This window comes from Centroberyx affinis, unplaced genomic scaffold, assembly GCF_046629955.1.
Source record: "Centroberyx affinis isolate AG114_WGS23_722 - 3 ecotype Tasmania unplaced genomic scaffold, CSIRO-AGI_Caff_v1 ptg001072l_1, whole genome shotgun sequence".
NCBI classification, from domain to species: domain Eukaryota; kingdom Metazoa; phylum Chordata; class Actinopteri; order Beryciformes; family Berycidae; genus Centroberyx; species Centroberyx affinis.
This window is the reverse complement of record NW_027279620.1, coordinates 105,320-355,370: the sequence shown is the minus strand read 5'-3', so window position 1 is coordinate 355,370 and position 250,051 is coordinate 105,320. Positions and strand designations below refer to the sequence as shown.

The window sequence follows — 250,051 nt, the reverse complement described above, 5'->3', positions numbered from 1 at the left end:
GATCAGATCAATGCACAAAAAAAAATATTTCAGGATTTGTAGTTGCATTTGTTATTAACTAGTGCAGTGCCCGTTCAAAATAAACGTAGGCTATCAGTTCCTTGCTTTGAGCCCCGCTGCTGCACAGAGTGCTGTTCGCTTGTTTATTCAAAGTTTATTAATATAGAACGTGTCGCGTGTCCAATCCGACTCTGCACGTCCTTGGGTTCCCAGCAATACACCCGACAAGTGTGAAGTAGATCGGAGGAACGGTTCTCTAGATATGCAAAGAACACACATACAGACAGAAATTCCTTGCTTTATAGTATAATAATTCAGTGATATCAAGTGTCTGGACCTCTCAGACGGTGCAAGGTTTCTTGTCCTTCAGTGCAATAACTGCTTCCAAGTCCCTTGGATCAATCTTGAGAACACATGGCAGAGCCACTGTTGCCAAGTTGGTGACTGTCGTTGGATTTAGCGACAAGGCCCCCATGAAAACTTAATTTCTCAAAAGTGACTAGTGACAAAGTCTGCCACTTTTTTGGACCATGGGGAGCAATGTTAATGTGTTGAATCCCAAAGCTTTTGGCAACAAATTGGTACGGCTGTTTCCAAAGCACATAAATTTACACTTCTTGCTTTTCTAATCCAAAGAGGTCTGATGATCACAATGCTTCCCATACACAACATAGTGCCTCCCATTGCTAAAAGTAGGGGGCTGTAGCAAATATATTATGTGCATTTTTTGAATTTGCGGTGAAATATTCACAACAGTGAGTGAGTGAAATCTGTTGCTTTTGGATAACATATCAATTAAGATCCTCTCAAGTACAACATCAGTAAGCCATTCTCAAGTCAATCTTAAAGAGATTTAGAGGTGATATGTTAGTATTGGCTAATTTCCTTTTTTAGCACTAGCATAATATCTGACTTGTCTAATAAATGTCGCAAGCACAATTCCTGAAGTGGTTTGAAAATTTTGATTCTGTGGAGAGATGAAACTTGAGCAGATATATTGTTGAAAAGTTTCCGAGAGCATTTCCTTTTTTCTTGTCTTCGGAACATGCGAACATCTCAAGCGGATGTGCATGTGCTCTCCCCAGGCTTTAAACTACTGGGACAGTAGTTGACAACAGTCCACACTTGATGAAGTCATAACATATTAACAAAAACCCGTGACAGTCATATAATTGGATTGTAAACTGAAATGACCATGGCCACAATACACTGATGTAGGTTGGGGCTTGCTTGTAGGCTGGGCAGTACATAGTCATGCATGCTCATACGGACCACCAAGCTGCCTCATCAACAAAAAACAGACATAGCTGGGAGAGCAAAAAGGTCTATTCACTTTAAATTCAACTAATTGGAAATGTAAATCGATATTTCAGTTTATAATATTTGCTAGTGATAGAGCACCAATTCTCAATAAATTGTTATGCCAACTTTGTCAACCCCACTGTGTAGACTTTTATGTTTTTGGGCAGTAAATCACTCCAATCAAGGAGGCCATGGAATAGCAAATTCCTTGCATTCTGCGATTACTTGTCAGACTTGTTTGCTGTCAACAGCAAATACAGGGTATTGCAGCAGTGAAATGATGTGATCCTTTTGAGCCTTTGAATGTCCAAGCATAAGCACTTATTAAACATTTCAATCATGTTCCTTGTAAAGTCTCCTTGGGATGACATTAATAAGCAGTCAGCAGCTTGGAGATTTTGACCCTCACGATTGAAATAATGGCTGAGTCCCTCACTGTATGTAGCTGTGAAAAGGCAGAGAGATGCTAGAGAATACGTGCAGGATGAAAGAAACCAGCATGCAGTTTTCCTTCCCATTTCATACAAAAGCATTCATTTGAATCAGGCAATTTGAATATTAATTAATTGTATGTATTTTAACATACTTGTTCATTTTCAATTGTAAAGGGAGTTGGTGAAAGGAGAAGCAGGAAAAATGCTGAGCATTGAGCCCTTAGTTAGACAGCTACACTGCATTAACACATAGAGCCACAATTAAATATCTCTATGCCTGCTTCAGGAGTCTACTTTGTAGATTTTACATGTAGGTTGTCAAACTGATGTAGAAAATAACTGCATAATTTTAAGCAGACATATCACCACTAAAAAAACGTATGACTATCATTATAACACTGTTTTTAAATTAGGTATAGGCATCATGGAATGGAAACACTGGCAGTCAGAGCAGTCAAAAAGCAGTCAAAGCGGCCAAAACCACAGGTGAATTTTGAAGCCAATAAAGAAGTGGCGACAGGCGGCGATTCCTCTAACATCCGCTAGGGGCCAGCTCCAAAATGACTCCAAACCCGGCCCAACTCCATGCAAAACAGGTCATTGACAGGTCGTCTGTCGCTGATTATGGACCAATAACTCAATACGTCCATCTTTTTTTACAGTCATTCACAGTCAACCATGACACCTGGCCAGAAACCATAGAGCTGCTGATGGACCATAGGACTGAGGAGACTGAGTTCCAGTTGAACCAGACTGTACTGGAAAAGTAGTATCCATTAATAATCAAGCAACACAGAGAAAAATGGGATGTTCGAGCTGCAATATAAGACCAGGGTCTTTGGGAAATAGTCGTACTGAATGAGCTCTATTGCTCAGACTTAACGCTACAATACACACCAGCAGGACACCAGTAGGATTGAGACGAATGTCAATGTCACAGCTCTTGGACTTTTCCTGTAGGATCACAGAATGGTGAGTAGATATTGAGCTCCATTCCATGTTTTTGATAAAAGGTGCTCTAAGATACTTCAAAGTATAATCTGAGTTGATTAACAATTTTGTGAATACGTATGCAATGTTTTGTGACAGTTTTCTTTTTATAAAGGTTTACTGACTTTATTAATGATCAGGAGCTAGCTAAAACTTTAGCTCTAGCTGTAGAAGATGTGGAAAGCTCACTAGCTAACAAAGAGAAAAAATGTCTTGAGGCATTTTTAGCAGCTGCAGAAATGTGGACTTTTGTTTTGATTTGGGGCTGCAGCTGAATATACTTGTGCCAACTGTGGAGGAATATTTGGGACAAAATGAATGAAATGAACAGATAAATAAATAAAAAATAAAAAAGTTAAATGTTATAAAAAATATATTGTTTAATACAGTAAATAATTCAACATAAATACACATTGTTTCAGTGTCACAATATGTGATGTGTGCAATAAAATAAATGTATCTGTAAACTGCATCCATCAAAGCTAATGGACAGGTTCTAACTGGTTCTAACTTTTAATTGGTGGTTGAACTTGAATCGATTGAGTTATGCCTACTTCAATATGGCAGCACCCGGCAACCTATTTGAAATTTTGCATTTTATAGTGCGATATGTTGGCATGAGCAATGGAAGAAATTGAAGCAACTGATCATTTTTCTGCAATATCAGACCTTATAACTAGTCCTGAAACTAATGTGTGCCAGGGCTAGATTCAATTGAGACATAATGATATAAACCAATATCCACACATGAGGACCAGCTGTGTTGCTGTTTTCACCTCTTTTCTAAAGCTTGTTGTCAAATTCCGCTCCAAAACTAAGCTCCTCCCGGGCCATTCAGTAGCGTATCATTTAAAAAAAAAAAGTTTGGCTCTTCCTCGCTGTTTAAACGCGGTGCTCACCCCCTCCCATTCCTAAAAGGTTTCTCATAATGGCGGAATACATGAAGCGAGCGAGTAAACTTGCTACCTACCTCTTCACTTGTCATTGTGGAACATGTAACTTTAAGTAGGAGAAAGGCCTGGCAAAGAGAGACACTTCTCCGTAAATACGTTTAGCTATGCACGGTGCTTTGCAATGTTTGTCCTTGTTAGGCCTCTGTAGTGCAGTGGCTGTGCTGTGTGTTATTTACAAATGTGTTGCAGTTTGTGACACCCTCTAGTGGTCAGAAAATTTCGCTTATTGCAGCTTTAAAGCAAGTTCAAGACTTCTCCAAAGCAAAGAGGGAGTGGTAGCGGCCCTCAGAAACAGTCCAGAAATGTCCAGTATAGCCTATCACCGTTTGTCGCTTCCCAAAACAACTCGGGTAACTTTTGAAAATCACCACTTTAAAGTTCGCTGTTCCTCTACAGCATGTGCGTTTATTCTTTCCATTGCCACATGGCAGTCTAGTGCAAAACATTGAATTGGTTGAGACTGCAGCCACTGAAAGCGTTTCTGTGAAATGTAATAAATTATTCAGCCGTCTGATTTTGATGAAGTTGACAGATATATTTATTTCATTGTACATGCCACATCTTGTAACATTAAAATACATTAATGCATAAGTAATTCAGATCTAATTACTTGCATATATATTTTATTTTTTATCTGATGATGCATTTATTTATTTATGCTGACATTTCACTAATTAATGTATTTACTTATGGTGACATTTCATTAATTAATGTAGTTACTTATGGTGACATTCCACTAGTTATTTATCAATTTTTTGTTTTTGTTTATTTGTTTGTTGTAGTCAAAAACTCCACTCCATTTTCCATTGCCAGGTGCAATACAGTGTTATGACCCAGGGTGCACTAAATGAATGATGCTCTCAGCAGCCACAGCGAGTTAGCCATGTGCAGATTTTATTCCCAGTTGCAGTGATAATCCAGTAATTTCGTGTATTTTGTGACATTTTAAACTCCACATTTAGTAATGAGATCTGTACAGGCTTTGGTTCTGTTGGTGTCTTGGTTGTTTGTAACGTTAATTCCTTTCACAGCTCAGTTTCCATTTACCTAACACGTACCATTTACAGTCCAGTTTAGGCTTTCTTTTGTAAATGTAAATGCTTTATTAAGTCCCTTTGGGGAACATGTACAGCACAAAAGAAAATAACCAATTAAAAGGGATTTGATAATAACACTGCAATGCCTCCTTTTACAGTGCGATTTACTTTCTGAGTTTTTTTGTCCCTTTTCAGAAAATACATGGTTGGACTTAATTGAAATGAAAAGAAAATAACCAGTTGTAAAGGATATGTTAAGAACCTGGTTATTCCATAGAAACAAACAATGCTTTCTTTTACAGTCCAGTTTCATAGTTTCTGAGAAAAGATTTTTCTTAGTAATACATTGATGCGCATGTTCAGCAGAGATGAATCTCTTGCCTGTAAACCAGCCCTGTAAGAAGGTACCCAATATTTAAGAAAACGTACCATGAAACTTGTGCAAGCTCCCACATCCTACTTAAAAACAATTTCATAGTTTCTATGGTAAGTGTAATAAAACCTTCCCAAGCAGTTAGAGCCATGATCAATTACTATGTAATAAAAGCTAATTTATAGGCATTGACTATATTTTATTGATAGGTAGCAGAGAAGTACTTTTTATTTTTTAAGAAAGTGTATATTAATTCCCTGGGTTTTATACTTTCCCACCCTAAACCTGTGACAGATACAATGTTGTTACTTGAACTGAAGAGTAATACCAGAGCTGATTTTAAGTAATTCAGCTGTGATTTCTAAAAATGTACCTACTTAGTTACAGCTGTAATTACATGGTAATCGACTACTCTTACTGTGTATTTACCTGGTAAATACCTAGTACTTAAGGTGACTGTAAAAGGTTAACAATACATTTTGCTGTTATGGGAAAAAAGTGCTGCCAAGGCAAATATTTTCCGCATTTATTCTCTGATATTAAAGCAGAAATTCCCTCCTTATCCTCTGGAGCGTACAGGAGAGCGCTGCCTGTCAAAGTATAGTACAGTAAAGAATAACCGCTGAGGAGCACAGAGAGTTTACCACTCACTCATGCATTCTGTGATTAACTGCCACTGGACTGTGAAACCTTGGAGGGCCCTAAGAAGCAGACCGACTTCAGAGTGACTTTGTTGAAAAGACCCAATCTGTGTATGCAGGGAACTCTCCCTAATCTGAGTAGGGTATCAAGTCCAAAAGGAAGGAAAGCCCTGTAGAAGCTCACGTCAGCAGGAACCAAGAGATGCAAATGCAAGTACCAACTTCTTTTCAATGTTACTAAATTCACCTTACAGCACCCACAGCACCCACAAGCCCATTTCCGTTCAGCGGATGTGGCACTGACGGTGTCTTGGGCCAAAAGGTTATTTTTTGTGTTTCCCTCCACTTTGTCACACCGAAACCAACATTATGCAACAGTAACATTTATATTTATGTGACACCTAGAGAGCAATGTTGATGTCCTGAAATATTAATTGCGAGAATATTTTGTGCTCAGCATTTAGTTTAGAGATGCACAAAAAAATAATGCAATCACTTGCTTCATTGCTTAGATGGGATGTTTGTGAGCAGATGTGGGAGCCAAATTATTTATGTTCACTAACTCATCTTGTGAATACTGGGCTTCAAATATTCAAATAAGGCAAAATGACTCACCACTGAGACCATCGTAACTTTTTGGTGTGATGAGAGGCAAACTTCAAGGCAGTCCACATTATGTTGTATTTCCACTGTTTCTGTTCGGGTTAGGGTAGTAAGGTATATACAGGTAAACATCATTGAAGTTACTAGTCACTACTCAAATGTATACATGCATGCTTTTCCTTTTCCTTACAGTCAAAAAGTGTCATATACCCAAACAGTGGTGGCAAGTAAGCTGTTTAAAATTTAAGAGAATAGACAACTAGACTGCATTATTTGAGATATACTGTAAAGCTAGGCTTATGATTGTCTAAATAATTGAAGCATACTTAAGCACACAGGACAAACTCCACATTACAGACGCTAGATAGCCAGGCAGTTAACTAAGCCTATGAGCAAATAAGCAGACAAAAGTGATATTAACAAAGCATACAGCTAATGTAGTATCACATAAGCCTGCATAATAATCTTATTAAATGGATTGGCACATCACTCACTGTGTTGCAAACACCCAGCGGACTCACGATCTTGCAAATTACCCTCGGTCCAGACTCCATTCTGAGTTTTTTATACATATTTCAAGTATGTAGTTTCCTCCCTTACAATAAAAACATATCAGTAAACACCTATTCTGTCTCCTACATTATGGGATAATGTTAACACATACTGTATATTAGCATAGTTAGTTCAAGGCTGTTGGTCTATTTTCTATTACTCATGGACTATTACATTATTGGAATAGAGATCACATATAGGCCAACATGGCATTGAACTGGTGAGGACATGAGACAGATCTGCTGTTTGTGTCAATCCTGGATGATGCATTGTTGAACCTTTTTTAGACACTTATTAGTCACTTTTTATTATTACAGACTTCTACACAGACTACTGGGCAAGAACTAGCTATATGTTCCAGATTGCTTTCCGGGCAAAAAGTAAAAAGTAATCTCAGAGGCCCGAAATGAATTGCTTGACCCAAACCAAAAATAAGCCGCTGCGATGAACACTTATGATGAACAATTATGAAACCTCAATGCAAAAACTCCTTTTTGTGTTTGGTAATGTTCATGTGGGACTCGGGGTAATGAGGTTCAGCCCAGAAATGTAATGCAGCATCTCTGTCAGTGTATAGGCCAGACTGGAATATGGTAATATTATTTTTAAAATAAATGCGGTTGCAGTTTTAGTTGTGAATCAAATGATCTCTGTGGAATTAATGACTGTAAAGTTTTTGTTCTCTTTCTGACCCATCCCTTTTTTCCTTTTCTCTTTGCCCTCCTTAGCACACAATATACTATTGTTCAGCCTAAACCAGTCTTGTCTCTATATGTGTGTTTCATGTATGTGAGCAGATATTCTCTGTATCTATAAACATCTTGTTTTCTCTGCAATGTTAAGTGCCATGAATGCACATGACATTAATTCAAAAATGAGATATCAACCATTAAAAAAAACCCACTCCGGCCTTAAAGTTAAGCACACTTATTAAAGTTATGATTCAATTTAAGAACTTAGCTGAAATTCATCAATCAATATTTCAAAATCACAGATGTGTCTATCTGCAAAAACATAACTATTTTTCAGTTTTTTCCAAACTGGATATGCAGCGGTTTGGAATGAGTTCATATGGATGTTGAACCTGACTCCACACCAAAAGGACAATTTAAACTTGACTAATTAGAGGATGTAATTTCCCTCTCACTTTTTATGTGTCTATTGCCTTACTGCCAGCGTGCTCCACTGAGTGCTATGGGAACACTAGACATTCATTTCTGACAAACTCTCAGAGATCTAATGGACAAAATACATGGGGAATTGGCAGAATGTGCAATCTACCGCAACAACATCAGTTTGGCAAAATTAAATCGAATGATATTTGGCATTCACAAATTCAGGCACAGCGATACATAACACCCTCTGTCATTGGTCATAAATATAACATGATGAACAATATGTAAAAGGGTGTCTCCGTTTGTATTAGTTTGCAGAATGAAGTGCCTCCATTGAAACATGATATTGAATATCAAATCCTTGCTCCATTGCAAAAAGTCCTCCCATGTGTTTTGGTAAGTAGGTAAATCTATGGAGGCCGGGAGCAGATGGTTTATAGCTAAACAAAAATGTCACAGCATGAATATACAACCATTTTATTGGAGCTGCTGAAATGATATCAGGGGAGGAGGACAGGAAAGCTGCATTGTTCACTTGGGCCAGAGGAGCAGAAGTCCAGAGAGCCAGTTTTTCATCCTGTCTCATGGCACTGTGCACCAGCAGGGTCATAATAGCTCGGCTTAATGAGGGCTATGATATACCTCCACCAGTTTATTGGCAGGACTTGGATTCTTTCCCTGTGTAGAAAACCATTATTCACTATAAAAGAAGCCCCGGCTCTAAACATAAGCCAAAATGCACTGCGTCTGTGAGGGGAGGAAGGAATATGACCACCTATGTGAAAATAGAAACAGGAATTCAATTTACTCTGCCCTCCTTATGTACTGCATAATGAAAAAAGGAGTGCATGTGCTGTAAGAGGGCAAAAAAATAGAAATGCTGAATGGTGCAAAATAGTATCACTTTGGAAGTCATATGCTGTATTTTATTTATTTATTTATTTTTACATTCAGTATAGTTTATTTTTCCACATAAAATTATAAAACTATTCTATTCTATTAAGAAGAAAAACATATAGTTTGTGCAGGTGAGATTTTAAAAAATAGCTCTTAAAAATATGTTACGTTAAATTAACACACTTAATAAATAGAGAATACAGACACAAAATAGTATCACTTTGGAAGTCATATTTTAGTATTGTTTTTTTATTCATTTATTTGTTTTTACAGTCAGTATAGTTTATGTTTCCATATAAGATTATAAAACTATTCTATTCTATTAAGAAGAAGAAAAAAGTATAGTTTGTGCAGGTGAGATATAAAATAAAATTGCTTATAAAGCATGCCACTTTAAAATAACCCTAACCCTAAACCCAAACCTAAACTAAACCTAACCCTAAACCTAACCCTAGACCTAACTCTAATAAATCAAGAATACAGACACAAATCAAGACCAGATGATGATGACAGATATAGATGGCGTAATAGATTATTATGATCACCCAGATTGGCTGCATTTAGCCAGGAATCATTCTCTTTCCTGCTGATTGAAGGTTTCCTCGCTCCTGTATGTTTAGCCCTGGGTTGCACGTGCCGCCTCGGTTCTTGCTGAGTTGTCTTTAGCCCCTGGTGGGCGTTCTCTTGTGTGCCATTGTGGTCTGTGTTTGATTTTGCTGCACGTGGCGAGACATTTCATCTCCTCATCTTGCCTGGAGTTCGGGGCCAAGACAGACTCTGCAAACACGCTCTAATCCACCACTGTTTACACAATAGAGTCCACAGCTTCCTGATCCCTGAAATATCCCTTTTTAACAACATTTGAATATGAGTTTTCTTCTGAGAGCGGCCCAGGCCTGTCAGGGAAGACATGCCCATTGAAATCCACCTTATGTTTTTTGGAGCGTATGAGGTTGCAGGAGGAAACAACTCGTACAGAAACAACTAGTACAGGAATTCAATTTAATGTGGGAGTTAAACCCATAATCCTGCCACTGTTAGCGCTGTGCCATAACCACTGAGATACTGTACAGATGCTCCATAACAGTGCCATTAGCACATGTGGACTCAAAGATGAACTTTTAATAGATTTCAAACATCAGCATGAAAATCAAAGAGAGATAATCAAATAATTAGATGCCCAAACATAGTCCTAATCACATTAGGTTATGATCTAATCAGCACATCTGTTTTATATTTCATTTTCCACCAATCCAATGGGTGTTTGTCTTTTTGAAGAATCTCACTGACTATTTGCTGAACCTCAGATCCGGAGACCACCTGTGGACTTTGGATTTAGCCCCAAGTCCAAAAATGTCATAGATCCCTCACACATCCCTCATAAACTGTCTGGCCCTCCAAGGCTGACAACTTTGCAACTTCTTTTACATTCATTTAGTTTTATTCAGCTTCTACTATACAGGGGGCGTTCTCATTTCTTCCTGTTCCAGACAGCAACTTGAGATTCATTTGTTGCCTCTTCCTTGTTATATTGCCGTTCTGCCTTGAAAGATCTTATGCTAGATTAGACCATTGACAGTGTTAAATTACAGGCCTAAAAAAGGGGTGAACACAATTTTGAACAAAAAAAATGGATTTCACCAATACCATACTTGAGACTGTTCTGAAACTGTGGTTATTACCATAGTTGCACTGTGGTTTTAGGAGGCTAGAGGAATCCCATAGATCAACTGATATTCTAATAACGAATGATTACTATGTTGCCCTTCATATATGGGATTTTTATTGTATGTGTTGTATTCAGGTTTCACCAGGAACAGCATTGGGTTCAACCAAATCAATTCTGACTGGTGCAGAGGAATAAACACAGAAATATGTGTTGAGTTATCAGTGACCCATGCATTTTTTCCCAAAGTGCTGTTTTCACAAAATAACATGTTAACATTGACTTTGGCCATTAGATTGTACATCATAATGCCATCCTAAAAATCTAACAAACATGCAAATGGCAAACTGGACCCTCTCACATCAGCGGGGTTCATGCCCTCCTTGGCTACAGCTGTCAACAGAAGCCATGGGGAGTCTGTAAGCCTCAGAATGAATGGGAAAAAAATACAGGAAACAACTTAGTAACAATGCATTACAGCCTAATAAAGCATTTTGTGGTCAGGAGTAAAGTATACATGTAACACTGTTGTTAGCTCCCATTTATACATCCCGGTGCCAGAGGCATTGGGTTGTATAAATTATAATTAGAAAGTAAAAGTGGTGAGCTACCATACACTCCAGCAATTCCCTTTAATTTGGTCAGAATGTAGTTGGAAGTAATAGGGAATTTATTAAATTGATCTATTTTGCATCAAAGGCATAATTGCTGAAATAATAAAACTTTGATCAAGCAGCAAAATGTAAAAGGTTTGAACTGGACTTCTGTCCTGTAAAGTTAGTCAAAAGCTACGAACACGATTCTGTCTGAAAGTCTTTGAAATGTATCTTCACATTTACTGTATGTGTGCATGTTTATTTTGCTATGAACATTAAATTCTCCTGCTTTTGATAACTGTTAAAAGGGATTAGGTTGTGGCTTATCTGCATGAAATCGGAAAATAAAATCAGATCTATTTCCCAGTGTTTGATGTTACCACTGTGCATAATTTCAGTATCCTGAGTTACCATGCATCCTTTATTGGCAGCTTGTGTCATTCTGTCTGAGAAGCATCAGCACGCTGCTAAGGCTTTGGCTGGGGAGAGATTTCAAATGCATCTAATAAATACACTAAAAATAGATCTCTCTTTATAGGTTCTTTGTCAGCAAAACAATATCTTATAGAACTTGTATGTGAAGGGCCAACTGTTATGCGAAGAAGTGGTTTGAACCCAGTGGTTGTCAGTGGTTTAGTGGTCCAACACAGAATAATTCAACACTGGTTCAACATGGTGTTTGCTGGGATTCAGGACTAGGGATAATGGACTCCTGCTGTGGTCCTCCACTGGCTCTCTGATAATTCTTAAATCCACAAATCAAACTAAGCTACATGGCATGATGATGAAGTTTTAACCCAATTTAAACTTACACTGCTGAGTTGGATGGTTTCATATATGACAGTCATTCTGTGTAGCACCAAATGTGGCTTCCCTAAGAATTAAGATACTCTGTAGGTTTAAGCCAAGTTGCAATTCCACAGTAGCAATACCTGCCTCATTTACTGATGTTTTCATTAGTCTTTGTGGTTTTATAATTGTGTCTAGCATTGCATCCTGGAGGATAGAGAATTGTTTGTGATGTTACAGGAGGTCCACAGAGTGCAGAGAGTATTCCCATTCATTGCAAATGAAGGTTGCCTTCCATTGCATTTCTTTTTAGAGGTGAAAATCCTTATATAATAAAGCACCACATTAGCATACAAAAAAGAGGTCATGGCAGACTAGTATGCATGAGCGATATCAAAACCTATTAAAGAAAAACAGAAAATATTATCTCCACAGAAAGTAGCCCCCTTATAGCAGAATTTCACCACCACCAGATTATATGCATACTGACATGAGCATGTTAGACTCGTTTCACTCCTCAAAGTAAATCTATAGAGGGAGCAAGTTGAAAAATGTCAGCATTCACAGTGCATTCCTAGTTCTGACTCCTAACCATTTAATGCTGGTGACCACAGAGTTTCCAGTATAGAGGTGTTGACAGAATGGTCTTTGGAGGAGCAAGGTCCATAATGGCAATACTCACAGGGGACAGTTTGTAACTTCGGTCAAATTGTTGCAGAGACCTGATGCACCTCTCTTCACCCCTGTAACTTACATCTGCGTCACTGCACAAGCCACAAGATCAGGTATTAGTAACACTGCTTGATGACATTTTGACAAAATGCGAGAGCAGGTGAGAGAGCAACAGAGCCATAACATCCATGCAGAGGAGATTGTTGTCATGGTAGTTTTTGTCAGCAGAAGAAAGGCCAGTGTCTGTGTTCTCTGTGTTGACACAGGCTGCTGATTGCGGCAGTTTCGCTCTGACTGCAGATGCCAAAATGCATTGAGGAATAATCTCCAGGGTGAGCTCATATCCTTCTAATAGATATGTCAGCATAGCACAGACAGGACAGGTGGTAGACAGGGATGCAAACTGTTTCACTGGATGGCGGCCACTCAACTTACATGCAAGCTGTTGCATGCTGACAGTGAATAACTGCTCCATACACAAAACCATTATTGTAGCGTACAGCAGCACTCCAGGAGGAATTTTTGTGGTTGGCGATAAGGAGTTTTTCATTTTTCTTTTTGTTACATCTTTTTTTTTCTTTGCTTATTCTTTTCCTATGTTCATTTCATTTGCTTTCAAATGAAAAACCACACTTCTACTGATGAAATTTTGGGCCATACATAGCTCCCTTTGGTAAGTGAATTACTAACCATAAAGACAAATGGCCAGCCGTGGCAGCAGATGCTCGGCTGAGGAATGGCATAGTTTTATTGGATGTTTATTGGAACAAGAGAAAGAGAGAGAGAGATTGAACGGCTAGAGCAGTTTAGAGTAATTCAGCCTAAGACTGCTCTTTAATCTTCATTTCAAGGCAATTCACCAACTGGTGGTGATCAATAGCTGATTTCCCCCCACAATGGCTTCATACCAAAGCATTGTTTGAGACTGACACATCATACAGTCATCAGTGGGGGAAATCTATTGATCCTCAGGCAGTACTTAATAAATTGGATTTAATGCTGTTTAGACAAACAACTGATAGCCTGGAAAGAGGATGCCATGACAATCAAGCTCAGAGGTAGAAAAATATGGTTAAGAGAATAGATGGATTCAAGGAATGTGAACTGAACGCTCACATTCACAGTATGTTGTCATTATTTTGGTGCAGTAATGCCTTCAAGAGCTGTGAACTACATCTTTGCAATATTGCTTTCATTCTTTATTCATACAGACTCTAAAGTAAGGAGAAAATTCAGAAACAAAATTGTTAGGGCAAATGGTGGATAATTAGAAATTAAATACATACAGAAATGCTTTAATCCACTTCTATTTCAGTATGCGCAATGGTAAAGCCTTGTATTGTTTTTTCCAGTCCAAACATTAGAAGCGGGAACAGTGACAAATTAAAGCACCGAGGTTATTTCATGAGACAGATGAGGGAGGAAGTTAATTCCACACCAGAGTGTGTCAGTTCATGAAAAAAATATCATCCACTTTACTGAAGTAATAACCTGTATCTGAATCAACTTGAACAAAGCAGCCCCTCGCATTTATAGATTTCAGCGTTTGCATTACTCCTCTGCTGTGATGGGATGGATGGTGTTGGACATGCATATTAGTTGCACAAATGAAATCCAGCTCATCTCTGCTCCATGGACAAAACAGAGCAGATCAACTCTCAGAAACCATTCAAATTGAACAATGACGAAAAGGGCTGTGTAAGTAAATTGATCTCTGAATACTGTTGACTTTCTGACATTGGACCATGACCAAACAGAGTCCAGCAGACCGACGGGCTGCTTTGCCTAAAGATGTTTGACAAGTTACGGATGCAGTACTGCAGGCTCACTCAGCACACACACAGTCACTTAAATAAATGAACAAATTCAGCCACATTTGGTGAACAAGCAAAAACAAGTACAGATTCTGTACAGCCCCATGGGACATTTGTGGTTTTGCAAGCTACATCTAGTTAGCTAAAACAATTTAAAAACATTAAAATTGTAAATATCACCCATAATTCATGTCATGGGTAATGGGTGATGATGTGGAATTGGCTGTCAATTGGAATGAAAATGGCCATTTGCTACATAAGATATGTATTTCCAATAGTATGCAGTACATCCACAGAAAAGGAGATTTTTCCTCAGATGTTGACATGAGTAGTCAAAGACAGATAGAGAGAAGAGGATTATGGGTATGAGTTGTTTGAAAATCTGCAGCTAAGGGGCTGCTAATGATTGTAATTACCTTTTGTTGAGCAGATACTGCTCAATAAACAAGCACGATTTGTAGAAAATGATTTTCTCAAGTGTTGTAAACAGTGTTGAATTTCAACAGTGGACAGGTACAAAGTGAAGTGTCTGACAGCCAGCTGACGGATGTGAGTTTGCCTCTTAATAGCCCTGGAGCTGTGATGACAGCGCTGTGGGACAAAAAAAAAGAAACATTTTGCTCTTTACGTTTCTTCATATTTGCCAATATGTTTCATCAGGGACCCTAAACTCTCATCCAGTTGACAGACATCTTGGTAGCAGTACAAGGTTGTGTGAGATTTTGGGATTACTCCAAACCTCAGTTCAACATCAGAATACTGATTCCTCTTGACATGGATGCTGTAAGTTGAGGTAACATGAGATTCATCATCAAAATAGAAAAGGAGGCCAGACATGATGTATATATTGTATGTCATTGCAGATTTTGTGTGATTATTATGATTATAATGAACTATAAGTTACAGAAATGCAGTTTCATTATTGAGTAACTAAGTAATTGAACACATTACTTACATAGAAAAAAGGCTATTACTATTACAATTAGGTTTCGATTAATGCAGGTACTCTCAGAATCATATTTCCAGCAGATTTTTATATAAACACATTTGTCACTCAAACATGGACAAATTACATACAGTATTAGGGGTCAATCAATGAGTTTGTTTGAATTATTAATTATTGAATCAAAAAGCATTTTGATCACACCTTTTCAGATGTAAAATGGGTTTCCTGTAGAGTTGAATGAGCCTGAGTTCATGGTGTACAGTTACAGTTTCAAAGCTGAGTTGATAACAAACTTAAATTCTATCACGCTAAACCTCATGCTTGTGGGAATGAACACATTATTTTGAGTGATTTCAGGGTTCAAGAGGAAAACATTTTAGCCAAAATGTGTTATCTATTTTGAATGAAAATCAACTCCCACTCTGAGCACACTGGGGAAGATGGTGATACAGCAGGTTGAAGAACTGAGCCAATAGGTTTCTATGCTGATTCTTGATCCAATAGAGGCATCATGCCGCTAAATGCAAAATACCTTGAACAATTTAAGAGACGGTGACTTTAAGCAACTTTTGGAACTAACTTTGTGTTACTTTTTGGAAATAAAATGTATCCAGCACCGACCATTCCCCTCTTTTTAGGCAACACATTATATCACATTGTTATATTTATTGTGAGTCACCACACAAATTGCTATTCAAAGACTTTTCCAGACTTGGCAATAAACCTCATTTCCACACGGGTTGCTTTCACTTGCGTCATTCAGCAACTGAATCAAACCAAATGCTTCTCGATGAAGGATACAAAATGGCTGCCGCACAATGGCAGGGTTGGTGGTGGTGGAGTGGGGGCGTCAATTGTAAACGAAGCCTAGTTGATGAATGAGAGAAGGCCTGATTTTACATTTCAACAAAGCCGTTTTTCACACTGTATCTACCCTGTGCATACACTGCCTCAAATTGTCTGGTGCGGGTGTTTCTTCTCTGACACCTCAAGCATGATGGAGAGACCAGAACCTTCATGCAGTGATCCAAATGCTCGGAGGCTGCTCATTAATATAGATGGGGTTTTTATAGGAATGGCTGTTGGGCTAAATTATTCAGAGGGTTCAGAGAGACATATGGGCCGGCCCCTTCGGTAGCACAGCTAACTGAACACGTAAATACCTACTGTGGGGCAGCTGGAGCACACGAATGAGCCGGGAATCTGCTGTATGTGGAGAGCGATGGCATGCAGTCTTGACAGTCCTAAATCATGAACTGTAACAGCATCACCTAGGTAGCAGCATGCATACACACACACACACACACACACGCACACACACACACACACAAACACAAACACTAGGGTAGCCAAATGTGTAATTTGACAATGCAGACAACATGTGTGTGGAAATGTATGTCTGCATATGCGTGTACATATGTATTGTTCCCATATGAGTCTCAATGCATAGTGGCTAGTCAAAGCTAATATATTGTTCTAGTCTGTGTGTGTGATCCAGTTGCAAGATGATGTGCAAGGCAGCGGGGCAGGACAGGAAGCAGCAGAAAGACAGCACAAACAGCTGTGAAGATTGGCTAAAAATAGCAACTGAATTTTACCAAATTCCTGACTGGGCATGTACATCTGAGTGACCTCTCCCTAGACAACAGACTACTACAAATCTACAAAGGGAAACTCCACAGTGTGGTTAAAAACTGGGTTTCTGATCATCTTTGCTTACTCACAACCACACACACACACACACACACACACACAGAGACTCACACACATATACATGCACCGACACGTACACACAGGAGATGAATGAGGGGTCTCTTCCTGTTTCAGCTCCATTAAGTCATCCTGTCAGCGTTGGCACACTCTCATTATTGTGCAAGGAGTGATTGTAATGTATACATTATTCTGTCCCTTGTCCTGTAACGTGAAGTTATATACTGTACCAGCATGTGATTTCTGTCAGAGTAAGTGTACCATTTATAAATAATTATGAATGACAACAGCTATTCAACATTAACCACAGTATGGTATTGCTTCTGATATCGCCAGTGCCAAAAGCAATCCCTGTACAGTAAATATTTCAAAACTCTGTTTAACAGTTATTGTTAAAATCACTGTTGTCTGACAGCAATGTTCAATGGTGGAGGTTTTTGTTGCAATTGCTCAGCCATAATTATGTCAAGAACTTGTGTATAGAACATTTTGATTCTATCCATACAATACTTTACTTTAAAATGACAGATTCCTTTGTTATCGCCTCAGAACGATTCCATTATTAATGCTTGCCTCTGCTTTTATAAAGAGGGAACCAAGAGCCTTGCTGATGGAATATCCATCTTTCCTGTATAAGGTTCTATTATGCTGCCTTGTAGTTTGTTAAGTTTATTTGAGGTCCAGAAAAAGGCTGCTATTATCCATAATGAATTTCTGCCTGGGTGATTTAAATTGCTTGTAGTGGAGATGTGCCCATTTGAATTTAATTATCAGATTCCGGTATAGTGGAATTTTTCCATCTGATTGGTTGATGGAGCGTGTCCATAAACTCCTCCACATGTTGGGAATAATCATGACAGAGTAAAAGTTGTTATACACATATAATGCATGCTGAAATACTGCATGTCATCTGAAGATGCACAAGCCCTTTAAACATTTATAAAGAAGCACACTCATGCTCTTGTTCAAACAAATTGAACAAGCACTTCTTCCTTGAAGGGGTGAGGGGGCATTTGGGACACACATAAACTGTTAATGGTTTTCATTCAGAATTAACTGCTTGAGTAGCCCGCTTTTTACTTATTATTATCTGGCTGTTATTTGTTTGTGTTTCCCTCTGTTGTTGCTATTGTACAACGAACATAACTCTCACTGTAGCCTTGACTCTCCATTTTGAAGTTAGATTCCCGTCTGTGCTGACACTGAGGTGAACATGCTGCACCTGTGCTGGGCTACTGATTTGATATGAGTCTACAGTAATAAGATTATGTAAAACTCCCCTTTGTTTCTTCTTTAATTATCCAGTGAATCTTTGGTTAGTGAGCTTGTAATTGTAGGGAATATAACACTGCCATGTAGCTGATATCTCAGACACCACTGGTCTGATTCTGGCCAAAATTTGAAGGATTTTGGCACTGTGTTCTGGCATTTAAAAAAATGCACTAATTGGCCTGTGCGCTATAATTAAAGGTACAAAGTACAAATTCTGAAAAGGCTGTAAATTCTACATCACTGGTCTGATTTTGATGAAACCTGGAAGGATGACACGTCTTGTGGGAAGTTTCTATGTTTCACTCACTGCATGTGTGAGATGTGCTGTATCAGCGGCACAGACACCATCTCACCACTGCAATGGGTAACGTAAATATTTCATATTTCCTTTAGAGTGACACATTCACTCAACACCTGTGTTGATCCTCTGTTGACGCTCTAACCAAGTTTGGAATAGCACAGCACTTTTAGTGCATGTTGGTTCTGGGTTGAAAACTTTTAAAACGGTTTGCTTCTAGTTTATTTCTGCCTTCGGGGATGATTGGATTGATTCCATGCCAGGAAATGTGCCACATACCAACAGTGAACCACCAGAATCCTTCACTGCGGTGGCACTGTGGTGGAGTTTTTACTGTATGCTCTACAGTCAATGTAGTCAGCCTCAGACTTTTGAAATTTTGTTGTGCTTTCTTTCAATGCATCACTACTTTCTCATCAGCAGCTTGTAATTCTGACCAGAAAAAAAAGACGTGGTCAAGACAGCAAACCGTTGGTTGAGAGGAAACTACTGTAAGATTATTTCATAATGGTTACTACATTTTTTGGGAGTAGTAAGGGAGGAGGTTCATACAAAATTCCTCCTACAGCCTTGCAGTAATGGGCCACAAAACAGCCTATAGGGTGTCATTATGATTTATTGTGTTACCCAGAAGTTTTTTCCGCTTCCAGTCTTTTCTGCTTTATTTCTGCCTTCTGTAAGAAGTTTGTAAATGGGTTACAGTAGACCATATACAATGCGATAGTGGTATTTCAGAATGATTTAATCAATAGCTTAGATTAGAAAAAAATCGAAACATACTGTATCTGAAAATGTTGCATATTGTATAAAGAGAGAACATGGATATATTACTTTTACACTACAAAATGCATATTTTATTCATGTCATGAGCGGATGCCATGCGTGTGTGTGCTCTCGGCCTTTCTACATAGCAAAGAGGAAGTTCAAACAGTTAAGGCCTATGGTAGTTTCATTCCCTCTATCATTAGAGCCTTGCTCGCCTCCGAGCTCCATCACTCACATTAAACCCCTCTCTGCTGTCAGCGTTAGTTGCTGTATGACAGAAGCCACATCAGTCACACAGAGGGAGACACACGTGCGCAGAAGGATTAAATGAACATTGCACACAGCTGTAGGGACAGCCGAAGAGTGTTTGACCACATTGGTTCAGCACTCTGTCCCTTATGATGCACTGCAATCCAGCAGGAGTAAATTCAGTGTAAACTTGACACAACCCCACTGTTTGTCTGGATATAGCCTCTTCCACCACACTCTGAGAGAAACAAACACCTCAACCATGTTTAGTGCTTTTCTCCTGGCAACACATTCAAAAATCCCCTCTCACTGGTTTGTGCCACAGAGTGGAAATATTAAAGTGATATTTCACCTGAAGAAAACCTTTTTTATTTTCAGCACGTATTCCCCAAATGAGCTCATGAATACTATTTATTAATTTGCAAAATGGGAAAGCAGACATGGTAATATTACAGTTAACAATGAAACATTCAAAAGATGTGAAGGTGTTCTCATGGTAATTTGTAGGAAATGATATGGAGAGCAATGTATTCTGGACTAATAAGCCATGTATGAAAGACTGAACAGGAAAATCTCATTCAGAACCTCATACCTTACTGTATAAGTGTCTTGGAAGGTGGTTGGCTGGGTTGGTCAGGGGTTAGAGACAATCCTACAGTGACTATCAATGAATCTTAACCACAGGGTGATACTGTGGAAACACCAAAGGCATTTATGTCAGGGGTATTTCATATTAGCACCCAAATGTGCAGCATCTAACCATTATCTAAATCTTTTCCCTAACTTGTAGCAAACTTTTTTCTTGCCTAACCCAAAGTCAGTAGTTTTTGTTGTGTTACTGTACAACAGCCTCACGAAGATAGAAAAATAATATTTAAAGACTGAAACACCTTATAGCCAGATAGGCATTCTATGTGACTGCCACTTCAGTTTAAGTGTAATTCAGTTTTTTTTTTACTCTGTTACTCTACACAATCAACAAGACTTTATTTCTATAAAGCAGTATGTCACCAGACATCAGGCCTCTGTTTCATCAACAACCAAGAGTTTTCTCACTTCCTGAGTGCCAGACAGGTCAGAGAGAGAGAGTGAAGACACATTACTCAACAGGCTATGAGAGGTAAATATCTATTAGTAGATAGCTCATACTATCACCACTCTAACAACTTAAGGCAGAGTACATTTTCTTAAAAGAAACATACCGGTGTTTTTGCATGTTTTCACATATACTTTACATTACTACCGACCATTTTCCAAAGCATACCATACTTTTTTAGATGTTTGAATGTGTCTGTTGTGTTTACCTCACAGGCAGACATTTGTTTCCATTCATTTCATTACGGTACAAAAATCAACTTGCAGAGATAAACTTGCTTGAGATAGGTAATCCATCACAGTGAACATCCTGCCCGGGTTTGTTTTAGTCAACGTTACTAACATTGTTGTGCGGTAATTTAGCAGAATGCCTGCATTGATTTGAAAAGTCTGCACATCTTCTGTGTGCGTTCACATGCTGGTTTACTCCAGGGAAGCTCTGACATCCGGGAATTCAAAGTCAGCTGCCAAACAGCGTTGCATTCATGTGCCATTTGGTCAGAAAATCAAAGTCAGAAGACAAACAATAAGCAAACATGGGCATCCTGAAGAGGATGATGTGGATTTGGTTCTTCTTGCTTCAAAAAACTTTGGCTAACTATGGCTAACATGAATGCATCATTCCTCTCTGTCAAACTTGGAAATGCTTTCCATGCAGAGACACCCACACAGCAGAATGTACTGTATATCTCCGCCAGAAAATAGTCCCTGAAGAAAAGATTGTTTTACAAACTAAATTCATACATCCATGACTTATAAACCCAGGGCACGAATGTTAGCCGGAGGAGCAGAGAATTTTAAGCTACAGGTTTATCACCTGAATGTTTGAATTTTAAAAAATAGGGAAATCGCAAAATGATTCAGAAATCTTAAAAAGTGTAACATGCTTTGGAAAACGGTCTGTATTAATGTAAAGTGTGTGTGCAGAGTAGTAAATGGGCGAAAACATGCAAACAAACTGGTATGGTCCTTTAACAATGTAGTGATTGTAGTACATTTGTTTGTACAAGGAAGCTTTGTAGCCATTAGATTTAATTTTGGGTTCACTGTGTGTAAAGAATGCTTGCTTAAATGCCAGAGTAAGATTGCTAATTTTACATGATATACCTGCCTGGCTGTAGTGGGAACCAATATTATTACTGTGTAATTTACATCTAAATTAAAGTAAGCTGTGCTAAATACAACAGTGTATTCTAATTTTCTATTGATTTTCTATGATTTACTAGTCTACAATATGAGCAGGCTGTAACAAATTTAAAATCACAAGGCTCACAAGGCACATTATTTAAGTCATTTTTTGAACTATTATTAAAAACTGTTAGCATTGCAGTTTACAACTTGAATCTTGGTAATATTCCAATATGACGTTAATGACTATTCTTAATATTTGTCAAGGGATATACCTCCAAAGCTGTTTTTACAGCTTGTGCTCAGTGAGGTTGTGGGAATCCAGAGACACAAACTGACTGTAAATGAAGGACCACCATGCTTACCGTAATGTGTGGGTTTTCTCATTAATCCTGTTGACAAATTAGCTGTGGTGATGCACTCTGTTGCAGAGGAAAAAAAGAAAGAAAAACAATACAAGGCTTTTTTCTGTTACAAGACGTAACAACAATGATCCTCAGTGTGGGAGACTCAATTTACTATGAAAACTCAAAAATGCTTTTCAGAGGAACGAGAAGCAATACAGCAAAAGCAGCAGGGAGGGGAAGGGTTTTATATAGAACTTGAAAAATGTACAGTACCTCTTTGGAGAGTGTCCTAGATATCAGAGAGAGATACAGAGACTACACAATTTACAGTAAGTAATGCCACTGTTTTCCTAATTGCACAGGGCATGTGGTTGTTAATTTCTTTTAGCATTTTATTTTCAGTGATAGAGACAAACCACACGGACGTCACAAGGCTAAGGTTACTGCCTGATCATTGATCACCTGGCCGGCTGGTCATTTAAACCCTGCAATAAATCCACCAGAGAGAGAGAGGGTTTCACTAGCTCTACTTTTCATTTGGAGTATCTCATAATTCTGTCAGATTTTATAGATGGAATGATATCTCCTCAATTTGTGCAAGGCTTATAGGTGTAGTTTAGCCGACCGTATTGATCCACCTTAACAGAGGTTAAGGTTCTGTCTCCCCTCATTACTGGTGAAACACATGCTACACATATTGTCACTGTACGCTATGATATTTGACTTGTGTTCATGTTTCATTACAGCTACCGGACAGTTGTCAAAATAATAACACAGGTGCATGCTGTTCAACAAGAAGTCAAGGCCCAACTGCGGCCTTGAGATCTTCCCAATATTGCTTTTCAATTTTGTAGCTCTGGCAGATGGGGAGATCCATTCGTCTTTTCAGCCCCCAGACATCATCTCCTCTGGCGAATCGCATGACTTTTATGATTCAACAGTGAAAATGATGAGATGGAATATCCAGATCCTTTCCTGTGATGTAAAAGTACAAGTCTTAGCCCCAGGCCGCCCCTATGTGAAACGTTGTGCGTGATCTGAATGTGGCATTCCAATCTTTCTAAATCATGTTGATAGATGAAATCTTTCCCACCACCAAGGACTTTATCTCTAGATGGGCTCACATAGCATAAGCTGAATTTTGCCTTTCCATAAAAGCCATGACGACGACAACAAGGACAAGGAGTACTTTTATAACACTTCAAGTAATCCATGCTGTATTGAAAAAAAAAAAAAGTTTTATGTGTTTCTTAACTTCCTGCCATCTCGAGGTATAAATATTGGTTGAATTTGTGCTTTTTTTTTTAAATCCCTCTTGCTCTCTCTCTCTCCATTTCCACAAAAGCTTGCATTTATCTTTTCAGTTTCTATAGCACTCATGCGTGGATGGCTTGTACAAAATGCCTTTCCCAGGGCCAAGATCATCATCTGCGCCTTGCATCTGCATGACATCTACACCCTATAACCTTATATGCCTTTTGCTTGGCCTTGAACATGCAGTAATAATAATTAGGGGTAAAAGTATCTGCAGCTCAGAAACCGTAAGTCCTACAGCAACCATATTTGGCAGATGGGCTCCTACAGCGCACCGCTACTCAGGCAATGCAGCCCATGCACATTGGCCAAATGGTGGCGCTATAACAAGCAACTTTACGTTTTGGCCAATAACTTCTGAACCGTGTGTCGTAGACTGAAAATTCTTGTGTTCCTAGATTCTTTGGAATGTGCCGAGTCCAACCCATATATCACTTTCAATGTCCACTATATAACATTGTCCGCCATTTTGAATTATTTAAGAAACACTTTTTTCGCAACTCCTCCTAGGCCATTCATCCAATTCACATGAAACTTGGTGTGGAGAATCTTGGGACCGTCCTCTTTCAAAGTTGCATAAAGGTTATTGAAAGGTCAAATGGTTTGGCTTTTATCGACCAAAAAACTTTTAAGGAAACACGCCATAACACTAAATTGCCCATAACTCATTAACCATTCATCTAATTAAGCCAAAATTGGAAAAACATGTTGAGAAGTGTTGTGTGAACACACCCCCAAAAGCATTTGGAGTTCCATCACTAGTGGGCACTATAAATGCAAAAGGTTTATATCTCGTAATCGGCTACATGGATTCGTACAAAATTCGGTTCGCACGATCTAGGGCCATGACTCAGTCGATGCACAAAATTTGGTAATGATTGATTAAAGTGGGTGAGGCTTATTACAACAAATCTAAATTTCTAGACATTTCACATTCCAAAATTCAAAAAATCTAAATAAATCACCTGTACGTCCTACAGAGCTGAAATTTTCAGCACATCCACTGAATTATGACAAAAGTTTGCCTCACTGCAACCTATGGTCAATTCAGAAGTCCGTCACTCTATATTTTTCAAAATATGCAAAATCAATTAACATCTATATCTCCACAAGTCTTCATTCATATGCTACCAAAGTTGACACAGACAGTCTCTAGATGGTAGATATCAAGTGTGTCACATGGTGTTCAGATTGGTCAAACTGTGAGTCCGCAGTGATATTCAATATCTTACTGTAATTAGTGCTGTATGCACATCATTTTCTATTTCGCCGAATGTTTGATCAAACTTCACCAAAATATTTGACAATACACCCGAAACCAACAGAACCCGAAACCAGAGATGTGTGATTTTTTTCAGAATTTTATCACTAACATTTTGACTGTTGACACGTGATGTCATTGCCTCAACTTGTGAGAAGGTGCATGGAAACCATGTCTCCCCAGTGGCGCTACAAAGGTCCAGGGTTCAAATCCCCCGGTGGCCAAGTCCTGCTTGCCAACAATGTAGCAATGCATTCATGTGGTATGTTTGCAAGTGCTTATTGAGGATATATTAAGTCAATGTTTGTGCAGCAAAAACCTAGACCTAGAAACACCAAAAATTGGCAGGTGGGTTGCAAATTCCACCCACTACTCAGTTTTCCCCACTGTGGCACATAGCAAAGTGGAAGTTGTCAGAGTGGTAAAGCTCAGGTCTTTGGACCACAAGGTTGTGAGTTCAAGGCCCTGGTAAATTGTGACCATTTTGAAGTTTCATGAAAAGTAAATCACAGAGTGTAGAAAACTCAAAGCAGGTGTTTGACATCATCTGTCAATGGCAAAATACCTGATTGGCATCACTGACTGGGGTGTGGCCAGACCTTTCAACCCATAGAGAGCAGTGCTGCAGCGGCTTTCTGGCCCATGTGATTTAGTATTGTTTTATTCGATAATGGAGAGTACTACAATGTTTTATAAAGTTAGCGCTGTCAATCATAGGCTGCAGTATCACAATACTTCTCCCTTTAGTTATTTTCTCCTCAGTAACCCTGTAACAGTGGTTTAGGTCAGTAGGTAAGGTGTCTGCCTCTTGTGTGGAAAGTGGGTTCAAATCAGGCTTGTCCTTTCTGAAGTCATTAGTTGTCAAGAACAAGCGGTATGTGTTCTAATAGAAAGTCTGGGCATTGTGAATAACTTCAACAATATGGTTGCAATGAAATGATGAACTTGACAGAAGTCACGGGCCAACACAAAAGCCTGTGTTAGACTGCATGTTTGATCTTCACAACATGTCAGTTTTTGTGTGTCTTTCTACCTTCTGTAATGTTTTGTCTATCTGTCTGTCTTATCAAATTGTGCTTGGACCCCTCAATCGCTGCTTGCAGCTATATTTACTGATGATTATTACTGTGTAGTATGAAAAAGCTCTTCTTTGTTACTTTTCAAGGTGAAATACATGTTTTTTGCGACTGAATAATAAAAGCGTGATGAAGCGTAATCCGCAATAAGAGGCAGCAACACTTTATTAGCAAAACAGTCTTTTATTAGAAATATCTTGTATAAAAATGAACATGCTCTACACATTTTTATGTTTTCTATAGATAATTCATAAATATCCAGGCACTGTAATTCTCTTTTTTATCTTTCTTTTTTTAAAATAAGTCAGTACATAAAGCAGACATGATCAATCCATTTTAATAACGTACATTAACTTGCCATTTAATTTCGGTCAGCACTTACATACTCTTATTTTGCAACACAGACAAAGTGTTGGGAAAAATAAAAGGGGAGTTGTGGCAACAAAAAAAAATAGCAGTTAAATCATCATATTCACAAGCACAAACAATCCCACAAAATACTTTATCAAATGATGAGAAAAACAACATTTGCGGCAACACCTTGGACTTTTGTTGAAGCTGAGAGTCATTAAGTAAACCAAAAGGTTAGTCAATTATTTATAATCCTCCTCTGCAGTAGTTTTCCTTCTGGACATTACATCTGTCTCTCAGATTCTTCACATGACTTGTTATGAGTCTTTGACATGCAACATACAGATTTTTGCATTGCTGAGGATAACAAAGATGATTTATGACACAAATCTTGGAGTTACTGTTTTTGACAATTACTTTAGAGACCGGAGACAGAAATGGACTTTACGTACCTTCTTAGAAATTGTACAATGAGTCCTTCCTTCCTTGTGCTTGAACAGAATACTTCTTAAAGCTTGTGTAGATGCAAAGCACACGACACAATGAGGATGAAAGGAGTAGGATCATGTAGTGTAACAGGCACAGAATGAAGGCACTGGCCCTTATTTATCAAGCAGACAACCCAATCTGATCTTACAATTAAAGGGTGCCAATATTATTGTAAAAATCAATTATACTGCATGTATAAATGTAAAGCTTATTTGCATTGAGATCAACCTCACTTAGAGGCTTATAGGGTATATATATTCACTTCGACAGGTTGTGATTCTCTTCATGTTGGTAGAAATTCACAATAACAAAATAAGCCTAGGCTATATGTACTAGTTTCACACATTAAGTATGTAAATTCAAACTTTGACATTGTCATTATAGAATCACCAAGTGTTACAAATAAGAGAATAAAGAAATTTTGTGTGATAAGAGGCTGATATGTTTTATTCCTTAAAAAAACAATCATTTCATTAAACTCATTCTGAGTTTATTGAAGTATATTTCTTGTTGCACTGCTATAAAAAATTAGATGTAGCTCTCAAATATTAGGCAGTGTATCTCAAGTATGCAAATAAGTCTGTACGATTAAATTTATTTGTTTCATTATGTGTATTGTATTGGAGGGAATGCCAAATGTGAGTGTGCCATTATGGTCTCAAAATTACACCTTTACTGTTGGAGTTTGAGCTTATAATGGTCAGTATGGAAACTTAAGTTTGTTTCAATCATCAGAATGCTTGAATCTGCAGTGGCTTCAACAAGCGCATGATAAATGAGGGCCAATAAATCCAGGATGTCTAAAGTATGCATGGTCAAGTCTCCAAGTCCTGGCTGACATTTACTGTTTAATTGTGCAGTGGGGTGCATGAGATCAAGGTATTCCACGGCGGTCTAATGGTTTAACTTTGGATCCTTTAGTGTTTCAGATTACTCTTTAGTCAGCAGAGGGTAACCCAGTGGGTAATGGTCCAAAATGACATCTCCACTGTGAATGACAACCATGACAAATGTTGCATTCCATAGACGTTGACAACACAGCACAGTACACGTGATGCTCCCACAAGCATGCTCTGGGACTGTACACTAGGTTCGCTGAGATGATGTCATATGGCATCATCATCATCATGATTATGAAACATTAATAAGGAACTGGGATGACCCGCTGCTTTATTTGAGGTGTCTCAGATATGGTTAGTCCATTTAGCAATACTGAACGTAGTAAGGCATGTACAGTTTTGAAAGTACTGCAGCTTTCAACTCCGGTAGTACTAGTAACCAAAAATAATGACCAGTAGTTTTATGCTGTTTTGAGTTGTTGACTGCATTTGACTGGAGCAAGAACAGAACACTTTTTTTCCACATGTTGAAATGAGACAAATGATTCAGCCTCAGAGAGGACTGAAAACGTGTGCTATACACTTCAGAAGGAAAACATACTGTAGGCTCTAGGTGCTTTACTCAGCCTGCATCTGGAAATGTGGCTGCTCAACACCTCACGTCATGTCACAGAAAGGGTGGGAAGAGGAAAATTAGCTATCCAATCTTCCTGTCACCTCCCACCTCCCTCCTGCAATCCAGTAATTTCGTTTGGCTTTCAAGCCTTTACCTGATCCCCTAGAAAAATATGACATCCTTTCTATGTATGGAGCGACAATTCCCATCTTTCCACCCCAGTCCCCTCTGCTGCTGCAGCTTGGATGTCCTCCAGTATCCCCAGTATCAGGTGCTCACTCCACAGGCAGGCCCTTGCTCAGCTTCCACGGTTCGTCTCTGTCTTAGATGGCATGGTTACTGTAGCTTATGTATGTCTGCTTGGAGGCCAACACTATAGAGGTATAGGACAAGGAAAGGGATAAAAATACAGTGGGTGAGATTCAAGAAGGTTTAAATTAATCACCTTTCAGAGCCGATATTTGAGTCCAGATAGATGGGACAGGTTCTATTTATGCATGACTTTATCAAACTTGCAGGTGGAACCAACCATAATAGCAGGGTAATTTATATGAATAGTAAGCAGTTAGTAACGTTTGTGATTGTTTTATTATTTTTATAAAGTATTACAGGAATGACATCGCCTCCGTTGTATTTCCAAATGAATATCATATCCAAATTTAAATGTCAGTTGCAAAATTGAAGAGAGAAGAATTTAGATTGTGCTGCATAATGAACTATTATAGTGCTGTAAAACAGAAACAGAGAAAAGAGATTACACAAAACTGCATATCATCAAAACAAGTTTTGATCTTGATGGCTGCATTTTATTCCTCGATTGTTACATGGGGTGCAGTGCACAAATGGATTTCTATCAACACTATAAAAGCGATACATATGAGGATTTGCAAAATTGAGTTTATTGCCAAAACAGTGATGCAGTTGCAGTCAGCATCATGAGCAATATCAATGTGGGTTCCTGCAATTACAGTACCAGAGTCAGGACAAACTCTGTCCTAATGTTTCCCTCACAGCTGATTGCATCATTAAATGCACAGTATAGGGCCACCAAGCAGATCATACTAGTGGTAGAGAATGCACTAGTAATCATTCAACTGCAAGTCTTTTACCACATGCAAATACCCTGAATCTCTGTGTGCACCAAGCAAAGCATGCAGCAGTCAGTGTGCTACAACATTTTTAACTGTAATCACCCTTTTAGAAGATAGAAAACGCTATTAAGACAAAATGTGATCCATCTTAGCGCCATAAGTGTTGTCATCAATGTTTGATAATGCTCCTTATTATTCTTTAACATGCCTGTCAGAATTTCATGTTAGGAATTTTATATCAGCTGTGAACAAAACACATAAGGCAGATGGCCTGAGGGCAGAACAGAGCTGGGAGTGACCATAACAATAAGTCCAACCTTTCACTGCTTGTCAAACTCGCACTACTTGTGAGAAGGCTGTGTGTGTGTGCAGTCATGCTTGTGTGCACACATATGTCTGTGGGTGTGTGTATGTGTGTGTGTGGGTGGGTGTGTGAATGTGTACGTGTGTATCATTTTTAAATAAAATTGTCCTCAGCTTGCATGCTTGGTGGTGGTAATCACACTACCAATCTGCCAATCTGCCCACAGCAGCCTTGGCTGATTGAGAAAGTCAGAGGGGATGAATCCAATCAGAAGACAGCTGAAAGCCAGAGTGGGGGCAAAAGTGCTGTAGAGGAGAGCTGTGTAATGGTAAACGTGTGTTTCTGTATTTTTGTCAGTGCCAGGTTGGGTATGTGAATGGGGGCGGTATTCTCGCCATTTCATCCAAAGCATCTCTTCCTAGAGCAGCATTGATAAATGAACCTTATTTGAATATTTATGTGCTGCGAGGCCAAGATAAAGAATAGATGGTCCAGAAAGAATTGGAGCTGGCAGACCCATCTGTCTTTTCCTGTTCACTCTTATTGTTGTTGTGTGTCCCATTACCACAAATTCCTTCTTTTGTCAACAGGGAAACAAATTACAGGGGACACACGGCTATCACTTGTCTCCTGCACTCAGGCAGAGTGGTGTCATCTCCCCGCATTAACAGGCTTTACCATGCTGATTGGCCATTTACAGCACCACGCAGCAATATTGTCTATCCAAGTTAATGTCTGTTGGTCAAGGGTGCATTTGTGAGGGTGTGATTGTTGTCTTCTATTATTCAGGGTGCTGTATTCTAGCCAGAGGCAGCAAGGATGCTCTGTGCATAGTACAGGCAGGCATAGGATTCCAAGTGAACATTAAACAGAAATTAACAAGAGAAACGTGGTCAAACATAATAAAAGGGCAAGCTCATAATCTACTAGGTTACCTGAGTGTCTAAAGTCCCTCACAAGGCTCCCCTCCCTCAACACAGTCTGACACACAAGCACAAAGAGCAGTTGTTAGTTGCACAGTTCAAACCAGAGGGGTCAGAATCAAGGTTCAATACGCATAAATTGGCTCTAATAGGATGTGATAACCTTCTCCATTCCCTGTGGTGGAGATACGCTTGTACATGCAAGCGTGGGCGCAGGCTGTCTTGGCCCTAACGCTCATCATTCTATACTGTTCAACTCGTCAAAGTATAAAATCAGAACTTTCAGTAATCAGAGCATGTGGTACTGCTTGATTGGATTTAAGCCTGCCCCCACACCAAACTGCCTACTCATACACTTTACCATGGTGATTGAAATATCCTCTTTTCCAACACTATACTACCCGTCTCCCTCTTCCCTTTCAAAATCAGTAAAATGTGGGCTCGTCACACCTCCTGATTCACAAATCCAGTGAAGCTGGAGTTAGTGAGGATGGAACTATGTTTTGTTCCTTGCGTTGAAAATATTACATACTGTATATCCTGGTGTAACAAATTTTGTCCCTGCATTTATCAAACATGTATTATTATTTATCTTTCCTGCATACTGTGTAGTACCTGCATGTGTTGGGTGAACAAGAGTGTTAATCAATGTGTGAAACATACAAAAAATAATTGAAATAAACAATGTAATTGGGTCTTGCTTGATCTATGAAGAGTAATGTACTCTAGCTGTGTAAGGTAGGCCATCATTGGAATTTAGCAGTAGTTTGGCCTGCTGTTGATCAATGAAATCCTCGGAGGCTGGGAAATTAATAACCCCAACTCTATGGTAGCTGATTTGAAGCCTCTCCTATCGATCCATCCTAATTATTCGTACGGTCTGTTTGTCCTGCCTGCAATGACTCATGTTCAAGAACAAGCCATAGCATAACACCACTTCAGCTGGCACTAAAAGCTTACTCCAATCTCCTGAACGCTCACATAACACTTGCTAATTTCCCAAACTGGTGAAGTGTAAAATAACGCTGGCATCAATTATGTTTACCTAACAGGAATTCATCATTTTCACGTAGACACATGTATTCTATAACTTCAGTAATTTCACACCGAAACAGCTCATTGCATTAACATAAAAGCAACTCATGGTGGACGTCCACTGGAACATATTCCCTTCTTTTTACTGTCTCTCTGTGCTCTTATACTGCTACCAAAAGGAGTCTTGATACCAACCTTGTGTTTCGAGACTTTCACACAGTTCAGACTTGGCCTCTCCGTTGGGCCTCAGGCCGCCTTTGGGGTTGAACTTGTTGGACATGGTGGCTGCGGTGACCACTGCCTTCAGGCTACGTTTGCGCTTGGGTACGTTCTGCTCCGGATGGAAGAGAACCACGTAGACCTTGGGCATGTAGAGCATTCCCAGAGAGACAGACGCACTAAGGCTTACAGAGATGGTCAGGGTTGTGGTCTGGATATACATCTGTATTATGGAAGAGAAAAAACAAAGAAAGAATTGTTAGGCTTCCAGTTTTAGAATCTCAGGTTAAAAAGATAGGCAAACAAAATACACACAACACTGATTTACCGAAGTTAAGTGTTTAGCCCATGGAGGAAAATCAAAATCATATTACTCTCAGAGCCAATTATCTTATGAAGCAAAATAAAAAAAAAATGGTTTCTGGGAGACTTGGTAATTAACTGTGAAATTCCTTTGATATGCTAAGACTTTCAAAGTCTTGCATATGGGACTGTTAAACTCACTGCATTCCAGTTATATTATGTGGATAGTATAGAAGATGATTTTTGTGTAAATTACAACTTTTTATGTAGAGGAACTAATCAACTTTGTGCAGCACACAATATCACATCATAAGACATGGCACCATCCATGTCAACATTCATATTCTATTACTTCCATGCTCTCGGTTCATCACTCCTAAGCTCTGCTTGTGGTTTTATTGGTGTGTTTGTGTGTTTATGACATATAACTAATAGGAGCACCCTCCTGATGGGTGTCTATGTACAGATGTCTCAGCCCTGAGGTTTTACGCTGCAGCATGCGGATTGTATGCTCTCTGAAGCCAATGACAGCTGTGACTCACAGCTGTGTAGCAGCTATATAGCTACAGGCAACAAATAGAGCAGGAAGGAACATCCTAGAGCATATTAAAAGTGCCTGCAAGTGATTTTTCATGTTTCATGATAATCACTCCAGAGCTCATACACAGTCCATCTTTGATTTGTTGATATACTGAATGCACTGAGTCAGCGTTGTGAGAGTAGTGAAGGGGCTATAAAAAATAAAACAGGAAGATCATATTTGATATTGTCTCATGAATATGAAACACTTTACATTTAAATTGAAGGAGCATAAACAAAACAAAGAAAGAAAATATGGTTTATGTGATCCCATCATCCTAAAATTCTCATTCTGTAAACAATCCTAATCACACTCCATCAAGTTAATGACACTTAACTACACTGAATTTGAAGATTTGTTTAGCATTTAACCGAGTGATCCTACTGCAACACGTTATAGTCCTCCAGAGTGAACAACATGTGAATTGAAAACAAGAAAAAAGAACAGTCGACTTTCCCTTTTGGATTAGAATCGCTGAGCTCCTCTAAAGTTGATGAACACAAGGCGAAGAGTGTAAATTGGAAACACAGCTGGCAGCCATCTCTCAAACAGATTTGCCTGAGGTTTAGAGTGACATTACATTTGCAGACATCACAAATGACTGAGTTGTGTGGCATGGGAATAGGCCACAGGGCCCTAAACCACAAGCATGTCAACACTTATAAATGATGTGTTTCTCATCTTAGGGTTATGACATATGTTGTTTGTATGTGTGCTTGCACAACATTAATCTTCTCATTTCAAGATGCCGACAGACTTTTACAAATTTTCGCAGTACCATCACCATATTGGCTGTAGGTGCACAGAAGAATGTCAGTGATTACTTTCATTCAGTATTGTTCCCAAGAAGATAAGAGGTGTGATTCTTCAAACTGGGTCATACCAATATATGATTTTTAGCAAGGCATTCATGAAGCATCAGTCCATCTAGCCATTCGTGTGTCTTTGCCCACAGACTAAAGATGGGAAACTCCTTTGTAGGACATTCAATTTACTGTAGGTTCTAGCAGGAAAGCAAGAATGTACAAAAAGAAATATCATGACCTGTCATACAGTGACTATGATATATGTTGATGTAATAAGAAACTATAAAGCAGAATGGTACAAATGAAGCCCCTAAAGCCATGTCAGTTGAGAAAAAAAGGATGTCTGTGCAAAATGAGAGTGATAGGGCATTGTATTCCATCACTGCAAGCAGCACACAAGCATTCCTTGGTGATGGAGGGGGAGTGTTGTAATCTCCTGAGAAGATTACACATGGCCTGGGGTGAGTTCGGAACAATATTGCTACCCCTCTGGAGTACAGAGTGGAGTCACTCTGTGAGAGGAGCCAAGACCTTTGTCCACTTCCATCGGCCCTGGTGACATAAATTTTCCCTGACACACCAATATGATTGCCAATCTGCTTCATCGGCACAGCAGGACAACAGGACTGGGGACAGAAACCTCAGCAGGCGGAACCATTCTGAAGTTTCTTTGAAGCAGGAATACTCCTTTTTGTCATTTAGGTGTCAAATCCTTTGTCCAGCCAGCTGCCACAGCTGTCCCTGCCTATACGCAAAGCAGGCGCTGTGCGTCTGGGCTCAACTCCGCACCAACTCAATGGGACCACCGACTCCATCTTTCTTCCTCATCTGAAATGTTTTGGCTTAGAGTTGTCAGAATGTAGACAAAATTAAATTTAATTATGTGCAAAGTTTTTCAAAGGCTACTGTGATTCTGTACTGCTCTGCAACACCATTAAGTCTCATTTGGTTTGGTTCCAGAGTTACATACAGTTTTTGGTGGGGAATGTGTAACTATTTCGCTGAAGTAGCACAACAAACTTGAGAGCCAGTTAACTGTAGGCCAAAAAATGCCTTGCTTTCAATTATAAACTGGTTACTAAATAACAACTACTGCAATTAAATACACATGTTTTATGCAAGGATGGTCTCATTCATAAGAAAAGATTCATATTTGATAATGTTTATATGATAATATTACATGAATAACAATAGACAGGGTAAAATCCATTTAAGAAAATATAAGTAGCCTATCCGAAAAATGGAATATAGAACTAATTCAGGGCCTTATTTAACAGGCCTAAAGTTATCACATTACTATTAACCCCAACTGGCCATTTCTTGTTTATATCCTTTGTGATGCTAAAATAATGTGATGTTGTGCTGTTACAGGGTGAAATAAAGATTTACCCAGATGAAAAGATGGGGTACTGAATGGAACATACAACTTTTATTTTACAATCAGGTCCAAGTTCCATTTTATGGTGTAAATTAATATGACCTACATCCTCCTGATAACAAGATGACAAGACTTCGAAGTGTTAATTGGATTGGATTAAAACATTGTTGGCTTGAGTATCATTTCCCCTCTCAGTTGGTCCACCTGCTCTTCAGTGGCAGAGATGCAATAACGCTGTGCAAGTCTGAGTTAGATGGCAAAAATAGAAAAGTAAAAAGGGAAAGGAGTAAAATGTTTGCATGCTACAGTATACTGTGGTAACCTGTTTAAAGTCACAGTGAAACCGCATTTTAAGAGCATCTTGCTTCCTTAATGTGATGTATTTCCTGTTGAAACGGGGCGGGACATAATGCAGTGAGGTATCAATCAAATGTGTAAACCAATGGGATATCAGTTAGGGAGAAAAACTATTTTATTTGATGGGAGGGGCAGAGAGGTGGGATTGTTTAAAAATCTGTGATGGTTTTATTGGTTGGAATTTCCATGTACGCCATGAAGTAATCAGATTTCCAGGAAGTAAAAGTAATGAGATTTTGATATAAAAATACAATAAAATAAATATTTTTTTGGGGGCATACATTGTCAAATAGATGTATGATGTGATAGTTAGAATGAGCTGAAAAGGCGAAAAAGTAATTTTTCATTTCAGTGTGACTTTAATATTGGAGTACGCCAGGCATCTTGGCCAGGTTTGTCAGAATCAGAGTGCGTGCTTCATCTGGTTATTATTATGATGTTTACATGCATCAGCCAGTTCCAGGTTGCTTGAGTAACTGGTTTAAGAACTGAATTTTCTGAGCATGCAAGCGTAGCATACTGATACATACTGAACCTTTCTACCACAGTAAACAATAATCAGCCTGGACAACTGGTGTTCAGGGAAACAGATACAAGTCCATGTTATTGTGTTTTAATGTTACATTATTGCTACATCGTAAAATGGTCCTATGATTAGTGAGTTAATAGAACAGGTTGACAAACTAACTCAGCATTAATTATGTAGGGGGGCAGGAATCTAGCTTCAGGAAAAAAAAGGTGGGACAGCCCTGCTGCCTGCTGATACTTGGGATTTAACCAAATCTATAAAAACACAATATTTGGCAATGAAGAGCTGATGGAGTTCAAACAAATATGGATTCTATCCCAAGCAAAATCCAAATTTCTACTTTTGTTTTTTGTGTTTTGTTTTGAACAAACAAATTATGAATAATTTGGGGTTATTGTTTTGTTTGTTTTACAGTAATTCAATAGATTGAACATGGCAGACGTAGAACAAAGAAAACTTAAGACATGACTCAAGGTGCAGTGTTTCTCTCTTCCAATTCCCTCTTCCTGATCTCCCTGACTAATTTCTCTTCCTGCGCAACTTGGCTGGCTGACACCAACAGCAAGAAAAAGGCAGACAACTCAGAGTTTTGCCAGACAATTTCCCCACCAACATAGTAATGTGGGTTATATTTCTCAAAAGATCTTAATGGGCTGCCATAATGAAATTACAGATTTGAAGGATGGACTTGCAATGCTTGCCCTCCTCTTTTTCACTGGAAAGTCAAGTGCAAACACAGAGAGGATTTGAGGAGGCCATGCAGCGATGCAAGCACACTTAGCAGATATAGTGAAGTGTCTTGAGCAGCTAGAAATCTATCTTAATATTACTAATTTACTAGAACTACATTTTTGAACTGGTAATAGAATAATTACAGTAGCTCAGAAACTACAGTATACAAATTCAGTGAAGCTTGATGTGTTTGGAAAGCACTGACTGTATTTTCCCTGCACAATGCATCTAGAGCCCTAAAGCCCTCTTGCATGAATAGTGGACTGCATAGTCAGTGGTCTTATGGGAGGCTACTTATTAACCAAGCAAACTGTAACACTAAAAAAGATTTGAGCCATAAAAGACAATAGGCCTGTAGCTTATACCTACTGTCATAACAAAAAGTTAGGCTCACTATAGGCCTAAATGCTATACAAAAATTTGAACTTATACATTTTTTTTATACATTTTATGCCAATGCATTTGAGATAAATAAACACAACACCTCTATTTTAGCAAGTTCTACAACAGATCATTGCCATGTCTGGTTTCCAAATGCATATACACATTTTTAATTGGATTGATACAGATCTGGATGGCCCCATGTTACATTATACTTGACACGTACATTGTATTTTGACCGATGATCTCCAGCAACTACTCTCTAATAAAAAGAAATTCAAACTCAAACTATAAATGAATTTGTTTCCTGGCTCACACAGTTTGTTAAAATTTGTTCAACAGGATGATTTACATATCATCAATATTTTCCTACAACATTCCTACGACATTCCTGTAAGGGTTATTGCAGTCGATGGGTTTACAGTGAGCTTTGCAACAGGGAAATGCAGCCAGTTGCCACTGAGGTAAACAAGGAGCTTTTCAGTGCATGAAAAGGGTCCTTCCCCCTGCAGCCTCCATCCAAGCCACCAAGTACTGTAAGATCTGGTGATCTGCATCCTCCTTCCTTTGATGATGAAATCCTGCCTCTGAATTATTGCACATGCTACTATATATGCTAGCACAGATAACAACATGTAAATATGAACACATTAATAGGATTATCCTCATCTAAGACTGCATGTTCCTGCATCCACATATATTTTTAATTCCAGCTGTCCCTATGCATATCATTTGATGTACTTACTAACATCAAAGGGTTGGAGTCATGACTGTATTTTTGATCATGCTTTATAATTTGCTTGGTTTTGTAAAAAAAAAATAATAATATGTGGAAAAAAGCTCAAGATTATCATCATAATATATTGTTGTTCTGACTGGTGGGGAACCAGCATGAGCTGCTTTTGAAGTAAAGCTGCTTTAATAGGCATTTAGGCTTTTGCTTCTACATACCATACACACTTCTCCACCACATCGCCTTTCAACACTTCCTTTTTGTTGCTGGCAATATAAAGGCTCCTACTAAGGTTGTTATTGTGCACCTCCCTAGCATTCCCGGTCCCATAGTGCTGCTTCCATGGCAATCATGACTTCTACACGGCATCTGCCTTTATCACAGCTCATTCATGCTGCATCTTTTGCCCTTACACAAGCCTGATGCCCAAACAAAAAGCTTTGGAAAACATACTTTACGAACTAGATGTCATTTTCCCCCGTAACAAAATAATGCATTTCCAGTTAGCCGCCAGACAAAGTACCTGTAAGGGTAATATGAATTCTTTAAGTCGCTGAGATGCACATTTTTGATTTAGAATGAACATCAGTGTTGAGCACCCCCAACATTACATGAGCACTTGTAAGAGGTAATCTGTGATTCAATTCCAACTGATAAGAAACATCAAAAGCCACAGTAATTTTCACTGGCTTATGCTACTTCACAAGCAAGTATTATCTATTTTTATGTACATGAATGTGCAGTGATTGACTACTTGGTATTCCCACTCAGTGAAGCTGAATCAAACACACTGAGAAACACAATTAAAGAAAACACATCCAAGCAAACTTGAGGTGAAATGAATTATCCTCACAAGTCAGCTCTAAAAGCCTTGTAATCCCCACAGTAGAGCACAAAGCCCGTCATCTTGTGATGAATAGTGGCAGCATCCACAAATACAAGAGGCTGATGCTATACAACAAGCACAGTTTGAGTGGCCATTTTCTTCACAATGAACAGCACACAAAATATACAGTACCTCCAGTTGGAAAACTGACAGCCAATTATTTGTGTGCAGAAGTGAATTTAATTGACTCACTGTCATTGTGCACTTGCTATATACAATTCTTAGCGAGTGAATTGGCATCTGTGCACAGACCTCAAAACAAGGGAGCCTGGGTAATAATGACAAAAGCTTTCTTGGTCATTTTTTTTTACTTGCGCTGCATTTAAAATGGAACATTTACCTTTTCTGCTGACTGCGAGGTCCCAAAGAAGATAGGGATGAAGGCAAGCCATACGATGCAGGTGGTGTACATGGTGAAGCCGATGGGCTTGGCCTCGTTGAATGTCTCTGGCACCCCTCTGGTCTTGATGGCGTACACTGTGCAGGTGACCATGAGCAACATGCTATACCCCAGCAGGCAGATTAGGGACAGGTCTGATATATCACATTTCAGAACACCGCGGGCCATTACAGGATTGGCTGTACGCTGGTCCTCATAGTCGATGATGGCTTGGGATGGATCCACACCAAACCAGATGCACACCCCAAGTAGCTGCACTGATATCAGGCTGAACGTGATGACTAACTGGGAGGCGGGGGAGATGAACCGAGGGGCGCTGACCGACATCTTACCCTGCTCAAAGATTCGGTAGATCCGATTGGTCTTGGTAAGCAGCGCCGCATAGCTGATGCTCATACCCAGGCCCAGGAAAATCCTCCGCAGAGAGCATATGCCTACGTCAGGAGTGGAGATCATGAGGAATGTTGTGGCATAGCACAGAAAGATACCCGTCAGCAGCACGTAGCTGAGCTCTCGACCTGATGCCTTAACGATGGGCGTGTCATTGTAGCGTATGAAGGTGATCACCACAAACAGAGTCGCCATGATGCCCAGGACTGCGATGAGGACGGGGATGACCGCCCAGGGGGAGCTCCACTCCAGCTTGACAATGGGGATGGGAACGCAGCCAGTGTGGTTCTCATTAGGCCTCAAATCAAAGCGGCACATCTTGCAGGTATAAGTGTCTGCCTGATACTGGTAACCATCACAATTCTCGCAGTGCCAACAGCATGGAATTCCCTTCACCGTCTTCTTGCGCTGCCCGGCACGGCAGGGCTGGCTGCAGATAGAAGACGGGACTTCTCGCGTCGCACCGGGCCACTGCATCTCATTGGTCTGGAAATGTATTAGAAAGGAGAGGAATATGGAGAAATAGTCAGTTTATTCAGCCTCATAATACTAATGCTGCATTACTCATATCCGTCTTTCCCTTCCACCAAACTCACACATTTACTTACTTCAATAAAAACGTCAGTGAAACCCAGACAAGTTAAATAAGTACTGCATGGTCTCCCAATATTATTACATTTGGATAAGCTCATAATGAGAATTAAAGAGGTTTATGCTAACTCTAAGTCAATATATGTATAAAGCAAAAACATTAACATTACAATATGTGGCTACATATTGTTAGTTACATAGAAAACAATGCACTGCATTATGCACAATTCAATTAACTCATGGTAAATTCGTATTAAATACACAGAAGTACAAGGATAGAAGGATGAAAAAAACAGTAAATATTCACCACTTGACAAGACCATAGTCTTTTTTGATCAAGAAATCACTGGGTAAAAACTAGTCTTAGAGCATGGAATTATAACTCATCAGGAAGCTACATTGGTGTTTAATTAGATACTTACAAGGCATGTTCCACTAAATTGAGGAATGATATTAAATATGGTTGTGTGGTACTGTAATTCTAACACAGTGTAATGTAATACCATATGTCTGTGCTGTCGCACTGACATTATTTTATTACCATGCGGTTCGCTTAAGAGGCCTTATTAACTGCAATAGTGTAAGATAGGGTGGATCCAATCATTCAAATAAACATCTGGATGGTTTGGCTGATTATTTTAGTCTCCAGAAAATTACATCTCCATATGGCATCCATTCTTGCTTTTCCTTAGGGGTCTCTGTCCGGGGAAGCTGTTGGTAAGTGGATCTGCAGCGGTAACTCACAGCAGGACCTTGATGTCTACAATAATCTAATACCTTACCTATATGCTTCAACAAGAAGAACTGCTGGGGCCTCACGTATAAATGATGCATAAGCACAAAAAGGATGCATAAACATCCTTCCACCCAAGTTTGGCATTTGTATAAAGCAAATCTGATCTGCACCTTCTCTACACCATGTATATGCATATGTCGAAGGGGAAATGGGTGTATGGTGTGGAGGTGCTGAATGTCAAAATTAGGCTAATGCAAAAAGATGCTCTTGTCTTTTCACTCCATTATAGACCTGCTCATTAGCATAATTTAAAGTGGAAATATTGTGGAAATACACACCATGGGTTGACCTAGATCGCTTTTTAGCCTCTATGTTTATAAATTCTAAACTCAACCAGGAAGAGGATGATTTATTATATCCCTTGACTGTTGCCCTATAAAACCTGACAGTCACCTAAGCTACATGCATATAAGATAATTTCTGATAACAGTAAGAGTTACAAGAAGGTACTGCACCATAATGAGTTAAGCCCTAATATGCGTGGCAATATTGAAATTGCTGTAATTTTCGTGTGTTATGCTCACAGTTACAGACGTGCAGTGGCTGCTTTGGCACCGCTGGAGACAATAAAAGACTTAAATGAGAAAGTGTATTTCGAGGTCATGATGATTTTCTTGCCCTTGGTGGTGATGTGTGCACTTTATTATGGTTGCCGTCACTTCAATTTTTACGAATTTTCTTTTATGCCTAATGCTAATGAAATGGGAAAAAATAATATGTTTTACTGGACTCATGTCTGTCATCGTTCACAGTTGGTGAAGCCACAGTTGTTTAGGTTTATTGCCATGTGCTTTTTTTATTTTCTTGTCAAGACTGAATGATTTGAATGAGTAATTCAAAGCTTAACAGCCAAACATGAGGTGTCTCAACAACACCTCAACTGACGAAGTTGACGTGGATATCGAGCTTGATAACAAAAATCCATCTATCACTCATTTTTTCATAAAACGCAACAATATTACAGACATATTTGTATTATAATTGAAGATATTCATACGTCTAAGTGGAGGTGGTCTGTCCAGTGGCCGATGATCTTGTATTCCGTGGTGTTATTTGTCATCTGGTACTGGTAGATTTCATAGCGACCGGGGGCGTCTCCATTCACGTTGAAGATTACTGGAGTGCCAGCAATTCCTGAGGAGGAAAAGGAATCCGTTTTTTGTTAGAATCATAGAGACGCTGATATTGCAGAAACTCAAACTCCTTTACAGATTTCACTGTTTTGAAGTACAGAATTCAACTTAATGCTGACTTCCAGTGTTGGACATTACAAACTCAAGCCTTTGTTGTCATAATGCTCTGAAATTAAATGAGGCTGCAAAGGGACTTCACGCCAATAATGTTATACTGTTAATGATGGGAGCAAAATGGATGCTGACAGCCATGTTGTCCTGGTCCTTTGAGGAGGGCCAGGGCTGCTGTCTGTTCATGTTCCCATATCATTTCACACTCCTTCATTCTGCCTATTGCCCCATCGCTTGTTATCCTCAAGGTCCCCTCTCCGAGTGCTAACGAATGACAGCACTGATTCTGATTACCACTTTGAGGTCTCTCTCATCCCTCTGCTTCATGTGTCTGCCTGTTCCGAAGCGAGCCTGCAACCCCCTCTCCAACTTCACAACTTATTATAAAATTGGGGTGTGAGGGAATGAGGATTCGCAGATTTAGTGGTGAGAGCCCACAACAGAGCTCACCAGCATCTCTGAGGAAAGGAGCATTAATAGCATCCGCATCTCTCTTTATGTATTTGCCCCCACGCCATTCTCTTTCTCTCTTCCACAGCACAGGCTTTCCCTCAATATTCAACATTTCCGTATATGTAAAATGTTGAAATATGTCGAAATGGTGGGCAAAAACGTATTTAGTAAATAAACCATGGACACAATACCGTAAGTTCTAATAGTTGGATGCACTGCACAATATATTCTACAGATATTTTAGAATGGATTGGGGAATATGGTAAAGGTGACAGTAGTGATAGCACCCAGGAAGATTTTCCAGAGACAAGAATACATTTTTCTGGTTCAAAACAGATAAAGAATATACAAATTCCCCAGACTTGACAGCTTGATGGCATCACAAATCTGAGTCTCAGCTCTCATGTTCGTGGCTTTGGGAGAGAGTCGTTGATGTTCACAAGTATTGATTCGACTTTCTTATATGCCATAGGAATACAAGGAATTATTTAACTGAGTGTTTTTCCCTTTGATAGGTCACATCATCGATTGCGGATTGTTGTTGAATCCTGTAAGTCAGAGAAGTTTGCAGTATAGACTTCTTTTCTCTCCTCTGCAAATGTGTGTGTGTGTGTGTGTGCATCAGGGGTCTCACCAACTCCCATGGGTTTTAATTGCATTATCAGTATCATGTTGCATTATCTACAGGGCATGTCTAAGACAACAACGGTCTGTCATGCGCATTAATGAAGATTTTCTTGCATGCTTCAGCAAGGGAGAGAACCAAGCAGGATGTATTTTTCCATTAATTTGAATGGCTTGACCGATTATTGGTAAACAGAATACATTAATATATATTATGCAATGAATATTTCACCTTTCAACTTCACCATTTTAAAAATTCACATATGTTATTCATGTGCCCCAGTACAGTCAGTCAATGTCAGTGAACATGCACCACTCTTTCCTAAAGTTAGAAACTGGAGAACTAAGCCTTGACTTTGTGATTGTCACTGGGATGTCAAATCTCCACTGCTCCATAGACAATGAATGGGGTGCTGACTTTGTGAAGCCATAACGTTTTTGTGTGAGTTCTTGCACCCAAGTGAGGTTTAAATTCTGGGTCATATCTGTTAGCAATGCTCGAATATGAACTTAATTTTGGTATGACAACTCAAATTAGCATCTTAAGGCTCCACAAAGTCAGAGCCCCATTCATTGTCAATGGGGCCCCTGATTTTACATCCCAGTGACATCATAAACTCAAGGGTTTTCTCTCTGATTTCCAGCTTTATGAAAGAGTGGTGTTCACAAGTTAACAAATGTTGACTGAACTGTCCTAGGGCACACAAAAAAAAATTGGTGGCATTCCCCTTTAAATAGTAAAAAGACATTGCTATTTTCATGCATAGCAGCTAATATTAACTAACATAGCTTGTTTAATAACTGGGTCTTCATTTTAGTCCTAGATTTTTTAGGAAATGCTACTCAAAAAAAGATAAACCCATCAGCTGCAGCTCGACTGAACTACATTAAATGGAGGTGGAAGAGGAAATGTGCGGAAGAAGTGTTTACACAGTGTATTGATAGTAATTACCCTACTTTCTTAATACATTATTAATAGGCAATTTTAAGTCAGGCAGAAAATGAGCATGTCGACATGGTTCAGATTTACTTGAGTCTTGTTTTTCCAAACCTGCTGATACTATTCTCAATTTTAAGATGGGTTGTTTTGTTGAAGGTATAATGCTGGCAGCCTCTTCAGTGATTTTCTCATCATTATTCAAACAACTTAGTCATTCTCAGGATCTCATAGTTGGTACTGTAACGGTTTGAAAAATAATGACCCTCCACTCCCACCTACGCCATTATTCAAAGCAATGGGAAATCTGATATGTTTAGAAATGTTTAATCAAAAATCATCAAAACACATTGCTTTTCTGCTGTTGTTTTGTAGGACTTGAGAGGCTGAAGGTGGCTCCAGTACACTGTAGCTTTGATGAAGGCGCATTTGTTACAAACCTAACAATAAAACAGCAAAAATACAATTGCCACCATTCCCTCATAAATGCCAAACAGAAACTTTGAAATACTAAGATTCAGCTGTCAGAGACTGTAATTTATGGCTACTCTAAATGGAGGCCGAGCCTTGCATGGTTATTAGTCATCCAATTGAGCAGAGTTAAGGGCCAGTGCTGGGGTTGATTATCTTTTCAGCTTCCACTCTTCTTTTTGTGACAATGACCTCAGAAATAGTTTCGTGTTTCCAGCTTATCCTCCTCTCTCCGTTTGCTGTGCTGCTTAATTTCCCTAGTTTCTCGGTCAGGAGACAGGCATTTGGAGTATATACTTCTCAACACTGTAATTTAAGATCCTTTTAAAGGCAGTTACAACAGTTAACCATCTTTACGTCGTGGTCTGAGGGAAATACTTCATTCTGATATGCAGCAAAGTGCCCATTATTTTTTGTACAACCACACATCTACAGCAAAATCTTTAAAGCAATTTTCCACTTAGTGTTAACATGGTGGTTATTTGGCACTTGACCGCCATGAAAACCATTATATAAACTTTGCCTGTTGATATTATAAACTACTCACCAAGATCGAGGACGAGTTTGTAGCGTTGGGATTTTTACTTCCCATTCATTTGAATGAGGCCAAGAAAATAGCCTGAAAACTGACATTTAGCACGTTTGTGAACAGATTCAACAACAGATCCTGCTTTTAAGACAACAAAGCAGTCTTGGGTCTGTCGTCATTTTGCATTTCTATTCTTGCTTTAAACTAATTTAAATTAGTATTTAAAAATAAAAGTAGATCCAGTCTCCCAAACAGGAACTGTCTCTCCTAAATGGTATCCCTCCGCTATGTTCTCTTCTATTAATAAAAATGCTATTCGACAAAACTATGTTCTAAAACACTGGACAATTGAAAGTCACAGCAGCAGGATCTGTTGTTGAATCTGTTCACGAACTTTAAGAAATGTAAGTTTTCAGGCTATTTTCGTGGCCTCATTCAAATGAATGGGAAGTAAAAATCCAAACGCTACAAACTCGTCCAGCTGCATCGGATCTTGGTGATTAGTTTATATTCTGGTTTTCATGGCGGTAAAGTGCCAAATAACCCCCATGTTAAAACTAATTGTAATATTGCTTTAACACTGTCCTAAATTACAGTTGGCAAAGACTGGGCATTTCACATCAGTGCTATATGATGTTTGAATGAGTGGGTCGTCAAGTTACATTCAAAATGGCTAAATCAGTAATCAAACCTCATGAAAACAGGCAGTCTTGAAAAACATTGTTGAGTCCTGATATTGCATGGTCACCAGCCAACCTTTAACCACAACCCTTTGACACTTTGAAATGTTCACACCACTTCACAATCTGGTTTATATAAGGTCCCTGTGTGACTCAATGTCCTTTCAAAAAAGAAATGAAATAGCATAGAGTGTCACTGAGTACATGCTATTCATGAATATAGCCAGGGACATTATCCTTATAGGGATTACAGTGTAAATGCCATGTATCAGACAGTATCACCTTCATCAACAATATTTGTAGAGGCCAGGTTTCTTCTTTCCTTTAGTCAGCACGGGTGTCTATAGACAATTCCCAGAATACTGCGGGATCATGTGGACACTTCCCGTCGTTTTCCTTAAAACCTTTTAAATTCTCCATTCCACTGTGCTGAAAGACTCTTAAAAGCAATGTATTCCGGTAATGTGTTGTAGCATTGATTTTCTAGCCATTCTAGTTGTAACCCCAATGGCTTCAGTGCTGAGAAGGCTTCCAGTAACATAACTCCATGAATCAAATAATGCAGAAAGTACTCAAGTTTTAATTTCTATAACAAGCAGCCCCATTCAGTTTAAGGCTTCGCTCCAGCGCTATAGGAGAATTGATCTATCTTGTGAAACTTTAACCGAATACGACTTCAGGATACACCTCCAAACAGGGTTTTTTTTTTTCTCAGGAGGAGATTTTACACAAATGAGGAGTGACCTGATTACATAGTAATAAGCACACTCAGGAACAGGTAAACAATGTTTTGACTTTGAAGTTGGGGGCTACAGTAATACATTGCTGAGTGCTGCACCGTCTCCTTTCCATCTCCATTAGCGAAATAAAGATACATCGCTTCTCAAAAATCATCTATGCTCATGTTTACTTTAAAACAGTTCCTCTTATATGAATCCATAACCTAAAAGATCTCTGATGAAGTTAATTCAATCTCATCTCCTGTATTTTGCATGTCTGTCAGGTACTTGCCATTCGGTGACTGCCCCACTCGCAGAGATTCCGCTCTGTAATTGTCATCCAAATAAATGTATCCATTACTGTATAATTACCCGTGAGGGTGGAGCAGTGTTGTGACTATGTCAATATGCTCTTGTTGCATTCTGCTTGATTGCATGAACGCTCTGTCATCCTGACCCTCTACTGTTCTGATGTATAATTAGTTCAAGTTATTATAACCACTAGCGCTGACCTCCGTTAGACCCCGTTCTGCAGAGAGAAGGGTTACATCTTTATGTATTTACATGCACATTAATATTCTGAACATGGCCCTCATCCCAGCGATGGTAAACTCTGCAAATGCTGTTTACATGACCTGCTTATATGTCCCTATATGTATCTTTTTTTATGTAGGCCTATAATGTTTCATTTTCAGAGCTTGTGCAACTTGCTTAGTGCTGCTATATGTTCTTTGCATCTTGCATATTTTCAGACCATAAATGAAAACATAACTTTTCAGATTCTAAGCGCTGTGTATCTAAATATTTCATTATGTTTATCCCCCTCATCACTGTACTTACCATGATTGTTGTTCTGATTTTCAACAATAATTATCAATGATCAACAGCAGGAGACAAAACATTGTCAAAGGCTAAAAAAAACCAAATAGTGAACTAACAAAGCCAAGCCTGTGCACATTGCACAAGAAGGTGTATGAATCTGTGTTCTACATTATATCACCATACTCTAGGTATATTAAGCGGGATATTAATTTCAGAATATGGGATCATTAAGGATGTAGGAAAATGAATATAGCATTTGGCCATAATAGGCATTTAATGAATACAGATGCAGAAATGTGTTGCGAATAGTGTTAAAGGTGAAAGGTGTACGTTTTGTGTTTGCATGTAGTGTTTGTGGTTAGCTAAGAGCTAATATACTGTTTGCATGTTGCATTCTGCAACATGCACAACACACTCCTTCACAATCATTCAGCTATGGCTCAGTGGAGTGCATATATTTTTGTTACATTTACATTTTAGGTGTTTAGCTGATGCTCTTGATGAGACCAACTTACACCGAGTGCAGCAGTAGAATCAGCTTCATAGATCACCAACATTGCAAGCAAATGCAAGGGTCGGAGCCTCTGTTCACTTGTACGCAAGCACTGTATTCACCTCATACCCAGCTCTGTCTCTTTTGCATATAACCGCCAGCGATGCATGTCAACACTATAACATTATGTTGAGGTTTATGACAACCACTGTTTGCCACTGGAAACAAAGAGTGCTGGTGGTGACTATCTCTTGATGCTGACTGGTAACTCTCTTCCTCTTCTCATGTCATTTCTTTAAAATTTCACGGCAGTAGTCAGTCTACTTCAAGCAGGAGCTCTCTTGCGTGGGCAATTCACTGCTGACAAGATAAGGCGGGAAACACGCGTCTCACAAAGCATGGCTCCTGCGCATCATCAGCTGTGATAAAAACACACTGTTCCTGCTGCTGATTGTCAGCCCTCCTACGGATCTCGGTCCCTCCTGCTCGCTGTGAGTAATTTACATTCAGTAGGCTAATAATTGGAAGCTATTCTCACAAAGCCTATGTGTGAGCATGTTGTGTGAACACAAAAATAGGACATGCAAGTTGCATCACAGTATACCCAACTCCCCAGACACCACTTCACCAATGCCCCATGATACAGTAACCCAAAAACTGAGTACAATTTCTTAGCTTTTGTACAAATAAACTTGTTTCTTATGATACCTTAGAATTTCAATATGCTTATACTTTAATTCTTAATAGTGCAATGCAGCTAATGGAAACCCATGGTCCCCATTCAAATGTAAATGTCCCTTGTGTAAACAAGTTTTTTGCTTTCATGTGCTCTTTTGTAATTTATATTTATTTTATTTTGTATTCAGATAGGTCTATTGGTGGAAAAAGCGTTGGTTTCCTGAATTAAAATTTATTTTGGAACTACAGTAATTACCTTTGTTAGCTTGTTTCAATTGATAATGATTTTCAAATGGTCTTCAAAGCAATTAAGAGATTAAACAACAAAGTTAATTAGTGACAGTTTGTACTGCATGTACATGTGCATGACCTTTTTGTCCCTGGTGGCAAATGAATTAAGAATACACACCTGTGAAGTTGACATTGCGGATGTACTTGAGCAGCAGTGTCCCATTAATGGTATCCATCTTGGAGCAGAGGCCGACTTTGCCAGGACAGAGGTCTTTATGCATGTTGTGTAGGGCATGAGCCATGGCATAGACTGCATCAATCACAAACTGGACCTTCCCCTCCTGTTCGTAGGACGAGTCTTTCCCAATCCGCTCATGGTCTAAAAGAAAACACAAAGTATTACTATTCATAACATGAAATTATGCCCCACTGAAGATTGAACTGATACATTTATATGGATAGTGGGAGAAATATCATGGCCATTTTGGATTTAAAATGTATAAGTTCCCAGGCAGAGTTGTACTGAGTCTTGTAGTTTCTGCAATTGTGAAGACTGAAAATAAAGACCAGCGTATTCTATCTGAATGACAAAATACTCAGAGCACAAAAGCTGGACTTGCACAACAATCAATCAAAAATGCAAGGGCCAAACAATGATTGCAAGAAGTGTAAAATCAAGCAAATGATAGCTTTTCAAGAGCCCTGATTACTCAATTGCCTATCCATCTTTTTCCACCATATTTCATTTATTTAGAGATTGGCATACATGTTAACTGCTAATTATATGCCATTTATTCTAGACATCAATCAAAGTATCTGCTTTCACAGAATCCAAAATGGACTTGTATGCAGCCTTTCTCATTATGGTCTGTGTATCACTGATTAGGAATTAGAGCCACTCAAGATTATTCAACAAGGCTCTTTTGGTAATCACACTTCCCAGTCTTTGCCTTTGTCACTGCGCAAACAACCTTGGCAACACCGTTTGCCACTGTGCAAAGATTTCACAGAATCCATACGGTTTAAACTTTTAAACTGAACAAAGGCTCATCAAAGCAAAGACCAACTCAAAATTGGATTACTTTGGGAACATTCTTGCACCACCTTCAGGTCTTGTTTATGTGCTCTCTTACTGTTTATCCCCACAAAGCCACGTGCCACCTCAGATCCATTAATCAAGAGCAGAGAGTGTGATTGAGTGGTGGAGGAGGAGTGGAAGACACAGCGAGACAGGCCTAATCATTCTCCAGTATTAATGTAATTAGTTATGACAGGTGTATATTAATCATAGCTGGGGTTGTTCTAATGCTTTGAAAATGTTTTAATCGCCAAGCAACGTTTCAATTAACATCCTAATCCTTTTATTAGCCAATGCCCCGCCAGATAGCCCGACCAGGAAGAGTGACAGCGGGATACTGTTATAGCCTTTAACCAACCGAACAGCAACAACTGACAGGGGTGAAATTATGTGCACTGCAAGATCGGTGTGTGTCCCCACAAACACTTTAACGACTCTGAAGTTCCAACCTATAAAGGGAATTTGAATAGAAATATACACAGATTACAGCCACTTTACTGTATGAATTATGAATGCTTTTAATATCTGCTCTGTCAACTTTGTGCTTGTATGCTAATTGTGTGTCGTTAACACTTAATAGAATAACTCAAATAATATAAACACAAGTTCCTACCTGTTCATAATTGCGTGCCTCAACTAATGGCAGAAAGGGATGACAATTACCTCTTGCTTACTTTAGTAAATAAAGCTATCTGTATTTCCAAGACCTCCAGAAACACCCAGATTAAACTGAGATTGTTTTCTTTTTTATTTTAGTCATTCCATTACTTGATTCTTATAAAGGTCAAAATAACAAACTAGTGAGAGAATCAGTAAGACACCAAGAGGACAAACACTCACAGACAGGGAAGGAGAACTATCTGACACTTCATTCTATTACTAATCTTAGCATCGGTGGAGCGGCGGTGAGAAAGGCTGGGTAAACATGCCCACTGCACATGTGCACTGCTCTCAAGATCGTGGATTTACACACCACTTATACACTGCCATCAGTCTCTTTCTAATTCCTTGTACATTTTCATCATTCTCAACAAGTGCAGGAGGCAGCAGCCCATTCCCTCTTGCAAAGGTACTCCGACTTTTACAATCTAAAATACACTCACCGAGCACTTTATTAGGAACACCTGTACACCTGCTTATTTATGAAATTATCCAATCAGCCAATCATGTGGCAGCAGTGCAATGCATAAGATCATGCAGATACAGGTCAGCAGCTTCAGTTAATGTTCACATCAAGCATCAGAATGGGGAAAAAATTTGATCTCAGTGACTTTGACCGTGGCATGGCTGTTGGTGCCAGACGGGCTGCTTTGAGTATTTCTGAAACTGCTGATCTCCTGGGATTTTCACGCACAACAGTCTCTAGAGTTTACGGAGTTTACGACGGAAACACCTTGTTGATGAGAGTGGTCAGAGGAGCTGACAGAAAGGCTTCAGTAACTCAGATAACCTCTCTTTACAACTGTGGTGAGCAGAAAAGCATCTCAGAATGCACAACACATCGATCCTTGAGGCAGATGTCTCTTTGGTAGCCGGTTGACATTGAGCTGAAAGCTGATACCTACCCAGTATTAGTATGGTGTTCCTAATAAAATGCTCAGTGAGTGTACGTTATCTGCAGTATTAGCATGCTGAATGTGACATAGAGGTCTTACGACTGAGATAGTCAAATTTAAAATGATTTATTGTAATTGTATTGAAGTTGCCACTGCGGACCTTTTAACAACAGTTGCTGAAGTTTACTTAACGTTGCACACTCACACAACAAAATCAGCAAGTGACTTCAAGAGTGTTGCAAAAAGAGAGTTCTCTGAGGAAATAGGATATAGTTTGTATGCAGAGACAGGGAAGACAGCTGATCTTTGAAGTTACAGATAGCATTTGACGCTTTTTCATCCTGTGTGACAGTTTCTTAAGAGCTTATTAAAGTCAGACCAACAACGCTGACATGCTGTTACAGTAGTTCATATGCTTCAACTCAGTGGAAGGATATTGCCGGGCTGCTTGCTTGTGTTTCGAAGCTTGATGCTTGTGTTAGAATCATTTAATTGCTATGTACATTGAGCGATTTCCCGGTTTTGCCAGCTCTGCTCAATTCTGTCTGAGAGCAAGTATCATGTTTAAATGGAGCGCACAGAGTACTTTATGTATTGCATTCATCTGTGCCATCACAGAAAGAGATGAAGGAATAATGTTATCCATCATCAAATAGGTCATGTCAATAACACATAATGTGGAAAAGTGGGGAAAAGTGGCCATAATCAATTTGGCATGCTAATGGGTGTGCTCTAGTGAAAATTGGCCCCATTGTGCGTTTGCAGTTTCCTAATTACTGAAGGCTTTTTATTATTGCTCTGACATTTCATAATAATAATACATAAATATATAATATAAATGGACTGTTTACTGTCATCAAGGGAACAATATCCGAACAATATGCCTCTTTGCTTTCAATTAACATTAACCTCCATGTTACTCAACAAAGCCTTTTTTTTGTTCATTCATAATTCTATGGTGCTCCTGATCTAAACAAGACAAGGATGAATGTATAGTCTAAGTCATGGAAAGATGAGAAAAAAAAAGTAATACAATAAAAAAAAGCATGAAGAAATAGATAAAGTAGGAACTTGTTTGGTTTGCAAGCCTTGTAAGGTGTCTATTGCAGCCATTTCTTATCTAAATGGAGACACTTCATGTTAACAAATGCTGATTCTACACAGATGAATAGTTTTTGTTTGTCTTGCTGCCATTATCTATATCCTGCATCACTATTTGCCTGCTTAGAGAAGGCAATTTAACATCCCTGACAAGGCTCTGAATGTTTAAGGAGCTTGAATATTGCCAGTTATTGTTCTGCAGATGTGCACTACGGGCAAAGTAAAGCAGGGATGGGCAGTCTGTCTCTTTTCTGTGGCTGTTACAGCCTCTCTATTTCTCTCTCTCTCTCTATTTCTCTCTCACACTCTCCCCCCCACACACACACATACAAACATTTTGCCTATTGCCTGCTATAAACCATTCTCTAAATACCATTCTTCTAAATCTTTAAGATACTTTTGATAGGTGTATGTCTGATTTGTGTGCAACATCTGAGTAAGATTATTTGAAACAATTTTGATCTCCCAACCTCCCTGGATTAATACATTTTTAATAACACACCTTCTTTGATGTATAATTTTGGTGGATATCATCCTCCTACTGAGTTTGAAGACATGCCACAACACATTCAAGTTTAGACAGATATGCTTAAACAATCTATTCTCAAACTGGGCTGAATTTCATTGGCTGATAAATGGAGAAAAGGACAGCGACTGGGTGTTGAGATGTGCTGCCAGGAAGGTTAGAGGGAGCCTGAAGTGGAAAAACAAGCAAGGCTGCAAATGAAGAAGAAACCTTGCTCTCTATTTATCAGTGGTTTAGGGGTTTCATCAAGGCAAACCTTGGGACTTTGAAAGAACACCATGATCCAGGAGACACCAGGTCAGAATGTATGCTCCAGCTCACATTATTCTTTTGAATGGAGAGAAATTGCTTCTTTTTTTGTCGCTCTTTCACTCTGAGTTAGAAGGTTACAAAAAGTTCATTTTATTATGTGCGCACACTGTGCTTTATGTCTTTTTTCTGATCTTGAAAAATTAGGGGTATCGAGCATTAGAGTGGAAACGGACTGAATCCGGTCATTTCTTTAGGTAGGGCATAGATCTGATTGGCATCAATAGGTCATACGATGAGCTGCACACTTGTTTAGTATAAGCTATTTTTCTAATAAGATTCTGCAAATAACTAACAAATAGGCAGACAATATAGATTCTATCAACTTCTTTTTTTTGTGCTATTTCTTATTCCAGGGAGGAGACGGAGGTCATCATCAGCCATTTTGCCCCGAGCGATTATCTTGTTACAGAGCTGACCACCTGACAAATTCTGTCAATGTGTGTTGTTCCGTCAGCTGTTTAGCGAGCCTTGAGAGTCACAGACTGTATGAATGTGCCAAGATAAAGTTGCCTGTAGTTGAGTTGCCAAAAGCTAATAGGATTTTAGGAGCCATTTCACAGACGCAAAACTTAATAGTGTCTAATGTGAAATCACTTTGCTCTTCCTATGGCTTAAAGCTTTGTGTCTGTGTAAAAGTGTACTGTGAAATCTGTACCTATCCACTGTATGTGACATCCAATGTAATTGATTATTTTATATATTTTATTTTGCGGTTTAACAATAGACATACAGACGTGCAAGAAAAGAAAAAAGACATGACGGTACAAGAAAAAAGAAAATAAAAAATAATAAGAAAAGGGTGTAACATGGGCTGACAAATCAAATTATGGATTATAAATAGGCATTTACAATTTGCAGATAAATAAAAAAACAATCTACGCACTGACATACTGGTATGTGTATATACAAAAATCGTGACCTTGGTATTATAAGGTTCTATCTGACCTTTTTGTCAAACTGAGTTAGTTGCATGAACCTATTCTATGAGTGCCTGTTGACATATGTGTGGTGTTATTTTTTGAAAATAATGAGTTTTGAGTCTGTAATTTCTAAAACAACATGACCCATCTCCATTTAACTTAATGGATGCTGAAAACTTTGAAGCTCAATATCTCAGAACTATCCTGATGGCAGATAGAACCTTATAATTCTAAGCGCACGAAATGTCATTGTGCCTTTCATGTCTTGTGCCCAAATATATCTAACGTGGTCAAGTACAATATAAAACACTATAATCTTATACAACATAAAATGTAATGCCCCACCACATACCGAAATGCCATCTGACATATTTATAATAGTCTCAAAGAGAAACAATCAAATAGATGTCATGTATTTGGTAGAGTTGTACTATATCACAGTGTAGTAAATAATAATAAAGATAATATATGGCCTAACTATCCCAAGAGGGTAGTCAAATATTTTCCAAGTGATCTAGAAATGGTCCCCAGATCTCGGAGAATCTTTTTTCTGTGTTAGGTTTTCTGTCACATATTTTTTCCATATTGATAATTGAAATTATTTCATGCAGCCATTTTTGGAAACAGGGTGAAGAAGAAGATTTCCATTATAGTAAAATCAGTTTTTTGGCTACCACCATTCCCAGCATCAATGCTTTTTACTCATTCTTGGAGAAGGTCAAGATGGAATCCGAGCAGCCAAATATAACCAAGTCTTAGTCTGGCTGGATGACCTTTTTATAAACTTTGGAAAAAAAATCAAATATCTTCAACCAAAAACCATGCAGCACAGGACTAGACCAGAAAAGATGTGAAAGGGTTCCCTTTTCTAAATTACATTGATCACAGAGGGGAGACCTAGAAGGATCAAATCTGTGTAGACTTTGGAATAGTGGAGTGCATCACCTTGAATTGGATGAGCCTATATTTAGCATTGATAGAGCAACAGTGGATAAGAATGTAATTGATTATTGATTCAAGAAAACTTTATTGTCCATTAGTGCAGGGAATAATGGAAATTTGTCTTTCGCTGGTGCATAGCTCACTGTCAATACGGTAGCCTACATATAAGAACATAAGTGCACATAAAAAGACAACACAGTACATGTAGTAAAATCTCATGCAGTTAAAAAGTTGACCAGTGGCAGTTAAAAATTGAATACTAAATATAAAGTGCTGTATGCAAGATATAAAGTGCTGTATGCTAGTTCAGCTCACTAAGTCCGTAGGTTCCATCTTAGATGCTGTTGAGCTGCACAATGGCATTATATTCATGTATATCAAGTAAATTATTCCATGTGGAGCCTGCCTACCTAACGTATAGTGCAGTGATTCCCAAAGTGTGAGCCGCGGCCCCCTGGTGGGCCGTGAAGCTACTGCAGGTGGGCCGCGAGAGGTCATTTACAATAAATAAATAAAAAGTTTTTAATTTTCAATTTTGTAATTAAGTTTGAAATTACCATAAAATATTTATGATTAAATATTTGCATTAAAAAAGTAATCAGAACGAATAAAACAAAGCCGTGGGATTTAAATTACGTGTTATTCTTCATTTATATGACCTATTTTTGATCCAGCCGGAACATATCTTATATCTCGTCATTGGCGGGGAATTGTAATTGAGGGAATACTTCATCATTGGCAGGGGAAGAGTAAAAATGGAGTGGTGGCTATCAGGTTGCAAAAGGAAAGCATTTAATGGAGAATCAACCTCCACAAGCGAATCACTGGAAGATCAAAATGAATCTGTGAAAACAAAAAGGAGGACTCGTAGAAAGTACTCAAGTGAGTACCTATCGCTGGGAATGTTACACGGCAATGAGCCCAGCTGTGATGGATTGTAATAGCTGCATCAGAGATTCTATTTTCTGTCTGTTTTTTCTTCATGTTGATATTGGGTTGGATATTGTGAAATTGTATGTATAAGCGTTTCATTATCCAGTGTCAAACAGCCAGGATACAGGCTTAACAATTCACTATTTGCACTTAATTTCTTACATTTGTTGCTTTACAAATTGTTACGTGTATGTGGATGGATTATTAATTTGCACTGCATTGCCATATGCCCACGTTCACATGTTCTGTTTATGAAATAAAAAATATATAGGGAAATACTTCATCTTAGTCTCGTGTGTTGATCAGAGTTGTGATTAAAGGGTTGGGTGGGCCGCGGAAGATTTTCAGATTTAAAATTGGGCCGCGGCATTCTTAAGTTTGGGAATGGCTGATATACTGTAAAGAGCTTGTTACATTTCAAGTCAAATTCTTCATACATGTTATGCACTTTATGAATAAGGGTGATTCTGATTCATTGCTAAGGCATAAAACCAATGGTATGCAGCATTTTACTGTGTTGTTTCTATAATGGCAATTTGTTAATTACCAAGTGATTTGGATTGTTTCATTTCTCTGTCAAAACTCTCTTTGTATCCTGTTGTTCCCTTTTGTTGTGCTATATTATTATTATTTTTTATCTCAATGGACTGAAATAATGCAGTTGGCAAACTGAAATTAGAATTAAATTAGAGTATAATACTGACTGTCAACCTCAAGTTTGGGGCAAAATGTGGATACTGTGTGCCTTATTAGGCAAGCAAGTTGAAATAATGTACTGTGTGGCCATGGTAATGGGTTTGACACACTTTAGATGACAACCATACAGGTCACTCCCATCTTCTATTCTAATTAAGAAGATTGGGCATCATCCTTGAGACAAAAATAGACTGCAGTGCTTGTCATCATTGCTTGCAAAGACATGGCCCGGTCAGAATAGTGAACCCATTGTTGCAAGAAAACAGCTGCAAGCTACGGATAGCAAATGTGTTTTTCTGCTTTAACTGTCTTTTAACAAGAATTGATTACAGGAAATGTCTACGAATAAGAAATTAAGGATAACAAATTACTTTTAAATGGAAAATCTCCTCTGGAGTTGCCCTATACTAATACACAGTGCAATTATTCTAAACCACTGCAGCTCAGAAAGTGCAGAAAACAAGGCTCTTTGTTGTCATCCTGACATGAACCATGACATTTGAATTGCATTTCAAGAGAATTAAAGATGTGTCAAACATTGCTCAGTCGCATGTGGTGGCCTTGAATGATTTCAGTGAGCAATGGACTTCACACAATCAAGCAGGCATGCAGGCCCTCCGATCTCTCTCCTGCTAGCCTTGATGACTCATGCCCACAGGGACGTAAAGCAGCAGAGTGACTCAAGCCTGCGCGCCTGACTCCACACCCAGACTGAACCTCACCTTGTGCTGAAATAACGTCAGCAGCACGCATTGCACCTGCAGAGGCTGTCTTAATTACAGGAAATACTGCATGAAATGGCTGGACTGCTGAGACTCACCTGGTAGAATGCAATATTTTTAGAAGCTAGCTGTCTCTACTGAAATTGTAATGATGCTCAATGCAATGTTTTTGGTTTTAGTTTTAGGTGGAAAATTTAATATGACGGATGAAAAGCTCTGAATAATGTCCCCAGAAACTAGGAATTGTGCCTTTATGCAACAGTATACTCGACAGTTCAGATTTGGAGACCACAGTTTGATGTCTATTCACCCCGAAGTAATTAAACATCATTGATGTTTCAGCCTTGCTCATTACTAGCCATGCAGCTATAATAGGAAGGAAAATCGCATGCCATGGTATTGTGCAAAGTCTTTCTATTATTGCCAATTTGTCTTCCATTTTCACAAGTTTGGGTTTATATCAGCCTGTTCATTCTGCTCTGCAAACCAAGATCATGTTTTATGGTTCAGTTCACTGGTAGTGTGAGATAGCGTGATGTACAGTGAACGGTCAGAGAAGATCAGATAGCAAACTTGAGTATTACGGTGTTGAATGCTGGACTGCAAAGATTTCAAATTTAAACTAACAAGAAGGTAAACTTCTTCTTGAATTTCTTATAAAACTATATGAATCTACCATGCCCAATTAGTACCTATGACCTGGAGTTGCTGTTCATTCTGCTCTGGAAACCAAGATGCTATTTTTAAGGTTTAGTTAATTGGTAGCATGAGATAACATGATGTACAATCAATGGTCTGAAAAGATCAGAGGGCAAACTGGTCGAACACTTTTAGAAGACAGACAGACAGACAGCAAAGATTTCAAATTATATTAATGTTTCAGTACCTGTAACCTAATTCATATGCTGGGAAGTTTTAACATTTTCTCATTCATTAACCTTTTGAAAGAACCATGAACAGCATTATACTGTATATTGCAATATTTACCATTTGCCCAATTAGAGAAATACACTTGACTTGAGTTAGATGTGGTAGTAGTGTAGGCAAAGTAATTGCACATAATTTTCCAAATCAGCTTTAATAGTCAAAGAGTAGTTTCCTCTAATCTACTTTAATGGCTTAAGTCCGGCTAGTAGTCCCTTATTCAAATGGTGCTCCTAGTAGGTATTTATTTCAATATCCATATGGGGAATTAAAGTAGTCAGCAGCTTATGACCTGTTTGCAGTACTATTGATTGTGCTTTGCTGCCAGCTGGGAATATCCACATACAGCAGGGGAATGACCTGTGGGCTGGAGGTGACAATGTAAATCTGCAGGAACAAAGCAAACCTTGCCCCCGGGTCACCAGATACAAGCACATTTGGACAGAGAGCAGCAATAGGACCTGAATTATACATCTGCACTCAAAGTTGTTTACCCTGCACTCAAAGGCGTATACACTGTAATGTCTGGGTGCTGACAGATGATCTGGATTGACTGAGTTACAACCCTGTTGTTATGGTACAGAAGCCCGTTACCAGTGGTTTGTATTATTACAAATTAGTAGCCTTTATGTCTCACAAATGGAATAAGATCATGGCAATATAATCATGTTTAAAAACACCAGTTTCCTGTACCTGGTGGCTGGGTGGGGAAATCTTCCAGATTTCTTAAGAGCGGAATTTACTCTTTCCTGCTCTCTGAGCATATAACGGTTCAAACAAACAAAAAATGCCATCTGACATGCTATAGGAAGGCTACTAGAACCAGCTAACACACTCTTCCAGTGCTTGTTTTTGCAGAAATGCAATGTAAACTGACATTATATAATATACACAATGTACTGTATATTATATATATTATATAATGTATATTATACTGACCGTATATATATTATACTGACCGATGACCAACTGACAAAGCCAAAAAAGGTGGGGACATAGAGAGTCAATGATTACAAGAACAATGGGGCTAGTGATAGTGATAGCAAAGAGCTTTGAGTAGAATGACTGTAACTCTTCCCCGTAAAAATTTACAGTGCCCCCGGGGCTACTCAAAGAGAGAAAAGGGGCAGCAGCAATTTAGCTGAAGACCAGCCACCATGACAACTGATAAAACATATATACACAGAAAGCATTTAAGATCACATAAAACTGGAAGTATAGCTTGTTGGAGGCATCTCTCTCTTTTGCCAAGGGACACCACATTGTTAAGAGCACTGACAATTAAGTCAATGCTTAATTGGTTAGCTTTGCGTGTTCATCTGTTGTACTTATTTACTGTGTCTCCTTGGTCCTTGGTGACATTTGAAGCTATGCTGGCCTATTATATTCCATAATATAATATATTTTCAGTATATACAGTATATTTTCCATAAATATGAATATAAAAATTATATTCTATCATATTCAATATTTAGCTGACTGAGCAACACTAAACAGATTACAAAGATATTCTATCTTTCCATGTGCTTTCCTTTAATGAAAATTAATGACCATCTATTTCAATTGTAAATCATGTATCAAACTAGAAATAACCGCCTCGCGGTTGTATGCCTCCACCAATAAACTTTGTTTTATCATTGCAAAGACAGTCTTTATTTATTGAACATATATAATTAATGTGATTATTAGGTCAACTTAAAGGATTTTGGTGTCTGCAAAAGTAAGTGACACCACCGTTTTTGTAGAATGACCCAAGATCGTTTTCTCAGCTACAGTGGTAAGCAAAACATTATGATGTCACAGTGAAGTTGACCTTTGAACTTTTGGATATAAAATGTCATCACTTCATCATTTTATCCTATTAGACATTTGTGTGAAATTTTGTCATAATTAGTGTATAAGTTCTTGAGTTATGGCCAAAAATGTCTTTTGTGAGGTCACAGTGACCTTGACCTTTGACCACCAAATTCTAATCAGTTCATCCTTGAGTCCAAGTGGACATTTGTGCCAGATGTAATGAAATTCCCTCCAGGCATTCCTGAGATATCGCGTTCATGAGAATGGGACGGATGTGAGGTCACAGTGACCTTGACCTTTGACCACCAAAATCTAATCAGTTCATCCTTGAGTCCAAGTGGAGGTTTCTGCCAAATTTGAAGAAATTCCCTCAAGGCGTTCCTGAGATATCGCGTTCACGAGAATGGGACAGACAGACGTACGGACGGACAACACGAAAACATAATGCCTCCGGCCACGGCTGTCGCCAGCATGGAGGCATAAAAAACAACCTGCATATGGATGTGTGGTAATTTTGATAGTGTGCTACAGCATGCATTGGAAGTATATATAGAAGCTATAGAAGTCTATAGAGCTACAAGCTGTTCAGCACAGCAAGCTGATATCAAATGTATCAAATTGATGTCAGCAGATCTGTACTGACACCTAACTATGAAACAAAGAATAAAGGCAAACTAATACATTGACATCTGATATACAGTAGCTATTCCTTGTGCTATTAAAGCCCCTAAGTGTAGAATGTTTATCTAATATATTATTTCTCAATTTAATTTTGATAGCATAGTATAATGGCTGTAGAAAAATGAGATCATCGCTGTGAAAATTGGTTTATTCTGTTTTGCTCTCTATGTGTTTATTCTTGTCCCAGGGTACGATTTCCCACAAAATGTGCAGGATTGACTTACGGCACAAAGGAGGAGCCTCAACCAAAACAAGAAGAGGACTACTGTACTTGTTTGTAGCCGAAACAAATACCCAGACAAGCACAGCTACTGTCCAGTCCTGCAGCATCAACTGTTGCTGTAATTCACGTTACTACAGTCCTGGAAGAATCAGCATAACCAGGGGGTCAAGATAAGTTATTGTCAAGAAGAACAGATCCACTCTACTATATTGCTATGCTCAGGTAGGTCAGCTGTATTCAGTTGCCTGTCTGATGAAATGTTTTGTTTGCATTGGACAAATAAATTCCACACCTGTTACATAAAACTGCTTTGCTAGCTCAATATAGTTGTAAGTAAAATATTTTCTGGCAATAGATAATTTTTTGTCAAGCACAGATTAGCTGCTGTAGTTCCAAACACATACAAACGGGAATCACTCAGTATTAGATGAGAGAGTGCCATTTCCTTAGCATTGGGCAAATGTAATAAAAATAATAAGGTTACGCAAAACTGCTTTGCTAGATCAGGGGAAGGGGGCGAGAGGGGGGTGGTCTTTGTGACAGTAATGTAAACCACTACCATCAAGGGATTCAAGGGGTCGCCAAAGTCATCAAGTTTAAACTAGGGTGCTTTCCTCCGCAGAAACCTGGTTGTAAATCTGCAGTTTGGGGGCTGGGGGGTTGTGGGTGTGTCAGTGGGGTTTATCATTTGGTTACGTCCCATCACAGATGATTTGAGGAATCAGGACCACCGCTTAACAGCAAATTCTGGCTTCTGGCTAAGCTATTTCATCTTGCTTATGAGGATATTGAGGAGAATTCAGCACCATTCATGTGCGGCACCTACTCTCGAAATCTCTAAAAGGTTGAGATTGAAGATTGCCTTTCAAAGGAGGCTGCCTGTTCATCTCCCTCCAGAGAACAATGGGTCACTTATGAATCCTACTAAGTCATTCGGGTCAGTCATCATTACCAGCTCTCTCAAATTGGATGAGAACATTTCCTGTTTAATTAAAAAGGTGAGAGAAAGTGATTCTGACCCAAAGTTTGTAGATCTCTGTGTTACATCCAATATAAACTATGAGTCAGCATCACTTCCATAGAGTTTACAACATCAACATCTAAAATAATACATCCATCCATTATAAAAACTCACCATTATCATTGCATGTTAGTAGGCTATGAAACTAAATTATCACTCTTATTTTCAAAACAAATGTTGAATGAATCTAAATGATTGCAGGAGGTCAACCCAACTATTGCTAAAGCCAAAGCATTAGTGTTTCCAATGGTATCTGGTGCAAAGTGATACATCAAACCACCTTGATGCACCTGTTCTAAACTTTGTTTAATTTTGGCGACACTGCAGAAGACTTTTTGTCTGCAAGTGATTATTAGGAGTAGGACAACACCATGTCTTTATTTTGACTACATGCACCTGTATAATAAATAGGCCTGTTTGTGTGTGGTTGTTTATTCCTGGTTCCGCTGTTAGTTTCTGGAGAGTGCAATCAAAAGAGCTTGCAGGTCTTTCTTGTGTACAATAGCTTCGGTAACCCTTAATTTTACAGGTCCCTAACAACGTATGAACTATTTCTAAGTAGACGTTAACAAAAAAAACTATTACACAGTAACATGGCTAATAATTATACAACAACATATTTGCGTTCATATATAATTACATGGTACCGGACCTGTAAAGTAAAGTCTTTTTTCTACAATTCAGATGTTGCAAAAATGTTTTTTAAGTTATTATATACGGTGCAAAGAAAACTGGCTTATTCACCCCCCTTTGCCCTTTCCTCTTGTGCTTCGATGTCTCTTGTGCATGTCACATACTGTATTGCTCAATGAATTAACCATTTAAATGATAATGTGCCTGGCATATAAAGACATACTGCCCACTCCATACATGCTAGATGTGTATTTGGTTTTAAATTTAAAATACCTGAGTAAAACCTGAGTTAAACAGTTAAGAATAGTCAACAGTGATTTACATCCTTAAATAGATTTTTTCCATAAGGCACATAGTCTTTATGCCACTTAAATAGAATCTATGATGTAATGTTTTACTGCTCCATATATCTCACATGTAATGCCCCATAGAAGCATCAAATGAGCACTGATAACATGTGATGTAAACGGGTAGAGCCATTAGTTTTTGTTTTTGCACATGCCAGGATCATGTTTACAGATATATTTTGTACTGCTGTACATTAAGATATCAATTTCACATCTGTCATCTCGTTTCCTGTTGTCAAGTGAAATTTGAGCTTTACTTTCAGCTTATCTTCTAAGTATACAACACATGTGGTCCTGGCCTGTTCTCAGCCACCTTTGATCTTGTAAAATGAAAAGAACCCACCATTTCAGAATGATGAATAACAGGTCTCCTTTAAAAGAAAAAGACCACACACACACACACACACACACACACACACAAATTAAATGAGGTTTATATGTTCCACAATTCAATGACACAGGCGAAAAGTGACACTCTATTGTTATTATGATTTTTAAGGTGCTGTGTAGGCGATAGCTCATTCCAGACCCTTAAAATCCCAAGACCCGCTTCTCCCTCCTCCCTTGGAGAGATGCAGCTGTAGGTTGGGAGAGAGCGTGTGTGTTGATTATGTATGGCATGGGGGGTGTGAACGAGGTGTTTTGCAAATGAGTATTCTGACAAGCGAATGATGATAAAATAAAGAACAATTTTGAGACCAAGGGTGGCTAGTTCAGGCACTGACCCAAAGGTTTTAAAGGTGTACCTAGACAGCCTGAAGTAGATTTGCATTAATTCCAAATTCTGTCCATTAATTTGCTTTACCCACTTATTGCTCCACAGGGTCACAGGGGGCTGGAGACTATCCCAGCATTCATTAGGTGGAAGGCAGGGAAACACCCTGGACAGGTTGCCAGTCTGTCACAGTGCTAACACAGATAGATAGACAATCACTCACACTCACATTCACACCTATGTGCAATTTAGAGTCTCCAATCCACTGGACTTGTATGTCTTTGGACAGTGGAAGGAAACCCAGAACATGCAAACTGCACACAGAAAGAGCTGGGGATCAAACGCAGGTCCTTCTTGCTGTAAGGTGACAATATATTCTGTTTATATAAGTATATTCTTGATGAACTGTGTTTATTTTATTGTACATCTACAGGTGTGTACATAAAGGTACTTATTTACTTCAAAACCTGAAACCATGGCAACTGGATTGAAGGGTATGTGAGACTGGGGTTAAATCCTGCTCACACCAGTGGTTCAACTATAAGTAATGTTAGGTAATGTTAGCAGTCAGCTACTTTATGTTGTTAATATTGTATTTATCACCATTCCAAGTAGGTCTAATTGTGAAGGTTGCAGCTGATAATTAGCTTTAACTGGTTAAAGTTGCTTACTGTTGACTACCAAAATAATTTGAGTAAGGAAACTTAAAAATACTTAAGAGTGTTGCCCACTGGCAGTATTGAGCATAATTTCCATACCTTCCAGGAGAAAACCTTACTGACATTGTTGAGAGTTTGAGCCTTTTCTCAGAGAACAGTCTTAGGACAAATTAGGAAAAATTCTGGATATCCAAGTTCTCGATTCAACAAATCGTGACCCTTGTCCTTCTAAAGGTCTGCCTGCCCCGACAAGGGGCACAATCACATAAAACACAACTTGCTCTTTACGACAACCTGGGCTGTAGCTAGCTGGCATAATAATGATGAGACATCTGCTTTGAGGGTCGCATCTTAGATTTGCTGTGCCCCTGAACACTGAACACCTAACCTTCCTGAAGGAAATGTATTATGTGCTGTTTGTCTGTACGGTGCTGTTTCGTTTTATCACAAAAACATTCTGTGAATTCCAAATGAGTCACTTTTGATGAAATGTTTTATATTTTTGAAGCCTCAGTACAGTGCTCTTTCAAAAGAGTAAAAAGATTGATCACTTACTTGAGTGATGTTGTAATATCCACTTTGTCATTGAGCATTAAGTACTAATCTGCAACATTTTCATACAAATAAATGCTACTCTCTGTCACTGATTGATACCATACAATAGTGATTCAATCTAGCGAGTTCATGCAAGTTTTTACATGTGCTGTTCTAAACACCTCTGCATGGGTAACTCTTTCCCGGGAAAAAATCCTTTGCTGTGCAGGAAGTGATGCGTTTTATGTTCCTGCAAGCAACAACAGTGGTTTGTTTGGAATAAACAGAAGACGGATGGTGAGCCACCATGATTGAACACACAGAGAAATGACAACAGAGCGGTGTCAACAGAGGATCAAACTTCATCAACTGAAAAATCTAAGGACAAAGACAGATATCGCTCAGAGGAAGGTAAACATGCTATAAAGGAGAGTGGTCGTCTCTGAGCCGAGACTAGAGTGAGCGTCGGCTTTGCCTTTCTAAGAAAATCTCTCCAAGATGAGAAGCGACTGAGGAGCGGTGAAGATGTGGCTCTTTTTCTTTTAGACTGGTAGGTTTCGCTATCATTTAATAGCCGTAGTCTACACTGAGTGTCTTTATTACTGAGCCAGTGTGCCGACACTGATTGCAAATCACCAAAGCAGTGACCACTTATCACCAAAGGTGTCGCCAAAATCAAGAAAAATAAGAATGTTAAGGATTATCACTTTAAGATCTAATGTATCTACAGACTTAAATCAGCAAGCAGTATGTCTAGACTACTCTGAATGCAGCGTGTTACTGCACAGAGAAATGAGAGACAGGCCTGGAGTGCCTACTGATTTTAATGACCTGAAAGCTTGTTTCTAATGGGCTGATTGGATTTACTATTGATTATGTTTTCAGCATATGTGATGGCACAGTTTTGTGATTGCTATTGTAGCACATTGCAAATGGAACTTGCCAACACAGAGTAATGGGGACATTTATTTCTCTACAATGAAATTGCAGATTCCCACCCACTTATCTATACCCATTACATTTAGTCTAAATTCAAGTGGGTGTTTGTTATTCGCCTGACTACAAATAAATCTACATGCATTCCAAGTACACATACACATATAATGTATTCACAGCATACCCAGTCAATATACTTGCATATTGATTGAGTGCTTTCTCTGTTATTAAGTGTGCACTCACTTGTGCATTTTTTGATGCCGGACCCTTTCTTCAGAGCGTGCCGACTGAGCTTGCACTGGAAGTTATTCTCCCAGAACTCTGCAAACCAGATATTCCTTCTGTTGTTCTCCAGGGTTCGGCTGATGAAATATCGATCAAAACCTGAAAGAAATCAGTGACAGGTACTGTTGGACTTTAACCTCCCAAATGACCTCCCACAAAGAAGTACATTGGATTTTGATGTCCTTAATTATTCTATTGTTTTAAATGCTTCCACATTGCATTGATCAAAGCATTCTGCCATTTTTAGTGGTTTCTATTGGATGCGTTAGTGAAAACATGAATTTGTATCGGCATTTTTGCTTCGCTATTTTTCACCCTTTACTGTACAACATACTGTATAAAAGATCCATGGAAATGAAATGGGATGGGGGGAATACATTTTCCTTTATTTTTTGTTCTATAAAGATGTTCTTCATAATCAAAGCATTACTGTAACAAAATCAGGACCCAAGCCCTTTTTACATTTCAATAGGCCCACTGTATCAACTTATGCTGTAGTCTATGACAGTATGTTAACTTCTGTCACCCATAGGCAACTCTATCATTTATTTCGACAGAACTCACACCAACACTTTACCAACAACCTTAAATATTGGTAGCAATGGCATATACAACTACAACATAAAGACAACACAATAACGCACATTTAGGTGTGAAAAACATACTAATGACCTATCATCATGCCTGTATACTGAAAAAAAACCAAAAAAACATTTTATTATAATCAGTATTATAGTCGAAAATTAAATAATACTGATGGCATAATCATCAGTGGTAGACAATGTAGCGTTCTTTTGAGCAGTTTAGCAAGCTGTGAGCAGGGAAAAGGGGAGAGCAGGAGAAACTAAGGTGTTTCAAGGAAAGTACACCTTAAGCATTCCCATGCAACAAGTCATCAAAACTTTAGGAATAAGAAGGGAAGCCTGAAGGGAGGAGGCAGACACCAAGCAGTAAAAGAGGGAAAGTAGCAAGATTTGACTTAATCCTAAAACCATAAACAACATTTTATGCATGAACATAAGGCATAGGTGTTTAGTGAAGTATGTTCAAAAATTGGTCATTTGGTCAGAAAGTAAGCATGATAAGAATACCTCGTATGGACTGTCGTTTGGGCAGGATGGTGACAGCACCCTCTGCCATTTCCTCCTGGTTCAGTATGGGGGAGATTTTGGAGCCCCAGCTGTCTGAGCCCACCCAGATGAAATGGCCTGTCTGGTTAGCTTTCTTCGCTGCTTGAAGGAGCCGCCTATGGGACAGGAAAGGAAAACGTTGTATAATTGGATTATATAATGTTGTGCTGTCAAATGCAGTCATTTATTTTCTGATATATTTCATACATACACTGCCAGTTTGGACACAGCACATTTTTCGGTAATGCTTTATTTTACAGCCCGCTAATTACGGTGTAACTAGTTTGTAATTACGGGGTACTAATAAAATAGCAATGCTGTAGTTACAGGGTAACAAAACAAGAAGTCCAGGAATTAAGGGGTAACAAATCTGTAATTATGAGAGATTTATAAGGTAGTTATGGTGTAACTGTTTTCATAATTACTGCATGCTTAAAAAATAATTACAGGGTGCAATAACGTAATCAGGGGGGACTAAACGAATGTTATTTGTGCTTGTTCCCTGTAGTCCCTAGTTACCATAATAATAATAATTGTATGTGTTTTTGTTTTGTTTTTTTTGTTTTTTTTAATTAAAAACAAAATGGACTCTCAGTGAAAAAACTGCTACATTTAGAATAAAATTGATTATATTATTAGTAAATGTTAATGGCCAACATACATTTACTAATTCCATTACACTTTCACTGCTTTAGACTACAGGTTACCCATAACTGCAGGAATAAAGGTGTGTTTTGAAGAAATGTGCAAAGACATTATAACAGTAGTGTGCAAATAAATGTATTCAAATAAAATGATTCAGTCATTCAATTGTGTAAAGTGGATAGGAAGATGACAGGCAGTTCAGAAGTGGACTGTTAGTGGACTGTTAGTGCTTAAAGGTTCAAACACTGGAAAAAGGCCATTGTAGTGCTACCCATGTTTCTATTAACTACATGGGTTGATGCACAGGTTGTTCTGGAAAAAGATAATTTACACCCGAAAATCTGAATTGAAGATTAAAAACTTTTCTTTTTATTTTCCTAAAGTATCCCCTCAGATATGATAGTAGGTAGTACTAATAGGTAATAGTAATATATAGTAGTAATAGTAGTAGGTAGTAGTAAAAGATTGAGAGAGTGAGCTAACTGGCTTAAAACAGTGGAAGTGCAATAGGAATTAGCAATTAAACAGATGTTTTCCACATAAAAAATATGGTATCTTACAAATTCCAAATATTCAGTTATGTGTTTTTTAATCATGTGTAGTTTATAAACCATGCACGAAGTCATCAAAGTTTACTGGTGTCTGAGCTTCATCTGATGAATCATAATGCAGCTGGACAGAATGCAGCAGAGTTCAGAGAGTTTAGACTGTCAGTGTCATAAAGGAGCGATTGACTTGAACACAAACACAGACTCACAGTTTAATCTCTGATCGGTGTTCACCTGCACATTGAGAAAGAAAACTCACGTTGCATTCATTTGGAGAAACATCAACAATATCTACCTTTTAGGAAGGAAAAACATGGAGTGTGATTTCCATCTTTGTAAGCCACATTATAATTTTATTATTTAACAGGAAAAAATTCGTACAGAGGATTTTGCTGAACAGACAAATGAGAAACAGACAGTCAGGACAGACTAGTTGTTTGTGTTCCTTCCTTAATTTGATTTACATTGTAAATTCAGTTAAATTTGTTGTTGAAACAAAACTATGATGAAGCTCCGATGAACTATGTTGACCTTGAATGAAGCTACATCAGGTGGTCTTATGGTTTTTTGATTAAGATGTTGCATTTCTTTCAGCATCCATGCAAATGGTCGCTCAATTCAATGCCCTTAATTACGTTTGCCATGAAAACATCAACTGCATGTCTGTGAAAGTCCTGAATAAGGAGCATTATCTGTATGCTGAAGCCTCTAGTTTCTCTGGAGTTCCTGCTGAGCTCGACTGTGATCTTTCACCTCAGTCTGCTGTTTGTCTTGGCTCCAAACCTGCTTGTGGATTTGACAGCCTCAATATATGGGAACCAATAGCCAGTGCAGCTTCATCAGCATGCAAACTTCTCTTGGATATAGACAAAGGAGACCTTCCTCCCACAGAGAAAGAGTCTCCGCTCATGACCGAAGACACAGCGTTAGGTAAGGCTGGAGCATCCATCCACCCAGCCCACCTTGAGGCTCAATCCAAACTGCTCCGCCTTGTTGAAGCTCCAATGACTGATGACTTCAAAATCATTGAGAGGTTGAGGCTGCTTCAGCACTCCCCCAATGGTTTTGACGATGACAACCACATGGAGGCAGTTGGAAAGAGATACCTCTATGCTCCCCCAGGTGACACATCTGGATTTGTGGCTGACTGCTTTCCACCCTGTGGATCTTCTCTGGGCTGCCTGGATGAGTGGGAGCCATGAGTGGTCAAATCCCACTTTGACTTGAAGGAGAAGGAGGGATTTGGTGATGAGCTCCTTTATGCTTCATCACATCTCTCTAGATTTGTAGTTGACTGCTCCCCACAGCATGGGCCGTCTCTGGACCATCTTTACAAATGGGAACCTGTTGTCAGCAGCACTGATTCACACCTGATGCAGTTCCTCTCTGTCCTCCTGGAGGATGAGAAACTTGTTGAAAAGCACATCTTTGCTTCCTCATCAGCAAGTTCTACATTTTGCCTGCGCTGCACACCATGCCCCTACTCAAGATCATCTTGATGAATGGAAGCCAATCGTCAAAGCTGATTCTAAACTGATGCTGTTCCTCCAGGACTTGGAGAAGGAGGAAGAACAATGTCCTTTTATTATCAAGAGGGAAACGGTAAACTCTTGTGCACAGACTGAGGCCGCTGCTGAAAGCTCTGTCACCGTCCTGCATCAACCTGAATGCTGTGAGGGAACAAAAGTCACTGTCCTCTCTGCTGGACCTGACAATATCTCCACCTCAGAGGTGGTTCTCCCCATCTCTCTTGCTGAAAACACCCTGATTCACCTGCTTAAGGAAGGATCCTCAGAGGAACCTCAGAGTTCCAGTGCCAAAGACAGCCTGTCGGCAAAACCAAAGAAGAAGAAGTGTGGCTTCTTTTCTTGGTTATCCCGCATATTCAGGGGGAAGAAAAAGAAATCTGCTGACAACATGGCTACAACAGCAGAGACGCCAGTCCAACAGACCTGCCAAACAGAAGGACATGAGCCAAAGCCCTGCTTGAACACCCTCTCACCTGCAGTCCACTTCTGAACTGCCTGTCATCTTCCTATCCACTTTACACAATTGAATGACTGAATCATTTTATTTGAATACATTTATTTGCACACTACTGTTATGTCTTTGCGCATTTCTTCAAAACACACCTTTATTCCTGCAGTTATGGGTAATCTGTAGTCTAAAGCAGTGAAAGTGTAATGGATTTAGTAAATATATGTTGGCCATTTTCTATACCTCTGTTACTAACAATATAATCAATATTTATTCTTAATGTAGCAGTTTTTTCACTGAGAGTCCATTTTGTTTTTAATATACCACTTGTTTTCTGTAAAAACAAAACAAAACAAACAAAAACACATAAAATTATTATTATTATGGTAACTAGGGACTACAGGGAACAAGCACCGATAACATTTGTTTTGTCCCCCCTAATTAGGTAATTGTATCCTGTAATTATTTTTTACATTTTTGCATTTTTTAATTATTTGTTACACCACAACTACCTTATAGATCTCTCATAATTACAAAATTGGTACTCCTTAATTCCTGGACTTCTTCTGCTGTTGTTACCCTGTAACTACAGCATTGTTACTTTATTAGTACCCCATAATTACAAACTAGTTACACCATAATTAGCGGGCTATGAAATAAAGCGTTACCCATTTTTCTTTATGTTTACCATTTTCCACATTTGAGAATAATAGTAAAGACATCAAACTATGAAATAACAGAAATGGAATTATGCAGGGACCAAACAAAGTGTTAAATCGATACATAGGCATCAACTTCACTATATATATTTGTCTAAAAAAAACATTTTCAAGCATTATAAGCCTTTAGATCAAAATGGCTTTAAGATAATGAAAAACAAAGTACAGTCAATCAGGCCTGTCCAAACGTTTGACTGGTAGAGTATCACCTATGAAAAGGAGGTGTTTATTTAGACACACTGTAAAGAGGCAGGACTGCTGCAGTAGAGGTGATTTCATGACTGCGATATGCAATTCTGAGCCTGGGCAAAGCTCTGCAAAGGATTTCCAGTAGAGTCAAAAGTCTACCACGGACAGTGTATCCATTCTCGGTGCAGTAGAGTTCACCCTGGCTGTAGCAGAACAGCACCCTTGCCACATTTGTCCAGGCTTGCCAGCTAATGGAACTAATTTGGAGTAACAGAGAAGGGAGCCATAAAAACTGCCAGCAAGTCCTGCTGTTCATGTAGCCGCTGCACGTTAGAGCGAGCAAGCTGGAACACACCAACGTGAAATTGAAACAGCTCCTGGCATGTGAAGCAATTCAAACTCTCATGCTGCCCTGAACATGCCAGAGCAAAAAAAAAAAGCACCACAGTGTATTGTAGCTAACAGAAGCTTCCTGTGTGGCAGAATAGTCAGATAGCACATGCTGTCTTCACTTCTCAAATAAGATCAAGTTTTTTAATTACATAAAGGAGGACAGTATAACCTTCTAAAATAATTATTACACCATAAAAGTTTTTTGTAAAATGGTGAGTGGGTGAGCAGTGAGTCATGCAACTGACTCGATGTCACTTTGCTAAGTCTATGTTCTCAAGGATTTATGTTCGATTAATAATGACCTTTCCCCAAGCCTGGACTAACCAAAATTTGGTGAAATGAGCACAATGTCTTAAAATGCAAATACGTGCTCTGTGGATGAAAAATGAGAGACTTACGTTCTCCCACTACGAAAAGATTATGTGAGGGAGACACAACTAGAAGAGTGGTGGCTGTGATGGATGGGCAGATACATTTGCCATCAACTCTGGTAACCTCAGTTCAATTCCCAACTCATGCCAAGATCAAGTTCAACTCTGAGTAAAAATGTAATTTTTGGCAAAAACATTTCTTACTTAACCATGCACAGAACCTTATTCTTAACCAAAGTTTTAGCTGATTAACTTATATTTTATGAGATTGTGAGACTGTGTTGAACTTGTTTCCCCATGGAGAAAATACTACACAGCATCCCCCTCGCAGAAATACCTGCTCAGGTGCGTCCCTTTCCACACTGATAAATACTCGGCTAAACTATGAGAGGCTAATCCAAACAAAATTGAAGTGACTCCTGCATCTCAAACATTATTCCCCTCATTCTTTATAAGCCCAAGGCAAGGCAGGGCATTTGTTTTATTGGTTAGGTATCATATTATAGGGCTCCATGAAAACAGCTCAGGTCTCTTATAGTTTCTGTGCAGACAATTTTGGGTTCCTATTAAGCTGCTGCCAACTCACATTGACTGGGTTCAAGGATAGAGCAGGCATGCAGAGCTGAAATCCCCCTGGCTTTCTGTAATTACTATATATCCAGACTATTACCCGTTATCAGGACTGGATTAAGTCAATGAGCACTGGGACTTCTGCTCTGGTCATCATCAAGAGACCGCCCCAAATCATTGCCCATTTCCTGTCGGAATACATTGGCCTACTAACTGGTTGCTGGGAAACCATCCCTTCGTTATAAACCCAATGCAGTGCTGTATGTGGTGATTCAGCATACAACTAAGTCATTTATTCTTAAAATGTTATTTGGCAAACAATCAGTCCAATAGTACATAGAGAGTGAATTGAAATTGGCACATTTATGGGTTTAATTGCTTTGTTCATTTGTTCGGCACAAAATAATTTGTTTATAAATTATATATTGTATCATAGCTGATAAGAGACGGTAAAAAGGGTAAAAAGCTATGATACAATATATAATTTATAAACAAATTATTTTATATTACACAAACTAATGATAAAATAACATAAATTATAGCATTACTAATAATTTGTAAACATTATTAATGATCATTTCATTGTTTGTTAACAGTAAAATAACTATTAACTAAAGTTTAATTAACTATCAATTTACCATTTATTAATGATGGTTATTATAAAGTGTTACCTACATTTTTTAACAGTACAGACTAACAGTACAGACTTGCAGTAACTTTGTGGAGTACAAAAGCTCAACGAGGGTTTGGGGAGAAATCAAACCCAGCCACAAGGAAACAGCAGCATCACAATTCACCAGTTTCCCACAGACACTTTTTACACCGGGATCAGATTGTATTTGGATAGAGTAAAAATGCATAAAGGTTTAAGGGTGTAAATGCACCCCTGACTCATTGAAGATCTGACCACTCAGCCGACCTCTGGAGTTGGTCAGAGGCACATTTGGCAGCGTTACCCACAAAGTGTAAGTGCAATTGCATCTCCAATCTACATACAACTACAATCACGGCAGTAAATGGATCCAACAAGGGAGCACATGCAAAGCAAACAGGTGCCATACAGTTCTGACTGACAGAGTGACTTAAAGCTAACTACAAGTATTGAAAATAGTAATGTATCAAAATGTAGAGTAAGGAACCTCATGGATGGGGAAGAAGAGAGACTAGATGGATGCTGTCAACTTGGTCTGACAAAACTAATAATAGCAGGACAACAGTTGCATAAGACCGCCTTCACGTCAGCTATTGCCTATGATATGCCTCTAACAACTTCTTCCTCTGTAATGAGGCGTGAGAGAATGTGCATATAGAGCACCAACACAAATTCCTGATTCCTTGCCATCTTTAAAGGATATAAATATTAAGACGTGGGTGGCACACTGCATTTTGAAAGGGGGAAAAAAGCAATCGATGATTTCAATGTGGACATAGGAGATGCATTTTAATGCCAGGTGCAAAGGCGGCCTCAGTTAAAGATACTGCAATGCTAAGAAGTATGAATCACTGTATGTTGAAAGATTCTGCAACCTCTAGCTTTACCCAAATTCCCACATATGACTGTCTTTCTATTTAAAAACAGAAAAGTGACAGCTATTAAAAATTAGAAAGCAAATAAATATCAAATGTTGTTTTAGTTAGGTAACAGTAACATTCCACTGCACTCACCTGATGTCATCCTCGTTGGCAAAGATGATGACCACTCGGGCATTAGGGTTCTCACTCAGTCTGCGAATGATCTTGTCAAACTCTCCGGTCCTTGGTTCACGTGGTATTTTCACCGACTGTGAAATGCACAGACCTCCTGCATGGAAGACAAAAGAGGGGTGTTTCAAAATTAAACACAGACCTAGGAAATTACTGCCTTGTCTTCTGAAAAAACCTTTGACCTCATTACCACTGACTACAGCTAAAGATGCTTAGACTGAGATTTTGACTTGAAGTGGCAAACTCAAGTGCAAATTAATTACTGCAATTTCAGGAACGTCTTGTGTGTGCTCTAGGTCATGCAGGGCCGAGTCGGGAACATTTTTGCCTTTTTCTTTAAACCCACACAAATCCTATTCAATCTTCTGGACTTTTTTATGATGGATGCAAGATTAAATGTGTGCAGGTACAATATTTCACAGCATGAGGGATGCAAGGTATTAAAAAAAAAAATCTTTTCCTAGACCACAAGGGGCAACTTTCAGACATGGAGACCCATCAATTCAGTTTATGGCCCTGCCAATGAGAGTGAGGGAATTCGGTGGCATTTGGGAGTACATCTATTTTGTAATTGAAAATTGGTTCCGTTTGTGCAGAGTCTCTTGTTTTTCTCATTACACATATAGTTTAATTTTGTTCAACCTACAAAGTTTAATAAGCTTTAAATGGTACTGTGTTTGTGATTCTGGCTCTTGTTTACAAAGACAGAAATATAATTGAAAGAGAAACAGAATAGAATGTGAAATGTATTATTCAATTTCCAATTTAATCAATCAGTGACATGCTACTTAACCCTATTGTCCAATGAAATTGATTCATTCAGTTCTTATCTTGTTTGTTAGGCACCAGCAAACATAATACCCAATTCCCCCCAGATGGGTAAAAACCTCTCCTCTCCCACTAAGAGATGCTCTGCTATTGAGCAGCAAGTCTACAAGCAGCAGGGAACGGCCACTGGTTACCAACAAGCCAAGGCTTTCTAATTCCCAATGCAACATTTCAGGACTGTTTTGTCGCCCTGCCAAAATGCAACAGAGTGTATGTGCATGCTAATGAATTCCCCTTTCGTGACCCAGAACAAAGCCAGCCCAATGAGCAATCAATGCAGGAATAATACCCTCTAGTTCAGTGCATGGCAGCCAGACTCACACCATAAAACAAAGCCTGGCCCCGGCTCAGATACTAATAGGTTGGTGAAACTGGAAATATGAGTAAAGAACAGGGGATGCCATTAAAGGAACAATGATGCTGGGCTGCTTTGCTCATGGGTGCAAAAAGTCACTTCCGGTTAAGTCGCTCAGGGGCGTCCTGCACTGTCTCGCTAATTTTGGTGTACTCTGTGGTGCAATTTAATGATGTTTTCTTTTGCTTCGAATCTGCGATTTCGCTATTCCACCGGGGCTGTTTTCCAGATAAGCCGCGTGTGGGTTTCCCTTGGTCATGCATGTCACAGCTAGGACACGACAGTTCTGGCTTTTACGTTCACTTGGCTGGTTAATGGATTAGAGGTTTCTTCATTGGAGGAATAGACTTGTTCCTTTGTGTGTACTGGGCCATGTCTGTTCTTGGGGGATGTTTCCCTCTGCACTCAGGCAAGACTCTTCTCTCAGCACAGCTACATCATTCTCCTAATTCTTTTTTTCCCCTTATAAAACCTCACTTTAATCTCACACTTAACATAGATTTGAACATTCGAGAGCTTGGAATCTTGATGCGATAAATTACAAGGTGTTTTATAATTGTATTAACTAATCATGTTTCTGTAAATTTCTACAATCTAGGATCTCCTGATTGTTTAGGCTTTGACTAAACTGAGGCAGAAGCAAGTTGATCCATCTACCTCTCTATATCATTATACTTACACTACCAAGCCAGGCACATGGGAAATATGGGAACGTAGCAGCAGCTCCCTCTTCTCAGAGACTCTATCAATCATTACATTCTATGTCCTTGCCTCACTGGTGCTCCAGTCCCCCGTTCCCCCAACATATGCTATGTGGAAGCTGGGCACTCATCCCTTCCTTTTCTTCTCTTCTCACATCACTGGCAGGAAGTAGCATTGCTCTACCTCTGGAGAGAATGGCAGGAGGACCCAGAGATGAGACGCCGGCCTGTGGGAGTTGAGACCTGCTGAACAGGGCCCTCCACTGGGCCACAGTCGCAACTCTGTTAGTTGTAGGGTAGACATGCCAATTTATTTTATTGCCAACACCATCCATCCATCCATCCATCCGTAAGTATAGGATGGTTAAAGAGACGGTCCCTTGACTTGACGACCTGAATTCAAGCCCCGTGTCAGGGAGCAGCCACTAAAGTGTTCTTGAGCAAGCCAGCTCAAGGCGCACTGATCTGTAGCTAATCCTACATGTTTTCCCTACAGGGATCAATAAAATATCACATCATTATTACCCTTACACACACAAACATACGTGCAAACACACAAACATACAGTGCATAATATTTTTTTCCCTTCATAGTCTGGAAAGGTTTGCATGCAGAAATGGCTTCCATTCAACCATGCCAACCAATCCAAAATGACATTTTCACACAACCTCAAGTGGCTTTTAATTGGTCTAACTTCTCACTCATTATGTATTTAAGATTCATTTTAACAAATTAAATGAGTCACTTTACAGGATTCAGGTTTTCAATAAAATGCACTGCTAGATTGCGGAAGAAAACTCTCCCTCCTCTTCTCATCAGATCTCTCACAGACTGAACCAGACCACCAGTTCCCACTCAATGTCATCTTGTAAACGTAGAGAGAAAGAATATAAAGCAATTAATACAAAGCAATTAATAACAAATGTCTCGCAGCCCTGGGATAAACAACAACAAAAAAACCCCACTTAGCTACTCCATTGTTTGTGTCTCCAGAGAAATGCAAAATCATCTGTTGATTAATTATACAGTTATACATCAAAATTACCTGATGATGATGTCGACAGATTAAAGAACCAGTGGCTTGTGTAAAACCAAATTGAACGGAATGGATTCTGTTTTGGTCTAGGAAAGTGTGAAATCAAATCAAGAAACTAAAATTAAACTTCAAGATCTAATATTTTGAACACTTTCCTGAAGACCATACCGCCAACTACTGACCTGAAGGACACAACTAAACTATACAGTTTGACAAATTAAAATGTCCTTTATACCACAGCCACTGCTGAAAACTTTGTATGGAGTGTATTCCTCTCCATACACTTACCCCTGCACCACTCCTAACATCAGAGCCTCGTGTAAAAACCAGCTCTAAAAATATCCGTCGCCGAGGAGACTGCAAGCCTCCTCTCTCATGTCTTCAATTGTCAGCCCTGCTCCCTGCTCTCCTAATAGCTCTGAACACTAACATTCATTCTCATTTGACACTCATGGGAGAGACAATGCTGCCATAAACATTAAATATGCCCAGGCACTGTCGCTGATTGCAGCACAGCTTTTGAGCTCAGTGAACACTTGTGAGGAAGCACACAAATACACTTAGGTGGGTGGTGTGGTGAGGGTACGGGTATATAAATAGCATATTTATTGGGATGGCCTCAGTGGAAATTTCCGAAACATGCAGGTCTAATTTGCAGCTCAGCAACATTAATAGTGACAAAAATACAGAGGACTAAAACCTTGTGCCAGCCTATTTTGTTACAACTATACTAATGGCCAATAATATTCCATTGCTACAGGCTATGTCAAATTATCATAGACAAATACTAACAGTGAACACGACTCCCCAAAAATCACTTTCTTTAACACCGGATCAAAACATGACCTCACTGGCTTGGTACCTCAGTTGCATGTTAGCAAATGATTTGTTGGGTTACAAGCATAATCAAGGAATAATTAGAAAGTCTGTTTGATCTGTACAGAGCTCACACAGCTCTGCTTTGAACAGCAGTGTTGTTCCATCAATCTATCGATGTGGTCAAATATACCGTCTGGCTGCTGACCAAGAGCCTAATGTACAGAATTGCAGCATGTCAATGGATGCCACCAGTGGTGTGATCACACTGGTTCACATTACACAAAGGGAAATGCTGTCAAATTAGATCAAATGAAAAAATATTGGGGAAAAATAAATATTACCCAAGGTGATGGATATCTCTAGATGGAGAGATAAATTATACCTAAACTGATTTATTTAGCTGTATTCTATCTGGTTTACTTAACTGTATCCCAAATGATTTTGTGTAATTCAATTGATTAGAATCAGGGAAATCACAAGCAGAAAGGGTAAAACCACCACCACCCCCACCAACAAGTTACAGCCTAGATGAATCACACAAAATGTACTGTGTTTTAAAGTTAGTACACTACCATTGCTTAAAGATTGTACATGTGTGTATGTCTGTATGTGTCTGTGTGTGTATATCCCTTACAGAAAAAACACATGAATTTCCCATGTGATAACATGTTGCCACATGTGTACATATCACATGTAATCGTGTTATCACGTGATAACATGTGGAGCACATGTTTAATTCTTGACCAGCATGTTCCCAAGCCACACATTTCCCATGTGCAAAGCATGTGTGTTCCACATATTGCCCATGTGATGCCCATGTGTGTTATTACATGGAGACGTTCACATGGGATTTTTCCACATGTGAAATTCATATGGTTTCTGTAAGCGTACTGTTTTAAAGTTAGTACACTAACGTTGTTTAAAGATTGTTGTGTGTGTGTGTGTGTGTGTGTGTGTGAGAGTGTGTGTATGTTTTTTTTTTACATAAAGTTTACAATTCAGAGTGAAATGCTGGAAAAATAAGGGACAGGGATGATAAGGGAGACTGTCCCTCATTTGAAGGCCAAGGTTACGTCCCTGTTTGAGCAACCATCCACCCTGCTAAAGTGTCCTTGAGCAAGACACTGAATCCCTACCAGCCCCCGGGCGCTGTTCTGCTGCCGCTGTCCTCTGACCCCCCTGTGTGGAGGAGGGGAGGAGGGGTGGGGCAGAAAAAAATGAATTTCTCCTCCAGGGATCAATTCCAGTGTAATATCCCATTATAATTATTATGGACTGCTGAGCCGCCAAGATGTCCCCAAACTACCAAATTTCATCAATTTTTGGCTTAGTTGAAATTAAAGACAGAAACTGACCCTCTCCCAGTATCATGGGAAAACAACACCAACAAACAGCATGTCGTATGAAAGAATTGCCAAGAACTGAGATTTGGTATTAGAGATCGTTTTTTAATTTGAACCACATGGATGGCTCAGCTATTGAATGGCCAGAAGATGAATGACCCCAATTTCACCTAACTATCATTGCAATTTGTCTTTATTATGCCAAGTATCTGTGTCATTTTTCAAATCTATGACCCTGATCTATCTCATTTGATCAAGGAAGACTACCGAGAGGAACTCCTGCATGTGTGTGTGTGCGCAGTGTATCGTCAGTTCAAACACATGAGCGTGTCTGCATGCATTTAATGCAGACTGTGGACTGCCTGGGACTAGACACTCGCTCAGTTCACTACAGGCTAATATCAGAGACCAGCTTTGGGCTGGATGATGTCTGAGCCCTGGGTTCACCACTGTGTACCAATGGGGACCACTGTTCAGCCTCATTTGTCATGAGGCTGAACAGTTGTTTTATGTGAGTCTGGTACTCAGGGTCTCCTGTCAGTTATCACTCAGCAGCACACAAACAGCTATGCTCTCTATCCTGCTTTGCTCTGTAAATAATATCTGTGCTGCAGAATATATTAGAGATATATATCAAACAGGTGTTAACATATGCTTCAGACTTATTACTGAGAAAGAAAATTATAGAGGCAATGTTTATTCAAGGTATGAAACATTTACAGTATACACACATTGAATACCTAATGCTTAAGTGACAAAATCAAGCAAGGTTTACCAATTTATCAGATTACAATCCCTAGTTTTAGAATCATGACTGCCTTATTAGTTGTCACATTAAAAAGCACTTAATTATTGAAACAACGCCATAGCATTTCATTGTGTACATTCATGTTATTTCCAAAGGTTTTAGAAAGAAAGCATTGCAGTTTATTATGCCTATGTGGTTTACCAGTCTGCTGGATAACCATACAGTTCCTCTGCAACCTGACTTTGCCGTGTTGTTGAAGAATGGGATGCTGCTGACCATTTGAGTATCAAAGGAGCACAAGATGAAACAAAATGATGGGAAGCAATTTTGGAGCTTGCCTGCAGTCTTTCATGATGGCTTTCAAATGTTCTCATGTGGAGATGCTCTGATGTTTGTAAGAAAGATATCTGCGTGGTGGTATGTGGAATTAGACTGGATAAAAGGAGATTAGGATTACTGTGATACATAATTCTGTATGTTTTCTGTAAAATAAGTATGCTTCGGTTTCCTTTAACAAGATATACAAAACATAAGAGTACACTGTACAATCATTTACATGATTCACAATGTCTTAATCTATAGTTAATCCATAATCACAAAATACCATAAACTTCCTTACATCTTACCCTAACTGCCAACCAACATCTGATATCATACAAACTCCCTCACATTTCAATGAGATTCAAACACTGCCCAATCTCTTGGAATTACTCTAAAGTAATCACTAGTGGAATTTAAATGGGTGCCGTGGGTGCCGGGCACCCATGGCTCACAATGTAGACAATCCTGCAGAATTAATTTATATCATTAAACATTCCCAAGTTAAACAAGCATATTAAGAAGAACAATGACTATATTCTCGCTCATCCACTCTTGTATAAAATCTATGTCTCTATTATTCCCATTTCCACCCCCTAGGTGGAATGTTCCGTTGCCATGGAGTCACGTAATGCGTTCCCCAATGCCACAATACAACTCAGTGGTGCAACAGTGACGTTCAACGTATACAAAAGCTTTTTTGAGAAGCAGAATGATGAGCTGTCCACTGACCAACTTTCATCATTCCTTATTGCCAGTAATATGAACAGAGCCTTCCTAAACCCATTGATACTGGATAGGATTTACCAGACTATTCCCCTGAGCAGTGTGCAGGCTGAGCACTCTTTGAGTCGACTCAAACTACTGAAACTTTCCTGCGCGTGGACAGTCTCTTTCAGCTCGCTCTCCTCTTCACTGAGAATGAAATAACCGAGAACATTGACTTGAGCAAAGTTACTGGCAGATTTGAAAAGGTGAAATCAAGAAATTTGAACTTGTAGGGTTGCTGTGTCATGGCAGATATGGAAAAGATTTTTTTTACGTTGCTGTGAGTTTGATGTACTTACATGACCTAATGTGAATTGGTAAATAAATATACCATAATTCGACTAAGCCCTTGTTTTCTTTCTGACATGAGAATCAGCGCAGCATTTTCTATAACCTAATATACTGTGAATTCAAATAAACAGTAGTGTCAGTTTGCTTGTTAGTTAGTGCTGTTTTATACCTACAGTATAACATGAATAGACAGAAGTCTTAATGCTAGGTTGCACCCATATGTACGAAAGGCAAGCTCCACAGCTGACATACCCTTACAAAATAGTTTTTTAAAAGATAGATAAAATAACTTTTACAGACTGGAGCTTCTATATTTTAAGAGATGAGGATAATTAATTATTTATTATTATTTTGGAAATGAACAATTAAAATGTAAACACACTATTACAGTTTCAACATTCATTTAAAACTACAGAAGCAACTAGTTTGAGAATTAAAAATTGTCAACAATGAAATGAAGATAACGAAAGCCAGCGGTGGAGGAACTCTGGTGCCACAAGAGGTGCTATATATACTGTGATTCAGGATTGGACGTTTAAGTGACTGCATTAAGACTGCAAGGGCGTAATCACTGGTTTCTGCCATCAAAAATTATCCAATCAAGCTTGTACCAATATTTATGACTACACTAACAAGCTGTGAAAGTATACCACAACTGGGTTGAACTGTTGTTATACTCTGGCCTCAAAGTTGATGGATCAACTGTAAGTATTTGTTGGCATGGCTATTTTCTTAAGCCGAATGGCAACCAGTCACGGTATTACATCCGTCAGCAACCCTGGCCTGATATCAGCGCGCTTTAAGTCCCAGAGGGAAATGGACCCACACTCTCTATTTATCCCTGCAGCACATGGGAAGCTCTTGGAGGGCAAGAGGGCAGTAGTGACAGAGCATGTTATTTTACACATATTAATCTTCCCAGAGTGTCCCTGCAGTTTGGCCCACAGTGCAGATCCTGGACTGGATATGCACATGCAGTGCAACACTCTTAAGGGCTTAAGGTTTTTAAGGAAAGCACATGATCAAGACATTTTGAGGGAGTAAAATCAGGGTTAAGCTGATATATATCGGGCTAGTATTGACCTTTTATTAAATGTGGGAAATTATCAACACTACACTGGTTGTCTATGGAAAGCCCTTAACCTGAAAGCATTCCATTTTGACCTGATTCCACACAAATATGAATCAATGTTATTATTATTATTATTATTATTATTATTATTATTATTATTATTATTATTATTATTATTATTTTATTTATTTATTTTTCATGCTCTAAATATGTTTCAGAAGCTTTTCCACCCTGACAAAAATCAAATTCCAAAGGAAATTGATTGACTACTCATAATATTTTGGATTTTTTTGGCATGAAAATGGTCAGATTTGAAAGATACTTTAAATCTGCATGAATACAGCAATTGTCAACAAATCCTTGTGTTCACATCAACTTTACACTGAGATGAGCACATCCTTTTGACTACCATGGCATTATATAAAAAAAATGACAGTTATTGCAACCCAGTGGCGTGAGCAGAAATTATTCTTTGCTTCGGCAGCAGAATGAGAAATCCAACACTGTCAGGTCAGCTAGTTCTGACCTGTGTTAGCAGCAAAGTTTTTTTTGTACAAATGTAACAGCTCAATCTAAGGGTGCAAAAATAATATACAGCTATTTTGGTACGTGCATTTTATATTCTTCAAGACAGAATAGTAATTCCATGTCATTGTTGACCATTGAGACTTCCCCAGCACTTTTGCTTGAGAGCGTACTGTCTATTCAGTTCCCACTTCCTGAATAAATAAAAGGTACATGACAACAGGGTCTGGGGCAACTACAAATTAGATTTCAAATGACTGAATGACATTTTCTTACTCGGGGTAAATGATTTATAAATCAGAGACAAGCCTCTGAGCACTGTGAAATGAGCTTTCCTGCACTGTGGTAAAAATGACTCACCTGAACACCATGGGACTTTCCCTCTTATCCAAGGAGAATCCACCTAGCAAGGCTTAGCTGCATGATGAAAATGTTAAACCTAAAGAGTTTTTTAAACCTATGAGTTGTGACAGTTAAAGCACAAGCCAGAAAGTTTAAGCGCATGTGCTGCTTCCTCTCATAAGACAGAGCAAACGTTAATGGTGCTGTCTAATCAGAGCGTGGGCAGGGGTGAAGAGTTAGCTGCAGCAGGCCTTGAAGTCACATTCTCACACTGCCAAAGAGCTGTTGAAAATTACCCTGCAACTACATTTGATGTTGGGCTCAACTTAACATGGCAGGATAGGTCCAGTGTCAGCTTCTATCAGATGATATACTGTATGTTACCTTCAGTAGCACCAATAGTTGGTTAGATTTCTGACATCAGGCCATTATTTATGAGGGCCTCAATGGTTTTAATTGGCATTCTGAATTAAATCTTACTTCTCTTCACCAGGAATGTCACGACTTAGGGGAAAAGTTCCTGTATCGACACTTCCAATGTGAAAAATGACTTGGCATTCTTTGTTGAAGCTAGCAGGTACTGCCAGCCGCAAGCTAATTCATTAAGATCTATAGGTCAGTGTTGAAAAAAAGAGCAAACCTGCTGCAGTATGGTCAGCAGTTATTTGTGTGAGGTGCCTTACCATATCAATATTTTCTTTATTATCGTTTTCCTTGCTATTTTGTTGTGAATTAAGCATCAAAATATTTTTGTTAAGAACCCACAAACCCACGAAACTCACCATCTGCTATCATTTCCCAGTTAAATCTGCATTTAGACTTTGGGCAAAGCAGACATAGTGCTTTGCTAGACGTTGAAAATTGCTGTAGATTATGAATTTTCCCCCCGACTACATTCAAAGTTTCAATTTTAAAATTGTGCAAGGCAACTCCTGCAGGGTCTCATATTACAATCAAACATTTTATTAGGAAAACATGCCACAGATGTTTGTCACAAATGATTTGCTGTCTCAGAACTGTGTGTCTACTTGAATTGTGCAGTGAGGAAGCCCAGAGGACTTTACTCCACAACAATCATATGGATACAGTGTTGTCTTTGGATAACTTGAAAACCAATGTGGAGAGACTACACTTGAAAGAGACGTTTCTCCAAATGCATGCTTCAACCGTCAGTAAATACTGGAGAAACAAGATTTCTAGGGGATTACATACTGTATACAATACGCCCTTAAAATAGGGGAATACTGTATAACAAGAACTTTGTTAAATAATAGAGATGAATTCAATGAATTCTTTCTTGAAGCATGCGCCGTTACTACAAACTCTTCAGCTGAAAAATACCCCAGTGATAGCCAGAGAAGTGAGGTCTCTTCATGGGAAATCAAAGAACAGGTCTCCTCCTCCCAGAAACCTGCTGCACAATTACATAAAGTTGCACCAGGTTCACAGGTGCCCCTTTGGTTGCAACAGGCTCCAACTACCAGAGGGTTCATCCATCCCACGAGGGTTAATCTATGGAAAGTGTCTTCACCTTCAGTGCTGCCTCTGGCACTCTTCCTCATGTTACCTCTTATTTAGACAGCAGCAAGAAGGAGGCTGGAGGCCCCAGGTCAGCCTCCTCCAGGGGCACAGCCCAGCCTTTCTGGACACAACGCTTCTCCAAGATACAGTAATGAATAATCCTAAAGTCAGTTTTCACATGACGTTTTGTCGGATTGTCATTTGTGTCAAAATAGTGGTCTTATTGCTTCTGGCTTTAAAAGTGGATGCGCTCAAATATTTCCAAGAATAAATGACACCTTCAGTGGGAGAGAGTTCTGGCAAAGAGAGACGGGTAATCACTGAGACTTCTGAGCAGGTATGGTTAGCCTAGCTATTAGCCTTTATGCATGGTGCTTTGCAATGTTTGTCCTTTGTAGGCCTCTGTAGTGCAGTGGCTTTGCTGTGTGTTATTTACAAATGTGTTGTGGTTTCTGTCACCCTCTAGTGATCAGAAAATGTAGCTTATTGCAGCTTTAATACCAAGCATACATTGTATTAATTGTTTAACTGCAAGTATGAAATAGTGTAGGAGTTTTTTGCACATTTTGCAGGCTATCTAATGATCTAAGGTGAAAACTTCAATCCAATATTTTATTAAATGCAGAAAAAATGATTTGATAATAGCCATAAAAAAAATATTAATAAATAAAAAAAAAAATAAAGCAAATACACAAAATCTACAGATTTGTTTCTTATACTCTGAGAAGAAAGTTTGGGATATTCTTTCATGGAGTATTGGCAATTTTCTCTGACATGATAAAGATAAAGCACATTATGCAAATAGAAGTACTGTGGCACAGTCTTGAGTCTTGACAGTCGTTTTCTCTGCACACCTGCAGCTAAAACCCTTCATTGGTTTTCAAACTGTCTGAAGAACCAGGTTCCAGGTGGTTGAAAGTGAAATAAAGCAACACTTGGAAGTGCAGATTTGACAGGTTTAAAGACATGAAACCATTTGCAAAATGCTGCAAACTGCTAATCAAACAAGGTAATGAACAGTGGAAAATAAAAAGTGCTAGATGGGCAGATTGAGCAGCGTTTACGATGCAAGTGAAGTCAATAAAGTCATAAAAAGAACATGAATCTAATTTATTTAAAAGATTGAAGAAAATAACATTTAAGCAAATACATAGTGGTAGTCTTTTGTAAAACACTTCTTCTATGTTTGTTATGTGGATGGGTTAGTGTTCGTCAAAGACTCAAATCCTGAAAGCTTTCTTATTGTAATGTGCAATGTGTGTTAATGTCTGGAAAAAAGGCAGTGATAAATGATGAACTTCCACTCTTGAAATGAGTAAAAAGTAAGTAAAAGTAAAAAGGGCCAAAGTCCAAGTCAAGTAAAAAAGTTCTTCTTTGTGAGTTAAGCGTGTTGTCCCACTTCATACATAATCACTTTTCCAACCTGCTTTTTTTGCTAATGAATATCTAGCTGTCAGATACGTAAGTAACATGAATAAAATGGAAATGTACATCTCAGACTTTGTAGAAATTAGTCTATATCCTTGAGCGGCTCATGCACTTAGGGTATATAGATGAGCAATTTATGCTCTACCTGCAGCCTTGTGCCGCTGGATGGCCATAGTATGAATAATGCAGGCAGGTGCTCAGTGCTGGGGAAAAAGGGAAAATACCAAGGATATAGGTGGATGCACTGTCAAAGTAAATTCGCCTAATGTCTCCTTTAACCCTCAGAAGCCCTGCACAGCCATCATCAGTGCTCAATGAGGCCTAGCTGAAGGAGCAGCTGTCAGCGTCCTGAGAGGGATTTCCTATGTTTGAGATTTTGAGCCAAGGGGAGATGCACTCACTGACTTAGTGGATTTTATTAGCTTGCTCTTTCTTTCTTTCTTTCTTTCTTTCTCAAAGTGTAATTACAATAAGAGAAGAGCAAAAATGAGCTTGGCAGCTTGTCTACATTGCACAGACAATGCAATTCAAATTACTGATTTTCATAATGCCAATACCAGGTTTGTTGAATTACCGGTCTACTCTTTGGTAATTACTTCTTATCATGGCAGATTAAGGTTTTGAGCAGGAAGTCAAATGATCATGCAGACTACAATGACTTGTCTCTATAATTATAATATCATTATAGTATCATTATAGCCTCATAATGTGCATGTACATAATGAGTGATGTATTGTTTTGTTTTTGTATTGTCTATACAAAATAGTTAAAATAAAAATAGAAAAAAAACTTGACAGAATTCTTCTTTGCCAAGCATTTTAGTGGTTAATGGGTATTTAAATCTTTCCTCTTCTTGACATTTCTCTCATGACAAAAGGTACAGCAAGGAGCCCTCATTGCTAACATTTGCATAATCTCCCTGTCATCCCTGTGCTGCTGTCTGCTATCCTTGCCCTCCTCTCTGCTTAAACTGCCATCCGAAAAAGAAAAAAATTCTGATTAACTATGATTTGAAATTATCCATCCCACTAATCCTAGATGGCAATATTGGAAGGCAATGTATTTACTTTTGAAAAGCAAAACACCAAAAAACAAAAACAAAACACAGTTAAACAAGATTGCATTACAGATATTATATTTTATAATAATATTTGATAATAATTTATATTTATAGTTATTTTATTTTATATTTGATAGGAAATTAAGGCCTATGTGGAAAATCTGTTTCTTAACATTTCCTTGTCAAAGCTTGTATCCTACAAACTTTTTAAAATCCACTTCATTTAATTACATAAGGCAACAGAAAGGTGTGCAATGTCCATTGATGGCAGTGAAAAAAAATCACATGGTTCTTTTCACAAGAAGAAAAGTCTCAGCCTCTGTTGCTACAGAGAACCAGGCAGTCTTTAATAAGGACACTAGAGAACAGGGCAGCTTTTCAGATTCCCAGAGAAAAAAATAAAAAAAAGTAATTCCTCTACCAAGGGAGAAAATACAAGTGTATAATTTAAGATCCGATGTGTGTTTTGGTGACAATATGAAACCTATTTACTCCCTATAAATCATGCTTGTAGAAAAAGCATGTTAATTAAATTGTATATGCAACTCTGTGGGCCGCTGTGGTGTCCCTGTTTGACGTTATCAGTATATACATATTATAAATCCGTGTGCACGGCCTACTAATCTGCGGGCATGGTTTATGACTCCGTGCGCACTGATTACTAATTCGAGGGCACGGTTTACTAATCGGTGCGCATGGAGCCGTGCGTGGTTTACCAATCGGTACCCCTATGGATTTCCACATCTATTATTTTTATCTATTACCCCTGGGGAGCTCTGTAGAGAAAAGCCAAAGCAATGCCACATTTTTATGCTGAATGACGATTGTAAATTCTGAAAGACAGATCACGTTCAGGTCTGTCATTGCTGCTGGAGCGGCAGCTGTAACTGTCGCTCCCGGTGTGGCCAGATATCAGAGTGCACGCATAGCGGCGTTGTGTCTGGGATTTACCTCATGTGGAAAGAGCACTTTCTTTCTGCTGGTTGAGCACACAGTGCAGAACAAATACCCGGTTCCCTTAATTTGTCGCACCAAGTGTCAAACGGTTTCCTGTCTCCACCCGTTTATTCAATCCATACCTATCGCTGTTTTTTACTCCTCTCTCAGTGACGCGTGTATCTTCACCAGCTTTCATTAACTTTGTTTCCATATTTCAGCTGTGCTACACCACAGAATTGGTGCTACATTGTGATAGAAAGTAGCTTGCTGTTCATTGGAAAAAAAAAAAAACTTGCTCGTATTCCATTGGTAAATGTAAAATATTGCTTTGCTTCGCTGAATATGATTGGATAAAACGCATTAAAAACAAAAACCCACGTGGAGTGAGTTTTTTTTTTGTTTGTTTTTTGTCGAAAATAGTTTGTGAATCTAAAACGTCCATATGCCTGAAATCCAGCACCTGGCCGGAGGTCTTTAAGCCCTGGGTATAATTGGCCTCAGGTCTTTATCCATCAGGGACTTTTGATTGGACTCATGCAGTGAACAATGGGGAAAGCCCATATGGAAGGCCACACACTGTTCAGTGGAGTATAGAATGAAATGAAATCTAAAGGTCCAGGAACTCCATACTTAACCTTTTCAGATGTGGAATGACACATACACTGCACATGGTCATTAGAAATGGCATCGTAATGCTTTGAAGAAAACATTCACTGTGTGTGACACAATCTGTACAAGAGGACAACTGCAGATTAAGACTTAAAATAGAACTGAAATGCTGTATTCATAAATTTGAGCAGTGTATCATCATTCTATCCTTCAGACAAACAGCAGCAACCGTGCCTGAATGTGGCAACAAAAGTAGAATTTTCCCAACTTCTGCCTCCTACTGTGTCAGTGAAAACAAACTGACTATTGAAAAGTCTAGCAAAACGGATTCACAAACATCCTTTTGTCCACCTGCTCCTCTTATCTCCTGTTCCAGTGAAGATAAAATAGTGAATAAGCAAGAGCTTTCTCCTTCTGACGATCCAATTTGGAGTTTGGGAGAAAAAGATGCAATGCCAGTTTTTGGTTTGACTGGGCTATTCCAATTCCCTGTTTGGCTTCCTATCCATTTACAGTGGCAAAATATAACCCATTAGACATTTTGAAATGAAATTACATATGAAAAATTAAGTCACACAGTGCTTTTTAAATGTTTGTATTGTTATTATATTAATGGTCGAGCTTCTTGTTTATCGAAATCACCATGGCAACAAGAAGGCTGTTTGCAGTTTGTGGTTGATGCCAACAGGTTTTTTGTTTTTTTTAGGCCACAGTATGAATGCAGGGTTAGGGAAGTGTTGCTATAGCTAAAGCTGTCTACAGTAAATTAATCCACTCCCTGCCAACAAATAAAAAGCAAACACATCATTTATTGTATAATTTACCACTTCATGGGTGAGTTCACCTGTGACTGAAAGCGCTCCATATCATACAGAAGTTGGAAGTCAGCTGATGGTCGCCAATACTCCAAACATGCAGCCACCTTTATATTGATCCACCTGATCAGCAACAAGTAAGGTGTCAAGACCACTTAAAACTACTAAAAGTATCTTCAAAGGCTTTCACAAGCTTTTCTGTGAATCTAGAGAAAAGGACAATGTGTAACAGAAGTCAGGGTCTCGTCTTTAGTTGGAGTCAGAATTAAACACGGCAACACGCACAGCAAGAATTCAGTAATCATTTCCTCTTTGATTAGCAGATTGCACATCTAGCACATACGCTAAAAATGGAGAATATGTGAATTTCAATACACTTCCTGCAAACCAGACACCTACAAAAGAGTTATGCTTTGTTTTCACAGAAAATGGCATCAAGAAAGTATAAGGCAACATTCAAAGAGGAAGCCAGTGAAAGGTTTATCTGAAGATTATGTAGATTATGATTTAACTTGAAAATCATCTAATCTTATTTATGTTGAAGCTGAAAAGCTTAGATAACAGCGCCATTATCCTCGTATTTGTCACTGCAGAGGGACAGCTTTGTAAATAGGCTGTAAGAATCGAATTCAAGAATACAAACCTACCACGCAGTTCAGGAAACCATGCTGCGGATGGGTGTGGAAAGACTGAACAACTGAGACTGAGCCGCGATTCAACAACGTGGCACGAAGGATTCCTCTACACAGTGGGCTGTGACTGAAAGTGCAGGTAGATTCTAACATGAACACCTCTGACGTCCTCATCAGAAACACCATCTGGATTATCAGCACTAATGGGAGGAAACGCATCGTATTCATTTTAAGATGTCAAGCGTACGATTCTATTGCTCTTGGCTTTTCATAGCAATTCAGCATGTCGTTTGAGTCATGATTAGTAAAATTAGGAGCATAATTATGAGGAAGTGAGATAAAAAGATTTAACTTGATGGGTATGGCAATGCTCTCATCAACTGCATTCTTCAGAACTGTATAACATAATGACAAGGGTATAATATTGTTCTCAACTGTATTTTTAGGGTCTGTATGAGAGACAAAGCAGTCATCAAAGCAGAGGCACGCCGGTCCTCCCCTCTGTTGTCTGAATTGTTGTTCTTATTCTTTTCAGCCCAGAGTTCACTCTTGCTCTCACACAGACGCAAAAGGTTATTTGCAGCCTCCTCTGAGACTTTGACGGCCGCGGTGTCATGCTGTTTCCGCTCCACAGTACTGATATAGGCTGTTCAAGTCTAGCCGGTCTGACCAAATACTGAGTGAGCGTTCAGTTTACTTCTGTTTCCACTTGAAAGGCCAGTGAGCTAGGATCAAATGATATCAGATTCTCTTGCCAGCAGGATCTTGCGTAATCTCACATCTCACACACAGAGATATACACACACACACACACACACACACAGACACATACACAACAACAAAATCATGACAGCAATTACTACAGAAGTAAGTTCTAGTAGGAGTCTGCTGAATGCCAGACATAATATATATAATTTGTTTTATTCCCTTTTGCTGGGGCGGAAATGGACATAGAGTAGAGCTAAATGGCTATTTAAATGGGTACATTGACATTTTGATTTTATTTCTTTTTTTTTGTCACATTATGGGAGAAATTTTTACATTTGACCTATAGCTACCCTAAGACTATGTAGATGCTGCTGGCCAGTGCTGAAGTAAATGCAGAAACATTTCATTTCCTCATGCCCAGTGAGGAAAAGCAGCACCAAAATTAAAAAAAATATATCATAATATTCCTTTATGAGCTTGAAACTAGCCCTGCAATCTAAGTGACTGAAGGACGGAAATATAACTGAATCTCACCACAGAATCTCCCCAGCTGCAGTGTGTTGAAGTTTGCAGCTCAGAAGCATATGGAGGGTCAACACAGCAATCTGTTTATCCTTAATTCTAGCATTAGCCTTATGCTAGCCAAAATGCTCTTGTATGGATGTATCTGTGCCTGGCTGGCTGTGGAAATGAATTTCCTCCTCGAGAACAAATGAAACTCTCATCTAAAAGATAGCCGAATGAGGCTTCAAACCATCATGAGCTTTGTCTACAAATGAATTACACACCAACAGTCCACTGATTGCTACCAGACCTTCTGAATGCCCCCAGATATTATGTATGAAAGCATCCCTTGTTTGAATGTAGTAAACAAAAGAAGGGACTTCAATTAATGCAGATGAATGATTACATTACTTGAATAGAGCAGCTATCATTTCCAAGCTGTGGATCACGGTCGTTGCAATAAATTTGCTAATATTATAACTGATTTTTGCACAAACAGTAGCACTGAGCACAAAATATGTACAAACTTGTGTACTTTTGCTCAATAAAGCCAATCCTAGATTAATTAAAAATATATTTCAGTGTTTTAATTTAATCCACTCTACTACAACAGGTGTGGGGGATAAAAAAAATGCCTTTTCATCCTATCCTATTTATTTTGAACTAACCAAACACTCTGGAACTATTGAACATAACTCAGGATGTGAAAGTTTTTCTTCAGTATAACAGTAAAATCGCAAACCGTAAAAAAACGTAAAAGTTTCTGGTCAGGTAGAACAGCACAGTGAAAACAGGGCCAGTGAGACATTAGGTAGGTAAGAGTGAGGCTCACTACACTATGTGGCCTCTGGCTGGTTAATGAGATAGAACATTTGGCCAGTTCTGATCTGGCTGCTTTATTATGTGAGCAGACGGCTGCAGAACCCATTTAGCAGCCAAATACCTGTGGCTTTGATTTTGACAGAAATGCCAGCTAGTCTGTTGTAGCTCTCTTGCAGTCAATCAGAGACTGAATGGGAGAAAAGAAAATTGGAATCAAACAATACTTACAGCAAGCATATGGAAAATAGATCATTCCAGTGACGGTGCCAGTCAATATGTGTCTATACACGGTATTAAGCAAGTAATCAAGGTATTAAATATTGTTACAGCACCTAGGAATGCTTAATTTTTTTGCAGCAAGTTTCCTTGGCAAGTGGACTGCAGTCTCTAGTTTCAAAAGAGCTGCAGAGGGGATGACTTTACTCGACAGTGATTTTGTCTAAATTCTTGTTTACTGTTGTAAGGATGTGAATAGAGTGCAATGTCTGTCTCTAACCGGTGATTTTGCTTGTGTGGTTGACAGTTCTTGCCAGACAAGCTGTCTTTTACTGTCAGGTGGTTAAATTAAGTGACAGTGTGAAATCTGAGAAAGCTCTCAATAAACAATTTCTGGTCAGAGCTGGTAGTTCTTTCTTTTATCTTAAAGCTCCTGAGTTTCCTCAACAAATGCAGCACGATACAGCGCTTTAGCTTTTGAAAAACAAAAGTCCAAATGTCGTCAAAAAGACAGATGTTGTGCCAAGACACTTGAAACTTAAAGCCTGCTCCAGTGTACTTCTTTTTAAGTGTTAAGTGGATGAAGTGTATCTTTGTCTTGTTTGCTTCCCAAGGACATCTCTTTAGTCGTGGTGACATTCGGCTTCAGAAAATTTCCATCAAGCCAGGCAGGGATGGTATTCATATAATTCACATAAAAACTTGCCCTGGAGCCATATCATATCCATATTTGACCAAAATTATGGTATGATATATGATTTCATTAGTTTAAATAGAGCAGGGAAGAACAGGAGAGAACAGGAAAGATAGTATAGTCTCGGGGCACACCTATTATATCTTTAAAAAAAATATATAATAATTTAATGTTGATCCAATGACTAAGAAATTGTGTTCAATCACTGAGAAATTCCTTAATCCAAAAGGTAAATGTTGGGTGCAGCTGCAGTTCACAGACACATTTTATCAGTTGGTGTTGCACAGCATTAAAGGCAGATGTCTGCGTGGATCACACAGTCAGGACGCTGTGATGTTGAGTTGTTGAAAGACTGTGTGTGCAAGAATGTCAGCCTCGTGTCCTTTATACCCCACTGCCGACTTTCAGTCCAAAATGCAGGAAGTCTCTGGGAACACTAAGCAGAGCTGTGAGCTGTTTGCTGACAACCTTCTAGACTGATGTTAGACCAGTGGCCCTGAAGTTGTTCATCTCTTTTCGGTCACAGTGCTTTAGAATTGATGAACCTATAACCCCAGCCATGTTCAGAACATACAGTTCAGACATGCAGTTACAATATTGCACTCCATAACACACATCGAATCCAGCTCTAAATAATGACGTAATGAAAGCAAATCAACAGTTATTTGGATTATCTCTTTATAATAGCTACATTTCTGGTCCCCATTTGTGTATTGTATTCAGTCTTCTGCCTTGTACATGCATATAATACTACCCTACTACTACTACTGCTACTATGACTACTACAACTACTACCACTACTACTAATAAAAATAATAATCTTAGAGTTGTTCTTGTTGCTACATTTTAGTAAAAGCAATACTAAAGATTGTAGCTCTGTCTCATGAAGTGATGCTTCTGTTTTCTTCAGCAATTTGCGCATATGATGAATAATGAATAAGAGTAGGTAAACACAACCACACTTCATTAGAGAATAATACAATTATTACCAACTAGTATAGCATGCCATGCAGTATATTTCTAATCATTTGAGACATCATATAGAAACTGAGCTCTTACGAAAGCGAGAAGGACTTTTGTTTTTAGAGATAAATCTCTGAATTGGAAAAACGAGGAAGCTACTGCTATCAGAACAGTTCGTTTTTCAGTATTACACTCACTGTTTTTATGTTACTAAACATCTAAACTTTGGTAAAAGAAGATGCCAAACTCAAATTTTATGTCGTTCATGCAAAACTACATGGATGGAAGATATTATTATTATAGTTATTCTCTCCTTAAATTGCACATAGCTGCATAGCGTGAACCAGAGGTGTGGCTGCACAAGACTATTCTCTCCTGGTCGTGCTAATGAGTTGTCAAGAGGAGATGTGAAGAGTTGGAAAGAATAGAATATTTGGTGTATTTCCACCTCTGACACAAGTATACCTCTATATACCTTCATTTTCTTCCAACAAACACAGTGAGGACTGAATTTACAATTTAAACTGATTTCAACACTTGGACTGAGTTTCATCTCAATTCATCAGAGATCCATTTGAAATTCCTCCACATGTAACCTGCAAACCACCCACCCCTTTAAATTATTGTGTGTTGAGTTCCCTTCAAATGGAGTGTTCTCCAGCTCAGCTGGAGAGACTAGGGGGCTCTGTGGGAGTAATCTGCTGCTGGTGTCTCTCCAGGACGACTGATGATGGGCAGCAGCTTAGAGCTGGCAGGAAAAAGAGGGACGCAGTGGCACAGAAAGCACTGGACATGTCGGTAGTGATTACGTTCTGCTTCAGGAGGGGTCAGGGGTCAGACTGAGCGTGTGCGGGCAGCTCTCTGCGCCGAACTGACTGTATTCCCAACACTGTACAACGCCAACCCCCTCTGTTGCTCCAGGCTTGCTCTTCTGCCTCTCATTCACACTGTCTCCCTCTCAATCTTTGAAACCCAAATTCAATTCCCTCATCTCCTCGCCTATGTACTTGTGTAGCAGCTGAAAGTATTCCCTGGAGATAGGGGTTAAGAGCTTAATGCAAACTCAGATTTCAGGGGAAGAATGCAGATTTCAGCACTAATCATACCCGGCAGCCTCCATGTTTTAAAAAACTGAAATTACAGTAAATATTTCCATCTCTAAGCGACACTGTCAGTTATGAGGCAAAGTGGATGATCTTGCTCTGCACAATTTGTTATAATAATTTCACAGTTTCATGACATTATTTTCAAGGGAAGATGGAAACACTCTCCAGCATTAGTAGCTTGCACCCCTACCCCCCAAGAACACACACACACACACACACACACACACACACACACAGTCACTTGTAAACACGCATGTGTGTGCATGTGGACATGTAGGAATTTGTGCACAAGAGTGAAGTAAACAAGCAATTTCAAATATGGAGTGAGTGGAATGGTGGAGTGGAATTCCTATTTTCCATTTAGTCATTAATTCATCCACATTGAACAGTCATTCTGTAGTGACCTGCTTAACTTCCTAATATTTTCATTATTCATTTGCCTTATGATACAAATCAGTATCTACTTAGTTCAAGATTAAGCTGCCAACAACACATCAATCAAAGGCAGGTTAAGCTCGGGAAGGCAGAGATAATAGCCTTTAGCTCTTTGCCAACAAGCAAAAACAAGTAGAATTAATCATTTCTCACTTGTTCTCTATCCCAAAGGCATACAGCAATGGAAGAACAATCTAACCATAGTTTCAGAGAGATGAGAGAGAATCCCTATTCATCTTCAAGTGTTTGGTGTAGCAGGAAATTAGCAGGAAATTATTTCAGCCCTTATTATGCATACAGAGTAGCTGTAATAATATGGAACCAGCTGAGATAAACGTAAAGTCTGCATTGTACCAACACAAGCATCAGCCATAAGACCAAGAGGTCAGTTAAAATAGAATGGTGAGTATACCATTGAACACATTAAAGGATTTAGTTCATTTCAACACTTAAGGCTTCAAGTGGTATAAACACCTCTTAACCTGTAGTGTTGCCTCTATATCAGTAGTGTTCAGTGGAATAATTCCATACTTGAGCAACAGATGAGCAGATGCTGGTCACTGTGTCAACTAATACAGCAACGATAGCTCTCAATGGCTACTGGCTAGTTTCCAAAGAGTGTTCCAGCTTTACTCACGAAGCTCATTAAACAAACCATTGAAAAGCTGCTTCTTCCTGTTCATATACACATAATGTGTCAAGTGCCATTCAATCTACTATGTCGAGGGTTTGCATTCCAAGATACAGCATAGGATCCTTCAGCCTTTAACAATCCATGACGGTTTCTATGAAACGTCTCTCAAGGCAAATGAAATGCAACACTAAGCATAATGAATGGAATCATTGGATCTTGAGAAATTGGTTTTGCAAATGCGCTTTGTCTATGTTTACATAATGAGGCTGCATATTGGATGTTTTTAATAAATACATATTGGAGAGATGCTGCAGGGTTTTCATATGACAGTGATCACAGAGGCTCACTTTCAATGGCTCATATGGTGAAATTCAGACAATAAGAGCCATTTTCACATTAGTCTAAATACACTCCGGGATGCTTGTGGAAGTGTTTCAAGACTCACCGTCCTCTCGGGACTTCTGGATGAAAGCGTCGACGCCGCTTTCTCCGTAGTTTCCCTCCGAAGCAACAGTGGAGACGTAGTTCCAGCGCATGGCTTTGACAATGTCCACCATGGCCTGGGCCTGGTAGGTGTCCGGGGGCACCACCCGGGAGAAGAAGTCGTAGCGGGTGTTATCACTCAGCTCCGGGGCTGTGGAGGCGTAGCTCACCTGAGGGATCTATGAGAGAGAGAGGGAGAGAAGTGGAGATAAATTATATACAGTACATTGTGTAGATTAATTATATATACTGCTGCAAGAAGGCTTTGTATGAATCAGATTATGGTGTTTCATTGAGAAACACAGGATTGTAGTAAGACACCTTCCACCTGCTAAAATCTCTCAACTGCTCCCTGGTGGTACAGTCTTCCTCTACAGCGTTGCTTTAAATAGTCCGGTTCTGATAAATATTGCCTCGCAACCAGTCAAGACACACAGGTTCTGTTGGTGAATTCACACTCTTCTCTGACAAAAAGATGTTTTATTTTGGGTTCAAAAGTAAAAGACATGATAATTTGCCTCGAGATCTGCAATAACACATCTACTAACAAACACCCTGTGTTCCTGTCACAATTCACAAAGCCATTATCGCATACTGGGAGAGAAGCTAGAAAACTCTTTATAAATCTAATATAATCTCATTGTGTCATTAAGAATACTTTAAGAAAATGTTTTAACCAGTAAAATCTTGAAGGGCAACCAAAAACGATGGAAGATAATCTAGGAAAATTCAAATATATTCTTCTGCAAAAGGAACTGATGGAAACCGACAAAAAACAAAATGGAATAAAGGAAATAATTGTACAACTAGTAATGTAATAATCATCAATTCTTACATTCTAATGATATTCTAAAAATCTGAAGTATTTGGGAAGCGAAATATTCTTTTGATAAATCTGTACAAAAACGTAAGCATCACACTTGTGAGAGGTAAAAGCTCCTAATGGTGAGTACAATTCCCAGACATTTCTGTTTGTCTTCACATGCCACTGTTATAATAGGTTTAACTCCCTCTGCGCTTAGTTTCAGTACACAAGTCTTTTTGCGGCTGCCACCAGCAGGCAACTCTGACTTGATAAGTAATCTCAACTATTGCTTGCTCAAGTTATTTTAGATTTATGGCTGTCAGTAGTCTCTGTGATCTTTCTATGGCTTCTGTGCTGCACAGTTTGGAAGTTAACAGACCAGATTTTATGACATTCAATAATGTGTTTCATGGTATAACTTCAAATGTGGAGACACTTTTTTATGCTGATGCAATTTTTCGGTCCCAATTCCCCAGGGTTGATAAATTCATGCAGTAGATGTAGAGGGCAGAGCCGCAATTGCTTTAAAGCAGAATGCCGGCTGCACTTGGGTCAGTGGGTGAACATCTCCCTCTAATGTGCATGAAGCAACCAGTAGACTAACTACAGTAGACTGCCTTAGGCCACTCTTGCCTTTTAAATAGGTCTTGATGCAAATTAATAAGGACTATTATAAACAATCATATATATATTTTTTATGGTATGATGCAAAACAATAAAAACAATAAAGAAAGGAACATAACAGACACAATAATTTATTTAACCATCTAAATTTTGGTTTTTGGTGATATTCACATAGCGTTGTTGAAGATTGGAAGAGTCAACCCATAACTGAAGATATTGTCAGCGAAAATGGTCTAGAATTTGAGAATTTTGATGTCATTTAGACATAATGTATGCTTAATCTTGCCTGAGTAACCACTTAAGATTAACCAGTTAAGATCAGCTAAGCGGACAACTTTAGAATTGTTTGCTGGTATATGATTTATATAATAATTCCCTGCCATATAATTTATGATAGCCTCAGAAACGTACAGACTACCATGTATCACTACTTTTCAACATAGATTCAAGTTCAGAATCATGAGAACTGACTTTATATTGCAATGCTTGTTGTTTTGCCAGGAGCTTGACCACTGAGCTAGGTATGATGTGTTTTTATTGATAGGAAGGTTCATCTGCTAGGTACAAAAAGACCAAAGCAGAGAATAATATGTAGTGCTGGTTGGCCTGGCCACCTAAAGAGTCAAAGGACAGATGGGTTTTGAATTTTGTTGAATATACAATGTGTAAATCTGACAAGTCTAATAGGGGTTTCAGCTGTACTTTTGTTCCCAATAATAGATCACTTAGCCATGTGTTTTAGAACAAGCACAGATCCTGTACAGACCCAGGTGTGTGTTCAGTTCAATTCAATACATCGCACTGAAGCACTGCAACACAGTTATCGGTTAAATAATTCCACTAATGTTACTTAAATACCATAAGGTGGGCTATACATTACCTACCGTTAATGTTTGAAACGGTCACTGTTTACAAATCCCGTTAGTAACACAGGCGAGTTCAGCAGGTGGAATGTTAAGCTTCACTTTTGTTTTCACACCGGGAGACTCTGTGAATTGAGTTCAATGCTGGTCTGTAAATCTCCAAATTACAGACATGACGCATTAGAGATCAATTTAGATCCATTTCTTTACACTGAGCAACTTTAGATTTTGTGCTTCTGTATGGGAAACACTGCATCACACAGTCAAAAACGCCCTCTAAAGGCCATCTGATGAAGCGACATCTCACTAAGTGTTACGTGACTGACTGACTGACTGACCTGAATTTGCCACGTGATGCCCTTGGCTGTGCCATGGGAAAAATGGCATGATACACAACAATGGGACAACAATATATTCTGTTGCTTCCTTTTTATTAACATGTGTACAAGATGATTTCCATATACATCACTACAATCTTCACAATATTTGCCATAGCCAACAACCTCCCATGCTTAAAGGTGTTATGTGGACTATGCAAATGTTTTTTTATGTAACAGTGCAACAATCATCTGTTGTTAAAATGAGGGGGTGAAAATAGTTGCCTTTGACTAGGCCTTTTCAACTGGTGATTGACAAGTCAGTGAAATTCTCCTCATCTCTTTCCAAGTGCTGTCTGTCATTGTGCCTCAGTGTGTTGGGATTTTGACAAATGCTGTCATCCTTGAGCATCCCTATTGAGATGGAGGAATGTGTGGAGGCATGTTGAATAGGGTGCTGGAACCCACTTTTAAACCAGCAGAATGTTAGAACAACGTTAATAGATCACAGCCCAGAAGGCAAATGTGACTTTCTTAATCTATTCATTGTAAATCTAAAATTAAAAAATCTATCTATCTATCTATCTATGCTACACTGGAGTACAGTTCACCTGCCAAGAGTGCTGCTGTAGCTGCAAACACTCACTGCAGAGAGACTGCTGTGGAAGTGACATCCTCCCCTCCTCTCTCCCTTGCCTCACACAGCGGCTGCCTTTGATGTGGTCAGCTGCAGCACAGCATTGATCCTGCCACTACTGTGCTCACTGCTTGTCCCTGTAGCCAGCGTTGGAGCACAGACAAGCTGTACCCGCTACCTACAGCTCCTCGCACTGGCCTCATGCAGTCTCTCGCCAACTTTCCTTCTGCCACAAGGACACACTGGGTAAATCAGGCACAAAACGGGTGCTACTTAGTCCAGGCAGCAAGTGCAGAGCTTGTAATGAATGAATGTAAAGCACTGTCCATGTGTGTCAATTCATTTGCATTATGCTTGCATATGTTTGAGTTGTACCAATCTGGCTGTTTACAAATAACATACTGCTTTTTGCGATCAAAATACCAATTTACTCTTGTTCTTTCTGGATCAACTGTGCTTCACTGTGGCTGTTGATGTGGCAAACATGTCAGTCAGAAGTAGCCTTGTTAACTCAATTCCCTTTCAAAGAAGAGCATAGCAAAGGCAAATCTGTGCGCATGGTAATGGACCATGTGCATGGAGCATGTCAGCCTCCTGGACTGACGATTTTCAGCTCTCCCATGCCATTATACTGTGCAGTGTCCGCCCAGCATTTCTGATTCAGTGGTGTTGTTCTGAGCTGGAATAGCATGTGCAAATTGCACTGCCTCATTGGCCGGGAGGACTGAATGATATCAATCTTGGAGGCTGACATGCTTTATGCATGTTCCACTGGGATGCTCACGGAGACACGGACCTTGACAGTGTCTGTGGCACATGTCCAGTCTGCACCCCGGGGACTGGCAGCAGTCAGCGGGCTTGTCGATTTAACATCTGGCTGTAACAGCAGGCCAAGGTACACCTGACCCCTAAACTTTGCTCCACTTTTGTCTACTTTGATGGTAGGCAGAACTGTCTCCCTCTCTGTCTCCATCTCTCTCTCTCTCTCACACACTGTTGGAAGGAATACAAGTGTGAACTTGACTTATTTTCCCTCTCACACTGCTTTGACGTCACGAGGCGGGATCTGATTAAATGTAATTTAAGTGTTGCTCAAAGGTGTTTGGAAGGTGTTAATGATGTCTCTGTTTAGATTCTATTTTTATTCATTTGCACAGTGAAAAATAGCCATTTAGCCATTTGTACTTACAGTATATCAAAGAGTGGTGGATATGTCGTATTTGTTAATTTTACAAAAACCCCGTGACAAGGATGATGACAGTAATAATGATGATAATGATTTTTTTTTTTTTTTAAGTGTGCCATGTTCATATGTTTCTTGGAATACAAGATAAATGAGAAGTATCAAAATGGCACTGGTCTGCGCCGTCACACCCCATCTCTCCCCTGTGCCACCCACCGGGATTCTTCAAGCTCTCCTCCCAGGGGGTCTTGTCTAAACACAGATAAAATATCATAGAGAATCCCTGCTGACATCATGCATGACTGTACCTGCTAGGTCTGCTTCCATTATCACTGTGTACTATAATATTGTAGCTCTCCAAAACTAAAAAAAAACCAAAAAGCCTGACTCAAGTGTACTCTGTTAGAATTCAAAATATGCCTAAAAAATTCAGTTGTTGAAAACAGAAAGAAAAGGGAAAAAAAAATCTTGAGATGGTTATTACAGTAGTAAACAAAAAGGACTGGGCTTTAGATTTGAAAGTACTGTTGTAATACGTTGCAAGTTATTTTTCAGTGAAATCATAACATTATCCAAGTAAATGTTATGACCTATGACTTTAAATGCATCTCAGCATTTTTAAAATTTTGCAGCTGTCATGTATTGTGGGTCTACCATGAAATGTCTAGTCCCATGTCTGCCAAATAAGTGCCTGAGGTGCTTCAGTGAACCTGCCTTGTGTTGCATTTTTCACCTCAGGGATTTTCACTGCTGTAACAATCACAGAATTTCAGCATTCTGTCAAGAACCGGGACAGACAAAGCTTATCACGTTTGTGTTTGCGAGATTTCTCGCTCTCTGGACTACAGCGATAGTCCTGAACAGTGTGGTTCCTCTAATAGAACACTTCTTCGCTTTGACTCAAGAAATTAAATTCCCCAGCAAAGTCCCCCTCTGATCCCCTCCCACAGACTCAAACGAAAAGGGGTTGAGGGAAAAATAAAGACCTGCTGTGTTGTGAAATAAAGAATGTGCCATATGCAGCCAGGGAGAGAATATCTTGGCAGGGGTTGGATATGCATATATACAGTATGCTGTACAGTGTGACTGAATTCAGGATGTATCACTATTCACAGCCAAATTTAGGGCTTGTAATTCCTAGGATCTGAGTAGGTAGGTTGTTCTCATGCCTTCATTTTCGGGATGCTGTGTGCATAACATCTGCTCAGGCTGAGACTAAAGCAGCTGAGCTTCCTGTCCTCTGGTGCAGAGTCTTTTTGACCCAATCACTTTATACAGAGCAAACCGATATTTCCCAGAGATTTAGTAATGATGTGACTTGAAAAGTGAGGGGAAGGTAATGGCATTATGTTTTCCCCCAAGTTTATAGAAATGCTTTAATCTGCACCCCCTCAGTCACCCCAGCCCTATCCATTTAATTGCTAATGGGCTTGGGAAATATGCTTAATTGCTGCGATGTGAGTCTCAAGCAGATTTTTGATGCAGATTTAATGTTCAAATCGCTTGCTTTAAATAACTGTGCCTTTTTAAAAATTCAATGAGTTCATTTGGCACGGCATCAATGCAGGAGTAATGATGCTCATTAGAACTGTACAGAAATATTATACATCTGTACTGTTTGCCGGGGAAGAAAAACCAAAAGCATTTGGCTGGCACAGGAACTGTTTCAGTAAATACTTCACTCAGATATGTCAGCAGTGTATTTTCAGTTCACTGTCAGATAACTTTGTTGATGACAAAAGTCAAAGTTGTTGATGACCAACATCTAACTCGTGTTATATTGGTGCTTTAAATAAACCACCTGCTGGTACCCAAGTGCTGACAGTTGTGCAGAACCGCTGTTATTAAGCACATCAGGTGTCAAGGGTAGACATTTCACCCTTATATAAAATGCGATAAAACAACAGCTGAGAAATAATATCCAAGCGATGCTGTGGTTGTGCTACAGTATGTGACGTCTCCAGCACCCTGGGATTCTCGTTAAACCCACCCAGCCTCCTACAACAACGATTCCTCTGATCCCTCAGGCTGCCATTCTCCGTGAAGGAGGCTTTACTAGTCAACACAATAATGCTGGTAGCTTCTAATTTTGCAGCAGGGTTTTACACCTGTTTGTCAAGTTCAGTTATTGGCAAATGCGGTTCCTCTGTCTGCTCTCATCGGAGCCCCAAAGAGCCAAACGGCACGCAGCAGTCAGCAGAGTCCCCGGACTAAGGCTCACCACAACCTTCAGGCACACAGAGCAGTCCTCACCATTCAATTAAGAAACAACTGAGAATAGTTCCTGGGTGAGATCCAAGGTTTCCTACAGCCTACAATTTTGCTGATTTACTGCAAGTGAGGTTTGCCAAAGGGAGGACTGTTTTTTTTTTTTCACGCTGGCCTTGAAGTATCAACAATTGTTTTAAAAGTACAGCCTTCAAAAAGTCATGTGAGGGTAAATATCTTTTCAGAGGACTGATATGACCTGCATGCTTTACATCTTATCATCACTTGCCTGGGTTCAGACCTTTGAATCCATCCACTCCACCGAATTGACTGCTTCTGGTCTGGCATCGTGACATGAAACAGTGGTTTACCAACCAAGGAGGAGTAATAACAACAATGGCGACCGCTATAGACAAGATAGACGCTGCTATCGAGGCTGTTCTAAATCTATTAAAAGTCGTCGTACTTTGTTTATACTTCGCTCTGTGTTGTCAAAGATGCTCTATACTTTCTGAACCGTCTCTGGTGTTGTCATGGCTATGCATCAGCGTCGACTTAAAATTACGTTAGGTTCAGGCGGATACGTTGGTCCCTAGTGATTGGTTGGGGAAAATCGAATCCCCCTCCCCAACGGAAATCGGTTAGAGTGGAGGCAATGTCAGACTGAAGATGGAAATGAAGTGTAATGAGTTGACAATTCTGTCTGATATCAGGCAATATCATCACCGCATCCGATCCAACTTGTGAACTGCTGTTGTTTTACTATGGTACAAACGATACATCATTATACCTCAGGAAAGGTGCAGAGACACTGTGTAGCCTCCGGTCAGTGAGTCCCTGCAGTGTAGATTTCCATTCTTACATCGTTATAAGTCAAACAAAGCACATCATGGCATACTGATTGCCGCCTGCATAATAAAACCATTGTGTTGTGTTTTTTTTATCGTATTTTCAGTAACTCACCCTTATGCGACAGTTCCAGTGTTCTTGCCACTAAGACACCTCGCTTCTGACAAGTAAAATGGGTTTCTCTCTCTACAACCTGGCTTGACCCTGTGAGTAACTGCAGTGCCAATCTGCTGAGTCATAAAGCACGCTGAGATCTTTCCGCCCATTGTTACCATGATCAATATGGTGAGGCTAAAGTTTGAACAATGCAAACTCCACACAGAAGCCGGGGATCAAACTTCATTCCCTGAGACAACAGCGCTAACCACTGAGCCATTGTGCCGCCCTACTCAGTACTGATTTACTATTCTCCTCCCCACACTGTCAGCAACTATATTATTAATTATCTTTAATAATTTCTCTAAGGAAGTTGGACAGGATCTGAAGCTGGGTTTTCATAGGACAGTTTTGCCCTTGACCTGTCCCATGTCTTTCATGGAATATGGCCTCTTACCCTCAGGAGGGTTCAGGATGCAGGAACTCCTTTACCCTGCTCCTGATGAATTGTGCTATACCAACAATATATGAACCTCTAACACCACCCCAACCCCTTTTTGTGAATATGTGCTCTTCAAAATGTGAATTGCCATTTGAAATGACCACTGATATTGCTACTGTGTATCATTAAAGCATGAATGCAATTTACTGACTGAAATCCAATTCATATGGTCAGCTTGATCAATAATATGGTGTTTTTAGTGCACAGTATGAAATGCTGGTCCTATGACAGGTGACGGATCACTATCTTGCTACACTGGCTCTCAGGCTACCTGCAAGGCCGGCGGTAGCTATGGGCAGGGGTGGACCGACTTCAGTGATGCTTACGGACCTCGGCGCTGACCGCATCACTGTCGTGCCAATAATGACGGTAAAGCTCACCCTCGAGTGTAATATTGCGATTATACAACGGTTACAAACAAAATAAAAGATATAATCAAAATGTATTCATATTGTGGGGCAATTCGCTCTCAAAATAAAAAACTATTTGCTAGTGTTATCTCCGTTTCCCTGGAAATATATGGGGTCTGACTAATAACTGGAAAACAATCAGTCACGTCAGTAGACTCCAATGTAATCAAACCTAGTTTACTACTCTAGCAAGTAGGCCGACCCTTAGTAACGACCTAGCAATAGAGACAATTTCTAGTCCCTGTTGAGTCAGCCAGCCAACTTAAGCTAATGCTTTCTAGAGATCGTGGGATTTCCCAAACTGAATAAATACCACACATATAAACACAAACCTGCCTTGCTAGCTCAATCTTGTTGTAACTAAGATATCTGCTGAAAAAAATATTTTTTCCATGGTCAGATTTAGCTACTACATCCGCGAACTTCACATGTATTTTTAAGCTAGTAGCGCCGTGTCACCGACTCACTGGCACAGCTGGAGGATGCCAGATCGTCTAGTAACATCAAGGCTGAACAGTTATATTTTAGTTATATTTAAATACATTGTATAATAATATATGGCGGAGTAATATTTTTAGTGATGAGCACGGCTAGGTGTGCTGTCATGCTGATTTGATCACGTTTTAAATGTCTAGTTGACCAATCAGATTGCTTGGTTGGAACTACCTGTTGTATAATACTTTATTGATCCCCATGGGGAAATTAATCTTCTGCATTTAACCCATCCAAACACCCCATACACAAACACACAGCCATAAGCTGGAGAGGCCTGAGGGCACAATGGCAGGAGCTTGCATCTGATCTTGACTCTGACAACTCTCCAGTTGCCAGCTGTCATTTTGCCAGATTTTTGTGCCATCTGGCCAGGGATTCAAACCGGCAACCTTCGGACTACTGGTCTGCTTCTCTAACCTCTGGGCTACCTACCGCCCAAGTTGCCCACCTATTATTTCTACCAGCCCACCCTAATATAGCAGGCTAAAACTGGCCCTGGCTACCTGTATGGATCACTATCTTGCTACGCTGTAGCAGTATCGATTACACATCAAAGTTGCATGCTACTGTGCAGATTTGCACTAGTTTCTATTTTGATGCTGCTGACCCACTGATGCCTGCTTGGGTGGATGAGCAGTGTCATTGTGTTTTTTCTGTTCTCTGGTTTTGGTCAGAAGCCCCATCAGTCAAGAACATGTTTTGATTATATCTTCTTATTTTCCTATTGATTCTTACCTTGTAATGTGTTCTAGATTGATTCAGGCCGAGTTGTGATGTGTTCACAGTTTTTACTGGCGCAAATTGAACACTGGTACAGACAGTATATCTGACACCTTTTTTCTACATATACATCCATTTTTCTCATTAATTAAAAGCCGCCAGCAGCCCTACTTCCTTATGGATCTTCTAGTGTGCAAACCTTATTATTATAGACTACTTCAGTGATTGATTATTATTGATTAATTAATAGATACTTTAAAAAAAATAATCTAAAATGGTTAATTAAATTCACATTTACACTATATTATGCAATAATAAAAATGTAAATAAAACAATTAATAAAATATCCATTAAATGTGCCACTTAATAATTCCATTTCATAATTCTGTCTTTAAGCAATAAATTACTGAATTTTTAAAAAGCAATTTGTATTTTTTTTCTATTAACTAATATGTTTTCCTATTGATCTTCCATCTCGCAATTTAATTGTCTACTGCTTTGTTATTTAAACTTTCTGCTTGGGCCAAACCTTATTATTAGATGACTCTTTTTAATTAGATACAATGCAGCCAGTGTGCCAAGCTAAAAATAATACAAATAACCCACAGAAAAGTAACAGGAGCTCTCATTGGTCGGCTGACACACCCTGTCTGCGGTTAGTTACAAGCTATAGCATGTTGCTAACGCTAGCTAGCAGCACAATCGTCCTCTCTAGCACAACGTAATTTTTCAGCTCAAATAAGGGATTCCAGGTCCTTCCCTCTTTTAGTCTAATGTGAAAATGAATAGGGGTGTTAAATGATTGCCTTTAGCTATATCCAACGCTAATATTAACTATTGTTGCTCTATTATGCATTTCTTTATTTGTTGAGATGGATTCTGGTCGGAAGCTACAATGAAAAGAAAAAAAAAATGGCTAGCCATACAATTCCTAGCATTCCAGCAAAAAAAGTCTTCGCTCAGCACTACTTATGGGATGTAGAGTCCTTGAAATGTTCATGCAGTGCACCAAGGCATCTGAAAGTGAAGCTACCTGCTTTTGAATAACAGAGATAAGCATTAGACATTTATAAAATAAACATTCTACCGTACAAGCCATTCCTGTGTGAGCTAACCTTCTCAACCACTTAGCCCTGCCAAGTTCAGGATGTGGTTTTGTTGTGACTGTATGGTGAAGGGAAGTCAGTGAAAAGTTATGTACCTGCAATGTCTCACCTACTTTTACCTGACTGTATATTACGAAATGTGGTTCATAGGGGACATCAATCCTTGAAATAAAAAGAAAAAAGTGGCAGTTCTAGCAGCGACTGTGTGCGTATACTTTTTGTAAAAATAAACTTCAGATTCTGTAAGAATAAACAGAAAGAAAATAAAACATACAATTCAAATAGCCATAATGTATTTACTGCACTTCATTTTTTCCCCCCAGAATCAAACATAGGAGGGATCCTCAAATGAATCATCAAATACGGTATCAAACAGTACAACTTTGCTGCATTTCTACTGCAGCAAACAAAGAGAAATATATCTCCACTTCATAGTAAAGCCCATCCAACCAACCAGTCCAAAAAGCCATTCAATTTACCCAGCAAATCCTAGTGACAGCATTATTATGCTTTTCATAAACATACCAAGAAACGATAAAAATAATGTGTTATGTCTCAAAAAGTTCCTGTTTCCTCCTCCTTGCTCAGTCTCTGGTACCTTTGCTGTTTAGAGTCAAAAGTGTGACAGTGATGTTCACAGGATATGGGTAACAACAGATGTTGCTGCATATGTTGCCTAAGTGTCTTATTAATCAAGACTTTGATGACTCCTATGTCTCATGGAACTACAATATTTATGGATTCAGGTAAGACTTTTTAGAAACCATGACATCAGATCAATAGAAAAGTTAATGCAAAGAAAACTGAGGCATAAATGAAAAGAAAGATTGGTTGAATTTTACATTGTGTGGGTTTTTAATCCCATTTTCTCATCTTCCAGCCTGTTGATATCTGTGCAGCATTGCAAGGTCACACTGACTTATTCATTTATTCACTTATTTGTTTTTATTCATAAACGTATTCCAGACTATTAGAAAAATCAGACGCAATTCTATTGTAGGCAGTAGGCATAGTTTACCACTTATGCGGGCCCAAACAGTGTGCACTGATACTTTAGGGGCAAGTAAAGCAAAATTAATTAACAATTTAATGACTACAGTAAACACCAGTTGCAACCCATGACCCAAAACAGTTATTGATGTTTTACAAATCATTTAATAACTATTTAATAAGTATTGTAAACATCAGCTGCAACTTTATAACAGCCTCTGAACACTTATTGTGTTAAAAAAATATTTGTTAAATCATTAATCAATACTTACTTAATCAGAAAGCTATTTTTATCATCTGTTATCAGTTATGATACAGTAAACTGTTAAAAGATAACAATTTGATAGTGAACAATCAAATAATAATTAACTAATGTTGATGTTGATGATACATTTACTACTATTAGTTAAGGATGGTTATAAAGTGTTACTGGAACTTTGAAGGATGATGCATCAGGTTACTGATTGGCCCATGGGGCGCCTGCATCATTGGTGAGGAACAACATGTTGACTTGTTTGTTTGGGGTTTGGGAAACTGAATTGATCAACCATGCTGATGCTGTGTAAGCAGCATTAACCTCTGGTGAAGCCGGCTTATGCATTACATGTGATGCATGACTATGTAATATTTGTAGCTAAAACTTCAAGTAGTTTTGTGTAAGCACAGTTATGTCTTGATAATAGCAACTTTATTACTTTTTAAGTTTAGACCTCCACTTTATGTCCCACCTCTTGCACACTTACCAGCACCGGTTTCACCAGTCGGCTTGTGTTGTGGGACTTCAACACCCCAGGGTGCTTCCTTTACAGTGTTTCTGATTTACAAGTTTAGCACTGGTGAGAGCCCAGGGTATGATGTACAAACTAACCAACACTGTTTTTTTGTTTTTTTTGTCCATTTATGCAGTTGTACACACACACACACAACACGGTGCAAAACAGTAGCCAGCAGCCATTTCTGCTTTGTTAGAGTTTGCATAAATCTTTGTATCTCTTGGAAAAAGAACAGACAGGCAATACTAGATAAGAATTTATTTCCTATTCTAGCTGGGTGGGCTGTTCCATTTCATTTTCAACCCTTTGTCACAAATAGGTAGCTCATTTTTCATACTTTGCCTTAGCAAAAAAAAACAAAAAAACCCTGAATTAAATATTTGATGGGCCCTGGCACTTATTGTTCATCCCTATTCCGAAAGCCACTCAATGCTGTTCCTACATTGGGTTGTTATTCTATTTGTTAAGCAATGGCAATCATTAATTTCTGCACTGGCAACTGTGATTAATTATCTCATTACAAATTGAATTATTACTTGCGTTAAACATGCAAATGATCCCAAATAAAGGTTGAGAATGTTTTGAGATTTGAACTAAATGACATTTGTGATTAATGAATCACTGCAGAGACAATAACACACTTGTTTACCACAAAAAGTGAAAGGGAGCCGTAAAAAGTGCAATTAATGCTCAGACTTGAATGATCCTGCCTCTGGTTACACTGGATAAGACTTCCTTATTCAATTATCATTGCAAGCCTCGTATAAAAAACACACAGAATACAATGTTGTCTGAATGCATCATCAAAGTACCACTGAAGCTTTTCAAATGTAGACATGAAAATCCCTCTCCGTCTCAAGTGTCTGTTGTGCCATCATATTGTGCTATGAAAAGCCATCTCTTATATGAGAGGTCTGGGAGATTTGAAACAGATGATTAATAAGCCTGAAACATAATGAAATGCCTGGATGTGTTTGCACTCAACAGAACGGAGATCTCTTTTGTATTCAACATACCTGACCAGTGCCCTACTCTGTCTCTATTCCCCAGGCAACAGACATTTTCTCCTACGATGGTTCAAAAAATGTCCACTGAGGGAATAAGGGACATTCAGAGTAGTGCTTTGGGATATGAATGGATTTAATGTTTCTGCTGTGAGATTCAAGAAGAGTGTTGCTCTATAGGATGATATTAACATAGATCTTCTAAGTGTTGCGAACATAGTGAGGTCAGTGGTCCTCATACCATTTATATTGGGCTGTTTCTTGTTTCTGCACACAAACCACGAATTCTTGTAGAAAGTTTGGACATTATTCCCAACTGCCAATAAAACTCAGCAAGGAGTATTTTTCTATTTCACGCGTCTATAAAACATAGGCACTATTAAATTCAGATCTCGTACACTATTTTTGCTATAGTGATGGATATGTTGTCAGTATAGTAATGTTTAAACTTTAAATAGAAATGTTATATTAGCCAAAGTTGAAATAATGCCGGAATTTACAGTCTATTAACTGTATTTTTTTAAATTTTGCAAATACAACTTACATATATTTTAAATACCTGTACATTTCTTGACACCAGTGTTTTGTAATTTATTTTGATAATTGTGATAAGTATTCATAATTTGTAACAAGACACATGTTGATAGATTTTTACCCATCTATGCCATCTATTAACATGCAAAGATAGGCACCATGAATAACTCCAAGTCTAAGAATCCCACCTGGGACATAGAAAAGTGAACAAATTCATCTTATCTGGGATGGTTAAAAAAATTCAAAATCTAAAGTGATTGGGAATTCAGAGTCCCTGCAGGTGGACCTCAGGGAGCGACTTCCAAGATTAGACACTCATCAGCCTCTTTCACAGAGGCTACGTCCCGAATCTTTTCACAACTACTCCTTCCTCCTGTTCTTGCTACTACTCATACTACTACTCATCATGTATCAGAAACTAAACGTGGAGAAGACAAAGAAAAGCAGGACAGGACAAAGTGAGGGAGAGCGGAAAACTGGGCTAGCTTATCTGCTTTAGCATGAAAGATGAGATGTCAATTAATGATAACTGTGTGCTAATAAAGAGCCTGTAGAGGAAACTTTGTATTCAATATCTATTATGGTAAGTTCTCATTAACTTAAGACCCAGTGTCTTGCTCAAGGAAACAGCACACATGGTTGTTGATGGATATCATTTTCTGTGTTGTTGAGTGAACCTGTGACCTTGTGGTTACAGGACAGTCTCCCTAACAACTAAGTCACACAGCCACCCAGGTCTGCCATATGTTCACACTGGGATAACATTTTGGGCAACATCCACCTGGTTGTCAAAAATTCTTCTCGGCTGCATCATCAGCTGTAAGTCTATTTTTAAAGCAAGGTCAGGGTCGCTTCCATTTTGCCAGCAACTTCCTCCAGCTCCTCCTGGGGGAAGGTGCCCCCAGGCATGCTGGGAGATGAAGTCCCTCCAGTGTCCTGGGTCTGCCCCGGGGTCCCCTCCCAGTCGGCCGTACCCGCTGCACGTCCGCAGGGAGGCACCCGGGGGCCATCCTTACTTGGTGCTCGAACCACCTCAGCTGGCTCTCTGTTCGGAGGAGCAACAGCTCAACTTTTATTGTTACACCCTTGGAAATACATTATATATTAGGGAGATTTCCACCAGGAACCTCTATTGTATTTTCATGTATTTAGAATACTTTTCCAATACAAACTGGAATAAGGGCATTGGAAAGTAAAGTGTTACCATTTATTCATATTAATAGATACCATTCTCAAGTTTGCGCTTTGCTCATTGATCCCATCTTTCCTCTGAGAGGCGTGACATTTAATGGGGAAATGCTGAATCCATGCAAAGATAGTCAATATACAAACATGGCTTTGCGTTTGGCTTCAGCATTATGAGAACTGGTCAGAATAATTGGCTGTCTAAGTGGCTGTTAACCCATGCACATGTGTAGCAAATGATGTGGTACGGACTTCAAATTAAATTGTTTTTCTCAAAAGAAAATTACTTAAGCAAGAAAAATGATTCTGTTTAGCTCAGAACACAAATCTAAACAGATGTCTGATATTGTATTGCTCAAGCAGAAACTTGGCCATAAACAGTTAAAGAATAGTTAAAGTTATTTTCTTAATCTTGCAATGCACCCAGAAGAAACCCACGTCAACAACATGTAAACACAGAAAGGGCCATGGCCAAGATCTGAACCCAGGATCTTCTTGTAGCGAGGCAACAGTGAAACCAATGAGCCACTGTTTATGAATGGGCATAAACAGAAATTTCTCTCAAAATTAGAAAAACAGGACTAAAAACTTTGGAGACTAAATAGGAGGCTGATTTTGCGCCTTGGTGCCTTAGAGATGAAATAGGATGTCTGCTAATGAAAGCTATATCTTTCCCGCTTCCAACTCTAAGAATAACACTGTGAAAACAAAAACCAGGTCTGCTATTTCCATATCCTTCTAATGATAGGAAAGTACACGTAAATATGTTGCGTATACAATTAATTGTATTTTACTTCTTAGACAGCGTATATCTACAGTATACATCTGAAGAAGCTTCACTACATTTTTAGATCTGCTTCTCTCCTCACCTCTACAACTGGTAAAAACAAGTAGAATGGCATCAGTCACATCCTTTCCCATGGAGGAAAGAGGAATGTAGTGGAGAAACAAGCACAGATTCAACAGACCCACGGCATGTGTTCAATTCAATTCACTGCACTGAAGCATTACACTAACGTCACTTAGATACCACAGGTAATAACGTTACCTAACGTTAAAGTTTATAGGGCAACGGAAGACGTAGATGTATGTAAATTAACGGCAGAGAGTGGGGCTCAGTGTGGGAGCAATGCTCAGCTAGCACGACACGTTTATCGGTTAAATCACCTACAGTATTCCACCAACGCCACACTCCACGTTGCCCACAGTTAAGGTTTGAAGGACAGCAGAAGATGTGGATGTCTGTATATTGACGGCGAAGAGTGTGGCTGAATGCGTAAGATCCAATATGGCATTATCAGTATTGGAGTCAATGTGGCATTTAGCCCATAGGTGAGAGGCCAAGTCTTAGTCAAAGTTAGAGAGATCATGGGTGCCCAGCAGTTTCCTTCACACAGACAAACTAAAAAAAAAAAAAAAAATTTAATCTGGGATGTAACATGAAGACTTGCCGCAGCTGAAAGAGGTAAACAAGTGGTGTTGTTGATGTGGTGAAGAGCAGAAATTCGAGCTTACCCCTCACCAGCATCAACTCACCAGCAAGGACCTGCAGAGCTGAAGCACAGTCCAATAAAATGGCATCAGCAGGGAAATGTAAAACCTGAGAGAAAACGTCAAAAACTAATAAAATAGTATCAGCAGGGAAACGTAAAACTTAAGAGGAAACCTTTAAAACTAAAAAGCAGGATAGGGTTTGAGTAAATCATCTCCATCAGTGGTCAGCCAACACCCAAAACAGCACATAAGGTGTTGCTATCACGTTCTAACAAATTAAAGTCTTACTACGCAAAACAAGTTAAAGTTTGAACTTCAGAGGCACTGCTGTGATGAAATACAGCAGATGTGGCAGAGCAGTATATTTTCTGTGTAGTTGAACTGCGGTGCTTTCAATCTCACTAAAGTTTAATCTTGACTGCATGCCTTATGCTGCAACGTTTGGATCTGTGTGGGAACAAGCAATATAAATTTGATGTCATTTCTGTGAACTGTTGGGAGCTCCACTCCAGGCAACTTTCTGCTCCTCTGAACAACCACTTAAAGTACTACATTAATTGTGCTTGTTCTACACAGTAGTACCCTAAAACCTTTTGAAATTTGGGAATTTGTGTGACAACGTGAATAAAACGAATAAATAGGATCATTCCTCGTATACCATTTGGTATATCAATTAAGTGTACATCTTTCAAGACAATATGGGTCACTCTGCTATTTGAAAGCATCTCCATGGGGATTTTAACCTACTGTACCCCTGCAAAAACAATGCCTTACTGCAGTGAAAAGCATCCATAGGACAGATAAACCTATAAAGCCTATAAATCTCTCTAAAACAAATTATTAGTGAGGTGTTCGCCGTGTGTCCCTTTCACGATAGTTATTTAAATGCTCAGGAAAGAGCCCAGACTCAGAGCTCAAAGCCATTTAACAACGGAGAGGTTATTAAATATTTATGGTGTTGTTCCACTGTGTTTATTCCCTTCCCTTGTCTACATATGCAACAGCCCCCATGTGAGGTATGAATTAGAATGCCTTTAGAAACAAGGAAAGATGAATAAGAATAAAATCACTCCGGAGCCCTTGAGGACACGGCTTCACCAGTGCAGTTATATATTACATATTTCCTCTAAATATCAGTTCGGAATGGGTTTTCAATTTAGGATGAAAGGAGGCATTCGTTCTGAGGATTTAATAAAGGTGATGCCTACTTTTATCATTAAGGAATATTCCAAATTTCCAAAATATTTAAATCAAGAGTGAGAACTTTTCTTTGTAGATGTATATTGTGCAGTTACATATCTGACAATCTTTTGATGTGATTTCTCATTTAATTTAGATCCAAATAAGCTGGAGTTTGTTTTTTTAGCTTATATTTATCTTGAGAGGGTTTAATGAGCATGTGTGCAGTTTTTCAGCAACACATTCATACAGTTACACACATTCAAACCTGGGAGCTGCCCACTACAACCACAGCCTTCTACTGCTGGCTGCTGATCAATAAAATCTTAAAATCAATTCTAAAATTTACTGACAGCTACAATAGGGCTGATATGGTCACTCTTAGATTTAGCCTTGCTAAAAGCCTTGCTGCTAAATGTGGATGAAATTATGTGGTTAGTAATATATCTGTGTAGAGATTTGGATGGACCTAGAAACATTAATATATGTTTAGATGAACGTCAGTAATCTGGGCTCAGTCTCTGGGCTATAGAGGTGCGTATACTGGTCAGGCCCCTGGCTGTTTGATGTGTAGTATTATTATTATTATTATGAGAAATATCACAAACATCCAGGCCACCTATTACTGGGTTAAAGGGTAAATAGTTATATTACATGGCTCTAAAGCTGACAATCAATCATTATGTGACAAAACTCTTGTTAGTACTGTTTAGTACTGTTAGTTAGTTAGTTATTTCTGTACTTTTTTGACACAATGTCATAGCATAGTGTCGTGCTGCACATCTAGATCTGGCTCAGGATGAAAGCTGCAGCTGTAGAATAAAAAGTAGGAGGCACAGGATATTGGTTTTACAAGGCTGGACCATGAACTTTGAGAAAAGAGCTCTAGCTGATGTCACTACAGAAAATAGCAGGTTGCAAGCCTTTCCTGAAATGTCACTGAGTGATTAGGTTTTAATTTTTATCCTTCCCGTGTGTGAGATTTCCGTCATTCGAGACAATTGTCTAATCAGGGGCTTTCTCTTGCACCCAGAGAATACCATGTCATTCAGACTTTGAGTCCATTTAATATGAAAATCCTAAAAATATCATAAAGAACTCTTGGAATTCCAACTTAAGAGAAAAATGTAAGCAATTTGTTATAATAGAACTGTTAAGTTACTACTTCTCTTTACAACTCAAATATGAGTAGGAGTACATGTCTAGTAAATTGTGGAAAGTAATGTAAAATTCAGTGAAAGCAAAAGAGCAGCTCCCTGTGTGCTTGTTCCAAAATTGTACCAGTAAATTGACTGCTTTTCTATAGTCCACCATGTCAAAAGACAAAAGAAGATAAGTGTATTTGCCTGTATTAAAAACATGCTCTTCAGCATGGGTTCAAATATTGAAATTCTGGGTTCCTCTGTCACCAATACTGTCTGCACGAAGCAAACTCACAAAAATCTGAGACACTCCATTCTAGTGCAAACATTGAAATCTAGGAAGCTGGCTGCAAAGAGTCAATCGTTGTGGGGCACAAAGGAAAATCATTCAATATGAAAAAGAACATTAGGAATGTAGGATGATTCAACAATGGATTTGAAAAACCTTTTATTTCCTCCATTTCAGGTCTGCTATTCATTCACAAACTGATCAATAGTGAATCAATCAACAATGGCTGTGATCTAATAAACCCCCTGCAGCTTGCAACAAAGAGCCATTGACCAGTGGCTGGTGTTATAGACCAATAGATATAATTTCATGGTTCACCCATATTATGCTGGGATATTATGTTATATCCTTATAATTTAGCTATCATCCAAGAAAAGCATTTTCTTTATCTCAGATTCTGAATGTCATATAATTCATTCTGACATTAACAAAATCAATGTGTAAAATCATCAGTGTTAAATGCATTTAACTAGGATTGTTACCAGCACCTGTATGTATGTATGTATCAAATTGCTCTCCAACAGAAATATAATACTTTTTGTGTTCTTCACACTCTTTTATAACATGCAAATCCCAACAAATGATGTATCTCTCCACAGATGAACTATTCACACCTCCAGGGCTTTCCATTTCAGGGAAAATGCCATAGCTCAGCAGAAAACAGCTGAGATATGGCTGTAAATAAGAAAGTGATGCAGAAACGGGGAGGAGGGATGAGTGGTGATGGGCAAGCACAGCCCTCGCTCCTCACAAAGCAGTTCATTAACCACCTTTCACGGCTACCGTGGCACAATGCCTGGAATGAAAAGGACGATATCAGCTCGCACGGGTCAAGGGGTCAACCTACTATACAAGTCCACTGATAAATGCTGAGACAGGAGAGACTGAGTGAACAGCCGCACACAACACAACCAGGGGAGGTCATTGGAGTCGCACACCTTATTGCATCCATCTAGAGACCTCTTTATCTCCGTTGAAAAACACCTGGTCCTCCCCCCTGTTACCTCCCACACATGCTATCACTGTACACTTGGATTGAAAGAAAGTAAAGAGGGAGAGTGAAGCAGAGGGTCAAAATTCTGGCTGATTTTCTCGTATACAGCTAATTCATGGCAGTAGATTAGGCTATGCCACTGAGATGAGGTGGGTGTGTCCTATTTTCTGGAATAGACAGATGTAAAATTTTATGTCGCCATGAAAACTCGATTGCTTATTTAACTTTGAAAAAGAAACAAGAGGATCATCTATCTTGTGAGCTTCTTAAAGGGACAACTGTCATCACGTGGTAATTAGAACATCTTTGTCAGAATACATGGATGTAATTTCTAGTGTAGGAGACGTAGCCACAAGGAAACCAGACTGCAAGTTTTGATGGACTTTTTGTGGGGCATACCACTGACGGAGAGGCAAATTAATGACCTCCCTGGAGAGTAGGACTGGTGTATGGGGAGACTTATAAATAGAGCAATGTTATGATGGAAAGGCTGTGATATGTGTGTGACGCCCACTGATTCTAGACCAACCCTGAAAAAAAAGTCTCCCTGCTGGCCTGAAGCAGGTATATAGATATTGTTTCAATACAGTTAGTCACAACTCAGTCTGACACATTGGTGAATAATATACAGCAAAGGCCAGCTCAACCTGCTCAACAATCTCCAAATAAATAGTTGGTGACCTCACAAAGTGGTGGATAGAGGCATATTTACTGCAAACAGAATTAGCAGCATCAGGCTGTGTAGATGGTGTAAACTGTCTGACTCATCTCTGCTGGAATATATCAAGCAAATTTTTTGGTGTATGACACTTTTTATTTTCTAGAACCAGAATACTTCACAGTTCTATCCAATAGAGCTGAACCATTAATGAAAATAATGAATCAAAATTGCTATATGAGCTTATGCAATTTCCAAATCGCAAAGGCTGCAATTAATTGCTTAAGAGAGAGTGGGGTCCAAACAAGGTGTTTTAGTGCTGCAGGTAATCTTTGGTCCATGAATCAAGTACAATATTGGTGAAAACCTTTCATCATACTCAAACTCAGTAAATCCTGCATACTGACATCTATTTTTTTTTAACAAAATTACCTTTCTTTAAACAATTTTAAAGTTCTAAAACATTTATGACAGGAAAAACTTGCGATGATATGAATCACAGTTTATATCGCAATTGCAATATTCTGTCAAATAACCACAATTAGATTTTTTGTCAATATCTTCCAGCCCTACTATCCAATATCTGACTCAATTCCAAAAGTCTAAAAAAATTCCAAGCCTGTGCACTCTTAGCCTAGTCTCAGGTCCTCCTCTTGTGACAAATCAATATACTTGAGGGTGGAGGAGAGCAAAAGAGAGACAAGGAGACTGGCCGTTAATAGGAAAGTGAAATGAGAGTCTCCTTAAGTACCTCTGTACCCTGTACGCACAACAGCACTAAAGTAGTCCCCGAAGAAAGGTTATCGCATCAACTTTTCTACGTGTTCTTTGACTGGAACCAGCTCAAGAGTTTTCACTGATATCCCAGTGGCTCCAGCCAATCATAACATGTGTCTACATACTAATTGCTCAGAGCAACTCAACATTCTGCATGCATCAGATAGAAACAGCCAAATTCACTGACTTGTGTTTTATAAAGTTGTGATATGAAATAATAACACCGGCTGGTAATGTCCACTTATTAGCAAAGCAATCGGTAAGTTGTCTTTCCCCCTTTTAAAATATAAAAGTTGACACAAGAAAAAAACTAAATTAAAATCAAAAGCTTCCTTAATTTGTTGCTACACTGCTGATAATGCATAGATTGAATCAACAGTTTTAATTACTACAATAAAAACTTGAAAAGGATTCTTTGAAATCATTTCTCCCTCTTTTTTCTTGTTTTGGTGAATTAATTAACATTGCTTTACATGATAAATTAAAAAATAAATAAATAAATAAAATAAAATATGTCTCTGTGCTACAAGTCTATGCTCATTTAGAGTAAAATGGCACAATGGACCAAGTCAGAATAACAATCAAAGACTGATATCATGAATTAGGTGACATTTATTTCACTTCTGGCTGTTTACCAGCCAAAAGGGATTGTTCTTCATTGATTATGTTCTTCATTATTCTGCTTTTTTTTTTCTCTGTAATTGCATCACAGGCATGCTACCCATCGTTTTCCCCAAAGAATTACTTTCCAGGTCCAAAGTCCACCATATAACAAGCCAGGGACCGAGGAGCTCTGTAGGATGCCATGGGATCCTGTCAGCAGTTGCGGAGCTTGTTGCCCTGGATACCTTCCCCTTTTGTAGAATAAGTGGTGTTGACACTGCGTTTTGTCTGAGCAAGCACATTCATTGTAAAGTTTTACTATTATCGTCCAAGTACAACCCAGGAGACTTGACTTTCATTTTGAATTCCATCCACCGCTCCCAAATCTTGGATTCTGTTCCACTATCTGTGCGGCTACATGAGATCTACTGTACAACACGGATAGTCTTAGCAGCAGTGCAATGCCTCCACCTAGAACATCTAAAAAATTAAATAAAACTTAAAAGCTTGTTCACTTTGATTAAACTATGTTCTATCAGATATTTATTTGCCTAACTACTTTTGGAACGGATCGAGGCTGGGGTGAAGCACTTGCAAGTCATTAAACATGACCTTTTCTTCAAACCAAAATCAATCACCTCAAAGTCACAGGCCCTGCCTTATCAATACTCCACCAAATGAAATGTGCCATCCAATAGGGAGCTCTTGCAATGTTCTAAGGATCCCAGTTCTTAAGCAAAGAGAAGTAATTGAAGTAACGCCTTTCATTGTTCTACAGTAGTTGATGGATGTTGTACAAACAATAGAGGAAACAAAACGGGTCTATGTGTCATCAGTACGGCTGAAGGAAACACCATACAGACAGGTCTCCTGTGGCGCTGGGTTCCATGTCAATGACAATCTATAATTCAAAGCATTTTCTGGGATAGACGTGGGCAGCCCAACTCTGATGTTGTATTGAGAGTGCACAGTAGGAGGATCACAAAGCCACAGAGCTGCAGCATGCTGTTTACATTAATGATTTTCGTTGAGGATAGAGATGATTATATGGTGTGGGACGTACACTTGATAATCACAGCCATGACCCATGATGAGGAATCTGAGGTAGGCCCTGTGTGTTGTCTATAATTTCAAAAGCAAGGTTATTAACCATGGAATGTTTTTCTGAAAGCCAAAGCAATCATTGTGTTTGGATTACTGCAGGTTTTGATACGTTTCCATCAGTAAACAGAAAATCTGTCACAGAAATCAGAACCTATAATCCTGCGTCTTTTATAACTCACTGATCCTTAATGGAAGAGACCTTTGTATGAACCTCTGAACATTTTCTCCTCCTATTCATTCCACACAATTGCACTCCAGCTAGCTAATATCCCCTGATATGGTAATTGACCATTGGCAAACATTATTTATCAAGCAGCTGCATAGGGAAATTGCAATTTGAGCAAATTCTTCTCTCAAAAAACGTGTTGTGTTTTCGTTGTATGGCTGTGTTGGGGGAGAGACGCTACCACTGTGTTTGAACTGTAGTTAAAGTTCCCACTGCATCTGTAAGGTTTTTTTTGAGGACATTGAACACTTTCCCTCTTTCTTTCCCTCCTTCTGATAGAAATGCTAACCGCTTAGATCATTAAGCACAGTCCTCTCTTTGATTTTTCATTAACAACAAGTCTGAATGGTATCAGGCTGATGTGGAATAGGCAACTTTGTTATACTATTGGCAACCGGGCTTTGGGTGACAGCAACCCCACAATAAGCATCACAAGATGCTAATGCACAATGGTCCACAAGGGTGAGTGAGGAGAAATAAAAATAGATGCAGTTGGTGCGGTAGGTTTGATGGTATAAAACAGGTTAAAATTTAGAGGCTTAAATCCAGTAGCCATCCATCTTCTTTTAAAATAGATAGATATAAGGTCGAGCAAATATCAACAGAATGCAGAGTGCAAAAAGGTTTAAGCCAACAGAATGTCGTTTCATATGGAAAATACAACATGTTCTGATCACAATCTGAGAATATCTATCACCTCAAAACACACAGTTACATAACCTACAACTAACAATGTCTTGTTTTCAGAAGGGTGGCTATGTAATCACACAACTAGCAACCACGTCACTGCTACAGTCCAATGGCTGATTCATGCTAGTTGATTGCTATCTGCAGTGGCAGTTGATTGCTGGCCTGGCAGTTAGACTATGCGGAAACTGAAAGGTCATAGGTTCAATCCCCACAGCAGCCAATGGATCTAAATAGCCATGTTTCCTGGTGAAGTGTTCTTTCTTCAGCAAGGCACTGGACCCCTAACTAGTCATCTATTGTAAGTCACTCTAGATAAGAGCATCAGCCAAATGCCGAATATATAGACACATATACTGTAAGTATAGTCCTGAACTAGTCACGTAATCAACCTAATCAATATCACATGCCCCTTTTCACTGTGAATTACACACACTAAGATCTTCTGCAGGCAAATTCAGCATTGAAAACAATTACTTCTAAGCTTTGTTTTCAATATTTATGAGTGAGTGCAATATTTTGGTAAATGACATAACAAGCAATTGCCCTAACAAGAGGATTTTTGGCCTCTGCAGAAGGGCATATTGCACGGATGGAGACACAGAGCTGGTGTCGGGAGGGAGGTTGATGGAGTCATAGGCATTAGAGGAGGCATGAAATTTCTGGGCTCTTTTTTTGTCCCAGTCTTGCCCTGCCAGAACATGTCTCAGAAACATAAAGAAACACTTATAAGAAGCACTTTGGAGAGAGGCAGCATCTACACTTCCACACTTATTACAGGCTTACAGCAGAGTGTGCGATGATGAAGGTCTGGAGGACAAGGGTGCTGCTTCTTGGCATAGCTAAGCTGTCGAAAACTGAGCTGGTAATTGAGTAGCTAGTGGATTGGAATGGAAGGCGTTTGCAAGCGGAGCAGCAAGAAGCATCCCAGCGTAAGATGCGATGCGATGCTATGCTGTTTGCGAGGCTTCTCAACTGATAACCCAGAAACACTCAGATGACCTCTACAGATGACTCCTTAAACATTTTCCATTGTCTAACCTTTACTTCTGGTAGAACACTAACTCTGAAACATGCATTGTACACAGATGTCATGGGTATGTATCTATTATGTTCCAATAAATACCTTTTTGTCACATAACATACAAACATAATGGTTTGGTTTACTGACTACACACTACCAGTCAAAAATGTGGACACACCTGATTGAATGTACTATGTTTTTCATTATCTTAAAGCCATTCTGATCTAAAGGCTTATGCTTAAATGCTTGAAATTAGTTTTTTAGACAAATATAAATAGTGAAGTTGATGCCAATGTATGAATTTCTTTCCAAAGGCGGCTACTTTAAAGAATATAAGATAGTTTTGATTTGTTTAACACTGTTTTGGTCACTGCATAATTCCATTTGCATTATTATATATTATATTATATACAATTACAATTTCACATTTGGCAGACGCTTTTATCCAAAGCGACTTACACGTGAGATTTTCATACAACCCAAGCAAGGTTCTAGTTAGGAGAGAACAACGAGAGTAAGTGCTAGAAAGCTAAGTTCTGGTCCAACAGGACATAGGTGCTACAAGGCAGTGCTACAAGGCAGTGCTATGAGGCAATGCATAGAGTGCATAGAAGCAAAATTTTATTTTTATTTTTTTTGGTTACCCGGGCCATTAGGTGAGAGGGTATTCGCTAAAGAGCTGGGTCTTTAGCCTTTTCTTAAGTATTGAGAGGGACTCTGCGGATCGAATGGAGTTTGGTAACTCGTTCCACCACCGGGGAACCACAGAAGAGAAGAGTCTGGCTAGAGACTTAGGGCCTTGCTGTGGTGGCAGCACCAGGCGCCGCTCCATGGCAGAGCGTAGTGAGCGGGAGGGAGCGTAGACCTGAATGAGGGAGTTCAGGTAGGTCGGAGCCATTTTGGTTATTGTTTTGTAGGCGAGCATCAAGGACTTGAACTTGATGCGGGCAGCAACTGGGAGCCAGTGGAGGGATATGAATAGCGGAGTGACATGTGCTCTTTTGGGCTGGTTGAAGACCAGACGCGCCGCCGCGTTCTGGATCATCTGCAGAGGTTTGAACGTACATGCCGGGAGCCCTGCCAGTAAGGAGTTGCAGTAGTCAAGGCGTGATATTACAAGAGCCTGTACCAGGAGTTGTGCTGCATGCTCAGACAGGTAGGGTCTGATCTTCCTGATATTGTACAGATTATATTATTCTAAAATGTGGAAAATAGTAAAAATAAAGAAAAATACATGTCAAAACTTTTGATTGGTAGTATAGATATATACACATAAAACTGTGCATAGACTGATTAGTCAATATTCTATTAGTCAACTAGTCAGCATTGTTGAAGAGCACTAGACTGTAGTTATGTGCATTCTATGTAACATTTAATACACTGAAAAACAAGACAAACTACTGCCTTTGTCACAAAAAGCATTATTAACTTACAATATTGACTCAGTATTAGAGAATAAGTGTTATTGCGTTTGAGAATTTCGCTCATGGACTCGCTCATATCACAGCTCTATATATTACATCTCGTATCTGCATGCCCTCGCTTCACCTTAATGCCAGGTTCAGTCAGTAAGATCAAACAGATTTATTATATCAAACAGAGGCAATATACTGGTTCCCTCATGCAATATAACCTCGCTGTGACCTTAGCCACTCTCTCTCCTTCCCTCCCCCCTCCATAAACAGAGACAAGAGTCAGAGAGAGAAGGAGGGGGAGAGAGAGAGGGAGAGAGAGAGAGAGAGAGATAGAGAGAGAGAGGGGAGGAGGCAGGCCTGCAAGTACCATGGCGAGGAGAAAGATCCCTCAACGGCTACAAAGAGCGGTGACATGTTTGATTACATTTATGTTTGATTGAGTTTAGTGCTCCCTTAAGCTAGCTTGGAGAAAATGAGATTTCCCCTCCCAAAATATTACCCTGCATCCCTCTTCCTGGCCATCCATCAAGGTCCTATACAGTTTACCACTTTGCCAATTTTACAGAGCCCGTCAGCCGTTCTTTACCTTACTCTTTCTCACACGGTGCACTGATATCTGGCAAAAAATACACCACCAAGACCTAGTTGCATTAAAATTCCTCGGAAGTCAACGGAAACCGATGAAGCAGGCCCATGCTGTGATGCTAACCATCCACATGTTCTTGAACACTGCAAAACAAACATAGCTCTTTAATTATTTACAGGACAACATAAATTTTTGTTATAATGAGAGCCTGCGTGCAGTTACAGCTCAGCAGAAATGCATACTGCTGTGTTGCAGTAATACATTAAATTCTACGCTGTGTTGTGACAATGTGTCGCAGCTTGAATGTGGCACCCTATACACGACAAATGGCAAGAAATACCACATGCCACTCATACTGACTGTTATCTGTCGCTAAAATGAAGGAGAAACACGGCAATAACAGAATGAGACATAATCTACCCTCCGTATGACTGTTTGCTGCGTAGTTTGGTTTTACTGTAGCCTTTTGATCTGTAAAGGGAAGGGAGCAAAGCAAAGAAAAAAATACATATATTGCCTTTGATTGCATCAGACTGTATGGCATGTGTGCTCTCAATCTGTCAACCTCATTCTAGACATCTATCTATCCCTCGGCACGTGGCTACAGATCAGAGGCCAGATGTACACCACTCTATAGATTCAAGACACAAAATCTGTGTATGCACAAAATTGGAAACACGCATTTATAAAACCCTGCGTATGTGGTGTTCACGCATTGTTCTGTTTTATAAATCATTGTGAAACTGTGTGTACGTGCACAAGCATAATGCCCACTCCCACAATTAGCCATAAATTGATGTCAACACACCCATGTTTAACTTGGCTTGCATATAAATGCCAGTCATCATCATCGACCAGAAAATCAGCCAGTCTCTTTCCCGCCTTCGTCTTGCATCGGCAACGTCTTTTAACAGCGCCAAAGCAGTCATTCTATTATTATGAACAGCCATTGTGTATATACTGTGAGCAATAATAGCCTATTGATTAATACCATGCGTGCAGGTTAAATTTATCATGTGATATGTGCGTTATTCATATTCCACAATACTTTATGATTTGGTGACAATATGTAAACCTATTTTCTCTCGCTACAATAAAATTTCGGCTTGTAGAAAGAAAGGATGTTAATCACACGCATACACCTATAAATGTTATCATCATTAAACTATTGAGACCTAATAGGCTACAAGTTTAACATGGCGCACTGAAAAGATTAAAACTCCAAATCAAACATCGCCCAAAGAGACTTGTGGCAGTCAGTTGAGCCGACTCATGAAAGTCTGTGTACGCATGTTGTAAAGCATGTGTGGAGGTATGCACATTATCACAACACACTATTTTTGTTTTTATAAATTCTGACCTGTGTGGGAAGTGGTATATGCACACTTTCTCTGCGTATGCATCATTTACAAATCTGGCCCCAGGACTTCATGAGGCCTAGGAAACAGACAAGCATGTACCATCTCAAATCAAATGGGAAATAAATGACAGCTCCCGAGGGAAAGGCCCACAGCATGAGGAGGGCTGCTATCTGTGGACTAACATGAATCCTCGGCCCACTGACTAACCCCTACTTGACTAGCTTGATGTGTCTCCCTCGACCCATAAAGTGGGATGCTGTTGGTTGCCTTGACATGAAGGACATACATAAAAAAACACATTAGTCTGGGTTATGGGTTTTCTGATCTGTGTGCCAGTAGTGTGGAAGTCATTTAGACATTTACAGTCAAAAGATTGTCTTCACTTGGAAGAAAAAAACCTTTGTTCCTGCTCCGTTTCATACCAGTTGAGCTTTTCATGAAATCATGGAATGAGAATAAACCTAATTAACAATAATGGCATAAACTGATCAACTGATCAATAAGCAAGCTACTTAAAATGATTCAGAACCTCCTCAGTATTTACAAAGTCTGGCGATACTGTATGTAGGCAAGAAAATAGTATGGCATTACTTTGCAATTCAGATTCTGTCCACGTTTGTTTACAAAATTATATTTCCCTGATGGACTCCATATATGAGGTGGAGGTTATCTTTTATGGACACATCATCTCAGCAATGTTGATTGGAGAGTTTCTTTTAGTGTTGGGTTCAGCTCTGCCAGAGCCCTAGAGCAACACAGCTTGGATCCTTTGATCATGTCTCAGTGGAAGCTCCTTGGCTCTCTGCTAGTGATACTCACAGACTGCCATCACATACAAAGTCCACTGGGGCAGGGGATTAGATTAGCTCATCATCTGTGTGGACACCTCCATGCATGTTGCTGTGATTACGCCACACTACAGCAACAGCCCTGGGTCAATATCACCTGGCATCAATGAAGAGCAATCAGATGCAACTCACGTGCTGCAATGTCTACAATACCACTGAAATCCTTGACAACTGCTGTTCACATTCACGGTCATTTAATTAACCATGCCTCAATACCAACATTCATTCCAGGAAACCTGTCAAAAAATAATGCCTCGCAATGTGAGTCAAGAGAGAAAATACAGAGTACACAAATATGGTTTTATAACAATCAGCTTCAACATTATAATTTGTGCTATTAATCTTATTCAATTCCTGTTCTGTTATTTTTCAGCTCTAGGGACGTGGAATGGCGCACAGGAGACTGGCTGGGCCATGGCATCTGGGTAAACAAATGACTCCAAATTAAGAGATCCATCAATGCAAGAGGGGCCTGCAAATACCAAGCTGTCAGATCCAAATGAAAGCCATTAGTTTGCAGTGATCAGAGACTTTGAATACCTCCGACATAGACGGAACCTGCCTGCTGGAGTGCAGTCAGCAGCTATTAATAACAGCTATGCTGGCACTTGCTGCAAAGATGCAGCGATTAAGTTTGTGCGGCTTACAGGTGTTCTCTGTAATCTATGTTACGGAGTCTCACTGTGGGATCAAGAATAGAGTGTGTCCTATCTTTTCCCCATGTTTACACTTTCCACTGGCAGACACAATGGTATAAGCAAGCTTTGAAAAAAGACCTGTACTGTATGTCGGTCCAGCTATATATGTAATGTGGAATAAAGAGTAGCCTATGAGCAACAGCCGTTTGTGTGAAACTCGATGGATGGATAAGGTAGGCTGATGAGTTTGTATGAATTGTATATTGATTTGTTGCAGATGCATATGCTGTCCCTTTCTGTTTTCCAATGCACAAAATATCTGACTGAAATGTGATCAAAGGCTGCCAGTGAGGGTGTATTGAATAGTTGAGTAATTGTGCTGCCAGTATCTTTCACATAAAAATGTCAAAATTAAAAACACCTGACTGATGATTGAATTGCAACTTTCTTCATAATGATTCACATATAGAAAAAATCATTTGATTGTATTTGAACTAATTTCATTAAAGAGAAAATGTATACAAAAGCAGATAAAGCAGAGGCTAAGAAAGGAGCATGCATTTGTTTTCCATAAAGTGTAAGCGTTAATTAAAAAGTCTGTATGTCAAACCCATGTTTGAATTCCTCAGAGCATCACAGCTAACACAGAGCACGAAAATAACTACCTACCATTACCCAGAAATCATCCCAACTGTATGTCTAGAATGTCTCCAGGGCTTTGCTGTTCAGTATCCAGTTCACCATCTTGAGCTCCTCGTCTAACCGAGCTCCTATTTTTTTTCCACATTGTTTGATTTAATTATGTTATCTATATTTGTCTTGTCTGGTTTTTTGTGTGTGCACTGCAAAAGATAGACTCTTTGTTAAAGTAGGGCACCTCTCTCATTAGACACTCCCAGAAAAACTGCAAGAGGATTTTGCACTTCATTATCATTCTTACCAACAAGCAGAAAGTACTCTTCTGTTTTTTTCTAAATGATTAAGCAGGTCCTCTCTCAGGCTCAGCATATTTAACTGCACCACTTTCACTTGGTTGTTTTGGAGCCATTAGTGGAGGAGGAGAAAAAGACAAGCGGAGCTAACATTAAAACAAAAAAAAAATGGTTTGCACTTACCAACATCATGTTGTCTCTCACGAAACGCACAAGTCACTTTCGCGCTTCTAGCAATCTTTTATCAATTTAGAACTGCACTCTGTCATATATTCAATTTAAAAGAACAAACAGAAATGACACAAACTGTAATTACAATACACAAAATTCCAATTCAATATATGGTTACTTATTTAATGAGCAAACTGTTGGTCTGCACAAAGTAAGCAGAGAGCCCCTTGTGAGCGGTTCTGTGAGTTAAATGAACTAAATGAATGATTAAGACAAAGAAAAAGAAAGAGAAACACACAGAGACAGAGAGAGAGAGAGAGAGAGAGTTTTTAAAGAAAGAGAAACACACAGAGACAGAGAGAGAGAGAGAGAGAGAGAGAGAGAGAGAGAGAGAGAGAGAGAGAGAGAGAGAGAGAGAGGGAGAGAGAGAGTTTTTAATTAAATGTTACTATTTGAGGATTAAGAGTTGAGAAAGTTGAACAGTGTTACGAAAAAGTCAGAGAAAGGGATGAAACATTAAGACAGGAGACATGCGTTCAACAGTCAATGATAATGAAGGGCCAGTTTGGCTCCAGGACAGTCCTGGGTGCCCTCTACAGATTTTTGCCCCTGCGTGGAACAGCGGTGGGCCAAGGGGCACCGAGGGACCGTCCTCTGCAGCCCAGGCCTTACAGTTGCTCTATGTGGGAGTGAAAATTCATATAGCACCCAGGGCTAGGGGAATTGGCTGCTGGATCAAAGCTACACAGTGTCAAACTGGGCTCCAGGACATCCGTCTCCTCAGCCACATATCCCAAGCATAACCAAGCTAATGGGACCTCCCAGACAGACTAATGTGAGTTTGAAAACCTCTAAATGATGGGAGTAGCAGGGCCACTGCTCTGCCGTCTGAAAGGTTTAGATCTCGGCTCCAGTGGAGATTTAAATTCCAGCAGCGGCAGCATGCTGAGTCAAAGAATTGCCTGAGTAGCAGTTGCTGTTATCTGAACTTTGGTAATACCCCTGTGACTAGCTCAAAATGTATCTTCTAATTTCTTCAGCGTTTTTTTTTTTCATCATACTGTATATCATAAAGTCTCTTACAGCAAATTTTTAGATAGGAATATCCCTGGGGCAGACAAAATGAAGCGCATGCATTTATTTCCTTTTGATATCCTATCAATGAGACTATCTGAGTGACAGATCCTGTTGTAAAGGGGTAAGTACTGCGGATAGAGAAAATGATACACCCAACATACAGTATTATCCACTGCAGCAAAGTTATCTATATGTATATATGTACATCCCCCCTCTCTCTCTCTGCTCCATTTACACAAACAGCTTGCTCCAACAGACAGTGAGTGAGAGCCTGTATATATCCAGTGTTCACTTTATTAGGCACACTTCTCCATTTATGCAAACAGCTCTCCAGACAGTTCAGAAGGTATAAAGGATGCAGACAGGGTCAAGAGATTCAGTTAACAAGGCGTCCTGGTGGATCAGTGGTCTAAGGCGTGTACCATGTAGGCTAAATGCGACTTTCCTCTACTGTAAAATTTCACAATAAATGGCAAAAAGCCCATTTACTGTTGCCTAAATGATACAATGGCCAAGACGACTCTGAATGTGGTATGATTGTTGGTGTCAGACGGGCTGGATCCAGCATGTCGGAAAAGGCCACTACAGTGTCTAGAGTTTACAATTAACAAAAAACTTCAGTTGCAGTCCTTTCTAGCCGACAGGCTGGCCAAGTATGCAAGCAACAGCAACAACAGCACAAGAGTGGCATGCAGAAGGGCATCTCAGAGCACCACAGCATATCTAAACATTGGCCCATTCTTCTATGACCGCAGTCTACTTCCAGCAGGATAAGGGGGCAGCCACAATGAACCATTGTGCCTGTCTATGTTCATTTCAATTCATTTTCAATAAGAGCTGTCTGGACAGAGCTGATGATGGGTCCGTCTCTGTTAGATTTCTATCTGTTTTGACGGAAAGAAAGTTGAACCTAGTTTCACTTTTTCTGGACAAACAGATTTGTCACTATCCGTTTAGCCAATTAGAGGCATTCCCACGTTTGTTCTGGAAAAAATAGCAGCGAACACAGACAAAGGCACCACTCATCATCAAAGGATTTAAAAAACAAAGATAACATATAACATTGGGATCTTATTAGATGTATACTGTATACTCTGTTTCTTCTTTTTTCTATGAAGAAGCACAGCTATGTTTTCTCCTTCCCTTTCTTCAGCCTCTCCACCATGTTAACGTTCCAACACAGCCCAACGGACAGAAATCTATTCGTCAATATTTGTCAGATTTCTGATGGATCAGTGCGGCCGACGCCTAATGCGCCGTGTCATTAAGCACGCAAATTCCAGGAAGGTTCCAGGAACATGACAGTGACTTTAGTTTACTCCATTGGCCTGCAGCCCCCAGATTTCAATATAGCACCTTTGGGATGAGGTGAACCGGGATGCTCACAGCATGAATGTACTGCTGAGAAATCTGCAGTAGTCAGCATGGACCAAGATCCCTGTGGAATGTTTCCAGCACCTTGTTGAATCCATGTCTTGAAGAAATCAGGCTGTTTCCAAGGCAACAGTGAGTCCTACATGGTACTAGCTAGGTTTACCTAATTAAGTGGATACTGGGTGTGTATACATATATATATATATATATATATATATATATACATACTGTATATATACATATGCATGTGTAATAATATATATGTGTAAAAATATCTAAAATAAAAATATAGAAACCAAGCAAAATTAATAGCTTTTGAACTTGAGGAACATAAATCCAAAAAAATCACATTCTGGTCACGATCCTCAGCTTTCTGGAAGTCTTTGTTTGAAACACTGTCTGTTATTACTAGCCGACCCATAGATTTGAACTATGTTCCTCCAATTAATTAATATAGTGTATGATAAAGCATTAGGATGCGCACTGGACACAGCTATCTACCAGACTCAGAGATGATATTGGTGCCAATCCTCTCATCACATAAGGTGACCAATGGGCCAAACTCCCAAAAAGTCGGTGCAGTCCTTTCACTTGAATCAAGTAAACATTTCAAGAGAAAAAAAAAAGTTTCTTTCATAATGTTAAAACTTAGGCAAGATCGAAAGCCAGATTTCTCACAAGATGTTATGCCCAGTCTACACCAGAAGTGACTCAGCTGTGTTTTTTAGTCGCCTCTGAACAGAAACACTCTCATTTTAATCAGTGCTGCTGTCTACACAGGCTCTGCCTCAGCTCCCTTACATGTGCATCACACTGACCTGCTCCAGCTTTTGATGCTTCAACTCTGTTTTGTTTTTCCTTTACATGCGTGCGTAAACACACCATTTAAAACCCACTGCATGGGGTTTAAACCATTTAACCAGTATTTTGGTGGCATCGCTCCATAGTCACCTTCTGGAAAATATTTTCTTAATCTATTTCAACTTTTAATTACATTCCTACTACAGTGGTAGCTTCTACAATCTCATTTTTCCTATACAGAGTGGACTATAAAAAAAAATCATTGAAACAGCAATTCCCCAAGTAAGAGACATAATCACTTTTATGAATGGTAGGCTATGTAACTCTTTGTGAGAGCGCTGTTGTTTTTGTTGAATGCTGAAGAAAGTTTGCCTCATTCCAATAGAAAAAAAAATGTCAAAATACAATCAACCTGTGATGCATTTCAATTTCTGCTTGTGTATTTCCAAGCTATGGACTTCACTTTACGCTTTTGAATGTGCGACTAAAATGGAACTAAAATGGAACCAGTGTGGATACCAATCGAAGTCTCGTGTGTGTTTCTGACTTGCTGCTGGCGCAATGTGACTAGTGTAGACTATGGGTTGGTCACATGACCATGCAGGTGATTATGTTGTGATTATGTTTCTATAAATCCTAGATCCCAGATCCCAAACCAGTCCCAGACATTTTCAAGATGGCAAATATTGGATTAACTATTATTCTATGATTAAATACTGTTAAATCATATGATAATTGATGATGAAAAGGCATTAATGTTCAGACTGTCAAATGGTGCATTGTTCTGTCAGACCAAATGCAATTTTGAAAAATCAGCTGGAGGCTATCTTGGCTACAGACTGGGCTACATTTACACCCTTGGAAATAATTGACAAAGCTGCTTTTTTTTTTCAAAATGTGTAAATAATGATGGCAATCCAATAAAAGTTTGCTTGTGCTGAATGAATAAATATGTGGCATGAAAAGACAGCAGCCACCTAATGGTACGAGACCCTCATTACACAGGACAAGACGCTAAATTACAAAGGACAAGACCTGATCTAACCCTCTCTCAGTATAACACAAACATACAAACAAATATCTCATTCCAATTAGACAAGACAGGACACAAAATGATCTAACTCTTCAATGATTCAGGATTTTTTCAAGTAGCTTATTTTAGATGTGGTCCTCCCAAAAAAAAACCTGGTGTTTACCTAATCAAATTAACTCATTGTTGCTCATGCACCATGTTTATATGGTGTACAATACACCATATATACCATATACATATAGGACACCATGTTTGTATGGTGTCCTATACAATATTTATTATTATTAATATCTGTTTTTCCACTGCATTCATGTCCGAGTATGCTCAAATGTGATTATGAGGGCTCCCTCTCTGGAAGGTATTGGTAAACTATGGTTTGTTGTTTGATTAATTGATTTAGTTGAAGAGATTTACCTCCTCCCAGCTGGTAAATAGTGCACTGGGGAGGGGAGAAAAACAAACCATAGTTCTGCTGATATTTCTGCTGAAGGATAGAGAATATAAATCCCTTCCTAGGAATGCATGACTGTGCATTTATTTCAAAATCATAACTCAACATTGCTTACATTTGTTAAACATTACTATGGTCTCATCAATAATGCTACAAGCAACATTAGCTTATGGAAATGAGCTGATTATCTGTGTAGGAACAAGTCATTATTGTGTTCTGATAATTGAACCTTCTGCAACCTTTGCAGATAGATTTTCATCGGTTATCTGCTGACAGTTATTGCATTTAGGATGCAGTGCCCTTGGTCTGTTACAGAATATATATATAAAAAATATGTTTTTTTCTGCACAAAAGGTCATATCCCATACTTCCTCTCCTTTGTCCTTTGTTGTGCTAAAGTCTTAAATCAAGACAAAAGTACTGTAATTATTCAAAATCCAGTAAACAATTTTGTCATAATGGATGTTCACCAAACTTCAAGTCATCTGTGAGATATTGCCACTCAAACTCTGGGAAAACAAATGGCATCGCCTGTCTCTCATTAGGCACTGCAGGTGTGGAATGCCTATTCATCAATGTCACTGATGTAACATTATCGGGGGTCTGTCCACAATAAAAGAGCAGCGCAAATCATATCTCTTTTGTGTCTTCTTGACATCAATAGAGATGTACTCATGACATATTTCCATGTTCTTGTCAAGAATAATTGGGAACAAAATCTAAGCGCAGTCAATTCACAGGTCTGACTAAGGTGATGCAGGGATGAAAGAATCCTGCTCTTCCATAGCATCAGGACTGAAAATATCTTAATGGGTTTTCTCTTCATTTTGACAGAGACAGAGAAAAAAAAATACCTATCCATATTTGTACTGAAGATTAATATCAGGATTTAGAATTCCTTTTCAAAACCTGCATATATTAATGTTTGACAAAGTCTAATTCCCTGCCATTTTGCATTTTTTTCATTACTAGTTATATGTCTATTGATTCCTCTGAATTTTAAAGCTCGTCTTTGCCCCAGGTATGTAAACAGTGACGAAATGTAGTCTAATTTAGTGAAATAAGTTTTGTAATTCCACAGTGTTACACACCTTTTGAAAAAATAAGGTTGCCATCTTGAGAGGCTGCTGTGTCCATGGCAGTATTATATTATTATTATGTGTCTGGCAGGCATCTACAATAGATGTTTTCTGAAGTGTGAAAATTCAAGCTGCCCATGGGGGATTGTATGAAGGTATTTTTATAGCAAAACACCTGAGAACGTTATAGATGGAATTTACACTCAGAAAATATTCACACTTCCATGTTCTAAATGTAAAGTCACAGAAAAGATTTGGTCGCTGTGAAAACCTTGTATCTCCAAAATTTCAACTTTTCAGGAACTCTGAAAAACAGACTTGTTTTCAGCTTCACCACCACGCATTTTTGACATTATCCAGTGGGCTTTGAAAGGGTTTCATAAGCCCAAGAGGTTGTAGAATTTGATCAACCCATAGAGTAACATGTAATCCTTCAATTGAAGTGAAAGCTTGAAAATCACCAAGTTAGTTACGAGGATCACACGACAACAGCAATTTACAAATGTGCAAGTCAATATTTGATTTAATGCAACAGCAGCTGCAGACTTGATAGTATGATAAAGAGGCGCCATTCTAGTTCACATGAACATTCTGATGAAGGTCTTAGTGGCCGAAATGTTAATGATTTTAATAGTTTAGATTAAATAAATACATTTAGACTGTAAGCAAGCGTGACACCTCTTCACTGGACCTATTTAACTTAATTTTAGGTTGCACTCACACTGCGCTGCCTTCAGTCTGTCTAATATGATATTTGCTCAGATTTGATTACAGCTTCTCTAATCTTCGCCATCACATTATCTCAGATGTCTTGGGCTTCATGTATGTAGAAGTGATTTGTAGACCTTTTTCCGACAAGCCACCCACACACAGCCATCCTGGTGTCTTTTTGTACTTCTCACAACATATCCTCTAGTCGTACAGAACTCCCTGTCTCTATCAAACACTTACCATCCTGCTTTTATAGATTTTCTCTTGGTAATTTTCCCCCAAGAGAAATACAATGAAAGCACATAGTGTATATAAGGGGAACATTACTTGAGGACTGAAGAATGGACACTGGCATGTACATACTAATGCATGTGTGATGATAAGAAAGGAAGAAGCTAAGTTAAGATAAGAAGCTTAATTTGTACAGAACTCTCTGGAACAAGACCTAGCACCTCTATGTTTTCTTTTGACATCTATTCGTAGGGGTTTGCCACCTCTCATGGCAAGTAAAATACTTACATTCACAAGACTGCAAAGACCACTATTTTCCGACTGATAATTTGAGGTCCAGCAATTTGACAACAATAATATTTCAGCCAAGTAAAGTCAGTGATGTCTTGATGGTAACACTCAAACGCTAATATAGGCATTTTGCTGGCTTGTTGCCCAGACATGTCGCCTACATGTAGGCAATGTGGGTTTTTCTTTAATTCAGCAAGGAATGGTTCAACTTAATAACCTTGCCTCAAAAATAGCTTTGTGAATAGAAAACAAAACACACCAAATGTCTTCTCCCTGGTGGTGTAGCTGGATAAAGTATTTCAAAAACAGATATTCTGTATGGTAAGCATAAGAGAGCTTTGAATTTATTATACTTCCTCTGTGGATAAGCCCATCTGATCGTCAAACAGGGTATCCCTTCCTTTTGATTGGTTAAACTCTATCAACAGTGTGCATTCCACAGTCGGCCTCACTGCGCTCTAATCCCCATTCACCTCTTGCACTCATCCTACTGATTCACTCCACAGTTTTCTCAACTTTTTAACAAAGAAATTCATGAATTCATGAATGAAAAAAAACCAAAAAAAAAACCCAACTCATTCTGAGAATATTGCATATCTCACAAGTTATTCAAATACCCCGGAAACACATTACTGGATACAGAATTTCCCTTAGGTGTATGGCTGCTGATGAATTGAGAAGCATATTGTATTTAAATAGAATGTATTATTCATGAGAAAAAAATAATTTCAGTTTCTGCTCCAAAACAGACCGTACGTTTATTAAGCCCTTAATGAGAACGGGGCCAAAGACCATGCCAAGACATTACACCCTATTAATAATCATTAATAACATGCTTGAAATGCCATCATTGCTCTTGTCCAAGTATAAAAATATGCCTCCCACACATCCACAATGACAGACACAATCTGACTACTGTTGAAAGTAGATGCTGTATTGTCGGTGACAAGGTATCAATGATAAGTAGAAGCAAATGGCTCATTATGGCCAATGGTTACCTTTCCACTATCATGGCATTGCAATTTTCCCCTTTCAAAAGCACCCCAATCCACAACAAAGTGCAGTACCTGTATTCCCCTGGCTGTGAAGTGGCAGTCACTGACACACTAAAACTGATTGGATTATCTAAAGCTTTACACAGTGAATAAATGAGAAGGATCCCCTCCATGTCTCCATATGTGAGCATGGGATGTTAAGATAACAATGTTTACAGCAGCACTGATACCATAAATACATGCCATGACTTAATAAAAATTGATAAACAGGAAACAAAAATACCTTTGTGCAAATAGTTGTTTCATGACACTCGCTAGTTGTTATAGACCTGCTATTGAGCTACAATGACTGAATGCCATTACAGTACATCAGACTGAGGCTATGGTTCCTTTGATCGGATTGGGGAGGTAAAAATCACCCAAATGTCTGGTATAAACTTATCTGTCAAATAGATTGTACTATATATTGTGAAAAAACAAGCAAACTATGCAGTGTAGAGCTCCAGCTCCAGTATATTGGCCACAGGGACAGCCTAACAACAAACATAGGTGTTAAAAAAATCATAGAGATCAGGTGGAACTCAAGCAGCCAGAAAATCTGGAATACTCCACTGCCAGCAGCAGAGCACCTGCTTTAAGTTGGACTTTATTCCTGTGATAATTTCCTACCTCACTTCATTTAACAATGATTCCATTCAGCTTCGGAGCATTTTTGAATTGGCTAGCTTAACAGTAGTGAGCTGCTGTCCTGTTGTGCTAATTACTTTGGCACAAATGGTATTGTGCTATTTGCTTAAATCTAGCTTGTGCTCATGGAATTGCTGAATCTCTAGGAATAGCTGAATTTTCATGCAGTAGCAGCAAAGCCACTTTACCTACCATACCATCATGTGAACAGCACTGATAAGTATCGATTAACTTTTCAAGTTTCAAGTGATGATCAAATGAACCAACTGTACAATTAGCAGGTGATGACAGGAAAAGTGGAGGAACACGTTCTGCCACCATCCTGAGAAACAGTATAGGGCGCTGCAGTTCACAGAGTCCAGCTACTGGCTGCTCCCACATCTGTTTACTCATGTGACATATGATCACATACCAGTATACACTTACGGTACTAAAGGATCCTTCAACCCCCCTGCCCCCCATCCACTCTCTCTCTCTCAGGGGATCCTACACAAAGCATGGCACAGCTTCCCAGTGCGTGAGAACATACAGACTCCTCCTCGCCCATGCATCCAAGCATAGAAATATTGATGAAGTCAAGCTCTGTTTTTCTCTCTCCGTGCGAAGGGGAGGAGAAAACGCAGGATTTTGTACAGTATGTCTTTCTAAGCAAATATTTAGAGGGATATTGCATGTTCCCCTACAGTATTCCAAACACTCTGTCATGTTTAAAAGGATATTTTTTCCCTGGAAGTCAAATAAACTCACTAAAAATGTGCAAGAAAATGTTCACAACAATGTGAGTTTATTGTAATACCAGTCATGCAACCTGCAGATTTTCTGTGCCTACTGTTTGGCGTGGAATATTCAAATGAGGATAATTTTGACAAGACAGATGAGAATTTCAGACACACAAAAAGTTATTATATAGCCTACAATCATCACACATTAGTTGAAGCTGTGCAAATGTTGATGGTCCAAGGGAGGCATGGGGACACTGCATTTCAGCGGGAACCAAACCTTCCAATAAACTATTTTAATATGTCTCTCTAATCAGGAAATTAATGTATTTTGGTTCAGTAAGCATCTCATTATTGTTTCATCATTGCATCTGTTTCTTCCATAAGGTCTTTTTAAAATGATGGCTGAAAAATGATGTCTATCATCAATGAACGTTTGTGACAGACCATGCATGCATAGAGTGCAGTGGAGCGCGTGTGGGGTGTAGTGGAAAATTTCTCCATTTACGTCCACATTCCACTGACAAATGTTTTGAAAAATCAATCTGATAATGTAAAATAGGATGTTGAATGTCTGTAAACAGCCAGGTAAAGTGCATGAAACGCAAAGTTGATTCTCATTTAAATGCTATTTATTATGAGTTATGGTACTTCTCAATTCTCTGTTTTCAAATACCAGCTTCATCAGATTAGATACAGGCGATAGGATAGGAGATGATAGGAGTTAGACTCTTTTTCCAATTTGTTTTTAGACGTCATTATGACGGTTGCTTTGACATTTGTCATGTCATTGTGTATATAATGTGAATGTTGTTTTTACTATTTTACTATTACCATTTACTATTTTATTAATATTTTGCAATGATGGGTAACGCTTTATTTTACATTTTATTTATAAGGTAGTTATGGTGTAACTATTTTTATAATTACTGTATACTTAAATTAGAAATAACCGCCTTGCGGTTATATGCCTCCGCCAATAAACTTTGTTTTATCATTGCAAAGACAGTCTTTATTTATTGAACATATATAATTAATGTGATTATTAGGTCAACTTAAAGGATTTTGGTGTCTGCAAAAGTAAGTGACAACACTTCCACCTTTTTTGTAGAATGACCCAAGATCGTTTTCTCAGCTACAGTGGTAAGCAAAACATTATGATGTCACAGTGAAGTTGACATTTAAACTTTTGGATATAAAATGTCATCACTTCATAATTTTATCCTATTAGACATTTGTGTGAAATTTTGTCATAATTAGCGTATGAATTCTTGAGTTACGGCCAAAAACGTCTTTTGTGAGGTCACAGTGACCTTGACCTTTGACCACCAAATTCTAATCAGTTCATCCTTGAGTCCAAGTGGACGTTTGTGCCAGATGTAATAAAATTCCCTCCAGGCGTTCCTGAGATATCGCGTTCATGAGAATGGGACGGACGTGAGGTCACAGTGACCTTGACCTTTGACCTTTAACTACCAAAATCGAATCAGTTCATCCTTGAGTCCAAGTTGACGTTTGTGCCAAATTTGAAGAAATTCCCTCAAGGGTTCCTGAGATAACGCGTTCACAAGAATGGGACGGACGGACGGACTACCCGAAAACATAATGCCTCCGGCCATTATGCGCGGAGGCATAAAAATAGTTACAGGGTACAATAATGTAACAAAACAAATGTTATCAGTGCTTGCTCCCTGTAGTTATGGAGTAAGTACAAGGTGTGCAGGCTGTATAAAGCAGTGCTTGGTCCCCTTGTAAGTGGTATATTAAAAGCAAAATGGACTCTCGGTGAAAAAACTGCCACATTTAGAATAAATATTGATTATATTGTTAGTAACAGAGGTAAAGAAAATATCAATGTCCAACATATATTTACTAATTCCATTACACTTTCACTGCTTTAAGTTACTTTAAGCCACAACTGCAGGAATAAAAGTGTGTTTTGAAGAAATTCGCAAAGACACTATAACAGTAGTGTGCAAATAAATGTATTAAAATAAAATTATTCAGTTGTTCAATTCAGGTCTGTTGGAGTGGCATCTCTGCTGTTGTAGCCATGTTGTCAGCAGATTTCTTGTTCCTCCCCCTGAATATGCGGGATAGCCATGAAAAGAAGCCACGCTTCTTCTTCTTTGGTTTTGTCAACAGGCTGTCTTTGGCACTGGAACTCTGAGGTCCTGTAGGTTTGACCAGTTGGACGGGTGGAAGTGTCTTTTCCAGGGTCAGACAGGACAGATCCTTGGTGTCCTTTACAGTTTCAACCACAAGACTTGGTGGAGCTTTGACCTCAACCTGGATGGCTGGAGCCTGTGAGTCCTGAAGCAGGTTGGTTGATCCTTCCTTAAGCAGGTGAATCAGGGTGTTTTCAGCAAGAGAGATGGGGAGAACCACCTCTGAGGTGGAGATATTGTCAGGTCCAGCAGAGAGGACAGTGACTTTTGTTCCCTCACAGCATTCAGGTTGATGCAGGACGGTGACAGAGCTTTCAGCAGCAGCCTCAGTCTGTGCACAAGAGTTTACCGTTTCCCTCTTGATGATAAAAGGACATTGTTCTTCCTCCTTCTCCAAGTCCTGGAGGAACAGCATCACTTTAGAATCAGCTTTGACGATTGGCTCCCATTCATCAAGATGATCTTGAGTAGGGGCATGGTGTGCAGCGCAGGCAGCCATAAATGTAGAACTCGCTGATGAGGAATCATAGAAGTGCTTTTCACCAAGTTTCTCCTCCTCCAGGAGGACAGAGAGGAACTGCATCAGGTGTGAATCAGTGCTGCTGACAACAGCCATTTGTCAAGCTGGTCCAGAGTCGGTCAGTCAATTACAAATCTAGAGAGATGTGATGAAGCGTAGAGGAGCTCATCACCAAATCCCTCCTTCTCCTTCAAGTCAAAGTGGGATTTGACCAGTGGCTCCCACTCATCCAGGCAGCCCAGAGAAGATCCATAGGGTGGAAAGCAGTCAGCCACAAATCCAGAAATGTTGCATGAGGGAGCATAGAGGTATCTCTTTTCAACTAACTCCACGTGGCAGTCATTGTCAAAACCATTGGGAAAGTGCTGAAGCAGCCTCAACCTCTCAATGATTTTGAAGTCATCAGTCATTGGAGCCTCGTGGGATGGAGCCTCAACAAGGCGGAGCAGGTCGGATTGAGCCTCAACATGCTGAGCTGGGTAGATGGATGCTCCATTATTTCTTACAGCTGTGTTCTCGGACATGCAAGGAGACTCTTTCTCTGTGGGAGGAAGGTCTCCTTTGTCCATGTCGAAGAGAAGTTTGCATGCTGATGAAGCTGCACTGGCTATTGGTTTCCATATATTGAGGCTCTCAATTCCAGAAGCAGGTTTGGAGCCGAGACCAACAACAGACTGAGGCGAAAGGACACAGTCGAGCTCAGCAGGAACTCCAGAGAAACTAGAGGCTTCAGCATAAAAGTACTGCTCCTTATTCAGGACTTTTGCAAACATGCAGTTGATGTTTTCATGGCAATCGTCATTAAGGGCATTGAGTTGTGCGACCATTTGCAGAGATGAAACTGTGAATGAAACATTTAAGCACCAATAACATTTGTTTTTGTTATTGTACCCTGTAATTATTTGTATGCGGTAATTATATAACTACCTTATAAATCTCTCATAATTACAAAATTGCTACCCCTTAATTCCCGGACTTCTTGTTTTGTTACCCAGTAACTACAGCATTGTTATTTTATTAGTACCCCACAATTACAAACTAGTTACACCATAATTAGCAGGCTGTAAAATAAAGCGTTACCCAATGATGTTTTGTAAATGCTGTATTATGTATTATTGAGTATGCTGTACTTGAATGGGGTGATTTGTACTGTATATTACAAACCAGGTGAGCTGTCTCAAAGGCTTTAAATGGAAGCAGTGTTCATTGTCTTTAATGTCTGATGAAGAGCATGATGATTTGAAACGTTACAACACAGCTGGTAATTGGTAAATAAATGTGTAAATTGGAGTAGTGCAGTGTGCAGATTTTTTTCTATTTGTAATTAACTTTTTCATTTGTCCGGCACCTTTGATGTGAGTATTTTTCTTTAGTAAGTTCCCAATGATTCTCTAAAACAGTGGTTCTCAATGCTGGTCCTCAGGAGGCGGAGTCCTGCTGGTTTTCTATTTTACCTGGTAGTTAATTACATTCACCTGGTGTTCCAGCTCTCAATCAGCCCCTGATTACACCAGGGGTGTGTTCCCCCCAAAGCTCCGACACGTAGCCAACAGGAAGTTTACAAGGAAATGGTCGTGCATTGAACGTCCTGAACATCCTGTTGCAAAGTGTTTGTTACGGGTCGATATTGGCCCAATCCCAATGTTCCCCCTAAGCCCTAAACCCTGAACCCTCACAGACTTAATTGACGTCAGCTGGTAAGTGATTGAGTGCGAGAGGCTGCAAAGGCTCGAAATGGTATAAATAGGAATGGGACAGCACTTTGCGACATATCACGTTACCTTGATGACACCAACAACAACTGCAACCAACATGTTACGTACCATTGTGGGTTTGGGACTTTTTATTTTACTTTTATTACTTTCTTCACGGCCAAGGCACTTGAGGGACCAACTGCCTGATTTGAACGTCTTCCAGGCTCTTGCCTTACAGATTGGACGAGAGGTAATTGTCAAATAATCAATTTACTCGTTTTTGTCAAAGCAGCATCATTAAGCAAAAATTTAAAGAAATGGTTGATGAATAAACTAGATGTGAAATATAACCTATGCTTGCATTCCTCTGATTGCTCCTTCCATGTTTCTTTACTGTTTTTTAACTCTTCCGGGCTTCCCCCTGGTAACCACGGTAACCCCGTATTTAACGTCACAATGCTATGAACTGTGGGTAATTCCCTCAGGCAAAGTCTGCAGAAACGCGGACTTACGGAAAATGTGCATAAAGGGCTCAAAATGTCTGCGGGAGAGCCCTCATGCACTTGACAATTTGACAGTGAGACAGCCCTAAGCCCTCGCGGACTTCGCGGGAACGCGCCTCAAAGTCCGTGAGTATGGACATTGGGATTGGGCCATTGGCTGAGAAGGTGATTTCTGTGCATCCTCCTCGAAGAATTCTCTGAGCCAATCGTGTTTGTATGTAGTCAATGAAAATGTTGAGTTACACCTAACGGGGTCACACCTACGTCAAAAGCCATTGCAAAACATTTCACACTGTTGGGCGCAAGCGTTTTGCACCATAGCAAGCGTTGAATACGCCCCAGGTGAATGTAATTAACTACCAGGTACTACTACTTACTTTTCTTTTGCGTCAGGGGCAACCACAGCCTCAAGGGCAGCCATCACAACTAGCAATAACATAATTTCATGCACCAAAATACTTGTTGCATATTTGGATAGTAACAAAGATATGTCTGAATACAACTTTAAGTAATCCATTTTACATAACATGAACTAAAGTCATCACTGAGATGTTACAGGTATTGTGGATGTGCTTCACCAGTATTTTTTGTTAAATCCTATTAGCCCCGGCTGCATCTTTGTATGCAAAATAATGCCAGTTATTCTCCCTATTCCTGCAGCCTCATACTAAGCCTAATGCTAAATCCTCCCCGGCCAGCCTTACTACACCATCCCTCCACACCCAAAGGTTTGCCAATGTTGTTGCTCTAAATTATATTCACACTGGACCGCCATGCCAGGGGGCATATCAGTAACATTCGAACCCACCAGTGAAATACACAGGCCTCACATGGAGACAAAGAAACTCTAAAATATGCAGTTCTTTCTCAACCATGATATCACTGGCACCAGCACTCTAATCCATTACCCTAGACGCCTACACTGCAAGGGATCTGTGGATGCCTGATAAACACAAACAGAAACAAAGCCCGAAGACTCTGCCTACATTTATGTTTGCCATTATCTCTTAGAGGTTTAGGAGGAGGTGGTAGAATACAGGCCATTATAGACAACCTCCTTTTCTCTAAACAATTTGGGGTACACGACCCTAAAAAACTTCACGGAATTTCACGGACTACTTCAGCACTTTGGCAAAGTTTGAAGACTTGCAGGTGGCTCCAGTGAGTATGGTGCCCTTTCTCCTCTGCACCACTGGACCAAAGCTCCCCCCACCATCTCTCTTGCACACTCGCTCACTTTCACTCTCCCTCTTTTATTTCACTTTTTTCTGTGTCTCCTGACAAAGAATTCATCCAGGGTTCCTTCAAGCGACAAACAATTTAGAGCCTACCCATTCACCAAGGCAACTAATTATCCTACCACTTTATAATTGGTCAAGAGCCATTACAGATAGCTAATAAAAGTGGAAGTTGATAATGACTATTCCGCCGTGGAGTGTCTGGAAATGAGGGATAGTTGTAGTATGTAGAGAGGGAGGGGGGGAGTGGAGCTGCCAGCTAAGGAGTGAAAGCTAATTAGATCTAGTCTCCCCCAGCTCTGGCTGGCAAGTCTGAGTGTTTCAGTCTTATGGAATAAATGGGAACAGGTGTTGGCTTGAGTAGGGAGTCAAGTGCACCTTTGTATTGTCCGCTTTTGAGCCATCCGCTCTAAAAGCGTTTTCATCAAACAAATGAAATTGGAAAATGATAATTATCTGCAAGCCACTGGACCTCAAAACTGTGCCAGTTTGATTAATATGTGAAACAAAATATCAGAGGATGTACTACTGAATTACTGTACTTGATGTTGCTCACTATAAAAAAAATTCCCATTGGGGTGCTTTCCATGTTTTCTCCTCTGGCTTGGGGTGAAAATATTCTATTCATATTTGCATGCTTTACTTGCACTATGCTTGATAATAAAAATATCAAATAGGGAGAATTGGACAGGAACACAACTTTACTTCTGTATCACACACAGTGCAGAAACAAGGTTATTCTGGGTGAAGTGCCCCCAAATTAAGACTGTGAGAAACATATGGAATTATATTTAGTTTCTTACTAATTAAGTAATTATTTTCCATTCCTTAAAATTCGGCAAGTTACTCCCTTAAGTTTCATACTCCTTGAATTCCCATCCCCGCATTACGCAGTCATACACATACGCAGACATTACTACCACATGAGGCTGTTTTGACAAAATATAAAATTAACAAATAGAATATACAGCTGCATGTATTACAGAGGACTGTTATTATTTGACATCTGTTTTAAGTTATAATGCAGACTATTCAGTTCTGACCATCCTTTAGCTGCCATTTTTGCTTTGAATCTTTGAACTGACCCTGGTTATATAGAATATTCAGCAAATCCGAATGATTTGTGAGTGATGACCTAATTCATGTGAGGAGTATGATGTGATGCATTATACTCCATCTGTGTGTGATTTACAGTAAGACATTGTATAGCCTAGATAATGCACATAGCCACTTGAATGCAATGGCTCAGGATGGCATAGTGTCTCATCTATAAGTGGCTATCCAGTGTTAAGCTCATGGAGAATTACAGATGCAGACTGCTTTTGACAGAGGTGTAGACTTAAAACACGCTCTCCATGGGCTAAAACCCTATATCCATTTGCATTCACAGTATCAGTCTGAAAGAGGATTCCTATATACCAGGTACATTTAAGTAGGCACTAAGCTGGGATCTGATGATAAGAATAAGAATATGAAGCAGAAGCAGAAGAAGAAGAATAGCTTGGTTTAATATATATAAAAAAAGTGAAACATGTCATCCCCCACAAATGATGTAGGCACCCCGTGGACCAATCAGTAACAAAATACATCATCCATCCAAGTTTCATCAAAATCGGACCAGTGGTGTGTGAGATATTACGTTTGAGTTTAAAAAAATGTTACCTTTAATTATAATGCCCTCATTGTGCCACTCAGTGTAATTTGTAAGGATAGCTGTATTTCAATCAAGTTTCAATCAATGTCAATCAAAGAGTCTTTCAAAGAGATTTTGAGCTTTCATTATATTGCATTCCCATCAGGCCAATCAATGTAATTTTTTAAACACCAGAGCACAGTACTAAAATGCATCATCCTCCCAAGTTTCAACAAAATCGGACCAGTGGTATCTGAGATATCACCTGAGATATCACATTTGACAGACAGATGGAGATAGCTCAATCCGTAGACCCTCCCCCCCATTGATCTCATACAATAAGACAGCAATGAGATTTAATCTAAAGCAAAACACTGTATGTGGTCAGAGGCTGGGCTGCAGCTTCCTCACTGTGTCTCTCTAAGGTTGATCTTGTTGCTCTCAGTCAATGTTCTGCCATCTGGTTAGCATACTTCTCATACAACCTAAGACAGTAAGGAATCACCATCTAACATACACACTAAATATGACAGATAAAGGTAAGGCTGTAGCAGTCCACACTGGCAAATGAAAATATTTCACAAATGTCAAAATGAGTCTGGTGAGTTTGAAATATAGTATGACATTTTGCAGTGTGCGGAAAACCTCAAATTTTGTTCCTAGAAATTTCCACATCCTAATGACCGACTGCTACTGAAACACACATCTACAGTGCTGAAAGTGCTGCAGTATTTTAAACTCAACTTTAACCTTTTTAACTTACATTCTTTAGAGGTCCTGTAATATTAAAATGAATTAAATTTTCCAGCGCCACAGTTAATTTCACACGTCACAGAGTACCAATTCATTCTCAGTTAACTTGTGCTTGTGCTGTGTTATGAGGCCAATAGCAAATGAAGCCAAAAAATACATATCTTCTTTGTCTACCCAACAGTAACTAACTCGAACATTACCTCTTCCCTTTCTTTGGCTAATCTTATCCTGACCTGGAAAATTCCACCCTTACATACTTACGGTGTTATATATTATCAATCTGTGATGTTCAATGCATTCCAGGAGTTATTTTGTGATGAAGTGTTGTAATCAGTGCTGAGCCTAGTCTCCCTGGGGCCCTAAGCGAACTTCTGCTTCGTGTCCCCCTTACCTGACTGTGTAAACCACTTCCCACACAGTCACACTGCAACACTGATGTACACTGCCACTCCTGTCCTGCTGCATCCCTTGCTCCGTTTAAAAGTAACTGTGCAGTCACACTGTGAGAAACTTGGTTGATGTGTCACTTAATTCTGACCAACTGTGGGCGGTGTGAGAGGCTCCAACTTCTATGTTGTCTCATCTAGCAACAAAGATGCGAAGTCAAATCATGTATTTTTCACTGCTTTGATATCGCCTTAACGCCATAACGTTACATGAGTTAACATACCCAGCTAGCAAGCGCTAATCAGGTAGCATTAACTGAAAATAAACAGAACAAAAATCAATACATTTTCTTAAGTGCTCATCAACCCCAACAACTGATGCAGCCATGCTCCAAGCATCGTTTCTGAGACAATTATTCCAGTAGTCTTTCAAATAAAAGCTGTAGAGAACTGGGGATCTCTGTAATAAACTTTTCATCCATTTTGCACTTGCCAGGCGGAACTACTGTTCATGAGAAAAAAATCACAGAAAGAAGGAAGCATCTGATAGGTTGTTGACAGCTGTTGACAGCAATAATTTTAGCTGGGGCCAAGTTTTCTCAGCTGACAAGCTTGGTGACTGTTCACACATCATCTAAGTTTTTTAAAAAGCAATTTAGTCATGATTGCAATATAAGCCAAAATATTATCTTTGGCACTTGGCATTATGGCACTAAACAGATATGAAATCCGACCCCAGCCCACTGACCATGTTGGTTCATTCTCCTCTAATGAATTGAAACTTGATGCAGTAGCCAGTAAGCTAATGAGTCATTTAGTTGAGATGTCACATTATATTGCTGAGCAAATAGGCTACAATGAGAAGGGAATAGGATGAAAAGGTTATCCATGGTTTGATTTTCTAGATGTGAATGAAGGAAGGAGACAGCTTTCAGCCCGGCAATGAAAAGTAGCTGGCTTATAGCTTTAGTTTTAATTGTCACAGACTAGTTGAAACAGGCTAGTTACCTATTATCACATTAGCTATATGAGCACAAGAGCTTTTGGTAGCAGACAGAGATTAACCTTTTTTGTCAAGAGACATCAGGGATAAAGCATTTTAGCGAGCAAGCAGCTAAACTGACCAGCATATCCTAATAGCTAATGTTACTTTTTATTTGCCATAAATAAATAAAACCTCCACAACATTGACTAATTTAGAGAGAAAACAGAAGTTACTATACCTGCTTGCTGTTCCTGCAATTCACTTTCATGGTGTTATTTTGATGTTTTCTTTTTTCGTGTCCAGAGAGATGTTGCTTTGATGCCATCCTGTCATGGCCTTGACAACATTTGTAACGCAATTTTAACACAGGTGGGCCAGGACCTCAGACAGTGTGAGGGCCCTATGCAATTAAATAAAATTAAATAAAATATTGCATAGCGTGCGTATAGGAAGGACCGACATTAGTTGTAATTTATCTTTTTGCTGTACCCACTTCCCTCAACCTGCCTCATCAACTTCTACTTCAGTTAGCGATTTCCTCCATTTCCCTGAATGCCTTTGGAAAAACCCTCAGAGACCAGGTGAGAACTTGTTGCGTTCAGCTGTGAGTTTTACGTGACCAGAGTAAAGTCTGCTTGATATTCTGTGGATATTTGAGCGGCGCTCCCTTTCTAGTTCTTTCAAAGGTACAACTCCAATAGCTGCTTTAGGGTAGATTTGACCTTTAATAAGGTTGGGTAGCCAATAAGCTAATGAAACTTTCATTAGCATGCCCACACAATGGGAGTCTCTGATATATTTAGAATATCATTGAGATACACTGATTGATAATTGTCAATTTTCCAGTCATATTTGATTCCCAAAGGGATACTGAGACATTTTTAACATCTTACACACATGTACACACATACACACACTTCATCCCCCAAGGATTGTGTTTTTGGGGCCAGGGCACCCCAACTCTTTCTGTGGTTGGGGTGCAGGTCTAGACAGGTTGCAGTCTGGAGCAGGCAGGGGATGAACTTGCTTAGCTTAAGGATACTTCCATATAGCCACACAGTTTATCATTTCTTTCAGTTTTATTTCCAGGTTGTATTTCCTTTCCATTCATTATTTTCTTTTCTCTCATGCTTACCTTTAGCCTCATTTTTAGTTTTACTCAACCATAGTAACCCTGCAGTGAGCCACTGGAGTGCAATTTGACCACTCGTGAAGTTTCCCAAAGAGTGGAGAGCAGCTCACAGAGGCGCAGCCCTTTGACCTATTACCTTCCAGTTGAGATGGGTTAAAACTGGTGAGTGAAGGATGTCTATTCTGATATTTTACGTCTTTGTCATCGCTCTTTGAATGTAGCTGTGCATAGTCTGGTCAGCGCAAAAGAGGCTGACAAATCCACAGCACCATTGAATAATTCAAAGCATTCTGCCATCCATTCATCCCGCCTGCTTTAAAAGCCTCTGACTGCACTATTGATCTGTGTGCTTTGGCTGTACCCCATCGGATGTGTATTGAATGACCAAAATCAAATGAACAAGATTGTTGAAAAAAAATGTTTTATGCTTTTAACCTGATATAGGAAAAACATCCAAATATTTTATCAGCCAGCCGACACAAACGATTGGGGATATTGCCAAGCATTTTTAAGGTATAAGTCACAAAGGCACATTTCTCAGATGGGACTGTATGCTTAAACTTGAGCTGATGTAGACCAAGCATTCTCATTCTGTAACTTTAAAATAAATCTAGGATAACTGCAAGTTTTATCTGTCCTCTTAATATTATGGGATTTGAGTCCCCTCTGAATACCCCTTAAATACTTCAAGTCAGATGATTAGTATCACTTAATTATCTATGACAAAGCAATTAAGAGCTTTCCTAAATAATAATGGGGTTATTTCTTTCTTTTCTGTGACAGGCCAAAAAAAAGAGAAAAAGATAGGGTTTTTAAGCTGGTTCCCTGACCAACACTAACTTTAAAAGGTGAGATCAGGATTGTGATGGTATCAAGTTGGTGATGCATACTGGCATTATTAACTTCACACAATAAGTGAGAAATGTATCTTTAAAGGAAGGGTATCATTTGCTTTTTCAGCAATTTTATATAATTACCTGGTGTCTATAAAATACATCTGTTAAGTTTTTTTTTCAGTAAAAAAACCTAGTCTTGTTTACTGTGATTACTTCACACCTCCAAGTACCAAAATCAACATAAATACTAAGAATTGCCACATCCTAGGATACCCCCCCTTTAAATGTTTAAATCAGAATGCATTAAGGACTGACACTGTATCAAGAACATCCTGCTTTTCCTGGTGTCTGGTGTTGTCTTATTGCCCCCTATAAACGTGAATGTCTGTCACTCACTGACTGACTGAGTGAAGTTACACCATTGGTCGGCCTAGCACGTGGCACATCATAGGATCACAGAGCCAGAAATTGCCATCTTGTTTCTCCACTGAGATCGAGAGCCCGACAGCCCGTTTCTCCCACACAGTAAGCAAGCTTACCAATATCATGCATGTAAGCTGAAGCTAACTGAAGCTAACTGAAGCTAAAGTAGAATCTATAGAATTATATCATATCGCCGTTCATTTCCATGCATATGCGCAAGCTCAGTCCACCTGACAGCCCTCTGTTCTGTCGGCGGAGAGAAAGACACAGACAAGCATGGAGGTTTCGGCGCGCCGAGGGCTTACTGCCCACGCTTCCCGGAGTTTCCTGGGGGCGCAGTTCCAGCCAATGCCAATAGCTGGGCACCGATTTGTTCCCGGTGATCCGGCCGAGATTTCGGCGGGGGTCCCGACGCCGACGCGTCAACGGGTGTCCGGCGAATGCCGTTTTCGGCACCGATGGGTACCAGAGCGACCGGGGCATGGATCGGGAGGATCAATGCGGGCCGTGGGCGCGGTGGATAGGACAGCGGCGGAGAGAGGATACGGGACATGCTGGAACGGAGATCAGTATGGATGTATGGACTATTATTCTGTATATTAACAGTCTACAGCGGAGTTAGTTACACCATTGGTCAGCCGTGGCACGTGGCACACCCATACACGGTCCAGCCATATACTAGGTTTTGACCTAGTCTTGTTTACTGTGATTACTTCACACCTCCAAGTACCAAAATCAACATAAATACTAAGAATTGCCACATCCTAGGATACCCCCCCTTTAAATGTTTAAATCAGGATGCATTAAGGACTGACACTGTATCAAGAACATCCTGCTTTTCCTGGTGTCTGGTGTTGTCTTATTGCCCATGTTCTAAAGCGTTTTAATTGCCAAGAACTAACTGTGTTGAACTGCATAAAAGGTAATGCAAATTGTTCATTTGCAAAGATTGCCTAATCAAATTAAAGCCCGTCCCACAGAGACCGATTCAATGGAATCTTTTGGCAGCAAAGCCTTAACACTTGGAACGCTGGTGTAAACAAGTGGGAGACTGCCCACTTCCTTTCAACTTGTATTACCTGAACCAGCAAATAGAGGACGCCACGAGCTGTTATCTAAACTCAGCTGTTTTTACTGTCTTCCATGGCGTGACTGCTCTTAGGGTGAGTTGTGATACTATATGGTGAGCTCCATCCCTGCTCCATGCTAACACCTGCAGCAGGAACTTCTCACACTGGGACTCACAGAGAGAGAGAAAGGCACTCTTCTGCAAACCCCAATAGCTGGATTTTAAATATTTAATTCCTCCTTTTTTTCAGCTTAACTTGCAGAAAAGAGAAGTGGGGCGGTGAAAAGCATTGATAGCACATATCCAGAGTGCGGCAGTTAAGAGGCAACAGAGTGGGGTTGAGTGTGCCTGCAGTCTCTCCCGCTCAAAATCAAGCTGTGCCTAGCTAATGTTTCTAAGCAGTGCAGGCAGATTGCTTGAGTGTTTCAGTCTAGTCATTCCTCTCTGTGCTTTGACAGTGATGCTAACAGACAGCTAACTTCTCCATGTGTAAGCAAACCACGCTTTTCACCTGAGGCAGATCTTTGAAGTTTAGAACCTGCAAATGGAAATAAAAAGAAACATAGGTGTAACAAAGTTGATGGGGCTTTTACAAAGACTGATGGCAGCATAATATATTTATAACAATAAGTAACTTTTCATGAAAATCCGAAACAATCAGTTCTAGCACTGCCTCAAACTTACAACTGATTAATCTTTCCAACAAAGTCGAAGTTGAGTTCTCGAGCCCGCAGAATAATCAAAAGGTTATTCAATGTCATGACACAGCAACCAAAAATGGATGGTTGTAAAAGCCCTCATGTAACTCTGAAATCCATTAAAGCATTAAGGCAAGTGCACATGTCCATTAATGGACATGTGCACTTGTCTCATTTTTTTCTAAGGCTAAAAAACAATTCTGTGTATATTACGGCCGTAGTAGTCTCCCATTCAGCCATATAAAGCACATTTCCCTTCGCAACAGCGGCAAACAGGATGTCATCCAGGGAAAATGACTGACATTAAAGATCTAGTGCAATGATTTCAATTTCATTTGATGTTGCTTTTTAACACAATGAGCATCATTATTTTGATGGTTAGATGGTACAAAGCTTGTAGGACTGAGAGAGAGCTGAACCTTCACTATGATTGTGCCAATAGTCCTATCTTTGGGGACCAAGTAGTAGCTGGCTGGCTATTGTCAGACTATGGGACACCTGATTAACTACGCATACTGTTCACCTATCAGAGCATTCATTAAAACCTGGGTGTAGGTGACATCATTTACACCAGGAAGTAGATTGGAATTCTAAATCTGTTTGATTCTCTTGACAACCAGAGGAAGAGTTTTTTGTTCCTCAGTGCTGACAGTTATAATAATTTGGGTAACTTTATATTAACAGGACCTTTGTTAAATTATACCATGAAATTGAGAAATGTAATTCTTATTGCACTGGACCTTCAATGACTGACTCCTGAGTCACAGTAGTATGTGTGCATTCCAGTTGTATGAATAACAGTGCATTTTATACTGTACCTCTATGTTAAATGTAATCCATACACCAAGAAGAATTATTATATTATGTAATAGTATAATATAATATTAAGATATGTGTTCATGCAAGGAGCATAGAATGCAATTTATCTGCAGAGGATCCACCAAAAAAAATCAATATGCCACATCTCATTGTTTGTCAATTAAATATGTACTGCTAACTTCACTGAGCTCTATGTAATGCATTTAGGGCTGATCTTGCCTTAAGAATTGCTGAGTATACATATTTTCCCATCACTTTTCCCATAGACACAACATTGACAATTTCAGCTGACAGGAGTTTTTCATGCTTTTAGTAACTGATAAAGGTGTCGTAAGACTTCACTCGTAAAACCATGCAAGCACTTTGTTTGATTCGTGTAATGCAGTGCCACTGATGGTGTCCATGTCAAGATGGGATGCCTCCATTTAGACTGACTAGTTGATTAACTGTGAGAACAGTACACAGGCAGGTAATGTATTCAGTGAGTCGATGGCGGTGGCTTTTATACAAGCATGACACCGTCTGCACAGGTAATTGGTTTTAGAGGAGCCGCAGAAAGAAGCTCTTAGGAAACAAGTGATTGGCTGGTTGCATTGGCCTTTATAGGGAATGCCTCATAGGGCAAGGGATTTTATTGTTATTAAAAACATTTCTTTCCTTGGAATGCTTCAAATTACTGATAATAAATGTATTCAAGCATCAAACTGCTTCAAAAGAAATGATATATTTGATGTACAGCATGTTATCTTCCTACTCCAGCTATGAGCTTCAACCTGTGCAGAAGTGTTGACACAACCAAAAGAAAACACAGATCACATGTTTCTTCAAAAGGAGTCTATCTGGAACCCTCAGAGCCTCTACCAAACCACGTTTGCTGGGCAGCAAATTGCTTAAAGAGAGGAATGTTTTCAATCATACTGTCATCATCATATGCTCACCCTTTTGTACTATTTGCACCATGTGTTATGCAGTATATACAGTATTTGATCTATTATTTAGAAATAAGAAAAATGAGAGAATTTGAAGTTAACAAGATTATCACAAATTCCCCCTCATATTCAGATAGAGATAGATAGAGAAGTAGATGAAGCTGTGCCACAAGAACTTTCTTTCCCATCCAAAGAAAGAATAAAGGAGTGATTTCATGTTTCTCCTGAGGCACCAAAGAGTATGTTTGACACAATGGAAACTAAACTAGTTGTATCAAAGACATTTATATTTTGAATATATCATGATTGATGAGAGTTTAATTTGTTATGCTCATTCACACTTGGATATTGATTTCTCACACACTGCGGTAATATCTTTTGAATCCAATGGCACAACAACTTTGGATGACTTTGGAACAAGTCCATCCTCTCACTGTATTCTTCCCTGTATCAATACTGCTTGGCTTTAAAATGATGGCCATGCTCCAGCAGGGGTCAATGGGGACATGTTTTTCTATACTGTTGACTTTGCTGTGTCATTGAAATACATGAGACAGTAAATCTGGGGTCAAACAAGAGACAGGAGGTTACAATCTAAAGAACACTAGTAAACTTCCTACCTGATTTAAGCCATGCACGACAAAATGAGGACTGTGACAGTGTCTATGTGATTAAACTGCCTCTCTGATGACATTTCATTCGCTACAAATCAGCAGTGTTGTGAGCCACTGCTAATGGCACAAGGCTGTGTTCTCCGCAGCTCTAAGGCTGGAGATCATGCCTTGGTTTATAGAGTTTTATTGAGGAGAATAGCAAGAGCCCCACAGGGTAGAGATCTCCATCCTAAGATGTTATCACATTATATTAAAGCACTAAAAGTAGCTGCGGCTGAGAATCTGTCGTGTCTCTAAGAACGACCCAAGAGCTCCTGGGGTTAAATGCAAAACTTGGAGTAGATTCACTCCCAAAAAAGTGAAAAATAGTCAAATGGTGCATAGAATCACCATTTATAACACTAATTTCCAACTCTAAAAATCGTATTCAAACATTAGCTTATTTACCATCTACCGTTGCTACCATCCCACACTCAAATCTTCTTCAAAGCATGTTTACACGTGATGTAGAGCAGTGGTCTCCCACCATGTGCCACCGAAAGCCATGTATATGCAGATTTTCATTCCAAACAAAGACCACACCAGCTGATTTCAATCATTAGCACACCTTCAGTCAGAGAGAAAGAACTAATCAGTAAAATCACCTGCTGTTGTGTTTGGCTGGAACAAAAACCTGCATACACACTACATGGCTCTTGAAGGCACATGGCTGGAGACCACTGATGTAGAAGGACGCACATGACAAGATTAAAAACTGACATTGAAAAATATGGCTGCTGCTTTTGTGCGTTTGCACCATTTGTACCTGTACATCTGGGCCCAAGGCTGATATTTTTCAACTAGACATGCTTTAATTGTTGTTTCCTGCTAATTTCCCCATGGAGTTAAGTAGTAAAATTACTAGGGAGACACAGCCATTAAAGGTACTCTAGCTCTTTCTATCTTAGGAAATAAGATAAGCTAAGCTCTTAGGAGGAGCTTGATAATTGGAGGCTGCTCCCATAACTCAGAACTTTGTTTACCAGCATTCACTTAGCAAACCATGGTCTTCAAACTGAATCCTGAGACAGTGCATCTTCATAGAGAGACATTAAAATGCCAAAAGCTGGAAAGAGAACCTGAAAATAAGATTTTTGCACAATACGGATTTTGGGCAGCATATGGACCATGAGCAGAAAGTGCTGTAGTTCTTTGTGTGTGTTCATCTGATATGGATGAAAATGCCATCAAATTAAACATGTATGATGTATGATTATGGAGCAGAAACATAAAACAATACAAATACTTATGGAACTGACAGTATACTCAGGTCCATTTTGAGTTCCAGATCCACACATAAAGTGTATTTCAAGGGCAGCTTTGACAGCAAATCCACCATCTATAATATAGTGAGACCAAGATGCGATAAGATGACCTACAAGATATGTTGCATTACAGGGCAAACGTTGTTGTGTTGAGCTGTGTAACAAATGGGAATATAAAACAGATTAACAGCGACTACCACAAAAAACAAAACATGCTGTCCTAAGAACAAGACTTCACAAATATTTTCTGGCCTAGCAGCCTTAATCGGTTAACCACCGAGAATATTTTTTACAGGTTCCGCATGTCGGTCTATAGTTTAATTTGCATACACACTCCACTCAACTAGCAGTCTGAGCAGGGCTGCCAATTCTCAGGTATTGACCGAGAGACTCATGCAATTTACACTTTTCACATGCTCTCACGCCACAAGTCCATTTTCTCACGCTGTGAAAAGCTAATTCATAACTGATAACGTAAAACACAAATATTGTATATTGTATATTATATTGTAATTTATTATCTTTCATGCTGCTCAGAGTAATCAGGACGTCAGCGCCTCTCCCTCTCCTCACGCGCCGTGCGCACGCAGGCAGGAGTGAGAGTGAGTTACTATGGTTACGGGGACGCTCTGTGTCTCTGTCGCTCTGAAACTTTCTCAGCGTTCCCAATAATAGGTTTTTAGGTTAGTATGCCTATGCAAAATCATGAATGTAAGCACCTCAATGCTGAAATCTAGTAATATAACATAATATAAAAAGCTCATTGAGTCAATGGAGCGCCGAACTAAAAGGAAAGGGCCACTTTCTTGTATTTCACGTCATTAAGCGTTTTTCTTAAAAATTAACCGGTTAATTACCAGTTAATGGGTGTCGGCCTATCGAAAGCAAAATTAACCGAAACTGACATCCCTATTTCCCACACATAGACTTTACTTGGACGGGCTGCCCAGGTATATTAATGGCTGCCAAAGTATATTTGGCGAACCATTTTAGCATTTTTTATTTTTATTTTTTATCCGTCCGAGAGAACGACGCCATCCGCGATCGATTAACTAGTGGACAATCTCCCCTCGCTCTACCCCTCCAGGGTTTCCGACACAGAAAACTTTGTGGCGGGCCGCCACAATATCAGCACTGACTGCCACAAATTTTCTTTTTTTTCACTATTTAATCGTAGAACTGCGTGTAGCGCATTGATTCGCTCAGCCCCTAATTGACGCAATCTCTCTCTCTCTTGCTCTCTCTGTTGCTCCCCTTCTCTCTCTCTCTCTGTTGCTAGGTCTCTCTCTGTCTCTCTCTCTCTCTCTCTCTCTCTCTCTCTCTCGCTCACTCGCTCTCTCACCGGACCCGTCTGTTCGCCTCCCACTGCACACGCGTGAGGGATATTTTTTTTCCATGCCAAGAAGACGGTCGAATGTTCCTGAATTCCCGAAAAGAAGAACTAACAGTTAATGTTACTCGGAATACAGCTGAGTTTCCGAGATTAGCACGCTGTATAGCCTAGCTGCTAGTCAGTATTGAGTGGACTGATAACGTTAATATTAACTTTTTTAACTCAGAAGGATAAGGACTCAACCTGAGAAGGAGCAGGGACAGTCTGGACCAGAGGAGCTGCTGAGCAGTAAAACAGAGTAGATAATAATGTCAAAGGCTAGTAATTTGACAATGTAAAGATACAGGTGAGACTGACAGCACAGAGAGATGTAGCAGGGCAGAGGGGCAGAAAAGCAGATTTCTCTGTAAAAGGAGCCTCATTTCTATTCTTCACCTTGTAGACAAAAGCAAGCAACAAACAGAACAGTGTAGCACCGTTTATATTTTTAAGTTATGTTATCTTTGACACAAAGTACGTTAGATATATACAGATTAGTTATTTGTTTGACAAATGGAACTGCCAACCCACCTACCACCACAAATACATTCGAATTCTGTGGGAAACACTTATTTTTTTCAGATTCACTGAAGTGGGAACTGGTAAACACAAAACTCTCTCGCTGGGCAAACGCTGTGTTAAGATTAGGTCACCACAGCAACTTTGGAAGAATCCAGTAATCAAAAAAGGAGGGGAGGAGGGAAGTCTGCACTACCAACTAAATAACAAATGTTTATTATAACGCACAGCAGCAGACAAAGAAACAAACGCATTTCCAGTAGTGCCATGGATACAAAATGTATACAATATTTCAAACATACAAATCATACCTCTACCCAGTGTCACAGGTTAAAAAAGGAATAATAAAAAATCAAATGTTTACTACTGAGTTATTTATACCCTAAAAGATTTTTACTATAGCGCTTTTCATCAACAACAACTGGAGAACAAGAACTGGAGACTTCAAACCTAAATGTTGTCAGAGCAGCACACACAAGACGGGGAATTCACAATTATGTAAACAAAGCGAAGGCTGGACAAGATGTGTGGCTGTTGTCATACAGACTCGGTCATTTGCTCGACTTCTCGCTCTGCACAAATTGAAACTATGGTCTGACAATCGAGACATAAGTTGGCCTATTCATCTCAAGTTTAGTATCAATATGTCACCTCTGTGAAAAATCAATAGCAATATGGTGCAATTCTCCACTGTACAACTCCACACGCTGCCTTTCGGCCGCAGAAGGACGAGGAAAACATGTCAGGAAATAAAGCATGTTGTCACCACAGCATGACGAAACAGGGTCAATATCCAGGTGTGTGTTTGTATGGAAGAGGGTCTTCAAAGCTTGATTGCTTAATGATTGCAAGTTAAAGGAAAAAGGCGATAGGGTGGTGACAAACAAACAGCTGCTAGTCTGTAAGGATTTATCATAGGCCTTGTGTTTTTACTGAGTGAGGGAGCTCTTGAGAAGATAATTAGCCTGCAAATGAGAATTGATCCTCCTCTGTCAGCTGGTAATGTGAATTTGTACACATGTTTAGGGAGTGCGCATGCTTGGCTTTGATATTTGGTTTTCTGTATTTGCACTGAGTCTCTTTGGACATTGTTTTCAGATATGAGCTGCAGTGAGAAAATGGGCACTGCTGCAAAGTCAGTGCAAAGCATCCCCAGCTTCGATGGGACCGCAGCTCCAGTCCCATTACAGGCAGATTCAGAAAGCTCCACCCTTGTTCTGCTGTAGACACAGAAAACGAGTGCTCAGGGGTATCATAATAGAAGGAACTTTTGAACGTAAACAAATTCATGAGACTAGTGGGACCATCTGGTATAAGAGATTACCATTAGAAATGTATGCTTGCGGTTTAGAAATCAAGAAGCAAAGGGACTGTGGATGTTTTTCAAAAACTTAAATGAACTGAATAGATGAATAGTACACTGCCGTCATAAAGTTTTTGTTTTTTCTCATTTCATCATGTTTGCCTGTTAGCATAAAAAGCCTGCTGTTTATCAATGAAGCTATTTTATTTATGAACGTTGGAATCAAGTTGCTTTTACTTTATGGTTCCCACCTTGTGCTTCCATCTATCTACTATGATGAAATGGCTTAAAAAATGTTTTTGGGGTATCTCAGAAAAAAACAACAACTATTTCTTATAATAAATGACAAGTGAGTTTTCTATAGCTAACTGACATCATGCTTGTCACATTGATCCATAACTTCTCAAAATAAAAAATTATATCTCTGCAACATGTTTTAAATACATTTTGAAGGTATTGGGAGTGATTAAATCAATTTAAATTCATAATTTCTACCCAGGAAATGAATGGAATTAAAGAAGTTCATGAGTAGAAATTCATGACGCCAGTACTATCCTTTAATTATTAGGACTTGCTGGTGCAAATTTTTTCTAGTTAACTACATTATTAGGTAGAATTGTGGGAAATTATGTTTTTATGGGCTATTGCATTTTACAGACTTTATACTTGTTAATCTAATCAAATGACATCCTCCCATCTGAAATTCAAATTAATTAATAAACACTGCTTAAAATAACATGGTGGTAGTACTCAGCTGTTGGTATCTGTTATCTTCTCGATTGTAATTTTTAAGCCTGGTTGATAGTTCATGGTCAATACAGTAATGATGCAGTGATATTCAATATCAGTATCATTGCATCACATCAGTGCATGGCTGTGTGGCAATTTACAGTGTAAGGATGTTCCAGCCCACTGAATACATAGCAGAGGAAATAATAGAAGAGAAGAAGATCATGTCACTCAGAGATTCTACCCATCTCTATTGTGGCATACAAAAGAAAATGTGCAAAAGTAAATTGAAGTAATTATTGCAACACTGTGCATCATAGCAGTTGTCATTTTACAATATCACAATGTTTCAAATGCTGAAAATTCAGATTAAACATGTCCAGGTCCTATTTATTAAAAAAAATATATATATACTGTATATATTTCTTGAATTGGCTATTTTCGTGGTAAATCCCAACTGCCTCTGACCAGAAAGTGAATTCCTTTGTGTGACACATTAGTGACTCATGGGAGCCTCCATGTTGTCTCATGTGCTTGTAGGCTGGATGATGTCCAAGCCTCTTAGCCTGGAGGTGGCCAAACTTTCTCTTTCTGTCCCTGCTGCAGGGAAAGCTGAGGATATCGCTTGGCATTAGGCTGACAGGAACAATCCCTTTAAGGTCTCAAGCAACTTTACAGTGGCCATATAAAAATTTTATGATACTGACCTTTTTTTGACGGTATGTTTTATATTTATTAGTCAAGAATAGTCCACTGAGCTACTGTGCAAAACAAATATCTGAGCAGTCAGTTCATCACACATTCTCCACCAACTGACACTGTCACTTTGACATCTCAAGATTTTAAAATCTCTCTCCCAGAATCAATACGGTAGCTGTCATGTCTTCATCGATTACTTTAATTCAAATCTGTTTGAGCTACTCAAAGTTTTCTGTTTTGTTTTTTTTTCTTCCTGGTGGCTTCAAACCTTTGTTTAAGTCTGAGTGAATTTTAAGTAGCACAGCCCCACACAGCAGGACAGTGATGGATGGTTTGGTTGATGGAGAGATTATGCAGGTGAGACAGCTCCAAGCCTTTAATCCCACGCTCCTTTCAAGGAAACTGTGTGATAGCTGTGCTTTGTTGGGTTCTGTTTCGGAGGTGTGGATTTTTTTAAACATTTATAGGAAAAGTCTGAGCAGGGTACAAATGTGGCTAACCTAAATTTACAGAGATTAGGAGATTGGGACTGCTGTGTAGTGACAGCTCCAAGACAGGGAACACATGCAATCTCTGCTGGCATTTGTATTGTCCTAGTTGTGATGCCACACAAGTGACGTCGACATGCTGCAGTAGGTCTGGACAGCAATTCATAAGAATAAGAATAAAGAATAGCATTCTCATTCTTGTGCTTTAAAACACAACTTTTCGATTTCATGCAGGATTTTTTTTTTATAGATTTTCTGTCATTAACATTGAAAAGTGCTAAGGGTATAGGTAGAATCACTGTTTAACTGTAAGACTGGAAATTACATTATCATCTTGGAGAACCGATTCAGATGCTCTTCATTGTCTCTCTTGCCTTTGAGAATTTCACAGCAATGCTCATGAAAAAGAGCAGACCCAGTAAATGAAATCATACATTTTCTAAAAAAAATAAACTCTCTCTCCTCCTCCTGCCAGCGTTCCCTCTGTAGACCTGCTAGTGCACACTAATTAAATGCCAGAAATTAATTTGAGTGAAACCTAACATATCAAGACAGAGAATGCACAGGAGGAGACTACCACACAGTCGGCTTTTGTCACTGCACTGGTGATTACCAGCACTTGTTAGGGTTGCCTGCGGAGGGATTTGCAAACACTAGGAGGCAGGGGATAAAATAGAGAAGAATAAAAAGGCAAGGTTCTGGGCAGCCCTCCCTCACAACTGTCCTGGGAATTGACCACTTGGGCCAGGGTGGGCTAAGTGACTTGAGTCGGAACTAATCCTGAACTAAAGGAGCTGCTCCGCTGTAGCTAGAGCATGGTAGATGGGGATCGTCTGCAATGTAGGGTAAAGAAAGACAGCTGCATGGATTCGGTCCGCTCAGTTGTAAAAAGTCAAGTTGAGTGGCACCGATAAAACCATGGAAAGACCACTGGTCTGTGAACGTGTAGAAAACAATTGCTTGCTGCAGCACTTGTGAGGCATTTATTTGATTTGCTTCCCTGTTTGTGTTGGTTGGGCTTCGCGGGTGTAGGGACTTCAATGAGTGCATGGGATTTATTGGGCATGGGTGGGTGGGTATCGGGGAATGGGCTGCTCGAATGACCTGAAGTAGTGTAGCTGCACCAAATTACACTTAGCACAGAATGGGAGTCCGCTTAGTCAGAATCAATTCTCCTGCCCAGGCTTCTCTCCTCAATTACCACCCAGTTCCAATGTTGAGGCTCCGTGAAGGTGACAGGGCACACCTTGGGAGCACTGTCTGGAGGTGATAAAGAGAGCCAGCACTAACAAGTCAAGTGTAGCATCTGGGCATATTACTCTCTGGGAAAAGAGCAACTTTATGGTGCATAGAAATAGAACTTAAGGTGAATGCAGACTGCGTGATTTTGTCTGTCTTAATACGTCCCAAAAATCTTCCGTTGTGAACAATGGTCACGACAGCCGATTCATGGAGTGCTATAGGCTCCGGCAAAGTTCTGGCAGTGTCAGAAATTTGGGCCCATATTCATGTAGTATGCCTAATGCCATATAAATATTCTAATGTCCAATGGGAGCACGGTAGGAAATGGTGGCATATTAGCACTCCAGCTGATAAGAGGTAAACAAAACATGTCCAACTCGAAATGACACCAAAGGTACCAAAAATCAATAAAAGAGGGCAGACTCCTCTTTTTGTGCTTCTCGAGGCAAACGTTGACATCACTACCGCCACCGCTTGCTGTTTCACCAACACCATTTTTTAATTTTCTGGGTCGCTTTTGTTCGGCGTCAGACACTGGGGCGTCGGCGTGCCATCAGCTGACGTCGGACGCAGCCTCGTCGTTCAACCAATCATACAATATGAGAGTGGAACCGCTTCAATTTGTACAGTCTGACAGGCTGATCAAGATTTTACTTCTCTCCAATCGCACAGTCTGATATAATGTGAATGCAAAAGACGGTCACAATTACAGTCTGCAATCAACTTTAGAGAGACTGAGCCTTTACCATGAATGAGCCTTCTCCATGGAGAATACTCTAGTTTGTTGTGGATCGCTGTTTAGTCAAAGCTGTGATTACCAATGGACATCAGTAAGAATGCACACTTGACTTGGAATTAGTTAAAAAAAAAATGGTATCATATTTGCTGCATACCCAGAAACTTTAACACTTTATCAGAGGTAACTGCTTGCGCATATACCAGTATGAACTCATTAGTATCTTTTAATTGAGTCCACATGTCCATTGATCATGTCATTGACTTGGTTAATTGGTATTTAGTGGACTATTCACTGGGTTTCATAATGACAGATGAAACTTAATTGCACTATATCCCTATTCCACTAGTATCCTTACAAACACATGCCAGTAGTTTCACAACAATATATTGCATTGTTATTTTAATGTTATTGTATTTTTATTCAGGCCTAACACTGATGGGGAGTGGAAATACAAAACATGGATAAAACAAAACAAGTTGATATTTTTCTTTCTGTTTACACAAGTACATTTCCCATTAACCAGTACAATTACAAGGCAGATTATAGTCTCTAAATGGGGGCATATTTTTGAGAGTCCTTAAAGCTTTCACTGTATCTTCACTGTAGACCTATGGGCTAATCCAGTGAGAGGGTTGGGATGCTGAAGGGGAGAGGAAGGCACTGTGCCTGGGGGCCTCTGCCTCTGTCTCTAATGAGGGAAGAGAGAGGGGGTACAAGGTCTCTGCTTCACAGACAGCACAACAGGCAGCTAGTTAACCCTCTTCCTTCTGCACTGAATAGCTAACTACAGCCTCAGCTCTCCTCCCTCCATCTCTCCCTCTCTCTGTCTCTGCACGGCTCCAGCCTTACTCCTCCACAGAGAAAAGACCTAGTCCTGCAGACTGACTGTGCCTGCTTGTGGCTAATTCAGACAGCTGCTGAGTGGAGGCTGCCCAAGCCCCCCCTCTTTTTGTCTAGGAGCTCATGATTGTCTCAGCAAATCAACTTGGATACCTGAAACACAGTGCATGCCCCTGCAGATTGTGACTGCTGCAGCAATAGCCCTCAAGGCAGACAGTATAGCTGATATCAGTGATGTATCAGAGACACAATCAAAAGCCCGGAGCTTTAATTACGCTCAGTCTGTCTTGAGTATCATAACCCACCAACCACTAATTACCTCGAGCGCTACTGCACTTTGCTCCTGCTTATGTAGCAGCATAAAGACCCAGCTGATGAGAGCATCACAGACCAAGAGCAGGACCCCGTGATGAGGGGATGCAGAGAGGGAGCTTTCAACCCCAATCCCCGGGCGTAAATTACGTAACAATATAGTAAAATATTCATGGCACACCATGGGGACGGAATCCTGCCTGCTCTGAAGTGCTGAGCAAACACTTTGCCCTCAGCCACTCTAAGACTGTGAGAAGGATGTGGAAAAGCCTGGAAGAAAGTAGCAGAAAAACAATTGCAGGAAACAAATTCTTGCCTCGTGAGGATGCCAAGCAGCATTAACAGTGTCAGTTCCAAAATTATGTTGGTTGTATATTATGTTTAGTTTGTTTGCTTGTATGTTTGTGCTCCTTGTGTGTAATAACCTATCAACTAAAACATGAAAATTTGATGAGGCAAATCTAACAAAACACACGGCAAGAAAATTGGAGTCACAACACCGGTACCCCAACAGACTTATACAGCTACTGACCAGCACATAGCTGATAACAGCTTCTTAATAATGTTTTCATCACTGTGCTGGATTAGGTATAAGAACGGTCTCCCATGCCAGAAAAAAAAAAACTCTCATCATCGCACAATCATCCTGAGATTGGATTCAACCCAATAGCTCAGGTGAGAGAAAAATATAGGCTAGGTTGAAAGGTTGAAAGATGCCGTGCCAGGCTCTTGAAATCATTAAGGGGAAGTGGAGTGCAGTGAAGCCCTCTCCTACTTATGATTTTATGTAACTTTAATGATAGAAAAGTGAACCTGAACCTGCCGAGCCATACCCATGTGTTAGAGTACAACAATGTCTCTACCTATTAGCCAATATCCTTACAGCAAGCACATAGGATTGCATGCAACTGCAGCAGAGTGGCTGCTGATGGGTCTTGTTGACTTCTATGGCCTGGTATTCAACAGTTTGAAATTCAAATGGTATTTGCGCAGAGTTCAAAAAGGCACTTATGGCAACCCACAGTGACAGATCCAAGCTAAGTAGTGCCATCACAGTGGCAGGAAGAAGGCTTTTATTCAGCTCAGCAGCAGTACAAATACCACGCTTTGTGCTGGAGAGGATTGCATACTCTGTACTGTAACCTAAGTAATAACACCACTGATCATTCAGTATTAGGGACACCAGCTTATGTTCAGACCACCCTCTATGTCTCAACTGCTGTCATTGAATTAAATGCAGGGATGCTATCACTGATTTTAATAGTGATATGACCAAATAGGTACAGTCTGGATTTGGGTCTGCATTCCATTGTGTCAGTTTCCCTGTTTTTCTCTGCTATAGGCATCAGCAATCACTTAAACATGATTACTACAAGTTGTATTCATATAAAAGGCATATGGAAAAAATGAAATAAATTAACTGTCAATAAATTACTGTCAATTCACGTATCAATTCGCAGTTCAGTTGCTATACCCTCATGTTCTTTCTGTGAAGAACACGATCAACAAGTCACCCAACAATTTCCCATAGTGCTGAGGGCCCTGGGAAACACAGCTTGTCCACACAGCTTGTTGACAGATACTGTATAACATCCCTCTAGTCTGCATATTGATGATAGAGCCCATTAGCTTTAAATATGTCAGCTGTCAGTTGTTTTTTTACTAATAATAATGCGTTGCATGGCAACATTGTCGGTGGGTGGTCACAGTTGGCAATGGCTGCTGAATCAGACAGACCCTATTCTGCCAACATGTTGAATTTTACAGCTGTTAATTAGACCAGATTCATGGCGGTAGACATAGTTTACCAAATGTATCATTATTTGAGACTGTTTGACCAAGCCTAATATTAGCTCAAAGTGATGTTGGTTACCAAACTGTCATTTTTACAAAGGTTAATCAAATGAACTGGACCTGAAAAGGTTCATTACTGTCAGACAGTCTGAAAAAGTAGAGATAGGTCTTTCCACTACTATTCTGAATACCAGTATGGCTGCCTTTGTCTTGACCTAGAATGCATCAGCAACCTAAATATTGTGATATCTAAACAGAGAATCGCTCTAGTGAAACTAACTGCGGTCACATGGTTCAAACAGTCCAACAGGTGTTCACATACCTTGTTGTGGCCAGTCGCGGGAGGGCAGAGTCTGTCACTCCAAAATCCAAATGCTCCATTAGGCTACAGCCAAATTACAGGGGGGCTGGTCATCCAGTGCAATGAATTCAATATTAATCCTCCTTTTTAGCTTTTTCGCTGCCATGGGGTAACGTTAGCCTAATTTATCTCGTTTTTTCAGCGCGTCCTCTAATGCTGCCTGGGCACAGACTATTCCTGAGCTACTATCTGTGGGAACTAGTTGTAGCCTAGTTCTTCGAATCTCGTTTCTTCAAGTGCCTGATTAAATTAGTTGATGTATAATTGGCACCCCTGGAAACGCTTGTATTACAAACAGTATAATTAGCTGTTTGGCTGCTTTTGCTCTCCTGCAGTCATACCAGAGTGCAGACATGACTGTTACCTTTCTAACTATGCGCCTCGCTGCCATAAGTGGTGGACAACGACTGTTGACGGTTTTTTTTTACGTCAATTTGCATAAATTGACCGGGGGGTGGGGTAGGGTGCTGTTTAAATAAATAGCCTAGATTTAGAAATTGACTGGCAGCTGATCGAAAAATCTGTAGCCGACGATACCGATACCTCCAAATTCATCTTGATCGGCTCCGATTCTGATATTGGTTATTGGATGGCGCATCCTAGTTGATCCTATTAAAGTGCAACCAAATGCTGCAGCCTATGCTGTTTTCTGCCCAGTAGCCTAGTTCATACAGACAGAGTAAAAGCTCAACTCCACCCAAGCCTAATATCAGTGGTGTGTGTGGTCAGGCTGTGAGGTTTTCACTGCATAACCAATAAACCTAAAACAACAGTAAATAAAAAAAAAAATGCTTCCATAAATTTGTATAAATATACATATTTCAACATCAGTGGAAAAAATAGAGAAATGTGCATTGTTTTCTCTTATATTCTCACACAAGCTATAATTTATGCAAGATAGAAATGCAACCTGGGACATGATCTCTTGAATAACCCCTGGTGTTTAATTGGTCTCTGGGCCTTCTGCAGGGTATTGACCAATTAGATCATTGTGGAGGCAGACATAGTCCCCAATGAATAACAAGGCTGGAAATTCAATCTGGAAAGGTCTCTTTGCTCATGTAGCCTACCTATCACAACAAGTGAAAATTAAACTTCAGCAGCTGGGCAGATGTGTTATTATTATCACGATAATCTATGCTGTAATGCGATGTTCAGTACAGTTCAAAAGTTATGCAACCGCATACCGGGACATTTTGCAAGCTAACTAGCTCAGGTAGTTAAACATATTTTAATCAAAACGGGACTGTTTTGAATTAGGTCAAAAAATACAAAATTATCCACAACCAATGTATGAGAATATCAAGAGGTTTCTCTTAATCCATTGCAGCCTAGTCTGTCATGAACATTATAATATTAATATAAAACATGTTTTGATGTAGCCCTTATGCTGATTAGTTTGGTTTTGGCCTTGGTTTGACAGTGCTGAGCAGGTATTATGAAAGCCCTGTCATATATTGTTTATGTTTTGCTCTCAGATTTGCACATTATGTTTGCATCTAGAGTGCCAACATAATGCAGAAGCTCATTTTATATCCTCAGTAGCAGTGCAACGAGCTCACATGGTGACATGCATGGCTTCTCTGAATTAATTACAAGAAGGCAACACTAAGGACTCTCGGCAAATTAATGTCATTAGTGAGGAGAATTATGGTGTAATGATCAGCCCCAGTTTTCTGGACAGTGAAAAAAATGACTGAAACTAATGTGACTTAAGCTTGTGAGGGAAGTAAAAAGGTCAGAAGAAAGGCAATATACAAGAAGTGGGATTCACTGAATAATAATGCGTGTGTGCATGCTTAATGTTTGACCAGTACATACGGTGTATTAGTGCTGACATGGATACAAGATTACAGTTCCACAGTGTTGGCCTTCTCTCTTTATAGCTTTACCAGAATGCCACCTCAAGAGAGCCAACTACCAATATGTGGTAGAGAATATGCTGTACTGCAACCAACATATTGAAGGAAAAGTCAATCAAATGAAAAATGGATGTTGGAGTAGAAACTGACCTTGAAGAGACGCAAAATGTTGGCCACCATGATTGACACAGAGCTGGCAGATGCGCCGATGACTCCCACCACTCTCTCAGGCTTAGTGATGATGGGCGGCCCCCCGCTGAGACACTTGACATCAGTTGAGTCTTTCTCAATCAGCGCCTGAACAAACGTGAGCGACTGTTCCAGAGCGTGGGTGTCCCGGGAGCAGGTGTCCAGGATGCGTGCCCCCAGAGTGATGTTGGGCAGCAGCTCGTTGTCATTATTGATGCGGTCCAGGGCGAATAGCATGGCCTCCAGCCTATGGATCCCTTTCTCCTTCTTCAGCTCCCCGCAGGCTTTGCCATCATTTCCCCTCGCGTGCACTGGGAACAGCCCACCCAGAGAGATGTCCCCGTCGATGCGTATTGAGTTGAGGTGTGTGTGGCCTGGCATTTTTGGTTTGGCTGCCAAGGCCACCGAGATATAACAGACCAGCAGGAACGCCCGGTAGCAGACACCTCTGTGGCAGCCAGTCCACCCTCCCTCAAAGCCTCCTAGCAGAGTCATAATGAAAGGCTAAATCCGCATCCAAATACAAATTAAAGTCCTTTGAAAATGAAAGAAGTGCACACACATATACCCACACACACATACAAATGTCCTGAAGGTTAGCCGGAATATTCTTCAGAGCACAGTAGTCTTCAGAAGTCTCTTCTCATGTTTTTTCAGCTCTGACACAACCTCAGTAATACTAATTAGCTGCTTCACTCTGTCTTTATCTCTTCTCTCCTTTCCTCTTTCCTCCCCTTCTTTGTGTTTTACTCTCTTCCAGCACCTGAGAGTGGCGACTGCATGCAGTTGCTAAACAGCGCAGGGAGAGCTGGGAGGGAGTCCGCGGAGAGCCATCTCATGAGGCGTTAGTAAGAACAAAGGTGGGAAGTTGGCCTCTCTTCTCCACTCCTCCAGAATCAGTCAGGTGCATTTAGCTTCCCTCTCGGTCCCTGCAGCAGGCAGAAAGTCACGAGTCGACCCAGTGGGCTCCGCAGCTACACACACATGGCCTCAGTGCGCTCCACAGCAGGCTCCTGCAAAATAACAGGAGAGGTGTGAGACACTGAGAAAAGAGCAGAAAATGGGAGTCTCTCTATTCTACAAAAAAAAATGAAATGAAAGATGAAATGGAATTGCATCGATCTGATCAACAATAGATTTCTCACTGTGTGCATGCGGGAGGTTTGCCTCATATTAGTTTCCCACATGGCTGCGAACAATCGCTGAGGTTTCGTCTCTATTGTCGAGTCTCCCACACAGTGCTACTCAAGTCAGTGGATGTGAAAGATGCCTTTCCCTGTCTGCTATGAAAATCACTGTGATGATTTCCATACTTTCATTGACATGGCATTCAAAACTGCACAGCACATTAGCATTGGACAGTTCCAATCTAGTTTCGGGATCCAAATATTCAAGCAGAAATAATAACTGAACCCAACACTCCACATAGGAAATCTGTCCTCTATTCTCTATTGCAGCCATGCTTCAACTGCTTTCAGTGCACTGCAATGAATTATTCCTATGTGCCTTGAGCATAACTGATTCGCTGCTGCTTGGCACTATTCCATAGACTTCATAACCGCACACTGCTCAGCTCATGTAGATCCTCTCCAGTGTTTTACCAAAAGGTCATGAAATATTGTACCAAATTAAGAGCACAGGTGGTTAAGAGCACCCTGGTGATCAAAGAAGGAATATTCCTCAAGTTGTGAACACATCTGCTGTTTTTGCATCAGATCCCTTGTATTGTCCTCTACCCCATATATCAACAGTGGTAGTAGGTACTAGCTTTGGGCATGTGTGTGTGCGTGTGTGCGCGCGTGTGTGTGTACGTTCACTCCACAGTAGGCTGGCTCCTTCCACAGTGCCAGACTAATAGAGTGGTGGATCTGTGCCCAGTGGGAGAGGCCTGCCTTTCTTCTCTCTCTCTCTCTCTCTCTCTCTCTCTCTCTCTCTCTCTCTCTCTCTCTCTCTCTCTCTCTCTCAATTGACCACCGCATACATCAATCAGGCCTTTCTTCATGCTGCTCTTGTTTGCTAACATACAACCTCCTGCCATGGTCCGGTTTGCAGCAGAGGACACTAAGGGCAAAAACTATTTGGGGCTTGAAAAGTTGCACTACATTGCAGCACCTGTCAAAACCATCACCGTGGAGCAGTGCTATTTTGCAATTATTTTAATGGGGGTCGAGGTGTAGAATGACTGGCAGAGACTGTTCTTTTTTGTTACAGACACTTTTTTCCTTAACGTTGAGTACAGATTTGCAGAAATATCTCATTGAAGTGGAGATTGAAGTAGAGGTGTGCCGAGAGATTTGCCATGCCTCATGAATTATAGACTGCGCTGCAGTCTGCTGGTCACATGTGCATCGTTGCTTTCTTTTATTTTGGACATCAAATCAAAGAATAAAGATGCCCTGCACTAGCACTGTACAGTGGCCTGCCTTGTGCTGCTTCTCCCATCCTGCTGGGAACCAAAAGGAGATATTTATATCACCCTCCACAGATCATCCCCCTAAAACACAGCATCCATAATGGATGAAGGCCTACCAGTCTGTGGAAAACATCTAGTTCTAGGGGAAAGACTAAAAGAGACGAAGAGGAAGGGTGGCTACAGTGGCCTATAGTCTTTTGTAAAAGAGACGGGGAAAGACAGAAAGGCATGTAGAAAGTGAAACCGTTGCTGAAGCTCCAAGGAGAATAAGAGGGAGCTTGGGTAATGATGATGGGAGAGCACCTGCTTTTTAAATACCATTTAGAAACATTTTTACAAAAGCACTATGTAGAAGGAAAATGCTCCATGTTGTATAACCAAATGATTCTCCAGAGCACACTATGTTTTACCTTGAATAGATTGGGTAACGGGTTTGCAGTATGGGTGGCCTGAAAATAGCATTTTAATTTGAGATTGTATTCGTCTCTGTGGACCACGGTAATAATCTTGTATGATAATTTGCCATAAGATCATAATCTAAGCATGAGAATTAAGGAGAAAAGCTGCAGGCAAGGAAAATGTTTCTCATTTCAAATGTTCCCATCCTGCATCACTGTGATTAGAAACTAATAATGCGACACACAGGGTAATTACAGTGTGCCGCTGAACAAAACAGCCAAATAAATTGCTTGAGCGCTGGACAATGCCGTGGTGGAGGGACAGTGAGCCGGGTTGTAAGAGTAAGACCTGACATCAGAGGGATTAAGTCTACCGGGTCTCCTAAGATCCTTTAGGTAGGGGTGGACAGGAGTGGCCCCTCTCTGTCAGTCTGTGAAACACTGCATGCACAGTGGCAGCTCTACCAGATGTTTAGTCACAAGACCCAGATGGGCAGAGTAGATAAACATCAGCTGTCTGCAGAGAGTAGGAGTTAGGGGAAATTGTTGAATCCACACAGCAGCCCTCTTTCGTCTCACTGTGAGTAGGGGGAACACAAAATATCTCCACCCTCGCATAACTCCAGTTTCCACTGTGCTCATCCATACTCCCCTGCTGCTGTGTGCACTGCTAGACTGATGCCCCAGCCGACAAACTTCGGTTTTACTTGACTAGGAGTGGGACCGAAATATAATTCACACACACTATTTAATACGATCCTTACTGGATTGTGATAAGACTAGAATTTCCTAGACAATATTTTTTACTTACTGTACATGGTTGACTGGGAGGGAACAGTTCTATTGAACAAATATTAATTACTCAGAATCTACCGATCAATAATCAGTTAGCAATTTCCCATCGTAGGGCAAATTTATCAGGTTTGCAACAGTAAACAGCCAATAAGCCATTTTCCTAGTGAGGATGTAATGATTGATGAATAAATTTACAAGACATACTGTATGCACTTCAAATTGATTTAAGGGAAAATTAAGGTAAACTGGTGAGGTGGAACAGGGAGTAGAAAGTAACAGAGAAAGAGAGTATTGGTCACAAAACGTTTCTTTTCTTTTCACCTGCACAGGAACTGTTACATGGTCATGGATAATGATTATAAAGGATCAGATTTTATGACTATGGCCAAATGGCAATTGTGAAAAAAGAGTGATTTGGGGTGTGATCTTATATTTTGCCATTGTTTCTTATACATAGCTGTATAAGAATTTCTACATGTTTCCTAAGCATTAGCTGTGTGTCTTTGGAATTTGGGGATTATGGCTCTTTCTGAGCTACAGTTTACACGTTGTTCTGACATTTAAACTGAGTTTGTTACAACCATGGAAAGTTTAATGCTCATTTGGGACTTGCATTTGGGGATTTAAGTACTGGAAAACCACTAAATGGTAAACATGAAAGCACTCATAATGGGAAAACCGCCTCTGAAACACTTCAGAAAAGTGAAAATATTTTGCTGCCAAGAAATCACCAATTACTGACAGCAAGTCTACATGTTGAATCAGACATTGGGTGCTTGCCAGCTCCCACCAAGGCAGAATGACAAACTAGCAAACTCGCACCAAGGCGGACTTCTGAACTAAACTACCACTACTACTACAAAATACCTCTAATCATTAGCAACTGACTCGTGACTCAGGTCATTAATCAACAGTAATTTTCTATTTCACTTTATTAAAACGTTTAAGTCTGGTTTTAGTCTTAGCTTGAGATTTACTTCACACTCTGTGTAACACAATGACACTGCAGTGCAGCGATATAACAGCCACACACACACATCCTCCCACTCCTAACTGTCATTCACAGTTTTTAAATGCTGTCTGTCTTCCATATTGTAAATTGCATTGCAGCTATTGTTTGTGGCATCAAGGTCATCTTCATACCTGGGATTTAGACAAGCAACAACTGAATAAATCAGTCATTGTCTTATGTTGCTCAACCAATGTCTCATACTGCTCATAATAATTTTTGTGATTATTAACACTAGAAAGGCTGAATCCCATTATAGGACCGAGTAAAGACACCCAGAGGCGCCACAGCATTATGGCTGATGCCTCCATCCACAACAATCTAATAACCTAATATAGAAAGCTATGGGACCTCACGCTGTAAAGCTATATTTTTTAGAATAAAAACAACACAACCAAATCAGTGTCAATATTAGGGTGGAAAAAATAGATACAGAAAATATATATAGGGGGCGGGGCGGCATACCCATACCCATTACTTGCGCATATTTCATATTACAGACATATCACCCAAAGCTATATTCTACCTTAACAAGCTAACTGTTGCTTTTACTTTTTCATGAGTATCATGTTTTGTTGTTTTATGCTGTTATGGTTTTATTCATCCTCTCTAAAACATCTTTGAGAGCCTTGAAGAGTGCTAAAGAAACAACATGATATCAAATTTCACTTTAGCAGCGAGAGACACAACTCAATATTACATCCGCTCCGCAAAGCCTCATAATGGCATGCATGGTACTAATAGGACCGTCAGAGTGTAGCTGGGTACCGTCTGACAGTGATGTCCTAATCCGACAGGGAACTGCTGTTTGGCCGTTATGCTTCAGCAGAGGAGATACTTAGGCCCCAAATGGCCAATATGATCACAGGGGAGAATGGAGATAAAGTCTTCAGTCTGACGAACACGAAACTGCCTGCCTGCCTGTCTGTCTGCTGGTCTGCTAGAAATACATAAATGCCTCATGCTGCTTAGTTTTGTAACATCAGATTAGTTCTCATCAGCATTTGTATTTACATGATGTTCAATCAGGGCATTTTCACCACGATATGAGCTTTTATTGTGAATGAATGGAAACTGTCTTAAGTTCACCTGCATGTAACAGAAGGCGATTATTGGTACCACTGAAAGAAAATAACTGCCATTGTAACATTGCTGTCTTATTATTTCTAAAGCCCAGCACCGCCCCTTAAGAGAGAATGGTGATGTTCAGTTGCCTCAGTGTGATTTTTCTATGACACTGACTGAGTCAGATTCGGCTGAAATAGAAAGCAATGGGAGCTTAATCATAACTTGTGTCAAACTGATGACTGTGACTATAGTTTTTAGACAATGAAGGCGTTGGGAGAAAGCATTTCCTCATTGTCACAAATAGTAGTGACAGATCCTATAAAAGCTTTCAGAGACTCACTGACTGTGGTCTGTGAAAGGAATCCAGTATATTTACACCTTGGTTCATGTTGAAAAATGTAAATTAATTTAATTGTTGCCTTGTTTATGTATGTGTAAGTTAAATTGTGCCTGAAAATAACGATTGGTCTATTTTGGAGTGAGACATCAATAGTTAATTGCAAGGATGTTTCATATTTCATGAGAATTTGCATTGCTGTGCTGTGTGTTTATGTATATGTGTGTGTGTGTGTGTGTGTGTGAGAGAGAGAGAGAGAGAGAGAAAAAGAAGGAAGAGGGCTGTATATTGGTTATCTAACAGATAATCAATTATGAATAATCTGAATGGTGCCAAGGGGATGATCTCAGACATGACATAGTTTTCTTTTAGGAATACAGTATGACCTGTGCGGCAAACGTTACACATAATCGCCATACATGCATTATAATCTGGGTAAGTATCACATTAATTCAGTGTGAAATGTTCCTTGCACGATGAGTCTGATTCAAGGTAGTGGGGGAAAAAACACAAGAGTACGAGGATGCGGGGAGGGGTGTGAGGAGGGCATAAAAAGTGTGGGAAAGAGATGGAAAGCACAGGGGAGTATGCACAGGGGTTCATTACATGCATAGTAACTCTATATTAGGCTATCTGCATTCATCCCGCCTCCATAGGAGACATCAGACACCCACCTCAAAGCTAATTCCCCTTTTCTCCATTACCCTATTCCCTATTCCAAGATACTCTCCATTAGCTCACTCCACCACGGCTGGAGATATTAGGGAAAATTCGTATTCACTCATTAACAGTTTCTTCATGCAAAATGCAATTTCCATTAACAAACAAAGTCTGTGTTGCCTCCCTGGGCTAACAGGGAAGATGATTCAGTGCTTCTGTGGGGAACTTCTAACCATGATAATACAGAAAGGGACAAAACAATATCTAGCCATAGCTTTAAAGAGATTACAGAGGCATAATACTGAGACAAAAACCTCATCCAGGTCCATCTATTCTGTGTTTATACAGCTCAAACCCTGTTTTATCCCTGCTATTATTCAGCAAGAAATTATCCCAAACTCAATCCTGTATGTTAAACTGCAATATACACTGTTTGAACAAATGTCTCGCTCTTAGCCAGAAACCCTGAATCACCTCTATGGATCAAGGCAATGCAAATAAATCCCAGAACTGAACTGTGGATTGGATGTAGGATTGCAGCAATTAAATGCCTGTTAATACACGCTCTGCACTGCAAGATGCAACTTCCACTGTATACAGTTTTAAACCATTTTATCTCTACATAGTGCATCTCCTCCCCACTGCCATGTATGTAAAATGTGAATTATTTATGGCCCAACCCTTTAAGGCGCCGCCAACATGTGTGCAATTAATGGTAGAAGGCTCTTAGGGGTGGAGGAAAGATATGGCTTTGTTCTGGTGTTTCCTTTATTTCAGGTACAGTCCCTTTTCTGGGAGAGAAAGATTAGGGAAGAAATGTGTACGGGGGGCAGTGAAGCAATGAACAAGAGGCTCTAGCTGTGTGTGTCCCACTTTGCTTGGACTAATTTTTTATGTTGTGCCACAGTTTACAACATCGACACACAAAAACCACTCTTTGAGCCTGGCTGTTGAGGAGCCAAGTGCAGTAGTTCATAAGTGGTTGAATCAGAACGTCCTGAATGTGCCAACCATGAGACAGAGTGAAGAGTTAGGCAGCATGGTGACCCAGCTATAGCCTAATGCTTTTTACTCAAACATTTGGCTTGAGCTACAGACCAGCTCAAATAACACCCGGCCAAGCGATATATCATTTCACGATGCTACATTATTTTATTTTAAACGCAACTCAATATGAAAAAAAAACAAGGATCATGTACCTAGGGCACCGTCATCATTTGATATTATGCCTTGCAAAATGGCTTTTATTCATGTTTGCTTTAGGGTAAACAATGTCGGGGAAGAAATGCCAATGTAGAATTTTCATCTGGTCAAGATCAGTCTAGACTGCATTAGCAAAATGAATTTCAAAACAATGTAGATGCTCAGGATGGGATTTTTTTTCTTCTTCCACATCTGGCATGTGCTTTGCAACGGTTGCCAAGCAAGCGAGAATGAGTGTGAGGCTACTCTAATTGATACTCAAGACAGGCGATGCTGTTGGCATGTGCTGTCCTACAGATCAATACACAGGCGTCACACATGGAGGAATGGATGACAGGACACAGACGGGAGCAACTCTGAAATCAAAATGAGAGGAAGCAAAGCAGGAAGCAGAGCAACTCATTTGTGTGTGTGTGTGTGTGTGTGTGTGTGTGTTGTAGGCGTACATCTGTGTTTGGAAACATTTCACATTTTGCTAGTAAACACTTTGAAAAGTATTTTTTTATTGTTGGAAGTTCAGCGGAGGAATCAAATTAGAATTTGTTTTGTCAAGGTTAGGGCTCAGTTTATGATTATTTAGAATTAATTTGGAGAGTAAAATTACAAACATTCTTAGTCAGCGCTTTCTTTAATTGCTTCAACTGACCAATTCAGCATCACAAAGGCCTGTGGACATCCTGCACAAAGTGTAACCTAGATCACTGTAATTCCGAAGAAAACAAACATTTCCAAAGGCACTTTAGAATTAAAAGGTAAATTTCTCACAAGCTTGATCAAAAGAATGAAAAGTTTGTCATGCCTGCTGCAGAGAGATCAAATGAAGGAGTACTGTGGCAGCTACCATGTAAAGCTCTCTCCCAACCCAATAAATCTCTCCCCAAGTGCAGTGCCCTAATAGTCAAGTAATAGCTAGCTAACAGTGCTGAGCACATTTCAGAGTGTGCAGGAGAGATAGTTTTGTCACAGAAAGTGAATGCTCCAAGTGCACCTCCCTCAGTGGTGACAATAGGGGGCAAAAACGTATTTGTGAAGAATCACATATTTTAAATCACACATTTAGCTTCTAAGTATAGCCTGGGTTTATCTGTGCTCCTGGAAACAGAAGCTATGAATACTGCATCCCTCTGGTTCCTGCTACCCTGTCAAAGAGGGTTTCGATGTTGAGGCACGCTTGAATGGATAAAGTGGGATTCTTATCATGAGAACACCGCCATTCACTTCTCATGCGTTCCTTCACCTATAGACTTGGGATGTAGAGGGGGACTGACTGTTCCTGAAGGGTTCAAATGCAACATTACATACGAAAAGATAAAAAAAGATTGAGAGGATTCGATTCTCGTGCTGGATTTTATGACAATGGTATTATTCAGTGGTTCTCAATCCTTGTCCTCGAGAACCACAGCCCTGCTAGTTTTCTATTTTACTTGGTAGTTAATTACATTCACCTGATTACTACTTACCTGGTAGTTAATTACATTCAGCTGGTAATCAGGAGCTGAATGAGGCCTGGGACACCAGGTGAATGTAATCAACAAACAGGTAAAATAGCTGTGTTACTCGAGGACCAGGATTGAGAACCAATTGTATACTGTGAATGCCATTAACCGCATGTTCCTCCCAGTGCATTGAGAAAGGCCACAGAACTTGAATGGATAGAAAGGTCCTTCCACTGTTTGTCATGGTAATTTGGCTAGTACAGCATAAAATGCTACTATGGAATTTTGAGGGTTAATTTCTACAGTGACAACTCAAGTCTGGGCATTAGGCTAAGGCTGCAAAGTGTGTCACACTTGCTTGAAAACTGTGCAGATGTGTCTGTTAGCAAACTGTCCAAACTCAACTGAAAGCTGACATTAGCGACAAGGTTAACGTAGCTTAATCAAAGATTGTGCTTCTCTCGCTTGTCTTCTTGTCAAAATCATCATATTAGCAAACCTAGCTGGTAAGCATCGTCAAACAGGTACCTTTAACTTAATATAGCCCCTATAAACTAGACGTAGTTTAGCCTTCCTTTAGTGGAGAAGAAAAGTTAGCATTCACTAACTTCAAACAGCTAACAGACATCAGAAACAGATTAACTCAACTATAAATACTTCTACTTACTGTGCACAGATGTCAAATCTTTTGACCTACTTAAAAAGAGCATCTTGTAAAAGAGCTCCACCTAATGGTGGCATGAGTGACAACTTAATTCAGCTGTAGCTTCCGCGTGTTTTCCACACTTAGGAACAGAAGCGCAAAAATATAAGACATAAGACACGTTGTTGTCATTGTAGGCATACAACAAAATGATGTTTGGTAACTCTCAGTGACCAGCAGCAGTAGAGAACAAGATAAAAACAAGATAACAAGATAAAACAAGATAACAAGATAAAAACAAGGGTAACAATAAATCATACATCAATCAAAACAAGATGACTCGTACTGCCAGTGCAATACTCATACATACACCTTCTATATAATGCTCATGACTACCGCAGTCATTTCATTTTCTCAGGCCTTGAGAGATGAACCGTTATCACAGATTGCGTGGTATTGTGGCAGCTGCGTGGTACACTGGGCACTTAGCTGGAGCATCAGGCCACACACTTTCTTGCACTCCTGAGCCGGTATCAAAGGTCCCTGTCAACATCACAGTCAGTCACCAAGTCCCCTTTCAGGCACACTCCGTTTCTAGTGCTGTCATATTTCCTTTTTAGTGGTATCATTACTAAAGCATTGAGCATGTTGAATTAGAACTAGAGTGCAGGGCCCCGCTTGCTTAAAGCTATCTGCCAACACTGGAGTCTCTCCTCTATTTTGCCATTCATCTCTTCTTAGAGGGATCTATCCAGCTTCAAAGGGTACCCAGCCAGCCTTTGGTCTGATGACATGGATTTAATCCCTAGACTAAAGATTTTATAGAAGTGATTGTTTTTTTCTTCTTCTTGTGAAATGTACATGCGGGGCGGCTGGAGTGTGGCTGAAACAGCATGTTATGATGATGCCAAGAGGAGTGGAACTAGGAGTTAAGGAATACAAACAGTGCATCAAAGGGTATTAGGGTATAAGCCTTGCATCATCGTTAATTGGGTTGCCAGTGTGTTCTTATAAAAATCTATTTTTTTCCTGTTGCAAGTCATATTCCATGATTCTTGGCAGAAGTAATATATTTCCCTGCCAACCATCACAGAGGTACAGTATACAGAGTGCTGCAGACAAATAATGCATGTTTGTTCGAGTAACATGACTGTTACAGTAGTATGATTGTTAGAGTGCATACAGTATTTGAGTGTGTATTATCCATTAAACTGAGCATAGAACTGAAGCAAACCAAAATAGCAATAGAAGCAATATTGCTTTCATTGTGCATCTGCACAGTGCATTCAATCATGATACTACTCTGATGTATCAACAGCAAGACGATATTGTTATTCTTTTGTTTATTCTTTGTATTTGTTTTGTTTATTTTCCAATTTGTTGGCAACATTTCATCTTTGTCTGCCCACTCTCGGCACCCGTTGCACGCTTAACTGCCCTGGTAGGGGCTACATACACAGAGTATGTAGCTCTTCTCAAGGTTTTCGTGAAACTTTTTGTCCTCAGTTGTGGGTCTAAGGCTGGGGGAGTTCTTATGTTTCATAACGTGGGCGTTGTGAAGCTCTTTGAGACTGTAACTGTGATTAAGGGCTATACAGATAAACTTGACTTTGTGAACACAAAATCTCAAAGTTGACCTTTCAACAGCATTTTAAGTGGAGATGTCTTGAAGTTACTCGCAGTGCATCCTCCTCACGGAGCAGGTCCAGCACATCGCTCTGTGACAATGGCCTGCAGCCTAGCCACAGGCCCTGTCCGCCTGTGATTCGGCTGCCAGTAGAAGCCTCTCACCTGTTCTACTAGAGAGGGGGTTTGAGGCCCGAGGAGCGACACTGCTGTCAGACTTTTCTGAAGCTGTTCTCTGAATCGCACAGGGAGCCAGGGTGATTTATGGTGTTAATGGACTAATGAGAGGTGATGACGATCTGTCCAGCTGTCCATCAATCCCACATGTGCACAGTGTCTGAACCTTTGTCACCTAACACAGACTGTGTCCAAACGCTGTACTCTCCAACTTAGCATGGATGGCTGAATGCAACATGCATTGCTGGCTGTGTTATATGTTGCATAAAGCAATATAGAACACATTTTATGCAGGACATGGTTATAACATGACATTAAAAACTGAATGCATGCTGAAACACCAATACAAACAGGCCTCACCTTTCCTCACATTGTTTTCTTTCTTTAGAATATTACTTCTTTGCAATTTATTTATAAGCAATTCTATGCTAGTACTTTAAGCAAGATATATTGAATGAATAATCAATAGGTAACATCCTGGGATTTTCAGTATGCTCAAGTTGGAGAGATCTTTGCCCGCTGAGCCATTTTAAAATCCACAATACTGAACCATAGTCGACTAACTGGAATATAAATGCAGTGAGTTATTCTGGAAATGGCCACTGTCCGCTCTCACCTCATTCTCTCACCTCATTCATCACAAAGAATTTTGAGGTTGACTCATCGCTCTCCTCCATCAACTGCAAAAAACATCTAATATGTCTTCGTTGTCAGTACACAAGAGCAGTAGATGCCCTGCGCAGCCTTGTGTAGCCCACCTCCCTCCGTACTATCGGAAGCAGGAAACATATTTGTTCCCACGGCTCTTCCTGTACAGTTTCAGTGCTGTCAACACCTTGTGTCTGAACTTCAAGGTCTCCTTTGTCTCACACATATCACTTTTGCAGGAATAAAAGCATGCTCCCTAAATTCTTCTGACATACCTCTACTCCCCCCCCTCCCTCCCTCCCTCCCTCCCTCCCTCTCTCTCTCTCTCTCTCTCTCTCTCTCTCTCTCTCTCTCTCTCTCTCTCTCTCTCTCTCTCTCTCTCTCTCTCTCTCTCTCTCTCTCGTTCTCGTTCTCGTTCTCGCTCTCTCTCTCAGCTACCCATATTTACAGGCTTGCTGTGTGCATCTAGGGTTTTTACAATTGAATACAATCCATTAATTATTCACCTCTCCTGCTTTATCTCAGTCTCCTTAGCTCTCTTTATCTCTCCCTTCTGTCTCTTTCGCTGAATTCTCCACAGGAGACAGTGGGAGAGTGAAAACCTCTTTTTGTACCCAAGCTTGGCATATACCATGCTAATTTTGGGTAAGGCACTCCTTTAAGTGTGGCTTGGGACCTGATAATTGCTCCTTTCATCTGTCTTGTTAAATCTAAGATCAAACAAGATGAGGCAGAGCATGAATGGAACATTGATTACAAACCACAGCTAAGAGCTGGATGGGTTAGCAGCCCCACAATATCCCCACCATGATACCCCACCATCTGCATTTGACTAGAAATTAAGTTCAATCAATTAGTCACCTGAGTGGTAGGTTTTTGATGCACCTGCTGAAGACTAAGAGAGATCAAGGCAAGACATTTCTGTGAAAATTGTATGTTTTATGTCTTCCTCAAACAGTCCAACAGAAGTTGCTCTACAGCTGACTGTGTTCAAAGATGCTAAAATGTCTTTCAACAACCCCCCGCACAAGATAGCTTGCTGTGTTGTTGGACTCTATCCGTGGCTGTGCATTTACTTCTCCAGTCCACTTACATAGTTGAATTAAAAAAATGTGTTCTAGTAATTGTGCTTAAAAATTAATGCAGGTTTTGAGAGCCAGTCTACCGCTGGCATTCATCATATTCTGGCAGCTCTCCCTGAAGATTAAGTGTTCACCCTCAACGCCAGAGGAAAACAGGGAGGAGCCTAATGAGAAATAAGGTCATTAACTTGAGGCGCCTCATCAGACATAGGTGTCTGATTGAGCAACTGGGATTTGCTGAAAATAATGCCTCCCTCTGTTTTAGACCCTGATATCTGTCCAGTTGCTCCAAGCCACTGGGTGCTAGTTTCACCTACTTGTGGGTATAGTAAAGTCAGCCAGAGATATACAACCACTTCTACAAGCTTTGAGAAAAAGACTTTGATCCATAAAGGGACAGTGGGGAAGATCTGTATGAGTATCTTTGGAAATATGGGGCACCTGGATACTTGCTGAGGTAAAGAAACGATGGAGCAACCTAGTTATATGTTGATGTGTTGGTTCCTGATGAGAAAATAATCATTTAATCAATTAATGTTGATATTCAAAGAACCAAAAGGTGATCAATAAGCCTTTGGGTGCTGCTTATGTGGTAATAAAAGGTGCATTTGGCATAGATTCATTGCACACTAGCTTCTTGGTCTAGCTGCACAGTGAAGTCAATTCATTTAGGAGATTAGCTGTGTAAGAGTGAAATGATGATACTTGAACCAAGTCCTTTCACTTATTTCAATTTGAGTATTCAAATTGATACAGGATTTTTGAAGCACTATCCCTCACTTTGCTCTTATTCCTTCCTTACTCTCTACACACAAAAAGGTTCAAGGAGTGTCTGGGTTGTATGGTTCTGCTCAAAAAGTTTTTAATCTCAGTGCCTTACAAAAGAAACAAAAGTGTTCTTGTGGATGAAATGTTCTAAAGGAACCTTTTCTCATTCTTTTGTCACCACAGGAGGTTTTCAAGTTACAAGGTCAATCTCACATGTGCTCATTCAAACACCAGGGATAGTCTGCCTGAGAAAAAAATGAGTTTGTCACAACTACCAAGAAAGTACTTTAACGACATCCAGGGTGCATTGTGTGCTGCAACTTAGACACAACTCAGAGCAATAAGGTCGAAGCATGACGGACAAACTTTCATAAAAAGTTTAGCACAGGCTTTTTGCAGAGCTGGGACACATTTAGAAATACATTTTGAAACTCTCTATGGTTAATATTTGAATTGCCAAGGCTTCTAAAACATAAGTAAGCCCTAAAATGCCTAACTCTAAAACAGCCATTATAGTGACCTGATTACTGTTACAGTTCAGATTGTCTTTACAATCTGGTAGAATCCAGGTGATCATTATGGTTTATTTGGAGTTATTGATAGCTATTAATATGTTTGTTACAAGTATGATAAACTTGGAGAGGATGATGTGGAAACAGTAGGAAATTTAGGAAACATTGTCGCATGTCAAACCCTCTCCCGTCCATCTTTCCCATCACACTCTAGTATGTACTGTCCATTAGAGCCATAATGCGTTCGTGTTAGTAATAGCAATAGTATTAGTAATATAGTAGTATTATTATTATTGAAACAATGGTATGTGTAATACAGCAAAGAATTTCACATTCTGAATGATGTTAAGGTATTGGTGAACACTGCAAACCCATAGACAGTGTTTAAGTCACTCTGGCTACTCTGGCTTTGTTTCTTAATATATATGCCCTGCATGTCTGCTTGCTAATAAAGGCCTTGTCAAACTGCGTCTATGTTTGCCAGGGGGCTGCTTTGCTGTGCCAGTGCATAATTGTACAGGTCTCTCTTGCCAGCTCTCCCATGCTCCCTGGGCTCGACATGAGGCATCACAGCGAGAGAACAAGGGTCACAACCACTAGACATATCATTAATCACAGAAACTGGGGGTTTTAGCCCGGGATTATCCATCCCTAGGGGGGCTGAGTCAGTCCCGGAGTCCCCTGTAGGTGCTGGAGCTAGAGGGAAATGTCAGTCTGGTGGGGCCTGATAGACTCCACTCCAGTTGAGGCAATCTGCAGAGAGGATGAAAGAGCTGAAACATTGATTTCAGTTCAAGAAGCAGGTGGGAGGAAAAGGGAATAGGAGTGAGTCAGAAAAGCCTTCAAACTAGCAGTCTATCCCCAGTTGAGGGAAATGTAGTCAGATAAAGTGTGGCAATGCCCATGTGGATACAAAAAAAGAAAAATAACAACTAGCTCAGTCTGCACTGAAGATGATTCAGGTCACTAACATGTCTCTTATGGTCTCCTTTACTTCTATTTCCTTCCATTTCACCTTATATTTAGAAATGAGGAGAATACAGGAATTCTCAGACCTATAACCTCCGTAAACCTCCGGTGGTCATCAGAAGGATCATACACATAAATACATTTACAGAGAATCAAAGAAAAAATTGAGAACCAGCTTCATTAATGTGCTGTTCTTTTCATGGTGTTGGTTCTCTTCCCATGTCAGGTTTGCCTCCTCCTAAATGGAAATAGCTTGAAACTGACTCACCTCCCCAGATAAACATAACTAATTGGGTAAACACTACACAACAGAATAAAACGTTGGCACAGTTATATCTAGAAGGGCACTTGGAGAGCGCAGACCTCCGCCAAGGTTCGTGCTATTATTGCTTGTTCGTGAGTCGGATCCGGATCCGCTCCAAAATTTAATGGGTTCTTCCTTGGCCCATGCTACACCCTTCCACAAAGTTTCATGAAAATCGGGCCAGTAGTTTTTCCGTAATGCTGCTAACAGACAAACAAACAAACGGCCCCGAAAACATAACCTCCTTGGTGGAGGTAACTATTTACAAATACTTCTTTTGTAGCTACACATTTTTCCTTCCTATTATATAACCAAATGCCCCGGCCGAGGCATTCCTGGTGGATTAGAAAGTGCCTGGGATAAAGGGAGTAGGAGCACAGCTTTGTGACCCCACAGCCTGAAGGGGAGGGGGGGGGGGGGGGGGGGGGTCAACTGCCCCCAAGGCTGTTGTCTTAACCTGTGTGATTAATGGTGCATTAACGAGATGGCAGGTCTTTGAGTACATCACGGCTCTCACATTGCCTCTACATTATTAATGCCAGCACAAAGAGCCTGCTTAATGAGCCAGAACTCTCTCAGTGGATGTTGATTAGGCATGCAACGGGTTTAAAGGCTCGCCCTTCCTAATGTATCTACATTTTAGTGGACGGGATATTTTTCTCCCCAACTTTTTATTTAAATAGAGGAAAAGAACTATCTCTTGAGTGATACTACTTAAAGTTGCGAGGCGAATGATTGGCTCATTAGTATATAGGCTAATGCTAATAGCAAAATTAGTTTAATGACACTGACACTTGAAAAATCACAACTGTAACTTAGCTGTTGTAATCACAGTCTGTTTTGTGCTTATGTTTGGTCTGGTTTGGTAATGCTTGGGCTCAGTATGTTGCAAAGTCTAAGACAATCCTCCCATTAAAATGGCTTAAAGCTTTGTGACGGGGAAAAAATTATGCCAAGAGTGAACAGGTCACACTGGCAATAACAATGTAGTGCCAATGGTGTTACAGGTTAAACCACAACCTGTGTAAAATACTGGATACCTATCGTCTAGAGTGTGTCCATTTGATCAAAGTTCCCTTGAAAATACCACTGTGCAGCCCTGATGTTACAATGTAGTTATTTTATCCTTTCTCTCTCGCATTGACCTGCTTGCTTTACAAATACAGTAACTAAAGAAATGAAGGAAAAAAGAAACTATATTGTTTTTCAGTGGATATCTTAGATACACCAACATAAAGCTGGCAGGGCAGTTTGTTTAGGTGCAATATTTAGAGAGACTACCTTGCTTAACATAAACCCCAAACACTCTTTTTTTTCTTTCTTTCTTGAGTTTTTTAGTCTTTAGTCTTTTTTAGTATTTAGAGGTGTATGGTGACTTTGAAAAAGAGTTTTGCTTTGGCTTCATTTCTGTTTTTTTTGCTTCCACATCATCCATTAAATGGTTTCATGGACACCTTGTGTATTCCTTATTAAGTTAATAATCACAGAGAAAAGCCTACATCGGTTATCATTAAGGAGACTGCTGGGAAGTTGAGATAACTGTCCACAAGTAGTTATGATTTGTTAATAGCCTAATAGTGTACATATAAGTGGCTCCATGCATAGCCTTTACCAACCCAGCACAATTTCAGATTGTGCAGCAATCCATATTCCACTGATTAAAACAGCTGCAACTGATGCATGTGTGGCCATATACAGTATATTGCCCACAGAGAAGTGGTTGGTTTATCAACCACCACCATTATTTCCTGATGGCACAGGACGATTAAAACAACCAGGTTATCTCAGCCTGTGTTGGGTTAGTGAAACATGATCACAGCAAGACCAAATAATGTGTGCTGTCTCATTATCTCCGTGGCTCTGACAGGAAAAGCGTGGGAGAGAGCGCTACAGGCATGGTAATCACAGTCATTGACCAGCATATCAATTACAGCTGAGGGCAGGATGCAGCTCTCCGCTCGCCTTCCAGAAATACACTAAGGTATATGTTTTGTACTCTACATGACTTCTTTTCTTGCTTAATTGCCCCATGCATACCCAGTGTACATATGATGCCGGGACCCTTCTCCAGGCTTGAATTGTAATTTCTGACATCAGAATTGCCCATAGAATATATGCAGATTATTCCTTCACCTCTCTAAAAATGTCTGAGTGTAAAATACATGAATATTGTTTTTGTAATGTAATGTACTGTTATGTAATGTAATGCAATGTAGCAGCATCTGTGCAGTATATCAAAGCCTTTGAACAATAACCAGTTTCCAGTGGAGAAGTTTCACTACAATTCAACAAATGAATTCATAAAGTAACAATTACTTTGACCAGCTGTTATTATCCTTTCAGACAACAGTAGTGTTACGACAAAGGTAGCAATTAAGGAACATTCTCCTTAAAGACTGAGCTACATTTTTGAACAGCTCTAATTACCTCATAGAATAAACCTGTTCTATCTGGGGTGCTCCCATTAAAGGTCTATGCTGTTGTTACTCCTGTGAGGGGTAGAAAGGATTCCACATTACAGTAATCACTTTAATTTCCTTCCGTAATCAGAATAATTATCACTCATTGTAGTGGATTTGTGTGCAACAAGGTTGCAGAAACAGGACCTCTCTTAGTGTCAAGCAATTTTTAGTTGCATTGTCACTGACTTGGCAATAATGCTAGAACCATATCACTTCTTGATGAACAGAGCATCATGTGTTGAAAATTGAAAATCACTGACAAAATAACAACCTAAATTTATACACATTTGTCTTTGTCTTAGACTCTGTAAAAAATGACGTTGACTGTATTGTTCCCTAGCACTTTATTAATGGTCTAATGATAGCACTGAATGGCATTAGTCTGACTAAAGACTGGCGCAATGACAAAAGAGAAACCGCCCCAGGCATCATTGTTCATCTCTTTGAAGTGAGGCTTCTTGGTAATTCTCAGTTCTTAATGGTTTCTCTTATCCTTAAGCATGTGGGTCACAGTTATTTTTTCCTCCTTTGTCAGTTTCCACTGGACATCTCACCATCAGTCTCAATGACTGCAGCAGATGGCCGACCATCCTGTCAGACACAAACACACCGCTTGCCCACTCAACCAGCACACCTGATAATGAGATGCAACATTATAAAACAATGTGTGTGTGTGTGTGTGTGTGTGTGTGTGCCGCACTGACCACATTGACCACCCATAACAAAATGTATGCCCCCATGGTACGATACGGCCTTTTGGATCAAAGCGTCGACCAAATGGCATATTTTAAGTTGATACTTCCCAAGGTTTCTCACAGTGATTTGGACATAGGTCCATCCATCCATTTCCTATATCCACTTATTCCTATTCAGGGTCACAGGGGCTGCAGCCTATGCCAGCATCCATTTCCTATATCCACTTATTCCTATTCAGGGTCACAGGGGCTGCAGCCTATCCCAGCATGCATTGGGCAGAAGGCAGGGAAACACCCTGGACAGGTCACCAGTTTTGGACAGACAGTAGGTAAATAATTCAGGTGTGTGTCTATGTGTGTGGGTATGTATGCATGCATGTGCAAATATATATGTGCCTGTCTCTGAGGCTACCTTAGCAGTTTCACATGTCTGCTTCACATGCATTCAGTTCATCAAAATGAACCTCAGTTCACACGGGTGATGAATCTATAAAGACTACCAAGATTTCATATCAAGACACCAGAAGCTGTATTGTATAGGGGACAAACTGATCTATAAGTTAATACAGTAAGTGGTAATAAATATTGAGAAAGTTAACAATACAATATGTAACTGCAGTTATCCATACATGAATACTGCATCTTGCCCATAGTTAAATAAAAATTTAAAAAAACTCCCAAAGTCTGCACTTGGTTAAGCCTGACGGGTTTAAAAATGTGATTAAAACCATGGAACATGCATTCGACATCTGCTCACCCTCCATAGGGAGCAACAGCCTTCTCTGCAGCTTTAATGTTTCATCGGATCCTATCTGCCTTGTTGCCGTTCTCTAGAGGAACCCACATGCACACACACACACACACACACACACACACACACACACACAGATACTATGGAGGAGATGCCAATGCAGTAACTTTCTTAAGATGCTGCAGCAGTTGCTGGCATGCCGTAACATGGAAGACGATATTGACATGGACTTCAGGCTATTAGCATATTGACCTTTGACGGTGGATTTGAGAAGAACAGAGAACTAATGTGCTCACTGTGACATTTCCCCATGGACCTGTCAGACGAACTCTTCTAACCCCTTCAGCTTTTCCCATCTCCAAGAGTGACACTGGAGTGAGGGTCGGGCCGCTTGTCACACGGACACAAAAGAATTGAAATTGGTCAAAAAAGTTTTCTCTGGGTCTGTGTGATGTGTTGGTGTGGATTCACTGTGCTACTACATAGACTTTCAAACGAGTTGGTTGTGACAGAGGCACAGACAGGTTTTGCTTGGTATGTTCTTGGTGAGATTAATGAATATCCATGTATGTAAACAACTGTCTCAACACTAAAAACCAGAGAGCTATGAATCAAATCTATTATTTTATTAAGATACAATCTCAGGAACTGCTCCACTGACAAGGGAAGACACAGGATGTAGTTTTTGAGCTTTACTAAGTTTCAATGGGGCTGGCAGTTATGACCCAGAAAATGAAAATATCCATATCCCTATAAAAGCTAAGTACTGTCACTGTGTTCACAAAGTTAGTCACCCATTCATGGAGCCGCTCCAGAAAGTGTCTTTTGATGACATCACAGATAATAGCAGGGGTGTTAAACCATGTGGCATGGAGGGCAGAGAGTGTAGAGGTTTCCTTTCCAACCAAATACTACAGCAGGGGATATTACTGATTAGTCCCTCCTTTCTGGCTGAAGGTGCTAATCAGTGGAATCACCTGCTGTAGTCGTTGGTTAAATGAAAACTGGAAACTCTCGGCCCCCCCATGGCTCACGGTTTGACACTCCTGGATTAAAGTCTTGGTTATCCTGTTTTTTTTTTCTAGCTTTTGAGGGGCATATTGGAAATAACATCACAAGGTTTAATGGGGGGATTTTCCCTTTAAGAATATGCAGTAAAGTCTATAACACCACTGCTTTGCATTTTGACAAGAGATCATGCTATGCATTCTCATGACATACCATGCGCCGAAGTGCGCCCTACTGAGCAGCTCTGTTGCTTTAATATTTGATATGTCCTATGGGGTCCACTGTGTGACGATCAAAGATGGAGACAACCTTGAAATGCCTCCTTCAATTTACACATAGAAGGTGCAAGCGGAAGAAAGGAGGTTGAATGGGGGAGACAGAAAAAAATTGCGTGAGAGAGAACGGAGTCTGAGAGAAATGGCGAGGCAGACAGCAGGGAAGAGAATGAGTTCTGTCTGAGCAGAGAAAGGAGGATTCACAACCTTAGACCCCATACTGGCAACTAATTAAAGTGCTTAGGCCATTATTTATCATTTTGGAGTCCTATTACGAGAGGTTAGGTATCACATTTTGTTGACTGCTTGTTAGCACGGTGTTTATGCTTTGGATCCAATTTAACAGCTTGCCTGTAGTGCATCCATGTCTGGGACACATTTTCCCAGACATGCTTCACATCCTTTCACCATTAACCAGACTTAAGGATATAAACTGGAATTATTTTACCATTTAAATTCACATATGTTGTTTAAGTGGAATATAGGCTTTTCAACCCTTCTTAACCCACCATAGCTAAAAATGCATGTCCATGTAACTCCAATATTTACAAAATATCATCACATCATCGAATGTCAAAAAATCACAATTTTACTGCAAGATTCAGCAGTACGCCGACTCAAATCTTTCAAGAAACTGAATAACAGAAAGACTGCATGCTGTGAATCAACTCTGGATCTGGATAGAATCTAAAATGCATTGTCCCTTCATTACGCCCTGCTTTCATGTGTCAGTATTATGAAAATTTTACCACTAATATTAAAATCTCAGTCAAATTTTACTAATTGTATTCAATTCATAGTCAAATTTGATTTTTAGGGGACGGACTTAATTTATAGCCACAAGCGGCCATTAGTGGGTCCACGCCTATCGGGCAAATGATTTGACAGTGAGAATATAAGGTCCATTCATCATTTTGATGATATATGCAGCTGAAATATGCTGTGTGTAAAATTTGGTGGAGATGGGATCAAGTTTGCGAGAGAAGTACCAAAAAAAAAAGGTTTTGCATAAAATTCAACATGGTGGAAAATTGTCAAGTCTGAAATGAAAACCAATATGTGCAGTGGATTTGTGTTGAGCAACGGAATCTGAGGGGGAAAATTTGATTGAAGGCCTTAGGGTTTAGGAGTTATTGGCCAAAACTTAAAGTTGCTTGTTATAGCGCCATCATCTGGCCTATCGGTGTATTTTTTTTGAGATACAGATCATTTTAAGGCAGATCAAGAAGAAGAAGAAGAAGAATTACATTCTGCACATTCTGTATAGTCCCATGGTACTTTCATGGAAATGACGCATTGTTCTTGTGTGCATGTGGCAAGAGTTGTGAGAAAATTTGCAGCAAAGATTTGAAGATTCATAGTTAAATTTAAATTCTCGTAATAATACCACTTTTGCTTGTGTTTATCAACTCAGAACAGACCTGATGTGTAGAAAAGGATTTTGTGCTATATACTGCGATGAAGTTTGATAGTGTTTAGGTATAGAGGAATGCAGTGTCTCATGTAATACTCATTTTCAGCCTTTTAACATAGGCTCAGACAATACAGGGGGGTGGACAAAATATTGGAAGCAACTAACAATATATGAATACCAAGTACAAGTAACAAGAAGTGGAGCCATCCTTGGCACTCACAACAGCTTCAATTCCCCTTGTAATGCTGTTATACAAGTCTTGAATTGTGTGTAGTGAGATATTCTCCTCCCATACGTCCTTTGAGGGATGAAGGAGGTGGAAATCTACTTTGCACTCTGCACTCCAGAGCTTCCCATAAAGGTTTAATGATGTTTAGATGTGTGATTGGAGAGGCCATGGAAGGTGTTTTGACTTCATCTTGGTGTTCATAAAGCCACTCTTGAATTTGTTTAGCAGTGTGTACAGGGGGCATTATCATACTCCAATATGGGAACATTATGAGGGAACAGTGTGTCCACCATTAGATGCTCCTGGTCCTGTAAAATGGCCTCATATTTCTTGGCTGTTATACGACCATGCAGAGCAATCATCAGACCAAATTACAGACCCGCCACCATGTTTAACAGTTGGCAACAGACATTGTGGGTTGAAGGCATCTTTCTCAAAACTTAAACCCAGTTGGATATAGGAAAAAGGGTGAAACATGAGTCATCAGACCATACCACTGTTTATTTTCCAGATTCTGTGCTTCTCTCACCAGGTTATGCATCTGTGTGTATTGGCCTTGGGTAGAAGCAGCTTCCAAATGGTAGCCCTGCTATTAATACCAGAATTGTGAAGCTCACAATTTACAGTTTCTGTTGAGACTGTGAGTCACAGGTGTTAATTAAATTCTGTGTCGAGGCTGTAGTTTTTGCAGTGCTCAGCAACTATCCTGCTAACTGTCCGTCTGTCTATTTCTGTCAACTTGAGGCCACTGTTCCTTTTTGACAACACAGTTTCTCCATGTTTGGCATTGTTGTCATGATTATCGAGACTGCTCCCCTTGCCACATAAAGTAAATAATGTTGCAGTTGTTGTGGCCGATGCACCTGCACAATTCAGGCATCGACTATTTGGCCTCTTTGGAATTCTGTTATTTTACTGCTTTGCTTTGAAAACTCATATACAAGTGGTGATTGTCAGACCTTTTTTAAAGCAGACACATAGGCCTGCTGCTATTTGGCATTCAACATAATATGACTTGCCTGTGTAGCTGCCTTTGTAGTTATGATTTGCTTACATCAAAGTTAGTCACAAAGTCATTTTTCATGTGGTGTTTCAATTATTTTATCCACCCCCTGCATGTTACAATGAAAAAAAATGCAAATGAAGTGCAATTGAAGGGTTTCATTCCACTTAACATTATTAAAGCAGTTTAGAAAAATTAAAGTTATTAGCTGACATTTATCAGTCACTATCTCAAACACATCATCACACAGATGATTGTACCCTCAAATACAGAACTGTGTAAAAAATGATTAACTAACTTTTAATAGTAACTCCTAATGTGTTATGGTACCAAGTAAGACTAAGTGGCAGTTCTTTCAAATGGTAGATATTTCATTTCGGGTTAAGACTCTTCAATTATACTAGATTGGAGCTGTGTGTGAAAATACATAAATTTAAGACTATGAAATCTGATAAAATTCAAACAGGTAAGATGTGCTCAACTATGCAGTATTGACTTCCTGAGACTAAGTGCCCAAATGATTGACAGCTACAGTATTTTGAAAAATCTTTTTTTTTTTGCTTACTTCAACTAATTTCACAGCAGGAGAATAAATGAATTTATCAGCCTATACTGTATAAACGTAGAAAATGGGTAACAGGAGAGAGAGAGAGAGAGAGAGAGCGAGAGAGAGAGAGAGAGAGAGAGAGAGAGAGAGAGAGAGAACAGTGTATGTTGCTCTTTCAACTTTAAACCCAGCTTGGCAAATAGCTGTGTCTCTATGGCATCTCTGAAAAGCCAGACCCAATCCATTAAACTGGCAGTTGTGTGAACTCTGCGCAGCCCTCAGAGCTTCAAAGCAAAGGATATATCCTGATTCCTGGCTCTCCCTGCGAGGCTCTGATCTCACTCCTGATGCGGTGAGCCACTGCTTACCCACCAAGACCTTAAGCAAGTAGATGCTTGATGCTGGATGTCCCAAATACGCATAACACAGGACTCACAATGAATAAATGCCGGGGATAACCAGCTCTATTTGATAAGAATGTGATACAATAAAAGCCTAATACAGGGCCACTTAAGAGAGCAACTCTGTCATAACACGATAACTGCACAACCAATCCCCTGGGCGAGCATAACGGAGAGTCGTTTTGCTTGTGTCAGATCTCTCAAAGTTAATTTGCAACACAGATTGGTGCAAAGAGCGGCGAAAAACAAGGGAAAGCAAGAGAATGTTTTGAAGTTTCGAGATGCAACATGATGCGTCTGCTTAAAAGTGAACATGACATGATACCCCGAAGAGCGCTTGCGGTTGAGGGTTTAACTGCCCTGCCATTTTTAATCACTCTAGGCGGTGGGGTTCAGACAGGCGACAGACTAGCTTTGGCTCGCATCGCCCTGTCACTGCTCCTAGCCAACCAGTCAAGATGACAAGTGTCACCGCGCCACGCCGATATCCCCTGCCGATGCCTGATTTCCCAGAAACCACAGTCTAACCACCTATTGGAGTATACTGAACCTTGGTCCTCATTTTAAAGGCCCTTCATTCTAAAGGTCAGTGGAGATGGACAAGTCCTAAATATTACCCTTCCAGTGCCTCTTAGACATGTCCAAAGGAGACCATGCACATGTAAAGTGTGGCTCTTTTTGTGTCGCTACCAAAATAACAGTCCCGCACCTATCTCTAGCATTTTTTTGTGTGTGTGGAGGGGGGGGGGGGGTCTTTGGTGTAGTATTGACGCAGTCAATAATTCAATCTTGTCTAAAGCCTTTGGGATTTAGAGAGCAGACATTTGCACTCTCTGCCTTCTTCTTATAACCCCAGGTTCTCTTTCTTGGCACTTAATCAGAAGAGAGAACAGGGTCCCTTGCGTCGGCACAACCCCAGGCGACAAGCCTCATTACATAACCGCTGGCAGGAACTGAAATATGCAGCAAATCTGCAATAGCAAAGAAGCAGATACCCCCACAATAAAAGCTTGCCTTTGGTAAGCCAGACACAAAATAAGAGTATAAGATTTACATTTTCATATATTCTAGACAGTGAATACAAATTACGACATTCAGCAAGAATATAGTTTCATACTGCTATGGGTGCTGAAACATTTACTCTTGTGACATTCTATTGTAGCATTGCCACTTGCAATATGTTGATTTTTATAAATGTGCAACATGCCATTACATAATTTCAAATGGGTGTTAGTGCCAGCAGTCCTGCTGTGTTTACCCCTTGGTACAGGTATGTAGATAACAGTCTGAGCCACACAGGTTATGTATCGAACAATTAGCACCCTTTTCATTTGAGAGCAGGATGGAAATATTTGCTTCCTTGTTTGTTAATTAGCTCGGCTGCCACTAAGGACCATGGCTATTAATCAAGTTAATTATCAGCCAGTGCCCCATGAAGGAGGGGAATGGTAGAGGAGCGATGGGGCACGACTGGTAACCCTGGCACTGGATGGAGCACCAGCCAAGTGTAGATCAACAGCTGGGTAAACTGTTGTGGTACAACCATCTGACCAGTGTGCTGATGATATGATGACAAACCCCCAGACTGTCTCTCCATCCCCTTCACAGTGCTATTTTTTTCTCTAGCCTGAGTGCAGTTAATGTATCCCTGGACTCATCATCCTACTTTCACAATGAAACCCACATCTCACAGACAGTACTGTAGCTCAGGACCGGATCTTGAGTAATTGAACTCTTCTTTACAAGGGCGGGCACAATAATGATCCTTTTTTCTCCACAGAAAGCCATTTTCTGTCTGCAGAAAACCATTTTTAGCTTCAGCAGATGAGTAATAGGAACAAACCAGTGTTTATATTGTACCCTGTGATAATGGCAACTGACTAATTCAAATATATGAGTGTCTGGAAAGCACTGAAACGGACAGAGGAGAGAGAGCTTTTGGAGCACTGTTGACAATCATATTCATGAGAGTAATGTAACAAGGACAAGAAACAGATGGAGAGTTATGCAAAACACAATTCAATGAGGATCTTCTTGTGCGTGGATCATGTTTGCGGCATATTACGACACTTAAACGGAGTCAAAAGGAAAAAAAACATCCTCAGACCTTTCAAAAACATTTATGTTAATACCATTTGAATTGTAATTTATCTTCCAACAGTGTTGGCCAGTTATGCATGTGGTCCTCCTGAGGCCTGCTCTGCTGCTGTTCTGTTTGAAAGAACAGTAAGTGTTATCACCCTGGCAGAGGAGAAAAAAGAAAGAATAATGACCTAAATCTGGGCAAGACTTGCGATATTTATATATATATATAAATATATATATATATATATATATATATATATATATATACACACATATATATATATATATATATATAAATATATATTTAAAAAAATGTGAGTGAGGAAAGGAAAGGTGCCCCCCTCCCTCCCTCCCTCCCTCCCTCCCTCCCTCCCTCCTTGTCTTCAGCCAGGAACTCACAGAGGAAATGTCAATCTGTCAGAGGCTGGATATAATCTTCTACACTGTGACACATGGGGCGATCATGGTGCCCTGTCACCGGTAGTCCTTGTCGTTGATTAAGGCTTTTCATCCTCTATTGGGCTTAGTTCTGGGCCGCCTGCACTTTGTCTTGTGACATGCATAATTTCCTCCTCACAGTCTCCCCATCTTGATAGTGAGCTAATAGAAACTCTCTCTAGATCCGTTCCTAATGAAGACAGATCCTCTGATGGCCAAGCAATCTCATTTATATTACCACTCTATCAACTTGTTTTAAGTAGATTAGACATGTTCCATGCGACAAGCAAGGGGAAAAAATGCAGGCGTATAAAAATAATTTACAAAGGGATTTTACAGAGCATTATTGTGGAAGACCTTTTTTTTCCCCAGCGCCCCCAGCGTTGTTTGGTTTTAAGCCATATCATGGTACAGCTGAGGATTCGCTTGATCTCCAGAAAATGAAAAGATGAGAGGAGTGTCTGCAGAGTTTGAAAATGTGATCAGACTGTTTATAGATATGTACATTGACTGCTGGGGAAGGACTATCTGAACAGATCACTTTGAGTGGCTTTCAAACCAATTATGTGTGTCAAAATATAGTTTGGTAACTCTAGCAAATCAAGTATCGCAAATAAGCACTGAAGTTGAGATTTCAGTTGTGATAATGCATTCCAGTGCCAGCAAAATCATAATAAAAACAAAACAGGACTGTAGCTCTTCCAAACAGCAACCTCAATGAGCTTCTTGGTGCTTTCATTTGGTTTGGTTTCCTGCTAAATTATAGAAATCCTTTCCAGTAGACTGGTATGTTAAACAAAAAAAGCAGGATGGGGAAATAGTGAAATCAAGCAATAGAAAGAACTGAAGAGTGTAGACGGTTGATATCGCAATTCATCTGACAATATATAGAGAGAAAATCCTACACAGGTTACCTTTAAACCTAGCATGTCATCCTTTGAGGTGGTGTGTTTGTATTACTACACAAGCTGACCTCAGCTAGACTGACATTAGCCTCTAATGATCCAAAGCATCTCACTCAATAAGCTCCAGGGAACAGACAACTCTCTCTGGTAGAGATCCTGGCCTGTGGGCTTTGTTATCTGACATTATCATTAAAGGAATAGTTCACCCAAAAATGAAAATTCTGTCATCATCTACTCACCCTCATGCCAAATGAAACACAGGTGAAATGAGTTAGTCCATATAACACACAGGGAGGTTTCCAGCACAACTTCATCGCAGCCTTCTCCAAAACAACTGAAGTCAATGGGGACCAGTTCTTTAGAGTTCCAAAACAAAAACAGCCAAACAATCACACTGTGAATAGAAAGACCTATACACCATTATTTGTTGCAAATCAATCAGCTGCAGTTAAGATTTGCACTAAATTATGGTGTAAATATACTGTAGGTCTTTTTGGAACTCTGAAGAACTGGTCCCCACTGACTTCACTTGTTTTTGAGAAGGCTGCTATGGAGTTGTGCTGGAAACCTCCCCGTGTGTTATATGGACAAACTTCACCTGTGTTTCAACTGGCATGAGGGTGAGTAGATGATGACAGAATTTTCATTTTTGGGTGAACTATTCCTTTAACAATTCTGCGCAGCCCCCAAAGTTGGTAAATATTTGTGCAAAATAGTCGCAGTATGTCTCCATTAGTAATTTTGTAACATCCATCGGTCTTAGGTTTGCATTACGTTCAGGCCTCAAGCAGGCCTGCAATGTTCTGTTGCAATGAAATACTAGGAACATGTGGTGTAAATATTGACTGTGTTGGATTCGTTCTGTGGGGCAATTTGTTTCCTAAGCTGAAAGTGATCGTTACCAGGGGACATCTGTATTCTAGCTAATGCCATTGATGAGTGATTCTGTGTTTATTTAGGGCAAATATTTTACAATTTTAGCAATTTCAGCACAAAAAGGGGGTGGATAAAATACCAGAAACGCCTAAAAATAAATGAATATTAACTAGAGTGCAGTTTCAGTCCTTCTTGGAGTGCTGTCATACAGTGTGTGGCAGGATATTAGGATATGTTTCAAGAAGGAAACCTACTGGATAGAAATCTACTTCACATTCTGCACTCCAGAATTTCCCATAAAGGTTCAATGATCTTTACATGTGGTGATTGAGGAGGCCATGGAAGGTGTTTGACTTCATGCTGGTGTTCATGAAACCTCTCTTGAATCTGTTTAGCAGGCTGTATTGGGCATTATCATCTTGGAATATGGGAACATCATGAGGTGAACAGTGTCAAGCAAAATGGTCTCATATTTCTCAGCTGTTATACAACCACACAGAGCAATCATCGGGCCAAATGACTCCCACAAGATGGCTGCCTGCGCCATTACAGACCCACAACCATGTTTAACAGCTGGTAAGAGACGATGTGGGTCGAAGGCATCCTTTGGCTTTCTCCACATGTAAACTCATCCAGATGTAGGGAAAAAGGGTATCTTGGTATCTCTCTGCATTCTAGTTGCTTATTGTCTAATTATCTCATCAGCTGGATGAAATATGACCATGTTGTGACAATATTTTAGTTAGTTGTCAAACTACATCGAATGAGGTTCAGTGCTGTGGTGACAACAATGGCATTCATATTTGCAGATTCACTCTCATTTACACAACTGAACTTTATTTATTCCTAGGTTTGGGCTGAATAAGTCTTCTCCTAATTGGTAAATCTGATGGTGGGATGTTGACCTGAGATGTTGTGTTGTATTTTTGTACCTCCAATACAGTAGTCTGAATTAAATAAACAGCCGAGCCATCCCTTCACATGCAGCTCTAGTACTGTGCTGAAGGAAAATATTACAGAATTTAACCCTGTGGTCATTTATGTAGTGTGCAACCTTGGAGGAGGTATCAAATAATTTCATATACTTTATCTGATGGCTCACAAAAGCCAAGTGTTATTAATTTGAAATAATCTTTTGCACTTTGTGGGTGCTGCTCTCTGAAAACGCATTAACATCTAAGAAAACAGGTAACACACAGACATTTGAAGTCATCCGCTGAACATGCTTTCAATGCTGATCTTCAGTTTTGATCGTCTTAAATTGTTCCCTCAAAGCGCAAATGGGAGGCCACCGCATAAGGTGGAAAATTACCCAGGAAGTAATCTTGAACCCCCTGAAAAAAATCCATAAAACAGAGAATCGTGATATGACTTGCTGATGAACCTTCAGCAATGCTTCCCCCTCCTCCTCATAATTGAAACAATGCTGCAGGATAGCAGAAGTCAATGGCACATAATGCATAACAGTGCAATGAATGTATGAGGTTTAATAGATCGTGGAAAATGGCAGTCTGATGACAGAGATGGAGCTTTTCATTAGAAAGCCTGAATCGAGTCTGTACGGGTGGTTGCCGTTGCTCACTAATACACTGTGATGAGAGACTAGCTGCTAGAGTGCCCACACAGTACACCTGAAAGGATGGCCTTTTGTTCATATGATACTCATAATCATACAGTATATGTCCTAGCAGGCAAGACTGCAACATATGAGGGTTGGAGTGCTTCTATTTAAAGACGTTAAAACATCTGCTGAGCATCTAGCATTTGTTAATCATCTTTAACAAAGGCTAATTTATTCTGAGAGACCATCCTCACATCCTTATACATGAACAGTATGTTGGAGGTATGAGCAGTAGCTAAATCAGGTATAATGTACCAATGTATCAATTGCACTCAGTGCCATGTACTAATATTTCCTCTACACGGATAAGACATCCAGAGAAGAACAGCCTAAGGCATTTTAGCAGTGCAGCTGTGTGTGTGTGTGCTTCATTCTGCCAAGTTATGAAGCAGCCGGGGCCTGGAATAGGATTTCTATTGACTAAGGAAAGTCTACAGAGCCCCTATTACAGCCACGTTGTAAACAAAGACTGGACACAGTGGGGAAGTCAGACAAGGAGTCTGAGGTATCTTGATTCATGAAACAAATAAGGTTCACAATGGCTCATTGAAGATGCTGCCCGTGCCTATCTTTGTTCACACAGCAGAAAAACAAAACTGCTCCAAAACTGTACACCAGACCACAGTTAAATATTCTTCGGGCTAAAAGCAAGTTTTCAAAAATTGGAATAAATATATAGATATGATCTTTAACAGCTCATTTTTCTTACAATGAACTCTGTTGACACTGAAAAGCATTAACACTAAGATTATCTTAGTTCCTCTTATTGCAGTTTAGAAAAGATTATCCTGGAGCTATAGGATGCTTTTGGAAAACAGTTTTCATCATGTACTTAAAAATATTATACGTTGTATTATAAAACTATAAGATAGAGAGGCATTTTGACAGCATCCCTCATTTTGAATGTGAAAGATCTGTATCGCACGGATAAGTATTTTTGCTTTGTCAGCATCTTTTTAATTAAGTCCCGCAGCAGGTTATATATGTATTAATTCCATCCTTTGCTGTATGTATGCATGTATGTATGTGTTTTTTGTTCAAATGGATAGGGGTTCTCACCAAAGGAGCCGACCAGAACCGACACTGTGTTCCTGCATGTTTACAATATAGGTAACCGTGATTTAATTCCCCATTAAAAGGTGTCAGACATGAAAGCAGGGAGTGGTAGACAAGGTATCCCATATCGCTGCCTCTGCATTAGTAATCAGGGCTTGGTGTAAATACAGACATCTCATTACCGGAGAGCTGAAGTGTGGTACTGAGGAAAGGCAAGGGCAATGACAAGGATTCTCTGAGTAATGAGCTCTAACAGATCTGCACGCCATTAAGAGGACCTGTGGTGCACATAGTAACCCTACAGGCCCATTATGAAGCACAACAGAAAGGAGTGAGACAACTAAAGCCTCTAATGGCAATCTCCCTTTACAATTTAATGTTGTTAAACACAGGGCTAAGGATGTTGCTGAAGCGTACAACAAGATTGATAGATCGGACCACTGATAAAATGAACAGGCCAGGTTGGATCTACTGGAAATCAAATTTGGTGCATCTGATGATCTTGATCTCATTCAGTATGTATTTTTTCATTTACAGTTAATTGTATACGTCTTAACTGAGCTTAATTAAGCCAGGCAATCAACAATGATCTGCTGTGTTAAACCCATTGCAAAGAGAGGTAACTCGCATGCACTGATGTAAAGTCAATATGTTAATGCATTTTGCACAGGAACAACGACACTGTGTTTCCTCATATTCATCCTCTTGCTTTGTTCATGTTCGATTGTGGACTTAGGAGAAACAAGGAGAGCATGGTGATGCAATAAATCATGTCCAGTGTGAGCTGACAGTGAAACCTATATTGGTCTTTGAATGCTTTTTGTGTTCGTCTTTCTTTAAGGCTCTGGCAGACTAATGAGAAAAGTGGACCTGAGCAGTGGATCTATAAGCATTTAAGGTAGAACAGAACAGGAGCCAAGCGAGTCTCCCACCTTACTTCACATGATGTGTACATTTGCAGGGACTTGCTCAGCCTCTGCAGCCTTTTATAACAGCTCGACTTCTACTGTTGCCATGTAAATTTTGTGCCTTAGTGTTTGTTTATTATGACTCTACATAGTTGGTTTTATATAGTATAGTTTTTTTATATATACACTATATATTTGTATGCTGTTTTTATGCAAATGCTATGCCTTGTAAAGTGCCTGAGTATCTTGAAAATTGCTATACAAGTAAAATATATTCTTTTATTTATTTATTTTTATTATAAACAATGACCAAATTTAGTATAAAAAGCTGGTGTATAATGTTCTACTTTATTACCATTTTTAATCCTCTGCAATAAACTGACCCAGCCCACCCAACCCCAAATAGACAAAAAAGTTGATTACTTCCATGTGGCCCAGTGTTGAGAGCCAACCACTGTGGCACATGAATGGTAATCAGGGCCAGGAGTACTGCACAGAGAGCAGGGTGGCTGCAGGATTTAGGAACTGGGCTGTGCCTCATACTGCTGAGTCCTGCCAGTCACTGGTGTGCAGAACAAGAACTAATCTGAAGTGGCCTGTTGTCTCTCCAAGGAACCGGCTCTGAAATTATGCATAATGGGAAAAAACGGTGATGGATTTTTTTTCCCCCACTCAGTTTTCCACCATTCATATAGCTTGTCAAGAGTTGTGTTATTCATCACCTACTACTGTTCATAGGATCCCATTCAGCTTAAAAACTCAATCGAATATTTCATTGGCAGACATCCTCATCAGTCCAAAGCCATGTGTGTCATATCACTCATCATTCTAATCAAAACAGTGTCCTTTTTGAAATTGTTTATGGGAAATGATTTTGATAGCAAGCATCAGGTTCCCAGATAGAGTTCAATACACACAGAAGGAACAATATTGTTTGGATTGGAGTTGTTAGCTGTAAAGTTTGATTTTGCACAGATTTTGTTTTAACCCTGATCTCCTAGTGTGGAAGCAAAGCCCCTCAAAGGCTCTTGGGGGGGGGGTTCATGAGCTAGATCTCTTCGGTCTGAAGATATGCTCATACATATTCATGAGTGGTGGGCAGGCCTTAACATTGACAAAGACAGTGGGAAAATGCCTCAGACTCACACTTGTGAGTGAATATCAATGAAAAATGCAGAACTGGGCCTCTTTGTGAAACACACATCCTCATTTTTAGAAAAAAGCTTGAGCTGAACGCCAACCCACAAGGTTGTCAGTATATGACATACGCCATTGATTACTGGACCACCAGGGGGCCCCACAACCTCTGGCACCACATGACCTTTTAAAATATGTGAATTAGCAATATGTTGCCCCTGTCATAAAAGCTAAGCCATGCGTGGCCTATAGATAATGTAAATTAGAGGTGCAACGAATGATATGAAACTCTTCCTTTCCTATATGGAACAACAGCAAGCACCAGAAGCCTTTAATGTCTGTTATCAACAAGGGGAAGAAATTACACTGAGGTTATGATTAGGCCATTTTCTGTAAAAATTGCATCATATTCAAGGTACTAATTTGGTGAAAATGATTAGAGGAAATATTGGATGATTAAATGTAATCACTGTGTTGGATTAAGAAGGAAAAATATCATTTGATAATTGAATGCAGCACAAAGAGGAACTATCCAGCATCATAGCCATGTGTCAAAAAGAGATAAGTGCTCACTCACAAATTATTCATTATTAATCCTTTATCTCACTTATATGACACTGTGGGTCAGACTAAGGGTTGCTATGTTTGTTTGAGCTGTAACAGACTTATTGTGATTTGGTCTCTCAATTTTGCTGGCTTGTGGTTCTCTTTCTATGGGTCCATAATGCTCTAAACTCATTTGCATGGATTCTGCATGTCAGCAGGGTTTCAAACATCCATTTAAAATGAGCATTCAAGCCCATGGCAGTTATGACTTATCCTAAAAACAATGATGAATTCTTCACCCTGTGAAATGTGTCTCTCTTATGAGCAACCATCTTGCCGGGATGGAAGGATTATTTGGTTCACTGTTTATGTTGTAAATCTTGTTAATTGACCAGAGTGCCAGGAGATGTCATCTCTGGTCAGTGTCAACAGGCCTCTAATGAAGAAGTTCAAACTGTAGGCGTGCCACAGCTCTCCTGCACTGGCTCTGTGATAACACAACTATTTGCTCACAGGGTAGAAGTGGTTACACACATGTAAACACAAACAAATTAGAAGGAGTAGCTCGACTTTACAACATCACCCAAGAAAACAATCGAATGAAGACTGCAAGGCCTGAAACGACATTATTCTACCAAAAGGCACAGATGCCAGAAATGACCAAGCCTGACAAAAACACAGAGCTTCGTAAAGGATCTGTGTTTGAAGCAGCAGTTAGAAAAATATGTGATTGAGATTGTCTATACAGTGTGTGGATCTGCTGGGGGCACATTGTTGCGGAGCTGGGAGATTGTGGTCAACACAGCAAGGCCACACAGACGGCCCCCTGATGAACAGATGGCTGGACAGCCAGGAGGAGCAGCAGAGGAGAGAGCCAGAATGTGGATGCTCTATGATCATGAGACAGTGATGAACAACAGCAAAGGACCGGCCATCTAAAACTCCTCCAACACACAGAAGTAACTACCGTCTGTCTGTCTGTCTGTCTGTCTGTCTCTCTCTCTCTCTCTCTCTCTCTCTCTCTCTCTCTCTCTCTCTCTCTCTATCTCTGCTGCTGGATACCACTGGATTTCAGTCCTGACGTTCGCTATTCCTTTGTCCTGGAAAAGCTCAATCTGAAGAGAAGCCGACAGAGGGAGAAGAATTTATCGACCCCTGTACCTCTAATGTCATATTAATTCACAGCACCGTGGAAAATGAATTGAAAATGATGGAAAAGATGACAGTAAACATATCCGGGACGATTTTCTGGGTATAAGGGAATATTATCTGGTTTGGGACAGATTACACTACAAGGAAACTCATTTGGATGTAAAGGTTAAAAGTACCAGGTTTTGTGCTGACACAGTCCGTCTCTCAGTCTGTGGATTGGAGCTGCTGCAGGCTTTGCATCTTGATGAAAGGGTTTTAACTACTCTTCTACTGAGACAGTGTAGTCCAGTGCTGCTCAAAGGGGAGAGCGTGGAACTAACACTGCAAGGATTAGGAGTCTGACTCCCACTGGGGCCACCCATGCTAAGAATGTATGCACTCATGGAGCTGTAAGGCGCTTTAGATAAAATCACCCGCCAAACGACATATATTATGTTATGTCGACACTGCAAAAGAAAGAGTGTTGGTTGCTCTGACGGGTTTTTCAAAGCGCTCATCTTAGCGTTTCAAAAGTTCATTTTGCCAGTATTCATAAAGCAACATTTAATGTAACAAAACTTTAATTTTGAGTGGCTCGGTGGAACATTTATGTGTCTGATTTCTGCCACCAAGAAGTGTTTGGGGACAATCTGAGTGACCACTGAAGACCAGTAACATAAGAGCTGAAACTCCCTTCTGTTTGTTGATGCTTATTTGCTACTATTTGGTTTTCAAAGCACTTTTCTATACCATAAGAAATCTAAATGAACTGGCTTCAAATGTTGTATTCCAAGCACATCACCTCAATTAATTCATATTCTCTAATTGAATTCCAGTTAACCAATATAAGTACATGTGCGTGTTGGACTCAGGTGGGATTTTCAGTGTTACAGAATGGAACTCGCCAAACCCAGAATGCCATAGAAGGCAGATATGACAGAAAAGTGGGAATAGAGTAAGTCAGTTGCATTTCTATCTGGCATGGTATGTGGGCAAAAAGCTTAACATGAATATGCCTCATAACAGCCCTAGGGCACATGTGTCTGTGCCAAGAGATTTTCTTTCTTTCTTTCTTTCCTTCTTTCTTTCTTTCTTTCCCTGTCAATCGTGAAGCAATTATTTCAACCTTGTCCCTGCCTAACCTAATTCAACATTCTTAAACTATTTCCACCTCATTCTAAAATAAAAATCTATTCTTTAAATGCCTGAGGTTTTTAAGATATAGAAAGCAAACATTGTGAAATGAAGGCGGGCAACACAGTATTCAACAGCGTTACAAGCAGCAGAAACAGGAGCAGCAATTAATGCATTGTCTGGAAATGGATGCATAATCAAGTGAGGCATCACCAAGCCATATGACCCACCGGGGCATCTTGCCTCTCTTGGAAATAATTAAATGCAAAGCTGGACTGCCAATGTACAACATCAGCCAGATCATAATACACTGAGCAAAGAACAAACCAGAGAAAAGCAGTGATTGCAGTGCATCTTGGCATGCCATCTATATTCATTATCTTAGTGTATCTACATTATTTTAAGATGACTCATGTCTGTATCTGTATACGTTGATTAGACCTGTGAGCTCCTCTGCTTATCTGGGGAAACAAGAGCAAGCCAAGTGGAGCGGAAAGGAGAGAGGGGCTCCCTTAGATACAGCTGAAGGGATGAAGGGCTTCATTGTATTATGAAGTCTCTCCCATCAGCTCCATGAGAAATGTCAGCGCTGTTCCTGCTCAAAAGCCTTTCAATATAGGAGATTCATCTGTTGAGTGAGGAGGACACAACCCCCTCAAAATAGGGGTAAACGTTTCAACACACACACGCACACACACGCACGCACACACACACACATAATACTAAAATATACACCCCAAGGAATTTTCCTTTTTCAAATTCAGTATTCATGACTAACGTGGGCGACCTGACCTCAATCAAAAAAACCAACACAGTGAATAGCCTGACTGAATTTTTCATACTGTTTCCACACACTAATATGACCGTCATTAGGAGAGCATTACTCTTGTATTCATCTGGTCGTATCTAACGTTAAAATTAAATCACCAACATGCCTCCAAATAGCTTAACAGACACACAGACAGTCACATTTGTGCAGCACACTCTCACAGACAGAAGCTAAAACACAGCTGCATAACTCTATGATGCATGATTGCCACACCACTCCTAAATCTATGCATGCCACTAATTATATGTGGCAAGGAAAGAAGAAGAAGAAGGGAAAAAACACACATTCTTACCTTTAACTCCCGTGGATCCAAATGAGTCTAAACTGGGTGGAAATCAACTTCTACGGTGACTGATGCCGGTCCAGTTTTCATTCTTTCTGCGTCTTTGTTTGGCAGTGCAGCAGTCGGATCTGGACTCGCCTGCTGTTTGAACGCTGCTTGTCTCCCACTTCCCCCCCCTCGCCACCCCGAAAAAAATAAAACAGGTGGGGGGGATTCAAAATGTCACTGTTTATTGGAAAGTGTTGCGAGCCGAAGAAAAGAAAGAAGCCTTTTTTTTTCCAGATGCGGCGATACTCCCAAAGTCGATGGCTCGTGTCACAAATCTCACGCCGATGCCCGTTTCCCGACAGAGAAACTGTGAAGACAACTCCGCTGCTCAGACGCTGTCCAGCGAGTGGTGCTGAATGAGACTCCGGGGGTTGCAGAGATTTCCCACTTTTTTTTTTTTTTTTTTTTTTTTTGGAACTGTACAAATCTTCCCTCCCACCGCAGAAGACTTGAAATGATCTTTTTTTTTTTTTTTCTTTTTTTTTCTTAAACAGCTACAAATTAGAGCCTCTCAAAGCCAAAGCTTTACGGAGCTCTGACACTGGCGGTAATGCATTCCACAACAGAAAAAGGACAGGAACTGCGTAAAAATCGATGCTGGAAATATTACATCGAAATCAGCTGCATTTTAAAAGCAGATCAATAACTTAACCCCGAGGTCACTGGCCGGTGCCCCTCAGGTCTAATGAATCTTTAATTGGAATAAGACAAAACAAAGAGGCATCTAATTTAAAAGAAACTGGCCCAATGTTAGGTCTTCAGTTCTATTGTAAAAACATAGATTGATGTAAAAACAGCAAACAGGCTACGCCGTTTTTAATGCAGCTGACAAGTTATTTCATTCGTCCCAGGCAACAGAGGATGAAACACATGAATGTTGAAAGAGTTGGCCACATCCCTGTTATCAGAAACCACAATGTTACAGAGATCATACCATTCAGATCCAGGTTGATAAAACTGTAGTCTTCTGAATTTGCATAACACCTTATTTTCCCCACTGCTGGCCCTGTGTGATCCGTTGGCTCCCACTACTCTTAATATCTGCAGCCAGGCTGAAGCACTAGACTACATTGTGAAGTAAGGTGCACGGACACGGCTCAGTTATGATGAATTATCTGAAAAATCATTGTAACCCACTGACGCATTTCTATTCGGAATCATCGGGCGGTTTAAAGACAATAACAAACTGTGTGTGTGTGTGTGTGTGTGCCCGAGGAGCTCTGACGTTATAACAATGTATTTTGGTATCTTGGGGTTGTTACACCATGATACTTTATGGTAAAAAAACATAGTTATGAGCGCTGTTAGTCAGGTCGGCGCATTATTGGTTTAAAATACCTTGTTTGAAGAATTGTATTTGCAACATTCAGGGAACAAATTTATTCAGTTAAACAAACCTGGGAGGGCTTCTCTCCAGGATTTTATTGGTCACTCACTCAGAGGAAGACAGAAGTGTGCTGGTGCAGCGTGGCAGAAATTCATTGTACAACATAAGTATTGAATTTCATTCTCAAGGCGCCGACTAGTGCCTCTTTAGGTCTATTGCTGCCGCTCCTTATTGGTGTCTCTCCTCAAGTATGGACTATTCCTCTAGTCTGCTGAGTTCTAATGTCTACCAAAGCATTGATGTCAAGGCACACACGCACATACACACGCACACAAAGACACACACATGCACGCACGCACACACGCACGCACACACACACATATACATAGATACACACACCACACTGACACCACACATCACAGTCTGTCTCCACATTTATGTACTGTTCAATGTTCAGTGATTACCTAGGATCATCCCTTGGGTAATTTCAAGTTGTTCATTGGGATCGCTTCCCTTAATATGTTTATCATTACCATCCTGATTGCAGTTATTGATTCATCAGTCTCATCAGTTCATCAGTGACTGCACTGCACTCTTCCAATAATGAATGAACAGACCCAATCCAGCTGCTTCCAGCTAAAGCTGTACTTTATCTGGGCTCCATTGGTTGTGCATCTCACAGTTTAATACATTGGAGTGTTTCAGAGTGATTAGAAATAAATAGCTAAGGCCAGAAAGTAGACGGCAGCCCTCTTAAAAGCTGCTCTATTAATTATCAGTCAGGGAAAGGTGAAAACAGATGTTATAGAAGTGTGTTGAATTTGTACAAACATATCAAAGATCATCATTAGCCGTCATTAGTATTCATTGTGTTTGTATTTTCATCATTTATGAACTGACACTAGGGCACATCATCCAGCAGAGTGAGGAAGTTGCTTAGAGCAGATAATGATCTTTACTACGGCAATTTGTATCAATCAGCTGTATGAGAGCCCAAGCAATTGCAGGTGGCTGAAAGTGACTGGTTTTATTCTACTATGCAGTGCATTTAAAGTAAGGGCTTTGGTTCTGGCAGCCTATGCCTGCCACTGAATACACCCTTAAACAATATCAGACAGAGTGCTGAACCTAGTTCCCACTGACTGCTGAAAATATCCAATAAAGTTCTCCTTTGGAACATATACTTGTTCACATCCTAATTTTCACCCAAATAGTGTGTGTATTGTCGCTGCCTAATCTACAAATCGAATAATGTTCCTATCTCATAGAATCTTGACAATTTTAAGATTGTTTTTGCTGTTGTGGTGTTTTGCTCCTCTTCTCCTGTGTAACACATTATAAACTCTGCAACAACACATTCTGGAAAGTGTTTTTGCTGCCTGGTGATGCAACCCCACCTTTGTTTGGAAAGCTGAAGGAGAAGACAGTTTGCTTGTCAACATGGATAGACCATTCAAGAAAAGGCATTAAGGCATGCACAAAATGTTCTCATCAAACCGCTGCACTCATAAACGTTTTGTTCTATAACATCTAATTACTTGTGGCATGTAGTGGCATCATTGTGGCCATGGTGTAAAACATGTGATAAACAACTTTTGCAGCATTTTTTCCCCCTTCACTTGCTAGTGCAAAATTCATAGGCAGTTGTCAAAATGTTGTATTTTTGTAAATCATGGAAATGCTTTTTTCCCATGTTGCTCATAATCTGCAAGGTAAAATGGTTAGAGATACACCACGTGTATAGTATTAGAGTATTATTTAATTTTCATAGTATTCACAAAGCTTATAGTACTGGTTTAAGTTCACAGAGATAGAGTTGGTACCCCATTAGGGCTCAAACATTAAATACTACTAAGATTTTCAATTGTCTGTGTAGATTCATTTCAGTCACAGATTTTCAATTAGATATATTTTTTTCAGTCTGAGTGTTTTCTATCAAGGTACAAATGTTTGCCTTTTGGCTGAAATAATTACAGACTAAATGTTTTTGTCTGAGAGGGTTCTCACTTTGTAAAATAATGAATTACGCAATGACAGAGAAGTTGAGACTGGGAGGCGTAATGGTGTTTATTTGAACAACAAACACCACGATTTAATAAATACATTTGAAAACGCAAAATGTAAGAGTGACTCTTAATGGTCCATAGTGTTAATTATTGAATTGATGAGGGATAGGCTGGATAAATAAATAATCTGGGTGGTAAAATCCACCCATTTTCACCTTGGACAGTCACAGACCATGGGGGTCCATGAATTATTCTGTTCTCCCCTAACCATGATCCATCCAAATAGGGTGGGCAGCAGGATTTGATTAATTCTCCTCCAGCATTGCACTGACACACTCTGGAGTTAGAGAGAGATCCATTCTCAGTAGATGCAGAGTCACACCCTTGTTAAAAAGCCAAATAACAAATGAATCAAAATGAGCCGTGCTCTGCTAGGTCTTTTGATTGAAACAGGTAATTACTGCTGAAGTGCAGTGTTGTTCACGGTGGCTACAGACCGGCTGAGACGGTGTTATTTTTAAGAATTCAAGTCCTCCTGCTTATATTTATGTCGATCTATCTCCTGCCTGAGTGGTAATGCAGTGCAGGCTCAGTGAATCAGGCCCCTAATGAAAGCATCTACAGCCACTGTCTTCTGCAGCGCTGTATTCCATACCAAACACTGACGCCTTGAACTGAAGAGGAGCTTCAACAACATTTAGATTTTCAGCAATTTTTCAGTACGGTTCTCCTAAACCTGTGAATCATCAGAGGGTTCTTGTGAGGTTTTTCAATGAATCCTTCTCCACTTACACTACACACTACACACTACAATACCAGACTCAAAGATTTAGTTGTTCATGTTCAGCAGAAAACCAAGAACAGACCTCACAACATGTTCTTTATAATTCATGAATCAAGAGATGCTATTATGTTTTAATGATTTAGCTGTGAACTAGGGCCTTTGTTATTATGAGGCATGCGCTATTGAGTCACGCTACACCATTGCAGGCAGATTGTGATCACATTGTTCTAAATAAAAGAAAAGCCAGAGGAGCATTTTTGAGAGATAATACAGTGTTTAAAGGTAAAATGGGCAATTTGCTTGTATGTTTCTCCATGCTATACATGTAAAAATTGTGTTTACACAAATTGCTAGTATATAGAAAGGTTAGGATGATACATTTATACGGTGGCCGAGACGTGTCGAATGAACTGCACATCCAAAACGCTTTGCAAATTCTAAAAACACAAGCGCATTACCGGAAAACACAAATGCAAAAATCACAACACAAATGCAAAAGCCACAACACAAATGCAAAAGCCACAACATAATAACGGAAGTGAGCAACAACGGATGTTGGCAATGAAATGGGCCGACTATTATTGCCGGCAGACTATTATTGTCTGCACATGTGGAAATATAAAGACATTGAACAACATTGCTAATTTGTGACAATCACATAGCGATAGTAATCATAGTTAGCTAGCGAACAACGTTTCACTTACTTCTCAAATGGGCAAGAACTTTCCTCTTCCACATGTGCAGGTAATAATAGTCCGCCGGCAATAATAGTCAGCCCGTTTCATTGTCAACATCCGTTGTTGCTCACTTCCGTTGTTATGTTGTGGCTTTTGCATTTGTATTGTGGCTTTTGGATTTGTGTTGTGATTTTTGCATTTGTGTTTTCGTTAATGTGCTTGTGTTTTTAGAATTTGCTAAGCGTTTTGGATATGTAGTTCGTTCGACACGTCTCGGCCACCGTACATTTCAGATTGAAAAAACAACTTAAATCCAAGAAATCACTATGTAAACAAAGCTGGTGGTGGGGGAACGCTGTGTTAACAGCAGATGATAGCACACATCTGTGATCGCACCCTACTGCAATCACAGATGGGTATTTCAAAGATCACTAATGTGTTGCACATTAGATACCCCGAAATAAAAGGATTTAGAAATGAATGAAATGTCACACTAATGAAAAGTATGGAAGTTGCCTGGTGCCAAGAATTACATCTACTGTATCTTCAAATGAGCATATCATTGTCTATTTAAGCTGACATTCATAATCGACTTTCTGGGATATTATATGCACAACAAGCATCACTTAAACCCAAACACATTTTGAATCATCTCTCGCTCTCTCTCTCTCTCTCTCTCTTTCTCTCTCTCACTCACTCACTCTCTCTCTCTCGCGCTCTCTCTCTCTCTCTTTCTCTCTCTCACTCACTCTCTCTCTCTCGCTCTCTCGCTCTCTCTCTCTCTCTCTCTATCTATCTATCTCTCTCTCACACACACACACACACACACACACTCAGAAGTCGTCCATACTTTGAGAAGCCAGGATGGGACAGGCAGTTTGCGCCCCAGGACCCAGTAGCAGGGTTCTGGGCGTTGGGCCATGGATCTGCCTGGCTGACTGTCCTGCCTTGGCAGCACCACAGGTCACCACAGATGCCAGTGTAACTGCAGGTGGCCTTCACAGCATCAAGCATTGCTTAACTTTACAGTACGGTCAACTATCCAGTTTGCTCATAGATCTGGACTTTTATTAGTATTTTATGATGACGTTCGATTTTGATTTCAGTTTACTTTCAGTTGGGTTTGCCAGTTTGCTTGATTCAGCAAGAACGCTATAATGTTTATTGTTTCAGCAGGAACAATTAACATTTCTCCTATTACAGTATTATGCTTATTTTGTGCATACCTATGGACAAAAACTCAGCAAAGAGTATTTTATGCTGCAAGAGCCATTCAACCTTTTGAACAGGCAGCATAATGCTTATTTGTGCTTTTCTTTCCTGCGCACAGTGAAAAAACATTTCAGTTAAAACATTATTTCCAAATTTAAAACACCTAAACCAGCATGCTTATTTGTAAAACATAAATTTTGACATTGCTTCAACTTATACATTTTGTATTAGAGTATTTTGTGCAGCATTTCATAATGTTAACAGTGTCATTTCATACTAATTTATAATTAGTAGCTCTTGTGCTTTTGAGACCATACAGGTTTATATGGTTTATTCACCATAGCACATGATATTCCATTCATAATTAATTTGATCTTTACCCAACAGGATTGGCACACACAACAAACCCATTAGAAATACCTTGAAAGACAAATTAGCAGTATTGCTTTTTGCTAAATCTACAGTCACTGTTGCATGTTGGCAGCCTCTTCGGCAACAACAGTTACTTCAATTTGGACAAATGGCCATGCTTTTGATATAGCTAGCCAAATTGGCACCCCAAAGAGCACCAAATACCCTGCACTACTCTGTGCTTAGGGAATTCAGAAAATGCTATTCTTTCACTCAAAAGTAATTGCTGAGAATTTTTTTTTATTTCCATTATGTTATGAGTTTTATTCAAAACGTCACAATTATAGACAGCCTTTGTTACAAAGCTTGTCAAAGTCCTCTTTTGTTTCTTGTTAGGCGAGCTGCCATTACAGTAAGGACGGCTGCACATGTGTGCTTTAAATTGTTGTGAGAACACTTTTGGTACAAAAAAAAGCCACCTGATCCACACTTTGTGAGCTTGTGATAACATTTCACTTTAAACCATGTAGAATCTGGTTTTGGAAACGTGTAACATTTGAATGGTTGTAGCAAGTAGATATGTGCAATGCATGAAAACAATTGAAACCTTATCTTTGGGAGAATAAATTAATATTAGTTTCTTAGTTACTTTCGCTGTACTGTCACATAATTGTACTAGGGTTATATTTAAGAAATGGAATTGGTAAACAGTGAAAAAGATTTAATATCAGCATTAACTTTATAATGTTACTACGAATGTATTCTTGATTGCAACATTGTCAATATTATGATGATGAGAGTCATATGGCCCTAATGTGTACAATACTGTAACAGTAAAATAACTAAATTAAAACATTTTCACAGCAAATCCCAAATCAAAATGCTTTGGATTAACTACAGCTGCTTCCATAATGACAAATCTAGATCATGAACCCCAAGATATTTTTTCCTAATGTTGCTCTGTAATGGGTTTTCAGTGCGGCTGTTCGCCTATTATTAATTCTGATATAGTGCAGACTTCATAGGTGATGAGCCATGAAGTCCAAGCAACAATGAGCAACCAAAAAAACTCACAAATCACTTTAGTTGACCAAACAGCTATGAGACGAAAGTGTATTAGAAGGATAAAGGACATTAATTTGTCGCAGCTGTTTTACATCAAATTATATTTGGGTTTTTTTTTTTTTACTTTTGGGCTTAAAGGGAGTTGTAATTTATTTTACTCATCTTACGTCCAGCCCTGCACTTACTCAAAAAGTAAATGCTGAATCCAGTTGTTTACAAACTTGCAGTCTCTTAATACTGCTACTTGGATGAAAATGAATGCTGATAATAAAACTTATAGGTATATACTGACCACAGGCATACCAACTCCAGTTGAATCCTGCTCTATGCATAATGAGTTAACTTTACATCATCTAAGTACTTAGCAAGAATCCTAGTAAAACATCTAGATCACAAAACAGCAATAAGCAGCTAAACAGCAAGATAAGTAACTTCAAAACGATTCACAACATCATTAACTGGCGATGCCTCAAAGAAAATCAAACGTTTCGCTTATTTAAGAAATCCAAACAGAGTTCACAATCTCATACAAACATCCTGTATCAAAAACTGACACATTAATGTTCAGACCACTGGTCCAGATCCCATTAGTGATAACTACCTTTACCAAGATTCATCAGGAGGTCCTATTCCTATATGATCTAATTTTATGGTTGTATATAACTTTGATGTTTGTTGAAGCATATCATGTCTTATAACATGTAAGTGTGAGAATTTCCACAGGAATTTCTTGCCTACAATTCCCAAAGTGCATCACACCTGCCAAATGTTTTTACATGAGAGGTGACCAGTGAATCTTGGGATTGAAGGAAGACTGAATCACCTTGAAACATGACCTGAACGCAAAATATAATATACCAGACACCAGATGACTTTCTTCAGCTTTTCAAGATTGTTTTGTCAAGGAAATTCAATATAAAGCCTATTTATTATCATTTGGGTTTCTCTTCCATTTAACTTAATACATTAAGTCTGTACTCAATGCGTATTGCTGTATTTGCCTGGACTGGCACCTTATGAATATTGCACCCCTAAAATTAGTGAGCTTGCAAAATTTAAATTCTGTTTTCATTTTAAAATGGATTGTCATTTGTGTCCTCAGAGGATGTTTTTTTTTTTTCATGCTGCTCCTTTATCCATTGCTACAGTTTATCTAGGACGAGAATATTGTCTACTCTACCATACATTGTGTGAATGTAATCCAATTCACAGAAATGTTTGCTGCTGCAGCCAAGAGTCATTGTTATACATTGAGACACCCTATCTGGGAAAAGCCACCAAACCGCCTTTACAATCTCAGTGTGCAGGATAAGTCATGTTTGGTTTTAATCCTCATAGAAGCAGCTGTAGTCAGAACACAACTACAATGCATTTTCTATACTGCAGATGAACCTGCATACAGTGTGGGAGAGGAGGCTGCCTAAGATGAACCCACGGAAATATTTACACATGAAAATAATGTTTATTCAACAGGATTATCAATGGCCAACTACAGAAAAAAGCCTTTAAGGTTATATTAGAAAAATATACAAAGACTTAGCTGCTGTCAGGATGCAAATTTATGTACAGTAACATTTACATGCAGCATCATTATCACATATTAAGTTTGTCGGAAAGTGCTAAATACAGTTACGGATGGGACTAAACATGAAATAGGTGCACTGAGTAAGCTAATCTTCACTGCTTTTGCCCATGATGTTCCTCCCCAGTCCTTCAAAACCAAACTGCCTTTACAATCGCAGTGTGGAGGAAAAGTTTGGACAGTTTGCTTTTAATCCTCAGAGAAGCAGCTGTGGTCAACATAACTGCAACACATTTCATACACACCAGATGAACCTGCACAGAGAGAAGGCTGTAAGATGTTTATTCACCAGGATTAGCAATGGCCAGCTCCAGAAAAAAAACCTTTGAGGTTATGAGCAAAATACATATCTTATCACACGTGAGGTATGGCATAATCGTACCAGGACTTATGTACCCTTGTGGTTACAAAGAAATATTAAAAATGCAATTACTTGCAAACATGTAACAGGCACATTACCGTAAGCACGTCAGCTTATCTTAACCGCTTTTGCTCTTGATATTCCTCCACAGTCCTGCAAAAGTGATATTGCAAAATACAATTAGAATAAATAACAGCCTGTCTTCTGATATTACAGTATACTCAGTAAAGGGTAAACAATGGCTGGACGTTTTTTCGCCACTCTCCAAACCTTATCCCAATTACTTCCTTGTTTCTCACTTCCTCTCCTCTTGTTTGTTACATCATCTGTGACCTTTCTATTGGATGTGGCAGCAGTCAAACTTCACTGTGGGTGAGCCTATCATTGATAGAAAGATGGAGGCCATTACCAGCAGTGGAGGGCTGTAATCCCCCAGAAAACGAAGGCCAGAGTCAGGCTGCTGGAGTTGGTTTAATTACTGACTGGGCCTAATTGGCTCCTTGTATGGGCCGTGATGCAAGCGGGATGTGACACTTAAGGCTAGCCGTCCTCTGCTGTCTGCCCTTTGTGTCAGTCCCATTAACCTTTCCCTTCCACCTTGTCCTCTGCCTTTTTATGTTCAATTAAAGGCACTATTTAAATGAGCTGGAGTAGTGAGACGAAGAGCTTTGTCATGGACTGTTAAAAGAAATAATTGCACCTTAAATTGCTTTTTTGGGTGGGCTTCGCATCTGAGAGGTAAAACTCTGTATTTTTACTTTTAATAGTTGCTTAATGTTTTGCTTTGACTGCGACAAGTCTAAGTGTAACGCTGTTGCTGCTTCACCTGCATGCTTTCTCACCTGTGTCTGAAATATCTGTGTGTGTGTGTTTGTGTGTGTGCATGTGTGTATGAGCGAGAGAGAGAGAGAGGGAGAGAGAGAGAGAGAGAGAGAGAGAGAGAGAGATTCTACCACTCTCATGTATAGGCAACAGATATAGACATAATTAGTGAAGTCAGCAAAACAGGTGAAAACTCCCAGTAATAATATTATACATTCAAACCGCACAATACTTTACTGGGAGGCTAAAATCTGCAAAGTAAAGCCATGCTTGGTGTTTGCCCTTTGATATATTGTGAGCTACAGTGTGTATTGTCAGTGCGGTGTAATTAATCATACCACCTAACTGCATTCACAGGGTCCCCTTTGGTTAATTGGACTGCAGCTGCAGAATGGACTAAGCGATGATTTATTCAGCAGGCAGGTGGAGCGCCACCCTGCCCCCCTTCCAGGTAGCATGGATGGATGGCTTACTCCTGCATCCAGCTACTCCCGGCGCTCCTCCATCCCTTAGGCCAATCAACTTTAAGGGCACATTTACAAGACACGCTTCAGAGTGACAAAATGAGAGGCGGAAAGGTACAGTGTAATCAAATTTATCTTTGCGCTGCATATCCAAGACTTTTACTGGTAAGAGCAATACAACAGATAAAGCTATTGACCATACTGCAGGAAGAGTAATAAGTGAACTTCCTTACAGTGGCTGCTGGCAAGACAACAGACAGAATAACCATTAGCGTGAGTCAAAGGCGAGGCACCTTTGTAGAAGTTTGTTGTACTCCCTGCTTCATGGCTCCTGGTTTCACTGACTGGCCATGCTGTGAGGCGGACCAGCGGTGAATATAATCTCATGCTTGTTGGTGAGCCAAGCTGTTTTATATCATTTCATCTGAGGTTATGATAATCTGGCTCCACATAAAGCAGGTGTGTGACGAAGCCAAAGGTCCTTTACGCATCGACATTCCACAATGTGTTGTTGCTGATTTTTTTTAGGGATGATAGTGGCAAGCAATAGCCACACAATAACCAATAGCACTTGAAATTATGATTTAAACCATCATCAACTCATCCTAAATCCAACTCACAGTTCTTGACCCACTGGTTTGACAGTTTAAAGTTATAGGCTACTATTCCTTTTTGTTTTAGGATAAAATGCCTTGTCATTGTTTCTCTAATGTGAGTCACCTATCATCTAGTGTTGACCATACACTTGTTTAATGCCAGACTGCAGTGTTTTCATTTGATATATTTTTTTTTAACAATACCTTACATCTCATTGATAATCAGAGTCAGATTAGAGAAGAGACCCCATAAGGTACAGAAGCAGGTTCCCATACATCAACATTACGACTACACCTTCTCTTGCTGTAGTTTGTTCCGGGGCTGCTGGGGCACCATTACCCTGAGATAACCACACTTTAATAGTTAATGCAGCTGTGGGGCCCCCTCTGCATTACAAATGGACCCATCCGTCTCACCTAGACCCCTGCGGGTGGCAGCACCACAGTCCATCTTCAGCAACTCTAATCATTCATCAATAGACAGCTATCTGACACCCGGCTACAGAGGATACCGAGCACGGTGATGTGGTCAAGGCCATAGACGGACATCCTGGTGTCAGAGAGTGGATCTGTCAACTGATATCACTCCAGACGCCACTATATAGGCTTCCCTAGCTGTACCAGCTGGACTCCAGGCTCCAAAGTACAAAGACCAATCTGCTCATCCAAGACTCCTATGGCAGAGATCAGAATCCAAGTTAGAAAAGTCACCTTTATCTCTTTCCTTGCCTGACTAGATGCTGAACAAGGAGAAAGAAATGGATACGGTGTTTAACAGAAGAATACATCATGAGCTATAATCAGCTGAGGCCTCACAGGAATTTAAATGTTAAAGGACAAATATAGCAAGACTTCCTAAGCAGCTTACTAAGTAGGCTACATATTCTACATATCTGTCTACATGAAGAAAGGACTATGTAGACAAGCTGTCTACACATTCTCTACCTCACACAGTTTTGAGTGCTAAACTTAAAACATCACAGGCCGCTATTTGTTTAGCCAATCTGTGTTTACTCTATTTGAGAGGCAACAGTGTCCTTCTTCCAATTTGCTTGACAGAAAAAAAAAGCCAGTCAACGTGCAATCGATAAGACAAACGTTACAGTCACGCAGGTCTGCGGCTGAGTCAAGCACCTGTTCAGTAGAGGAGTTTGTAAACCTTTTACCCCCAACTGTAAAGTCTGGCTCTTATTTGTTGTTGTGGTCATCACATCAGCCCTCCGCTGAGAGAATCTGCCGTCCGATCCCAATAGAAATAAAAGCAGTGATAAAACTGAGCGCAGATCGCCTCCATAAGTAACCAGCGCAGATGCAGCCCGGGCCAGCCGGCTTTCTCCAGGGACTGCAGCTGCTACAGGGGGAGGTGACAGGCCCAAAATGGCCAGGCGGGCCCCTTCCCTTTTGATCAATCAGGTAAGACAGAGAGGGGTAGGATGAATTCTAAAACTCCAGATGCACCATCGCCAAGGTGACTCTCATCTATTACCCCTCCCAACCGCTCCGAACATACGCTCATCTGTCAGAGTGACGGAGCTGCTTTGGTTTCTCTGCTTTAGTTGCACACAGATGTGCTGAGGTCAGATGAATTAAATGGTAACTTAATTCAACTGCTTCTGATTGCCATTTCAAGAAGATAGGGCTTTATATCACACTATAGAAAATGGACTCTGCTGCTTATGAAGACACAGTCACACACTTGCACAAGAAATAAGGACCAAAGGCATATTCAGCAACTATCATGGGAATTTGTGAGAAAACGGAGGGGTATAGTGCAAAATTCTGTTGCTTGGAATAGCTTTACTGCCACATGAACACATGTTAAAATCAACAGCAAATGCCTAAAAACCTATTCATATTCTTGGTTCAGCTTTGGTATGAATGGAGTATCAGGAAATAACAGTTGCTACAGTGATTTCTAGATGATAGTACTTTATTGTGTGCTTGTTTACTGCATCGCCTTCATTCATCCCCAATGACACTTCACCTAAATTCAGCTAAATTCAGTTGTGCTGTCAGTGCTGAAGCGGTGCGGCTTTTCTCAAGGTAAGACTACCCTCTGCTGGACATGATCGTTTATGTCATTTGAGAGCTGGTAATCAACAAGCAGCATCATGATGACAGCTGCCAGAGGACAACCAAGAAGAGCTGAGGTGCATTGCGTGTTTTATCCCTGAGTGTGGAGGTATATGAGCATGGAACAACACCTCAGCAGAGTGACGCGTCTCCTGGGGAAAGCTGTTCATGGCGGGTGGCGGTGGTGGAATGGGAAGTGCCTCTTCCACTATCCACTTTTTTCTTCTCCTCTGACATGCAAGCAAGCATTAATATTTCAGAAGAAAGAAAAAGCTATTTTCATTCAAGATCCATTATTCTTAATGTACGAGTATGTCCACAAGATGGTGTCATTTCCCACAGACGTCCTGTGGTGTCAGCCACACTGTTTTCCAAATCTAATCTCTGTCTGCCACCTATTGGTTAAGCAGAGAGACTGCTGTGTATCAGCTGTGATTACAGGCATTGCCAGAAACCAAGACATGCTTATATTTACCTAAAAACTTCAATTTATACACTACCAGTCAAAAGTTTGGACACACCTGTTGAATTTACTCTGTTTTTCATTATCTTAGAGCCATTTTGATCTAAAGGCGTATGCTTAAATGCTTGAAATTTGTTTCTTAGACCAATGTAAATAGTGAAGTTGATGCCTATGTATGAATTTCTTTCCAAAGCCTTTGCCTTTCCATCAAGGCAAAGGGCGGCTACTTTAAAGGATCTAAAATATAAGATAGTTTAGATTTTTTTAACACTTTTAACCAACTTTTTTGGTCACTGCATAATTCCATTTGTGTGATTTCAGTTTTGATGTCTTTACTTTTTTTTTTCTAAAACGTGGAAAATAGTAAAAATAAAGAAAAATGTAGTGTGTCCAAACTTTTGACTAGTGTAGTGTAGTGTAGATAAGTAGCTTCTAAAACATCTAAAGTATCTCATTCTCCATTATATGTTTTGTTGAGGGCAGACAGTACCTACAGCACCTACAGTACATATAGTAATATGGTGTAGTGATTTCCCCTTCAGCGATCAATAGAGAATAAAAAAAAATAATTGAAATGAAGGAAATCTGTTGTATGTGTCAATATTTTGTAATGCGAAAGCTCTACTTTATGCATGACTCTTGGCAGTAATGCAGATGATTTTGTTTGCTTTAGACTGGATGTTATTAAAATGATAACAATGATAAATTGAGCAGAAGCATCTCATTACTGTCCAACTCTCATGCCGATATTCTTTGAGTTTCTCTTTGAGTTATTTGAATCTCATATTAAAAATAACAAAATACCAATTGGCATGTTATGGCTATTATTGCCGAAAGCACTTTAAAGTATGGCACTGTTTTTCACCCGTTGAATTTCATACGCTTGAGTCACAGTATGAATGATGCACCCACTGGATCGCTGTCCAAAAAGCTCAGGATGTGGAGATGAAACTATTTGAATGGAAGCGTGGAGCGCTGACTCAGTGACCGACGTGCTTAGGTGAAATTAGGTAGTGTAAGAAGTCCTATTATTCCTTGGGTATAGAAGTTTCACATAAATACAGTGCTGTGTCCACTAAACAAGCAGCACGCGCTACTTCCTGTGTTTGTGTGAGTCAGATACTACTCATGAGCGGACTGAATCAGCCTGGCCCCATCCCCCGCCCCCTAACCTCCATCCGCCCCCTCATAGAAGTATAAAAGACACCCACACACATACGCCCACCGTGCCTTTCAACTGCTCCCACACTTTTCCTCTCCCCTCCCAACGGATTTTCTCTCTCTCACTCCTTTCGCCCTTTTTCTTCATCTCCTCTTTGGAGGATAGGAGGATGTGAGTGGCGTGTGTGTGTGTGTGTGTGTGTGTTAGTCATGTCCAGATTCATCCAGGGCCAACAGCAGCACAAGCAGGGGGAAACCCAGGCGCAGGCAGGAATAGGATGTTGTGTCCACATCTGTTAGTCAGTTTGGCTGCAGAACTTGCGGTTTTACGCAGCGCCTAAAAATGGATTGCTAGAATGAGCTGGAGAGTGTGCTGGAGGGAAAGACGGATGAGCATATAGGAGGAGGAGGGAAAAAGGGCAGGAGGTGGGGGGAGGGGTAAGCATGCCAAAGTGGGCCAAGACCCCCCCTGATGGTTAATAGGATTCTGTCTGCCCTGAGCTGCTGCAGAGTTCACGAGCCGGGAGACGGCACTGAAGGGAGCGTCTGATGTGGAAGTGTTTGTCTCCTGTAAGATTTGATTAGCATCGGAATTCAAACTGATTTGCCACCCCGCTTCATTATTTTCTCGTGCCACTGGTTTGGATCTGCTCGTCCCTTCACAGAAAACATTTTCTTCATAAATCTGTGGTGAGCGGTGATATTCCAATTTATTCTAATTTCAGCCCAACTGGAACAACTAAGCCAATTTGATGATCCTGATATGGATCTGTGAGTGTGTTTTTTCAGGATAAATTTCCTCCTGCAAGTGCCAACAGCTAATAAAGAGTGACTAAACCAAACGGATGAATAGTCAGTTGGAGTATTGAATCTGTATGGATGAAAATATTGAACATATTTTGCCGAAATTCACCTGGGATGGTTTGCATCCATTTGCATTTGCTGATAAGAGGCCTATTTGGTAATGTAGTGTTCAGTGTAGCTCAATTAAATCCTGCAAGATTATTCATTCCCTTTATTAACTGAAATGAAAGTGCCATCCACAAGGGGATTTTGTGGATGGCCAAATATGTGATGACTCTATTCTCTATTGATATGTAATGATAATATTCACAGTCCTATGTGGCATTTTGCTTCTAGGGTATTAGATCAGAATTTAGCAGATACAACAGATATCAAATGATAAAGACTGCCTGTCAGTTATCACTTATCCAATTACTGCCCCTGTTTTGAGATTTCGGAGCCAACTGTTTTGCTGCACAACCAAGTCTCAACGCCAACATTTGTTTTGTATCAACACTGATCAGTCACACTATACAATCCCCTCATCCGTCTCCAGGCGGTGCCAGTGGTTGAGGAGAACGACATTCCTCACACTCACACACTCTGGACTTACTTCCCTGTCTCCATCCCCGTATAGAGGGCCGAGTGAGTATGGCAGAGATGTGTGAGGGTGTGGGGGATGGGGCTGAAGTTGTTGGGGAGAGTGGGGGAAGACAGAGAGGAAGGAAGTGAATAGAGTGAGAAAGGGGGGAGCTGGCATGCCAGGCGAGCACATGCTGAGCAGAACATTGGACTCATTGAGAAAAGCACTCACTCCATTCATGCCCTATCCGATCCCCTTTTCACCAACTCCCTTTCTCTCTCCAATCATGTACATACAGTATATTGTCTATGTAGATTTCTCCAGATGACACAGTTATGGTGTGTAGGAATGATTTAGGGAATTTGTTTGTGTCAAGTTATTTCTAGATTTGACCTGAGAAAGAGGGCGGAGAGGTAAAACACACATACACATACAACAGTGAACGGCCCATTGCAGCCTCTCTCATGGTCATCCTGTGGCATTCTCAGTATCTGTTTTCAATCGCCTAAAAGACCCATCAGCTCCAGATGGGCCGTTCATTTACATCAGAAACGCCTGTGTGGGAGTGCCAGTAGGTGGTTTGATGTGAACACACCTTGGAGCATTTCCATACCATCCCGTCTCGCCTCCTCTCTCTCCACCACACCCATTACAACACACATCAGATGGTTATCTATTTCAAGTGCAGATTGGTCACACCAACTCCTGATGGGAGGAGGCTCCAGCTATCTGAGGACAAAAGGCTGGTTTGGTGGAAGCGCAATTAAACAAGACATCAGTGCCATTTCATTCAGTACAACCTTTTCTCTATTACTTTTTTTTTTACATTACACTACTTCACTGAAACTTATTGACCCTGAGCCATAATCAGGAATGCATTATCTTATGCAGGGATAGGGGCAGGTAAACCCACTTAAACTCATTTTACCCACCTTTTTATTTGCAGAATGGAGTTTACTCCCACTTTTTAGGCTGACATTCCTATTTTTATGAGATAAATTCAAAGTATACATCATACTAAGTGCTATCAAACTAATACGACTTACTGTATATGAAGATAGGATTTTTTAAGTAAAAGGCATAAATGAATGCCTTTCTGAAAACAATATAATGGAATATATAATTGAGTTCCGTTTATATTTGTGGTTATTTGCTTTATAGTAATAATATCACCAACTGGAGGTCGTAGTTCACCCACTGTTTTCTTCACAACTTCATCAGTTGTTTTATGGTTGAAGACTGTGAAAATGAATAAGACATTAAGTGATATGTCCTACAGAGCAAATGCACAGTGACATGCATGCAGTGAATTAAAATGTTTCTGAATAAAATTTGGTTCTATTATTGAAAGTATATTCCACAACTTTTGCACATGCTTGTATAGTGGTTTATGATCAACCTGGAAACAGAAAGGGATACAGGAGGGGGATAGTACTGTTGGTGGCCTATTTATCATATCTCCGCCCTCCACTGTTTCAGCTCCCATGAGGGCGGCTCTTTAAATTGCCCCCAAAACTCCTCCGGGCTGGCGCCTTTTCTTTATCTGCAGGAGACGAGACGCACATGCTATTTATAGGACGCCGTGGAATAACCTCTCCAACCTGCTACACTGCTGGTAACATTTAAACCTTAAATCTTTTTTTCAAAAAAATCTGTTCACTTCCTCTCTAATTCAGAATTGTGTTGTTTTTTTTCAACGCTGCATAAACTGGGATTTAAAGGGGCGGGCTGTGTGTTGTCTGACGAATAAAAGCTGTAGCCTATAGATCAGTGAGAGGCTTTTTAACCGGGTATAGCCAGGCGAGCTTGAAGGGAACATTTCGTCTTAATTTGATCAGAGGCGATAATCGAGGGATAACGGTAAGAGCAAGCAATGCGACAGTAAAAACGTAAGACCTTGCAGGGTCGGTAAGCCTTTCACCATTTTAATGCATTTTCACAGAATGTAAGATCCGACCGGAGCTGGCTGCATGTTTTTAAAATGTGATGTAGGCTTTTGTTAGTTGGCTCGGTCTTTCACAGCACAAATTAAGCTTAAGTCTTCGCTCGCCTGTGTCTGTGTGCTGTGTAAAAACCCGAGTGCTGGATGTACGAAGCGGAGCCATCCATGAAGGCAGGGCTTAGTAAACCCCGCTGAGCACACCACAGCCATTGTATGCCTGTCCGTGGATATTTCACCACGGCCCGGCGTGCACACACAGACACAGTGTCAAATAGTTTTATCTGCAGGCCCGATTATTGGCCACCACAACTACAGCAAATGGGCCTAAAATGGTCGGTGCGTAGCCTATAGGAGCGTCGGTTTAGCAGCCTATGCAGGTTTGTGCGGCCTCCCACCGCTTGCTGAGTCCGAGCAATATCATGCAAGCCGGGTTCATGTCAATCCCTTGTTTGTCTGCCATCATTGGCTGTGTAATCGAGCGCCGATGAGACATAAATAGACCTGGAAATACGCACGGATTAATTGAGTTAAACGCGTTACCGGCATGCGGTGATCCATGTCATTTTTTGTTGTTGTTTTGAGGTCCGGAGGTGGGTTTCAAGGCCGACGTGTTGGCTGTGTGTGTGTGAGATCTTAAATGCCAGACGAAACCAATGCCAAGTCAAAACCGAAAGTCTCAACAGTGTGATTTGTTTCTCAGGTCCGAACACTAAGCCAACATGAGTGACAAGGGGACAGTCTCGCCGAAAGAGAAAGAGGCAACAGAGAAAAGGGGGCGTGGAAGACCCCGCAAGCAGCCGCCGGTAAAAACTGACGTAAGTCGACTACCTGGCAATATTTTTCATATTTATTTACCACTGTGAGATGGACCACTGTGTCTTGTTTTCAGGTTTGCATGTATAAATAATAATAATATTGCACATGTCTAAAAGCAACAACAAAAAAAGCAAGAACTGTAAAATCTATTAGAAAAAATGACACACATTCAAAGGAAAAGTAGTTAAAGATAATAATAAAAAAGGAATCCAAGATCAAGAGAGAAAATATCCCTTGCTGCAACACTGCATCTGTTCCAGTTCAGGCTGAGGTAGTTCAGGTAGTATTGATTATTTAAATATCTCTGTTAAGATCTTGGCAACTAAGCAACATGATCTTATAGTATGTATCCATGTCATATACAAGCCTCTGCTGCTCTACTGAGCCATTTCTCGCTTACTGAAATGAAGATTGAAGGGAAACTGGATCAGGCCCCGCTGACCAGTTCCTCACCCCTGACCAGTCCCAGTGTAGACACCCACAACAAACTTCCTGTGTGTCAAGCTGGTTTGTAAGCAACGTGTAACCCAACCCCCTTAAACCAGTTGTAACCCCCCATGACCCACCTCTGCTCTTCACTTAATGGATGACATGGCAGAGTCAAAAGCGCAGAATGGCTCATGTAGCTGTCACTCAGCGCGTGTGTGTTTCAGTATTGAATTGCTTGGTTGCTATGAGCTGTGGTTGTAAACACACTAGAAATGCAACAGGAGACTGGTCTGCCATGATATAGCCTACAACCACATACCATTTTAATTGCACAAGTAAAATATCCAATGTTATCACACCACCATCTCCCTTTTGGTTTTTTTAATTTATAGTAAATGTTACTTGCGCAACTGTTTTCCAACTCCCTCGGCACACCTGTCTGAGGATTGCGGCTGCTCAACCAGTTTAGGGATTCGGAAACTCTTGTCTTTTCAGTCATACTCTACTAAATATGAGCTATAGTATGACAAAGCGCTTATCTCATTATCAGCAGCCAGTCAGTTGGAGACAACAGTTCTTTCCATAGGGCTTGTTATTGTCATTAGACCATGGCAACCTGTGGCTGGGACCACCTGTCAGCCTTAAAGTAGCAGTGAGTGTCAGTTGCACTGACCTTGAATAGTGAACTCTTTGTGTCATGACAAAGTCTTCCATGTAGGAAGCGTGTGTCCATGCATTTTTCAAAGCCTGGTTCTATTGCTGAGACGGTCCCCAAAGCAGAATGATTTAACTTTCCTCCTTCAAGTCTGCTTCACTTGAGTTTTGGAGGAAGGACTTGAGGTTGCAAATATTCATTGTGTCCTACCAAGAAAGTATAAAGATGATACTGTGTTTATATGTTACAGAGGTATTTTCATTGCCTGGAGGGCCCAATCGCTAGACTGGAGATGTTTGGATAATGTTGTCTTATTGCATCTTCTGACTGTTGCCTTGCTCTTCAGGAACCCAGTGGGTCCCCTACTCCAAAGAGGCCCAGAGGACGGCCGAAGGGCAGCAAAAACAAGACATCCACCAAGGGCAAAGTAAGTCAATACTGTCTGCAGGCCTGTTTTACATGGCCACAAGTCACCATGTCCTCAGCCACTAACATGCATCCTGTACAAGACCCTGAGCAACAGCAACTGGCCAAGACAGACATTTAATATCCTATGGAGAAGCTGCCTATGCGTTCTCTCATCTTCCCCCGCAACTGTTTCCTTACTTTATCTGCCCCCTCCTCCCCTTCCCATTCCCTTGGCGGTTAATGAACATTTTGTTAGCTTAACGGTAGCTAACCTCATCCTCTTAAAAGGATGTCCTGCTGTTACTTGTGATTTATTGGTTAACAGCAATTTAGCCGCTTCCCCCCTCTGGTGTCAAAAATAGCAAGGCCAGGGCTTCCCATTGTAAGATCTGGGTTTGACTAGCTGTGTTTTTTGTTTTTTTTTGTTTTGTTTTTTAAAGTGATGCTCAGTCTTGTACTTCCTGTCCTCCAACTTCCTGCAGCTTGTCATGCACAGTGTGGTGCAGGTGCAGAGGCCGCAAGACTGTTTCCAAGCTGACACTAAGCACCCCTCCACCCCCACCCAGCACACAGTCCTAGTTCTTCTCTCCCTGTCGTCTCCATAGCAACAACTGATTTCTCCTTCGCCCCAACCCTTCAGCTCCCCCGTGCGCTCTGTGTCTTCGGTGCTCTGCGCTGTGTACGGGAGAGCGAGAGTAAACACATATACGCGCGCGATATAGGTTTAATAGCGAGGGCCGTGCTGCAGAGGGTTTGTCTCTCGCTCGGTTCCACCAGCTGTCTCTGAGCCTCAGACCAGGTGGCCAGCGAACTGGAGTGCCCTGTGTGCAGTTCCTGTCGGCCTTCCAGATAATAGCCAATGAACCCAATGCCCCTTTTCCATCTGTCTCATTACAGAGGTACTACTGCCATCTGCAGGCCGTGAGTGGTAGGCTTCTTTGGAACAAATCTTGTTGGATACCAAAGATAAGAGAAAGTGAAATTGTTCACTCAGGGGGTTTACTTCCTCTAACTCAAAAAGCCAGACCCAGCACCTTTTATTGGCTTTGAGTGAGGCGGACCAGTAGCTCACTGGCTTTGCTAATCTTTGGTTATGCTGTTTTCACAGAAGGCACCAGCAGCCTCTTCTGCAGGCGGGAAACGCAGAGGAAGACCTAAGAAGGAGGTAAGAGTCTTTGCACGTATATTAAAAATGCAGCATCAGTGCTCACATGGGTTAAGCCGTTCCTCGCTCAAGTATTTCACGAAAAAGGCATTTGAAATGACGCGACAGAATATAACCTACAGGCCGAGCACTCCCCTGACATTGCAATGAATTATAATTGGTATGACTGTCTGCAGGGGCAAATTGCATTTCCTTAATTAATTCCCTTGCCTGCTTCCTTCCTCTGGTAGACAAGTCATTTTTACTCATCACAGCTATTTGGTTCTCCTCCATGTATTCCACTTAAAAGTACTGCCACAGTTCTTAGTCACACTGGGCCTCTACTTGGCCACATTAACAGGCAGTCCTAGACCTGAATAATGAAAGTCTTCTTCATGGGGTACGCTCGTACTCCTATTTAAACATTGTTATCCATTCTTAGAAAGTTAGGTTATTGATCCAAATGTTGACTTGTGTAACTGGCGGCGTTAGTTGTGATTAGTAGTTAAAAATAAAACACTAGAAAATGCTGGAGATGCTGGACTATGTACAGCTAGTCAAAAGGCATGTGTTTCATTTAGGAAGAAACTGTGGTCTTGTAGTAACATTCTGTCATGTGCATGAGTGGTTAGGGCGTACTCCAAAAAAAAAAAAAAGAAGCCTGGATTGCATTAGTCACAGAGGAGAATGACCCAAAGTTACCCTCCTAACTAGCTTCTCGTTTTTATGAATGAATATCTCAAGAGCAGAGTGGGAGGAGGGGGAGGGCATTAGTGAGAGTCGGAGGAGGAAAGGCAGGAGAGCAAAGCAGGATGCCTCATTGTGACTCACCACTCTTATGAATCACTATTCACTACAGATGGCTCACCCGTCCCCTGGGTGTGCTTCATGCCGCAGTGGTCTATCAAGGAGATTTATAATGCATTTATGTCTGTTTTTTCATGTTGATCCTGGGAGTGTTATCAAAACTAAAAGCAGGCATTTCGGGGCATGAGTCACAGGCACTTATTGTTATTGAATACTGATGGCACTTGTAGCATTTTTTTTGAATGGCGTCTGACTGGATTTGGTTCTGCCACAGGATAAGGAAGAGAAGGCATCCCAAGAATCATCTGAGGAGGAAGAGGAAGAAGAGGAAGACCAGTAATTCACAACGCATGCTACCTCACTCAACATACTGACTTACTGTTAACCAGAACTGGGCTGTATCTCCAACACCAGTGCCACCACAACCACCACTGTTCACGACAAAGCCCTCATACCAAAGGAGGGTTAACACAGTACATAAATCTCTTCATGCAACAGCACTGGATAAACAATGGACCTTTCTCAAGCATAAATCTAAGAATTCATGAAAGGTAACAGCCCTTTTCTCTATATGTCATGTTACCACAAGTCTTTTATACTGGACAAAAGTATGCTCTAAGGAGCCTGGACCTTTTTTTCTCCCCTAAAGATGGTTTGTAGGACATTTTCTCTGCTTAATGTTACTTATTCGTTGTACCCGCATCTGAGATGGTAGGGCATATAGGCTTTCTCATGTTTTGTACTGGACAAAGGTGAATTTTACCTATACTTGCTGTTTTGTTTTGTGTGTTTGTGTGTGAAGTGGTTAACCTATCCTTTACATCTGATTAGAGATGGAGGAGTTGAGCTTCAGCATTTAGAATGAGAATAGGTAACTGATGGTAGATATATTTTCCATGTCTAATCTGCGTAACTTCAACACTATTATTTCACTAGTAGAGCAGAATCCTCTTCACCCCCTCCTCCCCACCCCGCTTTAGAAGAGTTTAGTCATAGTTATACTTTTTGTATACAATACTCTTCCTTCTCAGTCCTCGGCTTCTAGTGGGAAGATGTAAAGTGTATTGTTAGTAATCAGTGGTCTGATCAGACTTACTGTTATGTTCCTCCGGGTCACATACCATCAAAAACAGTGTGCTGCTTTTTCATATGATAATAAAACTCAACCTATTGGTTATATGCGTGTGGTTCAAGCATAGGTTGGAGGAGTTACAGGCTGAGAGTATTGGTGTCATTTCTTCAGGGAGCTTTTACAAATGCTGTTACATTGGCATCTGTCTTCATACGGTCCTCAGTTTCCACGCGCGCTCACTCAATCAGCTGTAAGGCAAACGGTAATTGGTCTGACAAGGAGTTTGATTGTAAGAGAGGATAGTGGCAGTACTATCCGATGGGGCTGTACAATTTTTCATTCCATCTAGCTCTCACCGCTTCACCTAGCTTAGTCCTTCTGTGTCATCACTTAGCGCAGTAATATGAATTACTTTTCTTAGTCTTTTGAGGATGTGTTGTATACTGTCTGCTACAGGAAAAAAAGATGTTTTGTTTGTGTATTTCTAAGTGTCAGGGAACTCTTGGTCACAGTCCAATTACTGGGTTTTTCCACAAACCTAAGCTGCTACAACCTCAGTTACAAAACCCGGAAAACTGCAAGCAGGCAATACAGGGCCTGAAATTTCATACCTCACTCAACAACAGCTTACTTTACCATATAATTGCATTAAACTGGTTTCTGTTGTTCAATGTAACCTCTGGCAAGAGTTTGAGAGATGTCTTTATTACATAGTTTGTGTATTTTTCTTTTTTTTTTTAACCTGACTGTAATGAGGTATTCTAAGATGCTAGCCAAGTGTGTGGTTGTGTGCTTGCACGCACTGCTTGGCTTGTTCATAAACAGAGCTTGCAGACAGGTTGTTTAAATGTGTGAAGCAAGTCAGGGAGACCTGTCAGCTTGGCAACTGTGTTCGCTGACTGTGGTAGATTAGCAGGTGTGTTTTATCTTTTTAATAAATCTTCTGGTGCACTGAAATGTTGGTTCAGATTTTCATGGACAAATGTTTGTGTGTTTGTGACAAAGACTGGGCGCTCTTTCCACTTACATATTCTATTGTTGGCCATGGTGTGTTTGGCACAACCACACACAGCCATCCTCTCCATACTCATACAGACTGGTCACTTCATATCTATTCACATCCTCCAACTACTTTGACAATATCCAATGCCATTTTACATACCAACATCTGCAAATGTTCATTCATATACTGTAAAGTCAATGGGATGGGATCATTCTTTTTAATGTACACTGTCTATAAATGTACAATGTCTATATTTCTATGGTGCCCTACGACAATTTGTATCCAGAAATGGTCAATAAAGACAAGAATTTATTCTCTTGGTCATTTTTCTGTCTCTTTTTCTAAGGCATGTGAGCTTATAGCTAAGATTGGTTTGTGCTTATGCAAAAATCTCAACACAAATTCATGTTATTGTTTTTTTTTCTCCAAAAGGTCACTTAAACATGCATAGGTTATGATGCTGGGCTTTAAAGTCTTCTTTATATATATATATATAGATTTTTTTTTTTTTACTGGGATTCATTGTTGTATGAATTTATTTGAGGCCTTACTAGCTGTCATCAGCTGACAAATTGCTGCACAAAAACTAAGTGAGGCTACTTTGACTTATTTTATTTGCATGTACCACATATCTAAACCAACAGCCCAGCAATTCACTCTCAAAGCAACAAAATATTACAACAGTCTTAATGGTAAAACTTGATAACAGTGCTGCCAAATGTACATTTTACATTTGCATTTTCATCAGTAGTTACTGGATTTTCAAGTGCTACCCAACATCACAGCCTTCCATGAACAGTTTACAAGGCGATGTCACGTTTTACCAGTGCAAATCAATGTCCAATACGTGCTCTAACACAACAGGTCCAATTCACACGGTAAGTGGCCTGTTTAATTAGATCTCACATAAAATGGACAGATGGGATCAATAGGTAGAAATCTGGAGCTGCACCATAGAAAGTCAACTGGAAGATATCGGGAGCATCTTCTGGGGATATGGAGACATTTTCTAGTTCAGATTCAGAATTGACTGCGCTACTACAGAATAAAGCTAGTTTAGATGTAAAGACTCAAAACATTCTCTGGGTTGACAAAATCAATCCTCTGTTCATCGTCTATGGAGCACCTCCAGATTTTATACCTACTGATGTCACAAGTTTGAGTCTTTGCAGTCTTAATTTCTGGTTTCGAGAAAGAGTTGTCCAAATGATGCTCACAAAAATTGATTAGACTGTCCTTGATCAATAAAATTAATTAATTCTTAAACTGAGTGGTGTTCCCCTTCAAGGATGGTTTAACAGTTCTAGCTATAGTCAGATTACATTCACAAATGCAAGGCAAAGAAAGGTCAGAAAATGTTACAATGCATCTCACAAAAAAAAGAAAGAAAGAAAAGCATCTGAGGTTTCCTGAGTACTTCATACAGTCAGGCCTATGGCATGTATCTGAACAGATTCTTTAACTGGAGGTAAATTCATGCTGGTGCCATGCTTTTCAGACAGGACATATTTAGGGCACTAGTCACAGCTCATTGTGGGGATGAGAGGAGGTTGGCGTAGCTTACTTCCAGATCTGGCTTGTCATGCCATAGACAGGAGTCATAGGATTTGGCTAAACCGCAAAGATCTAGGTCGTGGGGAAGCTAGTTAAATTCAGTAAACCAAACTAAAACCAAAGACGGCTTTTTCATCCTTAGACTCAAAATGAAACTGAAATAAAATTTAAAAAGAAACCAACCTGATCTTAACACACTTTATTTTTGTGGATTAATATGATGTTTTGATTAAAAAACACAACTATTTTGAAACTCTGGTATTCTAAGGTCTTATGTTAACACAATACACTTCACTGTATGGTGAAGGGCTGAGGGCATTCAATCACAGAAACCATTAGCCTATACTGCACAGCAAATCAACTCTACATTTTAGTGACCCAGCACTCTCATAGCAGAAGTGATGATCTGAAATGGTGTAGTTAATCTATAATGTTAACAAAATAAGTGCAAAACTAATGGTAGAAGAACATTCATACTCCTGACACTGTGAACGTGGCCCCTCAGAACAAATCCCTATCGTGACCCACAGGAACAGACTTGCTTGTCCCACGTCTCCCGCAACAACATTATAAAGGCAAACAGAGTAAACCTACTGTAACCCATATCTTTGGAGGGATGACACCTTTTTTTAACTTTCAGTCATGACATTAAACACCACGGTAAAAAAGTTGAATAAATAACCTCAAATAAATACGTTTCAGATACTGCAGCTGTTAGGCACACAGGATTGGCATCAAAATCCCCCAATGAACAGTCACTGTATCTGTACAAAAAAAGCAGGAGAAACAGAGAAGATGACTCATGCTGATGTAGTCAAGGATGAGGGCAAATGTCATTTAAAAAAAAAAAAAAAAAACAGTCTTGGGCATGACTTCCAAAATGATTGAGATCTCTGGCTGAAGGTTATCTCCACACAGCAAATGCTCTTGCCACTGTTTATCACAATCATGCATTGACATCTTTAGTCAGGAGGGGGCGCCGTTGTTGATAAGCTCTGGCCCAACCTTGTACAATCTGGGGACATAAAATCACAATGCAAAAGCATGAGAAGAGTTTTTTTTTGTTTTTTTTAAAGATTTGTTTTAGGCATTTTTATGCTTTATTGATAGCGACAGTGTGAGAGAGAGACAGGAAGGTATGGGAGAGAGAGAGAGGGGAGGACATGCAGCAAATGGCCGCGGGCCAGATTCGAACCCGGGTCGCTGTGGGAAGGACTGAGCCTTACATGGCATTGCTAGTGCTAAATGCAATATTGATTCCAATATGAATGTGTAAAGCTATGATGCATGTGACTTTAAGTTAAGGGCATAATTCTAGCCTAACCTAAACCAATACAAACATTGAAGAAATACAGAGATGCTTTGAGTTGCTTTTCCCATTTCACAACTTTATGAGTTGGAATGTAGAGTGAAACTTACTAAGCAACATTATCCATGACCAATATTGCCATCTACTGTTTCTCATGACACAGTGCATAATCTTGGGCTCACTGCAGTCTAGCAATCAGGCCAACGTTTTTACTTGTATACACACACTGTTTTTCTAGCTGTAACCATCATTTAGGTCAGCTATTTCTAAACTAGGGTATGTGTACCACCAGGAGTATCTGGAGCTTCACAGGCAGGCAAAATTGTTTTAGTGTAAATGGTAAATGGACTGCATTTATATAGCGCTTTTCTAGTCTACTGACCACTCAAAGCGCTTTACAACAATGCCTACATTCACCCATTCACACACACATTCATACACCGATGGCGGCAAGCTACCACGCAGGGTGCTGGCGCGACCATCGGGAGCAATTTGGGGTTCAGTATCTTGCCCAGTGTGGCCATATGATAGCTTGATATCCATATGTATACACTTTATATGTACAGTATCTACTGGTTATTTGGGTCTATTCTTTAGCTATGCATAAATATCAATTCCAGGATTGCTTGAGGACAAAATTCTGCTGAAAGAAATCCACTGTCATTCAATTTTTAAAAAGTTTGGCCACCTAAGAGATCTCAAAACCAGCTACTAACATTCCAGCTGTGAAGGGCATGCAAATTAAATGAGCACTGCAACCTCACTGCAACTAAACTTTACGCAATATTTCTTGCAACTATGCGTTTCTATCTGCCGGTTGATGTGAGTAATCAGTTACTCGCAAGTTGGGCAATACTGCTTCCGTTTGAGTGATTGGCGCAACCAAGGGCTGTAGAAGAATTGATGAGTTCATCCATGAATTGCAGCACAGTCAGAAATAACAAAGAGACTAGAACTAACCGCCTCACGATTGTATGCCTCCGCCAATAAACTTTGTTTTATCATTGCAAGGACAGTATTTATTGAACATATATAATTAATGTGATTATTAGGTCAACTTAAAGGATTTTGGTGTCAAAAGTAAGTGACAGCACCACCGTTTTTGTAGAATGACCCAAGATCGTTTTTTCAGCTACAGTGGTAAGCAAAACATTATGATGTCACAGTGAAGTTGACCTTTGAACTTTTGGATATAAAATGTCATCACTTCATTTTATCCTATTAGACATTTGTGTGAAATTTTGTCATAATTAGCGTATGAATTCTTGAGTTATGGCCAAAAACGTCTTTTGTGAGGTCACAGTGACCTTGAATGAAATTCCCTCCAGGCTTTCTTGAGATATCGCGTTCATGCGAATGGGACGGACGTGAGGTCACAGTGACCTTGACCTTTGACCACCAAAATCTAATCAGTTCATCCTTAAGTCCAAGTGGACATTTGTGCCAAATTTGAAGAAATTCCCTCAAGGCGTTCCTGAGATATCGCGTTCACGAGAATGGGACAGACAGACGTATGGACGCACATACATACGGACAGACAACCCGAAAACATAATGCCTCCGGCCACGGCCGCCGCCGGCGCGGAGGCATAAAAATAAGGAAACAGTAATCATGTCCCCACGAGTGCAGTCCCCCTCTGGGAAATATCAGAACACAGTGGTGAGATGCATCATTTCCCCCCCCCAGGTTCTGTCAAAATCCAATCAGCAGTGTTTGAGATACTGCGTGTGGTGGAAAGACAAACCAACGGACGCTGCCCAATCCATAGTCCACTGATTTCATCATGGGGGCCAAAACAAATATGTTCCCAAATTTCCATGTGTTTTATATTTTCTAACGTTCTACATGCATTTATGTTTTCTAGCCTTCAGGGATTTTAGGCAGCTTAAGCCTGTTTTTTGAGATTTCTTGCCTTCCACATTCTTTTGTTAAAACACATGCAGTCTGCAAACTGAACTCTGCTGAACTCTTTATAAAAAAATAGTCTCCTTTTATTAACCATGCTGGCTAATCTGATTTCAGAATGACAACTTGTACCACTTGTAAAACTGTCCCAGAGAGCACAACTCCTACATTTTTTAAATCAGTTGTATAGATCATACCCTCGTGTCCTCCTCTCTCCATAACATTTCTTGCTCAGCTTCATTCAGCTCCTCCGACGGATCGTATGTGTAAACTGGCAACAGCTGGTGGCGGAGCCTGTCAATTCTGAGAGACAAAATATAATAAATAACATTAGGAACAGAAGTGATTTAATGAATCATAGACATAGGAGTACAAAATTTGCTTTGTATTGTGCCATGAAATCAATAGAGTAAAAACAGTTACCTTCGTTTCTTACGTACATACATAACCTAAAACAAACAGAAGAGTATTACTACACATAATGGTTACACAACGAATTTACTTTTCTGAGCTGCAAACATTTATGCAATTACAGAGAGGACTTTACTCTCTATCACGAGTTCATTGTGTCATTTCAGCCCGACTTTAGTGCCTACTGCCAGCTCGTTGACACTACATCTTTTTAAATAAGTCAACACTATACACTGATCAACACCGCATGTCAGCATGCTGTATACCATCTGCTAGCCACTCACCACAGCTGCAGCGATCCCAATGATGGTGATCAGGAAGAATGGCACCAACACATAGCCGACTGCCACATCCCCATCTATGGTGGCAGGGGGTTGAGTAGTGCTGTTCATTGCATATGTTCAGGGAGGAGGGGACACAGGGGGCTGCTTGTGCTGAGCCAGAGGGGCTTTACAAGCAGCAAACCCCCTCTCTGAGGCAGAAACTGTGCAGCAGTTCTCTCCTCAAGTTTCCTCCTTGTTGTTTATGCCTCATCCTCTCGTTCATGTGACTTCCACATGGTATCCCTCCCTAATCAGCGTGAAATCCGAGGGAAGGCAGAATGGAAAGAATTAGCACATAGTTAGAATCATATAAAAGAGTTATTAACATTACATACAGGCAATTGTGTTGTTTTGGGTGAATCATCAAAACAAGCCGCATTTGTGATGCAAGTCCGAAATTAACTGCTAAGTTAATTATCCACCTAACAGCATATAACTGATGTGAAAGGGAGTAGTCGCAAGCCAGCCTGAAACGTCCAAATGTGAGCCATTTCATTATTAACGTTTTTATGTTCGGACAGAAGATGTCTCGTGATCATATTATACCAGCTCGCCTGACGTTAGCTAGCTGCAATGGGCTATACTGTCTGTAGTTAGCTGATATATGCTAATGTCCAGCCATACGGCTAAAGCAGGCGCACCATATTTCCTACTTGTAATATTTTACAGAAGGTTCACTACTGTCTATAAACTTTCTCCTTTGCAAGCCCGCTAAGACTTTATAGCTCAACTAGCTGCAAACTTAGCTTCCGTTAGCTACGCTAGTGAATGCTACCATGAGTGACATGAGATGTTTTTATACACATAAACACTGGCAAGCCATCCGGATACGGCTAAGGTTTGTTTCTAGTAACAGACGATTTCGCTGGCCTTGGAAAACTCGAGTAAATACTCACCACTATTTTGGCCGTTATGCTGCTTCCTTATAGTGGCGTTACGCCGTGCTGCTGAAACCGCTGAAACCACAAACTCAGTGACGGCCAGTCACGTGACCAAACAACACCGAGACGGGAAGGGCGGAGCTGCCCAGGCTCACGTGACTCTAGAAAAGGTGGAGTGATTTTTTTTTTGTGAACATCAACAATACATCAAATACACAGAAGCCGCATATAATAAACAACAACAGGTAGGATGGATGCAAGCATCAAGCATTCAGATAAAGACCCGTCAACTGTTTTACTCGTAGGCCTACTTTCTGAAATAGTGTTTATGTATTGCTTGAGTTGATCAGAGCTATGATGATGGAAGTTAGTTTTTTATTGGTAAACTGCATTTGTGAATGTGAAATTTAGTTATCTATATTGATCAAGAAGAAATGTGTCCTGTTCAATAAACCCAAACAGCACATTATCCCACAAAACAGTTTCAGTATGCTCTTGACAACATACACAACTAGGATGCTGTCAACAGCAACGGTATATCCCCGATATTCCCCAATCCTCGAGGGCCCCATTAAGTTAAATGTAATAAAAAGCCATTCAATAATCACACAATAAGACTCCAGGGTTAATCTTCCCAATTATATTGGTTGTATGTCTCAACTATTTTTATTTCCCCAAATAATAACATTTTTGCTACTGTTGGGCAAAGTCTGGTCGGATCTGTATGGAAATTGGTGTGCATGTTCCACATAAAGTTTGGAACATGATTACCAAGTTTCATAGTGATTGGTGAAATTCAGTTTGAGTTATAAGCCAAAATCTCATAGGCCACGCCCACTTCACGAATGACAACCAAACTTCAGATTTTGACTAGGACATGGTCCTAGAGCATGTGAACCGAATTTCGTGCAATTTCACCAATTGGATTAGGAGATACAGTTTTCTGGCCTTTGTGGCGCCCCCTATGGTCAATATTTGAATGGCTTTGCACACATGTTCATTCATTTTATGTGAACATGTTGTCCAAGTTTCATGATGATTGGACCATCTATCACAAAGTTATAACAATTTATCTTATAAGCCACGCCTCCTTCACAACTTTAAGAGTCAATATCTTCAAAATTACAGTAGAGATCAATGATCTATAAAAAAAAAAAAGAAAATGAAAGAGCATAGGACCATAGATGCTACTGACCGATTTTGGTGGTAATCGGTCAAACGGTGTAGGAAGAGAACTGCCTGGTCTGTCATCACAGCATGAGTGGTTCTGGGAACTAGTCAACAGCTAGTTTAGCATTTCACCTTTTTTGTTCACAATGCAGGTGTGCAGGAAGTCATGAATACACGCAAGATGAGGAGAAGAGAATCTAAAAATGATCTGTTACCTGACAAATTGGGTAACTCAGTCTATCTTTGGAGGTGTAATATTAGTGAGTTGACCACTGCTAAATACCAACAGCTCTTTTGGTAACACTTTATAATAACCATCATTAATAAATGGTAAATTGATAGTTAATTAAACTTTAGTTAATAGTTATTTTACTGTTAACAAACAATGAAATGATCATTAATAATGTTTACTAATTATTAGTAATGCTATGTATTTATGCCCCAAGTAGATGGAACGCCCTGCCTGAGGACCTGAGAGAGGCCCCCACACTGAACACCTTTAAAACCAGGTTAAAAACCTTTCTTTTCACAACAATCTATGGCTAAGTTCTTAATGTGTATGTGTGTGTGTGTGTGTGTGTGTGTGTGTGTGTGTGTGTGTGTGTGTGTGTGTGTGAGTCTGTGTGTGTGTGTTTTGTATATTTTGACATTGGCATATTCTGCACTGTGTTGCCCTGTGTATGAAATGTGCTGTATAAATAAATTTGACTTGACTTGACTTGACTTATAATTTATGTTATTTTATCATTTGTTTGTGTAATATAAAATCATTTGTTTATAAATTATATATTGTATCATAGCTTTTTACCCTTTTTACCGTCTCTTATCAGCTAGAGAATCACTGAAGAACTCGTATCTGCATTGTGCATCTCTAATCCTGTGTACAAGGACACTGGGAAGGCTGTCATCATGTCACTGCTTTAAAGGGTAAAAACTACTACAAAGAACAGCTTTTAAGTCAAACACATTCTTGACAAGGCTTTAGATACTCAGCTCATATCAGAGATGGGAGAAGAACAGCTAATATACAAATGCTTTCAGGTTGGTGTGTATTTCAAGGACAACAGTTTTGTGCCGAACCCAGATTGAGAACCAAAGTCTTAGTGGAACATTTAAGTTGAACTTTAAATTTTGCAATCAAGTTGCACTTTAAGTTTTCACTTTGATTCTTGGTGAAGTGAAAAACACAAAAGACAGTATCAGTTTGGCTGACAGTATCTTCTAGGAGTGTAAGAAAATATTGATAAGCTTGTACTGATTATGTTTTACAATACAACCTTTGACTTTTTCTTTCTTTGATTTCTATAGTTAAATCCATGCACTTTACTGTAGAGTTTATAGAGTAGCAATAAGAAGAGTAACATTGACTTGTTTCAGTCTTGTCTATCAAAACAACAATACTGTCAAATCTTGTAATTGATAAACAGAATACAAAGTATTGTAAACTAGAAAAATGGGAAAATAATTTTGCACACTGCAAATAAAACGCTAGGACAAAAAAGCTTTTTTAGTTCAGAAAAACTAATTTATTGCTGAAGTGCCTAGCTTAAAGGTGCAAGTGAAAAAAGAACTATGTACAAAAAAACTAAAGTACGGTGGCCATTTTAGGACATCCTCAGCTGCCTTTGTCATTCGTAGATCTACGTTGTCAACTTTAGGTGGACTTGTGTCGGGTTTAGCTGTCTTTTGGCAGACTTAGATGGACTTGTATTAGGTTTAGATGTACTTTGTCAAACTTAGATGGCGCTCGTCTGCAATGGAGGGCAGTCCCGGCGTCACAATCAAGCGCTTCTAATCCTTCATCGCACAGTGTGCTACAACTGGACTGAAAGGAACCAGTTTCAGGTAAATAATGCCGTGATACTTGTGGCAGAGAGCTGGAATATGCAAATATGAATCAGATTTATCTGAATCAATGCACAGTTAATTAACAATGCTTTTGTATTTACCCAAAACTGGTTCCTTTCAGTCCGGTTGCAGCACACCATGTGATGAAGGATTGGAAGCACTTGGTTGTAACGGCGGGACTGCCCTCCATTGCAGACGAGCGCCATCTATGTTTGACAAAGTACATCTAAACCTGATACAACTCCATCTTCTGACAAAACACAGCTAAACCTGATACGACTTCATCTAATCTGACAAAACACAGCGAAACCTGATACAACTCCATCTAATGTGACAAAAAACAGCTAAACCTGACACAAGTCCACCTAAATCTGACAAAAGACAGCTAAACCTGACACAAGTCCACCTAAATTTGCCAAAGTAGATCTACGAATGACAAAGGCGGCTGAGGATGTCCTAAAATGGCCACCGAACTAAGGAGCAAACAGCTGGTGGTGGTGCAAACAGCTCCTGATGACTCCTGTTCCTGCTACAGAGGTGCAGGGTCCCCCTCACTTGCACCACTAGAGGAAAAGAGGACAAAGAAGACAGGGCATTCACTCAGTACTGTCTTACTTACAAGTTTGCTTGAAGGCTCAAACAGGCCAGTTAATTGATTCCTCTTGTAAGCAGTGAGGGCAAAGCCTTACCTGAGGACATAGAACAGGAGGTAAACGGTGTCCTCTCTGTCCTTCAGGACCGCGGCCTCGTCTGTCCTTGTCACACGGGAGTCATCAAGGGTCACCCATTCCCCGCCGTATCCTTCGACGACATCACTGATGTAGTGACCTGTGTGGGACACACAAATAAAGATTAAGCTTTATTTGGTGTGTTTGTTTACATGTGTGTGTGTGTCCCAGATCCATATTTATGTCTGATGTATGTGACATTATTTACCGTAGTCGATGCTCTCCCCGAGGTGAGAGACGATTGCAGAGAGGTGGTAGCTGCTCTGGACACTGTGATCCTGCTGTAAAGAAACATGGTGAGTGATGAGGCATTCATTTCCTTTTTAATAAGGCTCTTAAACTACTCTATCCATGCGTAACTATTCAATACATTTTCTCTCAACAATTCATTGAAAAATGACTCTTTTCTCTCTCTTACATATAGATATACAGAGATATACATATATGTATATCTCTATACATTTATTTTCTTTCTCCATCTCTACTGTCTCTCCCTATTTCTCTCTCACCACAGGAGCTCCCTGCTGGGATCGGAACTTACAAACTAAAATTGGGTGTTTCTAGTAGTGAACAGGTTTAAAAATGCACAATTTCTCTTACCTGTGCTTGGGAGGGGTTTTGCCTGGGGTGACACCTTGCTGCCTCCTGGGGAGCTTTGAATGAAAGAGCATCCATTTTGATCAATGTGATATTCAAGATAAATATAGGAAACTGTTTTCAGACATAACATAAGTGTACAGTAATAGGCAGGTGCTCATTCATGCTAGTAAAGACTATAGTTTCTTAAATCTATAAGTCCTGTATAAGCCAGTTTGACAGACAGTCATGAGTTCATTCAAAAGAACTAGAAAGAGAAAAGCTTTTCAATCAGAGAAGTGAGAATAATCAATATAACTCCATTACATTGTTTAGAGTTGTTTTGGGTGGTATAACATTAATTTATGATACATTAAATCATTTCATGGTCATTTTATTTCTGGTTTGTGAAATTACTCAGTAAATATGTATATAGTATGTTTGAAGTTATTATGCAGTTGCTCCAATATGGAGTGTAATGGTATACCTCAGTACATCCTGCTGCTCTTCCAACAGGGAGGCCAGAGACAGAACTGGAGGGATGCAGACAGCATCATCCACTCTCCTCAGCTCTTCCCCATCGTGGCATAAGCGCTTCATGTGAAGCACTAGCACTCTATCAAAAGAGAGAGTACCATTAACACATACTATAGAAAGACAGTGTAGTTTACAACATCATGGGCAGGTTCATGTATGGGACTTACCTGGGTAGAGTGAGGAAACCTCTGGACACTGTCACCTGGTGGCCAAGGCACTGCCAGCAGGTACACTCCAGTTCTGATGCCTAAGGGACACAGAGTCACTAACATAGTGTGTGTGTGTGTGTGTGTGTGTGTGTGTGTATGGAGAACTGAACTGATCCTCTGTATACTGACTTTGAAGTAGAGTGTGAGGCTGTCGGTCAGGCAGGAGTAGAGGTCCAGAGAGAGGTTGTTGTGCCCCTCCTCCTGGAAGACTTTGTCACCACAGCTTTAGAAACAAACATGGAGAAGAAAAATACTTTAACTCAGATCACCGGACAGTTCTATGAACCTCAGTGATAAGTGATGTACTTTGTTGTTTAATGTTTAATTCTGCGATTGTTCAGATAAAACATCATGAATATAGTAAATGCAGTTTGCTGTTTGAGTTACCTGGAGCAGGTGCGGACAGACTGCAGCTTGAACTCAAAGTTCAGAGTGGGACAAACGTAGTCCGGTGTTGTGGACGTCCCCTGCTGCATCTGGCCCTGCATTTTCATGCCCATGAAGAAGAGCATCAGGAACTCATGGGCATCCTGTAAGAGATCAGCAAGCCATTAAAATATGTTTATCACACAAATACTGCAGTACAAAAGAAATCATGACTGCTAGGCTCATTTTTGTACCTGCTGAAAGTCATCCTTGTACTCCTCATTGAACACGGCCAAGCTGCTCTTGACCGACCTCAGGAGCCTCCTCTTTCCATGGTAGGAGCTTTGACCCTGCCTCGCCTTGTACAGCTCCCCAAAGTACCTGGAGAACAGGAGATTGAGAGTATTTATGACTTTCTTTTAATACCAAGGGAACAATCAGTAAAGCAATGAATCACTCAGTCAACCTAGTGGTTGGGGTGAAGATCTCTTGCTCTACTGTACCTCTGCAGCTTCAGGCTGGTTCTGGACTTGGGGCTCCACAGCGCCTCCTGCCCCATGATGTCAGCACAGAAGCTGGGGAGGCTGTACAGGGCCTGGAGAGTGGCGTTCAAGAAGCAGGTGTTCCCAATGTTTGGCAACCTAAGACGAAAAGCACATCAATAAAAATAGAATAACTTTATAATATGTTCTGTTGCCCAAGGTGCTTTTAATGAACCGAGAGCAATTCTTTGTGAAAACTGATCTGACTGAAACTATGCACAACACCTGATGAAAATTCATGGTTTGTAATGGCAGTGATATGACTAACTTGTCTGAACCTCAGATATCCAAACTGTCCAGTCTACCAAATGGGCATAATGAACTAAACAGGCAGTGATGACAAAATTAACTCTGCCAAGTCTTAGAGATTACCGCAGTCTAAAACTTTTTGCTTTTCCAATATGCTAATGCTGCCAAGTGCAATTACAATAATTACAATTTTCCCACTTGGATTTTGTTTGCCTTATACTAATTAAACAGGAATTGAATGAAGAGTCAAGAGATCAATTTCATTTTTGTCTCTTACCCCAGCTTCTTCTTCTGGCCTCTCTGGGTCTTGCTCCTCCTGAACCAGCTGAGGAACGACAGCAGGCTCCTGGACTTGGATGAGGATTTGCCTTCTGCCTGCGCTGGCCTACAAGTTGGAGAAAGAGAGACAGAAGGAGAAAGAGAGGGGCTGGGTAAGAGAGAGGCAGACTAGCAGGGATGTGATCTGAGTAACACAAAAAAAGAATGGAGACAAAGGTAGAAAAACAGGAATATTCACTGGAAATGTATCTTTAAGCAACATATCTGATCTCTAAACTGTCCCTTCATACTGCTGTATGAAAAACAGCAGTGGAGAAAATCAGTAACACCTCTCCAGAGATCCAGAGCAATGCAGCTCCAAGGAGACTTATGAGGAGGAAAAACATGAACTAATGACAGAGCAGTTTTAAAGTGGCATATGGACAATAAATCTCTATATATCATACATACATACATACATACATACATACATACATACATACATACATACATACATACATACATACATACATATCATAACATATCATAACATATCTGTTATTAAATGTACCTGCTGTGGCAGCGATGCCAGGAGACTCAGTCAGTGCTTCCTGACCAAGCGCCTCAGGAACTGCTGGAATCCTAAAAAACAGTGTACCTTCATTTAGGACAAAGCAGCTACACAGGCACACTGACCATGATACTGAGGCAAAACGTTAATATCACCCCATAACATTTCTCAGCATTGCAGGGACCACTTTCTTTCACTTAAAACAAGCCACTTAAAGGGAAACCTTGTCTTTTTGACTTGAAGGGTTATTTTTCTTCTTCAGCCAATGGACACAAAACAGGGAATCACCTAAACGCTTCATTCAACTAAACAATGGCATGCTATTATTGGCAGCATCATTCATGGAAAGTCATGGATACTGATGTGTCGACAGCTACCTCATTGGCTACCCATGGCAACCAATTCCATAATGAATGAATGAAAGCAATGCTAACAAGCAGTATTTAGTGGGAACAAATATAGAATTCAAAACATCACAGTGTCCTTTTAAATTGGTTTGACCAGACAAATTGAATGATGGAAGAGAATGGAGCTCTCAGTGATGGTTGGATTCCTGCTGGAAAGCCACAGTAAAAGTATATCATTAGCCTTAATTAGCCAGCGTCATATTCTACCTGTCGATGGCACTGTTCTCCACACTCAGATCCTGGCTGTCTGGGGAAGAGGAGGAGGGAGAAACAGGGGTGGAGGGGGAAAAGGAGGAGGGAGAAACAGTGGTGGAGGGGGAAAAGGAGGAGGGAGAAACAGGGGTGGAGGGGGAAGAGGAGGAGGGAGAAATAGGGGTGGAGGTGGAGGGGGAAGTGGAGGTACAAACAGCGGTGGAGGGGGAGGGGGAAGATGAGGAGGGAGAAACAGTGGTGGAGGTGGAGGGGGAAGAGGAGGAGGAGGAAACAGTGGGGGAGGTGGAGGGGGAAGAGGAGGAGGGAGAAACAGTGGTGGAGGAGGAGGAGGAGGAGGAAACAGTGGTGGAGGGGGAAGAAGAGGAAGAAACGGGTGGAGGGGGAAGAGGAGGAGGGAGAAACAGTGGTGGAGGAGGAGGAGGAGGAGGAAACAGTGGTGGAGGGGGAAGAGGAGGAGGGAGAAACAGTGGTGGAGGAGGAGGAGGAAACAGTGGTGGAGGGGGAAGAAGAGGAAGAAACAGGGGTGGAGGGGGAAGAGGAGGAGGGGGAAATAGCGGTGGAGAGGGGAGAGATGGCAGTTTCGAGGGAAGAGATGGAGACAGAGAGGGAAGAGATGGAGGCGAAGAGGGAAGAGATGGGGGTGGAGAGGGCGGTGGAGGAGGGAGAAACGGGTGGAGGGGGAAGAGGAGGAGGGAGAAACGGGTGGAGGGGGAAGAGGAGGAGGGAGAAATAGAGGTGGAGAGGGGAGAGATGGCAGTTTCGAGGGAAGAGACGGTGGCAGAGAGGGAAGAGACGGTGGCAGAGAGGGAAGAGATGGAGGCACAGAGGGAAGAGATGGTGGTGGAGAGGGGAGAAGAGGAGGAAGAAAAAGTGGAGGAGGGGGAAGAGGAAGGAGAGGAGAGCGGAGAAAGGCGGAGAGAAGAGCGTCTCTTCCCCACGGTGGATGAGGCACGACTAGGAGTAGGCCCCGTGCCATCATCAACAGCCTGTTAGAAAGAACAAGGTGAATTTCAAAATACTGTAACGTACCTGGGTATAATTATATATAAAGATAAACAACAGAGAAGTTATTTGAATTTTAATCCTATTTTTGTTTCCGCACTTTTTCTGCACCGCGCCAACAGTACAGCGCAGAGATGCTGCCTTCAAATGCTCTCAGAAAAGTTGTAATTAAGGAAGAGCGCGCTTGAACGACACAATAAAATGGTAAATACCAATGGGAAAGTCAAATTTTACACGATAACCAAGAAGCCAAGATGTGACATTCTCACTTTCTGTTTAACTTCTGGTGCCACGCACAACAACTTTAGCTAATACACTTATTAAAATATCAATTACAAAACTGTTGTGAATATTTCCCACTTCATTCTGCTGTTGTAGAACAAAGCTACTTTTGTCGAAGGGTCAATTTAGTTATTTCTGACTGAAAGGGTACTTGAACACACGAGGAGTTGTATTTACGACTGGAACAATCGAAAGTACGAGCAAACGAGGAGCACTGAAGGCAGCAAGACTCTGCCACCAGATCGCTGAGTGAGAGTTGCAGCACACTTCTAATGGGATCTACATCTAACGTTAATACTTTACTGAGCCACAGTTTCGACCATGGTTTCGACACTATGTCTTCATCAGGGCATAATGTATGAATACAAATAAATGTGATACAGTTTCCTGAAGCATTACATTGTTATACATTTTTAATTTTGCCTAATTTTTTAATAAAAAAACAACTGTATAGTCACTTTTGAAACACACAGTATTTACTAACTTCAGGACAAAATTATTATTATTATTGTTATTATTAATAATACTACTAATAATAAGAATAATTTATTTCATAATAGAGAGACATTTTTGTTTAGGAATAGCCCCTGTTTAATAATAATGTCCAATTGTATGTCCTGTTTTGTCCCTGTTCTGTTGTATTTTTTTCTATTTTCATTTGTCTTCATCCAGTTTTACTGTAGGCTAATATCATATTTGCTTTGTATCGAACTTTGTCTAAATAAAGTTTGTATTTATTTATCTAAACAGATAATATCGCTGGTCGTGGCTTTTGCCGCAGAAACATTTTTTTCTTCTGAATATTGAAACATAACGGGTGTGTGTGTGTGTGTGTGTGTGTGTGTTCGCTCTGAGGTCAAAAGCGTTCTAAAGTCAGAACAGCGGCTCCAGCTAAAGCGCGTGCTTCATTCAAACAATAACAAGTCCAGTGTCCGCGCGCTGTAGAGAAGCTAAGAGGGAAGCTCCGTGCACTGGCAACACTACTACCCCACCTACCCATAAAAATCCACAATAATTCATAATTAATGAAACAATTAGGCCTACTGTGTTTTACTCGGAACCGTCACATCTCAGTTGACACACGACTTTTTTCTGAGCTGCATTTCACATCCTTCACAAAGTTAGGCCTAGCTCAATTTACACCGTGAAAACGCACAAGAAATTCAAATTTGTTCCACTACAAAGATGAAAATGAGTCAATCTTACCGGTTTGGAGAGGCAGCTACCCATGGTGCCACGTCCTAACCAGGTCCGGCTTTTGCTGTGAAAATGTAAAAAATGTGAAAAAACAAATAAAAAGTCCACCAAAAACGAAACAAACCAACGACTAAATGAATGAATTAACGAAAAATGAATAAATGAAAGAATAAATAAATTAATAAGTGAGTCGAAGCGTGCTCTCGGGTCAAGTCTGTGGGGACAAGTGATGCTTCTCATTCGAAACAGCATTTAAAACAGGGAATGTTGCTCTGTGGCATCACGTGTGACACAGCTGTTCTCTGACTCCATAGAGACAACATAGAACCATAAAATAACTACTGGACCTTTTTACAACAATGCTTCTTTTTCTGACATCTTTCATCTGTAAATATACTCATAATGCGCATTTGGCCGTTTGGACTCATTTCTGTAGGACAGGAAACCACCTAAAGCCAGTTTGACCAACTTTATATTTGAGGAAGAGTTTACCCATTTTTTAAGGTGATAAAAATCGTGATGATATAAATTCATAGTTGGCCTGTAGTAAGTTGTATCAAACTTGTATGATAGGGGGAAATAATGTTTTTCTATAAAGACTGGTGATTTTTTGTTCATTATTTTTTATTTTTTTTTATTTTATTTTTTTTATTGATGACCAAACCACTAGGCGTCCATCACTGCTTACCTGCATCTATATATTTTACATGCTGATGATGTGACAGCATTTTCTTGCTCACATTTTCTACACTTGGTCACAAATCATTCATTCATTGTATTTTTGAAAACGGCTCTTTGCAAAAACAAGTCATCTTTCATGCTCAAAATCTCTTCTTTCCATGCGCAGATGATCATGATAGGGAAATACCTTGATCTTTGTTACTTTGTTCCTCTCTCCCTCCCTCTTCCTCTCTCTCAAAAAACACACACAGATCTCTGAAATGTCGGCTTCAGCAGGCAGAAAGAGAAAAAAATCAAGAAGCACTGTGTGTTCAGCCAGACCTCCTGGCTCAAATCACATCTCATTCATGCAACACAGCCAGTATCTGGTTTTATTTCAAGTGAAAAAGCTGTTTTACATGACATAGTGCTTCACTGTGTTTCACATGTGGCACCTTTTGTCTTATCAAAGCTGTCAGATAATTATAAAAATACACATTTCCATACAAAATGACTGTTTGGAGCCACTCTTTTGAGTTTGTTTACATGTATGTTCTTTTTTTCTTCTTTCCAGACGCTGATCCATTCCTCTCTAGTGTTCAGCCAAAGATTCCTCTCCTCTTTCCTGTTGAAGAGACACACACACACACACACACACACATCAGCACCTAGCGCACAGCATCATCATCAGCATCCTCTCCATCTCTCTCTTAGTCCAACTCTCTTTCTATCTATCTGTGTCTCTTTCGTAACATAAATAGATCACACACACACACACACACACACACACACACACTCGCACACACACACACACACAGTCCCTTACCCTCTTCAGTCACAGTATAGAGTCTCCATGCAGCTTTGATGTGTTCAGTGACGTCACAGCGGAGCAGCCAAGTTCCAGCATATTGAGGAGCATCTTCACTGTCTGAGAACAGTTTTGATTCATTGCTCCAGGCTTCACTTTTGTCAAAATCTCAAAGCACATGTCATGTTTTCCTGTAATTACTGATGACACGTTTCTAATTTTGCAGGATTTTCAACTGAAAAATTGCAGTTGAAGTGTGAAGATCTCCTGAGACGATGAGGTTTTACCTGGAAGGTGGCTGGAAACAGCTCAAACACATCAGTACGATGAGGACCTCCACCCAGCTAGAGACACAGAGAGGATTATCGTGTGTGTGTGTGTGTGTGTGTGTGTGTGTGTGTGTGTGTGTGTATGAACGCTCTTTGCTCTGTGGATACATGCCATACCCAACCCAACCCAGTATGTGTGTGTTACCTTCTCCTCCATGCTGTGTCCATGCAGGTGTAGACATGTCCTGTGTGTATGTCCACGTCATTGCCCATTCCCATCAGATACCAGTAAACCTTATCACCCACCTCCATGTTCAAACCAATCAGGTTACCATACAGAAGACCATTAATACCTGCACATATAGACACAGAACACACACACACGCAGGGTTTGAAAAGCCTCTGAAACAGCATGTAGACCATCATGGGACACTAAAACTCTCATTGAAAGCCAGACTAATGAACTTCTTATAGGTGGGTTAGCAGCTCCTTAAGGCAGAGTGAGGCAGGCTTCACTGCAGGTTTTACATGCCGACACCCTGAAGCTGTTCAGTAAAGTCATATATTCTCACCTCCATCATATCAGTGGTGGACGACACTATAGCCAATATCCAATAACCTATAACATTCTGCTACCTGTTAGTCTCCCAGGTGTGGTTTGGAGCATAGTCCCAGTCTGTCTCCATGGCAGCGATGTAGTAGGTTTTAGAGTGCAGCATCATGTCACCCTGACACTGAAACATGCTGCACTTCTGCACCGTGTAGTTGGCTCGCATCCCGCTATGATGGTGGCTCACTGTCACAGACATCACTTCAAACTGACCTGAAACACACACACACACACACTACATGTAACACACACATGCTAGGCTTCACAATAACACTACTAGATACCAACAAAATGATTTTTCTAGACACTTTGGCAGATGGAAAACTTTTTCTGTTTTCAAAAAGTCTTTTCTATTCTAAAAACTACTTTGACTGATAAATAACTAAAATGAAATTCTGATCCATTCGTTGTGGCTGTTTGACTAAAAATTGATTGTCATGTCCTGCAAATACACATAAAAAATTTTTTAAAAAAAAGCAATCGGTGGGCTTGGCGTGAAGTGAAGAAAGTGCTTGTAGAGATTGATTCATTTAATGTAATCATTTGAGTAATCCAAAAAGCATGGAAATAAAAGCATGTATGACAGTCTCTCGATTTCTCCAGGTCATCTTCACAGAGGATGACCGTGACTTGCCAATGGCTACACTAAAAAATCTATCTTGTAAATAAGAATAAAACCATTTTAAAACTGAACCAGAGATGCCAACCCAGT

General features: G+C 40.0%; 4 protein-coding genes across 6 annotated transcripts; 1 reads left to right on the top strand and 3 right to left on the bottom strand.

Annotated features, from left to right (window-relative positions):
- Window positions 1-28,513: 28,513 nt before the first annotated feature.
- On the bottom strand, window positions 28,514-168,533 carry LOC139647304 (metabotropic glutamate receptor 4-like). Of its 2 annotated transcripts, XM_071523185.1 has the most exons (10): window positions 168,000-168,533; window positions 96,970-97,186; window positions 74,254-74,389; window positions 67,138-67,292; window positions 66,005-66,145; window positions 48,684-48,884; window positions 41,622-41,758; window positions 38,788-39,723; window positions 31,739-31,985; window positions 28,514-28,563 (listed from the first exon to the last, which is right to left on the bottom strand). In XM_071523185.1, the coding sequence occupies exons 1-10, from the start codon at window positions 168,531-168,533 to the stop codon at window positions 28,514-28,516; spliced, it is 2,754 nt and encodes a 917-aa protein (XP_071379286.1). The 2 variants fall into 2 exon arrangements, with proteins under 2 accessions (XP_071379286.1, XP_071379287.1); XM_071523186.1 differs by lacking the exon at window positions 66,005-66,145.
- Window positions 168,534-223,707: 55,174 nt separating this feature from the next.
- On the top strand, window positions 223,708-230,754 carry hmga1a (high mobility group AT-hook 1a). 2 transcript variants are annotated; one of them, XM_071523197.1, is made up of 5 exons: window positions 223,708-223,793; window positions 224,821-224,935; window positions 226,367-226,447; window positions 227,537-227,593; window positions 228,654-230,754. In XM_071523197.1, exons 2-5 carry the CDS (start codon window positions 224,840-224,842, stop codon window positions 228,717-228,719), a joined length of 300 nt encoding a protein of 99 aa, XP_071379298.1. In that variant the 5' UTR covers window positions 223,708-223,793; window positions 224,821-224,839; the 3' UTR covers window positions 228,720-230,754. The 2 variants fall into 2 exon arrangements, with proteins under 2 accessions (XP_071379298.1, XP_071379296.1); XM_071523195.1 differs by lacking the exon at window positions 223,708-223,793 and adding an exon at window positions 223,929-224,038.
- Window positions 230,755-230,909: 155 nt separating this feature from the next.
- On the bottom strand, window positions 230,910-236,914 carry smim29 (small integral membrane protein 29). Its single transcript, XM_071523198.1, has 5 exons — window positions 236,853-236,914; window positions 235,918-236,203; window positions 235,646-235,671; window positions 235,420-235,525; window positions 230,910-233,023 (listed from the first exon to the last, which is right to left on the bottom strand). The coding sequence occupies exons 2-5, from the start codon at window positions 236,023-236,025 to the stop codon at window positions 232,955-232,957; spliced, it is 309 nt and encodes a 102-aa protein (XP_071379299.1). The 5' UTR covers window positions 236,026-236,203; window positions 236,853-236,914; the 3' UTR covers window positions 230,910-232,954.
- A 3,470-nt stretch (window positions 236,915-240,384) lies between these two features.
- On the bottom strand, window positions 240,385-244,273 carry LOC139647305 (ubiquitin carboxyl-terminal hydrolase 37-like). The gene is made up of 11 exons (XM_071523187.1): window positions 244,269-244,273; window positions 243,340-243,447; window positions 242,775-242,912; window positions 242,526-242,652; window positions 242,293-242,435; window positions 242,035-242,128; window positions 241,864-241,913; window positions 241,655-241,775; window positions 240,792-240,864; window positions 240,545-240,683; window positions 240,385-240,418 (listed from the first exon to the last, which is right to left on the bottom strand). The coding sequence occupies exons 1-11, from the start codon at window positions 244,271-244,273 to the stop codon at window positions 240,385-240,387; spliced, it is 1,032 nt and encodes a 343-aa protein (XP_071379288.1).
- Window positions 244,274-250,051: the final 5,778 nt, after the last annotated feature.

What these genes read in the sequence shown, in the direction of transcription:
- LOC139647304 (XM_071523185.1), bottom strand. Translation starts at nt 168,533, where the DNA reads ATGACTCTGCTAGGAGGCTTTGAGGGAGGGTGGACTGGCTGCCACAGA. An exon ending in CCAGAAGTCCCGAGAGGACG is followed by an intron (nt 74,390 to 96,969) that starts GTGAGTCTTGAA and finishes TCTTCCATGCAG; the next exon opens with GAGGTCTGTGCATTTCACAG. An exon ending in CAAACGACAGTCCATACGAG is followed by an intron (nt 66,146 to 67,137) that starts GTATTCTTATCA and finishes GATTTCTTTCAG; the next exon opens with GTTTTGATCGATATTTCATC.
- smim29 (XM_071523198.1), bottom strand. Translation starts at nt 236,025, where the DNA reads ATGAACAGCACTACTCAACCCCCTGCCACCATAGATGGGGATGTGGCA. An exon ending in TTGGGATCGCTGCAGCTGTG is followed by an intron (nt 235,672 to 235,917) that starts GTGAGTGGCTAG and finishes TGTTTGTTTTAG; the next exon opens with GTTATGTATGTACGTAAGAA. An exon ending in TATGTACGTAAGAAACGAAG is followed by an intron (nt 235,526 to 235,645) that starts GTAACTGTTTTT and finishes TTTGTCTCTCAG; the next exon opens with AATTGACAGGCTCCGCCACC.
- hmga1a (XM_071523197.1), top strand. Translation starts at nt 224,840, where the DNA reads ATGAGTGACAAGGGGACAGTCTCGCCGAAAGAGAAAGAGGCAACAGAG. An exon ending in AGCCGCCGGTAAAAACTGAC is followed by an intron (nt 224,936 to 226,366) that starts GTAAGTCGACTA and finishes CTTGCTCTTCAG; the next exon opens with GAACCCAGTGGGTCCCCTAC. An exon ending in GAGGAAGACCTAAGAAGGAG is followed by an intron (nt 227,594 to 228,653) that starts GTAAGAGTCTTT and finishes GTTCTGCCACAG; the next exon opens with GATAAGGAAGAGAAGGCATC.
- LOC139647305 (XM_071523187.1), bottom strand. An exon ending in ACAAGGATGACTTTCAGCAG is followed by an intron (nt 242,436 to 242,525) that starts GTACAAAAATGA and finishes GATCTCTTACAG; the next exon opens with GATGCCCATGAGTTCCTGAT. An exon ending in TCTGTCCGCACCTGCTCCAG is followed by an intron (nt 242,129 to 242,292) that starts GTAACTCAAACA and finishes TTGTTTCTAAAG; the next exon opens with CTGTGGTGACAAAGTCTTCC.